The following is a 288,358-nucleotide window of genomic DNA, read 5'->3' as shown; positions in this document are numbered from 1 at the left end:
GTAATGATTAGGTCCCCACCTCTCCAGAGAATTGCATTTGCACAGCCTGAGACAGAGCCAGTGTGAACATGGACCCAGCCAGAGGTTTTGGAGTAACAAGCACACCAAAAACCAGCCTTTCTTTTCATTTACGAAGGAATTCACTCAGAGGGTCCAAAGCTCTGCTTTCCAACCGCAGAAAACAAACTGGCGATGAAACACAGTCCTTCCTCAAATACTCAGGGTCTGATCAGCCCGCCTCTGCCACAAGGAATGGCCTCACTCCAGCATTTTTGAGAGAAAACATTTTGCTTCTATTTCACTTTCCAAGCGGGTATAAAATCCACTAAAAGGAATACGAAGAATCAAAATAAGTAAGCTCACTCACAAGAGACACTCCCCGATAATGATTTCAGGTTGCTGAGATTATTCAGCCCATTATTTCAAAGTGGCGAAATTCAGAACAATCTGAGAAGAGAATTCAAAAGCAGCAGCTACATTCGCTGACAGGCTCATGTGAGATACACACACTTACAACATCCCCCCCCCCCCCCACTCTGCCATTTTTCAGTGTATACAGGAAGGGGCCAAGACCCCCGATCAGCACAATAACTTATTTTGTACATTACAGTGCATGGAACAGAGGGAAAGACACTTTCTTTGAAAGGTTCGTCTGGGCTCTGAAGGAGGCTGGAGCCAGCGCCCCAGGGCCATCATTAGCTCCACCCGCTCCTTTTTGGCTGCACTGGCCTCAGAGGCAGCTGCTTCCTGTAAGTGATCTGCTGGCTTCTCCTCTTCCTCCGCCTCCTACTGGGGGGAGAGGGCTGGATACTTCAGCACGGACTCCTGCATGGCCCAGAACTGGTCTGCACAGTCCAACCCCCTGATCCTCCTTGCTGTAGTGGAAGCAGGAAAAGGCTGCCTTCAACGGCTCCCCACCCGGGCCTCTGGCCATCCCCTCAGGCAGTTCCGGTTGATGTCTCCATTCAGCAGAATCAGTCCATGCTTGGGATCGTCAGCCACCAGCTGCACATTGCTTCGAGTTCAATGATCTTCTTTCATCCCAAATATAATTCGATCCTTCTCTTCCTGCTGACAGTAGGTCGTGATGCAGCGGTGGAGGCCTCACGTATCCCTGGTAGAGCTTTAACTTGAGCCCTGCCCACTGACTCTGGAGCCCCAGAGCTTACCAAGTTGTTATTCTTTCTGCTTGAGCAGGGCAGTCATTTCTCTCTATATAATTCTTTCCTAAATTGTACACTTTCTCTAGCAGAAGAAGGTCTCTCCATACTTTTAACATATAAGTTTCTCTTAAAGGTTACTGTATGACAGACTATGACAGTATCAATACATCCAAACTGAAACTTCTAACAATATACTGTATAAGTAGATTTTGAAATAATGACAGTTCATCTTGGACTTTATTCAAGAGAGCTTACAAAGATACCCCTTACTCACAAAAGTACGAAAGTGAAAGTCGCTCAGTCATGTCCGACTCTTAGCAAGCCCGTGGACTATACGGTCCATGGAGTTCTCCAGGCCAGAATACTGGAGTAGGTAGCCATTCCCTTCTCCAGGGGATAGCCCAAAGATCGCATTTTAGCACAGATTTGGTGTGTTTAAGAAAATTATCTGTCACCCAATAACTTTATTCTGTCCTTAGGGTATAAACTAGACTGATATTTTTTCCTGAGGACAAAAAAATAAGTTACAGTCAGTCTTGACATTTTAAATTCTGTAACAGACAATGTCTTGGGTTTTGTTTTGGCTCCACATATTTTAATGTATATAACAACAACAACAAAGTGGCTTTTCTTTTAATAGTTGTTTATATTTATTTATTTTGCTGCACCAGGTCTCAGTTGCAGCACACAGGATCTTCAGTCTTCATTATGGCACGCGGGATTTTGTTTTGTTTTGGTTTTTTTAGTTGCAGTATGCAGGATCTTCAGCTGCAGCATGTAAACTCTTAGTCGAGGCATGTAGGATCCAGTTTCCTGACCACGAATTGAACCTGGGCCACCTGCATTGAGAGTGTGGAGTCTCAGTCACTGGACCACCAGGAAAGTTCCCCAAAGTAGCTTTCATACTTATAAGGGCTTCCCTGGTGGCTCAGCTGATAGATCTTGGGGTCAGGAAGATCTCCTAGAGAAGGAAGTGGCAACCCGGTTCAGTATTCTTGCCTGGAGAATTCCATGAACAGAGGAGCCTGGTGGGCTACAGTCCACAGGATTGCAGAGTCAGACATGATTGAGTGTGCATGCATACATACTTGTAAAATAAGCAGAAATCCCATTATCAAAATCCTCCTTTTCTGTTATTTAGCAGATTTAAAATATCAAAGCATAGTATATTGTTTTCCTTTCTCCAAGGGGGATATGTTCCAAGAACCCCCGTGGATGCCTGAAACCACAGAACCCTATATATGCTATATTTTTTCCCCTATCATACTTACCCACCTTAAAGTATAATTTATAAATTAAGCACAGTAAGATATTAACAATAAGTAATAATATAGAGCAATTACAATATTCTGTAATAAAACTTATGTGAATGTGATCTCTCTCTGAAAATACCTTATTGTTCAAATTTAATGCCTTTTCCATCTTAACTAAGTATTTATTGTGCACTGATTACTGGCCATAATTTTAGCAACCTGAGGTGTGACTGCAAAACTAGCACAAATTTATTCTTCCTTCTTCACAATTTCATGGATACAAGATACACTCTTACCATAGATCTTAGAAACCTCAGCATACAACATCTTTTCTTTCCTTATTATGTCAAGGATTTTCATCTTTTCATTTAAAGGAAGCACTGTATGACATCTCTTGGTAGTAGTAGTTAAGTAGTAGTAAAGTCGCTAAGTCGTGTCCGACTCTTGCAACCCCATGGACTGTAGCCTGCCAGGCTCCTCTGTCCATGGGATTCTCCAGGCAAGAATACTGGAGTGGGTTGCCATTTCCTTCTCCAGGGGATCTTGCCGACCTAGGAATCGAACCCAGGTCATCTCTTAGGCATATCAGAATTGCCAGCATCACTACTCTTTGTGTTTGGGCCATTATCACGTAAAGTAAGGGTTACTTGAATACAAGCACAGTGATACATTGACAGTCAATCTGATAACCAAGACAGCTACTGAGGGACTAAGAAATGGATTACACTGGACAAAGGGATGCTTCTCGTCTGGGAAGGGCAGAAAGGGATGGCGAGAGATGCCATCACACCCCTCAGACCAACGAGCAACTTAAAATTAATAATTTACTTCTGAAATGTTCCATTTAATATTTTCAGACTGGGGTTGACTTTTGGTAACTGAAACCATGGAAATTGAAACTGTGAATAAAGGGGGATTACTGTTATCTGTGTATAGAATGCAAGAAGTAATAAAAAGTAAAGATTCAGCAAAAAATAAACCACATTTGGATTCTAACTATCTTAATGGTGATTTAGCAATCAGACTTCAAGTGGGTGGCATTTTCAGGGAAGCTAAAGGACTTAAATAAACTGTGGTGTGAGGCCTCACACTTCATGAAGGTAACTACAATAGGAAAACTTAAAATTGAAGTGTTTATATACCAATTATTTTTGAGCTCTTCAGTAAGGACTTTGAAATATTCACTAAAAGACATTCTTCAGAAACTAAAAAAAAAAAATAGATTCCATATTAGCTAAATATATTTGGAGTAGAGATAATATTATGTCTGCTATTGTTCTGGAATAGTTACCTACTCTGGTATTCTTGCCTGGAGAATTCCTATGGACAGAAGAGCCTGGCCGGCTACAGTCCATGGGGTCACAAAGAGTCAGACCTGACTGAGAAGCTAACACTTTCATCATAAATTTAGGTTTGTTTCATTGTATTCTAGCATTTATTCTTCAACCAAATACCTGGGGATGTGACCATATATTTTCCTAATTAAGCTATGTTTAACTGGATACTTAAATTATTTCAGTTGATTAAATCACACTTAATATTCAAAAAGTACCTAAGAACAATACTCTTTTCTTTGAAGAAGTATTTGGTGATATGATAGTTTTTATGACTTTAATTTCTTACATCAAGCTTTTTATCAAACTAGAACATTTTATCTTTAAAACACAAGCAAGGATATACAATGCAGGAAAAAAGTGTTCTTCATCATCCCAGTTCCCCTCATTACTGTCAAAATCTTTAATACCATGTTCTCTAAGAAAACATCTGTGTACTATTATAAAGTAAGTTCTTGGGCTCCGGAAAAAGTATCTCCAGCCTTTATCTCAAAATGGAGAAATAGTAAAAGCTAATGTTCCAGAAATATACTTTTCTAACATTATTAGATGCTAAAACAAAAGCATTAATATTTTTTAAGTGTTTTTTTAAACACTGGAAAACCTAATAACCCAGATCTCCTGGAACATGACATACCTGCTACCTGTCCTGAATAATATATATTGTCTTTTCTCCATCTTGTGCTTCAAAGTCAAGCTGAACTACCCTAGGAGATCCATGAGATTGAGCTTGAAGGGTTCTTGGGACCTGGCAGAACTAAGCCTAAAATACGAGACTTTGTAATTCTCGTATTGTCAGCCACAACTGGTCAGGGTCACTCCAAGTCTTCAGAGGACCTCCCAGGTGCTTTGTGTGCCATATCACCTAAATAGATAAAGAGATCTATATGTATCTGATGGGATTGTTGTTTTTGTTTTTTAAATCAAGCTACCCTCAAAGGACTGACGATGAAGCTTCAATACTTTGCCCACCTGACACAAAGAGCTGACTCATTCGAAAAGACCCTGATGCTGGGAAAGACTGAGGGCAGGATGAGAAGTGGGGAGGCAACAGAGGAGGAGATGGCTGGATGATGAGATGGTTGGATGGCATCACCAGCTCAATGGAAAAAAATATGAGCAAACTCCAGGAGACAGTGAAGGATAGAGAAGCCTGGTGTGCCAGAGCCCACGAAGTCACAAAGAGTCAGATAGGACTTAGCAACTGAACAACAACCCTTAAAAAGAAAGATATTTGATATTGTAAGGCAGTTCTTTACTTTTACTAATGAAAAGGAACACCAGTGAAGCACTCTGAATAATGGTTTTTTTTTTTTTTCCGAAAAGGAATCTCAGCATGGGTAATAAAGTGGAAAGTCCTGGGTTTCAGTTACCAGTTCTGACACTCACTAGATGTGAGGTTTTAGCAAGTCTCTTTGTCTCTGACAGATTGCTTTTTCATCTGTGAAATAAGCAAGATTTAACCTACCAACCTACAGGATTTTTGTAGGGCCAACCTAGTTAATAAATATATAATAAAATTACTTTATAAATTCTAAAGCAGTTTTTTGATGTCAGACATTCATAATATTAACAATACCATTGGGTGAAGTCTGCATTCACTTCAACAAAATGAGTGACAGTGGGTGGCTAGTTTCCTCACACTCCCTTTGCATTCCCCGTTCCTCCAGACATAGTAAAACCTGGTTTCTGCAGAATATGACTTAATTTGAGTTACTGGGAAACAAAGCAATTAGCCCAGACAGGATACAGCCGAAGATTTGTGCAAAAGAATGATGAGATGCTTGATCGTAAGCAGGTGTTCTCCCTAGATTATCTAACCTGCAGTTGATTAAATTTGGAAAATACGGCTTGTTCCCAAGTGAGTAAACCTTGCGGTCTTAGCTTTTTGAGATTGGGAAGGCCTCAGGAAGGCCCTGTGGGACGTGGTAGGGGAGATTTTCAAAGTATTAAGGGCCTGGGTGGAAATCTTACCTTGAAGAAGTCTTGTTACCACACACAAGCCCTTTGCCTGAAGTAACGACAGGATAACTCTAGTCAGTGCCTGACTTGTCAAAGGAATAAATGTTCAGAGATGCCCTTAGGGCTCTGGAAGAGCCCTTGCCACAGGGAATGCTGGAAAAATAGGAATGCTGGGAAGGTGCGAGGCATGCCGGGAAGGGAAGGTGCAGTGCATTCTGGGAAAGTGGGGGGCGTGTTGGGAAGTTGCCATGGTGACCTTGAGAGGAAGGACAGAATGGCAGGCCATGGGACCATTCTGGAATAGAGATGGCCAAGGAGCAGCAGTGTTTATTTATCTCAGAAGTGAAGTTACGCTAGTAGTGTCCATTTTAGAGCTGCTTTCGTCAGGCAAGACAGCTTGGATCGTTTCCAACTAGCCTCTCTTCTCCAAAGATGTGTTTCTTCCTTTGGGTTTCCCTACCCTCATACCTCAGCTTGGTCGAGATGGGCGAAAAGGGGCTTTGCTGTGGCTTCTTCCCGTTGTTCCAGGTGTTAATGATCCCCACCTGTACTGACATCCTCATTCTGGCTGTTTAAAGCCTTCTCTGCCTTGGACTCTAATTTTTTTCAATACTGTGGGGAGAAATGTCTCTGAAGTTTTACTTTTCCACCCGAAATGGATAGTACGGGCCCTCAAAAGTTTCCAAAATTATACTTTAAGTCCCAGTGTAAGTTTTTTCATTTTAGTCAAATTCATTTTATGCTTGTATCAATTTGAAACACAGCCCGGACCCTATTTGAGTGGATTTTAGATGAAATCCTATTAAATAGAACTCTGTTGGACCTGACTGCAATATGCAAACAAATTGGAATACAACTTCTGGGTCATTCTGAACATGACAAAAGCTAAAGAATTTAACTTTTTCTTTCTAGTGCTTGTTCCCTCCTAACTCTCAGGTGAGATTATCATTACTCTCTTTTTCATATGTAACCCAGTCTAGTTAGTTCAAAATTTAGGACAATTAGATCCATCTGAGCAGGGTGACCATTGCAATCCAGTTAGCGTTTTCTTTCTCTTCTAATGTTTTCTTAAAATCTGATTTAAAATATTCTGTTAAGTGTAGTTTGGTATACTTATAAATGTTTCTTGCTTTCCCGTTCCTCTTTGTGATTTGTGGGAAGGATTCTCTTTAAGTTAAAAGCAATTAGAGTTGCTTTTTGAAAATTACAAAATATAGCAGAAGAGTTGAAGGGAATAATTCAAGTTAATCAGAAGAAAATGATCATTGAAAAAGTATTAAGTAAAAAGTATTAAGTACATCAATAGGTAAATCATATTATGGATTGTGTCTATAAATATAGTAATAATAAAGAACATCTTTATAATCATAACCATCATCTATTAAAAGTCTATCGCTTGTCATTTTAAACCAACAAACATTTAAATGGAATTAAAACCTTTGGAGCAACCACTTCATGGATAAAAATATAGATATAAATATAGAGTATAAATTAATTCAGTGTTAAGTTTTACTGCAATATATCTCTTCAACTTTACATATCTTATTTCTTCTTTGTGATGCAACTTATTTCTATATTTGTTATTGATTTTTTCTTAATGCACAATGAAAATTATATGAATTTTATTAAAAAATTTTTGAAAAGCCCCAAAATATGTAATATAAAACATAACACCCTTCCACAAGAAAGGTTCCCTCCCTCACTTAGAAATAACTACCCTGATGCTTGATGCTTCATCCTCCAGATTTTTTATTGTATGTATACTAACATATGTTATTATTTTAAAATAAAATTATACTTCAAAAATTATTCTGTCATTTTATTTTTCCACTAAATCAGTCTCAGATACCTGTGTTAACATTTATATACTTGATTCATTTTGAAAGCCTGTATAGTTTTCCTTGTGTGGATGTACCATAATTTATAAAGCCAACCCCTTGGTCTTGGATATATTGGCTGTGTCTGATTTCTCTTTACAATTCAGTCTCTTGAACTGTGTCCTTTTTCCTTTCCATTGCGAATCACCACTACCCCAAATCTGGTGTTTTCTAGTGACCCAGGATTACTTTATTCCTTTTTCACTTAGCCTATTTTCCAAAATGTTCTTCTGACTTTACGTCTTGTCCTTTCCTTTTGAATTTTGTCTTTTTATTCTTTTTTTTTTTCCCATTAGGAATAAAGATCTTCTTTTACAAAAAAAATCTCTCCTCTCTGGTACCAGTGTGCTCTCCTCACACTCTTTCCAGCCCCAGTGGTGAAGAGAAAAAAGCGCTGAATATTGGGTTTCTGATAAGAAACCAGGGGCTGTTACCGGCAGGGAGCCTTGTCAAGATTTCCCTCATTCTGAGCACTCCATTCCCACGTGAACAACAATGAATGGAGGTTTCACCCGCCCACCCCACATTGTTCAAGTTGTCCTTTGCCCTTTCTGTCAAATCTTGGCACCCAGGAGACAGCAGAACATGTACTGAATTCAACCCTGGCGAGCCACGGATCAATATCACTTGACTCTTCTTACCCATTAGTTGTTCCCTTTCTATGCCTGACGTGGAGTGAGGCCTGTGCTATTCTTTGTCATGGCCCCTGCTCCGTTGGCCCAGCTAACCCCTGTAGGGTGGGATGGCTCTCTCCATCCCCTAGGCAGACTGCCACAGGCAGAGAGCAGAACAAGGACAAAGTACAAGGTTCAGTCTTAGGACAGAGGTCCTCTTGCTGCTTCAGCTGCAGGCTTGGAGACTGTGCAGAAAGTTCGTATATTTTATCTTTTTGTGATCTTTGTTATCAAATACCAGTTAAGAATATTAATTATCCACTCAACTCAGAGAATACTATAAAAATGGAAATCTGTAAAGTACTTTGAAAATAAGATTCCAAAGAAACAGTTTATTATTTTAAGGCTCTTCTGTTTTTGTACGTATATTTTAATTGACTTCCTTTGTTTATATCTGCAACTCATGTTTGGTTTTCCTATAATTCATACCTATTCCTCCCCATGAATTAGTTCTTATTTATGAAACACAGTGTGTTTATATTTCCAATGTGATCTGTCAGCAGAGGTTTTTGTGTTTTTTGCTTTTGAGGAAGTATGGGGTGGGTTCAGAGAGGGAAAAAGTCATGGCTGTTGTAATTTTTTTAAGCTAAATTTTTTTTGTTCCTCCTATTACTTTTATATTTGAAACATTCTCTGGAATTTTTATATGATTATTAAGGCCTTAATTTTAAGTGGCAACATTCAAGCAAGCATAAAATATAGGGAGACTAAACTCCTGTCTGATAGTAAGCTAAGTGCTTAGAAAATTAGACTAATTCTTCTAAGCCATAGATAAGTTGGTCGGAAAAAACAAAACCCTAAACCAACTCGGTGTTTGAGTGACTCTGGGCCAATGTCTTAATCTCTCTGTATCTGAACCTTCCAACTGTAACACTGGTGGAACTTTGATGCCAAAGCCAATTGCCTTCTAATTATCAGGTGACAGATTGTGGGATCATCTAAGTCTAAATGACACTGAAGACACCTTAGGAGAAGGTTGTCTTAATGCTTTCCAGGTTTAAAATAAACATTTTAGGAGTTTAAATGGGACAAAATTTCAGAAAATTGTAGCTCTCATCTCTTGTAATAGTTTATGGTAAAAGAGAAGGATGAGAAATTCTATTTTAACTGTCATGAAAAAAATTTTTTTCAGTTATAGAAAAACAGCCTTGGCTATGTATGTGTTCTTGTTTCCCCTTTGTTAAAAATAGCCCATTTCTAAGCATATATTACCATCACTTCCTCTCTATTTGTTCTTCCTTCCCGAATATATTTTAATACCATGTCAACATATTCCAACAATAAATTATTATTTTGGCCTTTCATTCTTAAGGAAGGGGGAAAGGCAAATATGTCCTTTATTTATAAGCGTATAACTTCTAATAAATTATACACAATCTCATAATTCATCTCGGTCTGAATAATCAAGATCATCTGAGTTTTCAAATGTAACACTTCACTGTAATAAAAGAGAGCCCAGTAACTCAACATGCAGAACTATACAGTAGTGAATATTGTATTGCTGATTAAAGTGATTATAATTTAACATTCCCACCGAGCATTTCATGTTTGCTGTACAAACTACAGAGACTCAGACCATCAAGAGGAAGAAAGGACCTTAGGATCTGTGACCAGTATCATGAGCCTGCCAGTGTCCCAAGCTTACAGCTCCAGTAAACTATGGGAACCTCCCATCTGCTGAACTGGAAGACAACAGAGCATTTCCAGAAGGGAGCTGAGCGTAAATAGTGCATGGATGGAGGAGCCTGGTGGGCTGCAGTCCATGGGGTTGCTAAGAGTCTGACATGACTGAGCAACTGACTTCACTTTCACTTTTCACTTTCATGCATTGGAGAAAGAAATGGCAACAACCCACTCCGGTATTCTTGCCTTGAGAATCCCAGGGACAGGGGAGCCTAGTGGGCTGCCGTCTATGGGGTCGCACAGAGTCGGACACAACTGAAGCGATTTAGCAGCAGCAGCAGCAATGCTAATCACTAGGATAATGTTCCAAATAACTACAATGGCTTTAAGGAGGAGATCTGAAATGAGTGGTACCAACAAAACAATTGATTACATTATACATCAGGCCTTTACATAGACCTGCCAAAATCTATATTCAGTGTATCTAAAAATCAAATGACTCCAGAACATGGACAAAGCCTTCATGAAGAGCGTGAGATTGGGAGTTAGACAAACCTCGCTTAGAATCCCAGCTCAGCTACTTACCAGTTGTGTGATCTCAGTCAAGACATTTAATTTTTCTGAACATTATTTTCCTTATCTGAGTATCTGAATAAGGAGGACAAAAATATCTACTTCACAGAGTCACCACAAAGAGTACTTATTTTAGCTCAGTGCCTGGAATATAGCCTGCAGAAGAATGTTCCAGAATTATTACTGTTAAGTTTCCTGATTGGCCTTTATACGTCTACTATCCTACACATACACACACAGTTGCCACACAGGCAACCAGTCATGCCTATGTAATGGAACTTCAGTGAGCACTCTGAACTGATGAGGCTCGGGTGGGCTTCCCTGGCGACAATATTTCATGCGTTATGCGCAGGCACCAGGGAAATAGAGGACCTTGGGAGCTCCATATTTAGTGATTTCCTGGATTCTGCCCTATGCTCTTCTTTCCTTGGCTTATTTTAACCTGTATATTTTCCCCCAAATGAGTTATAACCATGAGTATAACCACTCTTCAGTTTGTTTTTTGAGTCCTGCTAGCAAATTATCCAACCTGAAGATAAATTGTTCCTGCTAACTTTGCAGTTTCCCAAACTCCCAAGGAGTTAGCTCTAAACTTCAGCAGTATCATAAATGTGACTTTTTTTTTAATTGGTACTTTTTCCTCATTTACTATGTATGCATGTGTGTGTATACATTTGTGTGTCTGTGTATGTAATCTAGTTAACACACATATACCCCCTCCTCAATGGAACACAGTGTTTTCAATGCTGGGAAAGAGAGAATCTCTTAAAAAAGGAAATTTTGGAAGCATCTTAATATTTTGTACCCCCAATTTTTTAAGTAGATCTTTATAAACTTAGAAAAATATGGGAAAATGAGCATCAACTACTTAACAGAAGTAATCTAGGTGAAATGGGAAGAGAGAAGATGACAACATTGCTATTTATTCTCTATAAATATCTGTTAAGTGTACAATTAAGATTCATTTTTATGTTTTTCTGAATTTTTCAAATTAATGAAAAATAAGCATATTTTGGGCAAATTTAGAAATATATACATGTATGAAAATTTTATGTATATTAGGAATTCAGAAATATAAGAATTTCACACTTATTATTTTATGGTCACAGGAAACAGAAAACAATTTATTTCATTTATACACATAGTCTGTTACAGAGAAGAAAAAGAGAGTGATCAAATCTTTTAAGCATAAAACTTTTCTATGGGTATAAAATTCTGTGAAGGAAATATAATGAAAAATAAGATGCCAAGGAGGAAAAGGAGTGATATTAGTATTCCACTGTAAAAGACAAGCTCATTTAGGAATTTTTAAAATGATGATGGCTACCAAACCCCTAAGATACTTTGTATTCAATTATATTTATTTAAAAGAATGATATAAATTTTATTTAAAAATTTCAGTATTTACAGTATGGCAGAAGTACATCTCTTTAGTTATTTAAACTTTTGTTGAATAACTTTATACATAAACTTAAAAGTTTGTGGAGGGTGTATATGATTTAAAAAATATTTTAGGCGTACAGAGTGAAAGGTTTGAAGGCCATTCAGATTCCGGGATCAGTGGGAAAATGCAGTACTATTTAATCTAAGCCAAGGATACTCTGCCACCTAGTGGCTTAGAAATTTTATGCTCAGTCGAGTCCTGTTCTTTGCCACTCCATGGACTGAAGCCAGCCAGGCTCTTCAGTCCTTGGGATTCTCCAGGCAAGAATATTGGAGTAGTCTTCCATGTCCTCCTCCAGGGAATCTTCCAGACCCAGGGATCAAACCCGAGTCTCCCCCGAGTCCCCTGCATCTCCTGCATCGCAGGCGGATTCTTTACTCGCTGAGCCCCCTGGGCTTTGAAATTTTACTAGACAGGAATAAAAACCTCTCCTCAGGTCAGGCAAGACGAAGAACTGATTCATAATACACAGAATCAGGGAGATGAGTTACTTGATGGCAAAATATGATACAGAGAAGAAAGCCAGAAACTTATCATTGGTAGTTTTTTATGAGGTAGGACAATTTGTAAAATCTCTCATCTAAGATCAACTGATATCAGAAATACTTAAAATGATAGTTCATATAGTTTTCTTTTGTGAACTTGATTAAAGCAACTTTTCTCTGTTGTTTTATTGTGGAGAAACAGAAAAAAATTTGGTCCATTTCTGTGCACTGTGGAAAATTAAAATTACCAAAGATTCCCTACGTTATTGAAAAAGTATATATGTAATTCTTATCACTTACTTTCAATGCCTGTTGACTAATGCTGTTTTAATTTATAAATATTTTTGTAAAAAATAAGTAAAAACAAAGAAATATGAACTTTGTCACAGTAAATCAAGTAACTATATTTCTTACTTCTGGAAAATCATTCTCAAAATTATAACATAATAGAACTTTAAATTTATAGGATATGTCATTTGAATTTATATGTTTTCTCCTACCAGAGTCTCTAGATAACTTGGAATAAGCAGAAGGAAAATTGTATGTCTTTAAGAAGTAGCTTTACAATCTTCAACATTCAGACCGAACTGCAGATGACTTCAGAACTCACCATCACGTTAACAGAAGTGCCTGTTGACATGCATTTCTATGATGTCTCTGTCCAAAAATATTTCTACTTTAATTCTGTAAATAATGACTGGTTTTTGTAATTCCCTTAGAGGAGAAAGGAACTGTGAAAACAAGTAGGATATCCACCTTCATTAAATACTTGAAAGTGGTCAAGAGTGAGAGAACTTCAGATTGAAACACATTTGCCAGCCTGACTTCTGTTCCCGTTAAAGTGGAAGTGGGGCTGATCTTCTCTTGTTACGAATCTAAAATGATCACTTCATGTCTCAGGATGAAAGGAGGATATGAAATCAGAAAGTCAGAAATCCAGCATAAGCTTTTTCCTCTGTTTCATTCATTTTAAATGATTTGTTTTTTCTTTCGGTTCCTTGCTGTACCTTGGTTAATTTTTCCATTGTTGTGGATTTCTTAATGAAAACAAGAACTCTCTTCTAGAAGTTGGTGGTAGTGTTTTGGTTTATTTGCTTTGTGTTTGGGGCTTGCATTATAGATGCTTCTTAAAAGAAAACGCCCAATTTGTTTAGATATATTTTGTTAATAAAATGGTATCTTAATATATGTGTATATATACAGCGATACATAGGGTGTGTGAATGTAAACAAGTTTTGAAGGTATAGCTCAGCACTAAATGGAGCTAAAATTACAAAAATACACCTGCAAAAGTAACTGAGTAAATTCTGAGGAAGAGTAATGACCAGTCCTACCAGATACTAAAACATAAGGGTACTATAAGCAAAAGTCACGCTACACACGACTAGACACCTTAGCAGCAGTAACAGAGTACATGTTCAGTACATGTGGAAATTAGTGCATGATAGCATTAGCATTGTTGAGTGAAAAAAGCAAAGCGTAAAAAATATATTGGCACATGGCCATTGTGTATGTGTTGCTATATAAAGGGAATGATATTTTTAAAATTTCAGTAGATTCTTCTCTTTTGTCCTTCCGAGTACAGGCCTGGGACACCTAAGGTATCTACTTGCCCAGGATCTCCTTTCAGGGGTAGATGCTTCTGTGACTTAACCGATTACACTTTATCTTCCTCTTCTTCCAAAGGAGCAGATATTCCCAATATAGTTGCTGTGGAAATGTCTGACACTTTCTTTCCTAGGCTTCCTTTCAGTTGTGCGTATCCATGTGACATGGTTATAGATAATATGAAATACAGAGAAATCTATTGAAACTGCTTCTGGAAAGTTTTTTTTTTTTTTTTACATGACAAAAGGGAGACAGACATGGAGAGATGTTTCTCCACTGTTCAAGCCCTCCCTTCTCTTGCCTTTCAACAGGGCTATCTGAAGTGATGTCCAGAGCAGCTGCAGCTACCCTGCGACCTTGAGGTGAGAAACCTAAGGATGAGACATCAGCATGCTGAGAATGGCAGAGCACAAGGTCTGCGCCCTGAAAGACATTGTAGACTTGCCAAACCAACTCTGCACCCCTTAACCCTCAAAGTTTTTATCTTGTAAGTTTATTAAATGCCTTCATTGTTTAAGCCGCATTTAGTTGGATATTGTCACTTGTGGCCAAAATCATTCTAACGTCTACGTTATGGAAGAGAATGTCTACAGAATGACTGAGGTAATGTGCCATGACTGGTAATAAAAAACAGCATTGTGTTGAGAAAAGGGTGATTCAAACTCCCTCACCTGTTCCTCGAATATATTAGCACCCAAGGCCAGAGGACCCACGTGTATTGGGTCCCCATACAGTGAAGAAGTTAGCATGTCTGTCAGGGGCAGTCAGACCATGTGTTTGTCTTTTAATAAATGGCCTCTGTGGGGTGGGGAGGAGGTTAGACAAGCTCAGGGTCAGTGAGGGAGGAGGAGAAGCTGCACCCCTTCCGCAATTCTCTGCCTGGGACGTGCCACCTCACCGGGTGCCCCATTCCAACCTGGCACAGCCACACCAGGACAAACGTCACTGTGCTCGTGGTCAGGTGGAAGGTCTGACGCCAGGTTTAGCTGTGCCAACCTGTCCTTGGGTCTCACGTGCTGACAGGCTGCAGAGGTAACTGAAAACCTGGCTGGCCAGCCACGCTGAAGCAGCTGCCAGGCAAGGGCAGCCTGCTGCAGGGAAGGCTGCAGAAAGAAGGCTGAGCGGGGTCCACGGGCCTGTCAGCCAAACCCAGAGGGGCCACACGGCCACCAGAGGCTGGACGGCGCTCACCTCGGCCCAGGGGAGCCACCAGGAGCTGTGCCCCAATGGCAGACCCCTGACACTCTACTGAGGTCTGAAGGTTAGCCCTGACTGGAGGAATGAAGCGCGGCCCAGAGGCAGGGACCCAGAGGCCAGTAGGCGTGCACAAAGTGGACCCGAGCATATCGGCTGAAGGTCTCCTAAGCCACTTGACCCTCATCCTGAAAGGAGCAGGGCAAAGGACAGGCTCTAGGGAGACTGATCCTTCTCATCCAAGTCAGCCTGAAACCTCTTCTAAACGAGCAGCTTAAATTACCAGGTAGCTGCTGCTGCTGCTGCTGCTAAGTCGCTTCAGTCATAGACTAGGGCTTAAATGAAATCGGATCCTGGATTTTTTTTTTTTTTTGCCGTTATCCCACGGGTAGGGGTGATGGAAAGGTGGGGCCAGGGCGGGTACAGAGGAAGGCATGATTCATTACAGGCAAAAACAAAAAGCGTACATTTCATTAATGTGAGCTAAATGTATGACCTTGCTTCGTACAGTATTTCATTAAAAGACCTAGAAGGGTGGCCCTGGGGGTGAGGAGCTGGGAGTCTGGGAGTGTAAAGGAGGAGGCTTACTTTCCTCTGAATACTTTTTGCAGTCTGAATATCTTTCTGTGCCTATATTACTTTTTCAATTAAAAAATAAAAGAGTCCTCAGTAAAAAAAAAACCAGTGAAAGTAAATGGTATGGGACTTCCCTGGCAGTCCAGGGGTTAAGACTTCATGTTCCCATTGCAGGGGGCATGGGTTTGATCCCTGATTGAGGAACTAAGATCCCACGTGCTGTGTAGTGTGGCCCCCACCAAAAAAGTAAATGGCACGAAAACTGTAAATGATAGTAGATAACACATCATTCTTTCTCATAGAAATATTTTTTAAAAGCCATAGTGGACCTGCCAAGAGATTATATAACATGAAAATGACATCTAGCAGGTAAAAGTAAACTAGAGGTGAAGGAGGGCACCACAAATCCTCATCGAGTCTCCAGGGCACAGGGAGGGACTCCTGTTGGCCATGCACCAGCTAAGCTGGACAGTCTCCAGCGGGAGTAGGTACCTCTAACCTCACAGGCTAGGGTGGAGGAGGGGTAGCAGGGTCAGCAGCATCAATGAACTTGGACACCCTCTCTTCTGGCTTAATCAGGGCAACCACTTACTAGCTGGTAACTCCGGGTAAGTTACTTGACGTTTCATTGCCTCAATATCCTCATATGTCAATTGAGAATAATAAGAATAATACAGCCACCATAGGGTTGCTGGAGGATTCAGTGTAAAGCACTCCAAGTTGTTCTTGGCATGAAGTTAGCACCTGCTGTCATGGCTACGTCTGGAACTGATTGGGGATCGGGGGGAAGGTGCTCAGTCTTCCACTTTCTAAGCTCGCAGCAGTGCCAGATCTTGGGGTCTGCCATCACCCTGAGCAGGAGCCTCCTAGCTGGCCTTTCTGCCTCCAGTCTGCCCACCTCCGCCCTGGATGCCTGCATGCTGCTGGGTGTATGATGCTTCTAAACTGCCAATGCGATCGTCTCACTTCCCTGTGCAAAATCCGTCACTTCCCACTGATTTATTTGCTTATTGATTTATGGCTGCTCTGGGTTCTTCATTGCTGTGAGCAGGCTTTCTCTAGTTGCAGCAAGTTGGGGCTCATCTCTAATTGCAGTACATGAGCTTAGTTGCCCCGAGGCAGGTAGAATCTTCCTGGACCAGAGATCAAACCTGTGTGCCCTGCACTAGCAGGGGGTTTCTTAATCGCTGGACCACCAGGGAAGTCCACTCCCCACTGATTTCAGAGTTACTTTAAAACCTTTTGGTTTAGCAAGCCGGATCTTGCATTATCTGGGTGTGGGTTCCTCACTAGGCTCCTCTATCACTCCCACATCTACCCTCTATCTCAGCCACTCAAAACCAGAGGTCAGTTTGAAAATGCAGTGTGTGTTTTCTTTCCTCCACTTCTCTTCACGTGCTGTTGCTGAAATACTCTCCCTAGCCCCTTCTTTTTCTAGTTAGTGCATTCTCATCCTCTAAATTCAGTTTGTGTCACCTCGTCCAGGAAGCCCTCTTGGATCGTCCCATCTGATTTAGATGCCCTCCTCTGTGTTCCCATAACTCTTTCATAAAGCCCATTACATGCTCTATTATAATTGTGTCTAAATTGTAAATTGCATAAACACTGAATGCATTTTTGGCTTGGTCTATTTATGTTGGATTGACAAATTTTACTTTATTTTTCCAATTAATTGAGCATATTCATCTAGAGCTCAGGGTGATTGTGCCCCCAACTGCACCTGCCTTCTATTGTTCCAGGTAAGGGGCCTGGAGGCAGGAGCAGGATCCTGTCTCCACTTCTCAGAGCCAGGAGCTGCCTGGCTTCACTGTCCCCTCTCTGTCACACCAGGCCATCTCCTCCCTTCTCTTGGCTGAGCTACTGCCTCCCCAGGAAATGAAATATTGGGGTCCCCCTGCTCCTGGGCCCCCAAAGCTCTACATGTTATTTCCTTGGCCAGTCATGGACACAGCAGGTGAGATGGGGTGATGGGGATGACCCTCGTCATGGACACTGCACTTATTCCTTAACCCAAGTCCTCTGCTATATCGACTGGGGCTGGATTGAGGGGCGGAGGAAGGTGCTGATCCCAGCAGAAAAGAACCTTCTGGTGATTCTGGCGACAGAGACAGGGACCTTCTTGTCAAAGGTGGCAGGGACTCAGCAGTGCTAAGCCCTCTCAATGGCTTGTATTACTTTGCTGAGCATCTAAATCTACAGTACTAATTACAGAACAATATTTTACAAATGTTACCGTGCATGACTCCTTAAATGAACTTACACAAATGTATACATATTTCTCCTTAGTACAGATATTCTGCAGTCCAGTTTGGGATACTTTTCTGTCCAAAGAATGTTATTTGGTCTTTTGGAACCTCACAGAACAAGGTATTATAAAGACATAATATTTTCCTACATTTTAGACAACTGTGATCATTTATTTGTACATATAGGAACCAAGTTCCATATCAGTAATGTAAACTGACAAGGTCATAAAGTAGTACAAAGTGTGAACCAGTCTCCCATTTAACAGGAATTTCTGAAGTCGTTTTCACTGGGCCTTAGAGGCCTCTGTGAGGAAATCTCAGTAAAACATTGGGGATAATGTTTTAGCCTCAAATCCTAACATGTGAAATGCTGTGTTTATGTTAGAAAGAAATTGCCAGAATGTACTGTAACTTCACACTTAGAGAAGAACTCCTACCTCCCAGTCATAAACAAAACCGAAAGCATCAAGCAAGAGGTCCCTCCCAGAGCAGCTTTCAATCATCTTTTCACATCAACCAAGGGACATGCATGATCTATCACAGGGCCCAGTCTCAGGCAAGGTTTGGAATTTCCTTTCCTGGTTCTAGCTCTTGGAGACCTAAAAAATAACCCCTCCGGGTCGAATACACTGTCAAGCTTGACATCACTTTGGGCTGGAAATCTCTGGACTTTTCTCCCCTTGATTCAAAACCAGTGCAGGTATGAAGACTGAAAATCATGCTGACAAGTAAATTAGGGAAAATGAAATATGAATAAAAAGCAAGTTGAGGGAGATTCTCTGTGTCCCTCTTCAAACGAAACCCACATATAATGCAAGATTGTGTGGTACACTCCTTGACAAATGTTCTGTTGTTTGGACTACTGCCCCAGCGCCCTGGGGCAGGAGGTCAGAAGCTGGCATCTCAATTCTATATATATTTTTCTTTTTGTTTTTTTTTTGGTTGTGTCTTGTGGCATGCAGGATCTCTGTTCCCTGTCCAGGAGGCAAACCTATGTCCCCTGCATTGAAAGTGCAGAGTCTTACCCACTGGACCACCAGGGAAGTTCCAGGAATATCAGTTCTAGCAATTACTAACTAGCTGTTTGACTCTGAGTCCCCTTCTGGGCTTCAGTTTCTCATAAATAAGAAGTAAAAAACACTACATGATTGCTCAAGGCCCTTACCCTTAGCTCTAAAAAGCACTGATTCTTTTATTTTTTTCACCAGCTCAGGAGCTATGTGTATTAAGTTCAGTTCAGTTCAGTCGCTCAGTCATGTCCGACTCTTTGCAACCCCATGTGTATTAAAAGTGTCTCTAAATGACAATAGGGCACGTGGTAGACTTGTAATACATGTTCCTTGAACTAATTAATTAATTTGGGCACTAAGATCAAGAGGTTCTTCATTAGTGGTTATTCGATGAATTATAAATTAATGACATCTTCCTCTTTCAGACTAGGAGATGAGAATGCTACATAACAGCCAGGAGCTTAACTAAACTCTCGCTGGTGCTTTGCTGGTAACTCCACCTTATTGGATCTGTGTGGCCCATGAATCAAATTCCCCCATTAACCTAAAGAATCCTTTCATCCCACCAATAGAAGCCCCATGCCCAGAACAGAAAGTCTTGACCATGTGTGGAATGCATCTTCCAAACAAAACTGAAGAAGCATAATCCCTAACAAAGTACTGGGTACCTTCTGAACAAAGAAATAACCTGGAAGGGTGATCATGTTTCAAAGATGAATGGAATATTAGAAGACACAATTATTTTTAAACATCTAACTACTGAGTAGAAAATAAAAGTGTAATAGATTTCTCTCTTCGTTTCATTTAAAAAGATGAGTAAAATTTAAAAAATAAAATAAAAAAGTTAAAAGATGAATAATTTGGTGCACGGGGATGATCCAGAGAGATGACATGGGGAGGGAGGTGGGAGGGGGGTTCATGATTGGGAACTCATGTACACCCATGGCGGATTCATGTCAATGTATGGCAAAACCAATACAGTATTGTAAAGTGAAATAAAGTAAAAATAAAAATAAAAATAAAGACTTAAAATTAAAAAAAAATGAATAATTATTTTAAAATTCTTTAACAGACCGCATGTCTTGATCTGGGGCTTGACAAAAAATATTATTTCTGTTGTAGGACCACATATACCCATTATATACTGGCAAACCACTCCAGTATTCTTGCCTGGAGAATTTCATGGACAAAGGAATTTGGCTGGCTACAGTACATGGGGTCTCAAAGTCAGACATAACTGAGCGACTAACACACAATTATGGAGAAATACACCAAGTAACTGCTCCTTCCTTGCCCTTAGAGCAATCATAATTTTACATATATATATATACATATATGATTCATTCTTGGCTCAAGGTCGAGATCAGAAATGCAATATCAAAAAAAAAAAAACAGTGCCAACAAGGTGATTCAATAGTACAGGCCCTGGGGTTTGACACTGAATAGACTCTGTGACTTACAATTTGTAACTTCTAATTCTCTCTCTGAGTCTGTCTCTTCTCCTGCAAAATGGAAGAAATAACTCTCACCTCACAGGGTTGTTAAGAAGTAAATGCTATGTGCTATGGGCTGTAGCCCTCCAGGCTCCTCTGTCCACGGAGATTCTCCAGGAAATAATACTGGAGTGGGTTGCTATGCCCTCTTCCAGGGGATCTTCCCAACCTAGGGATCAAACCCAGGTCTCCTGCTTTGCAAGTGGATTCTTCACCATCTGACCCACCAGGGAAGCCCCCAGGGAAGCCAAGGAATAAATGGTACATTGTATAAAGAGCCTAGGACAGAGTGTAGCAATCCGACAAATGGCTTTTATGACATCTGTGTTGAAGCTTACGAGAACTGGAAGAGGAATCTAACACAGGGGCCCGGCTAACAGAAGGGAAAGCTGAGAGATGATTACAAAGTAAGGCTAGGATTCATCCATTCAACAAGCATTCACTGAGAGTCCACCGTATGCCAGGTGCCATGCGGGGTGCTGCGGTCAGACAGGAGAAGGGAGGAATGAGAGCCGAGGGCAGACGGTCCCTACCCCTGGACCCTCCCTACTGTATGATCGGTGGGACAACATTTGTGTACATTGTGATGGCTGGAATGTGGACTACTTTAGAGGAATATCTATATTACTGCAGGTATGGGGGGCATGAAATAAGGAACCAACTGCCTAATAGGTGTGTGACCTTGGGCAAAACTGCTGACCCTCTCTGGGCTTCAGTTTACATCCACATAAAATAAAGACAATCAGTCGCTTCATGGTGTGAATTGTGATTATGACATGAAATATAATAAAGTAAGGAGAGACCCTTCCAATGATAAAGTGTTATTAAGGTGAAAGTGAAGTTGCTCAGTCCTGTCCGACTCTCTGCGACCCCATGGACTGTAGCCTACCACGCTCCTCCATCCATGAGATTCTCCAGGCAGGAATACTGGAGTGGGTTGCTGTTTCCTTCTCCAGAGGATCTTCCCGACCCAGGGACTGAACCCAGGTCTCCCTCATTGTAGGCAGATGCTTTACCATCTGCCCACCCGGGAAGATATTAAAAGTTGGTTATTATATGTCAATGAAGTATAATGCCATAAATCTGTGACACATTATATCTCTGGTTTGAACAGAGCTTAGATAGTTTCCAGTCCCCTGTTGGAGGGTAAGGAGAGAGCCACCTACGAACATAGGCTTCTGCTTGGTCTCAACTGCTGAACTGAATGAAATTCTCCCTGAGGCAGAGTGGCTGGGCTTTTTTACGAGCTGCACTCATGTGGCCATGGAGACCAGGCCACGGCTGGAGGGGCTTGGTACTTCCGCCCAGGCCTAGAGGTTGTACAGGGCAGGGGTCTCTTCCCAGCCTGCAGCTTCTTCCCCTCAAAATAGAGGTAACACCACCTACCTTTTGGAATGAAAATTCTTCTCATTCCAGTCCCAAAGAAAGGCAATGCCAAAAAATGCTCAAACTACCACACAATTGCACTCATCTCACACACTAGTAAAGTAATGCTCAAGATTCTCCAAGCCAGGCTTCAGCAATACATGAACCATGAACTTCCAGATGTTCAAGTTGGATTTAGAAAAGGCAAAGGAACCAGAGATCAAATTGCCAACATCCACTGGATCATAAAAAAAGCAAGAGAGTTCCAGAAAAACATCTATTTCTGCTTTGACTATGCCAAAGCCTTTGACTGTGTGGATCACAATAAACTGTGGAAAATTCTGAAAGCAATGGGAATACCAGACCACCTGACCTGCCTTTTGAGAAACCTATATTTAGGTCAGGAAGCAACAGTTAGAACTGGACATGGAACAACAGACTGGTTCCAAATAGGAAAAGGAGTACGTCAAGGCTGTGTATTGTCACCCTGCTTATTTAACTTCTATGCAGAGTACATCATGAGAAACACTAGGCTGGAGGAAGCACAAGCTGGAATCAAGATTGCCGGGAGAAATATCAATAACCTCAGATATGCAGATGACACCACCCTTGAGGCAGAAAGTGAAGAAGAATTAAAGAGCCTTTTGATGAAAGTGAAAGAGGAGAGTGAAAAAGTTGGCGTAAAGCTCAACATTCAGAAAACAAAGATCATGGCATCTGGTCCCATGACTTCATGGCAAATAGATGGGGAAACAGTGGAAACAGTGGCTGACTTTATTTTGGGAGGGCTAGAAGATCACTGCAGACGGTGATTGTAGACATGAAATTAAAAGATGCTTACTCCTTGGAAGGAAAGTTATGACCAACTCAGACAGCATATTAAAAAGCAGAGACATTACTTTGCCAACAAAGGTCCATTTAGTCAAGGCTATGGTTTTTCCAGTGGTCATGTATGGATGTGAGAGTTGGACTATAAGGAAAGCTGAGCGCTGAAGAATTAATGCTTTTGAACTGTGGTATTGGAGAAGACTCTTGAGAGTCCCTTGGGCTGCAAGGAGATCCAACCAGTCCATTCTAAAGGAAATAAGTCCTGAATATTCATGGGAAGGACTGATGCTGAAGCTGAAATTCCAATCCTTTGGCCACCTGAACTGACACATTTGAAAAGACCGTGATGTTGGGAAAGACCAAAGGCAGGAGAAGGGGATGAAAGTGGGTAGGATGGTTGGATGGCATCACCGACTCAATAGACATGAGTTTGGGTAAACTCCCGGAGTTGATGATGGACAGGAAGGCCTGGCGTGCTGCGGTTTATGCGGTCGCAAAGAGCCTGACACAACTGAGCGACTGTAGTGAACTGAACCATCTACCTGGATTTTGCTGAAAGAATTAAATGCCATGATGGCTGTAAAGGCTTAAGTACAGTGTGCAGCACAAAGTCAGGGCTAAGTCAAGTTTAGGGGGAGATCAGTGGCCTGCAGGGTGGCAGATTCTACAACCTAATCAAGGAACCCTCTGGGAACGGATGAGGGACCAGTGCGTGTGTGTGTATCCGACTCAGTCGTGTCTGACTCTGTGCGACCCCATGGACTGTAGCCTGCCAGGCTCCTCTGTCCATGGGACACTCCAGGCAAGAGTACTGGAGTGGGTAGGAGCCTGGATTTATCAAGTTCATAATGCAGGTGTTTCCGCATCTCACGGATGCAGGACGAGCATCCTGTGCGCGGCCGCGGAAGCTCGGCGGCGCTCACCCTGGGATGCCTGTTGCCCGCCAGTACCTGCGGGCCGGGGCCACCGGGGGCCACCCCCGCCCCGCCCCCCGGGGGCCACCCCCGCCCCGCCCCCCACTCCCCACCCCAGGGAGCCACTGCGAGGCTCTCCGGACACAGTCTTCTCCTGCTCGGGTCCGCGCGCAGACCGCCCTGGGGGAGCGGAAGGGGGCGCGCGCATCCCGGACCAGTGTTCCAGACTGACCCGCGCTCCCCAGCGGCCTGTCGGCGCCGCCGGGAGTCCGCGCGCGCCGGGTTCCTGGGGCTAAAAGCCAGGCGCTGAGAAGGCAGGAGGCGCTGACCTCTCTCACCCGGCTTCCTCCTGGCCTCCCTGCGGCCCGCGCCGCGCCCCTAGAGCACACACCCTCAGCCGCGCGGCCCAGTCGCAGGTCCCCCGGAGTCCCCTCTCCTGTTCCAGGAGCCGGGAGGCGCTGCGCGCCGCTCCCTGCAGGGATCGGGTTGCCACGGCAACACGCCAGCCCCAGCATCCCTCGCGGATCGCCTCTGCAGAAGCCGGAGGCAGAGGCCTGGCAAGACCGAGAGGAGCGAAGCGTGCAGGAGGTCGGCTCGGGGCACCCCTGGCTGTAAGTTTGCCGCCCCGGGCCCGAGTGCACCCCACTCCCTCCCCCAGGGGAGATGTGATCAGGACACAGGAAGAAGGCAGCCATCAGAAACCAAAGTTTTTGATATACTGGATTTGGGACTCCTACCCTCTAGAATTGTGAGAAAATCCATTTTTTATTTAAGCCAAGCAATCTGTTGCGTTAAGAATTTTCTTATGCCATCCCTCACAAACATAATGGCTGTATGAGATCTCCCTCTAGTGGCCACATTGAGTAATGCTATGACATTCAAACTTTTTCCTGAGCGTTTACTATTCAGGACAAGCTACACATATTTGATCTCTGTGTCAATTCCTTATTCATTTCACTTTAGTGTTTCCTGCAGCAGGCAGTAAGTTGGCATCACAGTCCAGAGAGATACTCAGTGCCTAAATAGACCAAGAGGGGAAACTTGGCACTCTCAGAACCTGGCAAAACCGTAGCCACCTAAAATAATTAATCACCAGTAAGGCAATGGCACCCCACTCCAGTACACTTGCCTGGAAAATCCCATGGACGGAGGAGCCTGGTGGGCTGCAGTCTATGGGGTCGCGAAGAGTCGGACACGAATGAGCGAATTCATTTTGACTTTTCACTTTCATGCATTGGAGAAGGAAATGGCAACCCGCTCCAGTTTTCTTGCCTAGAGAATCCCAGGGATGGGGGAGCCTGGTGGGCTGCCGTCTATGGGGTCGCACAGAGTCAGACACGACTGAAGCGACTTAGCAGAAGCAGCATAGTGTTATCAGCACCTTGATATGTAACTCAGATACATATATAATGGTTGACATAGAATATTCATGGTAAAAACTAATGTAAATTGTAACTTTCAAGGACATGAACAAGGAGGACAAAAAGAAGTTATAAAATAAAGTGGCAGAAATAAAAATTTTAAAGATGTGTAGTGATTCCTTTGCAACTTCCTTTGAGCCTATAACTATTTCAAAATAAAATTTTAAAAATACCAGTGGTCACAACAAATGGAAATAGATCCTGGCTCTCCAACTAAAAGATAAAAGTATCAATTTAGACTTTTTTTAAAAAGGAAAAAGAAAACATACCTCAAACATACAGCATGGTTGAAAGAAAAGGAGTAGAAAAGGAGAAACTAGACAAACGCGAACCAAAGAAAATCAGTTATTGCTCTGTTCCTTTAGGAGATGGAGAATTTAGGGGACAAATATCACTACAGATAAAGAGGACTGAAACTTAAGGATAAAAGCTAGATTCACCTAGAAGGTATAACAATTCAAGTTTTATATGTTTTTAAGAACAAAGCCTTAAAATATATAAAGGAAAATTTGACAGAACTACAAGGAGAAACTGACAAATCAACCCCTGAAGTGGTGATGATTTTGCACAGCAGACACACATTGTAGACATTGTGTTTCTGCTAGTTTACTCCTGCTTTATCTGATGAAATTTCAACCACCTGCATTTCATAGTGCTCCACAGAAGATAGGGTGGGCTTCAGGTGCTCCATTATTGACAAATTTAAGAGCTAGTGCACTAGACAGAAAGAGAAAGATGAATACCATATAGTATCATTTATACATGGGATCTAAAATAAGACCCAGATGACCTTATCTACAAAATGGAAATAGACTCACAGACAGAAACAGACTTGCGGTTGCCAAGCAGGGGAAAACGGGGGATGGATGGGTTGGGAGTTTGAGGTTGGAATATGCAATCCACTCCATTTTGCCTGGAGAATCCCCATGGACAGAGGAACCTGGCAGGCTGCAGTCCATGGGGTCACAAAGAATCGGACACAACTGAGCGACTAAGTGCGCACACACACATATTACATATGGAATGGATAAACAACAGTGTGTTATTGTATAGCACAGGGACCTATGTTCAATACCCTGTGATAAACCATAATGGAAAAGAATATATAAAGAATGTTAAAAAGATGTATTCTTATATATATATATATGTGTGATTCATATATAGATAAATCACTTTGTTGTATAGCAGAAATTAACACAACATTGTAAATCAATTATACTTCAATAAAAATAAATAAAATGTCACACAGGTTCATTGTAAAAAAATAAATGAACCAGTGGATTAGAAACTTAAGTGTGCTATTTCTCTATTCATTTAACAACCATTTATCGAACAATTATTATGTTTAACACATCATGGAGCTTATATGTTAAAAAGAGTCAGTTACTGCACTTATTTAGTTTAGCCATATAATGAAAATGCATAAAGGCTACCCTGGTGGCTCAGTGGAGAAGAATCTGGTTGCTAGTGCAGGAGATTTGGGTTCAATCCCTGGGTCAGGAAGATCCCCTGGAGATGGAAATGGTAACCTACTCCAGTATTCTTGCTGGAAAATCCCATGGACAGAGAGGAGGCTGGTGGGTGTCAGAAAAGTCAGACACGAGTTAGAGACTAAACAGCAAGAACAAGGAAGGCATAAGCTGGAGTTTTGCAGAGATTTATAGCAGAAACCGCCCTGAAGGTCTTCCCTTCCCCAACCAAGTCTTCTGCATCTCCTTCTTAGAGAAATCTGTTTGATGGGATGAACCTCAGTGGTTTCCAAAATCATGATATGCCTTTAGTATATTGTTTTTTAAAACTAAGAAAATACTATTGTAAGTATAAAAGTTGCCCCACAAACTCAGCGGACTCCATTCTGCCGAGCGGTGGAAGAAGTTTGGATTCCCGTTTATTTCTCCACCGCCTTTGGATGGATTCCATCTACATTCCAGGGATGTCTGAAGGTAGCGCCAATGCTGGGGAGGAAGGGCGTGTGGCCTGGATTTCCCGGCGCTGGCCCCAGCTGCCAGGCCCTTCCTTATTCCCTTCTGATCTCCTGTCATTGCCCCTCAAGGTCACGCCCGACACTCGCCTCATTTTCAGCCCCGGGGCTCTTCGGGTCTGGCTCAGCCTCAGCTGACTTTGGTGTCCTTGGTTACAGAATGTTCTGGGGTTGCTCCCACACCACGCGGGGGCAGGAGGAACACGCTGGGGTTATCTAGAGTCCTTCACGCACACAGGCTAACCTGCAGGGGCCTGAAATGTGTTCTCCTGTTCCGTTTCGTGCTGAATGAACTCTGCAAGGCTGTCTCTGGTCTGTGTCCTAAAACTCCACCCAGCCGCGTCTCCCTGGCTGCTCGCTGCCTCCCTGGACTGCGAAGTGTACAGGGCCTGGTCTTCTCAAGACCCAATTGAACATCTCACTCCTTGCGTTCTCTCTAGCGCCTCCTTTCTCCCCAGGTTCTGGAACTTGATATAATTTTTGGAAAGGTGTGGGATGGGCAGGGAGTTCTGCTTTCCCTCTGGTACTCTACCAAATCTCCTGTGTAGATGCGACTTCTTTCTCTTCTTTGGGAAATCTGAATGTTAACAATAGACTCCTTATTTTCTTTGTTTTCTGAATGTTTTCTTTTTTGGAGGTAACGACAGAATGTCTTGCTGACTGAAAAAGCAAAGAGAGGGTAAAAGCAAGTATATGGAGAAAACGGCATCCTATATTAAAATAGCAACATATTGCTATTCAATAGTACAGATGAACAAAACAGGTCTCTTGGATAACATCTATTAAACACTGATTTAAGTAATAACAGGAATAAAGCAAGTGCTATGAAAAAAAAAATCCTAGGATAAGGAAACACTAAATACTGGGGAAACCAACTCAAAATGTACTTAGAAAATCATCAAGTCAACTCCAGGTGAGTAGTGAGTGGCTTTATTCATAGAAGCCATAATTCGGTGAAACCAGAAGTCAGTGAAAAATGAAGTGTGGATGATTATGGTTGGAAGACACTATTACACAATCATAGAAATAAGTTTAACTGTATTACAGAAGACTGAAAATGCTTACTGGGGTCATGGATAAAGTAAAGGAGGGGTACTATGATTGGGTGGGTGAGAAGAAATTATGGATCTCTTTAGCAAGGGGATACCCACCCCTGCTTGTGGGAGACAGGCTGCTGGGGCTAAAAGCATGCAGGTTCCCTGCCTTCAGCAACTGCTGAGCCAGCTTCTCCAGGGTGGAGGGCCTTCTGGAGAAGAAATCCCTCTAAACATCTTTTTTTTTCATGATTCAGGGGCTCCTCTGCCTCCAAAATCACCTCCTTTAAGTAACAGTGCCTGGTACTTCCCTGGTGATCCAGTGGTTAAGAATGTGCCTTCCAATGCAGGGGACGCTGGGTCACTCCTTGGTCTGGGAGGATTCCACATGCCTCAGAGCAACTAAGAATGTAAGCCACAGTTACTGAGCCCAGGTGCTGGAACTACTGAAGCTTGCACGCCTAGAGCCCGTGCTTTGTGCAACAAGAGAAACAATCACAATGAGAAGCCAGTGCGCTGCCAGCGTAGCCGTCACCCGCTGCAACTAGAGAAAGCCCATGCACAACAATGAAGACCTAGTACAGCCAAAACAAGTAAATAAATAATTGTTTTCGAGTTAGAATGGATTAGGAAAAAAATTAACAATGCCTAATATCTTTTTAAACAAAACTTTTGTGTCAGAAGCATTCCTAAAATGTTAAGAACACAAGTCTAATTGGGGTAGCACATGAAAGTCATTCACTCAGAAGTCCTACTTGGATCTTGTCCCATGATGTCGGAACAGCCTTGCAGGCAGCACGTGTATATTTGTGTCTGCCAAGTGAGCTTCTTCAGGGCAACAATCTCACCTTTCTGGTTTTTGTATCACCAGGGCTCAACAGTATTTGGTGTCTAGACTAGGCATGCAAAAATGCTTCTCAAAAGATGAAAAGGAAGTGAATTTGAATGAATGATGTGTGAATGGTTCTATTTTGATGGATGAAGGTAGGAGGAGAGTAGATACCCAAGGGAGTTTATCATTAAAGTGTTAAAGGGTTAAACGTTTCTACAATGAAACAATGGGTTAAAAAAAGGACACATTTTGTAGTTGCATAATTTTCTTGGCAGGAGCTAACTAGGAACTGGTAGTTGGAGTGTTTTGCATGAATACACATGATTTCTGAAGGCATGTGATGTGTGTGTGCACTTCATTAAGGGCTTGACTATTAAGATTCTTATAAAGAGTTTGTTAATTAGGTATTGTTCTGATTAATGGAGCTACCCTAAGTGAGAATGGTAGAGAAATATTGCATTTGTTTTGTTTGGTCTTTTTGAAACAATGCATCAATGTATGGCTTAGAACCCACTATTACTATTTGTTCCCGTGGTAAACTTCAGCCCTAAGCAAAGAGGAATAAATTCTGAAAATTTATTTTTTGACCATAAAAGACCATACATGAATTGCTGAATTTCAATCAAAAGTATTTAGCTGACTACACGCAGGCAATTCGTTAGCCCCATTGTCAGCAAGTTCTTAAGTGTTTTTGTTTCTAGTGTCCTTTTCCTCTTTAGTAGCTCCCAGACTCTAGCTCCAATTTGGTAAAAAGAAAACACTAATTCTTTCAAAGCTGCCACTGGGACTTCCCTGGTAGTCAGTAGTTAAGACTCCAGTGCTTCCAAAGCGGGGGCACTTAGGTTCGATCCCTGGTGAGGGAACTAAGATCCCATGTGCCGTGTGGTGTAGCCAGAAAATTAAAATATATATTATATATTTCTATTATCTATTGTATTTTATATTATATATAATATATAAATATTATATACAAAATGCATATGTGTGTGTGTATAAGCTGCCATTAAAATCCAAAAGACTTTCTCAATACCTTACTCTCTTTTCTATGTAACCCTCCCCCCACCCCACCCAAATCTCCAGGATACCACGCCACATTTGAAGGCAGACTTTTCTCTCTTATCTCAGATGCCGTGTCCATTCTCAGGCTGGCAGAAAGCCACCACGTACTGGGATTGGCGGGCAGACACATGGTTCTGCTGAGCACCATTCTCTCCCCTGCCTGTGTAAAGTGATACCCAGACCCTGTGACCGCAGACAGCTCATGCTCCTGGGGGCATCTGAGGCCTCTCTTTTCTGAGAAAGTCCACGGAGGGAAAGGACAGTGTATGGATTTCCATGGAAAAACCCCTGTCAAGGATTCCAGCTACAGCTCCCCTGAGGTGACAGGAGAATCGGACAGAAGCCAAGGAGAAATACGGTATCTCCCACTTAGAAAATACGAAAAATTCTAATCAGTAAAATGAAGTGTAACGAAGACAATAAAACTTCTTGAATCAATGTGCTAATTTAACGTAAATGTCTGTTATGTTTAAATAATTGAACACCTTGACAGTAAAAAATAAATCCAGGCATACAGACAGGTAAAACTTTTTGTTTTAAGTGGCTGTGGAATCACCTATTAAGTTGTTCTTCATAGGCTGATGTTGTTCTTAATAGACTAAAAAAACAGTTGTTTTTAAAGACTGATGATCAAATAAATGTAACTGGTGATTTCCTAAATTAAAGCTATTATAAGCACTTATACAACAAACTAGAATTAGTAATATAAGACAAATAATGGGGAGGAGAAAATACCTACTTGAAAATCAGTGTTGGGTTACCCAAGAATGGTATGGAGAAAAATGAAGTTGGATTATACCACTTTATAATATGTAATGTAGTGTTATATTTTTAAAAAATGACTACCAAAAGAAGTAGAAGATAGACTAATTATGATTTAGGGCAAACAGACTAATATATCTACAAAAGAGATACATTTACACCAGAACAGAAAGTATATCATCATATTCTGGATCTGCTCCTATTTAAATAAATAACATGATTAAAACAATGCAAGAAAATAAATATTTTAAAAAATGAAAATGCTCAAAACATATTTATTGTCCCAAATCTATAAAGAATAGTTTTAAGTATAAATACTCTGCTTTCATGCCATAAGTAGTCAAGGAAGATTAAGATTTTAAACAAAAGATAAATGCTAGCAAACTAAGTTGAAACATGTGGAATATGTATAGGTTCATAGTAATTAAAGAGGTGCAAATTAGAACTCATAAAATGTTACAAATAGCAAAAAGATCTTTCTTTTTTTAAGTCATTGTTGGTGGAAATGAGCCTGTTTACATAGCTGGTGGACTCCACATTTCGTCTTCTTCTTTTTTTAAATTGAATTATAGGGAGGCCTGGCATGCTGCAGCCCATGGAGTCATAGTCAGACACGACTGGGTGACTGAACAGCAATGTGCTTGATGTACAACACTGTATAAGTTTCAGATGCACAACATAGTGATTCATAGTTTTTAAAGGTTATAGTCCATTTACAGTCGTTATAAAATATTGGCTATGTTCCCCATGTTGTACCATATTTTGTAGCTTACCCCTTACCCCTCTCTTGCCCCGCCTCCCTTCCCTCTTCCCACTGGTAACCACTAATTTGTTCTCTGTATCTGTGAGCTTGTTTCTTTTGTGCTATATTCACTAGTTTGCTGTAATTTTTAGATTCTACATAAAAGTCATATTGTACAGTTTTTCTGAAGAGCAATTTGTCAATCTGTAGCAGGAGCTAAGAAAAAAATGTTTAAAATGTTCAGTCTATTAATTTCATCTTGGGGATACATGATAAGCAAAAAATTGAAGGGGAAAATAAAATCTGTGCAGAAGTATCTGTATAGCAGCATTACTTTTCATAATAAAAACAAGAAACATCTCTAATGCATAGTTAAAAGAAAAATGGTTTAGACAACTGCTCTGTATCAACAGAATGTAATTAATTACACTATTTAATTAAAATGACTAATATGTAGATTTGGAAATCTCTATGTGAAGCTGTGATAAATCTGAACAAGTAACAAGTATGTCCTTGGCTGAACTTATTTCAGCCATGGACGTATTTGGGGGTTCTTGGGGACTGAGCCGTATTGAATCCACAGGGACAAACTTAGTTCCTGGTACTCAGTAAGTGCTCAAGTATTTGTTCAATAGATGCATAAATGACTTTTCTGTTTATGCTGAATTCTTGACCTTCTTCCTGACCTTGGTGAATGTGCACTCTCACACAGCTCACCTGGGTTTCTGAATTCTAGCCTGTTCCATCCTCAAATAAATGTGTACCCTTTATGCTGCTGGCATCCAACTAAGTGACCTCTGCTCTACTGAAGCCTCCAAACCCAGGATGACACATGGCTGCTGCTCACTCAGTGCCTAGCATGATGTCTGTCTGCACCAAGCTCATGAAAAAAAAAAAAGAATTAAACTTTGTCCAGTGTACAAAGGAACATTAACAAACATGGCAAGAGATTGAATACTGAAGAGAGTTTAGATCAATCATTCTAGGGGAAAGAACAGCTGTATTTGAAAAGTTGTATGATTCTATGAACTGTCAAAAAATAAGGAAAATCAAAGTTCATACTAATTTATTTTCTTAAATACAAAAACTAATTGCAATCAGTTCCTAGAACTAGATAGACTATCTCCCCAAAGCCAGGTTTCTATTAAAAAAGAGGCAAAAGCAGTCAAGCATTCGACCTTCTCTTACTTAACATTCCCCAGTCATCCGGCTACTCTGATGGGAAGGGTAACAGCATCGACTCTCAAGAAGCTGCCAGCTGCCTGCGAACATTCTGCCCAGAATATTTGCTGAGATTCTATTGAGAGCAGAATGGAACATTAAACCCTTAAGGGATTAAAAAAAAAGAGAGAGACCTATAAGGTCCTCGTTATTTGAGTTATCAGGGGCTGTGTATCATGGGGTGACAGGCAGATCCAATAGACAAACGACACACACACATACTAAATACTTGCTAAATAAGTGTTGACCTAGTGGCCCCCCTACCACTCGGCCTGTCCTGGTGGCGCTGAGTGCCGGGCACAGGAACACTTGCTAGTGGAATGAATGATTGACCGATCTGAATGGACAGGAGAGGGGATTCAGCAGGTTGCCACATTAGATGAAGCAATCACAGCATCAAGTGACGTTAGTATATTTATTCTGGCGGATCTTAATTTATTTTTGAGCGCTCACGACTCTTTAACGGCCCGCATACAGGCAGGGAGCTCTGGGGAGGGACACAGTAACAAAGAAGAAAAGAGAGCCTTCCACGCCTCGGCCGAGGGCGGGTCGCGTGCAGACCCGGGGTTAAGGCGAGCGGGGCTGGAGGCCGCGGGTCCCGTGTCCGCGTCCAGGTCGGCCTAGGCCTCCTGTGCTATAAATACAGTGGCCCACATGCTGCAGAGACACGGTGTTCCTTGCACTCGCGGGACAGATAACATGAATTTGCCCTTTAAACGTCCCAAGTACAGGCACAGCCCCTAGCCCACCCCTGCCTCCCGGAAGCTCCTTCGCCCCCGTTGCCCTCTGCAGAAAAGGGGGCGGGTCAGGAGGCGGGGCTCCGAGCACCCGCCCAGCCAATGAGAGGGGCGAGCGGGGCCCTGGGGCCCCGCCTCCTCTCGCGATAGCCTGGGCAGGGTATATAAAGCAGGCAGCGGGGTGAGGTGAGCGGCCCCTTCGCGTCGCGCAGGGTCTGGAGCAGGGGAAGCCGGGGCTGCCCGGGCGGAGACAGCGAGAGCGCGTCTCGCGGAGGCGGTGTGCGCCCGGCTGTCACCATGAGCGATCAGGCTCTGAGCTTCCTGAAGGACTTCTTGGCCGGCGGCGTGGCCGCTGCCATCTCCAAGACTGCTGTCGCGCCCATCGAGAGGGTCAAACTGCTGCTGCAGGTGAGGACCTTGCGGGCGCGGCGAGCGGGGCGCGGGCGCGCGGGACCGGGCGCGCGGGGCCCCAGCGAGTCGCGGGGCTCGGGGCTGGCCCCCAGATCCGCGCTAGGCCCCGGGCCCGGCGCACGGCCTGCACGAAGGGGAAGGTGCCCTCTGCGCAGAGACAGGTCCAGCGTCAGTAGCGGATTCCTGGTGTCGGGTGGCGCCCCGCGTGCGGGTGTCTATATATGGAAACCCACGCCGAGTAGGTTGCAGCCAGCCAGATCCTGCTCCGGGGACAGCGCGGGCACTCAGGCCTCTTGGGTCAGCCTCACCTCTTGATTTTCAGACCCCCTTGCACCCTCTTCTCAGCATCCACCTTTTACGATTAACAACATCGAAATAATTACTACTCAAGATTATTACAGTGTCCAGTGTGCCATGCTATAGCCATTATTCTATTATTCATTCATTTTGGTATGACCTCTGTAAAACAGATACTGTTTCCCCCATTTTGCACATAAAGGAACAGGTCTTGAGAGACCAACACTTTTCAAAATAAACTCAGATGGCCTTATTCATCCTTTCCCCAAATCTTTTCCTCCCCAGCCCTGATCTCTGAATGGCTTGTTCTCCTCATCTCACCGCCCCCCCCCCCCCCGCAAAAAGCAAGGACCCCTACATGAGGAACTGGGCATTCTCAATTTGGGAGTCAAAATGATCAATAACAAGAAAAAACCCCAATAAATGGCCCACAGCAACAACTCCTCAATAATTGATTATTTGGATATGCTTGGAAAATGTCAGGCTCCAATGCTGAGTGGATTCCTTCTTCTTTACTACTCAGAGACTGTGTCTTCAGGGACACTAAAGAGAGACTGAGGAATCCTCACCTCCTGCCGATCATATCTGTCAGATCAGAGCAGGTGTTCTTTGGGCCAGGGATCTTTAATTATTTCTGTCTCCCAGTAATAAACCCCTAGTACAGTTCTGGCACCTAGGGAAAATGCAGCAAATCAATGTCTCCCTTTACGTAATCAGATCATCCTTTTCAGTGTATTTTGGAGCAGAACGGTTTCTCTCAAATGCCCTGGTAATTGAGGCAAACTGGGTTTAGGGGACTCAGTGTCCAAGTAGCTAAGACTTCAGTTTACTCAGTGTTCATTTGATTTCCCCATACTTTTTAAACAAGGAAATCAGGAAGCACAAACCTTCTTGTTCTCCTGCCCTCTTCTCTCGGCCCTCCCTGTCCCCCCCCCATCTCCCTCCTCCCCCGCCCCTCTCCCTGCTGCAGGTCCAGCATGCCAGCAAACAGATCAGTGCCGAGAAGCAGTACAAAGGGATCATTGATTGCGTGGTGAGAATCCCCAAAGAGCAGGGCGTTCTCTCCTTCTGGAGGGGTAACCTGGCCAACGTGATCCGTTACTTCCCCACCCAAGCTCTCAACTTCGCCTTCAAGGACAAGTACAAGCAGATCTTCCTGGGGGGTGTGGACCGGCATAAGCAGTTCTGGCGCTACTTTGCTGGTAACCTGGCCTCCGGTGGGGCAGCTGGGGCCACCTCCCTCTGCTTTGTCTACCCGCTGGACTTTGCTAGGACCAGGCTGGCTGCCGACGTGGGCAAGGGTGCCGCCCAGCGGGAGTTCACTGGTCTGGGCAACTGTATCACCAAGATCTTCAAGTCTGATGGCCTGAGAGGCCTCTACCAGGGTTTCAACGTCTCGGTCCAGGGCATCATTATCTACAGAGCCGCCTACTTTGGAGTCTATGATACGGCCAAGGGTGAGAGAAGGGCGTCAGGGGGCCCAGAGCTGAGGAGGATGTGTGCAGAGAGGATCCTGAGGGGTGTCTAACTCATACAGGACTTTGTCTTGTTAATCTCACTTTCCCCTAGTCCCTGGGCTAAACTGCGGAGGTGGTGAGGTGGGGATCAATAGCTGGGGGACTCTCCTTGTCCTCTCCTGAACTACCCTGGCCTTGAGTTACTCGGAGAGGGCACAGGGGGTGCCTGGCTCCTTTTATCAGTTACCAAGTTTAACTTGGAGCCACTTCAACACGGCCTGTGCGCGGGGCACTGCTCGGGCTTTGCGGGTCCAGGGAGGGTTGGCGGCACCAACTTGCGTTGGCTGCTTGATTACTCCTGAGGCACCCCTCACGGGGCAGGCTTTTCTGGGAGGGTGGGGCATGGAGTTGCAATGCCCTGTTCTCCGTCCCCACCTGCTTTTTGCTCAGCTGCTTGGAAAGGAATCACATCATGGCCATTTGGCTTCTTGGCTCTGCCCACAGGGATGCTGCCTGACCCCAAGAATGTGCACATTATTGTGAGCTGGATGATCGCCCAGAGTGTGACGGCGGTTGCGGGGCTGGTGTCCTACCCCTTTGACACCGTCCGCCGTAGGATGATGATGCAGTCTGGCCGGAAAGGGGGTAAGCCCGAGACCCATGAGAATCTTACTTTTCTGCTCAAGAACGCTAGTCAGTGCTCTTTACAGCCTGCATTCTTCTAAGTTGTTAGAATTGAGATAAAAATTTAAGAAAGATTGTGATGAATCCTCCCTAATGTTCTTAACTATTCCTTTAAAGATTTGGTTTGTTTTTATCAAAGAAGTAAGAACACCAAAAATGGGATATTGTTTGGTTCACCTGGTTTGTGGACTTAACTAGGTAGCTAGCATCATAGAGGCCTTAGGCCTTTTTCTCTTAGAGCCTGGGTGCAGAAATTGAAGTAATCAGCTAGTTTATTTTTAAGTGTTTCTTACCTAGTTTTACACGTATTATTGGGGAGAGTGATTTAGCTGGGGGAGAGATGGCCTCCAGCAGTTTGTGGCAATAGGAAGTTTTGGCTTCAACAGGTTGAAACATAAGAAATTGCCATTGTAACAGTAAGAAACACTGAGTATAATTAGTTTCATCTGCTTCAACCTACTTCACTTTGACTTTTCACTTTCATGCATTGGAGAAGGAAATGGCAACCCACTCCAGTATTCTTGCCTGGAGAATCCCAGGGATGGAGGAGCCTGGTGGGCTGCCGTCTGTGGGGTCGCACAGAGTCGGACACGACTGAAGTGACTTAGCAGCAGCAGCAGCTTCAACCTAGTAATTGTATCTCTTGCTTTGTAAGAGTATAATCTGAGATTGGATCTCAGTTTTCTCATCAATAATAAACAGGACCCCCCACCCCCCAGCTTAATACTTCTGCTCCCCACTGCTCCCTTCGTGTTTCTCTGTTTGACTTATGTGAATTAGCTGGTTCATTGCCCGTTTTCACTTGATCTTGAGTTGAACTAGGAATCTAGAGACCCTACCCAGCAGTTATGCGAGGGGAGGGGCTGTCCCATTGAATGTGCTTAGAGCTGGGCAGAAGACTCGAAGTGACCTTTTATAACACTGAAAACAAACTGTGCAGGTGTCTTTCAGAGGAAAAGTCTCTTTCCTCCAGAATTATGCAGCCCTTACCAATGATGTTTGTTTCCACAGCGGATATCATGTACACGGGGACAGTGGACTGCTGGCGGAAGATTGCAAAAGATGAAGGACCCAAGGCTTTCTTCAAAGGCGCCTGGTCCAATGTATTGAGAGGCATGGGTGGTGCTTTTGTATTGGTATTGTATGATGAGATCAAAAAGTTTGTCTAATGTGATTAAAACTCGATTTCATTGGTTCCAGATCCATTGTGTGGTTTAATAGACTCTTCCTAAGGGGAAGTAAAAAGACAGATCTGGGATGAAACCAGATTGAAAGGAATACCTCAGAGGGGGGAAAAAAAGCTTGAGTATTCATTAAACCACAAATGTATTTTGTATTTATTTTACATTTAAATTTCCACAGCCAATAGAAAATAACATCATACTTATATAATTAACTGAAGAACTGATCATGAATAACTTAATGTGAAATGTCAATAAAGACCACTTAATGCATGTTCTCTATTTTACTGAATTCTTATTAACTGCCAAACGGATTAAAATCATAAGACCATAAATCTTATTTCCTAGCATGACTCATTTATATAACTCAGTGGACAAGCTTCTAAATATCAGATATTACACTGTGTTATCATGTGAACACCTAGAGTACTTCAGAGTTATGGTTTTCAAACTGAAATAGGTTATGTTTTCTCTTCACCTTACACCATACTGCTGTAGCCTCGTAGTGGTAACATGGATTGTAGCTTCCATAATCTCAGCGTATTTTATGCACTTTTCACACAGTCTTCAGGAATTCTGAGATTCCACTAAAAGCTTTAAATCACAGTTTCAGGAGCTTTGCATGGTTAGGAAGGGCCATCAGTGCCTTTAGGGAACTGTGATACTTGGAATTTTATGATAGGTGGACAGTAGTCATTGAAATCAGTTAGCAAGCTAGCACTGAAATCCTGTTGGATCCTGTGGAAGATACAAAAAGGCAGAAGCCCATTGGGGAAAAAAAAAGCTTAAGTGGGGTTAGGAGAGAGGCGGGACTTGGCATTGTTAAATAGTGTAACATTTAATATCAATACAATAAATCTTGGCTGAGGAGAATTAGAAGCCAGGGGGAACTGGGGGGAAGGATAGAAGATAGGCCTTGAAAGAAAATAACTAGAGTTAGATACATGGGTATAGAAAATCTCTGCCAGCACTTCTTTTCTGCAACAATTTATCAAGACCTGGAGGAAAAGTCAGTTTGGGACTTGACCCTGGTTAAGTCTGTGAGCAAGAGGAAAACAGGGACAATTCCACATTGGAAAGTAAGCGTTTTGGGTCCAGAAGACCACACCGTTCATAGGCTCCTCGCTTGCTGGGTGTGGCCTGCGGACACAAGCCCCTAAGTGCAGGGTGAAGCCTGGAGGGCAGGCACGTGTCTTCGCGGTCCTGACAGGTGGCTGAGGGGTGCCTCTGCACGCTCTGTTCTTGACCTGCCTCCTCCCCAAGCTCTCCCACCTTCTAACTCCTGCCTCCCCGGTTAAAAAAAAAAAAAAAAATTGGCTGCCTTGTTCTACTCCAGTAGCTAAGGTCTGAGTTTTGCCATGTCCAAGGTTACATCCATCTTAATCTAGCAGTTGTCTCTGCCAACAGAAAAGGCCAACAGAAAGCCTCTCAAGCCCATCTCAAAGCCAGGTCACAAGTACGGGTCATTAGGGGCCTTTGGATACGTGTCTCATTGGCTTTCTGTCCTAAAGGTGATCTGAAAAGTCCAAGCACTGCTGCTGATGGAGAGAAAAGAGGGCAGGCTAGGACAAATGCTTCTGTGGAGTGGCTCTCCAGAGAAGGCCTGCCCTAAGTTAGCGCCGGGGGAGGGAGCGTGGGGGGGTTGGGGAGGATATGGAAGCAGGTGGGCAGTGCGAGCAGTGGAAGACCCCTGAGCCCTCTCTGGCAGGAACAAGAAGTGGAGAAGAGGATTCAACATTTACTCAACTGTGTGATTATCTCCCTTCTGCGTGTGACCCACAAGTCAGCCTCCCCGCTTCCTGCGAGTGTTAACCTCCGTGGCCTCAGGAATGGATGTATAAGGAGCCTGTGCAGTCAGCCTTCACCCCAGCTCCTTAACGACCCGGAGCCCCCAGGCCCCTCAACCCTGGATGGGCAGCACCTCCCTGAACTGCCCTGTCTTTTCAATCCCCTCACTGAGGGTCCGTTCTCCCAGGAGGTGTGTGAAAGTTGTGGAGATGCAGCTGGAAGGCTGAGAATTGGAGCGTGATTCTGAGAGAGTCTTGGGGGTGGGGAGGGCAGGGTCACACCTCTGGGTGGCCTCCCGAAGCAGCAAGAGGGAACCAGGGACAGGGCAGCCCCTGCAGTCCCGGAGGCCGGCTTTCAGCTATCTCATCCCTTTAGCTGGATATGGGAAACTGGAGATTGTGAGCACCTCTGCTGCCTGCTGTCAAAAGCAAAAGTAAATCTCTGGAAGAAAATACCACCTAGAGCAGGGGTCAACAAACTTTTTCTCTGAAGGGCAAGGTAGTAAATAGTTCAGGCTGTGTCGACCAGATGGTTTTTGATAGGGCAGCTCTGCCCTATTCCAACAGCACCTTGGACTAGACACGAACCCAGGGTGGCTGGTCTGCAAAACTTCATGTACAGACACTGAATTGTGCACTTCTTAGAGTACTGACATGTCACAAAATATTCTTTTCATTTTAAAAAATACTTAAAAAGGTAAAGGCCACAAAAATGGGCTCTGGGCTGCTGAAATGGCCAACAGGCTGTAACTCTGTACCCCAATCTAGGGCTTCAAATTTTTCCTACAATTTTTCATATAAACATAACCGAAACCACAAATATAACTTTAAAACAGCTTATAAAAATACATTCTGAACAGCCACAAAGTAAAACGTGAAAATCAGAAGAGATATTCAAAATGTTTTGAACTTGATAAAAATGGGGTCTTCCCTGGTGGATCAGTGGTAAAGAATCTGCCTGCCATTGCAGGAGACTCAGGTTTGATTGCTGGGTTGGGAAGATTCCTTGGAGGAGGAAATGGCAACCCAATCCTGTAGTATTCTTGCCTGGGAAATCCCATGGACAGAGAGGAGCCTGGCAGGCTACACTCCATGGGATTGCAGAAGTCAGACATGACTTAATCACTAAACAACAAAACAACAAAAATACCATGTTATCAAAACTTGTGGGAAACAGCTAAAGTTATGCTCAGAAGAAACTTACAGCCTTTGATGCATTTATTAGAAAAGACAACAACATTAGAAAAGAAGGGCTGAAAATCAGTGAACTATACGTCCATTCCAAGTTTTAAAAAATGACAGCAAATTAAGCCCAAAGAATAAAGCTGGAACTAAACAACTTAGATAACAGCATTAGTGAAAAAGAGACACCCAACAATGCTAGGTGAACTGCATATCTAAGTGTGAAAGGTAACATTTCCAGAAGGTAATAAAACAGCATTTTTTCAAGTCCTCAGGTAAATGAAAATTTATAAAATCTAACATTTAAAAAAGTACTAACCGTGCGAGAAAAGACCGACAAATCGGATTCTGAAACAGAGACACAGAACATTAAGACTGTATTATGGTGGTTCCAGAAATATCTCTAAGTGGATTAAAACAGTCAGCAGAATTTTAAAACCAAGTACAAATTTCTGCTATAATGTAGTCTCATTTGCTAGAGCTCAAATACACTGCCAGCAGGAACTACTCAGTAATTTATACTCCAATGGCACTGTTGTTATTTAACCCTTATCAAAAAAATTCATAATGTTTTAGCAGCAAGTTTTAAAGAGAGTATTTCTTATCATTCATAATACACATTATACATATGGAATGTTGATGTGAACTTTAAAAAAAACACTCCTTCAAGCTATAAGAGTGTCTACTGTGTTCAAGCTATAAAAGAGTGATTTCCTAAAGGAAATCAATCCTGTATATTCATTGGAAGGACTGTTGCTGAAGCTCCAATACTTTGGCTACCTGTTACAAAGAGCCCACTCACTGGAAAAGACCCTGATGCTGGGAAAGACTGAAGACAAAAGGAAAGGGGGGCAGCAGAGGATGAGATGGGTAGATAGCACCATAAACTCAATGGGACATAAATTTGAGCAAACTCCAGGAGACAGTGAAGGTCGGGTGAGCCCGGTGTGCTGCCGTCCATGGGGTCACCAAGGGTTGGACATGACTTCCTGACTGAACAACATTGTAGCAACATAACAATTATGATGTGGTTTAAAGAAATGATCAACAATGTAATTTTAAGCATTTTCCCACATAAACATCATACTTCCAAAGATATAAATAACTTAATATCCTCTTTCCAATTTCATTCTCACTATTTCTTAGTCATGGAGACATGTAAAAGTTATTCTTCTAATTTTTACAATGGGAACAAGAAGACAGTGCATTTGAGAGACAGACATAGGATCAAAACTCAGTTATCTTTGACTCTTCTTCACTGTGCCAAGGATAAGTTCTTCATGCCTAAAAGACATTATAGTAGGCTGGGAAATTAAAAAAGAATGTTGATTTTTAAGTTTCTTACTATCTTTATTCATACAAATAAAGTAGTCACGAGCATTAAGCACATTTTTTTGGATGGTTTACAATCATGTATATAGGTTCCAACTTTGGCATTTAAGATATTAAACATTTTATGAATTTAATTATTAAAATAATAGAGTAACTTAAACTTGTGCCCCCAACTTTACATTGGCCATAATACTTTTCACAGTGTACAGGATTTGAATTTGAAGATGAAAGTACACACACATATCCATCCCAGTGACCTCTTTTTAAAGTTACCTAGATGTCCATTTTGGACATTTGGGTTAATGGGCTGAAAACAACTGCATTACACTACATTTACAAGCAAACAAGAAAACTTTTATTTGGGGTAGTAGCTAAGAAAGCAGCTTCTTATGGAGACTGAAAAAAAAAAAAAGGAAGTAGGGGAAGTATGAGAGTAATTGCTATCCTTAGGAAATAACTTTCATAATTCAAAATTTTTCATAGGATCTTATTAAGAAGGATGCAATACCAGTATAACATTTAACAGACATGAAAGTAACTCTCAATAAGAACCTTGCCTAGTAATTGCTGACCTTGGATGAGTACCATTTCTAGTTGCATGTGTAAATCTTAAAAATATATATCTTAGGTACAAGTGAACCAAATATAAAGCAGTGCTAGACAGTCCACATTTTTTATGTTCTTGAAAATGAAAATAAAATGCTGCTGATTTCTTCATAAAAATATCCCTTAAATCGTAACAACTTAAAAGGTATCTTGACTTACATCGGAGAATGTCACATTTTTCAACCCCTATCCCTCTACTTACACTTATCAGTGTAAACTAATCATGACAACTGTTGTAAATTTCTCTTTGAAAAGATAAGTATTGTTGTTCTTTCTGACTTTTGCTTCAAGCTGAGTCCCTGTTATCAGTAACACTTAGATGAAACTCCCCTGCCTAAGTAGTAAAAACTGAAGGCGTTAATTTAGAATCTAAAATCAAAGTACAGAGAAAAAAAAATTTTTAAGATCAAAGAAAAAAAAAGTACAGCTTTTATGTATAAAATTAAAATTGTACCATACGGCATATGACATATGGCAGCAAAGACTATATAAAATGTATTCAGAGACTAATGCTATTACATAAAAGGATTCTTCTCTCCCCTAACAACTTAAAAACCAATTGAATAAAATTGGCTGACTCACTACTGGGAATATATTCAAATGCTGAATTTTAAAATTTAGCATTATCTTATCTCTCCTTAAACACAGGTTGTTACACAAACATCGAAAAGCGCAATAAGGTAAAAGACAAAACCTTGATTTAGTACAGCTGAAGTTCATAAAGCAAAGCACTAAGTGATGTAAAAACCTATACACCAGAATATCAAATAACAACAAATGAACATTATAACTCAAGGAAAGCAGCAGAAAAATCTTACGGTCAGGTTGTTTTCCCACGAATTTTTTTAACTCCATTCTCCCCACCCTTCTCAAGCCCTACCCGAAACAAAATCTATCAATGCAAACTAAGACCAAGACATTCTGAATTGGTGTTTAGCAAAATGCAGTTTGGCTTACTGCTGAAGGTGTTTAAGAAAAGTTAAGTTTGGCATACACGCTACAGAGCTTGATCAACCCAGAAAAACAAAAAACAAATCTTACTGTGTTTACAGATCAAAAATTCACACTAAAAAAAAAAAGACAGATTTGGCATTTAATATAGAAACTTTGCAATACATTTTAATGTATACAAAAAAGGCCAGTAGTGAAAACGGTGATAACTAGAACAGCAGAAGCAACATGACCGAGATATACTTCGTTGTACAAGAGTCTACAGATTGACAGGAAAAACACTCTGATTTCAAGAGTCAACTATATTACACCCTACTCACACATCACTAATTTCAAAAGGTCTTTGAAAGTGAAACTGGCAAAAATGGTACTTCCAGGATTCAATACAAAAGGCCAAAACAAAACAAAAAAATTGGCTGACATTTATAAAGTAGCCTCAGCAAATACGGGATTTTTTTCCTCCTTTATCATTAATATTTTTAGTTTTCTTTGTCAGCCTTTAAAAACAGTAGCTGGAGCCTCTAAAGGGCTGAGAACAATGCATTTGTTTCTTACGTTTCCTCTCACTTAAAACAATAAACGCTGAATACAGCAAAACCCATTAACAACACCCCTTAAAACTCTGTCCTGACACAACTTGGGATCTGCTTCTTGGTTCCTCAAGCTGGTGGTGCTCGTTTGCTAATTCAACAAATACTTGCTTTCGCTTATGAGGATCTGGTCCTTGGACAGACTATTCACAATGCAGGAGCTCTAAAGAAACCTAACTTCTCAGAATCCTTACCTACTTCCCCTGGAAAACACAAAAGAGGAGCTTCTAAATTGAGCTTTCTAAGACTCACAATTTGAAATGGTCTGGAATGGTTGATAAAATTTTTAAGATCTAACTCAGTGCACACATCTATAGAGGTAGTAGGCACCTCTGGTGAATCACAAGGACTGCCCTAGTGCAAGCTTCTGTCTTCTCCTCAAATCTAAATCAGCGCCACCAATGAGAACAAATTTCAAGATCAGTTTCATAATAACTATCTTACAATCAAGGTATAAGTCACACCACCCAAGTTCTGAAGCAAATAGAAAACCAAGTCAGTCAAGAGCTACACTCACTGTATAAAACTTACAGAAAATGAAAACAAAACAAAAACACGTTAAATGAGAACTATATAGCTAACATTTTGGTCCAACGTGCAGGATGCTATCACAACTGCTTCATCAGTCCGACAGCTGAGCCAGTTTCTATGTTGAGAAAAGACACAGGTATACTATCATTTCTCTATGAAATATATACATGGCTCATATAAACACCTCCTCGCAGGAAACACTGATTTTTATATTAAGTTGTCTTTTTGAAAACCATTTTGCCTCGAATTACAATACAAGTCACTATTTGTACACCTTAAATTGCTTAAACCAGTATTTAGATGTCTACACAGAGAATCACAGCATTATACAAGAGCACTTCAACTAAGAATTGGATGAACAATGTTTAAAGTAAAAAGAGTTTTTATAACCAAGCTGTACGGACATTCGGGGGCTTAGGTCTTAGCAACAGGCCACCACCAGTTGTGTCAAAAGCAGATCGCTCACTCTTACAGCTGAGGCCACTGGTAGCACTGGACGTCCTGGAAGCTCCTTCTGAAAATAGACAAAGAGCAAGAAATTATCTGAACTAACTAAATACACAAATCATCATCTGATACACTTCCTTTCCTAATCCGAAGCCCAGATTAAAATAAAACTGCCTTCTCTATCTCACATGTGTTTTTAATAGTCTAATTCTATTCTCAACCAGGAATGTACTTCAGAATTCCCTGCGGAACTTAAAATAACAAACATAACCAAACTCTATACAAGGGCATTTTGATGCGATAGATTTGGGGTGGGAGTAAGTGTTCTTAAAAGCCTCTCAAAGGATTCAAGTGGGAAAAATAAAATCTCTTGGTATAACCATTTATACATTTATTCAACAAATAATTTTGCACATTCAAGGCACGATATTGTGAGTTATTGGAATAAGATGCTGTCTTAGTCACTAACTCTACCAAGGAAATGATGCGTGGAGGATGAATGAATGGAATTAAACTAGTTATCAGAGTGTTTAAGACTACAAGTGGTTCCAACTTTCTGTTAGGACTAACTTTTACAGACTTTATAGCTTAGAACACATACATAAAGTAACGGCACAGACTTCTGTAGGGAAAGCGGTCTGGCCTTTCCCTATGTTGTACACTCCAACACTCAGCGGTCACTCCCACCTGTATTCTCTGGGTGTGTAACAGATCATATACTGAGCATTAAGAGGGACTGATCTGAGGACTACAGATTGCTAATTCTTGTCTTAGTTACCAGTGAAGAAGCAGCAGCATGCACTAGGGCCAGAAGACACTACTGAAAATTCTTCACCGGCTAAAGAGACTGCTTTGGCAACTTTAAACAGTCTATCTGTTTATTTCTTCCTTTAATAAGCACACTGAAATTAAAAGTTTCTCCTCATTACCTACGAGACTACTGATATTTTCAGTTGTTTAACCTCCTGGTTTCCTTCCTATGTTGCCATTATACGCTGTAAAAAAATGAAACCTGAAGTTAAGTGAACTAACACAAAACAAGGCATGCCAGTGAAACAGAACAGACTGCATCCCGGAAGTCAGCATTTAAAACTCTATCAGAAGAACCTAAGTCATATACTTTTAAAAGGGAAAAGGGTACAAACAAGTACAAAGCACGTATGCGTGTGCTTACTTAGTGAGCTGTACTGGCTGAGGGTGGACCTCACTCGTCTGGAGACTGGGGATGAGCTGAGATAACCCATGTTGCGGTGATAGTCCATCAGCTGCTCTGAGCGTTTCATGCCAACTGTTGGCTTCACAGCTTCAAGCCTTTTCAGAAAAGCCTTCATTTAAATGAACAATTTAAAAGCTAACGTTAGATAAATCACAATCGTTTTTTAAAAAGGCAAACACTTTCTAGAACCTGAAATTCACAAAATAAAGTAGAAAAGACTTCAAGTCATACGGAAAAGATATTTCAATAATAATGTGGAAAATCTAAAAGTTTCTACCTGTCCTACAGCTAACCAAAACCACTATGATTTTAACAACTAATTGTAGACACAGCTCTCTTGCTTGTCAGGTTACAATCTTAGAGAAAAGATGCTGTAAGTTGAAAAATATTAAACCTTACTTTCTCATAGAAATTACATTATGGGAGTAATAATGCTAAGAGCCCAGTGTTCAACCCTAGAAATGACTGTGAACATATGCTTAGAGAGGAACTGACATATATACATTTAAGAGCATGAAATAATGTCATTTCTTTCAGCGAGTAAAGTGAAACTAAACCGTACTATAGGAAACTATAAAGTACCCTCCTTGACCTCTTCCCTTCTCCTGCTAAGATTATTCTTGCAATTTTTCTTAAAAATAGAATTCATATTGTGTCCAAATGAATATATGGAAACATGGTTTAACAAGAACAGTTTCAAATTTTATTTATTTTTTTAATTTTTTTTTTTTCAAATTTTATGAATTAAAAAAATTATCCCCTTTTGAAGTAACAAAGTTCTAATACAGTTGGGTCTTTATGTAGCAAGTACGCCCTCTACTGGAGAGGGCTGTCCTCTTCACCTGTTCTGCACCGCACCACTCCTTTTGCCTGGAGGCTTGCAGCCTCTGGGATTGCTAAGGAGCTGATGTTAGGGAACTGGAACAGAATTGCTTTAGTCATCATGCCTGTGGGCCATGTGAACTGGTCTCTATCACTAGAGATGGAGCAAATGAAGGATTATGAATCATGAAAATTACAAAGTAATGGACCCTGGTTGTGCAGTACATTGGACACAAAAGTGGTGTGTGTGCACGTGTGCACCCTTGCATGTGTGTTTTGATTACAACACTCCGGCAAACAGATTAAAAAGTGTATTATCTCACACTGACGAACCATTTGAGCCAATTCAACTCTATATAAGGGTTTGGTAGGTGGCTGGTTATACAATGAATACACAAAAGTTGATGGTTTATGAAAATAACCAATCAGAAGACAAAATAAAAAATGTCATGGCAGTAACATAAAAAATACAGTTTTAAAGAAAATTACAAAACCTTACTAAGGTCGAGTGTTAAGAAGGCTTGAGTAAACAGGACATACCATATTTCTAGATTAAAGAGTGTTTCTAGTACCCAACACTCTGCAATTAAAATGTAAATTCAACACAATTCCAACAAAAATTTAATTAAAAAATTTTATAAAGAAAAAATAATCAGCTATTTTGAAGAATAAATGCAAAGGACGAGCCAAGAAAAAAATATTACAATGTATAGAATTAGTTTTATTTTGCTTAATAAAGCAAATATTTGCTTAATAAAGAAGAGTTAAACATAAATCTGGACAATTACTATTCCTTCAGTTCAGTTCAGTCGCTCAGTCGTGTCTGACTCTTTTGCGACCCCATGAATCACAGCACGCCAGGCCTCCCTGTCCATCACCAACTCCCATAGTTCACTCAGACTCACGTCCATCGAGGCAGTGATGCCATCTAGCCATCTCATCCTCTGTCCGTCCCCTTCTCCTCCTGCCCCCAGTCCCTCCCAGCATCAGAGTCAACTCTTCACATGAGGTGGCCAAAGTACTGGAGTTTCAGCTTTAGCATCATTCCTTCCAAAGAAATCCCAGGGGTGATCTCCTTCAGAATGGACTGGTTGGATCTCCTTGCAGTCCAAGCGACTCTCAAGAGTCTTCTCCAACACCACAGTTCAAAAGCATCAATTCTTCGGTGCTCAGCCTTCTTCACAGTCCAACTCTCACATACATACATGACTACTGGAAAAACCATAGCCTTGACTAGACGGACCTTAGTCGGCAAAGTAATGTCTCTGCTTTTGAATATGCTATCTAGGTTGGTCATAACTTTTCTTTAATTTCATGGCCGCAGTCACCATCTGCAGTGATTTTCAGTTCAGTTCAGTCGCTTAGTCGTGTCCGACTCTTTGTGACCCCATGAATCGCAGCACGCCAGGCCTCCCTGTCCATTACCATCTCTCGGAGTTCACTCAGACTCATGTCCATCGAGTCCATGATACCATCCAGCCATCTCATCCTCAGTCGTCCCCTTCTCCTCCTGCCCCCAATCCCTCCCAGCATCAGAGTCTTTTCCAATGAGTCAACTCTTCGCATGATGTGGCCAAAGTACTGGAGTTTCAGCTTTAGCATCATTCCTTCCAAAGAAATCCCAGGGTTGATCTCCTTCAGAGCCCCAAAAAATCAAGTCTGACACTGTTTCCCCATCTATTTCCCATGAAGATACTATTCCTTACAATAACATAATAATTTGTTTGATAAATTATGCTTATTTCACCATTTAGCTTTAAGCTACTTTTTCTACTTCTTGTGAATTAAGCTTTTGATCCAGAGCTGCACTGTCCAAGGCCACAAGCCACATATTGTTACAGAACATTTAAAATGTGGCTAGTTCAAATTGAGATATGCTCTAAGTATAAAATATACAACAGACTTCAGAGACTTAGTACCAAAAAACGTAAAATATCTCTCAACAATTTTTTGTATTTATTACATGTTAAAGTGTAATATTTTTTATATAGTCAGGTAAATATTATAGTAGAATAATTTCACCTGTTTCTTTGATGTTTCTAATGTAACTGTTAGGAAAATTTAAATTAAACATGTGGTTCACTTTATGTTCTACTGTTCTGAGTATAACAAATAAGATCCGACTATGAAATGGAGACAAATATTGTTCACATATACAAATTACTAAGTAACAAAATAAAAAGAAAAAAAAGCGGTAATTTTCCATTGCTTATTAAAATAGCTGAGATGTACAATTGATATGGGGTATAATAGAAGCTGTTTGCCAGTTTTCATCTCGTTTGTATCTAGAATAGTCCCTAGATATTAATGGCTTCAACTTCTCAAAAGTAAACCCAAGTTCCTCAAAACAATAAATATAGAATTACTATATGACCCAGCCATTCCACTCATAGGCACACAGCTAAAGGAACTGAAAGCTGGGACCTGAAGAGACACCTATAGTGCAGCATTATTCACAATAGCCAAAATGTGCAAATAATCCAAGTGTCCATGGTCAGATGAACGGGGAATCAAAATGTGGCATATATATATACATGGACTATTACTCAGCCACAAAAAGGAATGAAGTTCCGATACAGGCTAAGGATGGACCTTGAAAACATAATGGAGTGAAATGAGCCAGAGACAAAATGACCGAAGAGTCTATTATTCTACTAATATGAAGTATCTGGAATAGACAAATAGAGACAGAAGGTAGAGTAGAGGTTGCCCAGGGCTGAGGGGAAGGGAGAACAGAGCATTACTGTTTGGCACAGTGTTTCTGTACGGAGTGATCAAAAAAGTTTTGGAAATAAGTAGTATTTACTCACAATTCACAACATTGTGAATGTAATTAATGTCACTGAACCGATCACTCAAAACAGGTAAAACGGCGAACCTCCCTGGGGGTGTATGGATAAGAATCCTGCCTGCCAATGCAAAGGACACAGGCTCGATCCCTGGTCCTAGAGGACTTCACGGGCTGTGGGGCAACTGGGCTTGTGCGCCACAACGACTGAAGCCTGTACGCTCTGCGGCCCGTGAGCCACAGCTAAGCAGCCCCTGTGCCCGAGCGCCCGTGTACTCTGCAGCGAGAGGAGCTGCCACAGCGAGACGCTCAAGCCACACTAACGAGGGGCCCCTGCTCCCCGCAACGAGAGAAAGCCCGCATGCCGCGACAAAGACACAGCCCCGCCAGGAGTGGACCAGAAATAAACATGGCAGTATGCACATACTAAAACAATAAGAAGACACCGAAAATTTTAAAAAGCTAAAGTGGCAAATTTTGTTACGTTTACATATGACTTAAAAAAATGAATCATGTACTTTATCAGAACCCTCTGAACTGTATACTTTAGATGGGTATAGCATGGGTAAATTATACCTCAAAAAAGATGTTAAAAAGAAAAAAGTAATCCCGAAGCGAGGAAACCCAGATATGATTCTACCACCTGCTCTAGCTGTTTACCCATTATCATAAAATGTAAATGAATCCTGAACTTGCTAGAGTGATACATAGAAAGTTACCATCTAGTTCACTACCCACCAACCTCATTTCAACTTGTTCTGCTATAATCTACTCCCTGCCATGTTCAGGCTAACTCTCTTGACCAATATTTTACTATTTTTTGCAAATATACTACCCTAGCTCACCAACTCTTGGTGTGATAGTAATAAATTCATAAGAGTTACTCTTACAAATTCAGGGTAAGTAGATCTGTACTGATGATGAAACATAATAGGGATGAATTTGGGGAACTGTTCTGGTAATTTTAATAACAGCTTTATCACTTGTGTTGACTCTGAATGTATGTGTTCACTAAGAGTCTAACTTTAGTTGAAGATGCTACCTGGGTTTAAAATCTTGGCTCAGTCACTTGCTTAGCAGCTCCTTGTCCATGGGTTAATTATTTAACCCTTTTAGGTCTCAATTATTCTACCTGTAAGATGTGGATAAAAATAAAGTATGTCCCTGAAAGAATTATTTTCTGGATTCAATTAGCTAATATTTAGAAGACACTTGGAACAATGCCCAGCATTAAAAAGCTCTGTAAATATCAGCAATTATGAATTGCATTTTATAAAGAAAATGATATGCTATGAATAGTAGTTTTTTAATGTGAAGATTTTCAAGTTTCCATATATATATTTCTTAGGATATCAAAGGACTATTACTGTATGATTTTTAATAATCAATGTCTTTCATACATTCAAGCAGCAGGGCACCTCTCTGAGAATGTGTGTATTATTTAAAATAAATGATATATAAATTATTTTAGTTTTTGAGGATAAAATGAAGTAAAATAGATTAAGCTAGTGACTGAGTACTTCACAGAAGATGTATGTATCTAACCCTTGGACACCTTTTCCTATATTGCTATAGTAATTTAACAGATCTAGTCAAATAAATAATAGACCTTGCAGTATTTTCATTTAATACTCCCTTAAAATATAGTTTCCTGGATAAAAAAAGCACATACTGTTACCTTCCAGGCTCATGGCTCGTCCTGTGTTTTATGCCATACAAACCTATTCCTACTTCCATATCATTTAGAAAATTTGGCTGTGTTGGGTTTGCTGAAAGTTGGGCTTACAAATCAGTACAAATGCACTTTATTTGATGACTAAAATGTTGATCAGTCACTTACCAAATTTTCTCTTTCAATCCTTTGTTGTTCCCTCTGTCTGTTGAGAGCACTATGATACAACTTAGGGGGAGGACCAGTCGATCTTGGAATCATACTCTTGCTTCCTGGTTTCTCAGCCTGTCTCGACAGTTCTTTCAAAAGCCTCTGATTTTCTCGATCAATCTGCCTCACTTCCTCTCTTGTGAAAGAGTAGTTTTTCCTAGGTGCTACTGAAGGCTGATCAAAGTGATGTTTCTGTGGTCTCTTTTTATCTAAGTGCAGAAAGGCTACAGAAGTGAACAACAAAAAAAAGTGAACAAAAAAGGAAAAATGGCTAAATAAACAGCAATATGATGGCATAATGGTATATGCTTTAACTTTTATAAACGGAAACTACATTAATTCATGATAAGGGATGTATGGAATAATTTCAACGACATCCAGACTACAACTGGGTAGAAAAAAATACAGAGGCAGCTTAGAGGTTTATGCTCATTGGGTTCTTTGGGAATAAACGCTATACACAAAACCATGAAAACATTTTAATAAGAAATGAACAAGGCACTGGGTGTAGACTGCAGATATAATTTATGGAAAATGCTTTTGTTGTGTTCATTGCATGTTCTCCTAAAGGAAGCTTAAAAGTTAGAAACCTCTGGTGGATTGCATTGACAGAATACTCAGTTGAGATGGTTTTTATCAGTCAGAAAGGCATCCCAAGTGGTGCACAAGATTCCATGTGCAATGCAGGAGATGCGGGTTCGAACCCTGGGTCGGGAAAATCCCCTGGAGTAGGAAGTGGCAACCCACTCCAGTCCTCTTGCCTGGAAAATCCCATGGACAGAGAAACCTGGCTGGCTACAGTCCATGGGGTAGCAAAGAACTGGATACAACTGAATGACTGAGCACACTGACACACATAATTCAATAAAATAAAATGTTCTCAGCAACGCAAACAGTGGCCCGAAAATGGCAAAAGCAAACCTAGAATATTCTGAAACTTTCAACTTAACCTGAAAGAATTTTACTCTACAAGACTTACGGTCTTGATATTGGCATTGTAACAAATACTTCTACTATAAAAGTCAAACTATTATTCCTGACTAGACATAAGCCAAATGAATACCTTATATAAAAAGCTTTTAATCAAGAAAAATATTTTGTATACTATGATTATCAAATGAAATTTTTATCGACATGCTAAATTATCAGTATTTCATATTACTAGAACAATTTTCAGCAAGTCACAATTATTACTGAACAGTTATCAGAAATTTCTAAACATATTAAGCTTGTTTCACCTAAAGTTTCTGCTAAAAATGAATGTATTATATCAGATTAGCATTTGATATAATTTGGTACATTTTTTTGAACAAATTTGGTACATTTGTTTTAACAATATCTTTTTAAAGTAACCATTGTTTTAAATTAATCATTTATTTGGCTACACTGGGTCTTAGTTGAGGCATACAGGATCTAATTCCCTGACCAGGGATTGACCCAGGCCTCCTGCACTGGAAGTGTGGAGTCTTAGCCACTGGAAGTCCCCCATTATTTGCTTTCATTATATCGGAGTACCTTTATGTTCATGGGGTTCTCATGGAAAGAATACTGGTGCTGTTTGCCATTCCCTCCTCATTGGAAAAGACCCTGATGCTGGGAAAGACTGAAGGCAAAAGGAGAAGAGGATGACAGAGCATGAGATCGTTAAGATAGCATCATGGACTCAATGGAAATGAATTTGAGCAAACTCCGGGAGATAGTGAAGCTCAGAGAAGCCTGGCGTGCTGCAGCCCACGGCACTGCGAAGAGTCAGGCACACTTAGTGACTGAACAACAACCATCTTGTTGTTGTACTTGTACTAAGCAAGTACACTCTTTTACTTGCTTAGTATTTTATGCTGTTACAAGCATTTTTAACCCCATTTAAAAATGTGACTGGTGCAGAAAAGTTAAATCCTTTGAGCAAGGTCACAAAACTGTAAATCTACATCTCAACACTTAAACCAGACGATCAGAAATTAAGGAAACTTTAAAAAAATATATTAACAGTGACTTCCTGATAGGAAAAATTAGGAAATTAATGACTAGTAATTTGTTGAAAAGCTCACCAAACTAATCACGAAACCTGAATAGGAACACATTTAGAAGGAGATATATAAATTATCTTACTTCCAAGAAATATCTATTTTGTAGAATTGAATAAGGTTTCTAGATTAATTTAGCCTTTAAAATTAAGTTCTAGTGGGAATTAAAAGTAAGCTATTTTCCTAATGTCATTTACAAAAAGCTTTTATAAGTAAAATAAGGCAACAGCTAAAAATAAAATAAAGGAAGGATTTCAAACTAATTCATTTAAAAAAACAAAACAAAACAGCATTCTAACCTCCCTTGATGGGAAAAGTATATGTTGAGTGCTTACATACTGATGCCAGGTATCATTAACACATTTTTCTAAAGTGGCTACTATACACTTTAGTATGAGGCAACCTCCAATATATGATCCACTGTCTTTCCAATTAAGATAGAAAATAATATTAATTTGAATAAAGTTTCAGGGATAAAAATATATTAATATAAATATGTACATTATTTAAATGACACATGTAAGAAATACTGCTTTTCCCTAATTTTCGTTAATGAAACATTTTGCTCAAACTCTTTATAGTATTTCAATATGTCCATTATCACTAGAGCCACTTCTTGACTCAGTAACACCATTTACTAGAAGTACCAGCTTAACTTGCACCTAAACTGTGATACAGACAGCATTTAAAATGTTTATGTGAATACTATTAATGGAAAATTTATCCCAAGCCATATTATGTCCTTATTTACATAATACTAGTTTTTCTTTAAAAAAAATCCACCCTGTAGGCATATTCATGATCCCGATTAAAAAAACCAATGATATTTGCTTTTTAAAATGATGTTTCAAAGGTTTTTTTTTTTTTTTTAAATCCCAACTCTTGTAACTGAGAGGTGATGATTCAAGGAATAATAACTAAATTTACTAAGTTTCTTTATCTTCTTTATGAACATCTTATCAGATGAGAACTTCTGAGACATTCTTCCGGTCTCCTTCCTTTGCATCTGGGCAGGTCTGTGATGGCGGGGACCAACACGATACAGCCCAAGGCTGGGCAAAAATAGAGACAGATGCAGCCCACCCCGCCTTGTCTCTGGAATCCTTGTGCTTGGGGCCCTGGGCCACCCTGTGTCTGGCTGCCCTGAGGCTGTGAGGCTGACTACCCTGTGAGGACATCAAAACCACATAGAGGGGCTATGTGTGGCGTGGGCACTGTGATCCCAGCCTTCAGGTCATCCTAGGCTGCCACTTTACCCATCTAAGATCATGGTCTGTCATCAGAGCAATAGTAACTAACACACAGAACAAAGTACCAGGAGTAGGGTACTACTTCAACAAAAACCTAACATCTGGAGCACTAGCTTTGAGACCAGATAGTAAGTGGAGCTAGAAAGGGTTGGAGGAGACTGCTGGTGAAGATGATCAAGTGGCAGAATTTTAGCAACACTGGTGGCTCTGACAGCAAGGAAAATGGAAAACGTACCTTCTGCCATTGGTGGATTTTGCTAAGCAGATCTCCAGGGAAAATCTTTAAAGTATCAATAGTTTATTTTACCACCATAAGAAGACAGGATAGAAAACAGATGAACTAAAAAAGGAATCGGTCAGTTTTCAAGCAGGATTTATAGAGAATATCACAGTTGGGACTTTTGGGGTTCAAAATTATTACTATGTCGGCTTCCTAGTCTCTCCTGGCAGAAGATTCTCAAAGTACTCGAGCTAAAATTGAGGAACCACGCCCAAGGAGCCACAGCTTCCCTTGGGACTTGCTTTAACCCTGGATCACCAGGTGGGAGGGATCTTGGAAAAGGGGGAACATAGTTTTGCACTTGGGAGGAATGTAAATCAATGTATGGCCAGAGGGTGGACTAAAGAAGTTTTGCAGAGTGTCTGTGTTATTTGACACTCCTCCCATTAAGAAGGAGGGTCTACGCCCCAGCTCTTAAATCTGGGAAGGTGTATAGCCAATAGAACATGGAAGAAATGATGCCACATTGCTTCCGATGCTAGGTCATAAAAGGTGGTAAGGTTTGCACCTTGTTTCCTGGAACACTGTCCTCGGGGCTCTGAATCATCTGCACTGAGGCTACGGTACCTGAAGTAGCTAGACCACAGGGAGAGGCCACGCACGAGCCCTCTGCTCAGCAAGTCTGGGTCTCCAAGTCACCCCAAGCCCAGACACTTGATGTGTGAGTACACCAGCACTCAGATGATCCCAGGCCCCACCTGTCAAGTCATCCCCACCTTTGAGTCTCTCTCTATACCCTAAGGGACTTCCCTGGTGGCTCAGACGGTAAAGAATCTGCTTCCAGTGTGGGAGACCGGGGTTCGATCCCTGGGTCAGGAGGATCCCCTGGAAAAGGGAATGGCTACCCACTCCACTATTCTTGCCTCGAGAATTAAGCCCGGTGGGCCACATTAGTCCATGGGATCGCAAAGAGTTGGACACAACTGAGCGACTATGACTATACCCTAAGTACTAGGGTAATTTGTTATGTAGCAATAGAAACTGCTATCTCATCACTTAAAAATATATATTATGTAATAGAAAAAACAAAACAAAACCCATGGGCCAAGTGCAGCCCATAAGTGGGTAGTCCATCCTTTTTTTTTTGTCTAACATCTACCAATCTTCCATAGTGACTACGGCTTTATCAATTTCATCATCTAGCTCTGTTTGGCTTTTATCAAACACTTCAAATCAACGACTGTCAAATCTTTTTTAGTGTACCTGGTCAGTTGGTTCATGTAAAATACTCTTCTTTGTCCCTTTCAGCGATCTTCACATCTTAAATTCTATTTTGTGTACTAATAAGATTGATATTTCTATTTCCTCCTTGTTACCTGCCTGGCATAACTTTTTCAAACCTTTACTTTCATTCTTCCTATACTATTGACATTTTAAACATCTTTGCAGGTTGGACTTGATTAAAAAAATTTATCCCCTCTGATAATACCTTCTGATAAGTCAAAACAATTTACTTATATTGTTTGATCTCTTCTCACAATTTTTTATCTTCAAAAAAGTGCTTTTTTTTTTGGTTCTTTTCCCCCATTTTCCCCCTTTTCGAAGACTGACTATGCTAATTTATTTTTTCTCTAATAGATTATAAATCCATTCTTCAGGTATAGAAGTTCTTAAACAGACCTCACACCACAGGTTTACTGAGGACCCCAAATAATGTTTATGTAGGTTATATCTATCAATATTTACCATGTTAGAAATTAATGGTAAAAAACTGAAAGATATCTGTTAATTCATCTGAAAATAATAAACCAGTTCTATGTAAATATCACATTTTATAAAAATAAAAAATTAGTGAGAAGAGAAGCAGAGTTGAACATTTCTGTAATTTTTTACTGCCTGCCTTAATAGAAGACAGCCAGAGCGACACAGCCACGCACACACATCTCACATGTCCCTGGCTTAGCTCTATGGGGAAAATGAAAAAAAGAAAAACAAAAATATTCTTGGATCTGAAAGCTTCACTGGGCAAATTCAGCAGAAATAATAATTTGAGAAACCTCAAGAAACACCATATGCATAGACTGACTGCCACAATTAGTATTTAAAACATACTCTACTGCTATAAAGAATCTTTGGTGGGATATATTGGTGGCTCCAAAAACAGATGCATCAAGGGGGAAAAATGCCACTTTGTTCTTGGGCTTGTAGTAACCCTGAGCACCACGTACGGTATGGGCGGGTCCTGTGGTCAGGGATCCCCAGAGGGCAGCAGACTGAATAAAGCTCTAGCCCATGTGCCTAGAGACTGAGCCACATTTTAGCTCTGTTTCCGAGTCAAAGCAGGATAAGATTATAAGGTAGAAGCAGGAGGCAAAAACTTACTGTGTGTATTTCAGACGGCAAACCTAAGACTAGTGAGTAACTGTTACAAAATCCAATTTCAGTGAAACTTAAGATGCATACTTCCTGACCGTTAGCACTTTGGACAGAAGTGTCCCACAGTCCTTTAGGTAACAAATAGTGTCTAATGCGGGGATTCCAGCAAAGAATAAGATCCTGCCCTCATGTTGCTTACACTAACTCCAGAGTCTCCTGAAAGGAAATGGGCTTTTGTGACCGTGAGGCAGGGGTGGGGGTGAAACTTCTGCACAGCACGTTCAGAAGAGTGCTTCTGAGAAGGGGATGGATAAGCTGAGGGCCAAGCAACAGACTGAAGTAGCCTCTACAGAGAGAGAGGCCAACCTCAAGTGCAAATACTCCACGAGTGCAAAGTATTAACATTCTATGAACAGTAAGGAAGTACTGTGACTGGACAGAGAGGTAATGAGAGAAAGAGGAGCTGAAGGCAGTAAACATATGATGGTGAGCCATGGTTCATCAACTTTAACTGCATATTAGACAAGTGCACCAGGCTCTCCATGGCCCAAGCATCAGTACTTAATAGTTTGTTTTAATAATTTGCGTAGTTCTCCAAGAGATGCTCACATACTTCTGGGATGAAGAGTCACTGAATGAATAGTCTGTTGAAAGTGAAAGTGAAGTCGCTCAGTCGTGTCCGACTCTTTGCAACCCGTGGACTGTAGCCCACCAAGCTCCTCCGTCCATGGGATTCTCCAGGCAAGAATACTGGAGTGGGTTGCCATTTCCTTCTCTAGAGGATCTTCCTGACCCAGGGATCGAACCCAGGTCTCCCACATTGCAGGCTGATGCTTTAACCTCTGTGCCACCAGGGAAGCCCTTAAATAGTCTGTTAGCCTATGGTAAGAAATTTGGTATTTATTTTTAACCTAAGAGTTAAGCGCACTGAAGAGTTAAGAAGGAAACTACTAGGTCTGATCTACTTTTTTAAAGATCATTCCCATTGTTAGGGGAAGAAGCAGATGGGCAAGAATAGAAAACTCAGTCTTGAAAGTTTTAAGAGATTGAATGAGCATTTATCAGGAAAGGCATGCTGAGTGGAGACTTAGCCACTAGATGGTAATAGGCAATGTCAAGAATCTGATTTTGAATTCTACTTTGTGTACTAACAAGATTGATACTTTATTTTCTCTTTCTTATCAGCCTGGTATATCTTTTTCAAGACTTTACTTTCTGAGTATTCTTCCTTATACTATTGATATTTTAAATAATTAAGCAATCAATGAGTAACAATCAAAGAAAACCTATAAAAGAGGGGACATTCACAAGTGTAAGTTGCTCCAAAATACATTTTATCAATCTATGAGACTCATTTGACCAAATAAGGGACTTATTTATGCCCTTCTATCAGGCCATGACAGGAATTTACATAATGTAAATTATGTAGCTGAAGATTTATTCTTTCAACTAACATTTCAAACAAATGATGACAAGAGAGTCTTATTTGCAACTTAAAAACTTTATCTTCAATTGCCCTAAAACCTAACCTGCAAGCTCAATATTTTTAGTTTTGTATTAACTAGTCACAGATGAAGTTTGAGGTTGCTTTTTCTTCACCTGGAATATACTGTTTCTTTCAAACTAAATAATGGGTATAAATATATTGAGTCAGAAATACAGTAGTCAGGATTATCTTAATTCTTAAATCCTTCTATCTCAAAAGTAACTAAAACTTGAATCATGCTATTTCATCAACTTGGTAATTATTTTCCAGTAATTCTCTCTAGACTTAACTTAAAATCTGAATTGTCTCCGACAGTTTACTCTGAGCTCTTAATTTGCCAGCATTCATGCCACCTTCCCTTAAACTTGGTGCTCTTGCTTTCTTTCTTAAAGAAAGTGAAATATATCTTACACCCATGTCTCCATCAAACGTAGGAAAACATTATCCGCTCTCCACACATTTTGAGGCATTTTGAGTTTCTAAGAATCACTGTGAAGTACTTTCTAGTCCCAGTTGATCAGTTTTACAGTAATATAAATAATGATATTCCAGGTATCTTTAAATGAAATAATTTGGTTACATTATAATAATATATCCATGATCTCAAACAATAAAACACACCTACTAGAAAAATCGAGGCAAATTCATAGCATTTAATATTTCAGCTCAATATAATATTAGGTTTAATATTTACCTTCAATACACAGGACTTCCCTGGGGGTACAGTGGATAAGAATCCACCAGCCAATGCAGGGGACAGGGTTTCGATCCCTGGTCTGGGTGGATCCCGCATGCCAAGGAGTAACTAAGCCCATATACCACAACTACTGAGCCCACGTGCTGCAGCTATGAAGCCCATGCACCTAGAACGGGCGCTCTGCAAAGAGAAGCCACCAAAATAAGAAGCCTGTGCACCCCAACTAGAGGGTAGCCCCCACCCCTTGCCACAACTAGTCCATGCAGCCAAAAATAAATGACAAAATAAAGGCCCTATCTCCAGATGTAGTGATTTAAAAAATAAATTCCAAACACAGCGTTGAAAATTACCTTTTAAGAGATGACTCAGGTCCATTGTGTCATGTAAGACTTTTTGTTTATATCTGTGGTCTAAACTGGAATCCAACGGCGTTGACTTTGAGGTGAGACTGGGTTCATGTTTTTCCTTCCCTTTTTTGGCTGATTTCAAAGATTTCGAGTTATTTTTCGAATCCTCAACATTTTCATATACTTCTTGCCTCACATTTTCTTGCCTTTTAACTTTCATTTTTCGGTCACTTGAGGCACCCAGTTCGAAAGACTGAACCGGGCTGATGTCCGGGGTCGATAACGGAGTGACATCCGTCACAGTGTCTTCTGATTCTTCAGTGTCATCACCAACCTTGGGTTTTGTACCTGAAGTGTGGGCTCCTGGTGATTTTTCTCCTGGTTTATACTTCAGTTTGGGTGACAAGTGGGTGGTGCCAGGGAGACATTTCTTCAGTGATGGAGATGAATCAGACAGGCCGACATCAGATCCGTTATCTGAACAGCCTGTATCAGAACTTGAAGAGGAGGACAAAGAGGAAGAGGAACTGCTTCTGGAATACTTTTTACTTAGGCTTTTCTTGAAGTTATTCGGCAGCTTAGCTGACTTCGACCTGACATGATGCTTTTTCTCATCATCAGTGCTCTCCTCTCCATCTGTATAGTAGTCGTGCTCACCGTCTTTTACAGTTTGGGGAAGGCTAGTTGGAGTGGGCAAGCGTATTTTATGTTCCACTCTAGCATCACACAATTTTGATCTTGAAGAAGTGGTCGAGGACGAGGAATTTCCAGCTTGTGCATTATCATCTTCTATAGGGTGATCCTCTGGAGGGGTTTTCCCATTGCTCTCCGTTCCCTTCTCAGTAAGATCATCTTCCTTTCTTTGTAGTCCGAGTTTCAAGTTTACATTTTCCGTATCTTTGTCTATTCTCTCTTCAGCGTCATCATCCTGCTTGTCAAAAACTGAGCTGCTGTCACCTTTCTTTGCCTCTTCGAAGTCACTGTCAAAGAAAGAATGGTCCACCTCACCTTCTGATATATCGTCAAACCGATCCATGCTGGCAACAATATATCTGAAAAGGAGGAAAGTGTAACCCCATCAGACTAAGAGTAACTTCCAAATTACTCTTTTTATTTTTATACAGTAATTGCAAATTTTCCCAAACTGAGAAGTCTGGGTAATATATAAAGGGAAACATGAAAAAGAAAAAACCTACCATAAAAACAGTAACTCAGTGAAATGATAATGGGGGCTAGAGGAGTAATAACAAGTTATACCAATGATCTGAACAATAATAAGAGATCATCAAGGCAAGTATATTACAAACGTGGATATGTAGATGAACGCCAAAGAAAAACTGACTTCCATAAATTAAGTACAGCTAGAGCTTAGAGTCGGAGAAGACAATGGCAACCCACTCCAGTTCTCTTGCCTGGAAAATCCCATGGACGGAGGAACCTGGTGGGCTGTAGTCCCTGGGGTCGCTAAGAGTCGGACACGACTGAGCAACTTCACTTTCACTTTTCACTTTGATGCATTGGAGAAAGAAATGGCAACCCACTCCAGTGTTCTTGCCTGGAGAATCCCAGGGACGGCGGAGCCTGGTGGGCTGCCGTCTATGGGGTTGCACAGAGTTGGACACGACTGAAACGACTTAGCAGCAGCAGCAGATCTTGGAATGCTAAGCCAGCCCAAACAGACATCATTCTGGTAGACTGGCCGGTTAAAGACTCACATTTCTGGGGCAGGCTGAAGCTTCAAGGTTAGTTATGAAAGCCCCAGTTTGGTGGGATGGCCCAGCAGTCAGGACTCCATTTGGAGCCTGCAGTTTTCAATCAGACTCAGTTTAAAAGATGAGAAATGTGATCAAAATCTAAGGCATTAGCAACAGTCTCAGCTGCTGTTCTTAAGTTCTTAAACTTTTTGTTGTCCCTCTGTGTAGCATCCGTAGATTATGGCATTTTTGGTTAACCCGTGTGACAGTCACAGGTCACAGCTTCAGGCTCACAGTCTTAAAGCCAGGCATTCCCTTCTCCATTTTCCTGAGGTTCAGTCTTAGGGAGAACCCTTGATGGTTACTGGCTATGAATGTGCAATTAACAGCATTACTTTTAATACTAAAAAAAAACCCAAAACTTGAATAGAGGAATATTTTGAGCCCATTAAAATCATTATTTAAATCACAGGTCAGCAAACTACTGTGAATGGGCTAAATCTGGCCCACCACTTGTTTCATTAAAAAAAAAGTTTTATTGGGACACAGCCCCACTCACAGGTTGAAGAACTGTCTCTGACAGTTTTCCTACTGCATCTGCAGAGTTAAGTAGCTGTGGCAGATACCACAGGGCCCACACAGCCTAATATATTTACCAACGGATCCTTTGTGGCCCCCTGATGTTGGTGCTATTATCAGCGTGAAAAATGCATTAATATAAACTTGTTGGCTATATTGGATTAATAATACAATTTAGACATTTGGACAAACAATGAAGAGTTGAAAAATCAATAATCCCACTGCATTTTTAATGTTTCTACTACTGTTATTGTGATGGTGTTCATGTAATAAACTAAGCAAGGAAGTGATGACAGGGAGTCTGCACAGTGAAAAAGAACCAACTGGGTCAGATACTAAGGCTCAAAACGTGGTGTTACTGCTTCTCAGTTGTGTGTTCCTGGGCACATGGACAAGAAGGGGCATCACAGCCCTGTCTGCAACAATGCTGACAGAGGGAAAAACTCAATGTCCAGTCGGAGGAAAGCAGAGAAGAGAAATGTTGTGTATTATATACTGTGTATCAGTCAAAAATGATGAACTGAGAGCCACAAAAAGCATGTCTACCAAGAGAGTGGAATTGAATGACAATATAATCATGAAAAACTTAACACACATACACACACACAGACAAAACAGCGCTAAACTCTTCAAGCGGACAAACATATACATAAAATTCTACCAGCCTGGCCTGGGAAGACATGCATTAAATATCTAAGAGTATGAGCCTATCCAGGGAGGGAGGAGGAATGAAGCTGGAAAAAGGGGACAAAGGCGAAGAATTAAGAATTGGTTTTCTGTGATCATGAATCATTACAAATACAAAAAGGTATGACTGATCATTATCGATCTAATTCTGCCCACCTGAGTTCAAAGAGAAAAACAGCAAATAAGCTATTGAATGATAGACAGTGCTTATTAATAGTCATTAAATTCTCCCCAAAGCTATCCTTTTTTGTAAGATAATTCACACTTTAAAATGTCAAGGAATAAAAGAGCTGTGGTAGCCGTTTTATCCCACTGTTTAATGCCTTTAAGGATTAAAAAAATTTTAACAAGTTTCTTCAAATTCTAAAATCAAACAGTTTCATAGCACAGCCCAGAGCAAATTTTCTTAGCCAGTTTAAAACATAAATCTTTTCAAAAACAAATCATCCAAATTATTCCAACTTCCGTCCCTCTGCAAAACTTGTTTACATTTTTCAGGAAATAAAATTACTAACCTAAGTCTCATTTGTATTAGTGTTGTTATTCTACTACTACTAATAGTTAAAACATTAACTTAGTACTCATTAACTGAGTACTTATATGTTGTTGCTGTTCAGTTGCTAAGTCACATCCAACTCTTTGTGACCCCATGGACTGTAGCACACCAGGCTTCCCTGTCCTTTACTATTTCCCGGAGTTTGCTTAAACTCATGTGCATTGAGTCAGTGATGCCATCCCACCATTTCATCCTCTGTCGTCCCCTTCTCCTCCTAACCTCATCTTTTCCAGTGAGTCTCTTCACATCAGGTGGCCAGAGTACTGGGGCTTCAGCATCAGTCCTTCTAATGAATATTCAGGTTTGATTGTTCTAAGTGCAAAAGAAGTACTAACTCACGGACTTTTGACAACAACTTTTAAGATATTTTGTCACTCTCTGCTAAGTGGGAACTTGCTTGAAGCCACACAGCTAGTTAAGTGACCTGCCAGGATTCTAAAGTGGGCAGCTTTGAGGATCACGTGACTAACCACTGTTCTATTCTGCTTTAGAAATATGGTCCTAGCCTTATGGAAAGAAAAAACTGAGACCTTCCTTCTTTGAACTGTAAAACACGTTGTTGTGTTATCTATGATTTATTTGACAGTAAACAGGGGCCAAGATAGTAAAATAATCCCTCCTGTGGTAGGAAGTTTTAAGAGAAAGTGGGATTTGTTTAGCAATTAGGCTTTAGAAACAGTTCTTTGCAAAAAAGGATGGCTTGCCCAGTGAAAATTAGATACACATGCTAGTGTTTGCCACACATTTTGCTGGATATATTTGCCGTGCAGCAGTTTTCCTCTAGCAAAATAATCTGGAACAAATCTCACTGGCATCACAAACTGAATAAACTAGTTCAGTTCAGCTGCTCAGTCGTGTCCGACTCTTTGCAACCCCATGGACTGCAGCAAGCCAGGCCTCCCTGTCCATCACCAAATCCCAGAGTCCACCCAAAGCCATGTCCATCGAGTTGGTGATGTCATCCAAGCATCGCATCCTCTGCCCGTCCCCTTCTCCTCCTGCCCTCAATCTTTCCCAGCATCAGGGTCTTTTCAAATGAGTCAGCTCTTCGCACCAGGTGGCCAAAGTATTGGAGTTTCAGCTTCACCATCAGTCCTTCCAATGAACACCCAGGACTGATCTCCTTTAGGATGGACTGGTTGCATCTCCTTGCAGTCCAAGGGACTCTCAAGAGTCTTCTCCAACACCACAGTACAAAGGGATCAATTCTTTGGCGCTCAGCTTTCTTTATAGTCCAACTCTCACATCCACACATGACCACTGGAAAAACCATAGCCTTGACTAGACGGACCTTTGTTGGCAAAGTAATGTCTCTGCTTTTTAATATGCTGTCTAGGTTGGTCATAACTTTCCTTCCAAGGAGTTAAGTGTCTTTTAATTTCATGGCTGCAATCACCATCTGCAGTGATTTTGGAGCCCAGAAAAATAAAGTGAGTCACTGTTTCCCCATCTATTTGCCATCCCCACTGGATGCCATGATCTTAGTTTTCTGAATGTTGAACTTTAAGCCAACTTTTTCACTTTCTTCTTTCATTTTCACCAAGAGGTGCTTTAGTTCTTCTTCACTTTCTGCCATAAACCAGTAGCCTTAGGTAAATTTAAGTGTTAACATAGGTAATAAGAATTCAGAACTTTGAACTGATTTGTGACTCTCTATCCCAAACTGAGCTTGTGATCAAACCACCTTTCCAAAGACAGTAAACATTTTCCCAGGTATTTCTGGCAAGGAGGGTGACAAACCTGGGGTAGCATCGTACAGCTTGTATCATATTCTGTTTGGTCAAACCACCTTTTGGATGAAGCACTTAGCTTTGAATGCTATGGCAAAGAGTCTAGAACCTGAGTTATGATTAATGGTTTACCAACCAAGGGCTCACAGAAATAAAAGAAATAACTAAGGGAAAGGGTGTGTTCAGATACTTGAAGAGTAGTGATATGAAACAGACTTGAGAGCTATTATTTGCAGCTCCAGAGGCAGAACTTGCATCAACAAATAGAATGCATAAGAAAGCTGTTCTGAGTTTAACATTAGAATTGCTCAAAAATGGAATGAGCTCCCTTCAAGGATTATGAGCCATAAGTCATCTAGCCACAAGTCACTAATATTGCTGGAGCAAAGACGAGATGGCTATTTGCTGGGGTGCTGCAGAGGGAATTTGTGTGTCTGGAGGATATGACCTTTCGCAACCCTAACATGAGCTAGGTCTAAATCCCAAAGTCTATCCCTAAGCCAAATGACTACAGATACTCTGTGAAATCCATTTTTCATAGCTGTTTCCTGCCTTCCCTGTCTTCTTACCAAACTGGGAACTCCTGGTACCTTGCTCATCTTGATATCCTAGCACCTAAAGTCAAACCTGACAAATACTAGATATTCAAAGAATGTTTATCTGATGAAGGAGTTTGGAGTTAGGAGAGTTAAGATTGAGCCAGCTATGTAGGGCTTTCCAGGTGGTGCAGTAGTAAAGAATATGCCTACCAATGCAGGGGACACCAGAGACATGGGTTCAATCCCTGGGTCGGGAAGATCCCCTTAGAGGAGGAAATGGCAACCTGCTCCAGTATTTTTGTCGGGAAAATTCCATGGAGCGAGAAGCCTGGTAGGCTACAGTCCATGGGGTTGCAAAGTTGGACACGATTGAGCACAGCCAGCTATGTAAGCTGAAAAATCACCTCTTTCACCTGAGTTTTTTTCCTGGATAGTTTTCCATAGCTGTCCTTCATTCCCTTCCTACCCCACACACTAGAAGCAACTATCCCCTTATCTGCATTTACAAGATCCCTGTGAGTGTGTGAAAGTCACTCAGTCATGTCCGACTCTTTGCGACCCCTTGGACGGAAGTCTGTTAGGCTCCTCTGTCCACAGAATTCTCCAGGCAAGAATACTAGAGTGGGTAGACATTCCCTTCTGCAGGGGATCTTCCCAACCCAAGGATCAAACTCAGGTATCCTGCATTGCAGGTGGATTCTTTACCATTTGAGCCACCAGGGAAGCCCCACAAGGTCCCTGTAGTCCCCAACAACTGTAAGCATGTCTCCCTACATGGTCACAGTTCATGAGAAGGGGTGTGGAGATCAGTGTCTGAGAGACTTTTCAGGTTTATAGATTTAGGTTCCTAACATCCAACAGATGGGTTATTGTAAAGACTTAAGCATTCAGGTTTTTCCAGTAGTCATGTATGGATGTGAGAGATGGACTATAAAGAAAGCTGAGTGCCAAAAAATTGATGCTTTTCAACTGTGGAGTTGGAGAAGACTCTTGGGAGTTCCTTGGACTGCAAGGAGATCCAACCAGTCCATCCTAAAGGAAATCAGTCCTGAATATTCATTGGAAGGACTGATGCTGAAGCTGAAACTCCAATTCCTTGGCCATGTGATGCGAAGAACTGACTCCTTAGAAAAGACCCTGATGCTGGGAAAGACTGAAGGCAGGAGGAGAAGGGGACGACAGAGGATGAGATGGTTGGATGGCATCAGCAACTCGATGGACATGAGTTTGAGTAAGCTCGTGGAGTTGGTGATGGACAGGGAGGCCTGGTGTGCTGCAGTCCATGGGGCTGCAAAGAGTTGGCATATGACTGAGCAACTGAACTGAAGCATTCAGGTGACTTACTGAACAGAAAAAATATCCAACTGTCCCAACCACTAAGCAGTCCTTTTGATAACCTTCACTTCAGTTAGTGAGATTCAATTTACATTAAAGAGTAATAAAAACATGGACTTAATAAGATAGTAAAGTTTCTCTTTACAACATATTGGGAAAGCGTAAAAATCAAATGACAGTTCATTAGGCTGCAATAACCCTGCTGATACCCAATAAGAACAAGTACTTGCCAAAGCTGCCCAGGATTTAGTTCAGTTCAGTTCAGTTCAGCCGCTCAGTCGTGTCCGACTCTTAGCCACCCCATGAATCGCAGCACGCCAGGCCTCCCTGTCCATCACCAACTCCCAGAGTTCACTCAAACTCACGTCCATCGAGTCGGTGATGCCATCCAGCCACCTCATTCTCTGTCGTCCCCTTTTCCTCCTGCCCCCAATCCCCCTCAGCATCAGAGTCTTTTCCAACGAGTCAACTCTTCGCATGAAGTGGCCAAAGTACTGGAGTTTCAGCTTTAGCATCATTCCTTCCAAAGAACACCCAGGGCTGATCTCCTTTAGAATGGACTGGTTGGATCTCCTTGCTGTCCAAGGGACTCTCAAGAGTCTTTTCCAATACCACAGTTCAAAAGCATCAATTCTTTGGCGCTCAGCTTTCTTCACAGTCCAACTCTCACATCCACACAAGACCACTGGAAAAACCATAGCCTTGACTAAACGGACACTGTTGGTAAAGTAATGTCTTTGCTTTTCATTTAGACACCCATGGTTCGTAGAGCCCTTGCAGAACCAGCAATACAAATACCAACGCTTTCGTCTTACATCAGGAAAACACACAGAGGAATCTGGCATTTTTAACTGTCATTTTAGGTACTGGGACATGACGTTTCTGTAATTAAGACATATGATTTGGTCCAAAGAAGGTAACCTACTGGATACCCGAAAATCTCAGCCCAAAGGAAACACCTGTCTTGAGGGTCCTTACACTACCCACTCCGGAAGCCACGAGGTAGGGGATAACTGACATCATCCTCCCTCCTCTGAGTTCAGGGTCAAGTTCCGCGGAGGTGGGCGGGGGAGACCTGAGCCAGGATCTCCCGGGACGGGGTGGGGGGCGATCACATCTTAATTCAAGGCCGACCCCGACCCCACACCACCCGCGAACGCGCCCCGAGGTTAGGCCCGGCCATCCCAGCGCGGCCAACGAGGGGCGCTGGCCCTGCGATCGCGCCGGCTCCGGACGCCTCCGTGTGGGTTACGCCCGCCTACCGACAAGGCTACCTGGGCCGCAGAGGCGGCGGGGCCTGGAGGGCTGGGGCAGGGAGACCGGGGGGCGGCCTGGCCGGTCCGCCTTCCGCATACCGACCCTGTGCGCTCGCCACGGCCTGGCCTCGGAGAGGGGAAACGGATCCCGAACGCGGGGCGCAGGGCGCGGAGGAAGGGTCGCCCGCGCGCAGCTCACCGGGCGCCGCAGCCGCAACCTCCTCGCGCCGCCGGCGTCCCGGGCGTGCGCCCGCGCGCGCGCGCTCCCGCAGCCCCTCCAGGCGGCCCCGGCGGCCGCCCGAGCTTCCGGAGGCGGAGAGAGCGGAACGGGAAAGGAGGTCGCCTGGGCCCGCGCCGCTGATCCCGCGGGAACCGGGCGGTGCCGAGGCTCCTCGGGGCGGGCGTCACAGAGCGCGGCGGGCCCGCCCCGCTCGGGCGCCCTCTGGGATGGAAAGGGACGCGGGAAGAAAGTGACCTCCGCACCCTCGGCTGTGTCCTGCACCGCCCAGGTGTTAACTGCTGCCGCCTCCGCTGCTGACGAGGAAAGCCACTTTGATGGTCTTGTGATGTTGTACACAAACAGCAAGAGTAATAATAAATACGGAGGCAGCTGATATAAATATGCTTATATCAGCAAAGTTCGGTTTAAACAGCCCTGTGGGCCAGGGGCTGGTAAACACGTGAGAAAGTCCTCTGACTACTGGTAAATGAGATGGGTAGTTCAAACAATCTGGGAAAAATGATCTCCGTCCACTATATTGAATGCGGCCCTTTTTTGTGTTTCAACTCGCAAGCACATAGTAGGTGCGACAGAGCAGTGGCACCCCACAGATGCCGGCCTGCTAATCTCAAACCTGTGCTGTGATTAAGGATCTTCAGATGAGAACATCAACCTAGGTTATCCCAGGTGAGCTCAATGTAATCCCAAGTGTCTTTATAGGAGGGGAGACAGGAGATTTGAGGTCAGTAATAAAAACAAAACATGGCCATGGAAGCAAGAGCTTGTAATATACACCGTGGTGACTACAGTTAATACCCTGCTGTATATTTGATAGAAGCTGGAGATTCCCCATGGACAGAGGAGCCTGGTGGGCTACAGTCCATAGGGTTGCCAAGAGTCCGACACCACTGAGGCAACTTGTCATGCACTGGAAACTGACAAAGGGAAGAAAAAGGATTCTCCCCTTGAAGCTTCCAGAAGAAAAGCAGCCCGGGTCACACCTTAATTTTACTTTTGACTTCCAGAACGGTAAGATAAATTCATGTTGTTTTAAACCACTAAGTTTGTAGTAATTTGTTATAGCAGCAACAGGAAATTAATACAATAGGTACCCAATATTTTTTACATGAAAGTGTAGAGAAAGGAACACCTGGTAAGCCATATCATGCATGCCCAGTCACTTCAGTTGTGCTGGATTCTTTGCAACCCTATGGACTGTAGCCCGTGAACCTCCGCCGACCGTGGGATTCTCCAGACAGGAATACTGGAGTGGGTTGCTATGCCCTCCTCCAGGGAGTCTTCCCCACCCAGGGACTGCACCTGAGTCTCCTGCATTGGAAGCAGATTCTTTACTGCTGCACCACCTGGGAGGGGACCTTCACATGGATTTAAACATGGAGAGATGTAATTCATTGGTTCCAAAGACAGACAAAGCTGAGCACACATGTATGTAGGCCCCCTCTCATTTAATTCCTGGCTGGGCCAATATGATTTGCTTTGGCCAATGGGATGTTAACAAATGTAACACAAGCAAAAGCTTAAAAAGAACTTGTATATCACATCTCTGGCTTGGTCATGTGAAGAGACCCAAGCAATCTCTGGAAGGATGAGAACTCAGGGAACAGAGACAAGCCCTGTTAATGGAGGCTCCATAGCCAGAGTAGTCCTAGCTTGTGCACCAGGAGATCACAGCATCGTTAGTGACTCAGGCAAGAAGAGGAGAACTGAGCCAACTGACCCCAGACCACTGACTGACCTGCAAAATCATAAGCATATCCAGTGATGGTTATTTGGTGGTAGTTTGTTATATGACAGTAGATAATTGACATACTGTTTCCCTAAATTTCAGGTCAAAACTTGGATAAGTTGAAATTATCCTCTTTTGGGGATCTACCCTTGTCAATTCTTTGTCTTGATACCAGCTAATTCAGTGTACACTACTTTGCTTTGTAATTCTCTTTTTCTTTGAAGTTTAATACAAAGACACTTCTGCCTGAAAGTTTCCCAAAATGAATATTTTTACTTGAAGAGGCCCACTCAGCGTAATTTATATATCAATGTCCTAAAATTTTGTTCACAATTACTTTTCCTCTTCCAAATGCTATAGTATGTTTCCTTTAAGCTTTAGCAGTCTATTTGTTTTTAAAGTGTTTTATAATTTTTTCACTTCTCCTTTTGAAGTTTGGCCCCACTTACAACCGTATTTTCTGTAAACTACACTCTGCTTGAAAGTTTACAAGAGAGAGAGTTAGGTTAACAGACCTGTTATGTTCTTGTGGTAAATCAGCAGAAGAAACGATAATGATATCTAGGTATTTTGATTCCTATTAATACCTATACAAAATTTTACCCAAGGTGGGCAAAGGCAAATACAGTGTTTTTCTCTCTAACCCTATGGCTACCTTTAAGGAGATCCAGGGGCTTTAAGAAGTATACTAATGGGCTTCCCTAGTGCCTCAGACAGTAAAGCATCTGCCTACAATGCAGGAGAGCGGGGTTCAATCCCTGGGTTGGAAAGATCCTCTGGAGAAGGAAATGGCAACCCACTCCAGTATTCTTGCCTGGAGAATTCCATGGACAGAGGAGCCTGGCAGGCTACAGTTCATGGGTTTGCAGAGTTGGACATGACTGAGCAGCTAGCGCAATACTAAATAGTGAAGGGGAAGATTCATTACATATTATCGACAGAGATTGGGTGTTGTATACCTATTTACACTCTAGTACTTTAAATGTCAAATTTTCACTTAATTTATCCCTATAGTATCCCAATGAATTCAGACAGACACCATTCCCAGCTTACCAAAAAGAATAATGAAGATAGCCCATGGAGTGTTTAATTACAAAGCTGTCAGAATGTGCTGGCCATAAGGAATATAATAAATAAGGCATCTCTACTTAATTTGGTCTTAAGTTAGACCTGGGAGGACTCAGCACTGACTTCCAGGAAGGAACTGACTTCCTGGATTCTAATTTAATACCTGACATCTCCCTCAATACCTCTTGATCTCAGGCACTCCCTTGTCACCTCCCAGTGTTCCTCAAACCTTGCACAGGGTAGAAACCAAACTACTACTTTTAAATAAATGTTTGAATTGTCCGTGCTGACTTCGCAGCAATATGACATTTGCTTTAAGGCAGTTTCCTGACCACAAGTGTACATTTCTCCAGATCTCATTCTTGGGAACAATATATATATAGTGTGCTGGAAAGATCATGAGTTATAGACCAGGGCTCTCAATAAATGTTAGGCAGTTTCCTCTTTAGTGATTATACGATTTTACCAACTTTAGTGATTACTATAAATCATTTTGCACCTGTCAGGTGGCTGGCTATGATACCAGCCATACTCAAAAAGCAACAAAACTAAACACTTATAAAAGCATGGAATACAGGGACTAATAAGCTCATGGATTTAAACCCTGTCTTTTTCTCGTCTGTCATATGGGATGACTAAACGAGACAGAGTTTTTAGAAAGTACCATGAGTTAGTACTTATATGCACAAGCCCTAGAGCCAGAGCAGGTGGGTGATAAAACCAAAGTCTGATAACTCTGTAACAGTTGAGCAAGTTATTTTGCCTTCTGTGCCTCAGTTTCCTCACGGATAGGTGGAGATTACATTCACGTGTGATTGTGAAGATCAAATGAAGTATATCTGGTGCTTAGAACAGTATCTGACACAGTTAGTGCTCAGTTACTATTATTGTCAACTGGAGTAAACCCATATTTTGGAAAATTTTAAATATATATAAAGTATGTAAAGCGCTCAGCATGCTGTCCCTTGCATGTAAAGGATCACACACACACACACAAATGTATCTTATTGTCGGTAATATCAGATTACCATGCTTTATTTGAAATAATTTGGAATTGTAGGGTACACTTTGAGGACCCCCAGTGGGATGAACATTAACTATTTTAGGGGCAAAAGGGCTCCTTCAAGATCAGTTACACTGCTTAATTTAAAAATAAAAAAGAGAAGACAAGGAAGACAGGAAGGTAGTAACTACTTTTGAAGTCATCCCCTGTCATCACCTAGGCATGGCAAAGTCACATCTGGCCTAAGGCACTCATTACCTCCTTGTCCTTGACTTACAAGGAATAAGAATAAAGTGGTCCATGAATACTAATATTTAAAACAATCAGCTTTTTAAAAATGACAAATGTGAACATATTTGTTTTTATGTAGATACATAAAATAATTCATTTCTGTACTGTTTTATTAGAGCTTAATATTAGGGATGATTTTTTTTTTTGGCCTCCTACTTCATCTCCCACTTGAAATCCATGCTATTCCAGGGAAATTTATTACAAAAACATGAATACATGGGTGCCCTTTGTATGTCTATGGACACTAGTATTTTTTTGTTTGAATGATAACCTCTTGGATAATACTTTGTTTTAAAAGAATAAACAGGGAGTTCCCTGGTGGTCCAGTGACCAAGACTGCGTTCCCAATTCAGGGGGCCCGGGTTTGATCACCCGGTTGCAAGCTGGATCCCAAATGCCATAGCTGGAGATCCCACGTGCAGCAATGAAGATTGGGCCCAGCCAAATTTTAATAGTTAAAAAATAAAATAATAAAATATCCACTAGTTTACTTTGTATGAATTTTGTATTCTCAGTTGAAACGATAGACATTCCTTATAGAAAAGCACAGTATAGTCACAGTATTTGAAAATATATTTTAATGCTTACTTAACTCTGTTTCCTAGGAAGCAGGCTGTAACTCAATTTATTGGAAAGTGCTAGTGCTTTTAAACTGTTTTGCTTTTTGATGTCTGTCTCCCACATCCTCCATGGCATCCCTCATCTATTTACCCCCTTCCCTTTCTTCCCCTTTCTATTCTTGATTTGCCCTCTCTATTCTATCACCCCCTTTTAAGTAAGCATTAATCTCTTTCCAGTTCCTTCATCTCCCTTAGAATTCCTTTATTCATTAAAGATATATCTGTTTTGTTGATCTTAGTAATTTCTAGTGTTTAGCATATTGGCATCTTCTCAGTAAGCATTATCTGTATATTAACGCGGGGGCCGTGGTACGAGAAGAAAATATGTATTCTCAAAATTACCTGGAGCACTTTCACTTGCGTGTGGGCACTGGCATTTGTACTGAATCGTTGGCGACAAAAATACAGGGAGTTGGAGCCACAGTGAGGATGGCAGCTGTGCACGCCCCCTGGCGCCAGGCAGACTTTTGAGGGGGACCTCTCTGTACCTAGGAATTCTGCAGGCAGCATTTACTGCTCCCCGTTTGTCTTGGTCCCGTCCCGGAGGCGGCTGGGTGGGAAAAAGAGAAGGTTGTCAGGGGAACTAGGCTAAAAGTGAGGATCAAGAAGGGTTGCCTATTCAAACAGCAGGTGCAAAGGAGGCAGAAATTTTGAAGGAAGGGCTGTTAAACCCCCACCCACGGGGAGGTTACTTGTCAAGAGATGAGCGGGCCGAGGATTAAGGGATCACCTGAGCTGGAGAGCTGCAAACGCTTCTGACACCTGCAGCAGAATTTTCCATCAACAGACGGTATCCTGGGGGGGGCGGGGACAGGAGCGCAGGAAAGAGCCGTTTTCGCGTGATTGGCGGCGCCCCCTACCCGGGAGGGGGGCGCCCGCGGCCGGTGGGCGGGGCCGGGGCGGAGCCGGTCGGTGGGTGGGCGGGGCGGGGGCCGGGCGGGGCGGGGCGCCCCCGGCTGTCACTCAGCGGGTCGCGGTGGCTCCCCGCCCCCACCCCGCCCCCTCCCGACACGCTTTCCGGGTCGCCCCCGCCCCCGCTCCGCCCCCGGGGCTCCGCCAGCGCGAGTCCCATCCCGGTCCGGCTACCTGGGGCGCGCCCGGCCGGGCAGCTGCGGGCCCGGCGCCGGCCGGCGGCGTCTGTGAGAGCCGTTCCGTCGGGCGGGGGCCGCCGACGAGGGCATGAGCGCGGACTCCTGCCTCCGGCGCGGCGGGAGCGGGGAGGGAAGGAGGCGCCGCGCGGAGGCCACCGTCCGGGGCAGCGCCGGGGGACAGCGGGGCGGGAGATGTGCCTGTCCTTAGCGGCCCAGCAAGCAGCATGCACCCCGATCCCTCCGACAGCGGCGGCGCCAGCCTCGCCGGCGCCCCGGGCGAGCGGCGGCCGGAGCCCCGGGGGGACGCGGCGGCCCAGGGGGCACCCGGCGGAGGGAGTTGGTGGGTGGCGGCTGCCGCCCTCGCCGCCGTGTGCGCCTCCTGCCTGCTGGCCGGCTGGTGGCCGGCGGCGGCGGGAGGCGCGGGGCCGGGCACGGTCCTGCTCAGGCTCAGCCTGTACCTGGGTTGCGCCGCGGCCGCCTTCCTGCTGGGGACTGTGTTCTCCCTGGTCTGCCGGAGCCCGCGAGCCCCGCCGCCCGACTTCGCCGCCGCCTGGAGACGGCTGGCCGCACGCCGCCGGCCGGAGGTGAGTACTGGGCGTCCGCCCGCGGCCTCGCCCGGCCCGCCCGCTCTGGGAGGGCCGGGGGTCGCGGCGGGCCGTTCCTCTCGGGGAAGCGGGGGCTGGGCTGCGCCGGGCCGGCCGGGCGGGGAGATAGATGCTCGCGTCCTCTCGGCCCCCGCGTGGGGCGGGCCGAGATGCACGCTAGCAGGTGATGTACTTAGTTGCTCGACTCCATCCTCAGTCCCAGGCTCGGGAGCCGAATAATCCTTCCAGATCTTGGCTGTGGCCCTGCCGCTGGGGAGCGGGGCGGCCGCTGTACGCAGGCGCTGCGCCTGGGGCCGGTCATCACGCTGGGTTCTGGTAACCGTTCCCCGTGGGAGGTAACTTTTATGCCCTCGTACAGACCGGGAAACTTGGCGCGGAGGGGCTGACTTGGCTTAGGTCCCCTGCCCGGTATACCTCATGCTGAAAGCCCGGGTACGCTTTTTGTTTTTTTTCTTTTTTTTTTAATCACGCTGTCCTGTCTTCCGCCGTGTGGATAAGTATCGCAGTTTCAGTGGTTTAGGAAACGGATGCCCGAAATCACTGTAGTTTGCATCGAAAGGAACGTTATCATCAGTGGGGTGTGGCGATCTAGTGGAGGACCGTGGTTAAGGAATTCAGGGAAAGACAGTGTTTTAAATGAGCTCTCCACTTCCTTAGTGCCAAACCGCTGCTTTTTTCTCTACCTCCCAGCAGCTTCATTTTCACAACCCTTGAAAAGAAACTCGGTTCTGTCGTAGCTTGACTTACCGCTTGACTGAATTCTACTGTCATTAACCTGAAATTGCTCACTCTGAAGTAAGAGAAGTGGCTGTGGCTCAACTTCGTAAGAGTATTTTGTTAGAAGCATTATTACTCCCTGGGTTTTGTGTTTGTTTATAATATGACCTGCTTCTTCTTCTTCTTTTTTTAAATCTCACCCTCTTCGCCAAAAGGACCCTTTCCTCAGTGTGTCAGTTCAGAAAGCAGAGCTGAAATAATGGGTAAAGAGGTGTAGGTAAAGGGGCGCCTATCCCCACTAAGTTAAGCAGCTGTTCAGTATGTTGAGGAAAAGGAACTTCAGTTTTCATAAATAGCCCCAAATTAGCTGTGTTTATTTCTCTTAAAAACCTTCACCCAGCTATTATATCTGATTTAGCAAGAGTTGGTGAGGAGGTGTATTTTTCCTCTTGCTTTTCCCCTGCAGTGATAAAAGACCCCAGAATTTTACTGTTGATTTGTGAATGACGTTACAATTCTTTAGAGTATTTTAAGATGTTGTAATCTATTTCATGTGTATTTAATCATATTTATTGAGTCTTTCAGAAACCGGGTATTATTTTGGAAGCTGGGGTTGAATCAACAAGACAAACAAAAGCCCTGCTTTCTGGAGATTGTATACTTATGAGGGAATCAGGCATTAAACAAAGAATGCGTTAGTTTTGGATAGTGATAAATGCTTAAATGCTTATGAAACCAAAAGTAGTTAAGAGTTAAGTGATTAAGAGTGCCTGGTGTGTGGGGGCAGGAAGTTTAGATGGTGGGGTCAGGGTCTAAGCCTTAGTATTGTCACTCCTCTGTCCTGGAAGCCTCACGGGTGGTTTATCTCCCTTTTTCCTGGAAAATACATTCCCCCAAAGCTCCCAGCTCACTTGTACCTCTGATAAAACTTAGGTTATCATCCAGAAAGATGCTTTAGTAGAGGAAGCAGAGAAAATACTACATTAGAGGTGACAGAAAAGGAAGTAGCTTATGTGATTCTCATGTATACTACCTGAAAATTTCAGGCAGCAGAAGAGGTAGACGTGTACATTAAGGACAGGCGATGATTGGTCATTCTTTTTGAATTCAGATTCCTACAGCATTAAGTAGGAAAATAAGTATTTTAGGAGGTTTACTTTCTGTTACCTAGAATTAAAGTGTATGCACATATGCTATTCATATGTCTGTGCCTACTCAGTTGTGTTCACCTCTGTGCAACCCCATGAACTGTAGCCTGCCAGTCTTCTCTGTCCATAGGATTTCCCAGGCAAGAATACTGCAGTGGGTTGCCATGCCCTCCTGCAGGGGATCTTCCCGACCCAGGGATCAAGCCCGTGTCTAAAATTATTTATATATATTGACAGTACCAGTGCAGTTTACTCAAGCCTTTCATTGTGCTGTATTTCCAATAACTTATGCTCAAGTTTTTTTAAAAAAATGCTCCTATGAATGGAAGCATAAGCATGTGGTGTAGTGTAAAATATCTGTCAGTTCTGTGGGGGTAGGAGCTGGACCACACGGGTCATCTAACATATGTGGAGGGGGAGGCTGTTTTGTAGTGAACCAAATGGTGTCTCTTAAGATACAGTGACTACTTTACTACAGAAATTGTGATTCAGCATTAAGAAAAGAATCCTCATTTGTCCATCCTTTTTTTTTTCCCCTTCTTGACTTCTCTAGAGGGAAAAAAATGCATATACTATTAAAAGTAGGCAACCAGAGAAGACTAAACTAGAAGAGAGAAGGCATTTTCATGTCTAGACGTGTTCAAATGCTCCTGCACGCTTTATAAGGTAGCTGTTGGCTGTCATAACTCTTTGTGGTTGAGATCCTTGACTGATATCTTTTGTTATCCCTTGTACCTTGCAGGAGCTCCAAAAAGTGTTTGCTGATGATAATGAAAAAAATTTGGCCAGTTTGTGGTCACTAACTGAGGGCTTTTCCCCTTCAGTTAACCTAGTGTTTATTGAGCATCACTTATGTGCAAGGAATTTTATTTTGCTTGGCTGGTAATCATTACTGATTAAAGTAGTAAAACTGATTTTTCAACTCGGGTGGAAAGAACATCCAGTGGTATATTCAGGTGGCAAAAAAAAAAAGAAAAGCTTTGTGTAAGGTCAGGAAGGTTGACGGTTAAGTCTTGACATTTGCTTTCTGGGCCCCACTTTAGAAAAACTTGAACTTTGTTGCAGGCCAGCTGGCTGGAGCTGTGATGCTCTGGGGTTGGCCTGCTTCTGGGGCAACAGTTGTTAGCCCTGCTTTGCTGAGTAGGCTGCTGTAGAGTGGTGCTTCTTAGTCCAAGGTTGTAGTTTGGTGTTGTGCCAGACCTGTCAACTCACGTGGACCAAAGGCCTCAGATTCACTAGCTGCGGTTATCTGACCCTAGCACATGATCTACCCAAAGCAACAGCAAGAAAAACATGGGAATAATGAATCAATAGTTTAGAAACCTTACTTTCGTTACTAGACCAGTGGTACAAAGTGTATCTTCATATAATGGAAAAAAGAAAAATAATTTCTTACATTTTGGTGCTAAAAATAAGGAATAACTTTTTAAGATGTCAGTTATTCACATAGTTTATGGATTTTTCTCTTTTACATGGTAATTTATTAGATGTTTCTTGATTTACACTTGATTTATACCATTAAGTTAAAAATAAGCACTGGACAAATGAAGACTGGGGGCCTGATACAAGAAGGTCCACGAAGGTGCTTAGTAGCATAATGGGAAACTAAAGTCCACTGCTATGTGAAGAAAGTATTAGTGAAAGACTTTTCCAAGTTTAGACAGAAAAGTTCAAGAAGTTCATCAAAGCTCATAAGCATTTACTGTATATCTGCTGCATATTGCTTTTCTGATCTTGGGAGATGATCTTGGCCTAGTTAGTTGCTAAATGTCAGTGCCAGGCACATAGTAGGTTCTCTATGGATGGGTTTTTGTCCCTAATGAATGGATTATTGTTTGAGATGAGAACAGACTTGAGTATCGGACTGACATTTTTAAATTTGAAATTTCAGCCACAGTTCCCTAGAGAGGGGATCATAGTCTCGCGGTGTGTAGTCGCTCAGTCTTGTCTGACTCTTTGGGACCCCGTGGGCTAGCCCTCCAGGTTCCTCTGTTCATGGGATTTCCCAGGCAAGAATATCTCAAGGTAGGTGTCACTGAGAACTTCGATAGTTGCTTTGCATTAAGTGGATGGCAGTGTTTTCAGTGTTGGGGAGGATCCAGAGATGAACAAGATGCCCTGTGTCTCTGCCTTCTCAGGCTGAGTAGATTAGATTGATAGGGAGAACTGGAGGGGAGGGCAGATGTTTATAGAGACAGTAAAAACATTCACACAGCAATCCAAGGCGCCACTTGGCTTGGGTGGGACTTCTAGAATCCCTAAATGAGTTCTTTTACTGATACAAAAATTCTTTTGAGTAAAACAAACTCGATTTAGTTACTCAAGGGAAAAAGGAAAAGAACCAAGATGTAGGGAGACTATACACAGCCTCTTTGTGATGCTCCTTTATTATGCTAATGTGATAAACTAATCCTCAATAATTTGATAGTAGATAGTGGGGTAATACACTTACTGTCTTCAGATTATTAGGTTGACTTTTGACCGGGGGATTTAAGTCAGGGTGGCTTCTGGGAAAAATGTTTTTGAGCAAGATGGCTTTTGAAACCCCCTTAAATCTAACTGTAGTGTAAGAATTGTTTACCTTAAATTCATCTATTCATAATTTTTGAATTTAACTTTTTTTGCAGGTTATGGATTCACATGGCTTTAATAGAAAAAAGAAAAACATATAAAAGTATATGCATTGAAAAAAAAAATCTCCCCTATAGGCAACCATTATTAACAGTTGATTGTTCTAGATATGTATTATGTATATACAAGCAAATACAAATACATACTCAAAAACAATATAAACAGTGATTACACATAAAAGAAAATTATTTTCTGTATCTTTATTATGAAGGAACTATTTCTTAGGGTTAGTAGACATCAGAAGTTACATGTGAAGAGTGATAACTTCAAAGTAGGAAGCTACAATTCATGATTAAACCTGGAACATTAAAAAATGGTCATCAAAACCAGTAAATGTATTCTAAGAAATGATGAACATGTATTTTTGAATTTAGCAAAGCTGTCTGAAGGAAGCATATATATATTTTCACAATTTGTACAAAACCAAAAGGATTTCCCTGGTGGCTCAGCTGGAAAAGAATCTGCCTGCAATGTGGGAGACCTGGGTTCAATCCCTGGGTTGGGAAGATCCCCTAGAGAAGGGAGAGTCTATTCACTGCAGTATTCTGGCTTGGAGAACTCTATGGACTGTATGGGATGGGGTCGCAAAGAGTTGGACATAACTGAGCAACTTTCACTTCACTTCAAAACAAACCCAGAAAATTGTATTTTTTCATATTGTATTCTAAATTATTACAAGATTTTGGATATGATCCCTTGTTGTTGTTTAGTCCCTAAGTCTTGTCTCTTTGCAACCCCATGGACTAGAGCCTGCCAGGCTCCTCTGTCCATGGGATTTCCCAGGCAAGAAAACTGGAGTGGGTTTCCAGTCCTTCTCCAGGGAATCTTCGCAACCCAGGGATTGAGCCTGTGTCTCCTGCTTGGCAGGCAGATTCTTTACCACTGAGCCACCTGGGAAGCACCCCTAGGAAATTGTTTTAGAGACAGAATACATGTACTGTTCTGGGTTTGAGTTGCTGGTGAGTGTAATCAGATGAATCCTAGGAGGCGGGATTGTAGAGATGGCTTGGGCTGGGTTGTGGAAGTCTGCAGCTGTGAGAGAGTAGGGCTGGGTTGTTGCCTGCTGTTGGGGCAGCTCCTCATACCTTTTGAACTCTGGAGTGTGGCATCGAAGCTGGGTTATGGACATGCTAAATGGAAATGTGATTAGGGGATACTGGAGTAGAAGCACTAATCAGTTGCAGTGATTCAAAGTGAGGGTTAATGAAGCTGTGTAAAGGGAGACCAGAAGCTGTGTGAAGGGAGATCACAGCCAAGAGTGACTTTCATGTTTCTTTCATGTTAATGTCATGATGGGTGAAATTTCCGGTGACTTTCCTGTGAGAGGTTTCTTTCATGATAATTATCAGTAGTTATCATTACAGAGGGGTTCAAGAATCTTCTCAAGAGCATCTTAACATTCTCTTTATATAATAAACTCAGCCCCAAACTTAAGAGTCCTACTGTTTCTTCACAAATGTGAAGACCAAAGTCTCCAAGCTTGATCAGTGCTAACTTGGAGCCTAAATTCTGATCATTCCCAAGAGATTTATTTCTAATTCCCTTGAATCTTAAGCCAGTTTTGTTTTGGACACATGCTACGATGTCAGCTTTCATAATTAAATGTTGCCTTCTTAAAGATATCTTAGGTTTCATTTCCCAACCTTATCATTTTGAGGGTAGGAATTGCCCTACTTTTCTTAGAATGTTTGAGCCCTCATGCAGTCAGAATAGTGCACACATTTGTACTAAAAAAAGTGACTCAGCAAGTTTGGTGCTGAGGGCTTAGGTTTTAGAAAAGGAAATGTCTGTGGAAGCCTGTTAGTATTAAAATCATGACATACAAACTTGCCTTTTTTTTTTTTTTTCTAATTGCAGCTTTGCTTTTGAAAGAAAAACTTGCAAACTTGGGGCTTGTATTTTTTACCAACTTCACTGTTAAGTGACTTTCTAAATGAGGGCTGCTTGTTTGCATGGAAGTGACCGATGACAGAGGTGGATAGACAGCCCTTCCTGGGGACTCTGCTGGGCACCTTGGGGGTTGGGTTCAGTTAGTCATTCTTACACCCTCCTTTAGTCCTAGCGTGTGTGCTTATTTAGTTTCTCTAAACACAGTGGAGCTTTCCAGAAAGCCCAGTGGGTTTTGGGTTGCATTCTGGTGGGCTCCTCAGCTTGAATAATGCTTTGTGAGAATGCAGTTAGGAGGTGACATGTGTGGGCTCTGTCCCCACGGCTGGCCCGTGCTTATTAGTGATGCTAGGCACTGGCCAGTCCCAGTCCATTTGTCAGCCAGCCCGGGGCTTCCATGTATGAACACCCGTGAGCTGGACGTAGAGAAAATGAATATGGTAACTCCAAGTAAAATGGCTCCAAGGCCAAGGGGGAAGCCAGAAAGAATTGTGCACTTTTAGAATAAGACAGTGGAACTTGTTTAGGTCACTAGGATCTATTTAATAGTAAGCTTTCTGTTTTAATGTAGACTACACCTCTTGGAAATTTGGGTGCATTTTTAACAAGTACTCATTTCTAAAATAACCTGCCTTGCTGTAGTTCGCACCCACCTTGTAGGTATGGGTGAGTTTACGTTAACAGTAGTAACTCAGAGTGTACAGAGTTTGCTCCTGTCTGCTCACGCCGAGCTTCATCCTGCAGTCTTCTTATTTCTGCCAGCCCACAGGCAGGATTTTGCACACATGAGTGCGTTCACTTATGTTCTTCTGTACCTAGTGACTGCAGAACATTTGAGAGAAGCACCTCTGTGTCACCAAGCCAGTCTGTGAAAAAGCATGTTTTTTGTTTGGCTCCTACTCTCTCAGCTCCCTCAAACTGGAGATCCAGGAGGGCTTGGTCCTTTTTTTTTTTTCCCGCTGAGCCGAAGCCACGTTATGTGCTTTAAGGAAGTTGACAGTATAGCCTTGTTTCTCACACTGAGTATAATTAAACTTAGTTTTTACCTTGTAATGGAAGCTGAGAGGAGCTTACGTCTCTGTTTGCATATCCTGTGAAGATACTTCATCACCTCTGTCTACCTCCTCTCTATCCCTGCAAAAGAGATGACTGAGCGGCTGGGCATATCCCGGACTCAGAGCAGCCCCTGGGGTCAAGAGCTTTCTCGAGTCTCCAACCTTGAGCCGCTACTCTAAAGGCCTCTCCTCATATGCAGATATGGTTGTGCAGATTGTGCCAACTCGTTTGACGTGAAATTAACATCCTAAACATTCCAGAAATTGCAGTGGGTTTTTCCTGAGGTGCAGCTGTTAATCTTGTATTGTCCTTCTGATTTTCTTTTTCCCCCACCTCACTGAACCTTTTTGAGTTTTCAACCCCTAGATAAGCACAGGAAGTTGCTTTGTTTCCTACATTTGAATTTCGATCATTCTTGAGGTCCCATTTGTGGAAGTATCTGGCTCTTAGGCAGTCTTACCCTGGGCGGCACCCCCCCACCCCTAAATAACCATCTGCTCAGGCTCAGACTCACTCATTCAACTGCTTACCCTGATCTTTTCACTTGGTGCTCTCAGTGGGGCCCGAAATCATCAAGTCCAAGTTTCCATGTGTCCTGTGATCGGTCCCCGTCCCTCTACCACTGCTCCTGTCAGAGTTTGGCACCTTCTGCAAGTCCTCCATCCGGAAGCCCGAGGCCTTCCTGACATCTCCTTCTTTCCCACATGCAGTCCCATCCCCCAGACCTGTCTCCTTACCTCTGGAGTATCTTACGTCCACCTACTTCTTCCCATCCCTCCTGCTTGGTCCCAGCTATCATCGTGTGCTTCCCAGGTGACTGCAGTAGCCCCTCAGTTCATCTCTGTCTGCCTCTCTGTCCCTCCTCCAATTCATTCTCTTAAAGATGCAAGCCGAGTCCCATCCCTCTTCCTCACCATGTTTAATTAAAAGCCCTCAGCAGCTTCCTGGTCCTCATAGCTCTCCAGCCTGGTCTCCTGTCATAATTACCTTTACTCCTCATGCTCCATCCTCAGCCATCAGAGTGCTAAGCCCGCTCTGTCGACATCGACTCTGAGTATTGCTTGCTCTGTCTCTAGCCTCCGATGCCCGCTTGCCTAATTAACTTCAGCCGTCACTTCTGCAGAGCGGCTCTCCCTGTCTTCCAACTGCATATATTTTCATAGCACCATGCACCTTTCCTTCACTGTACTCGGCTCAGTTGTAGATACTTGCACAGTTCCTTGTGTCTTTCTCACTAACCCCTGAACTCCATGAAGGCAGACTCTCCTCTCTGTCTCTTTAACATCTAGCATAATTAAGCAGGTGGGCAGTAAACATTTCTTGAGTGAATGAATAGCTGGGAATCAGCGGAGCACAGGCATTCAGAGAATGGTCCTGGAGTGAGCCAGACATTTGAATTTCAATCTGACTCTGCCTTGATAATGGTGGGACAATGGACAGCTTACTTAAGATTTCTAAGCCTCAGTCTGCCAGTCTGAAACGTGGAAGTAGTAAATACTTTCAGAGGTTGTTTGGAACAACGTGGTGGTATTTGAAGATACAAATGCTGGTGTTTGTGAAAGTGCTTTGAATTAGAAGGTGTTAAAAGGTGGATTTTACACTTTTACCTTTTTAATTTATTTTTTGGCCGCATCATGCAGCTTATGGGATCTTAGTTCTGCAACTCAAGATTGAACCCAGGACCTGGCAGCAAAAGTGCCCAGCCCTAACCACTGGACTGCCAGGGAATTACCCACTTTTACCTTTTAAAAAAAAACCTTTTAAAATAAGATCCAGCTTCAAAAAAGTTATACAAAATAAATGTATAGTTGGGTGAGTGATTATAAAGACAATACTCTTGTAACTTCCTGAAGCTCCCCTATATGTCCACCCCAATGGCAGCCCCTTCCCTTCCACCTAAGTAACGCCATCTTGATTCCATAATAATCACTTCTTTGTGTGTTGTTACAGTTTTATCAGTCAAATGGGCATCTGTGGATGTTATAGTTTAGTCTTGCCCATTTGAAAAAAAATTGTCTTCCCTGTATCCTTTCTTTTCCCTGTGGGTTATCTATTGAAGAACCTGGAGCATTTTTTTTTTTTTTAGCATCTTGTAATCTGGATTTTGTTGGTTGCATATGAATGCTTCCCACGTGGCTCAGTGGTAAAGAATCTACCTGTCAAGCAGGAGACACAGCTTTGATCCCTGGGTCAAGAAGATCCCCTGGAGAAGGGAATGTCTACCCACTCCAGTATTCTTGCCCGGAGAATTCCATGGACAGAGGAGCCTGGTGGGCTACAGGCCCTGAAGTCGCAAAAGAGTCGGACGTGACTTAGCAACTAAAACAACGATATATGAATGATACGGCTCAGCTTGTTGTTTCTTCCTTTGTATGTCCTGCCTGTTGTCCAGATCAGACTTGTGTTTGACCCCTTTGGCAGGACTGTAGGTGGTGTGTGAACTTTCATCAGGAGGTGCATAATATCTGATTATCTTTTTTGGTTTTATTCGTAGCTGTTGATGCTCAGTTACTTGGATCTGTTAATTTGTTAGGGGTGACAAATAGGGGTGTTTTAATTCTGTCATTTCTCTCATTTATTGGTTTGACTCTTTTTGGAAAGAGACATTTTCCAATCATCTGCTCTTTGGTTGCACAGTGGTACAGTTCATATAAAAAAGCAGGATAAATACTAGATTCTTTCCCATTATCAGTTTTCCAAGATAATGACTGGTTCCCCCTCATCCTCTGAAGGTGGCCAGTTAGTTATGTGTTTAAAAAAATATTGTGAACTCATGAATTCGAATATATTTTATGGGTTCCAATTAGTTGTAATTATTATTACATAGTTTCTTTTTTGAAGGCAGTCTCATCTCTGGCCAGTGGAAGTCTTTTCAAGTTGATTCCTTGGTCCTTTTGATATGACCCCACTAAGTCTGAGAGTTTTCTTGCTGTCTGGTCTAGCAAGATAGATCAGGTTCATTTTGAGTGTTTTCTGCTCACACCTGGAACTAGCCATTTCTCCACAAAGAGCCCTGATATTTTTTAAGTGGAAATAGTATTTCAAGAATTCATTCTGTCTCACTTTTGAGCAGCACAGCCAGACTGACGTAGCTGTTGGGACTTCAGCTGATCGTTTGTTCGTGGGGTGAGCAGCTGTCCCTGTTTGCTTAGGGCTGTCACGGTTCTCACACCGAAAACTCTATGCCCCGAGGGGGTGGGGGACCCAGTCCAGGTGTTAGGGAGGCTCACTGCTGTTGGTTTGGTCTTTGTGTCTTGGCCTTCTCTATGGAGAGGCTGGAAAAAATATGTAAGAGATATGTCTTTTGCAAAGAATAACCACTCAGTAGTTAGATTTATATACTCTTGTGCCTCCTTCAAGGCAGGTAACACTTACTTTGAATAGCGCTTTGCCATTTGCTTATTATAGCCTATAAATTGACATTGATAATGGGTTCTGGAAAATGGCTTCTATGGCTGACGTTTGAGTCATTTTACTGTAACCAATGGCTCTGAGTATAGTGGACAAACACATGTACCACAGGAGTCATAATGTGAGTGTCATAAAGTGAATGCCTTAGTAATTGCTGTAGCTAAACTGAATGTTTATTGCACTTACTGTATGTATGTATGTATATGCATTACCCAGTTAAATGTTTGTCTTCCATGTGAGGTAGGACCAGTTAATCTCATTTTACACGTGGGAAAACTGAGGTTTGCCATTCTGCTGTTAAGTCGTTCAGTCATATCACTTTCTTCGACCCCATGGACTGTAACCTGCCAGGCTCCTCTGTCCATGAGATTTCTGAGGCAAGAAAATGAGTGGGTTGCCATTTCTTTCTCCAGGGGATCTTCCTGACTCAGGGAACAAACCCAGATCTCCTGCTTGGCAGGTGGATTCTTTACCACTGAGCCCCCTGGGAAGGCCAAACTGAAGTTTAGAGGGGCTAAAGCATGTGCCCAGAACAAACGGAAGAGCTAAATTAAACCCAAGTCTTTCTTATTTTGGAGCCTCTACAGTTATTTTAATTATTTAATTATTAAAGAAAGATTTTAATTATTAAAGATTAGTCTGACCTGATTCAGGTTTTAGAAAACTTGAGCATCTTTGGGATGGTTCTAGGATCTGTTTAGGAATTAGTGTCACTTTAGAGGTCTCAGAATGACATCACAACTGCCCCTTCTGTCCTCATGACAGTCACTGCTGATCAGGTAAGGCTGCTTCTCTCCCCCGCCCCCCAGTCCGGATGAAGTCTCAGAATCCTTTTTAACATAGGATTCCAGGAGGCTACTAAGATTTTACTAGTTGGCATATAATGTGAGACCCATCTGCCATTCTGTGTGAGAACCTTGTGGAACGACCGTGAAGCCTCCGGATTCCCACTCTGCCCTCTCTATACTGTATCAAACAGTTAGTCACACGTTCTTTTTCTTCTGTTCTGGGAAAAATCAGAGTTCTCTAAACTGTGATCCGTAAACACTTAATTTTGGAGATGCTTTTAGTTATTATACACTGCAAAAACAGAAGAGGCAAGATGAGAGGCTTGTCGAGGGGGGTGGGTCACATCAATTTGAAGACGAAAGTTCTTGAAGCTTTTCACTGTGTATTGCTGTACTAACGTTCTGAGAAATCCAAGTAAAGGAACCCATTTAACTTTTGTTTTCTAAACATGACTTATACCTGTAAATCCCACCCCCCCTTTTTTTTAACAATGAGATTTATTATCTTAAGATATGATACATTGGTTTACTCAACCAAGGTCTCAGTCGTCTCATCTATAAACATGGAGCCAAGGAGAACACCTACATCTTGGAGGTGGATGTAGGTGAGGTTGTGAAGCTTGAGTTCACCTGCAGGGGCTGCTCAGTTTCTTTTATTTATTTCCTTATTCGGAATAAGCATCCATCTCTGTCTCTAACATTGTGCTCATAATTGTGTATTTTTTTATTCCTAAGTAAGCCTTCAATACTGTGTAAATTCCAATCTCTGTAAAACCTGGATCCACCTCTCTCAGTATCCCTAGAGTGAAGCTCTTAGAAATTTTTAAAAAAGGATACATAACCCAGAGGTAGAAAAGTCACGGAGGAGGTCAGGCTGCGTGTGGACACAACCCCTCAGGACCACTCCTCTCTGTCTCTCTTAGCTCTGCCCTCCCCATGGGTGGGCCTGGCTCTCCCTGGCTAGTGGTCCAGAAAGAGGAAGGAAAGTGACCCCAGATTTGACACTGGAGACCATGTGGGTGGCGTCTGGGAGGGCAGGGTGGACACGGGGCAGACATGGTATTGATCCTCTTGGGTGAGGGTTGAGGGGCAGGTGGGGAAGCAGAGATGGGGTGCACGGTGCCCCCTAGCAGCTTGGCTGAGAAGGAGAGAAGGTGGCCTTCACAGGTGTGTATGTGCTGGGCATGCTTTGGGCAGTTTTGTAGTTGAGGAGAGACTTGAGTGGAGTTTTGGGTTAAAGAGAAATCTTGCAAAGTAGAGAGGAAGAGCCTGAAGATCCCAGAGACAGGATGGTAACAGGTGAGGGCAGTGTCCGGGCGGACAGAGTCAGGGCACGGATGGAGGATTCAGGCTCGAGACTAACGGGAAGGAGGTAGAAACAGGAGCAGAGAGAGAAGCTCGTAGGCCGCGAGGCTGGCAGGGAATTGAGATGTTTCAAACTGGGTCGCCTCGACTTTCTTGGTAAGTGGGAGGCAGAGTGATTGCTGATAGTGAGGAGGATGATGTGTTGGGGTAATTTTATTGAGGTCGTAAGCGATTCCATGAGTCTTTTGTGACTCTGTCCCAAATGACGTAAAACGATGGCTCTACTCCAGTACCCTTGCCTGGAAAATCCCATGGATGGAGGACTGTGGCGGTCCTGTCCTGTGGACCCACACTCACCAGCCATCCTCTCTGCTCAGAGGTGGAGTGGCTGCTGCACTGAAGCTTATCTTTAACACCACGTTTCCCATAAGGAGAAGGTTTTATTCTTTGAATTTCTATACGTTTATTTTATATAGAAACGGAAGAATTTCTATGATCTAGATCTAGGCTGGGGTAGATAATTTTTACTCTCCAGTTATAAGGGACGTGAAAGTCCATCTCTTTAAGTAGATTCCATTGAATTGTATTTTCTTTTCTTCTTTTTTGCATCTAGTATTTATATGGCAGTAATCTATCTCACGCATATCTGTATTTAGTACATGTATGTTATCAAAGCCGCTGCCTGGAGCTCAGCTTTTTGCTTCAAGGGAGCTATGAAAATATTAGAAAACTCCCTGAATCAAATCACCAATGTGATGTTTTTCCAGCTAGATCCTGAATATTTTATCACCAGTTTTCATTTAAAAGCCAGTCAACAAATTTAATAAGAGTGGTATTATGGGTATTTGGGACAGTAATGAAGAAAAAAAAAGTGATTGCTTTCATTAAAGCATCTCTGTGAAAAAAAGCAGTTCTGTGTGACTCATCGAGTTGTTGAGTTACATGATAGCTTTGAAGCGAGGGCAACCACTCTGGCATCTTCTCCATTTCAATTCAGTGGTTTCAGTGAGAACTCTTATGAAAATAATTTTTATAATTTACTTCACTGTGTCTGAACTTCAGAATTCTTATGAAATGATCTCTTGGATTGATTGCATATTTGAGTAAATTTTCTTCCGTGACCTGGGCTGGAGAGTGAGATGTAGAAGAGAGACTAGAGTAGGAAGAACGCTAGAATTCCTAAGCAGAGCCTCCCACAGTGTTCAAGCTCATCAGTTATTCGATGATGAGCTTCTGTTCCATCAGGGATAGATTAAGCCCCTTTGAGCACAGAGAATGCATTTACCTTTGTCTCTGGAACCCAACTAAGTGGCAGACGCACAGTCCTCATTGCAGGTTAGATGACTGAATGAGTTGATGGAAATGTGAAAACCTCTGATTTCCCTCATGAGCTCAGAATTACAGTGTGAGTCAGTGAGAAAATGGCTGCAGAATCTTTCTTACGCACATCTTCGTAGGAATGCAAAAAGCTGCTGCCAGGCATCAGTGATCTTTCCTAAGCCAGTTTGCTTTTTCCTCCTCCTTCTCCCCCAGCCCTAGTCTCTTGTTCTGTGCTTGCCAGTTTAGACATCCTGCTGTCTGCCTGTGTCCTGTCAAGTGCACGTTATAATTTCAGTTTCTAAATCTGTGTCTGGTTTGAAATACACTGAAATTTCTCTTGTAATCAAGTGGAATGTGTTTTCTCAGGAGCTTCAGATCTGAGTCCTTGACATTAGAAATGAAGCACATTTTTTTTTCTTCCCACGAGCCTAATTTGTCCAGCTGAATGGAAAAACAACCCTTAGTATGTTAACCTGTCTCAAAAAATACCTCTGTTAATCAGTTAATACAGATTTTGCCTTTGGATTAATAATCATTTTTTTAGTAGATTAATAACCGAGAAACATTATGAAAGGAATTTGCTTGTGATAGTCAAATCTGAAAGTATGTTCTGTCATAACATTAATCACATGTAATATAACAATAATCATTCTTTGATTAACATTGCAAAAAATTTGGACTATGACTTTTGGCACTGTAAAAATGATCTGTATTTGAATACTGCTTTGTAAATGCAACCCACTCCAGTATCCTTGCCTAGAGAATTCCATGGACAGAGGAGCCTAGTGGGCTATAGTCCGTGGGTCTCAAAGAGTCTGACAACGATTGAGCGACTAAGAGTCTTACACTTTAAAAAACCCTTTCACGCACATTATCTTCTTGGGATGCATAACAATCCTTTCGTATAAATAGTACAGACATTATTTAAACTGAATCTCAGAGAAATGGACATATTCATCATAACACAGCAAGAAAATGGCAAAGAATCGACTGCAGCCAACTTTTTTCTGGGTCTTAATTAAGTCTTGTTGCTGTCGTGTGATGTCATGTGCTTTTGCCCTCGTAGTAAAATTGGGATTGTGCCCTTGCCTGAAGCACACTTGATATGAAATTCAGAGAAAAGATCTAATTGATTTCATACCCAGTCATAGGATCTGGTCTCAGGAGTTAACCTAACTGATTATCTTTCTTTATAGAAATAGAAACAGAATCTTGATTCCTACATTTGCATGCAGGCAGCATTGGCCTTTAGCCTGAACACAGCAATACTTCCGATAACTGGTGTGTACTCACCATGTAATCTACCATTCATCTCTTGCCAAAGTTCATTTCAGGTGAAATCATGGTGGGGATTTATGCTTCTAGAAGACAGGTGGTTTCCTTTACTGCTCCCCGAGAATGTCCCCGAGGGTAGAGAAAGCCTGACTTGCACCTGCCTCTTGTGGCCATTACTCGTTTTCCAAACATCCTGCAGTGTTGGACTTTCAAGGCACGTAGGTTACTTACTATTGGTTCAAAAGGCTGGACAGGGACTGTTCCTGTTAACCTTTGCGTAATTTGTGCTTCACAGCATCCTATACATACCACTCCCTGTTGTTCGATCAGTTTCTTCTTAGCTGGTAGAGGACTCTCCTTAAAGACAAGAACAACATTCTCGAGGCACACAGTTGTTTGAAGTCAGAGTTCAAATCCACTGTATGGTTCATAGACACTTCCAGTATTGTTTAGATCATTTTTGGTAATACTACACTTAGGTCGATAGCATGGAAATGAATAGGTTTTTCATGGAAAATTGGAAAAACGTATTGAGGACAAAGTAAATACAGAGTAATAAGAAAATAATTAAAATGCAGTGTAAGTCATTCAAAACAAAACATTCCAAATCTTTATTACATAAAAGATGCTCAGGATAAAATACTGAGTGTGAAAAACCAGATGCAGAAATGTGTGAATGTGATAGTTGTAATTTCTTCCAAAGTATATGAAAATAAAGTACCAATAGTAATTTATAATTAATAAGACATTGCCCAGCACAGTTTCAAAGACTTCATGTGTATTAATTCAATGCTCATATCAGTCCTAAGAGGTAGGTACCGTTGTTATCTTTGTTTTACGGATGAGGCCTTTGAAGCCGTTACGGAAAAGTAAGTTGTCCACAGTTACGTGTTAAGAAATGGACTCACCAACTAGGAGGAAATAGACCAAAATATCAGTAGGGATTATCTGTGGATACTGGTGTGAATAGGCTGATTTAATTCTTTACATTTATAGAATGTGTCCCTCTCTACTTGTGATATATTAGAACTAGCAATTTTAAAAGAAATCGAAGCATATTGAGAACATTTGTAGGTTTGAATTTCAGAGAGTAGCTTTTCTTCTATCTAAAGACCAAAAACCAGTACTTTCTATCAGTACAGTCTCCCTAAATGATAACCTTTCAGTATATATTGGATACAGATAAGGTGAACCAGACCTTCGTTAGTTCACAATTAAACATTATAAAGCACAATCCAAGAAACTGGTTCTGATCAAACCAGGTTTTGTTTGAATACTTGAATACTTCACCAGTGATAGAGAATGTAAAGGCCCATACACGATAGAACGTCTCCAGGAAACGGACACTTTCCTCTCTGGAAAGTACATCCTCAAAGGCAAAAATACTTCAGTGTGTTGAAAGTTGATCCTGCTTTGAGTTTTATTAGTGATGATAGTTGTACTTTGCCACTAGGTGCCAGGCCCTCTGCTAAATGCTTTCTGCAAGCCAGCAGTTACAGACTGGACACCATCGCTGGAAGGGCTGCTGTCACGTCACGCTCTTTCCTCAGGGTCTCAGTCAAGTCTGGTGGCCTTTCCGTACCTCAGTCCCTTCCTGTCTTCCTGAGAAGGGATCTGTGTGGGTCGTTTGTTTCTTTGCTTTTGATTACATGATGTTTTGAGGATGAGGCAGAATACGGTTGGTTTGAAAGGAGCTATGGTTTTGAGAAGAACATAGCTTAAGAATGAGAATATTAGTCACAAGATCCCAGTAGACCGTCTGATGCTGCGAATACTTGGGAAGACTGGGCCATGTGACAGCTCCATGTGGGTAATGATGGTTGGGGTTTTGTGTTTGTTTTCCTAAGATAAATCACCATTTCAGTAGCTTTACAGGAAATTATGCCCATCACGCCATCAACTCTGTACAGTTTTTTTTTTCTTTTTTAAAATAAACCAAAATACATTAAAAAAATTTTTTTTATTATAGAAGCATATAGTGAAGGAGAAAGATACTTGTTTATTTGAGTCGTCCAGGTAATAGGCATGAAAGGAATTACCAGCCCTGTCTCTGCTCCCACAGGAAGCAACACAGTAAGCAGTGTCGTCCGTGTAAACAGTGGAAAATGAGGTGTGTGTCTCGGCTGGGTTCTAGGTCACCCCTGGCTGTCTCGTTGCTAATGGTGTCAGGGTACCCAGCTCTCTGCGTGGATTCTTTCTCCAGATGTTGTTCCCTCAGGAGAGGGTGTCTTAATTCTGACACAAAGACAATTGGAGCGTATTATGGCTGTAGACTAAAAGCTGACATCCAGGAGTAAACAGAAAGCTGATACGTAGGTACTCAGGACAGCATCTGTTGATCCGACTTCTACTCTCTGATGCTGAGACTCATATATTGGAGCAAAGCCTTCAGGTTTTTCCCTGTCTTTGGAGAACGTTTTCAGAATGAGCAATTATTTGTTGAGGCTTTTCCCTTTCTCTCTCCAGAGAACTCACTGAGTGATTAAAATGACCTCAACAAGTAGGGTCCAAGCTAGGTTTAAATCTTAAAATGAAGATAAGTTTCATTTATCTTAATGAAATGGAGAATAAGGTGTATCTTTTTTACATGGCAGGGATTCTGGTTCACCAGACGTTCCTCTATCTTAGTATTGGCACACGCTCAGTTGTGTCCAGCTCTTTGTGATCCCATGGACTGTAGCCTGTCAGACTCCTCCATCCATGGGATTCTCCAGGCAGGGATACTGGAGTGAGTTGCCATGCCCTCCTCCAGAGGAGCTTCCCAACCCAGGGATCGAACCCAGGTCTCCCGCATTGCAGGCGGATTCTTTACCGTCTGAGCCACCAGGGAAGCCCAGTTTTGGGATACTGATGCCAGACTCCAGGCGAGGGCTGACCGCTCAGACGACACTCGAAGTCTGCAGTTCTGGATGGAGTGGTGAAGCCTCCTGTCACTTACACTTTGTGGCAGAGGGCTAAGGACAGCACGCACGTGTTTCACCCTCCCCAGGACCAGCGCTATTGGGAAAGTGGTTGTCTGAGGCAGGCTTTCCCTGAGGAGGGGGAGGGACTGCGAGGCGCAGACCTGGGGGCGAGCGTTCGCTGGAACACGTCTCTTGCGGAAGTCTCTTCGGTGAGCGGTTCCTCTTTTCACACCTATAAATGGAAGGAGAGAGAAGGCAGGTTTCGCCTCACCGCCCTCTGGGCTACAGCCATGCTCACGTGCCTGAGTCTTAGCTGCCACTGGCTCCAGAAATATTAAATCCTTAGAAAAAAAGGACTTTCCATGTGTGGTTACCCAGTTGCTTTGGGCCCGTGATGTTTTCTTTGATCTTCCTGTTCTCCTTACTTCCAGACTCTCAATCAGGCTGTGGGGTGACAGGGCGGAAGAACTCTTTTTTGTTTTGTTTTGTTTTTTCCTCCCTAATAAGAGTCCTGGGGGACAGATTGCAGGGAAATCCAGAACCAGATAGAAAAACTGATAATGCTTTTAGAGAAAGAACCAACATAGAAAATGTTACTCTCATAAACTTTTTTTAAGTTAAAGCGCATAAACGCCTAATTCAAATACAGTGAGTAGGGACAAACATGTTTATTGTAGGTATTACGTCTAAGTGGGAAGCAGAGAGAGAAAAGAAATGTGCAGATAGATGGTAAGAATTTGAAAGCTGCAACTAGGGAGAGAAAGGAAAGGTAAAAAATAAGCACAAAATTGTTCTGAAGGAAGCTGTAAAGATAGACACATAAGTACAAAATATGCTCATATAGGCATGTGTTGTCATATTCTCACCTGCTTCTCTCCCAGCCGTTAACCACAGTTTCCATTTTAAGAACCCGAATTCAGGAACTTCTCAATTAAGCATCATTTGGCTGTAGTTTCATTATCTGGTTAGTATTGTGCAGGAAACTGCCGTACCTATATTTGGAAAACTATACCAGCGTGTTTGCCAAAGGCTTGAGAAGTTGTGGTTAAAGTTATTTATCAGTATAGTGCTCTAACAGTATTAAGTTGTTTAAATACCTGCCTGATGTTCTAAAAAGCACTAGAATTTAAAAATTCTTCTCATTTCTTCAGTCTTTTCCTTTCATGAACTAAAACTTTAAAAATTACAGTAAAATGTCCTGACCATTTAAGTTTATAACAAGTTACTCAGAAACTAGAAAGTAGTTTTCAATAGATGAGAGTATATTTCTTTTAGGGTAAGATGGCTTTTGTCTATACGATTATGATTAAGGGTTTTGTCTTTTTAAAAAATGATTCCTTGAGAAAGTATTGAATGTTATGTATTAATTTGTAGCGTTGTATATATGTGTTAGTCACTCAGTCACGTCCGACTCTTTGTAACCCCATGGACCGTAGCCTGCCAGGACCTTCTCTGTCCGTGGTATTTCCCAGGCAAGAATACTGGAGTGGGTTGCCATGCCCTCTTCCCAGGCGTCTTCCCGACGCAGGGGTTGAGCCCAGGTCACCTGCACTGCAGGCAGATGCTTTACTGTCTGAGCCACCAGGGAAGCCCAATTTGTAGCCTAAAGGGATTCTTTTCTGAGTGTAACACATATATCTTAAGGCTTTAAAAAGTATTTCAACTAAGGAATCTTAACACTATGACTTTTTTTTTTTTTAAGTAACAGTGATCACAAAAGTGGATGATGGTCTTGGCGTTTGACCCACAGATGGTGTGAACCTAAGCTGAGCATCGGAAATTCTGCTCTCAGGATTGGGCGGTCCAGGGCCAGGGGTTGGTTGCTGCTGTGCTGGGGTGGCTGCCTGAGAATGGAGGGCTTTCTTCACCCTCATTTATTGAATGAAGCTGATAGGGCCCTTAGCCATTTAGACGTCCTGAGTGACAGTGGCTGTGTGGTCAAGCACTTGTAATATTTCCCATGCACAAAAAAGTTCTCTACATTCCACTAATAACTAGCTTCTTTTTATGCTCTGAAACCAGTGGTGGTGGTGGTTTAGTCACAAAGTCATTGTAAGACTTGCAACCCCATGGACCGTAGCCTGCCAGGCTCCTCTGTCCATGAGATTTCCCAGGCAAAAAGGCTGGAGTGGGTTGCCATTTCCTTCTCCAGGGGATCTTCCCCACCCAGAGATCAAACCTGGGTCTTCTGCATTGCACGTGGATTCTTTATCAACTGAGCCACCAGGGAAGCCTCTAAGACCAATAAGTACACCCATTGCAGTATTTGTTGTTCAGTTGCTCAGTTGTGTCTGACTGTTTGCGACTCTATGGACTCTAGTATGCCAGGCTTCCCTGTCCTTCACCGTCTCCCAGAGTTTGCTCAAACTCATGTCCATTAAGTTGGTGATGACATCCTCTGTTGTCCCTTTCTCCTCCCACCTTCAATCTTTCCCAGTATCAGGGTCTTTTCTAATGAGTCAGTTCTTCACATCAGGTGGCCAAAGTATTGAAGCTTCAGCTTCAGCACCAGTTTCTCCAGTGAATATTCAGGATTTATTTCCTTTAGGATTGACTGGTTGGATCTCCTTGCAGTCCAAGGGACTCTCAAGAGTCTTCTCCAACACCACATTTCTATAGCATCAATTCTTCGGCACTGAGCCTTCTTCATGGTCCAGCATATGCTTACAATATACATATACTTTTGATCACTTTGGAATGTGGTCAGTTAAGAAGCTTTTCTGTTTAAAGTACCCTTAGCTGTCTGATAGTGGGGTTTAAATCCTGCATGTTGCCTCTCTGTTTTTGCCAACTAGTACCTTTTTATAATTAAAATTTTAAATTGTGTTATACAGACATATATGGAGGAAGAAACCATTTTTAATTGTTTAGCATATGTGTTTCCAAACATTTTCCATCATGGAAAACTTTTCATGAAGGCATATGTATCCCTAATTCATTCTTTTTTCATGGCTGCATTATATTCTAAAACATGAACCATTACAATTTAACTCTTTGATTATTGATATATACTTGATTCTGGGAGTTGGTGATGGACAGGGAGGCCTGGTGTGCTGCAGTCCATGGGGTCGCAAAGAGTTAGACATGATTGAGTGACTGAACTGAACTGATACACTTGATTTATTTCCAATTTCTTCCCTTAGAGTCAATATAGCAGTGAAAGTCTGGGTATGTGTACTTTTTTTTTTTTTTTTAATGTGCAAGTATTTTATCTTAGCTAGATTCCTAGAAGTAGAATTGCTGAATAAACAGAGTGCTTTTAAATTTTGATATGTGCTCAGTTGTTTTCTTAAAAGCTTTTAGAAATGGACATTTCCCCTCACGATGTGTAAAAATGGCCATTTCCACATGTCTTTGCCAACATTAGGTTAGATGACACTTTGCCCCTGCTTTGTCAGTCTGATGGTGTCTCATTGCACTTATTTGCATTTCTCTCGTTGAAAAAGAGGTTGCAATTTTTTTTCGTAAATTGATTGGTGTTTATCTTTTATGATTGCTCTTTTAATTTCTTTGCCTGGTTTTTTCTTTTGAGTTATTTTTCTTGTTTTGGGATCTCTGTATATATGAAATAATAGTCCTTTGTTATACATCTTGCAGATGTTGTCTGTCAGTTATATTTTATAGTTATCTTTTGTCAAACAGGAATTTCCTATTTTATTTAGTTTTATTTGTCAGGTTTCTTTTCCTTTATAAATCTTTTTGTGTCTTATTTTGGAGAGGGCTTCTCCATCCCAGGATTAAACACAGCATCTCCTTTGTTTCCTTTAAATACATTTTTAGTTAAAATATTTAGCTCTTTAATCAGTTTGGAGTTATTAATATATGAAGTATGGCATAAGACTCTAAACTTTCTTCCCACATGAATATCAAATTATGCCAGCCCTACTTATTGAATAGTCTGTGTTTTCCTCACAGATTTCAAAATTTTCTCATTATGTTCTTAATTCTCATATATTTGCATTTCTGTATAGATGTTTTTGTACTTTCTACCATTCAGTTGTTTATTTCTACACTGGCATCACACTGTCTTGATATCTGCTAGGGAAAATCCTTCCTTAATTCTTTTTCAAAAATTTATTAACCTTAAGCATGTATTTACTTTTCCGGAAGAACTTTATAATCCGTTAGGAAATATTTTAACATCTGTTTAAATAGTTTTTCATACTTTTGGTTTTATATTTATGGGATTTATTCAGTAATCTGTATCTTTTTTTCTTATATTTCAGAGTCCTGTGTATGGAGACTCAAATGAGTCAGTTCAGTCTAGAAGGGTAGTCATTTCTCATAATATGGACAAAGCTCTAAAAGAAGGTAAGGATTAAGTGAGGGTATATAATTACCACGGGAAGCAATTCATTATGTTCTAAAAGGAAGATAGTAATTTCCAGCAAATTTATCTATCCTCTCTCTGTTTGATGGCATTTGGATTTTTTTTCATCATGAATTTTTACTTGAAGTCATAGTAAATACATCCAGTTGTTGTTTAGTCAGCCAACTGTGTCTGTTTGTGACCCCATGGACTGTAGCCCGCCAGGCTCCTCTGTCCTTGGGATTCTCCAGGCAAGAATACCAGAGTGGGTTGCCATGCCCTTCTCCTGGTGATCTTCCCAACCCTGGGAACAAACCTGTGTCTCCTGCATTGGCAGGCAGATTCTTTTACCACTGGGTCACCAGGGAAGCCCCCAAATATATCCATGTTTCAGTTAAATGAATGGGATCTAAACATTGATTAAACAGGAATTTGCAGATTGCATGAAACTAGCCAGCTTAGTGGGGTGCTTCCACGATATGAAGCAAGAATCTGTTGTTGACTGTTACCTGAAGTGGGTGTCAGGAAGCCTTTTTTTTTTTCTTTTGTCAATAGATATACATAGGGAAAGTGTGTTGGGAATAAATATACTCAGGCTTGCTCATGGACAAACCAGTTAACCAAATTAAGGGATCTTGTCCAACCTTGACAAAAGAATGGACAGAGACGTGAAACTTGTATTAAAGATGGTTGAAAAGGGGACTGTGGCGGGTACAGTGTTATATGTCTGGAAATGGGGATGAGTAAGTGTAATTACAAATATTACAGTTTCAAAGAGACTATATTTTGATCAAATTAAAGTTTTAAAAATGTGCTTTAAAAATCAAATTTCTAAAAACTGACAGTTTCAGTTATTATATACAAAAAAAAGTCTGAGGTTTTCCAGATGAAAATATACAGTGTTAAGTATGAAGTTAGGAGAGAACTGGCAACTGCTCTTCTATATCAGATACCCTTAAAAGTTTTTTTCCTCAAGTTACGTTTCCTGGAAAACTGGCAGAAGGTAGACTTTTAAAAGTCTCTTTGACTTAATATCAAATCTCACTAGATCTGCAGCCCAATTTTCACTGGACTGCCCTGAATTATCTCAGTAATGTGGGCAAGACATGTAATTCAGCAATTATTAAGTACCTGCTGTTTGCTCAGTAGAACTCAGACTGTCCAAGGATTAGATGCTGACACAAAAGAAGCATAGCTGGTACCTCAAAGAGCATGGCTTTCCCCTTCTCTATAGGCTCAACTTATCTAGTTCATGTCTCTTTACCCAGTGGTATGAAATACATGTTCATTTTTCTTGAATAAATCAATAGATCCACCAGTGACATAAGCTAATAACCTCAGATCTTCCCAGAAGATGACTTTTCTTCTGCACACAGAGAGCAATTACTAATTGTATTTTTGAAAACTTTGCAAACCGCAGTGGGACATCTGTGTGATCAATGGAACTGCGGTTGTTGTCATCGTCACTAGGACAGTGCCTGGTTGAATGACTGTTTCTTTGTTCCGAGAGACTCGGGTCATGGACCCTACTTTTGACCTGTGGGGCTCTACCCTCTTGGGCATGGAAGACTGTGCCTGAGTTATCATAGGGAGAAGGCAGAGGTGGAAAATGGCTCTCTCTCATACCGTTTACTTAGATGGAGTCACTCCTTGTTCTGAACATGTATAGACAGATTTACCTAACATCACATTTTCTAGACTGAATGGTAGCTTTTAAACTGGTCTCCTCACCTCTAGTATTTCTCTCTTGTTACCCTAAATCATCTTTTCAGATTAATCCAACTAAAACTGAAGTTCTAATCATGTTATTCCATTCTCTCTAATCTTCTGTGATCCCCTCTTACCTGCTTATTTCTTGAAGAGCAGTCCTAGAAAATAGATGTATTTAAGTCATGATAGCATTGGATTTTTTGTGGGCTGTTACACCTTTAGAAGAAAAGCTGTTTGCTTGGCAGTGAGAATAAGTGTTCCTTCATTTCTTACTGTGGTTTGTTATATTACTCATGCATATTTCTTAATGAAGAACATAAAATGATTTTACTATCATGAATTTCTCTGTCTCCTTGAATTGACACAGATGATATATTTTAAAATATTTTGGGTTTTTTTGTACTTGTATGAATGAGTGTCTGGAGTTATATAACACATACTTAGAATCGTGTCTTTGTTTTGTACTTTTATATTTTTATGATACTTAGGGGTGCTGATGAACTATTGAAAGAAGATATTCCTGTGACTAGCACATATCTCTATTACTAAGTACAGATTTTTGCCAGTATTCATTTTTATCCATTTCTCACCAAAATGTATTATCAGAGGAGTGTTTTAGAGTTACAGTAATCAGAATATGCAATGTGGTTAACAAATGTAATGAAACATTACATAGGTGAATATGGCCTTCACATAAATCCTTTAGCATGTTGAAAAGATCTTAATTCTAAGTATTAAGTCTCTTATAATTGCTCTTAATTTCCTGCTTTAATTTGAAATTAAATTTTAATAAAAGAAAAAATGCTTCTATTTTCCAAATGCTTTGGTTTGCAGATTTATTTGCTATTAGCTAAAAATCCCTGGCATGAAAACTTTTAGTTTAATAGAAGAGTAAGAGAGAAGGAATTGCACATGAAGAGCTTAGCAGTGTTATTATTGGCAAAGTGTGTGTCATCATGCTCTTGCTGCTTGGCACTGGGATGCCCAGAAGGAAGATAAAAGGATGTGAAAGCCTGGAGGTCATGTAACCCAGCTTACCATCTCAGGAAGTACTTTCTTCCATGTCATCCTTATCCATTAAATGCTCCGATTGTGTTGAAATTTCTTATGATGGCCCATCCATCATCTAATATGGCAATCTCTTGAATAATTTTAATGTTTTTGTTCAGCTCTTCCTTGTGTTGAATAGAAAAAAGCAACTTCCTTGTGATTTCCGCCCATCTAGAGCAATTTGAAATTAAACACACAATCAGGGAATTGGGTATCAAGGTAGACTATTTAAAGATTGGGCTATCCAAGAAAATCCAATACCTCGGGTCTCCACACCCCCAAAATTCGAGTTAGATAAGAATCTCTCTTTGAAAGGTTTCAGGAAACAGTGTGTCTTCCCTTGATTTGCTCTCCACTCTATATTTTAAAGTGACTGTTAAATAGCAGCAGACAGCAGGAGCGTGCTCTCAGTGTCTGCGGCCCTCGCCTGCGTTTGACACGCGGCCTTTCTCTTCCTGGTAGTGTTTGACTACAGCTACAGAGACTACATTCTGTCCTGGTACGGAAACCTCAGCAGAGACGAGGGGCGGCTCTACCACCTGCTGTCCGAGGATTTCTGGGAAGTCGCCAGACAGCTGCGCCACCGGCTGAGCCACATGGACGTGGTCAAAGTCGTCTGCAACGATGTCGTGCGAGCTTTGCTCACTCACTTCTGTGACCTGAAGGCGGCGAGTGCCAGGTAGCTGTTACAGTGGGAGCAGCCTCTCCTCCCTTTACTCACGTTAAAGTGTTTTCCTTGTTGAGAAAAGGGGTCAGAGTCAAGACAGAACTCGAGCATATTCATCCTCTGATTGGCCCTTGGCTGGAAATGTTGACATTGCGGGGAATCATTATAATGTTCTGATAGAGCAAATCAAAAAAAAATTTTTTTACCAGAAAACCACGATATAGACCTGTTTGATTTTGTAAATAGCTGAAGCAGTGAGATTAATTTTACAGAGCCAGCACTATCATGAATCTATTTAGTAGCATTAAAGGTGCCTAGAAACAGAACATTTAAATATAGTTGTTTTACACTCTGAAGAGTGTCAATGAGTTTTCAGTTTTTGAGAAAGTTTAAATAAAGTTAATGTTTCTTTTTGTGAGTCCTCTGTTAAGAGCTCTGTTGCATCGTAGTATCCTAAAACTTGATTTTTAAAAGGAACTCAGTATTGGAGCATGCAGGCCGTGATTAGAGAAGCTGTTTTCATGTGAAAATTGCCAGCACTCAGGTTTGTCAGCCTTTTGTACTATTAGCCAGGAAAGGTTTGTGCCCGAGAGGTGACTCTTCCTTTGGAAGAAGACTTCAACAAGACCTCGGGGCTCATAACAAATCGTTATTTCCTTAGGTTTGCTGATAGGATCCTAAACGTCTGTCTTACTCTTGCCTGAGTAAGAGCATGACAACTCATAGCACCTCTAACCTGGACATAAAGAGCAGTCTCACTGCAGCAAGTAGCCTTCTGCCTACTGGATACGCACTCAGTTGGAGTAGAAGCAGGGTCCCAGCAGTTTCTGGGGCCTCTTCTCACTGATATAGCGCTGCCTCTATTTTAGGGGAGAAGAGAAAGTATTTGCAATATGTAAGGGGATGAGGAAGCAGAGGCATCTTCCTCGGGCAGGTGGTAGCTCTCCTCCTTCTAAGAAGCCCTGTCTTGTGGATTGGTCTGCGAGCACTTGCTGCCCTGCCTATGAGGTTGTGGGGGCTCCTGGCTGTTAAGGGGGGTCGTGCAGTGGCAGCTGTCCAGGAGTCATCTCTCTCGCCATGCTCACCCAGCTTAGGTTCACGAGGCCAGAATCCACAGGGCCACTGTATGCCTATTCTTTTCCAGCTCACTGCCCCCAGTGTTTTTTGCAAACTCTCTTTTTTTTTTTAACTACTTATTTTGCATTGGAGTATAGCTGATTGACAATATTGTGATAGTTTCAGATGGACACCAAAGGGACTCAGCCATGCATATACATGTATCTGCTCTCCCCCAAACTCCCCTCCCATCCACGCTGCCACATAACATTGAGCAGGATTCCCTGTACTATACAGTAAGTCCTTGTTGGTTATCCGTTTTAAATAGAGCAGTGTGTACATGTCCATATTTTTTGCAGATTTTAAAAATAAAATGGGGGATACCTTTAAAAATTTTGTTTTATTAACCTTTTTATTTTGTATTACAATATAGCGGGTTAACAGTATTGTGAGAGTTGGGAATACTTTTTATATTGTGATCCAGTTTCATCAAATAATGCTCATTACCTATGATAACTTTGATTTTTTTTTTTTTTGGTTCTTTATCATTAACAAAAATGGCATCTGAGATTAAATTTTACCTTGTTCCTTGAGTCCCAGTCCACAGTTTGAAAAATTTACTGTGGAGCAGCGGTTTTCAGTTTTCCTGGTCTGAGAATAGCCCTGTGCTCTTGAAGGTTGTTGAGGACCTGAAAGAGCTTTTGTCTGTGTGAGTTAGAGCCGTGGGGTCCTGGGGCCGGCTTGTGCTGGTGCAGGAGCAACCCTGAGGTCAATGAGCAGCACCTTGTCACTTTGTAATTGGCCACAGCAGGAGTACTGACCCCGTGAAATGGGGCAGATGCTCCAAATGGGAGCTTTTCTCCCCTTTGGAGAGGCCGGTGTTAAACATTTACCAGCTCAGCACTCATCATATCTGTCAATACTTATCATATCAGATATTAAACTAAGACTTTTTTTTAAGTGTAAGAACACACAGTTCACTTTCCACTCATTGTCAACAGTGACAAGGTCACCACACAGTCTGTTGCCTCTGGGAAACTCCGCTACAACTCGTGAGAGCAGGCAAGACACCGGGAATTGTTTCGTTGCTATGAATAGGGTTTGGATCTCACAGACCCCCTGACAGTGTCTGGGGGACACGCGGGAGCCTGGAAACCACCCTTTGAAAACCATTGTTTTTAGAGAAAGTAACTTCCAGTAAGGAGGGGGTATGTGAACCGATGAGGAAGTTATAAGGGTCACCTTGCTGGAGTCTCAGAAGCTTCAGCCTCTCCTTCTGAGTGTTCTGAGGCCCGTGCAGCACCTAGTCGGCTATGGCGTCCACTCCATAAAGTGCTCCCTAGTTCTGTCTGGTGGATACAGTTATCAGTGGAAGCTCATTTTAAAGTATTTAAATTATGGCTCACTAGAGGACAGTATTTTTAGATCATTGTTTTATTCCAGTTAGAAGACTGATGAATTTAGGTTTGGGAGAAGAGCAAGTGGTTAGAGAAATGGAGTGTTTTTATGATTATCTGATTTCAACATGAGAATATATTTTTCACTGAGACGTTTATTTACCATCTTGCGAAATGACTGCCTTTGTGGATTATATAAAGATATTATGAGTAAGCATCAGAATAATAGAAACAGAGACCTGGTTGCATTTTAGAAGTGCCTTCTGTTTGGACCTCCAGTTTTCTTGCGCCAAGGATAGATTTATTGGTGCCTGGGCTATGCCTAGAAGCTCTAGTTGATGATTCTTATTAAAGGAAGGCACTCTATCATTGTTCTCTGAGATTATGGATATTTGGAAAAGTGCCAGTAGGTCACTGGTGTTTTGCATATAGATGGTGGTGCCCTGGAGGTGAATGCTGGGGATCTAATATCTGATTGTGCATCACCTTCTACACATCACAATGAGACTGGGCAGAAATGCATCCAGGTTCTGTGGTTATCTCTGCACTCACCTGCCCCAGATAAGCTGTGCCTTCGCCCTGGAAATCGCCATTGGGGTGCAGATTTCCACTGACTGCAAAATGACAGTGGCAGCCAGGAGGCACCCAATTGAATTGGCCACAGTCAGGCAAGAGAATAATAAATTGCATTAATAAAAGCGACACATCCTCTGGTTGACTGTTGGGCAGTTGTGTGGAGGCAGCTTTCCGGTCAGCCCGTATTTATTTCCCAGCCGACATGCTTTTGGCTGCCCTGAGTCAATCCAGATCACACTTAATTCTTGCCTGTTTCCTCTTCCTTTGCCCCATCTGTCTTGTTCTAGCATGTTTCGAGGAAATTTAAAAATGATTGTTTTTATGCTATTAAATCAATAGCATTTTTAATTTCATAGCCTCCTTTTTACAGTCTGTGTGTTCTTTTTACTCATAAAGCCCAGGCATGCTGTTTAAGGGACAAAATAATGCTTTTCTTCACATATTTTTCTCTTTATCTCTGAATTTTTTTTCCCTTTTCATCTTAATCTCTAATTTTGGCTTTGTGTTAAAGAGTTGGGGATGTGCGAGTCAGAGCAGAACTTGAATTGCTTTTACCATTAATTACCTCTGTGACTCTGAACTGTTCACTCGATCATTCAGATCCTTAATATTCTCATCTGTAAAATGGCGATGATAAATACACTTCTTGATGTAGGTGGGAAGATTAAGTAAGACTGCGCATTTGAAATGTATAGAAGGTTAACGTCCTTTTGCTTACTCAAGGCACAAGAACCCAGAGGTAAGTACTAGGAATTGCAGTAAGGACGCTGACGGAAGGATGCTGTCAGGACCTGGTGACCCTGGTTTATGCTTTGTTCGATTTTTTTTTTTTTAAAGGAAACTCTAGATGACATTTAAAAAGAGAGCTAGAAGATTTTAAAATCGAATTAAAAAGACACTCACCCCTTTCTGGATAGTTGTTGCTACGATTCAGGAGTTCTGTATAACCGTTCATGCTACTTAAGGTTAGAAATCCCAAAAGCCCATTTTTCCAGATTAATCTGTGGTTGAGAAAATTATTGACTATTGATAGTCGAAGAGTGAACATAGTTGTTAAAACTGAAGTGGCTTTTTTTTTTTTAAGCTAATGGTACATGACCAAATTGTTTCTAGAAATTTCTTTCCTTCCTTTTCCCTCTGTTCATGTATTTATTTTTTCAGACATGAAGAGCAGCCAAGGCCTTTTGTGTTGCATTCTTGCTTGAGGAACTCAAACGATGAAGTCAGATTTCTGCAGATGTGTTCTCGGGTTCTGGTGCTCTGTCTCCTCCCTTCGAAGAACGTCCAGTCTCTCAGCCTACGCATAATGCTCGCGGAAATCCTGACAACAAAAGGTAGACTTCCATAACTAATCGATATTACTAATGCGATGCTTAATGCAAACTAATTTGCTCCATACGAATGTGAGAACACTTTATGTGATACCTGTACAGACCTTGTATACTGTGGGATGTATGGGAATTGAAGTATTTTCAAAAGGTCAAGTTTTAAATGTCACTTGAAGAAGACATCACTTGGCCCTATGTGATAAATTTTTTTATATAACATATTGCCAAATACATAGTCCATTTCATTTTTTTTTAAATAATAGATAACCAGTCCTTAATGAAATTAAAAGACACTTACTCCTTGGAAGGAAAGTTATGACCAACCTAGATAGCATATTCAAAAGCAGAGACATTACTTTGCCAACAAACGTCCATCTAGTCAAGGCTATGGTTTTTCCAGTGGTCATGTATGGGTGTGAGAGTTGGACTGTGAAGAAAGCTGAGCGCTGAAAAATTAATGCTTTTGAACTGTGGTGTTGGAGAAGACTCTTGAGAGTCCCTTGGACTGCAAGGAGATCCAGCCAGTCCATTCTAAAGGAGATCAGCCCTGGGTATTCTTTGGAAGGACTGATGCTAAAACTGAAACTCCAATACTTTGGCCACCTCGTGCGAAGAGTTGACTCATTGGAAAAGACTCTGATGCTGGGAGGGATTGGGGGCAGGAGGAGAAGGGGACGACAGAGGATGAGATGGCTGGATGGCATCACCGACTCAATGGATATGAGTTTAGGAGAACCTTGGGATTTGGTGATGGACAGGGAGGCCTGGCGTGCTGCAATTCATGGGGTCGCAAAGAGTTGGATATGACTGAGTAACTGAACTGAACTGAACTGAACCAGTCCTTATGCCCTTCACAATGTAGCATCCATTATATGCATAAACAAAGGAATATCTGTACTCAAGGTCTAGTATGCATTCACTTAAAATACCTTTGCTGCAATATTCATTGGTAATACCTATATGTGACTTAGGTCTTCACAGGCAGAGCAGTAGTAAAGAACCTACCTGCCAATGCAGGAGATGCAAGAGATGCAGGTTCAGTCCCTAAATCAGGAAGATCCCCTGGAGTTGGAAATGGCAACCCACTCCAGTGTTCTTGCCTGGAGAATTCCATGGACAGAAGAGCCTGGCGGGCTACAGTCCATGGGGTCACAAAAAGTCAGACACGACTGAGCACAGCACCACCACCAACATATGTGACTTAGAATACATAAAAAAGGAGCTGTACCACAATATAATGTGGTTATTAGCAAAAAAGTGTATCCAAGGAAATGCTTAGCTAGGATAAGGAAAATGGAAGAAAATATCATCTAAAGAGAAACTTTTCCTACCGCAGAATCTCAAAAGAACGTTGTGTTTATATGCATTGATTTAATCTCTCATTTATTGTCTCAGGATTAGCCAGCTCTGCCCATTAGCTGATACAGCCAACCATAGAGAGAAGGTGACCTTTTTAACCTGAAGTTTGTAGGATGACTCTTTCATGGTGTCCTTGGCTTTCTCACAACTGTCTCCCTGAGGTTTCACCAGTTGGGAGAATGTTAACTTTCAATCTTTTGGCAGACAAAGCATGTTGAGCCTTATAATGGAAATAAAAGGAAAAAAAATGGATGTACTTAATTTTGATAGCTTTGTTAACCGCTTGGGTTCCGAATGACTTTCTTTCATCATCCTTTTCCGTGTAACTCATTTGTTAAAATGACCGCTTGGTTGTAGCCTTAGCTGGTAGCAGACCCAGAAGGATGGGTCCGTGTGTATGTGTGTGTTGCGTGTGTACGCATGCATGCACACTTGTGCAGCCCACTTGGGTAGTTTCACAGTGTTTGCCAGGTGCAGTTTCAATTACGGAACCATGAACACAGCTCCTCTGAAGGAGAAGGCCTTTTCACTGTTGCTCTCTTCTCTGTCCCGCAGTCTTGAAGCCGGTGGTGGAGCTGCTCAGTAACCCAGATTACATTAACCAGATGCTGCTCGCCCAGCTGGAGCGCAGGGAGCACATGAACGAACATCACAAGAGAGCCTACACGTATGCACCTTCCTATGAAGAGTTCATCAAGCTCATTAACAGCAACTCTGATGTTGAGTTCCTGAAGCAGCTCAGGTATTTGGTCTTTAATTATAGCATGACAATGCTACTAATTATCCTTCTCTGCCTGGTTAGGTTTAAAAAAAAAAGTGCTTGTCAGGGAAGCAGAAATAAAGGAAGTCCATAAATCTCACTAATCAGTAACAACAAAATTTATCGAGCTTCTCCCTTAGTAGCGGAGTTCGTTTGTTCAAAGTACCGTGTTTTTCAAATGATTAGGTTATAATAGAAAGTTGATCAGTTGTTAGAACCTGTGTAGCTGCTCAGATGCTTCCTTGTGGAAAGCAGTGGAAGGAACTGATGTGTGTTTAAAATTACAGTGTAGAACATTTGTGTTGATTTTCTTTTTTCTTAGAAAACACAGAGGCCCAGTTTGGGGAATAAAGGGGTTCTTGACTGATTGTCTTGAGAAAACACATTGGAAATAACACCCCAGGAGTCTCTTTCATAGGGGAGTCCAGTCTCCTTCCCTCACCTGTGACTGGGAGAGTTCCGTGGGCTTTGCTGAAACGTAGCATCTCGGGCAGTTCTCTTTGAGGCGGCACTGGTGTATGTTTCATCCTCTGGGTGGTTGTCCCTGTTCGCTGTATCTGAGGCACAGACCTGAGGACGAGTTCTTACTCTCTGCTTCTTGTACTGGAGAGGCTGCCAGGAACAACTCTATGATGGCAGGGATTGATCTTTCTGCTCAAAGAGGAGGTGACGCTGCATAAAGTATCTTGTTACTTAGCTACTTATTGTTCATCTGATAAAAAAAAAATTGCCCTCTTATTTAAGGATCAGCTCTGCCCACTCATATTGACAGACGGAATTGCTTTTTATCAGACTTCTGTCTGAAACCCACATCGATGAGGCTCATCAGCACAAATGGAGCTGCTTTCTTCAGTTATAATCTCAACTATCCTGTTGTTTTTCCTGTACAGTTAGAGGACTCTGCTCTCCGACTTTTATTAGCATTTTAGGTCCCTGTCTTCAAACTGCCCCCAGTAAAATTTTGGGATAGGCTGCCTAAAGCAGGAATTGCATCTTATTTAGACTAAGTGAAACCATATTTGTTTCATACATGTTTGAAAATAGATGCACGGGTGCGTGCTTAGTTGCTCAGTCGTGTCTGACTCTTTGCGACCCCTTGGACAGTAGCCCTCCAGGCTTTTCTGTCCATAGGATTTCCCAGGCAAGAATACTGGAATGAGTTGCCATTTCTTCCTCTGGGATCTTCCCGACCCAGGGATCAAACCTGCATCTCCTGCTTGGCGGGGGGATTCTTTACCACTGCATAACTTGGGAAGCCTGGAAGAAAGATGAGTATTTTCTAAAGGAGATAGTCACTCAGCTCTGCTAGACTAGAATGCATTAAAAATAAACAAACAGCAGCAAAAAAACCCTTGAATGTGCTATTTGCAGTTCTGCAGTAGAACTACAAAAAAAACTTTGTTTTCTTTTTTTCTGAGTCAGCACGAGATGCTTTCATGGTAGGGTTGTAGAGCTGGAAATGCGTCTGGCAGGCACACCCCTGGCTGTATATTAGAATCAACCAGGCTTTTAAAAATTACAGCTTGAGATCCCACTGTTTCTTTGAGGCTACTTCCTCGTTCTTCTCTAGCCTCCAAGATGTCAAACTGAGGATATGGGAGCTAGACTGGGTTAATATTTTGAATTTTCTGGGTCTTCTAGTAGGAGCAGTGAACAGCTATGCTAGCAAAACAGGAGCCGGTAATCTGAATGTTGTGTTGAGGCAGGATGTTAAAGGGCAGCTGATCAGATTCCAGTGGTGGAGTGGCTGGTGGGGTGAGGCCACCGTAAAGGAAAGGCAGAGAGCCTCGTTCAGAGCTAAGATGCACCCACCTGTGAGATGCGGCAGTCACAGCCGGACTAGAGAAAAGACCGCATGTTCCTTTATTTTGAAGATAAAGCGGGCGTCGAAGTGAACATTAAGCAAAGGAGACGTGAAAGGCCCCGATGGAACCTTTTGTAAACAAGTAGGCAGGTTGTGGTCCGGGAATCTGGCATATCCAGGGCTGTCTGCCTTCTGAAATTCTTAAGGTTATTTGTGAAAAGTTATTTGCTCCTCCATGGAAAGTTATCTGTGAAAATTATTTGCTCCTCCATGGAAAGTACAGATGCCTAGGCTTCACCCCTGGGAACTTTGTTATAACTGGTCTGGAGTGGAACTGGGGCATCAACTTCCCAGGGGATCATAACATGCGATTAGGACCCCAAGAATGTGGTATCTCTTTTAAATGTAATATCCTCTCACCTGCTGCCAGTCTGAAGTTTTTGCCAGATGTCTTGTCATGTAATTCATTCTATTCTGATTCTTTGAAAACGACTTACACTATATGAGGTGCACAGTAACTCTGATGGGGGAATACTAACTGATCTGGGCCCCTCATTCTTCTGCCAGGATTACTGTCACGAGCAAAGGGCATCTTACCCCTGACCTTCCCGAGAGACGTGTTTAATCTGAGGTTTCTCAGCCTTGGCAAAACTGACATGTGGAGCTGGATGATCCTTTGTTGTGGAGGTTGTTCAACTTAGTGTAGAACATAAGCAGCGCCCCTGGCCTCCACCCGCTGAATGCCGGCAGCACCCCCAGAGTTGTGACAGCCCAGAATGTCTCTGGACATTGCCGTGTGTCCTCTGGGGGACAAAAATGTTCTGCTTAAGAGCCACTGGTGTAACTCCAAGAACAGTTTGGAGATACTGTACTTATATTGTACATGCTTGCTTGGTCTCTTCAGTCGTGCCTGATTCTTTGCAACCCTGCCTGCCAGGCTCCTCTGTCAGTGGAATTCTCCAGACAAGAATACTGGTGTGGGCTGCCATGCCCTTCTCCAGGGGATCTTCCTGACCCAGGGGTCTATGTCTCTTGCATTGGAAGGCAGGTTCTTTACCACTAGTGCCACCTGGGAAGCCCTATCTTATATTAGTTAGGTTTAGATTCAGCTGAAAATTAGAAAATCCACAGAATAATGACGACTTGTCAAAGAACAGAGGGTGTTTTCTTCCTTACACAGAAGTCTGGAGTACCCAGTGGGGTCCCAACCTTCTCAAGGACCCAGGCTCCTCCTAGCTCACTGCTCTGCCCTCCTGTATTCCAGAGGCCTCATGGTCAGGATGTTCTCTAGGGTCCCAACCCAGGAAGTGGGAGGGAGGCCAGGAAAGATGGTGGCATAGGTCATGCATGCACTGCTTGTCTTTTAAGGAAATTTCTAGAAGCTGCTGCATGACATTTTTGTTTATGTTGTGTTGGTCAAAACAATTGAGAAAAAAAACAAGTAGTCTTTTTCTGGGCACCCTTAGGCTTAGTTATAAATGGAGGGTTCTATTACTAAGGAAGACTAAAGAATGGGTATGGAATAGGCAGGTAGGCATTTTTGCCCGGGTCCTATGTGCTGTGGGTTAGAGTAAGGCAGTGGGAAGGTGTTTTCCTGGCCTGGACATTCGCCAGGGTTAAGGAGATGCCAAGCAATTACTCAAGAAAGGAAAGCTCTTTTTGTTTTAAGCTACCATTTGTTGACAATCTAATGTGTATCCAGCGCAATGCAAGATTCTTTGTAATAATCATCTGATCCTTATAACCCCCATGTACAATAGGTGTGTGTGCTCATGGCTTGGTTGAGGAGAGCAAAGTGACTTGCCCTGGATCAAAGCTAATCAGTGATAGAGCTGGGATTTGAACTCGAGTCTGACTTCACACGCATTTATAGTGCTGGGTGACCTGCCAGCCAGGCGGGCAGAGAACAGTAGTGAGACACAGCCCCAGTCTTGTGGGATTGCCTGCTGGCGTGGAGACGACTCTACTGTTGGTGGGGCTTGGCAGGCACCAACCCTGGCTTAGTCTACTGTTGGTGGGGCTTGGCAGGCACCAACCCTGGCTTAGGTATAACTCACGCAATAACCATCAGAAGTGCCATCATCTTTTATTAAGACAGTGACCGCCAGAGAAACGAGTAGTAATAAAGTAAATCAGAGCAGCCTGTCACTGCCATAATCTCATTTACCGCCAGCCTGATCTTTATTAGATTTTTCAGTTCTGTATTTGTTTATTTCAGACCCTCATTTAGAGAGCAGTGGAGAACCTAAAAATAGAGAGGAAATTCTAATAATAAATGAAAGGTTAAAATTAAAGATTATTTAGCTTGGAGAAGAGAAGGAAACCTTGTATCTAGCACATACTGAGATTGGTATGGTGTTTGCAGTTTTACTAAAGCAAGAGGCAGTGGGCCTAACTGGATTAACTGAAGAGATCGTGACTAACATTAGCATGGGTTACTGAGAGGGTTTCTAATTAGTTTTTCTTTGGCTATCATAATGCATTGGATTTTTCAACTCTGAATCAGTTTAGGTACATCTGCACATGAAGATAAGATATTAAAAATAATAAAATTCTTAAAAATCTCATGCTGCTGTGTAGAAAAATTCAAATTATTTGAATGTTTAGTGTTTTGAACAGGATTCTGAAAATGTGAATCTTGAGCAGTAAATAGGGTCACATTATTGAAGAACAAGAAAAAAAGAAGTCAAGCATACTTAAGACAACCCATTGCAGTGTGTCAGAAATCAGTGAGCATGTGTAAACCGCTAAGGAAGGCTCGTGTGGGCGGACAGGGAGATGGAAATGCAAACTGTAAAACAGAGGCCTGGCAAATCTTTATGGAAAGAATAGATGAATATAAATTTAGTTTTAGAACACACATTAAAACGCGAGACTGCCTATGAAAATGTCTAAAAGATCTCTCAGTTTTATGAAAAAATAAAAGTACACTGACTTGAGAATATTATTGCTTCCAGTGTCTGAGAAATAGCAGAGGGCACTGAGGCAGGGGTTAAACATATCCCAGGGCCCAAGTTATTTTTACTTAGGAGGCAAGATTAAATATTGGCAGCAATTAAAATGTGACATGAGAAGGGGGGTTTTGGTGTGAAGTTGATGCTGTCACTGAAAGTAAAGGATCTCTTATGTGCTTGTGTTTGGAGGAGCTCTGGCGCTGGGTTAGTTGTGGGTAAGTGTTCCCTGCTTTACGAATGACAGAACCCCAAGTCAGTTTATGTAAAGCACTTGGCCCAAGACCTGCGTATTTCTAATTGTTAGCTGGTACTAGTATTGTTACTGTTTGTAATCACTAGACCAAGGCTTGCAGATGGACTTAATATGATTGTGAAGACTGGGCAGCTCCTCAAGGCCTGTGAGGATACAGCATTTCATCTTAGGGTTTGAGGAGCTGTCGTGATCAGGCCCATCTAGTCAACACTTTGGTTTTTCCAGTAATCCTTTTCGGATGTGAGAGTTGGACCATAAAAAAGGCTAAGTGCTGAAGAATTGATGCTTTCAAACTGTGGTGCTGTAGAAGGCTCTCGAGAGTCCCTTGGATAGCACGGAAGTCAAACCAGTCCATCCTAAAGGAAATCAACCCTGAATGTTCATTGTAAGGATTGATGCTGAAGCTGAAGCTCCAATACTTTGGCCACCTGATATGAAGAGCTGACTCATTGGAAAAGACCCTGATGCTGGGAAAGATTGAAGGTGGGAGGAGAAGGGAACAGCAGAGGATGAGACCGTTGGATGATACAGCTGACTCGATGGACATGAGTTTGAGCAAACTCCGGGGGATAGGGAAGGACAGGGAAGCCTGGTGTGCTGCAGTCCATGGTGTTGCAAAGAGTCAGACATGACTGAGCAACTGAACAACGACATTGATAGCAATGGTCTTGTCTATCTTGAAATCTGATCCATCTTCGGGTAAAGGCATAGGGCAAATGAAGACCTCAGTGTCACTTTTATTACTGATGGATCATGGAGAACATGGTTTACATATGTGGGCAGCACACTGGCTAAAACTGAGTTTCAGCATTAGACGTTCTTTCCTGCCCAGCACTGCCGGACTGGGATCCCTCTCCTTGTGCCTGCTCATCCCTGGCGGGCGTGGTCCACTTGCTGCAGGGATGTGGTTCCCGGAGGCAGGACCACATGCCCCTGAGAGGAAAGGGCACGGGAGGGCAGCACGGCACTTGCCCAGTTCCTCCTCCTCTGTGATCACATGAAAAGCCTCTTCGTCTCGGGAGGAGAGGACTGAGAGACAGATGGAGAGAGGCCAGGGGTGGAGCTTCTCGGACTTTAAACATGAAGGGTTTGAGAGTAGGGTGAGGTCTGTGGGTACTGCCTGTCTCGTTAAAAAAAAACAAAACAGAGACAAACATCGTGGTGCTCACAGACCTTCCCTGCCATCCAGTGGTTAAGAATCCACCCTTCCACTGCAGGAGGTTCAACCCCTGGTCAGAGGAGCTAGGATCCCACATGCCACGCAGTGTGGCGCAAAAAACGAAAACAAAACGTTTTTTACAGATGATTGCGGGAACAAAAGAACTTGTGATTTACGAGTAGTGAAGAGCGGTGAAGGCTGGTGGAGGTGGTTTGCTGGTCCTTGTGAGCAGCTGGTTTCTGTGGCGGGAGGGTTTTTCTTAGCCCTGACTTGCAGCATCTGGCGGTTCCCCTAGTGTCCACACTGCCAGCATGGCCAGTGGAAAGCCACCAGCTTGATGTCAGCACATGCGGAGCTGGGAGGAGACCCACAGAGTATGTGTTCATGTAGCATTTCCAGTACATTGACCCAGTGGGTATAAAGAACCTCCCACAGAGATAAGAAATCAATGAAATCATTAGGAACCAGTCAGTTTTGAGTACTTTTAATCCTAAAAAAAAAGGTCAGTTCAGTCAATGCAGTTGCTCAGTGGTGTCTGACTCTTTGCGACCCCATGGACTGCAGCACACCAGGCCTCCCTGTCCATCACCAATGTCCAGAGTTTACCCAAACTCATGTCCCTCGAGTCGGTGATGCCATCCAGCCATCTCATCCTCTGTTGTCCCCTTCTTCTCCCACCTTCAATCTTTCCCATCATCAGGGTCTTTTCAAATGAGTTAGCTCTTCGCGTCAGATGGCCAAAGTATTGGAGCTTCAGCTTCAGCATCAGTCCTTCCAATGAATATTCAGGACTGATCTCCTTTAGGATGGACTGGTTGGATCTCCTTGCAGTCCAAGGGACTTGTCAAGAGTCTTCTCCAGTAGCGCAGTTCAAAAGCATCAATTCTTCAGTGCTCAGCTTTCTTTATAGTCTAGCTTTTACATCCGTGCATGACTTTGTGTAATTTTAATAACGGTGGGCTAAGTTCCTGAAACACAGCAGCCGGCTCTCCAGAGCCCGCCCAGGACTGGCGGGCTGACTCCAGCCCTGCAGCTAGTAAGTTGTAGCCACGCATATCCTGTCTTTCGATGTCCTGTACTTAATGCAGTTCTTCTAAAGGCAGATGAGCGTTAACAGCGTAAGAGGTCAACGTCTTGTGAAGCGTCGAGGCAGACCCTGGCCACCAGCACCGGCTCAGGGATCCGACAGGCCTGGATTTCACTGACCTGGCTTGCACTGTGGCTTCACTGCTTGCTGCGTGCATGGCTGGAGGCAAGTCGCTTCCACGCTGAGCCTCAGTCTTAACTGTGAAACAGAGAAAATAGTTCCTATTGCCTAGGGTTGTCATGATAATTAAATGAGATAACGCGTGTAAGGCAGGGCATGCTAGGCTCCGGGTAAGAGCTGAAAAAATAACAGTTGTCAGAAGGAGGAGGAACACTATCAGGTCCTGACTTGGACACGATTAATGGAGGTGATGACGTGCCACAGTATATCTTATTGCAGAAAAACTTGGTTCAAAACGTATGAAAAGTCATTAGGACATTTTTGGTATAGAAGATAAAACTAGGCAACTGAAGGTGATACGTGGAAGACATTCTCAATGAAAATGCTTTATATAAGAATTGGGAATGGAACGTATAGCAGTGGTGCTATAAATACATCTGTATATACTTTATAACAATATTAATGTCATAAAAATATGAGGAACACAGGTAGAAATGAGATACTGGCAGCAGAGGAAAGCTTTGGCATTCTTGAGGTTAACTCAAGGGCACCAGCTGGCCAGCGTGACAGAGCTTTGGCTGCTTCTGTAACGTGCAATTTCTGTAGACTCTGGAAACTAGCAAATGAATGTACAGTCGTTATTTTAGGAAGATTAAAAGATACCAACAAGATTAAGAAAATAGAAATTACTTATTGCAGACAGATAAAAACTACGACTACTTGACATGTACATTTCCAGATTATTTTCTGTATATATAACATGAACTCTGTGTGTGTGTGTGTGTGTGTGTGTGTGTTTACATACACTCTGGATTCCTCAGGCTGCTGTGGTGCAGAACTTTCTAGCTAGTATGACTAAAGCACAGTGTGTGGGTGTGCAGGGATGAGGGTGCACTCAGCACACGAGGTGGCCGGGATGGTGGTCACCCCGTGTCCTGATCAGATACTGTGACTTGCTGTGTGTGCTGCGAGTGGGAAAAGGCTGGGAAAATGTGCCTTGGACTCTCGGTGGAATCAGCCATCTTCTGCACACTGGAAAAGTGGGGGGAAAAAGTGCCTCTTTCTCCTGAATCTTAACTGACAATTTCCCGTGTTTGCGCTATAGCTCTGGGTACTTCCTGCTTAAGACCATTGAATACACCTCCTGGAAAGATAGCCCAGGAGCTTGCTGTCATCCTCAGTGGTACTCAGACCAAAAAGCTAAAATTAGATACTTCTCTTTGTTCATATTAGTGAAGATTAAAAATTTGACACCTAGTATGTTATCAAGAGTGTCCTGCAGGTTGAAATTATGTCCTTTCTGTTACAGCTTTTATAATCTGAGCAACAGGGCACAAAATATGCATTCTTTAAGACAGATTCATTATTCATAAGAATTTATGTTAAGAAAATAATCAGGAATATAAGGAAAGATTTCTCCAAGAATGTTTCTTGTAATTTTATTTAAAATAGAGAAATGCTTGAGATAATTAAAAACATCTAACAATAAGGGTCGGTTAAAAAAGTTTTGGCTTGAGATAATTAAAAACATCTAACAATAAGGGTCGGTTAAAAAAGTTTTGGCTCACCTGTACAGTGGATTGCCATATAATAATAGTGTGGAAACAGAATATTTAATACTATTGGGAGACAGTAACTATTGTACTGCAAAGAGATCAAACCAGTCAGTCCTAAAGGAAATCAGTCCTGAATATTCATTGGAAGGACTGATGCTAAAGCTGAAACTCCAATACTTTGGCCACCTGATGCAAAGAAAAGATTGATTAGAAGAGACCCTGATGCTGGGAAAAATTGAAGGCAGGAGGAGAAGGCGATGACAGAGGATGAGATGGTTGGATGGCATCACTACTCAATGGACATGAGTTTGAGTAAGCTCCAAGAATTGGTGATGGACAGGGAAGCCTGGCGTGCTGCAGTCCATGGGGTTGCAAAGAGTCTGACATGACTAAGCATCTGAGCTGAACTGAACTATAGATTTATAAATTATAGAGAACTTCCCCGGTGGTCCAATAGCTTAGACTCCCAGCTCCCGATGCAGGGGACCTGAGTTTGATTCCAGGTCAGGCAAGTTGATCCCATACGCTGCAAATAAGACCTGCGCAGCCCAATAAATAAATAAATAATAAATAAATTCTAAAAAGAGGTTTGAAGCCAGTATTTATAGCAAAAATTCCATCTTATAAAACAGAAAGAAAATCATGTTTGTATAGAAAAAATGTTATAAAGATACCACATGTTAATAGCGGTTAACTTTGAATTCCGTAGTTTGTGTACTTTCTCATTTTCTTGAAAGAGCGTTATGTTACTTCAGAGAAAGTAAAAATTGGCTCAGACCTAGAAAGTAAAATCTGCCTGTCCATTTATCAAGCTGGTGGGAGCAGACACTAAAACCAGCTACCAAGTTAACAGGAAATAGTATTTCTTCCAAATACACCTGTAATATGTCATGATGATACTCCCTTCTGAGCAACCCCTGCTTTCTTATTCACTGAAAAGCACACCTCTCTAAATTTTATCAGAAACTTTGCTGCCTGAAATTATATCAGTAGGAATGACACATCCTATTCTTGCCTGGAGGGTATCAGTCACTTTGACAAAGAGCAGCAGCCCCATTTTAACCCAGAGTTGCAGATACGGGTTTCTGGACTCAGCATCCTACACAGACCTTAACTTTGTAGTTTCCAAGGCAATAGGGCCCTGGGTTCATCTGAAATTGACCCTTTTACAAGCCCTGCTTTGAGCTTGTCACAGCACCGCTTCATTTACATTTCATCCACACCCTGCCTTTCCCCAGAATCCTATGGTAACTTTTATCTTTTTCTTTGGGGAGGTGCCCCATGGTTCCTCTTGTTCATGGCAGTGGGTCAGGAAGCCTGATGTTCTGGGACTATAATGACCCTGGTGGTCAGGCTGAGACTCTCAGGAAAAAAAAAAAGTGAGGTTACTTATTATAAAATGGCTTCTATATATATATTATAAGCACACACACACCATCCCCCTAAACAACACACATCTAAAGAGTCAGCAGCAGTGTTAAAGGACAATAATTGTAATAATTGTTAAATTCTCACTGTGAGGCAGATGCAGTTCCAGATATTTTAAGTTCTCTCATGTAATTTCATAAAAATCCTATGAGGAAAAATGCTGCTATTCCTCTTTTTACAAATGAGGACTCTTGAGTTTTAAAAGCTTGAAAAATTTTCCCAGGGTGACAGTGTAAGCATTGAAAGCAGCATTCGAACAAAGCCCATCTGGTGCCAGAGCTCACATTCTTTATATTTTATATTTATATATTAATATTTGGCTGTGGGATCTAGTTCCCTGACCAGGGATTGAACCCAGGTTCCTGCATTGGGAGCACAGAGTCTTAGCCATTGGACACCAGAGAAGTCCGCAAAGCTCACATTCTTAACTACTCTGATATACTTTCTAAATTATCCAGCAGACCTTGTTAGTGTCATGGACATGGGAGATGGCTCCAGCTTAGCTAGCAGAAATCGCCATGGCTTCATTTTTTAAACATTTTACGTGAAGTCTCTGTAATGGAAACATTATCCCTAGCCTAGTACAGAGTAGCCTGTGGCAGTTCTGAAACACTATTTTAAAATTTCTGATTTTCTTCTTAAAACATTTGTATGTATATGATATTCTGTTCCATGGTAGAACCTTGCTTATTTTAATATAAGATGGTATTTTAAACCATTTACCATGTTGTACACCTGAATTTGTCCACAGCCTTTGACTCTCCTAAGATGTTGCAGCATGTACACTCCCAAGACAGCTCTAAAGTCATATTTCAAGGATGTGCCTAATGAAGTGGAGAGATTAATTTTTTTGGTTTGGCTTCTAAATAATTTTGAAATCAAGTCTGATAGGATCCCAAAGCTGTTCTGAACATTTGATAGTAGAAAGTGTTGATTTCCAAGGTAATTATTTTGAAGGCTGGTGCTTCCCAAGTAGTGCAAGTGGTAAAGAGTCCGCCTGCCAGTTCAGGAGACGCAAGAGACACAGGTTTAGTCCCTGGGTCGGAAAGATCCCTTGGAGCAGGAAATGGCAACCCACTCCAGTATTCTTGCCTGGGAAATCCCATGGACAGAGGAGCTGGAGGGCTACAGTCCACAGGGTCACAAAGAGTCAGACATGACTGAGTGACCGAGCACGCGTTTTGAAGGACTGTGTAGCATTCAGGCGAGATTAAGGTCGTTGGGGAGAGTTTATAAAAATAATCTTGGTCTAAGTCTTTATTAATTTAGCTAAGTGTAAAAAAGTGAAGGGAGGTGAGGTGGCGACTCAGTGGCAGGCGCCAGCAAGCTCATTATCCTTGAGACAAAGATGCTCTGGGTAGGACCTTGCGAGGATTGGAAAGAGCTGAATTCTTACTATACTGCCTCCTCCTAAGACTTGAGTTTACATCATCATTTTGGAAAAAGACATACTAACAATCTGCTCTTCTGATCAAGAGGAAGCCTGCAAATAATAGTCCTCGCAGTGGTTGAACTGAACTTGGCACCAGCAAGGCTGTGTCGTTCTCTGGAGGGGACGAGCCAAGTGAGTGCCAGGTACCCCCTGATAGCTCCTCAGACAACCAGCAAGGCTGTGCCATCAGCCTTGGCCAGCATTCGGAATGAAAAGTCCTTCCTTTCCTGCTTTGCCTTTTGGTATCAAGTGAAAGTGAGTTCCACAGATTCAGTCAGCATCTTCAGATGCCTCCTGTGTGCTGGGCACCATGTGAGGAGGGTCTGGTATCTGTAAAGATGAATTGACTCTGGACCCTCGATTCTTTCCCCTGTCATCAGGGTGTTTGCTGTTCAAAACAGGAGACCCTTGTGGATGTAAATCACTAAATGTGAAGTAAGACAGTCAGGCCATAAGTAGAGTGGGAAGAGCTAAAGAAGTGGGTAGGAGCACATATTTCCTGCTGTAGGTGAGCGGCATCTAGGAAGCTTCAGAGAGGAGTTGGCTGAGGCTTGAATGTTTTGGAGTGATTAGGATTTCAGCAGGTGAAGAGGCGAGGCGAGGTGAGGTGTAGGAGGGAGAAGAAACGAAGCAGAGCCCGGCTGGTAGGAAAGAGCTGGAGTGTGTTTGGAGTGTTGCATGTGGCCTGGTTTGCCTGGAAAATGGTATCCGAGAGGGATGTGGAAGGCAGTTTGGCTGGAAAGATGGTCTGGCCTTGGCTGTGATGATAAGCTGTGAAGGGCCTTAGACATGCTAAACACTAACCTGTTGAATTTTAGGGAAGCTGGAAAAAGGCTGAGAGCTTGAGCTTTAGCATCATCAAGCCCCAGGTTATCATGCTGGTTCTTCTACTTAAAAGCAGTGAAACCTTGTATAGATTTCTTAATTCCCCTGAACTCTAGTTTCTCCCTCTGTAGTGTGGGGTTCATTATAGTACCTTGTGAGAATTAAATGAGGTAATGTAAAGTATTTAATTAGGTACCTGGTACCTGATGAAAGGAGTCAGTTAGCTGATGTTACTTTAGAATTCTGTGGACTTGTTTGAACATGCCTCTTCCTTAGATGGCATGTATTATCTCAGTACCACTGATGAATTATTTGTTCCGGAGTGTGAATCACTGAGAACACCCAGAGAACAGATTGTTCAGGATGTTACGTGCACCTGTTAACCGTTACAGATGTTAACACTTAGGAATTTAGCTCTTTGGTTTGGACCACTATCACAAATAAACCATAGAATGGGGGGCTCAAAGAACAAACGTTTCTTTCTCCCAGTTCTGGAATTTGGAGGGTCCGAGATCAAGCCGCTGGTAGTCAGACTGGGTGTCTGGTGAGGGTCTTGCTTCTTGGTTCAACAGTAGTCTTCTCGCTCTGTCCTTACGAGATGGAGAGAGCTCTCTGGGGTCTCTTTACTATGGGCATGGACCACCCTTGAGACCTAATGGCCTTTCAGAGGTCCTGCCTCCAAACACCATGACACTGGGGTTTAGGCTTCACCTGTGACTTTTGCAGGGGACACACACACCCTGTCCCTGGCACTCTGAAATATTTACTGCCAAGTTAGGCTTGGTTGAAGAATTCAAGACTCAGTCCCTATTTTCTAAAGGCTCCTGATCTAGTTGGAGATAAAAACAGCAAATCTTTTTTCACAGACAAACCTACAGTTTCATTTTAGTCTCCAGTATTTCTGTTTTAGGCTTTACTTGTACTTAAAAGCACTGAGACCTTGTATAGATTTTTTTTTGGTTAATTTATTTATTTTAATTGGAGGCTAATTACTTTACAATATTGTAGTGGTTTTTGCCATACATTGACATGAATCAGCCATGGGTGTACATGTGTTCCCCATGCTGAACCCCCTTCCCACCTCCCTCCCCATCCCATCCCTCAGGGTCATCCCAGTGCACCAGCCCTGAGCACGCTGTCTCATGTGTTGAACCTGGACTGGCGATCTGTTTCACATATGCAGATATACTTGTTTCAGTGCTATTCTCTCAAATCATCCCACCCTCGCCTTCTCCCACAGGGTCCAAAAGTCTGTTCTTTACATCTGTGTCTCTTTTGCTATCTCACATATAGGGTCATCATTACCATCTTTCTAAATTCCATAAATATGCGTTAATATTGTATAGATTTCTTAATCCCCCTGAACTCCAGTTTCTCCCTGTGTAGTGTGGGGTTCATTATAGTACCTTGTGAGAATTAAATGAGATAATGTAAAATAAAGTATTTAGTTAGGTACCTGGTACCTGATGAAAGGAATCTGTTAGCTGGTATTACTTTAGAATTCTGTGGATTCGTTTGAACATACTTCTTCCTCAGATGGCATTAAGCTCACTGCTTACATTTAAGTATAAGACTTGTTACCATGTTAAAAAGAAGGGCGAGGCCCCGAAAGCCCCAAACACACCGTTTTCTTCATTCACAAGATTCTTTGTGGAAAATCGTAGGTAAATGGGTGATATTATAGAGCAGAAGCAATTTAGGATTTCAGAGAGGAGAAATGTTGATGTGAATGAGAGGGATTGAGGGTAACCTGAGGGAAGAAATAATATATGCAAGATCTGATTAGGTGGTCAAAAAGGGAGGTTGTTTTCAGAATGAAACAGCATAAGCCAAAACCTGGCAAGTGGCTACAGTTTGAGGAGAGCTGTGTGGAAGCCATCCTGACTTCAGGTTTCTATGGGGCTTGAGCGAGGGGGCCAGCGCCGGTTGCTGAGGGACCCACAGGCTGGAGCAGAGGGGTCCTCTTCTGAGGAGGAGGCTCAAACCCTCCAGGGACCTCCCCAGAGGAGGAGGCGCTGAGAGTGGTCCTTGAGGAAGGGGCTTTGACAGCGCTGCACAGCGTGGGTTGGGTGGGAGATAGGTTGACATGAAGGAAACAGGCCGTCCAGCTAATGCAGCTGACCCATGGATAAGAAGGGTGGTGTCTAGAGGAAGAGGACGAGAGGAACTTGTTTAAAGATTCAGGACTTGGAGATTCATATTTACGGGAGGGCGGATATCAAAGATGGTATTTCAAGCCTACAGGATAGAAATGATGGGGCTCGTGTGGAAATGGAGAGGGGAGGAAAGCTTCCTGTGCAGGAAGGAAGGTAAGTCTAGGGTGAACTGGCTCAGATAGGGAAGCAGTTTGGGAACAGTTTTAAGATGACTTATAATTCTACCATTTTAATGCACTTGTTCTTTCCTTTATATCTCTGTTTTGCATTGTAGCCCTGGTTCATAGACCCACATATTTAGAGACCTGCAATCATAAATATACCTGCCATTTTGCATTGTAGAATCATTAAAATCTATTATGTAGTCTTCATAATTACAGATATTATAGGCTGTTTTCTCCGTCTGATATATCCCTAGAGCTTTCTGAAAGCAGACACTATACTGGTGTTACTTCTGTGTGTCTAGAACCTGGAAACGATTAACAAGTGTTTGTTTAATGAAAGCATATTGACCACATAAATTATTCTTGTGCTTTTTCTTTGTAGAAGTTGCTACAACAAGCCTATGGAGTTTGGTGACATGCATTTGAGTTGCCTGGAAAAAGTCAGTGCTTTCTGCTTGTAGAACCTAAGTCCAAGGTTAAAATAAAGGCTTGGTTAGGGAGTGTTAGACTTTTATGATTCCAGGTTTGTGTTTGCTTCTTATAAGCTGTTCCCTCATCTGTTCAGTAACTGGTGGGAAAAATTGCATGAAAAACTGTCTTTGTGTTTTACCATTAATGAAGGAATGCAGGTGGCTTTATCCTACAACTGTGATAGTCACTAATGTCCTAGCAACGCTTCCTTTTGCAGAACATCACCCAAGTGTGTGTTCAGCCTGGAGATAACTTCTCCATGTATGGAGACTTCAGAAAGTTCTCTGCCAGTCAGGTGGCATTTGGCCACAAGACACATTGACGCACGGTTACTTGAACAAGTCAGGGCTTTATGACCCTCAATACCAGAAAGTCCTGAGATGGCCAGGCTAGGGCTGCAGTCACGGCTTAGTGGTGTCTCTGGACACCTGAGCTCCTCCCATCTTCTCCCATCACTGCGTGGCTTTCATCCTTGGGGGTGCTGCGCCTCTGTCCCGCTGCATCCTTGTCCCAGGCAGGAGAACTAAGGAAGGTCAGGGACAAAAGGCGAAGGGGCCTTCCCGTGGAGTCCGCCCCTGTAGGAAGCCATTCTGGAACCCCCTCCCGGCCAGTTCTGCTCATGTCTCATCGGCTAGAACTATTTCAGATGGCTGTCCCTAACTGCTTGGAAGAAGGTTAGCATTTCTGTCTGGGGCCTTGCTTGCCCCGATCAGCATGATCCAGTTAGTGGGGAAGAAGGAGATGAAGGGTGTTGGCAACCGGCAGTCTGCCACAGGCGACCACTGGCCAGTGCTCCTGACAGCCCGTTCTCTGAGGGGTGGGGTAGCATCGATATTCATATGACGCAAAGGAAGAAATAAAAAGATGTGAATCTGAACCCATGAAGAGCTATGACTGATGAATTCGAGTCATCCAGGTATTAGTTGGAAAGCAGAAGAACATATTTTGTGCTCTAAAAGCCAGCCAAGGGAACTCCCTGGCAGCCCAGGGGTTAAGGACTTGGGGCTTTCACTGCCGTAGGCCTGAGTTCAACCTCTGGCTGGGGGATGAGGATCCAGCAAGCCAGGTGGTGGGGTTAAAAAAAAAAAAAAAAAAAAAAGCCAGCCAGATGTAGCATTAAATCTTAAAATGCTGCTAAGATTGTGTTCTGATAAAGAGTTAATGTTACATAGTTTTATTATAAGCAAGTTCTTAGTATAATTAAGGGCTGAGAAACATTCAGGATTGATGAGTTCCATTAGGGAAATACTTAATAATAATTGAATAGCCCCTGAGAACTTGGGTTTATAACCTACCTGACATGAACGTGCTCAAAATAGCCATCGTTCTAGGATTATACTTGGTCTAAAAACGTAAGGTTTTCTTTTTCCTGAAGCAGAGGTGTTCTCAGTCACACATACATATTCCTGGAGCCGTCTGTCACCCACAGCTTCCTCACATTGACACAATCCCAGGTCCTGGGGGAAAACGTCCTGTGAACCACCATATCTTATAATGATGGAGTATTCCCTAAGTGTTACCTCTAGTAAAGGTTATAGATGGACATGTTCTATCTGCACAGTCCACTGTGGTTTATGAGGTCTGTGAGGCGGCTCAGCACTTCAAGTGTGGATGGTGCAACGAGGAACTAAAATTGGGATTTAAGTAGCCCACGGGGAGGGCTCATGGTCACCTTCCTGGACAGTGCAGGTCTAGGAGGTGGAATCAGTAGGGCTCTGGTGACCAGTGTCGGGGAGGGCTCTGGTGGAGAGTGAAGGAGGGGGAGGAGTCGCTCATGACCTCAGGGTTTCCCTCTTGAGTCGGGAGGCAGGCGGGAATGCTTCTGTACAGGGAAAGGAGGTGGGGGTACGTTCACGACCCTCGCGTTCAGGCCCCAGGAATGAGGAGCCCATGGCGCAGCACCCAGCCCGCTGACTTCATCCGTGTTGGATGGTTTTCAGGATGCTTAGGCAGGATTCACCGTGTTACAGTGGATCACTACAAATAGAGTCTGAAATTCTCCCTGAAAATAGTCTTTCCTTCCTGTTCCGTCTTTAATTGTTCTCTCTTTTCAATACTCAGGTATCAAATTGTAGTGGAGATAATCCAGGCAACAACAATCAGCAGCTTCCCGCAGCTGAAGAGGCACAAAGGTAAGAACCAGTTCAGTTTCTTTGCTTTTACGTCCTGAAGGTCCTGGGTCTAGTTCCCCGTCTTCTCTCTCCTGTCAGAGTTTTGACATGTATACACTCAAGTATTTCAAGCTTGTTAAAATATTGCTATATCAGCAAAAGAGAAAGTAAGTATGATTTCATCCTAACAAAAACCTTTGTAGTTCTGTGTTCCCTGATAAACTTTGTGTTGATAATTTTTAGAATATTGAAGTCAGCGAGTAGAATCATGCTGCTGTTCTGTTTACATACTAAACGTAGTTTCATAGTTTTTTCTCATATTAAAAGGCTTCCCCCAAATAGAATTATTTTGTTAGTTTTTGGAGAGCTCTGTTTTAGAGAGAATGCAATCTGGTCAGCATCTGGGAAGCGCCTCGTCTGGATGGTAACCTCTCCCCACCGCCCCACCTGCCCGCACTGTGTCCTGAAAGCTGGACAGTCGGGCTGTGCCCGAAGTGACCATGTAGTGGTGCCGCCAGGCTGTGTGTGCAGCTCTAAGCAATCTCATGTCCAGGGTTGTTTCTCCTTAGCCTTAGTTTCGTGTTCTCTTTGTGAATAGTAAACTAAAGAAGTATTAAAAAAAAAATACTTGGGATTCAAACTAGAGATGAGAACTTTTTTTTTTTAAATGAAGGTAGAATGAATATGCTGAAATATAATTTTGTTGCTACATATAAATATGTTTGTTTCAGGCAAGTCTTTTTCAGTTATAATTGTTCATTGATTAGGAATTGGTATGTAATTGTGAAAGTATTTTGAGGATTTAAAGGGAGAAAATACCCGATTGCGTGCCCTCTAAAACCTTAAGAAATCAACTAGCTGACTCTGCATGGACTTTTCTCAGGATAACACAGGAGGGCTGGGAGGACCTCTTTACTTTGTATATTCAGAAATGTTCAAATAAAGCTTCTGAAGCTTCAATAAACTCCAGCAAATCCACACAACACTCTGAGAATGTTTCAGGTTCATAGTAGAAGACCAAATTACTCTCTTTAACAATGTAGAAATTTTAATTTGATTTTTGGTGGCTTTTTTCTTTTGGAATTTTGATGTTTTTAAGAAATAAGGTATCAAGTGGTTTTTGAATTCTTTACAATCTCTTAACTAGTTTAATTGCTGGTACTGTTCTAGGAAAACTAAGTAATCATAGAAATAAAAAAAAAATTTGAGACCATCTAACCCAGATCTTTGTCCTCTGAGAAAGAAAAATTAGGAATATTTGGAGAAACAGGTGCTTAGAGCAAATTTATAAATACTGCACAATTTATAAATTTTTTGAAGCACTTGGTCTCAGAAGTTTTAAGTGCGCTCACAGAATTTCCTTGCCTCTGACCTTATTTTATCATTCATTCTGGCCAAACATACTGACTGAGGCGTGACTTTTATCCACTAATCCCATCAGCTGCTTGATGGTCACGGAATTTGGAAAGTTTGCTTTGCTCAGGAGGGTGGGGCCCTCATGAATGGGCTTGGTGTCTTATGAGAGAGGCTGCAGAGAGATCCCCAACCTCCCCCGCCATGAGGACACAGCAGGAAGCTGGCAGTCTGCAACCAGCATGAGGGGCTTCACCAAGGACCGCCCTGGTGCCCTAGTCTCCAGACTGTGAGAAATATGTTTGTGTTGTTTACAGCCGGCCAGTCTGTGGTGTTTGGTTATAGCTGCCCAAACTAAGACACTGGCCAAGAGCCGGCATTCTGGTAGTAGTGGAACATATGCTACGACTTCTTTGTTGTTGAAGGCGAATAAGCCCAGTATTTTAGCTCCCTCTTTTTTTTTTCTTTATAAAGTTTTTAATTGACTGCCAACTTTATTTTAAATTATATGGGCTTCTCTTAGGTGTGTAAGCCAGCCGAGTTATCACCATACAGTTCCTTAAGCAAGCCCTGGGATTTACTGTCCTGATGTCTAGTCTGATGTCGCTTACCCTGCAAGGCAGTGGAGGGGGCAGGGAGTCTCCACAGGGCTGGTTGGTGGGAGCCTCCCCGCCCCAGACCTGGCCCCTGGGTCAGTTGTTTTGAAGGGTGGATCCTGTCAGCACATGTAACAACAGGGATGAATCAGAATCGTGCTTTGGAAATTCAGACATGTCATTAAGAGAGTGGACATTTAGGCTTTAACTACTAGAACAGCTGCTTGAGAAACCATAGCTCCCCAATGCCTGGACCCCTTTTTATCCGTAGTTTATTTTTCCCTGTTCCCGTCACATCTGCAGTGAGCAAAACCTGTCAGCCCGTTAAGAGGGGTATGAGGTCAATTTAGTGGGAAACTTAAAAGAAAAATCCCAGAACATCTGATTGTATCCTGTGTGTTACCCTAAATTATTATTTTCTATTTCAGCTCCCTTTAAGGCTTTTTCTTTCCCTCACTGTTGTTCTGGGTTCTGAAATGTTAGCAAGAATAAAGTGATTCAAGAGTAATATTTATTTAGCTGGCTGCAACAAAGGACAGGATGTTGATCTGAGTCTAATAGAAACTGCTCTATATAGATACTGCACACATGGGGGTGCCGTGCCCATCGTGTGCCTTGTATAGAGTGTAAGTAGAGAGTTTTGAAATTGACTATACTAAGCAGAACTGTGGAGGAACTTCAGAATATACTGAATATGTATATACACATGCACAGTTACTTGTTGATAAAAACCATAACGATTTCCATTAGGAATAATTTTTGAATCATATTTCTTATCTGATTTTGGATTTAAAAGTGTCCCTGCCTAAAGGAAGGAGCTATTCTGTAGACTCTAGAGGACTTTTCAGAGTCCTTTCTAATGCTCTGATTTCGTAGTATTGCAGTAATTTGACACATTTCTAATTTATGAATGACCTAAACTTATACCGCAGGCCATTGCTCGCAGGGCCTTTGCTAGGGTTTCTCTCTGCCCGGCCCTCCCACCCTGAGCGTGGCGGTGCCCAGAGCCTGTGGTCTTTTCCCCAGCACCCAGCGCAGCCCTGTCCCATCGCTCGCTTGTGGCCAAGGGCCAGCCGCTTCCATTACGCACCTTCTGGTGGTGGTGGCTTAGTGACTAAGTCACGTCCCGTTCTTTTGTGACCCCGTGGCCTGCAGCCCGTCAGGCTCCTCTGTCCATGGGATTCCCCAGGCAAGAATACTGGAGTGGGTTGCTATTCCCTCCTCCAGGGGATCTTCCTAACCCAGGGATCGAACCCAGCTCTTCTTCCTTGCAGGAGGATTCTTTACCGTCTGAGCCACCAGGGAAGCCCTGTGCTCTCTGTGAAATTGAAAGTGGCTCAGTCGTGTCCGACTCTTTGTGACCCATGGACTGCACAGTCCATGAAATTCTCCAGGCCAGATTATGGGAGTGGGTTGCCATGCCCTCCTCCAGAGGATCTTCCCAACCCAGGGGTCAAACCCAGGTCTCCGGCACTGTGGCTGAGCCACTAGGGAATGCTCTCTAGTCTCATAATTTATATATCCAACACTGCTCCCACCTTCCCCCCACAGAAAACTTGAGTCATCATATGTCCTAAGAACCTGTATTTATTCAAGTAAAGTTCAGGTCCAGAGGCTTTCAGCAAGTGTGTGGTCAGTCACGTGCTGATCTGTGGCATGAACCCACGTGTCCTGCACTCTTCCCACTGCCCTGCTCACTCACGGAGGTGGGTGCTCTGAGGGTCGCGCTCGGCACTCAGAAGCTGCATGCGCCAGAGCTGTGTCTTCGGTTTCTGACTCCTCTCTGCTCAAGTCACATTCTCATCTGGGAGCAGGCCTCTCCTGTAATCTGGCATGTGGATTTAACTGATGGGGCCTTATTACTTTAAAAATCTGTTGCCAGCGTGTTGGAGGGCCTTCAACCAAGCAAAATGCTGGAAGTTTCAGCACTTGATATATTTAAGGAAGGACACATGAATAAAAGGTGTGCTGCAGGCCCCTGGCCTAGGCCTCGCCTGGCCCTCGAGGTCTCTGTCGTCTTCTCCGCTGTAACAGGAGAGGCTCCGCCGGGAGCTCCTGCTGGGGCCTCTGCTCATTCCTCAGGTATCTTTCCTACTGAAGGGGAGCGGCACACTCGACTCTGAAACTTCAGGTGTTTCCTGTGATAAGAGAATCCCACTTGTTCTGTTTTTTTGTTTTTTTTTTTAAGCATACCGGCCCTAAGTTGGAAAGTAAGGTAAATATTGCGTTAGTTCCTGGGCAACTTTTGAGGTGATCTTCAGATAACTTTGAGGAAGTCTGTGATGATCGGTAACTGCCGAGAACTGCCATCAGCTCTGCATTCAGAAGGAAACAGCATTTTTCCTGCTGAAACTTCACTGCTGCTGCTGCTAAGTCGCTTCAGTCGTGTCCGACTCTGTGCGACCCCATAGATGGCAGCCCACCAGGCTCCTCCATCCATGGGATTTTCTAGGCAAGAGTACTGGAGTGGGGTGCCATTGCCTTCTCCGCCGAAACTTCACTAATCCCTAAATAAATACACACCCATTTCTTGAACCCCCTTCTTAGGACCTTTTACTGAAACATTTGTTTCAGTGTACAGGAGAGATTTCAAAGACTTGTCAGCCTGTCAGTGTGGACGGAGGCCTGACCTCTGCCAGCGAGGAGCCCCGATAATCCCTTCCCTCCACTGCCTGGGGGGCCTGAGGAGACCTGTGCATCGTGGGGGGTGGAATCACATGCTGGGGAGCCCTGTGGGGGTGGGCAAGTGCAGCCTTGCCTCCTGCACCCCCTTCGGAGCTGTGCCTCTGTAGTAATCCTCCCAGTGTGGTGGGGGGTACAGTTTTGCCTTCCAAGGGACGGGGGATTTAACAAGGTCTGCAGACATTTCTGGTTGTCACCCAGGGGGAAGGCGTGCCTCTGGCAGCTAGTGGTAAAGGCCAGGGATGCTGGGAGACATCCCGTGACACGCGGAACAGCCCCAATGGGAAGGTTTCGCCGCCCGGAAGGTCACTGGCTCCGAGACCGTGTGTCCTCAGGTAGCCCGCTGAGGCCGCCGCAGTTAGGCTGCGCCGTGGAGTCTCACGTGAGAAGAGAAACACTGCTGTGGGTGCTTCTTAGTGCTCGACAGACGCGGGGGTGCCATTTTCATCCAGCTGCGCTGGTGCCGCTTCGGGGCCCTTGGTTTGCTCTGTAAGTCACTTCACTGCCCTTTGCCACGTTGGAGGGAGCGCCCAGCGGTTGTCCCCGGTGTTTCTGCTTTGCAGCAAGTCACTTTGCTCCCTCAAGGAGGCCCTGTATCGTGGGCGGAAGGCTTGCGGTCCAAAGGGCTCTGCGACGTAGTTCACCGGTCCCCTGCAGTGTCTGCAGGGGGTTCCTCTGAGGTCTGATCCAGCTCTCTCTTCCTGCAAATGACCCCCTTCCCTTTTGCTGTCACCTGAGCAGAATCTGGACTCGCTGGGAGGGAAGCCAGTAAACACTGATTGTTTTAGACAGTTACGGCACTCACCTGTTCTGGGCACCCATGTAAAGGGCCGCTGCACCCATTGTGGCGCCTGCCACCGTTCGTGGTCGCGGCCTTCTTCCTTAATCTGGATAAACATTGTGTGATTCACCCGGCTCAATAGCACATGTGTTACCTAGGGCTCAGCAGACGCGGCCGCAGGAGGCTGGCATGAACCGGGCAGTGTGTCGTCCACCAGCTGGCCCGCGCTTCTGTTGATGAGAGGGTTTCTTGGCTGGATGGGTCCTGAGGTCACAAGGAAGTGTATTCATCTCTCTTGCTGGATTTCCTAGGATTTTTGCACAACAGTCGCACGCACTACAGCAGCGCCCTGTTAGGCATTAAGCCCTGAATGTGGCATTAGTTTTCCGAGGCAAAAAAATAAACAATTGTCTAAGCAACAAACTGCCATTTCATTTGTTAGCAACAAGCTTTGTGATCAGACAATGACTTTGGCCCTCAACAAACAGAAGGCATTCACGCGAGCAGGGACACTCCAGCAGGACTCTGGGATGTTTCCTCAGCTCTGCAGCTGGGTTTTAGGGGAAAGTTTATTCTCTTTCTCCCTTCCCTTTGGAATTTGCCTGTTTTTGTCCTTTTAGAAAGACTTTTAAGCCTTCTCAGGAGAAGAATGTGTTTGTTGTTAATTGTGTATCAGTTTCTTCCTCTGTGTCTCTCTTGATTAGCCTGTTTTAACCCAAAGTTAAAATTGTAGTCTAGGTTTATTTTATAAAAGGCAACTTTTTGTCCTCGCATTTTAAAATAGCTTAAAGATTATGCACAGAATTTAGAGTTTAAGAATATACGTGTAGCATGTTTAAAATAAATGTAACCAATGCAAACTAGTTTAAGGATATATGCTTTAAATCTTTTTAAAATAAATGTAATCAGTGCAGAATCGTGGAATGCAACTGTGGGAGTTTAAGCTCCTTGGAATCTAAGTGTAATGGAAATAACGTGAGTTTTGAAAGCAGAAAAAAACAAATGAAAGGTTTTCTGAAAAAGTCACAATTCCAAGCAAGTATTTCTTCAGGTACACCCACAAATAATTTCAGTTTGCAGTATTCTAATTTGGAGACAGACTAACAATTACTTTATTTAAAATTTTTAATTGGAGGATAATTGCTTTACAGTATTTTGTTGGTTTCTGCCATACATCAAACGTTTATCTTCCCACAAAGAGGGCTCTGAAATACTACTTTTCCTCTCGAGATGCTGAGTTCAGTTCTTCAAGCAGGGCCTCCCTGTCAGCCAAGCACAGGACACACTGAGAACCCATCATTGGCGTCAGATGAAAATGCCTCCTCAGTTCAGTTCAGTTCAGTTCAGTCGGTCAGTCGTGTTTGACTCTTTGCGACCCCGTGGACTGCAGCACGCCAGGCCTCCCTGTGTATCACCAAACTCATGTCCATTGAGTCAGTGATGCCATCCAACCATCTCATCCTCTTTCGTCCCCTTCTCCTCAGTTACACGTTTGAAAACACCCTGGGACACGACAGACCCCCTTGAACAGGGCCGACTGTTGACCCTAAGTCTGTGCGTGACCATTGGTGATGCATGTCAGAAAGGCTGCTCTGATAGATCCGTGCCTTGTGGTCCTTGCCTGAGCTTTTCCTGTTGGACGTGTGCAGCCTGTCCAGGCATGGTTGTCAGCATCTGCACAGACTGACTCGGTGACCTGAGGGTGTGACGGCCACCCTGGGGAACTGGAGGTCTCCCTCGGTGTGTGAGGGCTTCCCTGGTGGCTCATGGCAAAGAATCTGCCTGCCTAGTTTGAGACGCAGGTTAGATTCCTGGGTCTAAAGATCCCCTGGAGAAGGAAATGGCTACCCACTCCAGTGTTCTTGCCTAAAAATTTCCATGGAGAGAGGAGCCTGGTGGGCTACAGTCCTTGACATCACAGAGAGTCAGACACGACTGAGCGGCTAATACTTCTCTGAGCGGATAACCTCACTCGCTGCTTCCAGACAGCAGACCCCTAGGAAGGGAACTGCTGCAGCTCCCGACACCAGGTCCAGACTGGCTGGTGTCCGCATCCGTCACTGTGCTTTCCTGTCACCACAGGGCGGGGTGGCCTCCCCCAAAGCTAGCCTCCTTCCTCACTGTCTACTGGGTACCACCCTCCCAACTTGTAACCTGTTTCCTTCTTAACTACTTCCTTCCACCAGCATTAAAACCAGCTCATTTCTCACCCATTTAACAGGAAAAAGCCTGCCCTCAACCCCTGCCCCTCCCTGCCTGCAGGTTATATGTGCAAAGCTAGTCCCTTCTCCACAAGGAGGTGCTCGATGCTTAATCATTTTTAAAAATCAGTTTTGTGTGAATTTTTTGCTTTTGCTTTAAATTACATAATGTCAACTTAAGGAAGCAAACCATTGTAAATATCTTTAAGTTAAATTAAAAAAAAAAATTCTCCCCAAGACCACAGAGCTTGGGATGGCAGAGACCAGCTTCTGGTCTGATTCCAGACTCTACTGACAGCCGTCCACAGGACTTGTCTGCTTGTGGTCCTGGCCACAGCTGATTGGTGGCAGGGAGGGCTAGATGCCGTGTTGGAGTAAGGTAAGGAGCAAGAGGTGAGGAGTCTCACCCTGGTTCTCTCTCACAGCCAGGGCTCGAGAGAGAGCAGAGTACCTGATGCATAGCGAGGACTCAGCAGAACATTAGCTCTGCTATATTGAACCCTCGGTAACATCTGACATAGATCACGCATCCACTCAGCGCGTTCCCTGAGTCCCGACGGTATTGCCGGGCACTGTTGTGGGTGCTGGTGGCACAGCCGTGTATAAACAAACAAAATGCTACTTTTTGAGGACACACTTGGAGGATAAGTAAGTAAAATAGGTAGTATGGCAGTCGTGCTGCAGAGAAAGTATAAAGCCGTGCGGGAGAAGGAGGGTGACCAGAGATGTCTTTGCTGAGCTCTGAACTAGGGACCTGAAGGGGACAGGGAACGGAGCCAGGCAGATTCTTGGGGGATCTGCTGAGATAATGGCTATTGAAGCCCCACAGGAAGCTACGCAGTGTGTTCAGGAAGCTGGTCACCAGAGACCATGTAGCATCCAGGAGAGGCAAATCCAAAGACAGCCCTGTAGCCTAGGGATTCACGGTTTTTATAGGTTATACGCCATATAGTTATTATAAACCATTGGCTCTGTTTCCTGTGCTGTGTGTTCTGTCCTTGTAACTCACCTGTTTTATTCCTGGCGGTTTGCACCTCTTCGTTCCCTTCACCCGTGTTGACCCTCCGCACACTCCTCTTCGCTCTGGTAACCACTAGTTTATTACTTGTGAGTCTATTTCTTTTTTTTAGATTCCATATATAAGTGAAAGCATACAGTATTTATTTTTTTTCTCTCTGACTGACTTCACTAAATATAATGACCCCCAGGTCTATCCGTGCCACAAATGGCAAATTTTCAGCCCCACATTTTCACAAATTTGGCCCAGCATGACCATGTTCCCTCCCTTTTTGGCACCTTCTCCTCTGACTGCCTACCACCCATCTGTCTCATTCAAGGTAAGGAAACTGCCGCCATGAAGGCTGATCTCCTGAGAGCCAGGAACATGAAAAGGTACATTAACCAGCTGACTGTGGCGAAGAAGCAGTGTGAGAAGAGGATCAGAGTCCTGGGAGGCCCTGCCTATGACCAGCAAGAGGACGGGGCCTTTGACGAGGGGGAAGGGCCTCAGAGCCAGAAGGTAGAACTTGGCGGTTTCTTGTTTTGCCATTTTGAGTTTGTTATGAACGCTGATGTCACCACGCAGACAGTGCTTTCACTTCTTGGTAATTTAACCTAAAAGATGTATTCCCTAACACAAACTCACATGTTGACTCTTAGGAGTCAAGAATCCACATTTCTTAGTGTCCTTGACTTCCGCGAGTGGTAATTGGTGTGATCAGGAGGTGTGAGATGCGTGTGTGTGTGTGTTTACACGCCTGTGTGTGTTTTCCTATCTCCCTTTTGTCCTCCCACCATCCCAGAGGAGCGTATTTATATTTTCAAGGGCCCAATCAGATTACTCACTATTAATTGGATAGAAATTACCAGCAGCGAAGCAGAAGGTCTCCTAGAGGTTATTTTACTTAGCTCTCGCCACAGGGCTATGAATATGTACTCTGTGTCTCCATTTTACAAAAGATGAAGAAACAGTTAGTGTAAGTAAATTACCTACTAAGGCCATGTGGATAGGAAGAGACAGAACTATATAAAAACCCGGATCTGGTTGGTTCACAAGTCTGAGTATAGCTGAGGATCCTGCACTTGAATGTGAAAAGACTCCCCGGCTCTTTCTCCCCTGAAGTTCTTACAGAGCTCTCAATCCACCTTTCTTTCTTGACTTCCGTACTGTTTTTAGTTTGCTAAATCTTTTGGCCTGAATACAAATCAGGTAATTTCTTAAGAAGAGTAAGTCTTTTATTATGGGATGGGGGGAACGGATAGTTTGGGATGGACATGTACACACTGCTCTATTTAAAATGGGTAACCAACAAGGACCTACTGTAGAGCTCAGGGAGCTCTGCTCAGTGTCATGTGGTAGCCTGGATGGGAGGAAAGGATGCAAGTATATGTATGGCTGAGTCCCTTTGCTGTCCACCTGAAAAATATCATAACATTGTTAATCAACTATAGTCCAGTATAAAATAAAAGTTTCAACAACAACAAAAAAGTTATGCTACAGAGTCAGAAAGCCTGGCTCTTAAATCCCAGGTTCGCTGGGGATTCACTTTGGGCAAGTCAGTTAGCCTCTCTGTACTCTGTTTGTAAAGTAACAATAGGTGTACAGACTGTACAGGGCATGATAATTATGGAATTAAATAATGTACATAAAATGATAAGCACAGTAGTCAGTGTATAATGAGCACTCAATAAACATCTGTTACAACTGGCATTAATTATTCGGGGGTATGTTTTAGTGATGTCATAAATGTAAGAGGAATCCAGTTGTGAACTCTCCTTTCAGGATAAAAAACATCGTTCCCAGGATCTGGTTCTCCACATTCTCTTTAGTCTGCTATAGACAATTTGATGAGTATATCGTGGATATTCCATGGCCGGAGAATCTTGGGCCTGGGTCCCTCTTGGTAACATGTTGGGTGTTTTAGGAGAATGTTTATTTACTATTCTAGGCCTTGTGGTCTTTTTGAGTGCTATAGGGATGTATTTCCTATAGAAAAATTAGCCTGTGGGTTAAGAGACAACACACACAAAACATAAAACTAGTTAATAGCATACGCATCATGAAACCAGATCCAGTGGGACTGGGACATAGTGAAAAGAAGTAAATAAAAATCCCTGACGGGGAATAAAGAATGATCACAGGGCACCTTCCAGCCTGAAACACTCCGTGGCCTTTGGCACAGGAAACATCCACCAGGACAGTTTTTTGTTTTCTGCCCAGAGATTATTTGTGGCAGCACCCCTCCCAGAATTACCAGAGGTTTTAGGACAGAAAGAAATGTGTTAATCCAACAGAGGTAATTAACACAAGAGCATAGTGTTTGCTGTATGGAAGCCCTTAGTAAATGGTAATTGGTATTATGTTGTGTATATATACTTGTATTTTTAAATCATCTATTGAGCAGTAGTGTCCACTTTGACCTACCCAGTGTTCTCTTTCCCACTTCTGTACGAAGTCTCAGAATTTCTGAGAATAGCTCATCTCAGATTAATGCAGGGAGGTTGGGTTCATCTCACGTTAACATATTTGACTCACAAGTGTGCCATCTGTTCATCCTGGTCACCCAGACCCACACCGTTAGTGTGCGTTACTCAGTGAAAGGCTTATGCAGGCTTCAAGAGAAAATTAAAAACAGAAACAAAAAACTTGGAGTAGAGAACTTAAGGTTAATTCACCAGCTAAGATATGAGAAGTACCAGATGTTAAATTAGTCATTTATTTGTTTATGTGTGCACTTTTAGAACTAAATATAAGAGTGTTCATAAGACACAATAAGAGAATAAAAGCGGCTATTATTTTAGATGTTTTGGGCTTAATTTTGCAAATACAAGAATTTGTATCTAACTTGGAATTCATTTCAGTCTATGAGATTAGACTGGGAAGACTTCCTTAGAACTGTTGAATGTCTCTCCTGCTCAGCTCCTCCCTGTGTTGAAAATGGGTTGTTCTCCGAGTAATCTGTCATTCCTATCAGAGTTGATATGGGAGCCTTCAGACTTCTTTGGAGCCTGTACAGTTAGAATTTGTACTTTAAAATGCTTCACTGGTAGGTTTACCTGAAGTGAGGGTACGTTCTATGATTTCCCAAAGTTAGTACACTACATCCTAAGTATTAATGATCTGTAGCAAGGGATGGTCATTCCTTTAATTAGTTACCAAAAGCTGCTAGAAAAATGCCTGCCCCTTTCTGCCCACAAAACAGATTGAAGACTTACTGTGCATGGGTGAGGAGGTGAACATGCATTGATCATATGCACTTGATTTTAGAAAAATCTTACTGATAACATTTCTGAAATTTTTCCATCTGCTACAATGTTAGTTTTAGTTCAGTTCAGTTCAGTTCAGTCGTTCAGTCGTGTCTGACTCTTTGCGACCCCATGAATCGCAGCACGCCAGGCCTCCCTGTCCATCACCAACTCCCGGAGTTCACTCAGATTCACGTCCATCGAGTCAGTGATGCCATCCAGCCATCTCATCCTCTGTCGTCCCCTTCTCCTCCTGCCCCCAATCCCTCCCAGCATCAGAGTCTTTTCCAATGAGTCAACTCTTCACATGAGGTGGCCAAAGTACTGGAGTTTCAGCTTTAGCATCATTCCTTCCAAAGAAATCCCAAGGCTGATCTCCTTCAGAATGGACTGGTTGGATCTCCTTGCAGTCCAAGGGACTCTCAAGAGTCTTCTCACAGTTCAAAAGCATCAATTCTTCAGCGCTCAGCCTTCTTCACAGTCCAACTCTCACATCCATACATGACTACTGGAAAAACCATAGCCTTGACTAGATGGACCTTAGTCGGCAAAGTAATGTCTCTGCTTTTGAATATGCTATCTAGGTTGGTCATGACTTTTCTTCCAAGGAGTAAGGGTCTTTTAATTTCATGGCTGCAGTCACCATCTGCAGTTATTTTGGAGCCCCAAAAGATAAAGTCTAAAGAATCTTAAATATAAGTTATCCTTTTATTGCCTTATACTTGCTGCTGCTGCTGCTAAGTCGCCTCAGTCGTGTCTGACTCTGTGCAACCCCAGAGACGGCAGCCCACCAGACTCCCCCGTCCCTGGGATTCTCTAGGCAAGAACACTGGAGTGGGTTGCCATTTCCTTCTCCAGTGCATGAAAGTGAAAGGTGAAAGTGAAGTTGCTCAGTCAAGTCTGACTCTTAACGACTCCATGGACTGCATCCCACCAGGCTCCTCTGTCCATGGGATCCTCTAGGCGAGAGTACTGGAGTGGGGTGCCATTGCCCTCTCTGCATTATACTTAGACATCATTTTTATTACTAAATAGATAACTCAGGATATAGGAGTTAAATCCCTTCTAAACTAATTTGGGGCATTTCTTCTTGTTAAGTCCTGAATTACTATAAAGGTTATCCACTTTTTCTTTAGTGGTCCGTGCTCAAGATTGATCGCACTGTGTCTTCAGGCAGTGGTTTTTCTTAAGATGTAAGCACTCAAAATAGTAAATTAAGGGGTAATTTTGAAAATTCCATACATTGGACTTTTTTTTTTTTAATTTCAAAAAGTAGAATTTTTTGTGTGTGATTCAGTAATAGATATACACATATATTACTCTTGAAATTATTTCCCATTATAAATTATTACAAGATATTGACTATAGGTCCCAGTGCTACACAGTAAACCTTTGTTGCTTGTTTCATATCTGTTTTTTAAAATTAGAAATCTCAAGCCTTTATCAAGCATAGTAGAGAAGTTTTTGTTACATATAAATAATGTGTACAATATATATGTTTTACAAAATTTATGAATTTTTGCCTAACTGAAGAATTTATGACATTTTGATTCCACTTGTTTGACCTAGTGTGAATAGAATGCTAGACATACAATGGACTTTTTATGGGTTAATTAAAATAATATGATACATACAAGAGATTTTTTTTAAATGAATGTGATATTATAAACAAAAAGGCAAGGTATGAAATCATTCATAGATTTCCTTACCTATATGAAAATAGGATGGAAACAAAAACACCAATTTATTAGAGTCCAGCTACCTGGTCTTTTAAACATCTCTCTTGACTTTTTCTACTATGAGCATGGTTGCTTTCAGCAGTTCCTCACGCAAGGCAGGGATTTTTATCTGTTTCTTAGAAATGTGCCTGATACAGAATAGAAGCCAAATAAATCCTTTGCTGAATGAGCTAATGGTTAATAGAAAATTGGTATTTTTTGAATATGTGCACTTTGAATGTTCAGTAAGCTTTTTCAGTTTAAAGTTTAGGAGGGTGAAACAGGCACTCTATGACCTTAGAAAATGAGGCATTTTTTTCCCTGAATGTGGAAATGAATCCTTTGGAAGTCAAAGTGAACTGATATATAAAATTAGATTTTTAAAAACTCCTAATTACATTTGCTTCATAGATTCTTCATTTTGAAGATATCTTGGCCAACACCGTCTACCGAGAGCAGTTTCGAACATACATGGAAAGGATGGACAAGAGAGCTCTAATTAGTTTTTGGGAGTCTGTGGAGTACTTAAAGAATGCTAACAAGGTAGGATATATAGGTCCAAAGGAATGTTAATCACTGGCTGATGAAAACTTGTGTTTTAGGCAGTGTATCTGTGTTTTTCAATAAAGCGTAAGATAAGCTATACATTAAAATAATACTTTAAACCAGACATATTATTGGCATTATGTTCTAGCTCACAATGGTAAATAAAAATTAGATTTTATTTTTATAGAAAGTGCTTTTAAATGTGTAGTCAAGGAGAAAAGATTTACAGATGTACCCAGTTCCTGAATTTAATTTCAGGTAGTTTTTTGTAATTCATTATCAAAAGGCACATCTTACCCACTTTGCTATTATAAGTTTGGTTTTATCACCTGTACCTCATTCTCATAACCTTGTTATTTTTAATAATATTGTAATGTGCACACTTAACTGTCCTTTTATTTTAAATGATTGTGTTAAGGAAGACAAAAAATAATTCTTGATTACGGATGCCTGTTACAGAGGAAAGCCCAATAATGAGCATTGTGTTTTGTGCTTGGCAAGGTCTCAATATATATTTAAGAATTAAGTTGAATGTGAAATACATGTCTGTGAATTTATATCAACAAACATATAATAATATATACAGCATATATAATATGTACATTCTGAGAGGCTTATTAAAATAAGCCCAAAGAGCACTACCTACATTAAATTACTCGTTTATACTTAATATGAATATTGCTAGAGCGTAACACCAACTTAGAAGACATCATAAATCACAGCTGTGTTGGTTAAGGGACTAAATCCAGTCTTGTACTATTTTGAAATCTTAGGAATTTCTTTCAGTGTTAATTTATAAGCCACCAATGACCTCATTTTACTCAATATTGTACTAGCCAGCTTTATTACATATTTCATCTACCAGACTTGACTACAAACTTGGATTTGGCTGCTATCAGAGGAATACTGTAAAGAGCAATCTAAAAAAATTTCCTAAACTATTAAAAACAAGTTGAAAAATGTCAGTACAGCAAGAAGGTATAGCTTCCTCAAATAACTCTCTTTTGATCTAGCAACACTGATTAGGATGTGAAAGCTCCACGACGTTGTCTATGTTTGCTCGTAGCATTCACTAAGGCGCTTGTCTTTATTTTATTGCTGCTGTTAAAGACTCTGCATCATTCCTAGAGTTGTCTCTAGCAGAAATGCAAAGGTTCTGTTAATCAGATGTAAGAGATGTTTGCACATTCAAAGTAGGATGGCTGTGACCCAAGTCTAGTGTTTAAGACCAAGCTTGATTACAGTGTAGTAAGTCATCATTCTGAAGAATATGTCTCTTACTTCCACAATTATTATATTGACTTTCTTCTGGAGTAGGAAGTTGGCACTTCTATTTATATTAGATGGAAAAGTCAAATTGAATTTAGCTGATGAATTATATTCCTGTGAAACTGAGATTTATGAGAAGGGAATCCACTGCAAGAAGAGAACTGTTCTCATTCTTTGTTTTTTCTTTTCAGCATTAAAAAGAATTTATATTTGTTAACTGTTCAGTATAAAGTGTTCCTTTTAAGGACTCAACTGGTGTTTTTTCAGGGTCTGATGCTCACCCCTTGGCCCTGAATGTGCCCACAAAGCTGCACACTCATCCTGCATTCCAGGTGTCTTCCTTCCACCTTTAAAATGCAGAGAATTTGGAAGAAAATAGTTTTTCTCAGAGACGGTATTTCATACTTTCTCTTTCCTTATCTTCCCATCTTTTCAGAATGAAATCCCGCAATTAGTTGGTGAAATTTACCAGAATTTCTTCGTGGAGAGCAAAGAAATATCAGTGGAAAAATCACTTTACAAAGAAATCCAGCAGTGTCTTGTGGGCAATAAAGGGATCGAAGTGTTCTGCAAAATCCAGGGAGACGTTTATGAGACCCTGAAGGATAGGTATTACCCTTCATTCATTGTCAGCGACCTGTATGAGAGACTGATGATGAAAGAGGAAGAAAAACATGTCTCACAGTTGGTTTCCAACAAGGATGAAGTGGTGAGTCTCATTTACCTTTCTGCTGCCTTTCGAGTGCTTACGCGTTGGACGTGACTAGGTGGGCGCAGGTTGTGGGAGTCAGATAGGGTGTGCGCCTTCGTCTTGTAACATATAGGACTTCGAAGCACCTCACTGCTTCTGGTCGGTGCTTCTTTCTTTGTCCTTCTGACCGGCTGGGTACCGCTACCCAGCATTGAGTCAGAGACCTCCTTGCCCTGCCTGGGACACATGTGAGTTTGATGCCTGAAAAGTGAGGGCAGGACTCTTGGCGGGTGGGGGAGACATTTGCGACTTAGGCCAGGTAAGAGAATCAGTAGCTTGACAGTCTAGCCTGAGACCAGACAAAAAGGATGGGGAAAAGATGAGAGGCAGAGAATGTAGGAAGACCTGCAGGGAATATTTTGGAGTTTAAACACAATCAGGTGAAATTAAGATGTTTTGAAACAAATCTTGTCCAACCATACCTGAATTCTAATTTTCTTACAGTGTATTAGATCATTTTGGGTAGCCCAGTGGCCATCTCCCTTTCGCTATTAATGATTTATATAAGTTTGAAAGTTTTGAAAGTACAAAGAAAAAGTGTTTTAGAGTCACTTTACATAGAAAGATTGTAATTTATCTTGGATTCTCTCTGTCCACTTCACTGTCTCAAGCCCTGAGGAATCAGGTGCTTCTTCATGATAGTTTTAGAAGTAGATGTCTCTGAACTTCATTCAGACTTTTTAAAAAAAGTTCTATTATGGATCTTTACATTTTCAGTGAACAGAACCACTAAACTAATTGGTCACTACTCATTGCATTTTATTTTTAGAATAGCACAGCTAAAACAAACTGGTCTTTATCTCTAGCTCAAAAATTAAAATGGTTGATGTGTAAATGTTGTGAACAGTTTATTCAGATTAGTAAAAACATGAGTATCCAACACATAAATTGAATAAAGACTTGAACTGCCCATTGATACGATAGGTAATAAATTGTAAACAAACATGGAAAATGTCCGGCGTCACCTAGGATTCAAAGAAGGGTGACACGTGTCACTGACCTTTTGAAAGTTCCTATTCTTTGTTTTAGTACAGTCACTTTTAGAAATTTATCCTATGAAAATAATTAAAATGTAGGGGGGAAAAGGTTTATGCACTGTGGAGTTTATTTTAACACATCTGGGATGGCAAAAAAAGCAGAAATCAGCCCACAGCAGGAGTAGCAATAGGAATGTGCCTCAGTTTATTATCAATTCATAGAATACTCTGCAGCCATAGCAGTTATAATTTTGAAGATTACAGTACCCTCAAATATGCAGCATTGTAGTAATATATTTTATGAGAAAGGCAGAATACCCTCTTGAATGTATAAAGGCGTAGAATAATGTCATAATACATATACTCATGGACAAGAATTAGGGAGAATATATAAAAATGAAAACAGCCTGGTATTCTATGATTACTAATATTTTCCTTTGACATTTTTTTTTCTTTACTGTTGGTTACAAGTGAGAAAAACTAGAAGAAAAAAATGTGGAAGAAAGTTAAGGAGTAAACGAACCAGAAGACAATTCTCAGCAGTTCTTTCATGTTCTTGCTGTTCATGAATCTGATTACCAACATGCTGTTTGTTGGTAATCTATTCAGGTTTTTCCCAAATTATGTAGTTCTTTATGAACCTTAAGTCACTTTCACGTGCTAACCACCTAACTTGTAAAATAATCTACCTCTTGATTAGTAAAATACATTTTTAAAAGAAGGGCTGAGCAAAGTGTATGCTAAAAATACCTTCACTAGTGGGAATTTGGAAATTTTAATTTAAAAGCTCCTGGAGTTGGTGGTGGACAGGGAAGCCTGGCGTGCTACAGTCCACGGGGTTGCAAACAGTCGGACACGACTGAGCGACTGAACTGAACTGATTTTAAAGAGACTCGCATGAATTTTTCATAATATCCTAGGAGACCAAAAGCAAGCAAGCCAGGTCTCAGGATTTTGGGGGCAGAGTTTAGGCACAGAACATCTGGGTTTAGTTGGAAAGATAACTCAGTTGCCTTCCCTTGTTCTGTGCAGGTTCCCATTTGGGAGATAGCAATATGAAATTTTTTTCCTCCTTTCTTTAGGCTATTAAATATTTCTTTTTTCACTGCAATTCCACATACCAGTTACTTTGGTTCTGAATACTGTGATTTTTCACTTTGCTGAGAAAAAGCAGGCTGCTTTTAGGCTTTCTACTATGGTTCTTTCCTCAGTGGAATCCGGTGATTTGGAGTGGTGTATTGTCATGCCCTAGAGCCTGTAGTGTAGGTAATACTGAGGGAAAATTCCATCTGTATGAGATACGGTGGCTCACGTGGCATTCTCCACCAGGACCCGGGAGGTGAGGTCGGTGAGGAAGCTGTGGATGAAGGCTCCAGTCGGGTTAATGAACAAGCCAGCTTTGCTGTAAACAAGCTGCGAGAACTAAATGAGAAACTTGAGTATAAAAGGCAAGCTCTAAATTCTATTCAAAGTGCGCCAAAACCCGACAAAAAGGTAACTCTTCCATTTTCAAGGTTGTTTGCAAAAGTTGCCATTTTTCTAATTTGATAGATAGAAATTCTTTAAGTTCCAGTTTTTTTGTTTTTATGGGTTTTGGGTTTTTTTGCTTATAGAATAGAATTCGGGGGCATTTGTCTTTTACCTGTTATGGTCTGGTTTGTGTTCTCCATCCTGGGCTATAACTCTCTGTCTTTTATTTGACTTGTCTGCAGTGCCTTTGGGAAAGGGGCTGAACTGCCCCTTGTGCCATAGTTATTTCTAGAAGTGAGTTAACTAAGCAGGGACCATCTTAATTTTTTTTTTCTTTCAAACACTCCAAGCACAGCTTAGATCATCTCATAGAATTATGCAAGAAACAGATTGTTTGGGGACTTCCCTGGCGGTCTAGTGGTTAAGACATTGCTTCCGACGCAGGTTTGATCCCTGGTCAGGGAACTAAGATCTCATATGCCATGCTGTGCGGCTAAAAAGTGTGTGTGTGTGGGGGGAAGGATTGTTTTGCTAGAAACCAACAGACTTTGAAAGTTAAAAAAAAATGTAAACAGCATCTCACCCAGGCAGTGGTGCGGTCTCTTGCTTTGTGTTCCTGCTTCTTGGGTCCGACAAGGAGGTTTCCCTTAATGTAGCTATGGCTGGCGCTCTTTGCTCTGCCAACCTGATCTCCTCTGGCACCTTCTGTATGTGCATTCAGAAATTTCAGTGATGAGTAAGTGCAGGGCAGGATGAAGAACCAGAGTAAACAGAGAAACCTGCCCTGGTCAGGGTTGGTGGGGAGGGGGTGCGGGGGGCTCAAACATGCTGACGGTGGAACCAGAGATGAAACAATTACAGCCTGTGCTGATGATACAGTGCAGGACAGGCCTGCTGCAGGCTCCCTCAAGAAGGAACAGGTCCTTGTAGACTGCATGATCAGGAGAGTTTTGAGGCAAAGCTACTGGCTTCAAATGATAGAGTTGCGTAAATTGTGGGGTGTCTTCCCCTTAATCTGTGTCTTCCGTAATGTCTTTCTTTCTTTCTTTGTAGTTTTCATTGTAGGAATCTTTCACCTCCTTGCTAAACTTAATTTCCTAAGTATTTTGTGATTTTTTTTTATGCTATTGTAAATGGAACTGTTTTCTTAATTTCCTTTTTGGAGTATGCAATGTCAGTATATAGAAACAAAGCTGACTTGTGTGTGTTGATTTGGTAACGTGCTACTTTTGTGAACTGTACAGCATTTTAGATGGTTTTGTAACTCCCAGGATGTTTCCCCCTGTGACAGATTGTTTCTAAATTGAAAGAGGAGATAATTCTAATAGAGAAAGAACGCACAGACCTCCAGTTGCACATGGCGCGAACAGACTGGTGGTGTGAGAACCTGGGCTTGTGGAAAGCCTCCATCACCAGTGGAGAGGTAGGCCTGACTGCTTCCCTTCCCAGTTGATTACCTATTTGTTCCCAGAGTGTTAAGTTTGACTTTACCAGATTAGATATTGTCCCAAAGAATTAGGGTTGGAAGTCAAAAGCTCATGTTCATCCTTCTGGACTGCCCTCGTCCTCTCGCTCCGTATCTCCGTTCTATTCCTGACCTGGAGCTGTTTGTGGGGTTGCCTGGTATAGATCTCGTCTCCCTCCCCTTGAGACAGAAGGTTGTCCTCATTCACAAATCATAAGCAACTCTCAGATAGAAACAGTTGATGTCCTCAAATTACCAATTTCCTTTTCTACCGAGGTTGGAAAAAAATGGAAAACACTACTTGAAATTTGGAGATGAAAAAATTTTAATGTATTTCTGATTGATCCATCCTGCTGATGTCAGTGGCTCAAACATCAGTAGCTCTAAGATCTTTAAAAATGAATATTTCCTTCTGGAATTAGAAAATATTTTGCTCTTCTCTGAGGGACATGGGACAGTAGTTTTCAGAATATACCATATCCCTTTTTTTGAATGTAAAAATAATTTCATTTGATGGAAAAATGCTTATATACATTCATATCATTAGTGTAAACTTCCTTTCCATCTAACTGACTATTGACACCTGGAGAAGAAAGTCAGGTCCACCCTACCTAGAGATTATCATGCTCATGCTAAGCAGAGAAAGTCAATATCATATCATATCACTCGTGGAATCTGAGTTTAAAAAATGATATAAATGAATTTATTTATAAAACAGAAACAGACTCACAGATTTCGAAAACAAACTTATAGTTCAGTTCAGTCATTCAGTTGTGTCCGACTCTTTGCAACCCCATGGACCACAGCACGCCAGGCTTCCCTGTCCATCACCAACTCCCAGAGCTTGCTCAAACTCATGTCCATCGAATCGGTGATGCCATCCAGCCATATTATCCTCTGTTATCACCTTTTCCCCCTGCCCTCAATCTTTCCCAGCATCAGGGTCTTTTCCAGTGAGTCAGTTCTTCTCATCAGGTGGCCAAAGTGTTGGAGCTTCAGCTTCAGTATCAGTCCTTCCAATGAATATTCAGGACTGATTTCCTTTAGAATTAACTGGTTTGATCTTCTTGCAGTCCAAGGGACTCTAAGAGTCTTCTCCAACACCACAGTTCAAAAGCATCAAACTTACTGTTACCAAAGGGGAAAGTGTAGGGTGGCGGAGGTATAAATTAGGAGGTTACAATTAACACACACACATACACACGCACTCACACACACACACACACACTTGTGCCCACACACATATACACACACTCACACTCACACACACGCACTCACACACACACCCTGTCACACACACACACACACTTGTGCCCACACACGCACTCACACACACACCCTGTCACATACCCTCACACACATACACACACACTTGTGCCCACACACACATACACTCACACACACACACACACACACACACACACACACACACTATTGATCCTCAGTGTGACTGTTGGTCTCCATCATTGTTTCATATGTCTGGACCAGTACTCAACTCCTGAGATTTTCAAGGGCCCATCTGCCCAACTTATCTGTGTCCATTCCTGCTTTTCCCATCATCAGTGGCCTGACACTCTTTCTTGGGGAAAGGCTTAGAATTCACAATCTGAAATTCACTTCTTGTTTAGGAAGCAAAACCGTGCACGTTCTCCAGGTGCCGGCCTGAAAGCCACGCCACGCGAGCGCTTACCCAGCGCCATCTGTGTGCCTTTGGTGCTCACTGTCCTCCCATTAAGGTGCAGGTCAGGTGCCTTTGTCAAGGGGAGGGGGACAGCGGGTCAGGCGAGGTTGCCCAGAGCCTAGAACACTGTGAGAAACGCTTACTCACTGCTGATGGAGTCACCTTTGGTGTAGAAGTCTAGGAAGGGGCACTCAGGGCACGTGGTGTCAAAAGGTATAAAAGAGGAGCCCCTGGGGGTGAGGTACGAACCGATTCTCTTGCCTCCTCAGCTTTGCCCAGAGCTGCCTCTGGCATTTCACAGTTGCTTATAATTGTCTTCCAAAGGCAGATACTGAGGAGGGGAGGGAAGGAGGAAAAACCCTTACAAGGCCCTTTGCCCTGGTCATCAGTTGTTACTCAGGAGCTTGCTGTGACCTTGGTCCCTGGAAAGATAACGGCAGTGGACACAGAGGGCTCGTCTGACCGCCCAGCATCCGCGAAACAGCCCCCCGTGGGAACGGTGGGGGGCTGTTCCCCTCCGGATTTCTGAGCCAGGCGAGGCTCTGCGAGCTGTGCCCCCGGGACAGCCGCGGGCTGTCTGTGCCCCACCTCCTGCCTCCCACGAGGGAGGGTGGTCCTCCTGCCCGGTGCGGCTCAGCTGGTGCTCAGCAGAATGGCGTCCCTTTGCTTTGCTCTTCTGTTTACTCTTTGTCTCTAATTCGGTTCATGACGCTGATTCAAGCTTCAGTTGAGCATATTTTCTTTTTGTTTCTTCTCTTATCCATTTACATTAGGAGCAATGGTGGCCTTTTCTGAAGTATGACAGGATGTGTGTGTGAGTGCCTAAGAGCTGTCTTCAGTTGGGAGGTAGAGGAAATCATGTCTCCCAACGTGAAATTTCATGAAAACAGAAACCACGGTGTGTGGAGTCCTGTGTTAAACTGGGGAAGCCTCCCCTCCTTCTCTGAGAGAGGTTTTGCTCTCTCACACCTGTCTGCTTACTGTTAATTTGCTTTTTCAAGGAAACGCAGTTAGGATGTTGAGTTCACTGGGCTAGTTTTCTTTTGCCGCAGAGCAAATTTTCTCGCATTTCATGGCTCAAAACACCACCCATTTCTTAGCTCACAATTCTGCAGGTCAAGAGTCCAGCTATGTGACTGGGTTCTCTGCTCGCTGTATCGTAAGGCTGAAGTCAGGTTGCTAGCCAGACTAAGTTCCTGTCTGGAGAGTCCGGGGGAAGTCTACCTCCAGGTTCATTCAGGTTCTTGGCAGAACCGGGTTCTCAGTGGGGCTGAGGTCTCTGTTCTCCTGCTGTCAGCCTGGCATTGTTCTCAGGTCCTAGAAATACTCCAGATCTTTCTGCGTGGCCCAGTCCATCTTTCTGCCTGCACCGCATGTCAGATCCTTCTTGTGCTTCCTCTGATTCTTTTTCTACTCACCAAAGAAATCCCTCTGCTTCTGCAAGGGCCCCTGAGGTTAGGATAGGCCTGGTTTCAGGTGGGCTGTGCCCTCTGAGGTAGCCTAAAGCCAGAGCAGAGCCCGTCCTTTTCAAGTCCTGGGGACGATGCAGGACCTGCACGCCCGGGAGAGGGCGCCTGGAGGGGTGCTGGGGATCTTGCCTGCCATGTCTGCTCACCATGCTCTTTCTTGCTGTTGCGTTTACCCGTTTCTCCAAGGTCACAGAAGAGAACGGCGAGCAAATGCCCTGTTACTTTGTCACGGTAAGCTTACAGGAAGTTGGAGGAGTTGAAACCAAGAACTGGACAGTCCCCAGGAGGCTCAGTGAGTTTCAGAATTTACACCGGAGACTTAGTGAGGTACGAACGCTTGGGGCACAGGCTTAGAATTACTGAGCGAGAAGAGATCTCAGGGCCCATTTCCATTTTAATGGCACAGGGAAACTGGTCCCTCTTTCCCCTTTGCTGTTGACACTGGCACAGTGGTATTTTCAGCCTGATGGTTGGAAATTTACCTGTAGGTCAACCGTCTAGTCTAGTCGGAGTCCTTGAATACACAGATCGCTGTCTGACTGCCGTTGAATCCAACAGAACCCCAGAGCTGGAGGACAGCTGAGGGTATCTCTGGCCAGTGGTTTCAAAGCTGCTGGTTGTGACTCGTTAGAGGATAAAGGGATCCGTTCGGGGTCGCAGCAGTAGAGGGTAGAACATATTGCATTGCATCACACAAAGGAATCGAGTCTGTGAAGTGTGGCGTTGGAAGGCACAGGCTCTGGGGCCAGGTTGCCGGAGTTTGCCTCCAGTTTGGATCCTCGCTTCCCCGGTCACCAGCTTGTGACTGGCCCTGCCACTCCGTCTGTTTCTGCCTCTCTGCCCTCATCAGTGGGCACAGATACTAACAGTGTCTTCTCACCCGCCTCCCAGAGCTGTCATGAGAATGAAAGGAGTAACCACGCACAAAGCGTTTAGAAGAATGTGCTACACATAGCAAACATTATTTGTTTTTATTAGGAGTAATTACAGTCAGAGTGGGCTTTCCTGGTGACTCAGTGGTAAAGAATCCACCTGCCAGTGTAGGAGACTTGGGTTCCATCCCTGGGTCGGAACAATTCCCTGGAGGAGGAAATGGCAGCCCACTCCAGTATTCTTGCCTGGGAAATCGTATGGACAGAGGAGCCTGGTGGGCTACAGTCTGTGGAGTCATGAAGAGTCAGATACGACTGAGCAATTAAACACACGCATAGCTGTTACACACGCCAGACTTCTCGTACAGTGTCTGGCAGGACACAGGATTTAATCCACAAAGAAAAGCCTGTTGTTATTATTTATTAACATCCATTATTATTATTATTAATATATTTACATTCTGCACTTTGCCCCTGTAAAGCTGGTTCTTCCCATGCTCTACTTCGGTTAACTGTGATAACGTTTTACAGATGTGTTGTAAACAAAACACATTCCAAGAGGAAAACTCTTGCCGTGAGTCAGTTGTCCATACCCAGAACTCTGTGCTGTGTGCAGACCCGTCTTCCCAGCCTGGCTCCGAGATTTCCAGCTTCCAGGCACTTGTCAGTCTAGGGACGAGTCTTAGCTTTTCTCGTCACGTGTCCTGTTCCTCCATATTCTTTGAGCCTGGTTAGAACAGGTAGGTTTTCAAGGTGTTCAGTCTCAGAGGAAATGAATACAAGATGAAGTTACTTGGTTTGTTCTTATTAAAAATCTAAAATAAATTTTTAAAGATTTAAATGTAATTTTGAGATAACTAACATTTATTTCTTTTCTCTCACAGTGTTTCCCTTCTTTAAAAAAAGTCCAGTTGCCTTCTCTTAGCAAGCTGCCTTTCAAATCTGTAGATCAAAAGTTTATGGAAAAGTCAAAGAATCAATTAAATAAGTTTTTACAGGTAAGCCACTGAAAACTTTTTGGATATGGAAGGAAACATTAGTAACTTGGGGTTAAACTGACTCCATTCTAACTGTTTGCCTGTAACTTGGGGTTAAACTGACTCCATTCTAACTGTTTGCCTGTTCACCTTCTATTCTCACACATCATGCCAGATCCTCAAAATATCTTTGGTTTGGGGTTTAGGGTATTTGGGGTTTTTTTCTTCTTTGTTTTTATTATTTGTGTGTGTGTGTGTGTGTTTTTGTAGTTAAACTATTGTTGTTGTTGTTGTTGTTCAGTTGCTAAGTCCTGTCCAACTCTTTGTGACTCCATGGACTGTGTGCAGCACGCCAGGCTTCCCTGTCCTTCATCTCCCAGAGTTTACCCAAGCTCATGTCCATCGAGTCGGTGATGCCATCCAACCCTCTCATCCTCTGTTGTCCCCTTCTTTTGCGTTCAATCTTTACCAGCATCAGGGTCTTTTCCAGTGAGTCAGCTCTTCACATCAGGTGGCTAAAGTATTGGAGCTTCAGCATCAGTCCTTCCAATGAATATTCAGGTTGATTTCCTTTAGGATTTTCTGGTTTGATCTCCTTGCAGTCCAAGGGACTCTCAAGTGTCTTCTCTAGCACAATTTGAAAGCAGCAATTCTTTGGCGGCGCTCTGCCTTCTTTACAGCTCTCACATCTATACATGACTTCTGGAAAAACCATAGCTTTTGGTTCTACGGACCTTTGTTGGCAAAGTGATACCTCTGCTTTTTAATACGCTAAGTTTGTTACAGCTTTTCTTCCAAGGAGCAAGTGTCCTTGCTTAATGTGTCCTTAAATTAAGCAAGTGTCCTTAATTTCATGGCTGCAAGTCACCATCTGCAGTGATTTTGGAGCCTAGGAAAATAAAATCTGTCACTGTTTCCACTTTTACCCCATCTATTTGTCATGAAGTGATGGGACCCGATGTATAGATATAGAATATGCCGATACCATGTGTAAGGCTTTCTCCAGTTTTGTAGCTGGACACAACCTTGTAACTACCATCCAGTCCCAGAAACAGGGTGTCTTCTGTCCCACCAGCATCACCACGGGGGACCAGAGTCCTGACTCCCAACTGTGTGGTTACAGCAGGTTTTGAACTTCACATGAACGAAGGTTGTGGACCCGCTTCTGTGTGACTCCTTTCACTCAGGGTGGTGGTCCCGAACTTCTTCATTGCAGACCATCTTTGATTTCCTTTTCCTTCTTGTTTTCATTCATCCTTTTGCTGATGGGCGTTCAGAGAGTTTGCAGCCAGAGGCTGTGCAGGGGAGCGAAGCTGAAGCTGCCACTGCTGGTCTTTGGTGAATATCTGCTGGGTGGTCCCTGGAGATTGGGGGTTTTCCTTTATCCTCAGTAGTCAAAGCAGTTTGTACACTCTCATCAGCAGCATGCAGGGTTCTGGTCGCTCCACACTGGACCGTTTTATTTTGTGAAGTTAAAATTGTGTCTGTTTTTCTGTTGTGTCACCTGTCTTCTCCATATCGCTTTGCAGGAGTTGGGTGTGTGGTTTGGATGTAAGTCTCTTGTGTAAGCCTGTGCTGTGGATTTCTTCTCTCTTTCTGTGGGTTGCCTTTTCAGTCTCTTAATGAGTTCTTTTAATGAGCATAATTCTCAATTTTAGTCCAATCTATCCTTTTTTTTTTCCTTTTTTGTGCTTAATGCTTTTTGAGCTCTTTGCCTACTGCATGGTCCTAAAGATAGTCTCCTGATTTCCTCTAAACACTTGTTTTCCTTCAGTCTATGTTTAGAGAATAAGGCCGGACAAAGCTATGCTGTCTCCAGTAGCAACCACTATTCATTTTTTCCTTAGCTGGGGCCTCTGTCTTCAGACTATAATTAAGTCACTCACACCATGGGCCCCCAAGTCCTAGTTCTCAGGGGCAGGGGGCATGAACCTTCGCCTCATAAAACACTGTTTGCCAATGAAGAAGTAGCTGGAAGTCCTGACACTTCATAGATGTTGCAGATTCTCAGTAGAGGCTATATTAAAATATATTCAGTTGAGTCAGGTGTATGGATCATAGTTAAATTAGGTAAATTTTAGCTAGAGTTCCCTTACAGGTGTCAGTCAGTTTCTGCTTTTCTCTCATATATTCATTTCTCTCTAAAGATACATGTATGTGTTGTTATAAATATATAAATTTGTGTGTGTGCGTGCGTCCATCAGGAAATAAAATAGTTGCAGCTTTGAAAAACTTTCCGAGTTTAATTATGGCAGAAGTGGGATAGAGAATCATTTATGTTTAAGTGGTCTTACAGAAATATTACTATCTTGTTGCTGATTCAGAATGTGCTGCTGCTGCTGCTAAGTCACTTCAGTCGTGTCCAACTCTGTGTGACCCCATAGACGGCAGCCCACCAGGCTCCCCCGTCCCTGGGATTCTCCAGGAGAACACTGGAGTGGGTTGTCATTTCCTTCTCCAATGCATGAAAGTGAAAAGTGAAAGTGAAGTCACTGTTAGCGGCCCCATGGACTGCAGCCTACCAGGCTCCTCCGAAATACTAAACCCACTCAAGCATCGTACCTGATTAAATCATTCAGATGAATTTAAGGTCTTGTTTGTGAAACGAATCTGCATTATTCACAGTTCCAGGTTGTGAAGTCCTTCGTGTGTGGCTCTGGGACCCTCCAGCTGACACTTGCATTTCCTTGCAGCCTCTGCTGTTGGGGGAGGGAGGGTCTCTGGGAAGGGAGGGTTGTTCGGTGCTGCCAGCCTTTCAGCCGCCTTTCCAGCTGTACTTCAGAGACCGGGGCACCCTTGCACTTCTGGGGATGTGGAGAGGGGCCAGGCTTGCCCCACTTGGGTTGCTGGTGATGGAAATAGGTTCGTGGTTCCTGCCCTGGTGCCAAGAGGAGCATGTGCTCTGCGCTGCCACTAGGTGGCGCGGGTGAGGCTGGGGGTGGTACCACCTGCCTGAACAGGTCCAACAGCTTTCCCAAGGAGCGGCTTGTCTTCCGATCAGGAGGACTGTAAGTCAGGAAGTAACTGTTTAAATTGTTTTTCGTTTCCTCAAAGACTTTATTTGAAAGTGCTCCCTGTTTGATATATTTAGGTAGGTTACACAGCTGACTGAGGTTTCATAATATCATCCCATAAATGGGAAAAGCAAAATGCAAAAGGTTTAGTCTGAAAGGCAGATATTATTAGGTCCACAGGACCTTCTAGAAAAGAGGATTTCCATTGAGTGTGTGTTCATGTGAATATTTATATATGGGTCTCTGTCGAGGCAAACTAATAACAGATATTTAGTAATCTAGCTGATTGTTCCTCACACGCTACTCCAGCCGTTCCCCCGACTACGCTGCAGCTGCTTCTGGGGGTGACCCTGCTATCTGCTCTTCCCAGAATGCCTTGTACACTTGTCCCCTCCTATCCACAGCCCTTCTCCACTCTCCGCCACATGCAACGACATGCTCTGAGCCCTCGAGGGGAAGGATTGGGACTGGAATTCTGTTCTCAGCATTAAAATGTGATAAAATCCCAATTATACCTTCCCCCATGGACATAGTCTTTGAGAACATGTCTAACTTTTCATACATAATTAATTTGTTTATTTAACTTCATAATAGAATATAACTCAGTCCAAACACTTGACACGTCCTGAATCATTTCCACGTTTATGATTGTTGTATTATTTGAGGCTTACCACTAGTTACCCGTTCCGTGACTTTATGAAAGAGTGTCAGAGTGTAGATTAGCCAGGAAGTCAGGGTGGAAGGAGAATACCTCATTCCTGCTCATCCACACTCACGTACCACTGAGCATTTAAGGCTCTGTGAAAGGAATAAACGCTCAGGGGCCGGGAAGGCAGTAGTGAGTCCAGCGGCCCGTGCCCACAGTCTCCTTCCCACGCCTGAGGCAGAACCTGCAGCCTCAGGCCAGTCTTCTGCAGGACACAGGGAGCTGACCACTGCTGGAGTGTGGGGGGCCAGGGGCGGGGTGCCCTGGGACCCCAGTCCCCAGTATGGCAGTATTAGGCATTCTCAGAGGGGCTTTTCTAGGGAGGGTCATAGGGTTTATCAGATGTCAGCTTGCATCTGAACAAAGATAACGCAAATCTCATGGGGCAGCTCCTCTCTTCTCTCCCAGCAGAGAGGGTTCTGCCCTTAGAACCCGAGTTCCATCCCCCAGGGGGTCACCCCATCCATGGGGCAGGATTTCTTACTGGTTCGTTGATCCCGCAACCAGGAGCAGCTGCTTAGCACGGAAATGAACCTGACGATGTCCTCCTTTCCTCTCTCCTAAGGCCAGACAAACACGTAGAGAACTTGAAGGAAATTTCCACTTTAGGGGCCAATAAAAAGTTACATAATCATGTAAGCATGTAAGCACGCACCACCTGGGGAATGTGCCCAGGGACAGAAAGCTGCCGCCTGGCAGGCAGTTACCACCTTGTGGCAGCACAGAGCTCTTTGCTCAGCTGATGTGCAAAGTCCACAGGTAGCCATGAAACAGTGATTGAGTGAGATCCTGGTGTGCTGTGCGAATACATACCTTGTTCCAACACAGACAAGCGACAGTTAAGTTGACTTTGAAAGGTGGTGGCCCCTGGATCTGCAGGCGGTTTGCAAAGTGAGACTTTTCTGTTGCCCCAAGCCGTGAGTTCTCTTGTGGGCGAGCATCTCCCACCAGCAGAATGGTCAGGGAGCTCCAGTCAACCTACCTAGAGTTGTTTGCCATTGAGATTCAGTGAGAATTGGGCTAATGCATTTTCTTTCAGGGGGAAAGGATAATGGCTTTAGGTTCAGAATCGCGAGGGAAGTACACTTCCTGAGACAGGCAGCTCTTCATCTTGACGTTGGGGGCTCCCAGTGCACGGACGTGTTCCTACCATGTAGGAAGAATTAATCCTCTTTCTCCCACAGAATCTGCTTTCGGATGAAAGACTGTGTCAGAGTGAAGCACTTTATGCCTTTTTGAGCCCTTCTCCTGACTACCTCAAGGTTATTGACGTGCAGGGGAAAAAAGCCAGTTTTTCATTAGCCTCATTTTTGGAAAGACTCCCTCGCGACTTCTTTTCCCATCAGGAGGTGAGCTGCCTAAAGCTTGTATGTCTTTGAAACGTATTTAAGCAAACATCTGCTTGCAGGCTGTGTGAAGTAGCAGGTGTTTGTGGCAGGCCTGCTGCACGTGGGGAGAAAGCAACCCCCTTGACTTACCATTGCAGTCGTATTGGGGGACAGGATGGGTAAGCAGGTAGGTAGGTGGAATGCCGCAGAAGTTCTGCGGGAGCCCCTCTATGGAAGGCCGCCTGGCCATTCCCTGGGATGGGGACCTTCACTATGGAGGAGTTGGAGCTGATAATGAGGTTCAGGAGACAAGGCTGTATGAGGGGACAGCCAGCAGGTCTTGGACTGGGGGACAGCTCCAGGAAGGGGGCTGATGAGGCAGAGGGTAGAAGGAGGGGCAAGGCTGTGCCAGGCTGTGGGATTCAAGCTTTATTCTCAGGGGATGGAAAGCCATGGCGTGTTGTGAAGCAAGATGAACCTGGCAGTGATGTTAGTGGGTGAGGGAGTGAATAGAGGGAGACAGCGGACATGGGTGATCTCATAACCGGGCTTCAGGCTTCCCTCCTGCGGGCTGTGGCCCTCACCTGGCTCTCCAGCAAATTACGCGAGCCCGTCTCTGAAATCTGCCATCTCTGTAGTTCAATGAGAGACCCCTCTGCCTCTTCACCGGAATTGGTTTAATGAGTTCGGACAGAAGGAAGTGACCGCAGAAGGAGCGTCTGCTGCATTGTGAGCTGGAGCAGAGCCCACGGGATCCCGTGCCCACCTCCCTCCCGAGCATCTCCCTGCCTCTCTCCTTCATGGCCGTACGTGCTGTGTCTGGCCTGACTTGGCCCCCACCTCTGCCACCTTCTGTTTATCCCTGAACCTCTTGCCATGTACCTTGTGGCCCAGTTACTGCAGAAATCTGCCCTCTGAAGGGGAGGCCTCCTTGGTCTGTGGCTCCTCCCTGCTCTCCACAGCCTCTGGTGGTGGGAGGACTCCTCCTCTGCGACTTCCCGGCCGCTCCTCTGCCGTCCAACCCCGAAGCCCTGGTCCACAGTGCCAGCTGCTCCCTCTGCAGACAGCAGAGTGGACTTCCTTGGCTGTCATCTTCTGGCTGACGTCTGCACCCCTGCCTCCGCTCTGCACCCCGCTACAGAAACAGCCACGTGTCTCCTGGTCACCCCCGCACAGAGCTCAGGGCCTCTCAAAGTCCGGAGCTGCATCACACTCGTTTGCACTGGCCTGGTGCCTGGCATATAATGAGTTTTCAACTGAAGATTGCTGATATGGAGATCAGGAAATGAGACCAGCTGAAATACAGAATAACAGCTTGATTCAGAGCCTTAAAAATAAATTACTTCAAATGATACATGCCTGTAAAAACACAGTGAATTTAAAATCACTTAAGCTGAAAAGCCTTTTAAAACCCCAAATGGTTAGACAACTATTTTGTCATCTGCGAATTCACTCCTCATTAATGCAGTGACAGAGGCGTTTCAGAATTGTTTTAGAGCTTGAGTAAGGCCTTGGGATCAAGGTTTTCCCTGGGGTTAGATACACTTTGACCTTTTTGGAAAAGGCCTAGAGTTCTGCATGTAGGGAAGTGGAAGGACCGTGTGAGGCTGAACCTTGATGTCATTCAGAACTGACACTGCAAGAGGGATGGTGCCTGCATCTGTCTTGGGTGAGTGACCTGCTTTCTGTGACTTTTCTGTTCCCCCAGGAGGAGGCAGAGGAGGACAGTGACCTATCAGATTATGGTGATGATGCGGATGGAAGGAAGGATGCCTTGGCTGAACCCTGTTTCATGTTGATTGGGGAGATTTTTGAACTTCGAGGAAGTAAGCCTCTTTGTTACGATTCAGTCGTGTTTTCAGGTTGGGTGGCTATACACACATGGACACACGTATATTTAACATCCCTTTGTTCCTGAAGCAGACATGTATCTATATCCATCCAGCAGATACTTCACAGGCCAGCCAGACACCAAGGTCGACTCTTAGGACAGGTATCATCTCTGTGCTCTTGGAATGCAGGGTCCTGATTTACCCTGCCCCCTGTTCCTCTGAATATAGAAAGCTTTGAATTTGAAAGAAATAGAATTTGAATATAGAAAGAATTGAATTCAAAGCTGGAATGCTTTGAATTTCTTTTCATGGGACTTAGCACAGCCTCATGACTTCATCGCCGAAAGGTATACAAAAATTGATTTTGCGCAGCAGGGGAAGAGCCACTTGTTGAAGGTATGTGGCCAGGGACGCAGGGGTGGCCAACGGTGCTTTCAGCCACCTCTCTGCCCCAGAGCAGTGGTCATCCACAGAGGCGTGGGGGGCTTTTGTCCCCAGGGGACACTGGGCATGTCTGGAGACATTCCTGGCTGTCGCAGCCTGTGGGGTGGCGCCTCGGGCATCTTCTGGGTGGAGGCCAGGGCTGCTGCATGTACACCCCCAGCGCCCTGGGCAGCCCCACCACACAGGGTTCTCCTGACCCGAGTGACAGCAGTGCCATGTTGAGAACTCCTCCCCTGACGGCCCCCGGGGGAGATGGACTTCCAAGAAACGAGCATCGAGAGGATCAGGAGACTGTTCTGCTCAGACCTGCACGGGCGCCTCTGTCCCAGAGCAGCACTGGGTCAAAGGTCAGACTGCACTGCTCGGCTCTTGTCTCGATTCCTGAGTGGGACCCTCTGCCCACGCTCACCTTGCACAGCCCCCAGCTCTGAGTCATGAGGCCAGCATACTCAGGCACACCCGGAGCCTCAGGTACTAGCTAGAGGTGCGACATGTGCCTAAAGGCACACCTGAGTGCCTAGAAGAGGAAGCACATGGGAGGAGCCAGGTGTCACAAGGCACAGTCATGCCACTAGCCAATATGTGTTGCCCTGAGAGTGTCCTGGCCTCTGTCCCCTTGGATAAGCATTTCTTCCCTTGGGGCAAAGAGTGCTGAGAGTTGGTCCTAGGCTGTGTGTAGCTTCTTACTTATATACACCTTAACATGCCACTTAAAGAATTCTGTGCAGATAAAGAAACTTCCAAGGGCTGTTATAAACTTGAGCACATCTTTTTTGTCTTTTAATCCTCGGTGTCTGTTATAATGCCTCATCCGTGATCCATAGTAGGTGATTAAGAAAATGCTTGGGTAGATAAATGAATAGGCAAGAAAAGTTTTGGTGCTGGGCTTGCTTTGGTCATTTAAGTTTTTCTTTCTCTACTGTGTGTGTTAGTCACTCAGTTGTGTCTGACCCTTTGGGACCCCATGGACTATATAGCCCACCAGGTTCCTCTGTCCATGAATTCTCCGGGCAAGAATACTAGAGTGGACTGTCATGCCCTTCTCCAGGGGATCTTCCTGACCCAGGGATCAAACCTGGATCTCCTGTACAGCAGGCAGATTCTCTACTGACTGAGCTGCCAGAGCAGCTCAGTGGTTTCTTTCTTCCTCTAAACCAAATCTAAAATAATCAGCAAACACTTTAGAACTTAGGTTTTAGCTATAACTCCCTAGGGGAAACAAAAACATCTCAGAGATACAATCTTCCTTCACTATAAGGGTTTATATTTACCTTTATAAGTTATATTTACACTATAAGGGTTCCCAAAATGTAATTCACATTGAGCAACAGACACAATTAAACTCTAAACTCCAGGCAGAGGTTTATATATAAGGATGTTCATTTGAGCATAATTTTAATAATGAAAATTTGGAACTAAGTCAAACTTCAGAAACAGGTGGTAGTTAAATTAAGAACTATCCACACGATGGAGTATTGTCTAAGTCTGAAGGATCCTTTCAGTTGAAAAAGCTATACCTGGTCTATATTTTAGACACTTTGAGATGTTTGCTAATGTTTGTATAGGCAGAAAAAACCTCTCCTCCACCCACCGAGAGTCTGACTCTTTCTCAGTGAAATCTGGTCTATTAAACCATGACTCCTCCAGAGCTGGTAACAGTGAGAAAGCACCGTCTTCACCTTTGGTCAGTGTGTTCTTTCTGCCACAGGGAGACTGAGAGAGAGGTGGACGTGTCAGAGGCAGTCAGGCCAGGAGTCGGGCCCCAAGTCCTGTCTCCGCAGCGTGCACTTCCTCCTCATGCCTGCTCAGAAGAATGTTTGCTTTTGCTAGTGACATTTCAGAGGGCAGTAAATAGAACATCATTGATAATGAGATGTGATTTGTTTGCCATCAGCTAAGTCCTAGTGTTGCTGCAGCTGCCTTGTGGCTTTAAAGGGATGAGTCCTAGGAAGGAATAATGGGTTTGTGTGTGTGTGTTGGGGGACTAGAGAAGGTTAGGAAAACACACCAGAGTCAAGGGAATTGGTAGCAGGAGAGAATTTGTAGCAGAGCTTTAGTTCAGTTTATGAAAAGGGACCAGAAATACAGCTGTTTTAAATATTTATGACCAGGCACTCGGGTGTCAGGCATTCTTCCTGGAGCTGCTCGTGTCCTAGACCCTCTCTGGGTGTGGCCACCTCTCTGCTGCCCTAGAAGGTGCACAGAAGTGATCCTCCCCAACAGACACATGCCTCCCCAGTGCTCTGAATTCCATCAAACAGGAAGGGCACTTCTGAGGCATGGTTCTGATTCCAGGACAGGACTCTTGCTTGAAGGATTGACATTACTGCACCTGGACACATTTTAAATGTTAGAAATGACTTGAGAATGTTTTCAAGCCTAGTTCCAAGTCTGTGTTAACTGCTGTTGATATTTGTACAGAGGTGTTTGTGAATTTACTCCTTTTTTTTCTTACTGGTGCTGGAGACCTGAACTCCTGGCTCCATCATAGCCAAGCCGTGTGTCAGGAGCTAAACATTTCAGTGCACAGAGGTGAATATATAAAGGGAATATTTGGTTTTGATTCTAATTTGCAGATCAAAAATATCCTCACAGCATTTCCTTGCCTTCTTTTGGTTTATATTCATATTCTACGCTTAAAGCAATGTGTCTCCTAATCTAATGCTAATAGTTAAGAGTTTAGGTCTGTAGGAAGGACCCTTCACAAAACTCTGACACAAAATATTGATGCGACTCTTTGAGCAAAAAAAAAAAAAAAAAGTCTGTGTTAACACTGCCCTTTCCCAGGTGAGGCACCGGAGGCTGGGAGGAGGGGATGGCGGCCGCCTGCTCCAGGCAGTGGCGCAGCTGTGCCGGGTCCATGGCTCACTCGGGATCCTGGGTCTTCCCAGTTCCCCTTTCTTCCCCCACAGGCATAAAAATATATAAAGCCCTTGGTCTACACAGCAGTATTCAAAGGGAGCAGTTAGACCCAGCAGTTCATTAATATTTCAGAATATTTGTCAACATTTGACTACAGATGCTTCACATTCACAGCACTGTTAGAACATTGGCTTTAAGAAGCCAGACAGAAATCTTCTGTCTGGGTTTGCACCGTCCACTAGTTGGAAACAAGATATCAGCAGCCCAAGGACTCATGAAGTTTTTAGTTCCATTTGCTAGCTCATTTGTTGTTAGGCATTGAAAAGCTGTAAAAAACAAACAAACAAACAAAAAACCTGTAGGTTTCATCAGTTGCTAAGCAGCAAATGAAAGCTTATTAGAATTCTCCTGGGTAGAGAAGTTTGCTAACCTAGACGCAAATCCTGGAGCTCATCGCCCCTGACTTGGTGTCAGGACTCAGGTTGAATGACATGGTGAGATTTATGCTTTGTGCTGCTGTGAAGATGTCACGACTGTGATCGCCCGTGGTGATGCTTTCCCTCTGATTTGTATTTCAGTGTTTAAATGGGTGAGAAGAACGTTGATTGCTCTCGTTCAGGTCACTTTTGGAAGAACCATCAACAAGTAAGTTGCATGAAGTTAGTATTTGAATTCATGCCCTACCTTTTGCCTCAACAGTCAGATTACCTCCACAAATGAAGGTCTCTTAGTTTCTCTCTGTATTTCTGATATGATTCTAAGACTGGAGAGGGAAGCAAATTTCTGCAAGAATCTCTCCCCCAGAACACACAGTGCACCAGATGACAAGCTGGTGCATGCTCCCACTGGCTGGCTGGTGAGGGTCGGAAGACTGTTCTGTAAAGTTCTCTGTTGACCCTGATGACTGGTTTTAGTACCATGCGTGCAACATTTTTATGTCACATGATGGGGATCAGTTTAAAGGCTTAAGACTCTTGAGCCAAAGGAAAGTAGGATGAGCATCACATGTCCGGTATTTATTTGAAGGGTCTGCACACCATACATTTTTTTTTTAGAGTTGCAATGGCATTAAAATAGTATATTCTCTTGTTAGATGATACCTGAGTATCCATGCTGCTGCTGCTAAGTCACTTCAGTCGTGTCCGACTCTGTGCGACCCCATAGACGGCAGCCCACCAGGCTCCCCCGTTGAAGGGGTGTGTATATCCTGTTACACTGCTATATAAGCCATATGTGTATTCTAAACTGTAGCACATTATCCATATACATAAAGGTTCTATATACTCTATACCCAGCACTCTTCAAGACTGTCAGCAACATGACTTCCCCACACAAGAAAAACTGAGACTCAAATGCTAAAATTGAAGGGAAAATCAATTTAACAGCAAAATACGTTTTAAGATGATTATCAGATATTTTTCAAAGTGAAAGGTTTAGTTATCAAATGTATGTACAAGGCTAAAGTGATAGTTTTATTACACAAATCTTATAAATTTTGTGGGAAACATAATAAAGAACATTTTATATTTTTATTCATTTGCAAATAGAGTATATTTCAAAATTTACTTCTGTTTAAGATTTTTTTTTAATGGTGTTAGTGACTTGTTTGGTTGACTTAGTATTGTGGGCTTTTGTTTTAAACAGAAAAATGCCCTGTTTAACTTACAGTTTCAGTCTGATGAAAACCTCTTAACCTTAGTACTGACAGGCCTTGGATAAAGTTTTCAGAATGGCCCCATTTTTCTCAGAACTCCAGACTTGCACATCTCTTTTCCGGTTTCAGAAAGTCATGTGTACGTTCCTTGCTCCGATTTATGATGTTGGCTCTTAATGCTAAGATGAGCAGCTGTGGGTTGAAAGTGGTGAACATGTTTTCAGTGGTTTTCCTAGCCGGGGGAGGAGCACTGGGTAGGCATCTCCAGGCTGCTGGCTCCGGGGGCTTGTCCTCGGGTAGAGAAGTGGCGGAGCACCTTGCCCTCTGCTCTTCTGCCTCAGGCAGACGATGCCACACCATGAAGTTCAGCAGCAGCTCCACGTGCCTCCTGCCTGGTACTGACTGTCATTCACATGCCAGAATGGCTTCAGAAGCTTCCTACAGTTTTGGCTAATACAAAGTCAGACTTCAATTGATAGAACATATGTAGGAGATGGCCTTTGGTAAAAGCCACTCACCTAATTCTAAGTTGCGAATTGAAATTTTCCTTCTTCATTTCTTCATGCAGTGCCAGTGAGTAACCCAAAGATTCCAGGCAAGACAGACTGTTTTGTGATGTAGACTTTATTAGGCAGGTCAGCAGGTTCTCTCCTGAAGCAGAAGTCCCACTGAATAAATAAAGTTATTTTATTTAGTCTAAGCAGTGTTGGGAAGTGTCTTAGGAGACATGCAGTTACAGGATTACCATGGTTCTGACTCATGGTGGACTCTGGACTTCACTGGTGACTAGGTTACTCTGTGGTCAGTGCTGGGTTTGAAACATCTATTGCAGATACTGTTCCTGAAAACCAGACATCATCCCTTTAAAAATCTGGTTGGGATGTCACATTCTTAAAGGGCTGTTTGATTTATTATTTGTAAATTAAGTTTGAAGTCTCAGGCCTTCCTGGTGCTAAGAGTCGAAGGTGATTCTGCTCCCCTTTCCTGTAGAGACCTCCCTCCGCCCTCAGGACTATAGCTCAGCTCCCCTGTGAGCTCTGCCCTCAGCTCCCCTGTGAGCTCTGCTGGTCTCTTGACAGCAGTGATCCCGTGGGTGGTTGGAACTGGACTGCTGAAGTCGGCTTTATGGAAGACCTGAGTGACCGGGGAGAAAGCCACTTACTTATAACTCTGCGGGTCAGGGTCTGTTGGTGTTTATTCCTGTGGGAGGTTGGAGTGGCTGGACGGCAGTGTATCCTCTCAGAATGCTCCTCTTTGTGCGGAAAGGGGTATCTTCTCCCCTCTTTGCCTCGTGAGCCTGTGAGATGCCTCCAGAGTTGGAGAACTCCGCCCAGCACCTCCTGCCACAGCAGCCCCAAGGGACGACTCATGAAAAAGCTTGCTTCTCCCCGGGATAGCCAGAGCTCAGGAAGGTCTTCAGGCCATTTTTCGCTGTCTTTACATGGATGGATGTTTTCAGTTTGCAACACTTTATGGAGAAATTAGTATGTTAAGTACCGTACACAGTTAGAGTAGTTGCCAGCTTCAAATGAATCCATCTCCTCTCAGTTCTTGCCTTTCAAAATTGAAAGACACCGTGTGGCAAACATTTAGAGAAGTCAGTAACAGTGGAAATGTGAGCTGCAGGAATGAATGGCCATCAGTGTTACCAAAAGGAAAAATAACTTTCAGAGTCAGTGTTTAAAAATCCAATTCCTAGTTTATTCATCAAACGCCAAGATCACACTGTATCTTAACCTACCCACTGATAAATGCCTTTTGAGAAACAGAGAATACAATTTTTAAAAACCTCATCCGAGACATATTTTTCTCTTAAAAGACAAATTCGGGACACAGTGAACTGGATTTTCAGTGAGCAAATGTTGGTTTACTACATCAACCTTTTCCGGGATGCTTTTTGGCCCAATGGGAAGCTGGCGCCTCCAAACACAATCCCACGCCAAGAACAAAGCCGCGCGCGCAGCCAGGAAACAAAGCAGAGAGCCCAGCAGAAGCTGCTCGAGAACATTCCAGGTGAGGCCTGGGTTCTGCTCCTGAAAGTCGGACAGAAAAGGAGTGTCGTCATCCCCACTAAGGCATCTGCCACTTAGGAAACATTATTTACTGTGAAAAAAAGTGATCGTACCTTTTTCTCTCAAATCATGTCTTGTCCCTTGCTAAGAAATTATACTGAGAGTCCCCAAAAGAACAGTACTGGTTATAATTTCACTAGAACAGTGTTTTAGATAACAGAATTTTATACTTTAAAAATCCCTGTTTTGAGAGCTATGGTTTTAATTGGGGTATTAAAATTATACTCTGTTTAAATGCCTGTCAAAAAACTATATTTTCCTGAAACGCTGGCAGGAACCCACCCCTCAGGTTCCTCGGAGCCTTTACGTGCTCTGTGCGCAGGGCACGGCCTCTCACTGAAGGTCTGTGCATGGGGCACTTGTATCAGTGGCCGCTCGGAATATAAACTTAATTTTTCAGATATGCTTCAGAGCCTTGTTGGACAGCAAAATGCCCGTTATGGTATAATAAAAATATTCAATGCACTTCAAGAAAAGAGAGCCAATAAGCACCTGCTATATGTGAGTAAAGCCTCCCAGAGGATTAACTGCTTCTTCAGTTGTACATTTCTGTTCACATATGGGGGTAGATGTTAATTCTTTATACTTGTAGTCATTTTTATTACTTATAACTCTGAACCCATTTTCTCTGCTTTATTTTTGTCTGTTTAATTTGCTTTAAAAAAAAACAACACTCCCAGTGGATGCCACCTCCGCTTCCTAGCTGCTGTTGTTTCTCTCTTATGCGGTAACATCTCTGCCTGACTGCTTTGCTTTTTTATTTCAACAAAGCAAACTGTTTCCTAGCTGTCTGTCTTATAATAGTGAGCAATATTAAATACCCTGATGTTCTGATGATGGTTAATGGACCATGAAATAAATCAATCTGAATGGAGTTTATAGAATATGGATTCCTTTGGAGAGTAACTTGTTCACTGAGGAGCATCTCAGGCTTAAAATTAGATTTTAGTCTTAGATGTAGATATCTGAATAAATCTTCAGAGAAAAAGACTTTTTCTTTCTTTCTTTCTTGGTTCAGGTGCTGATGGAACTGCTGCTAACTGAATTATGTCCTGAGCTGAGAACTCATTTAGATCAACTTAAAGCTTGTCCGGTTTGAGACTGCACAGATAAACCACCAGAGAAATGTCTGTACAAATAGACATGAAACATTTTCCTCTTTTCCACAGAGGGCTTGACTGAGAACCATACTGAACTTTTAGTTACCTCCCTCTAGTTTTATGTGAATTAAGCAGAATTGGGGAGGAAACTTGATGCTGTATATTAGGCAAGAGAAAAAAAAAAACCACTTGTTAATTATTTTTATTTTAATATAAATCCTTTAAAGGACAACATACTGTTTGAAATATAAATGTTGATATGTGATAAGAACCTAGGAAATATTTTAAATATTTATGAAGTTTTGTTTTAAATGAAGAACTCTGAACATTGTACAGTTAATCTCCTCACTGAGGACTCTGAACATTCCTCTATTCGTGTGTACTGAATATTGTTGTGCAATGCTTTGTGTGAAGTTATTGTGAAAATTTTCCTGTTTTTATTTTTACCAAAGATTTCCCATAGTTTGAAGCATTTGAAGCAATAAATTATAAAAATGAATCAGAGCTCTGATGTTTAAGATGCTTGTCTCCTTCTCTCAAAAAAAAAAAAAAAAGTGAAACACTGAAGGCCATTCAGATATATATCAAGTGCCTTGTTTGTAGAAAACGTTGTGCATATGAGTTCTTCTGTAAGGAGGTATAAAGGTTGTGCCATTCTCCCAGAATGAATGTGAAAAATATGATTTTTAGTTGAATGAGAAGAGCCAAATGGGTGCTTAAAAAGCTGTATTCGGGATGTGGGATGGGAGCTAAATTTTGAAAGACAGGCAGGAATGAGATGGGGAAACAGAAAGGAGGGAAGTTACTTCATGCTGCTCACGACTTGACTGTGCCATCAAGTCTTGGGGACTAGGAGGGGCATCACGTGTACAGACATTGCTTTGTTTTCAGTAGTAGAGCATGGACAAGGGACTTAATTTTCCTGGGTTTTACCATTTATTATGCAGTGATAAGGAAACACTTCCCCTTCCTACCCTCCAGGAATACTGAAAGAAACTAATTAAGCAGAAATTCAGTTTGAAATCCATGAAAGAAAAATACTATGTAAATGTATATTAAAATGGTATTGATTATATCATTGTTAGAGCATACCTGCCAAGTTCTTGATATAAAATGTAAGTTCTGAAAGAGAAATGATTAAAAATTAGTAAAGCAAATTTTATCTCTGAGATTCTGTTAGCTACAGCTCTTTGATCCTTTTCTCAAACCAAGATATTGTACTTGGAATTATCATTCACAGTGACATAGAAAAGACATTCGAGAAGAGAAGCAGAGTGAGGTCAGCAAGCCCCAGGAACCTCACAACAATTACTCGAAGTGTCCATCTTCTGTAATTAAACCAGAGCTGTTATGACTTCTCAATCTTAAGTCTTACCTTTTCAAAAGTTATCAACTATAAGGACTTAACCAAAGTTTAGATTTATCTTTTTTCGAAAACAGTTAATGATCTTGAAGCTTCACCTCCCTTAAAGACTGACTCCAGTCACAGGTCAAGGTATGCATCATGGCTGGCGGCAGTGATATTAATGGTTTTCAGGGGCTCACTTGGGCTAGACGTGCCAGTAAACTGAGATTTTAACTTCTGTGTTGGATTCACTTAGGACGTGCAAGCATAGCATATCACAAAATATGCCATGTCAAATGCCTACCTCTAGGGTTTCTCAAACCTGTGTTTTGATGGCCGTTGAAGTGGTCTTCACTTTGGAGACTGAAGAGTGACCTATTAAAGGTGCCATTAAAGTCACCATACGCGGCCTTATTACATTTCTGTTTAAGATTCTTAGAGGGTCCAGGAAATGGACTGAGTATGGAGAAGAAAATATCACTTGGGAATATGGCTCTTCAAATAACTGAAGGAATGTTCTATGGATGCTATTAAGAAAACAAGAGCAAAGCAAGTGGGTTTGTAATGTAGAATGATTTAAGTTAGGTTTTTATGGAATCTTGTATTGGGCTAGAGAAATGGAAAAGTTGTTCCTGGGGGAGAACAGAGTCTTCAGTAGAGATCTGAAAAGGAAAGGACTGGTTTTCAGGGATGGTTTAAGTTTCTACTCTAAGAGATTTAAGGAGAAGTATATGGCCTAAAGTTCGTTGAAATTTCTTCCCTTTAGATAAAGACAAAATGAAGTTCAAGTAATATAGACAAACCAGAACATGAAACAAAAGCAGGTAGTTTTGTGCCATTTAATAGTTTGTTAGTGACCAGCACCTACATATTAATTGTATTTTACCAGTGCTAAGATGAGTTCTTATTCACTTTAGAAAGGATGGGTGTGATTTATAAAATAAAGCCAAAACATTTACAGAGAAGGTGTCATTTGGGTATCTTAAACAATACTTTCAATATTTATTTTACAGATGTGTATTTCCTTTAAAATCTTTTGTGTATGGATTCTATTTTTTCTGTCGGCTTTTGCCTTTGTAGATGTAACGGATAAGGAAAGCCTCTTTCTGATTTAACAGTTTCTAGGTCTTATACTGGTAGATGATTTGAGATTTTATCTTTGAAATACACTGAGGGTTTTAAAATGTAGACAAGGACTTGAAGTTCAAAGAGACATCTTGTTTCAGTATAGTAGTTTTACTCACTAAGATGTTTAAGGGAGGATATAGAGAGGCAAAATTGAAGCAGTTCCTTAAACCCACTTATTTTCAAATCTAGATTTCTAGTTTTCCCTTTCAATTTGGAATTTTCTATTTTAAAGTTTTAGATGACTGAATAAAATTATTAAAAATTCACAAAACTAAAGAATAAAGAAATTTAAAGAATTAAACTTTGTCATTTTTTGGGTAAGTTTGTAGCACTTATACTATTAAAGCTAAGACTGCATCAAGTATTTCAGGACACTATTTAAGAATGGAAAAAAACACTGGCTTTATAGAATAGTTTGCAATACCTGACACAGTCTGGGCCACTCTCTAGACTAAGAGTTGGATCTCTGAGGACTCTTCCTGCAATTTGATCTTGTCAGCTACGCTTCAAGTTGTATTATACAAATTCAGGAATGAAGGTATCATGCCATCATGATACCATTAAAATACCCAGGTTACCATGCCACCATTAAAATACCCAGGTTAATCTAATGTGCGAGGCAGAAAACATAGCTATTATAAAAATTATAAAAATACATACATTCTAAGCTGTTAGAATCGATGATCTTTGTTGAAATGCATTGTGATCTAAATTCTTTGATGAATAAGTAAAGTGTGAAGTTCATCTGCCAATGCAGGATTCAGACGACAAGCCTTCAAATTCAGAGAAAGTTATTTAGACATATTTTGGACTGTTGAACCTTTTGTTTTTAAGAAGTAGAGTACAGTGATTTAAGGGAATTTTGTAATTAAAATACATTTCTACTCTGATTGCTTAATTAGGGGAATTCAAGATAACCTACGCAAAATAGATCATACTAAAAATAACCATGCTATTATCATTTGGGGGAGAGAGAATTTTCAGTGCCCAAAATAATGAATTTACACATTGATAGTATTCTAAGATGTGAATTATTAAAGTAATTAGAAAGCATTACTGTTTGACCTCAAACTTGCTATCTCATGTGAATAGCAGCATGGATAATTTTTAAATATATGGTTTTGTTTTGCCTAAATCAGTGATAAGGTGCATAATTTCATAGTATGTCAAAACTTTGAAAGACAGAAGGCACCTCGCCCAAACCTCACTCCCTGCAGAAACTGTCTCCTTAGTCCCCTCAACAGTGGGTCACTGGGCACCTGCTTGCTGCCCTCCCCTTCCCATAACTGCCTGGGCTGTAAGCCTCTCCCCACTGTGCCTCTCTTCTAGGACAGCCTCGCAGTCTGCTGAAGACCACCACTGAAGCCCCTCAAGTCCTTTTTCTCGGAGTAAAATGCTTAGAATTTCCCTTATTGTGCCTCATCTGACGTGATTCCAGACCCTTCACGAGTATACTTTTAAAATGCAGAAAAGTTAGAGGAAGTATCTCCCATAAAATCCAGTGACCAAAACTGAGTAATGGGTCTGTCTTATCTCCCAACCTAAGGAAAACAGTTTTACAGTTGTACCTGTTCATTATGCTGTTTTGTTTAGGATGAACATGTACCACATTTCTGGATATTTTTCACCCAGAGTTCTCTTTGCTTATGTCTACTTGGAAAGGACACCTAGTACAGAATCTAAAACTGACTTGGTTTGGAAACTGGTATAATAAAAGAATATTTAGATTTTTAAAAAGACAGCTGTTACTCATACTCATAGAATGGTGTAATGGTAGATATCTCAAAGGTTAGTTGTATTTTTGTACCATATTCTGATATTTGTGTTGATATGGGTTTAATACTGTGGACATTTAATTTCCAACAAAATAATTTAGGGTTTCAAACTTGCCGACACATTGCAACCTCCTGGGGAACTTAAATCGGCCCGTGTCCACTCTAGGACATTAAATTGTTCTGAAATAAGGCCTAGGTTTTGGGATTCTTAAGAGATCCCCATGTGATTTTAACATGCAAATAATTTTGAGAACCACTGCTATAACATAATCAGATTTTTAGGCAAGGGACTTAGAAAATTCTTCTTTGCTCTGTTCTCCTGCTCCAGCTGAACAATTTGTGTATTATGCAAATGTTTATGATCTACTTCCAGTTTGGACTTATGGATGTCATGGACCTAAAGTGTGCAGTTTTTTGCTTTCTTTTTATTAAAAAATGAACTTGCAGTTACTATTCATAATGACTGCCTTTCTCACTTCCTCTACAGTTTTTAACAGTTGCGTTTAAATGTGAAATCTATTTGGTATAAATAAACTGATCACATGGATTAAAACATGAAAAGGCTTATTTTAACTGGTTGTAGTAGATGTCATGCATAAAGAAACCTTAATGAAATGTACTCTAATGTATACAGAAGGAAAATAGAGATTCACACTTTTTCTGGGTGAACTAAGGCATGCTTGTGCAGGCCTTAAGGTCTTAGTGCTGAGCCTTAGGCTGCAGACAGTGAAATAGAATAATTTGCATCAATAGAAATTTTACCATCTGAGCTTAATTATGTTGAAAAAAGAATGAGAAAATTGTCTGCAAACAAGCTGCATGTCTGACAACTTCTGGGTAGACAGAGGTTATCTGCATAGTAAGTAAGAAAAAAACACTATAAAAAACATTTTATAAATGTTTTATAAAAGTCTCAACTAAAAACCTAGAAATTCTAATTGAGTCCATTTATGTTTGTGATAGGGCTTACTTTAGAATAATAGCGTTTAGCTGTCACCTCATCCTTTGTGACCCCCAAGCCGAGCTGCAGACAGCGTGCATGGTAGAAGGAGGCCAGGGCCATGCCTCTGATGATGAATTCCGGGAGACAGTCCGTGACCTGGGCTATCATGGGGATGTCGTGAACCTCATCATAGTCAGCGATCCTGGAACACCCAGTTGTCAGATTTAAAAACACTATCACTTATGGTTTACATTTTTATAAATGCATCCAGAAATTGTCCTTGTGCCCCAAGTGGTTTTCCTAGCGTTTCTACAAGTTTTAGAACTGCTGTGTGGGGAAGGGTAAATACAGTCAACTAACACGAGTGGAAGAGGAACTAACCACAGTGGTTACCTTACAGCCCCTCTAGGATTACACTTGTCAGGCTTAATAACCACTAGAAAACATTAAGTTTAAAATATTACTACAAAAACTCTTACCACTTTGCAGATTTAAACAATGGAAAGAAAAGCAGTCTTCTATCTCTCTGGGTATTTAAACATCAGCCTTGAATTTGGACTTCAGTCACAGAGGACCAGAAAACACATTGAGAAACTTGCACATCTATGTTAGTGGGCAATAAAAAGCCATTCTTTATAACCCAGATACAGAGATGGACAGTTATATGGAAGAGTCCATTCCATGTCAGCTGTGATACTGTAGGAAACAGGAACATGGACAATAATGGAAAGTTCCAAAGATTTTTAAAGGACTCTTTGAAGTCTTAGTTTTACCCAGGTGGGCACTTGGGAGATTTGAGACACTGGAGACCACACTGTCAAGTGGCCTGCTGCCAGAGCCCATGATGCTGGGGAGGTGAGGGCAAAAGGCGTTGCTTCATCCTCCAGTGTAGATGTCCATTCACACTGGGTGCCTGTGGGCTCTGTGGGAGGGCGTGTGGGGAGGGAGATGTCAGCATGGCCTTACAGCCATTCTAGAGGACACCACGGTCTCTTTCTCCTGGCGTGTTGCACTTGTGCATTGTGGATAAAGACAGGAAAGTACACGGCCTCAAAACAAATTTCCATATCCTTTATGTTAGTGTTGAGTCTTTTAACCATTCTCATTTTGCTGTCCTCATCAAGCTACAGTGTAACTGCAGTTACAGAACCTGGGGCTGAGGGTGTAGGAAGAAAAAAAATTTCTCACGTGCCAAGCTATATTACATGCTTTATATTCACTATTATTTTGAATCAAGAAGAAAATACTTCTGTAAGATTGCAAAAGAACAACTGGTGCCCGCAGAAGATTTGCTTAAGATCACTTAGCTGGCATATAAAGCAAAGAGCACTGAAATCATGCAGACTGATGGCACAGATGTTTCATCAATCACTATCTGATACGGTAGCCATAGGCTGTGTGTGTCTGTTTAAATTAAAATCCAATGAAAGTTACAAGTTCAGTCCTCAGTTGCACTGGCCACTTTGCAAGTGCCAACAGTGCCATCATTTCCAATACTGCAGTGAGTTCTATTAAACAGACCAGGCACAGAACATCTAGTAAGTTTTGTAAATACTTTTATCCAGCTTACTCACCTTTTGGAAAATGCAACACACTTTGTAAAGAACTTCATCTTATAGTAATATTCCACAAGATTCCCTTGAGCATAGACGTTGCCACGCTCCGCTGCTTCCCTCAGGCAGTGCAGGGCGGCCTCAGTATCCTGGCGAATACCTTGTCCATAGAAGTACATGAGTCCCAGGGCACCCTGGGACTCCAGGTTTCCATTGCCACAAGCTTCTGAATGCCAATAAAATGCCTAAGAAAAAGCACAATTCCACAGTATTCACCAGGTGGAGTTTAATTCATCTCTAGGACACAGCTCCAGCCTCTTGAACACAGATCAGGCTGGCACCAGTTTCACAGGCCTCAGAGGGGGTGTGAGGGAGGCTCCCCTTTTCTCTCCCCACAGTTCAGGCCAGGTCACTGGCTTGAGCTCAGCTATTCAGGTTTTGGGATTTTCAAGTTTTCCAGAGGAAGCACAGAGAAGGTGGGAAACAGGAGCCAAGTGTCTGAAAGGCTTTGTGAAGCGGCACAGCAAGGAGACCAGCTGATGACATTAGATGGCGGCCATCTCTCAGGCCCACCTGGAGCTCTGGCAGGACCAAAAACAACCAAGGACACAAACCTGCATGTGGCACATCCGCCCTGTGAGTCTGAGTTCACAGGGATTTCCAGGTAGCTGTTCAGCTATCTGCCAAGGATCTGGGGGGGGGGGGGTGGCGGTGGGCCCAGGGAGCGGGTGGTGGTGGTTACGTGCCTCCTACAAGCTTGCCTTGAACGCCTCATTTCCTCCTCCCTGTAAGATTTCTTGGCAACAGCTCCCATCACTGATGATTAAGAGACTGTACTAATTCACCCTCCTCTTAACCTTGTATGGTAGAGTGTACTGTAGGTGTGGTTTCCACAGCACACAGTGCTCATATCTGTGGTCTCCTTTGGTAGAAGGAGGCAGCATTCATGGTTGAGGAAAGGGCAAGATGAGCTTGGAGATCCTAATATGTAAGTTTCCTTTACATTTTAAAGAATTATGAGCTATACAGGACTACATACTTATTCCTCACCATCCTCCATTCACAGAAGGAATAGTGAACCAAATATTAATCTACACATGATACTACAGTTTATCAAATGCACTGCTGTTACCTTCTCCAGCTCTCTGGGCTCCTTTGTTGAGTAATACAATCCTAGGATACTCTGAGCCTTCACACTAGCTTTTGGGTTTCCATTGTCTGCAGCAAAAAGCCACAGTCTAGACAAGAAGGAGAAGGTGAGTTATTCTTTGTTTAGAACATTTGATTGAAACAAAATCTTGTTCTTAGGCCAGATTACCTTTCAGCTTCCTTGTCCGATCGTTTAACACCTTTTCCTTCATAATAAGCTCTTCCAAGGTTGTAAGCTGCTGCAAATTTTAAGTGTCTCGCTTTGGGGCATGGAGAATCAACAATTTTCTTCATATACTCCACTCCTTTTTCCTTCCACAAAGGAAAAGAACAAGACAGAAAGTCTCAGTTTAATTTTACCCAAATTCCAGTTTAGTTTTACCAAAACTAAGTTTTCTGACAATGCCATGAAGCGTTCCCGCTCTGACATGATGCAGAGTCTCGAGTCTGTACCTAACAGTATGGTTGTCCTGGAGTTTGCAGAACTAGAAGTAAAATAAAAGTCCATCTCCCAAGTCAGCGTTCCTAGGAGCTCTGGGATGTAAGGCATTCCTCCCATATTACAGCTTCCACAATTGCATCACGTCTCAATGAGTGCCTTAGTCTCTTCTCATGGTCCTTATTTTGAATCAGCACAGTTCTTAGAACTTGTCAAAGTGTAAGAATAACCAGACACTTTAAAATTTTTAACCCTTACAGGATGCATGTGAGCCCTAAACCCTGTCTTCTTTCTTTAAGCACACTTTCCCTAGCCGTGCTCAGTGATAAATTTATATCTACTACACTCATCTTCATATATGTCTGTGTAGTCACAAAACACAGATGACATCCTCAGTTCAGTTCAGTCACTCAGTCATGTGACTCTTTGCGACCCCATGAATTGCAGCACGCCAGGCCTCCCTGTCCATCACCAACTCCCGGAGTTCACTCAAACTCACGTCCATCAAGTCGGTGATGCCATCCAGCCATCTCATCCTCTATCATTCCCTTCTCCTCCTGCCCCTAAATCCCTCCCAGCATCAGTCTTTTCCAATGAGTCAACTCCTCGCACGAGATGGCCAAAGTACTGGAGTTTCAGCTTTAGCATCTTTCCTTCCAAAGAACACCCAGGACTGATCTCCTTTAGAATGGACTGGTTGGATCTCCTTGCAGTCCAAGGGACTCTCAAAAGTCTTCTCCAACACATTTCAAAAGCATCGGTTCTTTGGCACTCAGCCTTCTTCACAGTCCAACTCTCACATCCATACATGACCACTGGAAGAACCATAGCCTTGACTAGATGGACCTTTGTTGGCAAAGTAATGTGTGCTTTTGAATATGCTATCTAGGTTGGTCATAACTTTCCTTCCAAGGAGTGTCTTTTAATTTCATGGCTGCAATCACCATCTGCAGTAATTTTGGAGCCCCCCAAAATAAAGTCTTTGACACTGTTTCCCATCCTAACTGCTAATAAAAGGCTTGCCCTGCCTCCAAAAACCCAGACACTAACTGTTTACCAAACCAGGTTCCTCTTGCCCAATGCCCAGCAAGCCAAAACACTGAGACACCAAGGTTTGCAGCAAGGAGGGTTTACAAGGCAGCCAAGTAGATGGGAGAACAAATCTCAGATTCCACCCCCTGCATACAAGAGGTTTTGAGTATTTATGGGATGAAGAAAGCAGCCACTGGAGGCATGGGGCGCATGGGGAAAAGTGACTGGAAAAAGGTGTGGGAGTCTTTGTCCTGTGCAAGTGTACCTAAGCTATAGGGCTCCGCATGTTCAAAAAGTCACCAAGCAATGGATACTTGGCATGCCCAGATGAAGGGCCAATGGTTGCATCCCGTCTGAACCAGCTCAGCTCGAAGGAGACATACCTGACTCCAGGTTCCTAAAATGAGCTCGGGCAAGCATCTTGTTTAGGCTACATGCTGCCTGGGAGACATACCAGTCTTCAAAGCACCTGGATTAGTGAAGGCAATCGAAATGGATTTGAACATGGTTTCAGTCCCCGCCTTACCTTTTGACCATTTCTCACTCTTGAGGAAAAGGGGCAAGGACAGCTCTGGCTAATTCCTGCTGAAAAGGCCTAACATGGGCTTGAATCAATCTCTTAAGCACTTATTTGAGAATATGTTCCTGGTTTCAAGTGAACATCTTTTTTAATGTGGATGATTTTTGAAGTCTTTATTGAATTTGTCATGACATTGCTTCCGTTTTATGCTTTGGCTTTTGGGCTGGGAGGCATGTGGGGTCTTAGCTCCCCAACCAGGAATCAGACCCACACCCCCAACACTCAGAGGTGAAATCTCAACTGGATCACCAGGCAAGTCCCTCAAGTTAACATTGTGATCCCAAACAAATATCACTTATGCACCAGCTGTCAGGGTATTCACAGGCCCAACACTGGTAATAAAAATTGTAGATAAATATGTAGCAGGTTGGGAGTGGGGACAACTATGTACCCTCTGAGGGCACACAGAATACCAGACATGTTAAAACCTAAGACTCTCATCCTTGGGGATTTTAACTCGGACACAGCGAGCCAGGGATCTCTGTCTAATAATACTTTTTACCTACTGGAGTGTCTTGATCATTATCAGTTGACGGAAACACTCAGATAATATGGAAGGGACACAGGCTGGGAAAGTAAAGTGTGGTTTCTGAAGTATCCTCACCAAACAGAACCTTGGCAAGGGGAGATGCCAAAGGTTTTGTTTTGTTTTTTTTATTCTGAGGACGAGAGGAGAAGACCAAATTCTCACTTAGTCAAGAAAATACAAAGGACAGGAAATTTACTGACTAGCCTAATTCAACAGTCACACCTGAAGTCACAGTGAAGTTAGGGATGGTCAACAATTAATGACAGGCACAACTAAGGGGTCAACAGGATCAAATACAGAAGGTTTTGAATGACAGCCAAAAGGTAGAGAAATTACCTACTTTTGCCAAAGACTGAAAAATTCTGATCACTGAACTATCCTTCCAAGCCTGGGAGGTTATAAACAAAGAGAAAGCAGAACAAAAAACAATATGATAACTAATGAGTTATTTAAATTGCTCTCTGAATTTTACTTTCTCAAGCCCACCACCACAGCAACCCCATTCACCTTTCTTTCTCATGGCTTCTTCCTCAATAGAAACTTAAGATCTGTTGGGGGTTCACTGGCCCCCTGGGAGCAGCTGGGGTTGATATTCCTGCTGCAGTGTGGTTTCCCTCTCCTGGCCAGTTCCTGATTGTTGAAGATGGAGCTGGGCTTCACAATGTTTATTCTCCACAACTTCAGTCTAGAGGTTCATTATCTCCTCCGTTAAGAACTTCTGAAAGGGGTTTTGCTGTGCATCCAAAGCTGAGGACCCAAATACGCAGAAGCTGGCCACTCCCAGAGATTCCTGCAGCAGTCTCTTGGTGGGGGCTGCAGCTCTGCCTAGAGCTCCCCTTCTGTCAGAGGGCAAGTCTCTGTCCTTATGAGACAAATATCAAAATCCAAATATTTACCAGAGGGTTGAGAACTCTGCTTTTTCTTGGATACCTGATAGACTTGTTCAACCAAAAAGGCTGATATCAAAATCATGTTCTGGCAACTTCCCTGGTGGTACAATGGATAGGAACCTGCCTGCCAGCGTAGAGCACACAGGTTGGATCCCTGGTCTCGGAGCAACTAAGCCCATGTGCCAACAACTATTGAGCCTGTGCTCTAGAGCCTGGGAGCTGCAACTACTGAAGCCCACACGCCTAGAGCCCATGCCCAGCAATGGGAGAAGCCACCGCAATGAGAAGCTCAAGCACTAAAACGAAGAGGAGCCCCTGCTCACCACCAGCAACAAAGACCCAGCATAGCCAAAAAAATAAAGAAATAAAAATCATCTTCTGGTCTCAAGTGTCCTTTGTCTTACTGGTAATCTGAATACCATCCTACCTCCCTCATTTAGTTGAGGGTCCCTTAATCTTTTGCCATGATTTCTCCAAATATGATGGCTGAAGTTTTAAATCCTTGAGGAAGCACTGTCTGGCAGTACTGTTGTTTACCTTAGTATCAGATCTTCCCACTTGAAAGCAAACAACTCTTGGGATTTAAAACAAGGACGTGCAAGAAAAGTCATCTGTCACCTCTCATACAGTAGACCCACACTTTGCGGACAGATCAGTGACAGTGCAGGGCTTAGGGACTGCCCCATGAGCCTCTTTTACAATCTGACTGCTCTTAAATCTTGTACAAGCTGACTTCAGGTGATGCCCTAACTTATATAGGCCTAGCTCTCTGCTCTTGCTGATCTCTTGTCCACCCAGGCCTCTGGACTCTTCTTTGCAATCTCTCCTGGAATAGCTGCAGGCTCTTCTCTTTGGGGTACAGCCTGCAATTTGCAAGCCTGCTCTGGTGGCACTTTAATGCCCATTTGCCCAGGTGCAAAGGTAACCCTGGTATTTAGTAAATCTCCCAGATGGGGAATGGGACATTCAGGTATATATATAAAGTTATGCTTTTTCCCCATCTGACAGTCTAGCTCCTGGAAAAAAAAAAAAAAAGGCATTTTCAAGGCTTGTTTGGACACCTCAGCTCAATCCCCAGTAGCCAATTCCTAACATTTAGATAGACAGACACACACATACATGGATAAGCAAGACTAAAACAAAACTATGGCCCTGGGCCTGTGACCCAGATACAGAGGCCTGTAACTGTCTGTACTGTCTGCCAAAGTCCCTCCAAGTGGGCCTCTGGTCCATGATCCATTCAGGGTTGCAAAGACAATCTAGGCATAGTTGTGTTTCTTTAACAAAGTTACTCACCCAAAGAAATCTTCCAAAGCCCAAAACCTCCAAAATATGTTACTGAAAATCAGGTCTGACTGCTCACTGCTCAGAAGCCAATACTTGACAGACAAGTCTGGTGGAAAGGAAAGTTTTTTTTTATTCCGGAGGCCAGCAGTGGGAGAGAACGGTGGACTCAAGTCTGAAAGCCAACTCCTCACTGACAATCAGTGGGCAAGAACTTTTATAGTTGGAGAGGGGGCCGCATGCAGAACAGCACCGTCAGTTCTGACAGTCATCTTGAATTGGTCGTGAAGTGGTCTGGTCACTGTCATCTTGATTGTTTTAAGTACACTTAATCTTCAGTTCCAGGGTTTGTTTGTTCCCATTTCTTTGGGGCCAGTTCTCATGGCTAGTCTGGTCATCATGTATTTAACTTCTTCCACCTGGTGGCAGTTTCAGTGGCTACAAAACAGCTCAAAGGCTGTGGTTTAGAATATTACCTGTAGCCCTTAAGGAGGAACTAAAGGGCCTCGGCTTCGTTTAATGACTGAAGTAGTGTAATTTGGTCTTGTTTTCCTTTGCTTCAACACTTTCATTTCTCTGAATTCATTCTTTGACTGAAGTTTTTCTCCACACAGAAGGCAGGCAAAGGATGCGGGGATGGGGAGCAAGGGCCATAGGGTCTGCTCGTCCCCAGGTCCTCAGCGCCTGCAAGGGGCTAACAAGCCACAGGTGAAAGGTTTATTTTTACTTACCTCTTGGCTGGCTCACCACATCTGTTACCAAGCTAGATTTGTCTTGCCAGACACACTGCAAGCCAAACGCTGAGACACCAAGGTCTGCAGCAAAAAGAGGGTTTATTTGCAAGGCAGTCAAACCAGAAGACAGGAAGAACAAACCTCAAACCAGCTTCCCAAGGCAAGTGGCTCCAGGTAGTCACAGGATAATGAATAACACAGCATGGCAGTTGGAGGTGTGGGGAGCGTGGAGGGTATCGGGAAAGGTGCGGTGACTGGTGGATAATTTTCGCTCTGTGCAGGTGTAACTAAGCTACAGGCTTCGGCACATTTAAAAGATCACCAAGCAGTGGACATCTGTGGATGCCTAGCTGGAGGGTGGGGGGCCCGATCCAGTCTCAACCAGCTGCTCAAACTAGATGCAGCTGACTCCCAGTTTCTAGACAACCATTTGGGTAATGGTTTATGGTTTATGCTCATGCTGCCTGGAGGGCGTGTTAGCTTTAAAACAACCTTGACAAATGAAGGCAGGTGAAATGGACTTAATCCTCAGTTTCAAAACCTTCAAAAGTCACTCCAAAGAAAAAAATTATATTTAACAGTCATGTACAGTTGTGTACACTTCATTCTAACTTTTACCCCTCCCTGCTCTCTCAAAATGCTGTTCTTGGCTAAACACCACAGTAAAAGATGAGAAAATAAAGTGTTTTACTGAGTCCCAGATCACATGGATCTATTTCTGTGAGTGTGTGAAGTAGATGTCTACTATTCCCACCCCCCCCTGCTTGTTAGTAAAAGAGAACTTAGGGTACAACTACAGTAGAGTGACAGGTTTGTGCAAATCCTCCCACAGATGGCAGTGACTAAACTGGGACCAACATATAGAACCACTTATTAAAGGCACTAGGAAGTTTACCAAAGCAAACATAAACTGGAAAAGGAATAACTCTTGAAAACTGCAACTGAAAGGGATCCTTGAAATTCAGTAAACCCCAGAGAGGATACACAAAAACCCTCTCCGAGGCACACATCATAGTCAAACTGCTGAAAGCTACAGACACCTTGCAAGCAGCCAGAGAAAAAGGCCACATTACATATAGGAAACATAATACAGAGCTTCCCTGGTGGTTCAGATGGTAAGGTATCTGCCTGCAATGCAGGAGACAGGGGTTTGATCCCTGGGTTGGGAAGATCCCCTAGAGAAGGGAATGGCAACCCACTCCAGTATTCTTGCCTGGAGAACTCCATGGACAGAGGAGCCTGATGGGCTATAATACATGGAGTCACAAACAATCGGACACGACTGAGCGACTAACACACAATACTAACACACAAACAGACTGACTTCTCATGAGAAGCCAGGAGATTTTAGAATGGCATTTTTAAAGTGGAGTAAGAAAGACCTCAACACCAAAACAATTCATTAGAAATGAAGGCAGATTGAAGACATTTTCAGGTACTCACAATTGGAGATAACTCATCACCTGCACATTATACAAAAAATGCTCTCTAAAGGAAGTTTTTCAGGTGGAAAAGAAACGGAATACAGTGCCAAACGGGAACCCACCTTGATAGGAAAGACTGAAGAGCTCCAGAAATGGTAAATATGTACAAATATAAAAGATAAACAGGCACATATATACATCAGTTCAGTTCAGTTCTGTCGCTCAGTTGTGTCCGACTCTTTGTGACCCCATGAATTGCAGCACGCCAGGCCTCCCTGTCCATCACCAACTCCCAGAGTTCACTCAGATTCACGTCCATTGAGTCAGTGATGCCATCCAGCCATCTCATCCTCGGTCGTCCCCTTCTCCTCCTGCCCCCAATCCCTCCCAGCATCAGAGTCTTTTCCAATGAGTCAACTCTTCACATGAGGTGGCCAAAGTACTGGAGTTTCAGCTTTAGCATCATTCCTTCCAAAGAAATCCCAAGGCTGATCTCCTTCAGAATGGACTGGTTGGATCTCCTTGCAGTCCAAGGGACTCTCAAGAGTCTTCTCCAACTCTACAGTTCAGAAGCATCAATTCTTCGGTGCTCAGCCTGCTTCACAGTCCAACCCTCATATCCATACATGACTCCTGGAAAAACCATAGCCTTGACTAGATGGACCTTAGTCAGCAAAGTAATGTCTCTGCTTTTGAATATGCTATCTAGGTTGGTCGTAACTTTTCTTCCAAGGAGTAAGGGGCTTTTAATTTCATGGCTGCAATCACCATCTGCAGTGATTTTGGAGCCCCCCAAAATAAAGTCTGACACTGTTTCCACTGTTTCTCCATCTGTTTCCCATGAAGTGATGGGACCGGATGGCATGATCTTAATTTTCTGAATGTTGAGCTTTAAGCCAACTTTTTCACTCCCCTCTTTCACTTTCATCAAGAGGCTTTTCAGTTCCTCTTCACTTTCTGCCATTATGGTGGTGTCATCTGCATATCTGAGGGTATTGATATTTCTCCCAGCAATCTTGATTCCAGCTTGTGTTTCTTCCAGTCCAGCGTTTCTCATGATGTACTCTGCATAGAAGTTAAATAAGCAGGGTGACAATATACAGCCTTGACGTACCCCTTTTCCTATTTGGAACCAGTCTGTTGTTCCATGTCCAGTTCTAACTGTTGCTTCCTGACCTGCATACAGATTTCTCAAGAGGCAGGTCAGGTGATTAGGTATTCCCATCTCTCAGAATTTTCCACAGTTTATTGTGATCCACACAGTCAAAGGCTTTGGCATAATCAATAAAGCAAAAATAGATGTTTTTCTGGAACTCTCTTGCTTTTTCCATGATCCAGCAGATGTTGGCAATTTGATCTCTGGTTCCTCTGCCTTTTCTAAAACCAGCTTGAACATCAGGGAGTTCACGGTTCACATATTGCTGAAGCCTGGCTTGGAGAATTTTGAGCATTACTTTGCTAATGTGTGAGATGAGTGCAATTGTGCAGTAGTTTGAGCATTCTTTTGCATTGCCTTTCTTTGGGATTGGAATGAAAACTGACCTTTTCCAGTCCTGTGGCCACTGCTGAGTTTTCCAAATTTGCTGGCATGTTGAGTGCAGCACTTTCACAGCATCATCTTTCAGGATTTGAAATAGCTCAACTGGAATGCCATCACCTCTACTAGCTTTGTTCGTAGTGATGCTTTCTAAGGCCCACTTGACTTCACATTCCAGGATGTCTGGCTCTAGGTAAGTGATCACACCATCGTGATTATCTGGGTCACTTGTGTGTATTTATTTTTTTCCTCTCAATGTCTTTCCAAAGATATATGATTAAAGTAAACATAACTATTTTGTATTTGGGGATTTATAATGTAAATTTCAAGACATTTCAGGTCTACCACACAAAGCACATTTGCTTCAACCAGACTCTGGGCCAAATTAGTCTCAAGAACAACTCAGTAAATTTATAAAGTGATAAAAATTAAAAGAATTTGCTCTTTGTTCCTTTACCTTGGGGTTAACTGAAGAGACCTACAGAAGCCATCTTCCTTTAGCTCTCTGGTCTCCATATGTAATCACATTGAAGTCATTCTACTTTGTGGAGTTGCCATATCCCAACCCACTGAATCTACCAATTTTCCTTATCTTTCCACACCTTCATGCTCTTCCCACATTATCAGCTTATTCTATATCTGTCACTGTACTCATTCCTTTGTTCCTCTTTCCCTCCATGATACTCACTCATGAGGCACATACCCTATTTCTCCCTACTCTGCTGTACTTAAACCATTGAACATGGCTGGAAAAAAAATAACCATGCTAACAGGTCCTTCTTAAAATTTATGACTATAAATTTTAGAGCAAGCTCTCAGCCCTCACAAGTAATACTATCAATTTGTTTCAACAATAGTCTCTCCTACTTATCTTGAAGAGGGGATACTATTTCAAACCTTCTTTCTCTTCAAACTTCTGCTCTCCCTGCTCCCACTCCTCAGCCTCAGCTCATGGCTTCGATTTTTAAAATATTTTTTTAATAAAAAGTATGGAACAGTTCATGAGTTTGTGTGTCATCTTTGCACAGGCTCTGCATACATGCTGCTAAAGCAAACACATGGCCTCACTTTTATTTCACTGAGAAAACAGAAAGAATGGAAAGTAACAGCAAATCTATGAATTTGATTCATAGATTCAAATCTGATTCATCATTTAGGGAGAGGCAGGCAGCTGGTTATGTGAATCTCAGAATTAGTTTCTGGTATGAAGACAATGATCAGAAAGTTTTTAAAAGTGTCAGCCATGGGACTGGATGAGCCTACTCAAGGAGAGAGTGAAAGGAGGAGGAGGCAGGAAAGGCTGAGGCCAAGGTTCTGACATATTTCAACATTAGATGGGAGAGAAGCAGCTAGCACAAGGGTCTGAGGAGCGGCTGTGAAGAGGTAAACAGAAAAAACTGTATTTCAGATATACAAACAATGGTAGAATGATGTGTGCGAAGTATGAGGGAGAATCAGATGAACCAAAGATATCTCAGATGCTAAGGGGGGAGGGTGTTGCAAGCAGGGTGTGGTCAGCTGTATTAAATTTGGAGTAAATGCAGGCAATGTAGTAATGGATAATGTAGGTTACTAAACTTTCAAAAATTAAACTATACATAGGTTACAATGAGTATCTTACAATTAATGCAAATATTTATTTTTACCATTCATTTCATCATAGGGTACAATGATTATAAATATGGAAAAATGAAGAATTTCAGGAATTAGAGTATGGTCCTCATTATTAGCTTTATACAAGATAAAGTCAGGGAGGAAAATGCTTCTTGGACACTTACTCCATGTGCCTTGTGTTAGTTATTTTTATGTGTTGTCATCCAGTCTTATTAACAACTATGTGAGTTAGGTTAATAAGTTTTATTTTTTATGCTGCCTCCAATGGATTAACCTGGTAATGTATCCTTAAAGCTCTGTACTGATAAAAGTTCTGAGACCATGTCTGGACTTAGTTACTCTTTGTAGCTGATTGGGTTGTACTCAGTCATCAAGGCTGGCCATGACCAAAGGTGAGGGGAAAATGACAGATGTATCTCTGAGGTTATTTATCTTCATTTTACAAATAAGGACACTAAAGCTAGAAAAGTTGGCTTCAAGCTCAACATTCAGAAAATTAAGATCATGGTGTCCGGTCCCATCACTCCATGGGAAATAGATGGGGAAACAGTGGAAACAGTGTCAGACTTTATTTTGGGGGGCTCTAAAATCACTGCAGATGGTGACTGCAGCCATGAAATTAAAAGATTCTTACTCCTTGGAAGAAAAGTTACGACCAACCTAGATAGCATATTCAAAAGCAGAGACATTACTTTGCTGACTAAGGTCCATCTAGTCAAGACTATGGTTTTTCCAGTAGTCATGTATGGATGTGAGAGTTGGACTGTGAAAAAGGCTGAGCACCGAAGAATTGATGCTTTTGAACTGTAGTGTTAGAGAAGACTCTTGAGAGTCCCTTGGACTGCAAGGAGATCCAACCAGTCCATTCTGAAGGAGATCAGCCTTGGGATTTCTTTGGAAGGAATGATGCTAAAGCTGAAACTCCAGTACTTTGGCCACCTCATGTGAAGAGTTGACTCATTGGAAAAGACTCTGATGCTGGGAGGGATTGGGGGCAGGAGGAGAAGGGGACGACCGAGGATGAGATGGCTGGATGGCATCACTGACTCGATGGATGTGAATCTGAGTGAACTCTGGGAGTTGGTGATGGACAGGGAGGCCTGGCGTGCTGCAATTTATGGGGTCACAAAGAGTCTGACACAACTGAGCGACTGAACTGAACTGAAAGCTAGAAATAAGTTTCCCAAGATTGTACTGCTAATAGGTGGCGAAACCAAGATTTGAAACCAGTCATAAAGCCAAAATTTGAAAGCCTGATGTACTTTCACATTTTAGAATTTGTAATAGACCTGTATAGACAGGACACCTTTGCAAGTGAATACAGGGAAATTAAATTCTAAGTATCTTTGAAAATTTTTAAAATAAATTTCATAGGAAATTTCTTTGTAAGATGAGGCAAAAAAAGGGGAAAGAATTTAAAAATGAAAACCATAAAGCATAGAGAAAATTGTATTACTGATCTCCAAATCTCATAATTTAACTTATTCTTTCATCTTTGAGCATGACAAAAATATGAGGCCTAAAAATACTATTGATATACAATAGATTATTAGACAAGTATTTAAATGAAAATGTAGACTATTATCTATTGACAATGAAGGACATTCAAAACACAGGTGGAAAAAAAAGATTACAATACAGTATGTATACTTGGTCTTATATTTAAAAATGTAGGTGTGTATACACATAATTTTTTTCTGCATAGGGTAATACCTGAAAGAATATACTCTAAAATAATAACTATAATAACTTCATATTTGATAGGAAAATTTGGAGTGATCTTAATTTTGCTTATTTTCTAACTTCTCTCCATGTTCATGTAGCTTTAAAGTAACCTTTAAGAAGAAAGGAAAACATTTTAAAACATTAATGTTATTGATGGCTAATGGTAGCAAGGAGGGGGCAAAAAGAAATTTTGTTTTCATGTATATGCTGAAAGAACAGATAATTATTTAAATATGAGTACTGCTGCTGCTGCTGCTAAGTCGCTTCAGTTGTGTCTGAGTCTGTGCGACCCCACAGACGGCAGCCCATCAGGCTTCCCCATCCCTGGGATTCTCTAGGCAGGAACACTGGAGTGGGTTGCCATTTCCTTCTCTAATGCATGAAAGTGAAAAGTGAAAGTGAAGTCACTCAGTCATGTCCGACTCTTAGCGACCCCATGGACTGTAGCCTACCAGGCTCCTGAGTCAAGAGTATTGGAATGGGGTGCCATTGCCTTCTCTGAAATATGAGTACAGATATGTATTATTAAAATATAAATAATTTTAAATATTACAAATAATCCAGAAACCATGAAATCTTAAACACTGAACAAAAAAATAACTTACAGAGTCTGTGGCTGTCCCCAGGCCATCATAATACATCACTCCTAGCTGGTAAGTTGCCTGATGATCCTTTTCCTTGATTTCTTCAAACTGTTCTAATGCTTCTTCATACCATCCCTGTAAGCTCCCAGGAAATATTGAATTACTTTCTTTATTATCTCAAAGTAATCACAGATACTCAGTTCCCACCTAAATCTAGCTAGCAGCACCAAATAAAACAAAAAAAGACAGAAAGAAAATTATAGAATTTACAAGTGAGCCATTGACAACAACCAACACACTATAAAAATCAGTAAAATAAACCTAAGCATGGGAACTGAGGGAAGTAATGAGGAGGAACCTAGGAGGGGCTTTCTTTGACTTTCACTCTTATTCTTGGCTATTACTGAACTACCCTCTAACGATAGCCTAGCTCGGCGCTCATCCCAGCCTGCCATATCACTCATCACTCCCAGAATCTGAGAAACTTCAGAGTTGGGGCCAAAGTCTCTGAGAAACGATAAGCATCAGGACATCTATTATTATTAAATATCCACTCTAATATGGCTTTTCCAGTTTTGCCATTTTCTAGCTAAAGAACAGAAAAGCAAATGTGTGATTCTCAAAAATTATTCTTCCTCCCATATGTCCTATAGAAACCTCCATGTCACAAGTCATTCATTTAAGTCTCCTTAGCATCATAGGATATAATAAGAAATATGCTAAAGTGTAAGGAACAAACATGGAGCTTGTATCTTAATCCTCCATGGAAAATGCCTTAAAGAATAAATCATTTGAAACAATGGAAAAAGAGTCTCTGAGTTGAAAGGTCAATACTAGGATGAGAAGGCCTGACAAAAACAACTTTTGGAAAACATAGGAACTACTGAATTTCTCTTTTCCTAAACTGTAATTAATCAACAAATTGATAAAATTAATAAAAATTGCACCAAAATGCTAACAATAAGTAAATGACTTGTAAAGTCATTCTCTTTTCTGGCTAATGTTTGGCCAAGATATGAAGGCTGGAAAACTCAGAATACTCTATACAGAGAAAGAGAAGAGAGGCCCTTACAGTTTTTGTGATTTTAAATGTCATATACATGCTGGAAAAATCTCAGATATATATTTACTTTCGACTCTGACTTTTCTTTTGAGATCTAGAATATTACATGTAGTTTCTACTTTGAAACCTTATAGTTGGATGACGATGGAGAATCTTAAACATAAAATGTCCAAAAACTGAACTCTTGATGGTTTCCTCAAAACTCACCCACTTCTCCATTTTTCAGTCCATGCCACCATTCCTTGTATCTCCGAAATAAATCCAGGACCCAGTTCCACTGCCACCACTCTGGTCAAGACCACCATCCTCTCTTGCCCCAACTAGTATAATTTCTCTCTAAAACTGGTCTTGGTTCTATGCTTCCCTTCCAGTCCATTCATCACAGTCTCAAAACACTTCCAACAGCTTCTCACTACTTTTGAAACAAAGTTTGTCTAGAGCCCTTCAGTTCAGTCGCTCAGTCGTGTCCAACTTTTTGCATCCCCATGGACTGCAGCATGCCAGGCCTCCCTGCCTATCACCCACTCCTGGAGCTTGCTCAAATGCATGTCCATTGAGTCAGTGATGCCATCCAACCATCTTGTCCTCTACCGTCCCCTTCTCCTCCTGCCTTCAATCTTTCCTAGCATCAGGGTCTTTTCCAGTGAGTTAGTTCTTCACATCAGGTGGCCAAAGTATTGGAGTTTCAGCTTCAGCATCAATCCTTCTAATGAATATTCAGGACTGATTTCCTTTACGATGGACTGGTTGGATCTCCTTGCAGTCTGAGGGACTCTCAAGAGTCTTCTCCAACACCATAGTTCAAAAGCATCAATTCTTTGGCGCTCAGCTTTCTTTATAGTCCAACTCTCACATCCATACGTGACTACTGGAAAAACCATGTCTATAACAAGATGGAGCTTGTTGGCAAAGTATTGGAGTTTCAGCTTCAGCATCAATCATTCTAGTGAATATTCAGGACTGATTTCCTTTAGCATGGACTGGTTGGATCTCCTTACAGTCCAAGGGACTCTCAAGAGTCTTCTCCAACACCACAGTTCAAAAGCATCAATTCTTCCACATTCAGCTGTCTATGGGATCGCACAGAGTTGGACACGACTGAAGTGACTTAGCAGCAGCAGCTTTCTTTATAGTCCAACTCTCACATCCATACATGACCATTGGAAAAACCATAACCTTGACTAGATGGACCTTTGTTGGCAAAGTAATGTCTCTGCTTTTTAATATGCTCTCTAGGTTGGTCATAAGTTTTCTTCCAAGGAGCAAGCATCTTTTAATTTTATGGCTGCAGTCACCATCTGCAGTGATTTTGGAGCCCAAGAAAATAAAGTCTGTCACTGTTTCCATTGTTTCCCATCTATTGGCCATGAAGTGATGGGACCGGATGCCATGATCTTAATTTTCTGAATGTTGAGCTTTAAGCCAACTTTTTCACTCCCCTCTTTCACTTTCATCAAGAGGCTCTTTAGTTCTTCTTTGCTTTCTGCCATAAGGGTGGTGTCATCTGCATATCTGAGTTATTGATATTTCTCCCAGCAATCTTGATTCCAGCTTGTGCTTCATCCAGTCCAGCATTTCTCATGATGTACTCTGCATATAAGTTAAATAAACAGGGTGACAATATACAGCCTTAATGTACCCCTTTTCCTATTTGGAACCAGTCTGTTGTTCCATGTACAGTTCTAACTATTGCTTTTTGACCTGCAGACAGATTTCTCAAGAGGCAGGTCAGGTGGTCTGGTATTCCCATCTCTTTCAGAATTTTCCACAGTTTGTGTGATCCACACAGTCAAAGGCTTTGGTATAGTCAATAAAGCCATAGTAGACGTTTTTCTGGAACTCTCTTGCTTTTTCCATGATCCAGCGGATGTTGGCAATTTGATCTCTGGTTCCTCTGCGTTTTCTAAATCCAGCTTGATCATCTGGAAGTTCACGGTTCATGTACTATTGAAGCCTGGCTTGGAGAATTTTGAGCATTACTTTGCCAATGTGTGAGATGAGTACAATTGTGCAGTAGTTTGAGCATTCTTTGGTATTGCCTTTATTTGGGATTGAAATGAAAACTCACCTTTCCAGTCCTGTGGTCACTGCTGAATTTTCCAAATTTGCTGGCATATTGAGTGCAACACTTTCACAGCAACATCTTTAAGGATTTGAAATGGCTCAACTGGAATTACATCACCTCCACTAGCTTTGTTCGTAGTGATGCTTCCGAAGGCCCACTTGACTTTGTATTCTATTCACATTGTAGAGTTCACCAAACTCTTCATCTCAGAAATGTTGCATTTGTTTCCCCTTCTACCTGGAATGTACTTTCTGTGGCTGTTTGCATTGCCTGTTTCCTTAAGTTTCAGTTTCAACAACAGGTCTTTCTTCCCTACCCCTAAGTTATTCTCTATCAGAGTAGCCAGTTAATTGCTTTCATAGTATTTTTAATTTATTTGTAATCATATATTAACTTGTTATCCTCCTCTTGACCATAAGCTCCATAAAATGGGGACCATTCTGATTCCCTCACCACTGTATAGTTAGTACCTAGCATAATAGTAGCAAATACTTATAAAGCACTTATCAAGTGGCAGGCCCTATTAGTCAGTATTTTTACAATTAATATATCCTCATAATAGCTCTATGGCACACATATTATTACCCTTTCTTTAGAGATGAGGAAACTGAGGCACTAAGAGGTTAAGCCTTTGTGTCCAAGGGTATAGTTAACAAGCAATAGAACCGCAATTGAACCCATGCTCAAAGCTGAAAAATCATTCTCTTAAACATTATGCTACGTGATCCTCAGAGTGACAGGTACATGATGAGTCCTCAACAAATATTTGTTGTCAGAATGAAGGAAGGAGCCATAAAAAGATTAGTAAGTGGGATATAGGTGAAGGGTTGCCCAAGCATTCAAGAGATAGTGAGGGGCTGGGGACAGCTGGTCCCTTTTTGCATCTTCCCTTGGGGTTCAATGAACAATTGAAGCTATCTTGCTGAAGCTGGAGTGTTATCTTGCACTATCTAGACCTACTTTGTAAATCTCACCATAATGTGGATAAAGAGGGAAATTCTCTCCTTAATCCATAGGGAAACTTACTTAAAGCTACCTTTAAGTACTATTAACCGATAAGAATCAGGATTTTTAATTGTTAATAATAAAAAATATTTTACAAATGACACTGAATATTTTAGCAAAATATAAAAATTAGACTTTTTATTTATTATGTGCAAATGGATTTCATAACAAAATGACTCCCATAAATGACATTTATTAGAATGACTTATGGAGAAAGGTTGAATAGCTCTGTAAGCTGGGACCAACGTATCATGCTCAAAGCCACAAACATAATCTAGGGAATTTGACAGAAATTCCCTAGCTTAACAATGGTAAGGAACTCTATAGGAAACTTTGCTATGAAGATCTAACAATGGCTTTATATGAAATGAAAACAAATCCACAATAACTGGTACCTCTTCAAAATACAGTTGACCTCGTAGAAAATATGCCATAGTATCCCCTCTTCTTATCCTTTCCTTCAAGAGCCGCAAGGCCTTATCCACCAAATTAGCGTTGCTGTAATGATCTGGTTTTTAAAAAAGTAAAGAATTCCATTTTTACCCATACAATGTGAATTTTTTCTCTTAAAGTAATAAAGTATATAGAATTCATCTGACACTGTTTATACTGGTTTCCTTCCTAGTTCTCATTCCTAAAACTGACCTCCTTAGTTCAAGGAAAAAGCACCACCTTAGAAAAAAGAAAGTGCTATCACAATACCAGACATTCTACCTTATATAATTAAGAAGTGTATTGGTGGGCTGTCAAACTAACCCTCTTTCCTACTAGGCAGGAGCTCTAGCAATGTAGTCTGTGTGGAATTCTTTAGACAAAGCTGGCCTCTGTGTGAAATTCTTAATTTCAGTCTTAATTAGAGCTACTCTAACTAAATGAGCTAATCATCCCCAATTTTTTTTAGGTCTATAGAAAAAGAAATGGTAGCTTTAAATGCCCATTTCAAACAAAGTATGGTACCGTCCTCTCTAACAGAAGTGACATCTGGCTTCTTTTTTCAAGAAGGGTGTTCTAAAGTTCTGAGAGTCAAACCAGGAGCAGGATCTCATGATGAAACTTCTTCATTGATGATCTGCTACCAGATAAGCTGGGTAGCAATTCCACAAATTCTTACAGAAAAGCTAGTAAGGACTGTAAACCACTTTCTTGCCAGGAATAAGACTCATATTTCCTGTCTCTTTTGCTCTGGTGTACATAATTAACTTTAAGTGAAAATACTATCAGGACTTGTACCAGTCTTTTCCTTTCTCCACTGGAAGATTTTTGCATTCTTAGCAGCGAAGTGGGATAGGGAAGTATAAGAGGGGTTCTTGGGCAACTTTTCACTGGTCAACTTCATCCTGTCTCCACAGTGGGTATTCTGTAAAAGAGAATAAAATAATAATATGGTAGAAATATCTTCCTCCAGGAAAATGCACCAAGAGATTCCATTTCCACTTGACAGAAAGAGCATCCTCCCCGCATCACTGAGGGATAGGGCACCAAACTAATAGCTCTGGTATATGAGCATTCCTTCTTAGGAAACTAGGACCTTTCACACCTACGAGAAGCACAGCCCTTGTCCATGTCTGTTCCCACCGCATGGAGTCAATGATCAGAGCTATCTGCAAGTTCTCTCTGGCTGTGAAATCACATGCTCTAGCAAATCCTGTCACCCACCACAGCTGCTGCCACTAGTAGGAATTGGTGACACTGCTCATATGTACAGTTCTTGTGCACCGGTATCTTCCCATTAACTGAAGCTCATCAAACTAATCCATTTTAAATAAAAGCACCTGTCTATTTTACCTGGGAATACACTTTATTTCAACTGTGTTGTTCAGTTTTATCTTTCCATCTGTATTGGGTTTCCATGTTATAAGGTGGATCACAGTTGAACGGAAAATCAGAGCCTTCATATAAAATGTAGAGGCCACCTCATGTGGGATGAAGGAGTCCAGGTTGGTCTAGGCTGAGGATAGTGAGACCGCAAACTCAGTTGTTGCTACGCTTTTTTGTTTACTCCATGGAATTCCACTGTTACAGCATGCTCTCACCAATCAGGAACAAGCTTCCGGTAAAGCTTCCTGATTGGTGGTGAACTCAATAGATCTTTAGCATGACTGGAAAGCCACAATCATACAATTTTATGATACTATTTTGGACAATAAATTGCTTTATGAGAAGGGAATGGCAACCCACTCCACTATGCTTGCCTGGAGAATTCCATGAAGAGAAGAGCCTGGTGAGCTACAGTCTACAGGGTCGCAAAGAGTCAGACATGACTGAATGACTAACACACACAATGAGAATGAAGTGCAGAAAGGGAGATAAATCAGTATACCAGAGGAAAAAAATCACCAAAGTATCTGTGATTTTAATTTTTTTTAAGAGTTAATTTTCTCATCTGTAGTTTGGATTATAAATAGTTTGAACTAGAGGATTTCAAAATATCTGTTCCTAGATTTGTAAACTTCTTGGATTATATGATTCCAAAAACCTATGGTTGTACTAGTAAATACAGAAGTTTCCAAAGAACTTTAGGGTGAAGCAGTTACAAGGTACAAGTCCTGATAATATTTTCACTAAATGTTAATTAGGTGAAGTGTTTAGAAGAACTAAGACAATCCAAATACGATGATGTTCACAGCATGTTTCTGTTCTCTCTGAATTGCCAATATCTCGACTCTTGTGCTTTGGGGCCATCAGTAAGTAAATAAAGGTTATTAGAACACAAGTAAATTTGATAACCCAGGTGGCTACTAGGTGACTAACCTGGACAAAAGGGATGATTCACCTCCCAGGAGGGATGGAGTGCAATTTCATCACACTACTCAGAGCAGCATGCAATTTAAAATTTATGAATTGCTTATTTCTGTAATTTTCCATTTACTATTTCCAGATGATGATGGGCCTGAAAACACAGGAATTGAAAATGCAGGTAACAGGGGACTACTGTTATTTCCTCTTTCTGTTCCAGGATCCCATAGTCATTATATCTCCTTAGCCTCCTCTGGTCTATGACAGATTCTCAGGTTTTCCTTGTTTTTAAGAACTTTGACAGTTTTGTACTGGCCAGATATCCTGTAGAATGTTTCCCAATCAGGGTTTACCTGATATTTTACTCATGGTTAGACTTGGGTTATGGACTTTTGGGAAGATGCAGAGGTGAAGTATCTTTTCAGCAGACCATATCAAGGGTGCATGACTTATCACTGATGATAAACAGACACCTGGCCAGGGCAGTGTTTCACAGGTTCCCCCACTGTGAAGTCACTTCCCCTCACTTCCCATACTCTACTTTTTGGAAGCAAGTCATTATGCAGAGCCCACACTCAGAGGAGGATGGGGTAAGGCAGGGATTAACCTCTACTTTCTGGAGTGAGGAATGTCTAAGTGATGTGTTTGGAATGCTTTTGTAAAGAAGAGCTGTCTTTTTCCTTACTTCTTTCCTTACTATCTATCCATCTTTATCAGTTATCTATTGAGTTGGCCAAAAAATCCATTTGGGTTTTTCCATAAGATGTTACAGAAAAACCTGAACGAACTTTCTTACCAACCCAGTATCTATTCTTTGTGCCATAATATCCTGGAGCAGTAGTTGTTTAGAATAACTATATAATTTATCATCTTTTCCCAGAAGTTTGAGTAAGCAAGGCTGGAAGGATTTATACAGTATAAACTAAGCACAAGAAGAATTGCTTTGTGGGAAATCCTTTTGCTTTTACATGTGCTAGTCATTCAGTGGTGTCCAACTCTTTGCAACCCCATGGAGTCTTAACTCTCCAGGCTCCTCTGTCCATGTGATTTTCCAGGCAAGAACAGTGGAGTGTGCTGCCAGTTCCTTCTCCATTTATAATCATACTAGGATCATATATGGATTTCCTGACTGCCTATGCCAATGAAGGTCATAATTATATTGATTAGTTCAAGTTATTTTCAATCTGTGGATTAAAAAAAACTGTTAAAAATCAAAGAACAGTTATTGAAATTCCATCTCTGACTATCATCTTCTGTCTTTGAAAAGTTTTCTTATTTGCAGTGATATATTATCTTCAGTGTATGAGCTATAGAAATATATCTGCCACACATGTTTATTAATAATTAATATCTAGTTACTTTTAAGGCTCACTGGAATCTGGTCAACATTAATATAAATAACAGGGCACCTAGCTGGCAATAAATAATTGAAACATCATATTCAGAAATGTCTGAGGAATATTACTTGAATATGTTTGGGGGTTATACAGTTCTCAAGAGATCTAAATAATACATGTGAAACCAAGTAAACTATTGAGAATTTTAGTTTTACTTTATATTTCTTCATTTGCTTTAGAGCTAAAGTTCTCTATAGCATTATTGCTAAATGTATACAATGTAATTAAATATTACATAATAGTGATAAATGGGGATTAGAAGCTATTCCCAATTACTACTCCTTTCAATGCTATGCATTTAGGGAATGTTTTCTTGTCATCTTTTTGGCCAATAAAGGCAAACAGGAAATAGATGAAATTAGCCTAATCTAATTAATTAGCCTGTCCACCAAATACTTTAATAATTTTCACCAATTGGCATGTATTCATTCATTCATTAAAAAGGAACTCCTTGAATAGAAGGCATTGGACTAAGCACTGTGGGAGATTCAGTTCTAGAAACAAGGCTACATTAAGTCATCATTAAGAGTGTTTTTCAATGGATTGTAGTAATCTTCTCTGAGGACTTCATTTTGCTTTAAAGCAGTCAATCTTAGTAGCTTTGAACTACCAAAGATGACCACAATTCTTTAAAATATAGGTATAAGAATGTGGGCTCTGCAGTCAAATTGCCTGAGTTCCAGCTCCACTCCTTAATAATGATATGATCTTAGATAAGTTATAGAAATCTCCCTAAGTATCAGTTTCCTTTCCTATCTGTATTAACCATGGGGCATAATAAGTGCCCAATTAATGTCAATGTACCTCAACACAATAACATATTGGAATAGACATTAGTGGTCACTTAATATAACTTCCCATTTGTATATCTTTATTTCACATCACTGCTATATGTGTAACATATATTGCAACCAGGCTGAATTACACACAGTTCTCAACACTGGAAGCTATTTAACACTTCTTATAAATTCTCTTCCTCTTCTGGATGACCTAGCAAACTCTTACCCTTCAAGTCTTAGTCCACACATCTTTCACTCATTTGGTCACTTAGTCATCATTCAACCTTTTTTTTTTTTTAAACTCACTCTAAATGACACCCTTCTGGAAACACAACTACCAGCAAACTACACATAAGTAGAATTGGCGATGCTTAGAAGAGTGACTACTCCATATGCTTCTTAGACCATCTACCACTTTAGAAAATTGATCCCACCTGCTATATGTTCTGTAAAATCTCTAGTCCCTTGCCAGTAAGATACTGTCCCCTAGTCACACACACACACACACACACACAGGTATAAATGAACTTAATTGACAAAACAGAAGTAGAGTAACAGATTTAGAAAACAGACTTATGGTTACCAAGGGATAAGTGAGGAAGGGATAAATTGGGAGATGGGGCTTGTAGTATACACACACTACTCTATATAAAATAGATAATAAAGAACCTACTACATAGAACAGGGAACTCTACTCAATACTCTTTAATAGCCCATGTGGAAAAAGAAACAAAGAGTGGATATCTGTATATGTATAACTGATTTACTTTGCTGTATACCTGAGACTAACACAATATTGTGAATCAACTATACTCTAATAAAAATTTAAAAATAAAAAAAACAACAAAAAAGAAAAACAAAAGAAAAAAAGATATTGTTCTCTGAATGTATTTATTCTGTATACTTCTGTACTCCACCAGCTCTTTTCAGTTTTCAGAAAGCTTTTAGGCCCATTCCTAAGAGTAAATCAGATACTTAGCTGAGACATAGCTGAGACATAAAGAGTTGTCTGGAAACATTATGAGCGATGGACCTATGCAGTGATTAAAGGGACAAAAGCTTTAAAAACTACTCACAAAATTCCTTGTGAAATTTAAATATGTCACAGGAAGTTAACAATAAGTACCAGATTTAATGCATGCTGAACAGAATCTTGTTTTCAAGAAAAAGGATGTAATGTGGAGGTGCATGTATCACACAAATATTCCATTTCATATGTTAACTGCAAAACGTATGTTTTAGAACTCTAAGAACTTCTTTGATGACACCTTGTATTAGTTAGGAATTCTTGAAAATGAACATCGTGCAAACTTGAAGCTTAATTATATGCTTTGAAAAATAGTGCTTATCTAGAAAAACACGAGAAAAGGAAAACTGGCAATATGGACATGTGTTCTCATATATCTCTGACAGTCTTTAAACAGCACAAAAAGTACTGTGAATAGTTTAAATTTAAAAAAAGAACACAAGCATGATTCTATACATGTTTGAATATAAGTGTGTGTGTGTGTATATGCTTAAGTACACATATAAACAAAGATGTTTAAAACTACCCCTTTGCAAACAAAAGAAAAGAGAATTTTGCTCACCAAGTCTTAGGCAGCAAGGCACTGGATACTTCAGATGAAGAGACTAAGGTGATAACAGGAGGTGCACTCAGTGCTTCAGACAGAGGAAATAAAAGATGAAAAGGGGATGCTCTGTGCTTTGGACAACCAGGCCCTTAGTTAAATGCATTTCCTGAAGAATTTTAATGAACTCTGCTTCCCATACATAGAAAAGCACTATAATCATTAACCTGAAATATCTGTTCTTTGTAACTAGCAGTGATCTTTTACCAAGATACATGTTGACTGTATGTACTCCTTAACATCAAAAAAATCACATATAAACTAGCTTCCCCACTCCCACCTCTTTGGCGTAGTTCCTCAGTGCTATCTGAAGGCTGTCTCTGGGGCTACAGTCCTCAGTAAAACCCTGAATAAACTTTAACTCACACCTCTCATGCTGTACATTTTTCTCTAAGTCGACACCTTGGATCAACTGCATAAATCTGGTAATATAAATCACTGAAAAATTAGTTTATGGCTCTTATTACAAAATAAGAAACTGTAACCAAAATTAGAACAAAAAGGCCACCCATCTATCTTCAGAGGACACTGAGCTTGTTCTCCAAAAACAGAATAAACTCAGTCTTGCTCTCAAAAGGTACCAGCACATAGAGGGGAATAGATTAAGATATCAGGGAAAATAAATACATGGTTGGAACTTTAGCTTTTAGCTAGATTAACCTGGGGAAGAAAAAAAAGTGCTTAGGAACTGTCCAGACATAAAAATACACGGTCAATGGCTATGGCTTTGAAGTCAGGATGTCTTGTTTCTACAATTTTCTGAGGTACGGTCAGCCCTGCCCACGGGGAAGAGCCCCAGTGGTCATAAACATCCATGGCCTGAGTGCGGGGCTCCAGGCTCAGCGAGCTCAGGGCTAAGAGCTGGGACCACCACTTCCCCAGGCCGCAAGTCCAGCACTGTACCTGACCTGTCTCTGAGGGGCCATATTACAATGGCAGGCTCACTTTATGTCACTCCCGGAAAGGGCATGGTGTCATTTTGGGGTGTGGGTGAAGCAGTCCTGTGGGAAAACCTAGCCCCTTGGCTCATGTTAACCGCCCCTCCACCACCACCCGCTCTAGCTTTCCTAAATGTCCAGGGCCTGAGGGACAGAGGCAAGCCTGGGGCGGCTTTGAACACGATGACTCAGAAAGAACTTTCTTTCCTCAGGAGCCAGAGGCTGGGGCCGCGGGGGTCCAGCACCAAGCGCAGTAGCAGCTTCTAAAGGTTGCGTTGCCGCCCAAGATCAAGATCCTGGTAGCTCCCTCATTTCCTGGTTACGTGCGCGCTAGCAGAAACCAAAACCTCCACCCGCGACTTCCGCTTCCCCAGAGGGACTAATGAGGTAGGCACAAGCAGCGTGAGACGTGCCGAACTCTGAGCTCCTCATGGCGGCGGGTGAAACACAGCATTCCCGACTCCGGTCCTTCATGGCGCACGCGTAACGAGGCCTGGGAGGGAACGGCCTCAGGGCTCCGCCCCAAGGTGGGCGGGCCTGACACCTCCCCTTGGCCAATCAGCTGGCGCATCCTCGCTGCCTCCTCAACCCTGCCCCAGCCAGCCTCACTGGGCTCCAGGTTACACGTGCTACTGTTTGTGTACGTGCGGCTACTGCTGGGCGGAGAAAGGCTGACAGCCTAGGGTTGGGCTGCTCAGGCCTAGCCGCAGCTGGGGCACGGTGGGGAGGGGCTAGCTCCCTGGCTCTGGTGATCTTTTAAATTCTCCGGCTCTCGGGCTGCCTGTCCACTCTTAACCTGTCCGTCTGCAGCGAGCGCCGCACTGCTCAGCTCTCCCAAGGACGCCTGTCCTCTACTTTAGGCGGGAGATGCTGCTGCTCGATTGCAACCCAGAGGTGAGACTCAGGCTGCTTTTGTCCGGCAGGCTTAAGCGTCCAGATGTCTGTCTTCTAGAGAGGGCTAGATAGGGTGAGGGTGTACTGACCACTTGGCGCTGCCAAGTCAAGCCTCTTCAGAGTTGGAGGGTTTTTGGAGTAGCGGAGGATTTCAATCCCCGGAGGGCAGGAGCCTGGACAAAAGCGAGAAGGGGTGCTGGAGCTGTTCTTTTCTCGCAGGTGGATAGTCTGAAGCATCTGCTGGAGACCGGGGCCTCCGTTAACGCACCCCCGGATTCCTGCGAGCAGTCGCCTGTCCACTTGGCTGCAGGTGGCGGCCTTGCTTGCTTTCTTCTCTGGCAGCTGCAGACGGGCGCTGACCTCAACCAGCAGGTAACTAGGTAACTGATTGTTGCCGTGTGCAACCCTCCCCTTCACCCCAAATCCACACAAACATTTCTTAGACATCAAGATATTGTCGTTTCAGTTGTTAGAAACATGATTAGTACAGCGATGCCCATAGAAGTGTGAGACACTATGTAACTTTACAATTTTCCAGTAGCCACATTAATGAAGCGAAACATTTTAGTAAACTGACCCAATTAATCAAAAATATTATTTCATGTGTAATCAATATAAAACATAACTGATATATATATAGGACATGACTTCTCACCCTCCGTGTATTTTACATTGACAGCACATTTCAGTTCAGACTAGCCACATTTTAGGTACTCATTAGCCAGATAGATGGCTGCTGGCTACTACATCAGACATTTCCAGGGTCTACCATTCATTTCCAAACGAACTGCTCCATTACAAAATTAAGTCTCAGGGTAGCACAACCTGTAAGACATACTCACAATCAATATAATTCCTTATAGAACTTAGGGTAGTTTGCATCTTCCATTGAATGTTAAATTTTAAATTGTAATTTTTACTTCTGTAGGATTCTATTTTGCTTTTAATCACTTAAAATTTAATGTATGTAGCTATGACTGCACATGCTTTTATTAGTGACAATTCTATATTTAATAGGGCACCAAGTGAACTTTATTTTAAAAAAGAAAAGATTCAGTCCAGTACAATGCAGTTCTAACCCTACTTCCTCAAATAGCTTCCTCAAGCAATAAACCTCACTCATCAACTTCCACAAGAGTGTTTTAGGGAGACTAAAATATGCTGTCTTGTCTGTAAGGATGTTTTTGGAGAAGCTCCACTACACAAGGCAGCAAGAGTTGGAAGCATGGAATGCCTCAGCCTGCTTGTAGCCAGTGATGCCCAAATTGAGTGAGTATGGAATCAGTGACTTCAAGTGTTATATTTTCTTGGGTTAATCAGACTCCTGCAGCTCAATTACATGATGCTTGCCTAACTGATAATGTAGTGGAACCATTTAAATGTTAACTTAGGCTGTTAATGATTACCTGATACTACTCAAGTAAATTAAAAAATGGATCCTAAGCAATCAGAGGTGCAGTTCTTTTCATATGTCATGGCAGTATTACATCTTAGTTTTAAAAAATCCATTCTATAGATGTTCTCACTGACTTCCTTTGTGTACACACTCATTGTATTGAAAACAGAATACTTATTTGTGCAGAAATGAAGTGCCCATTCTGTGCTGTCCTCTGTGCCAAGGACAAATAGTGAGCAAACATGGAATTCCTCTGTGCTTCCTTTACCTCTTTTATTCTGCAACCAACGTTTGTATGCGCCCAAAGCACCTTTGTTAGAAATATATTTTAAAAAGGCTAAACAACTGTCAACTTTTACTTGAACACGTTTTTTTTTTTTTTTGTCTTAGTTTATGTAATAAGAATGGGCAAACAGCTGAAGATCTTGCTTGGTCATGTGGATTTCCAGAATGTGCCAAGTTTCTTACAACAATTAAATGTATGCAGACAATAAAATCAAGGGAACACCCCAATAAAGATCATTGTGTTCAAGTGCTCACACAGAAACGAAGTTTGGGAAGTGAGGAAAATACAAGTGGGAAAAGGAAGTGTTGGTAAGTAATTCAGTTTCTTCGTTCTTCCTCTCTTAAGGATTTCTTCTTTTTAAAACAGAATTTATTGTTTCATTTAAATATTGCCAGTCTTATGTTTTATGTATCTTTTCATTCTCATTAACACATTTTAATACTGGATGTAGTAACTACTACTTGACTTTAGAGACCAAAAATTGTCCTGCGTGGTGGAAGATTGGGGAGGAAACCTTTTTAAAAAAGAGTTTTAATGTTAATATGTTTTTCAACAACAGATGTATTGGTCATGAAGAGGTGTGGAGAAGGTCTTCACTTCATGCAGGTTTACCGTTCAGCTAAAAGCTGTGGCTTCAGGCTCATCAAGTGTGTCTAAACTCCTTCTAAGAAGGAGGAAACCTTTCTTCTAAGCGAAGATAACGTTCAAGAATACATGTATTTACATGCCTATAATGTTCCAGTTGTGCATGCTTTGTCTCTTAACTTCTTAAAAGAATGTCTAAACAATAAATTGTTTTCTTCGTGATATTTACCACCTTTGGAAAAACTCATAAAAACCATCAAACCTGAAATTAAAAAATTCATAAAAACCATCAAATTTGAAATTAAATTTATTCTTTATCAACAAAGTTACAAAGTAAAACTTTACTACAGTCTTTGAGTCCAAGATATTTTAAATAGTATTTGGTCGCTGAGGGAGACATAAGTTATAGTAAGCATCCTTGTTCCAAAACTCTGGGCCCTTCCATCCACACCAGCCCTAGATGTGGGAGAAGGGAAAGGAAAACCTTTTAAGAAGTTACAGGACTACATAATTGAAATTGTAACATTTGACAACTGAATCTTGCAGTAAGACTGTAAATACCTATACAGTGCAAGTATCTGAATTCCTATTAAGCACAGAAAAGTACTTATTTGGGTTCATTTCATATAGAGTTAAAAAATTTTTAATTCTATGATATTTAATCATAGGAATCATTTTAAAAAGGAAAACCTTCATTATGGTACTATTACTCAATGTCATATTTTACTGATTTTTAAGATGTATGGTTTTATAATTCTGGTAGTTGATGGCATGTGATAATTTAACTGCCATCGGTCCCATGGAAGACTGTAGAGACAGTGAGAAAGCCTATGAGCCTTTTCATTGCAAGTGCGCCTCCTCAACCACTGATTTCCCAGCAGTGGCATCTCAGCAGTAATACCAGATAGTAAAGGAATCTGAACCTGCCCTTGGGAGTTGCATTCTACATTCTTCATTTTTCTCAGGCCGTAATGACTGCCACTTCCTAGCTTCATGTCAGTATTAATCCTTTTTTCCAGCAGATAAAATTACTTTCAAACAACATTTCATTGTGAATATAGTTAAGTTCATCAAATTTCTTCTAGGGCCATTGATTTATTTTCTTAAAGACCCAGCTAATGACTTGTCTGAGTTTACATCATTCTGAAATGAAATGCTTGCTTACACATACTTGTTCAGTGAGGACTCAAAATGTCATTGCGTTGAGTGACAGGCAGTGGTCTTGCTCCTTTACCCTACCTAGCTGGGAGTGTATGAGTGCGTGCTCAGTCATGACCTACTCTCGTGACCCCATGGACCCTACCTGGCTCCTCTGTCCATGGGATTTTCCAGGCAAGAGTACTGGAGTGGGTTGCCATTTCCTCCTCCAGGGATCTTCCCAAGCCAGAGATGGAACCCGAGTCTCCTGTGTCTCCTGCATTGGTAGGCAGATTCTTTACCACTTGAGTTATCAGGGAAGCCCACCTAACTAGGAGGCTGCTGGGCATTCTGGCAGGGACCTGAAGTCAAAGGTCATAGTTCCTACAGAGGAAGATGGTCTGTTAGCCAGTTTTTCAGTGTGGAGGGGAGAGGGTTGAGTAGAGATGCTCTTTAGGTCTTTATTATTTTTCTGATTGCAAAAATAAGATACACATAAAAAAATTCAAATGAGGTGAAAGTAAAAATTAAAAAGTCCTCTATCAGTTCTGTTCCCCCTGCCTACAGATACCACCAATTAAGTCTCATTTATTTCCATTGAGAGTTGTTTCTTTAAAATTCTTTTTATCATCTCATTTTCTCAGCAAAACTTTCTCTAATGAATTTCATGTCCTAAAATCTGTTTTCCTAATGATAGAAAAAGGCTTACACTTTCTGTTTTAATCTTCCACACATATGGGTCATCTCTAGGTAACTGGTCTCAAATTTTTTTCAAGAGAAGTGGGTAGAGACGGTGCCCAAACCAGCAACTGTGGGGGTAAGGAGAGGAGCTGGACGCCTTTCTTTTGAGGTGACTGGCTTAGGGAACTTACACAGGAAAGCTCCCCAAGTGGGTAGAGGTCAGGCAGAGGGAGGATGATCCCTCCGGCCCCTGACATAGACTGAATGTGTCTAAGACTTGTATGATGAACCCTAATCTCCAATGTGCTGGCATCTGAAGTGGCTTTAATGACAATAGAGCCATCATTAGGGTGCCCAGAGAGCTCCCTCATCCCTTATACCACGTGGGGACAGTGAGGAAGTCTGCCATCTTTGAACTAGAAAGTGGGCCTCACCACCCACCAAATCAGCCGGCACCTCCATCCTGGATTTCCCAGCCTCCAGAACTCTGAGAAGTAAATCTCCGCTACTGGAAGCTGCTCCCTCTACAGTGTTCCGTTATAGCAGCTGTAAGGCTTCTCAGTGCCTTTAAGATAAAATCTGAACGCGTGTGTCTCAGCCTGGCTCTCAGTGGCCATCCTGACTTAGCTCCTGCAGATCCCTCCAGCCATCAGCCACCCCTCTCCACCATCTCAAGTCATGTTAAAAATGTCACAGTTCTCAGAAAATGCCCAGCTTTCCTTTCACTTAGAGTGATCCCTTTGCAGGGGCAGCCTTGTAAGCGCCACCAAAGACCATATTTTTGGGAGGAAGGAATCCTTTATGGTGGAGGAGGAAATAGCAGCCCACTCCAGTACTCTTGCCTGGAAAATCCCACGGACAGAGGAGCCTGGTAGGCTGCGGTCCATGGGGTCACCAAGAGTCGGACATGACTGAGCATCTGCACTTTCACTTTTCACTTTCATGCACTGGAGAAGGAAATGGCAACCCACTCCAGTATTCTTGCCTAGACAATCCCAGGGATGGAGGAGCCTGGTGGCTGCTGTCTATGAGGTCACACAGAGTCAGATGCGACTGAAGCGACTTAGCAGCAGCAGCCCTTTATGGACTCTCCTTTGTCCTTCTAAAGATCCATTTTAATACCCCCAGTGCTTAGGATAGTGGATGGTAAATATTAGGTACTTAATGAATGTCCAATGAATGAACACTTTGCTACAGAAATTGCTCCTACTTTCAGGAAGATATGTATACCAGCCAGGAACATGTCATAGAAATCCAAATGCCTTGAAAGAGAAAACTGTGTGTATGTGGCATTTAAAATTTTAAGAATGTGTTTATATTCTGTTTGTACTTATAGATGCTCCAATAATTGGCAAAAGACTTTACTAAAGTGGGGATATAAGAGTTCAGCTACATAAAACACTAAAAACTCTTTACATAAACATCTCATCCATAGGGTTTTACTAATCTCATATAGCTATTCAGTTATGAAGATCTCTCATAAGTGAATTTCAATGTTAAACCATCCATTTCCCCAGAATTCCCTAGTATTTCTGATTTAAGAAATCTTTTTATTGGTACTAATGACTTACTTGGCAAAAAATATGAAACATTTTAAAAATTCAAGTTGTGTCGTATAACACTTGCCTCCAAAAGATTTAGTACGGGTTTCATGGAAATTTAGTACTAATTTCTAATTAAAACTCAGTACTAAATCTGAATTAGTTGCCTATAAAGTAACATAAATTTATACCTCCTTTAGCTGGTAGTTTGCTGCTGCTGCTAAGTCGCTTCAGTGGTGTCCGACTCTGTGTGACCCCATAGATGGCAGCCCACCAGGCTCCCCCGTCCCTGGGATTCTCCAGGTAAGAACACTGGAGTGGGTTGCCATTTCCTTCTCCAATGCATGAAAATGAAAAGTGAAAGTGAAGTTGCTCAGTCGTGTCTGACTCTTAGTGACCCCATGGACTGCGGCCTACCAGGCTCCTCTGTCCGTGGGATTTTCCAGGCAAGAGTACTGGAGTAGGGTGCCATTGCCTTCTCCGAGCTGGTAGTTTAAGCATTAACAAATATTCTTAAATTTGTTTCAAATTCAAATCTTTCATAGAATGAGATTAAGTTATATGTAAAAAAAAAAAAAATATATATATATATATAAAAGCAGCCAAGTCTCCATAATGTCCATCATACTGCCAATTTTTGGTTAATTTGAAAATTATAAACATTATATATTTCACTCTTTTTTGAGGCATTGATAAATCTCACTATATTCACAAAATGCTGTAAAGTCTCCAAAGGAATATATTTATGAGTTTCGTATTCTATTACTTTAGTTCCCCCCTGGCCTTCATACCTAGAGAGAGTTACTCATCACAGGCTTAGAGTCTTTCCTTATAGTGAGGATCTCTGTTCTCAGTTTACAATCCATCTTTCTGTTAGCTTCCAGTTCTCCCTCCTAGTTTTGGGTTCTTTTCCTTGTATTTATTTGTTAAACAGACACTTACCTTTTCCAAAATAACCTGCAGATCTTCAGCACCTGTATAATGTGGATCTAAAATCAGAAATTTTATCTGTCCTGTAATTTCATTCCATGCAACTCCTAGTATTGTGTGAGCCAAAACTCCTCCCCCTATAGAAAAGGAAATAAAGAAATGAGAGGGCATATATTAGTCTCAACTTTCCATTCAATTTCAGTTGAAAAAGATTATTTTGCTTATGAATTGATCTAACATAATATTAAAATTGATTGCCCTAAACTGGAAAAGACATAATGTCAAATATACTCCAAAAAGACAAAATCACATCTTTAGGACAGAAAAGATACAATCACATCTATAATCATATTAGGTTTCTATGTCACTTTAATATTCATGGAATTACCTAAATTGGATTTAAAAAGGGCCAGAGAGGGTCTAAACTCCTCACAGCAGGGTGACAATCATTGCTGTTGGTGCCTCTCTCAGCAGACAAGCCACGTTATCTCTGCTCTGAGTGCCTCCAATGGTGCAGCCTGTCTACTCAGTCAGTACTTTCTGTAGTTTGTTGACATCTGCCTACCTGCATTTCTTACATACCAGTCTTAGCTTGCCTTCTGTCACCCAGGACAAGTCTTATTTCTCATAGAATTGTGAATCTTTAGATTAGCTAATCTAATTCTCTTATTTTACAAAGAAAGCCCAGAGAGGTTAAGCAATTTGCATAATGTCACACAGCAAGCCAAGTTCCTGACAGCCATGACTTCCGACGCTATACTGAGTGACCACTGTCTCTTTTCCAATCTGCTCTGAAGTCTATTTGAACACAGTTATCAAATCTCTTCTTAGCCTTTACTACTTCTAGTTATTATAATCTTTTTTATAACTTTCCTCCCACCTTGGAAATTTTAAAAAATATCCAGAGGTCAGTATGCATGATGTAAAAGCTAATTTTAATATGTTTACAAAGGACTGATATTATGTGCCATTACGTATTTACATTAATGATAAGTTTCACATATTCTCCATCTACCAAAAGGACACAAGATTCCAAAACATCTTACCAGTCATTATTGGAGTTCCTTCACTCTGGAAATGATTAGCCAGTTCCCGTCCCTGAGAGGCCATTTCAGAACCTTGGCTAGAAAGAAACCAGTTTCTATCAGATGAACTATTCTGAAGATCAAATGAGCTTGGGAAGTAATGTTTTCTATCTTTTTGGTTATTAAAAATATAGATATATATTTAAGTAAAATTAAGTGGTAGGGAACTGAGAGCAATTTAAAGCAATACAACCTCTAAATATTTAAGGTCACTAAATGAGCTAGGAAAGAAGATCTTGATTCTTTGCTTCTAGAACTGCATAAAGAAGGTTCTGGATTTTTAACCTAAGATTGAAAGTGGTCATTTTGATACTGAGGGGATTCTTATGGGTGGATTTAATTTCAGAAGGATAGGTTTTAAATCCTGAGATTTTGTCTTCTTACCATCAACCTCTGAGCCTGTAATTCCTCATCTTTAATCTGGGACCAAAAATACCTGCCATTCTATGTGACAGGAGATTCCAGGACTAAAACAGACAATGTCTATGAAGCCAGTGTGAAAACTGCAAAACGTTTTCAAGTACAACATATTTTTAGGGAATCTTTCAATATCATACAATGTTTACTTCTGAGAATAGAAAAGATGAATAGATGAATTTTTGTCTTTGTTTAGAATGTAGGTGCCAGGTGGTGCTAACTAACCCTTAGCTCTTGCTTCGTAAGGAATGCATGAAGCAACATTTTCATGTGTCAAAACTTTCACTTTTTAATCACCATCTACTTCACTTCTTAATCTATTATTTATTTGTTAGCACTGATTTCCACATCCAATCCAAATTGCAACTGTGAAATCAGATGTACTAAAGTATGTGGACAATAAGGATTATGACATTATAGTTATCACGGTTGTCATAATAAATGTATTAAAAACATAAGCTCATATATAAGGAGTAAGCTAGAGATGGTCATAGAAATCAATCTTATCTAATATTTGCTCATATTTAATACTAGAAGTGTGATTAGAATAGTTAATATTCTATTTTTAATAGACAAGGAAAAGAAAATTTCCTATTTATAAATTTTATATTTCTATATTATAAATTTCCTATTTCCTATATAAAATTTCCTATTATAATAGATAAGGAAAAGATAAAATTATATTTGGATACATGATTAGTTTCTTAAGATCTCAGGAAGCAAAAGAGTAGGAATAAACAAAAAGGTAGGTAATAGATCAATATGTGATTTTTCCCTTCCAAGAATTCAATGACTTCTGCATTAAAAAACCAGATCTTCTGTAACTACTCAAAGTTGACATATTTCCAATTTTTCCTCTTCTAGACTAAGACTAGGCCTAGATCGTACAAGTACATATCACAAAGTTTACTCACCAACATCTTCTAAAAAATAACAGCAAAAAAATTTAGGACTGGAAAAAATGAGGTTTATAAAGCAAGGGGGCAATGTGGAGGAAGAGGAAAGAGCAAAAACAAATTGGGGGAAAAATGCACTTTTTTCTTTTAATAAAAATGACAAACTCTCTTTGAAGTGATTTCTCAAATTTCTTAAAGTTTCCTTACCTGACAAACAGTATTTTTGAAGTTACACCAATCAAATGGTTCAGCACCAGCTGTACCTCGATAGATCCAATCCACTGCCGTGATCCGACAAACGCTGCTGGTTTGTCCCCGGAATCAACTAGAGCCTTATTTAAAAATACAAAAAAAATCATAGACAAGACAGCTATTAAAAATTATGTGTAGGGCATTTCCCTTGATTACCAGTATGTATGTTTTTTCCCTTCAAAACAGAAGTAAGTCTGGACCATGAGGTAGGTATAATTATTTAATGGTATATTAGGGTTCATGAAACGTCCATTTAATTCACAATGGCATGTTCTGTACCTGCTGGATTTCTCTGTGTGTTGGAATGGATCTCTCTGTGTATCCCTGGTGTTTGAACCAGGAGCAGATAGTCTGCAGAGACCGATAAGCACAGCCCCAGCCATTGTCATCTATTCGATCCTGCATATAATGATGGTAACCATATGTACCCTGGACCATGTAAACCTATATAAAAAGAAGAAACACAGTAAAATATTAATTGTAGATGTATATGTTATATGTATACATATGTATACCATCTATTAAGATAACATATACATACACATGCTTGAGTCATTTACTGTTTTCAGGGCTAGACTGTTACTTTTAGTGCCTTATAAAATATTAAAAAAAAATACTCTCCAACTCTTTCAGTGTATCAGTGTATTACTGATACAAAAGTGAACTAAGAACAGTATGAGAAAATAAGATTATAAGACAGTATCATTACATAAATGCAAAAATCTTAACAAAATATTAGCAACCTAAGTCCTGCCGAGAATAAAAAAATAATTAATCATAATCAAACATCCACTGGGCACAAGCAAAAAACAACTAATGACACTAATGATCAACCAACTCGTATAAATAATTACTAAACTCACCATACCAGTCTCTATGTTAGGTGGATTGAGATAAGTATGTGGATTTCTAATGTAACCATCTTTGTATGGTTCATCTGGAAAATGATAAGCATTAGACCTTTTGAAATAAGGTCTGTCATGAGGCAGATTGAAGACATCGTGTAATTCCTAAATAAAACCAGAATCATCAGGAAATAAGAGAAAAAAGGTTAAATGATATAGGTTCCTAGTCAATAAATAAACCCAAACTAGATACAAAACAGAAAATTTACTATATACTGGTTATACAAGTTATCAAACACTATGATTTAATTCTTGAAGGTCAAAGAGGGTGAGATTTAAACTAAAACCAAAAAGGATTTATTTTTGTTTATCTATGTATATGGATAGAAACTGGAAGAGATTATAGAAAATTGAATATAATTTGTTACAGTGAAAGAACTGAGATAATTTAAAATTACTTATTGTAACACAGTCTGCTAAAATAAATCCAGGCTAAAGACTAGTTTTGAAAGTCTTGTAAATGAGTAATTAACAATGATATAACTATACCAAAAAAGTCATGCTTAGGTTTTCAGTTTTAAAAATCATGCTTAGAGTATTTAACAAATATAAGGGGTAATGATTAGATTACAGAATGGAAATTGGTGGTTTAAAGACCAATATGGCATCAAAATAAAAATACACATATATGTTTAAAAGGTAACATATTCCTAAATGTATAAAAACATGTAATAGTTACTCTGAAAGTCTGACATCTTCTTTTTGATATCTCCTATGTATTCGAGCAGTTTGAATGAGATCATTAGCTTGTGTAACTGTTGCCTCTGCAAATCAATTCATTTGGCACTTTCAGAGAGGCACAGAGGGTTACAGTGTTACATCTCTTTTCAGGGACAGAGATTGGGAAGATGTTTCCATGGTATAATTTGATGGGTACTAGGTTGGACACGACTGAGCGACTTCACTTTCACGTTTCACTTTCATGCGTTGGAGAAGGAAATGGCAACCCACTCCAGTGTTCTTGCCCGGAGAATCCCAGGGGCGGCAGAGCCTGGTGGGCTGCCGTCTCTGGGGTCGCACAGAGCTAGACACGACTGAAGCAACTTAGCAGCAGAAGCAGCAGGCAAGGCCACATATCAAAAATATATACTAACAAAAAATACATACTACCAAAAAAAAAAAAAATATATATATATATATACACACTATCAAACCAGTCATCTGCCAATAAATCTCATTTCTTTGAATGCTGATCATGTTTTCTTCAAAATGCCTCTAATAAAACCCAAATGACCCTGGGAGATGGGGGATGGAGTAGTACTAAAAATCCTAATTAGAAACAGAATAAAATGTAATTTCCCTTCTCTAACTGTAATCTTGTATTTTTTATAAATCTGCAAGTAATGGAAAAGAAAAAGAAGTTATTAAATAGCACTCATCAGCTACTCTAGGCATGTAAGCATCTTTTCATTCTTAAATTTCACTATAGAAAAATAACATATGAACTTCACTGAATATATGAAATTAAAATGTTATATATAATTTAGCATAATATTTTTTTAAAAGACTTTAAATAGTTACATGAGAATAGACATCAAATAAGATGTAAAGCCAATAGTGTGCATCCACACTTTATAAAATTAAATCACAAAACACTGGCTATTTATTAGAAGCACAAAATTAAATACAAAATGAATGATATTTTTATTTTTCTAAGAATGAATTGGTTTTACCTTTCTATAGGCCTGCAGCTGACCATCTGGAATTCCTGATGGATATGAAATTGTTACAAGATTTTTTTCCCCTGGTAGTAAAAAGTGCAGTGGTTCAGGAACCACAATAGATGTTCCTTTCATGTATTTCAAAATGCATTTTTCCATATCAGTTAGTTGATTATGAATTGCATCAACGAGAAGTTTACGAACTCTGTGGGGGAGGAGGTGGAATATACAAGTGCATTAATAAAAGTTATAATAGTTATGATACTTGAAAGTATAGAGTGAATATATTCCTAATATGCCCTTGATAGGACTGGGTTTATTAAAGTAAGTCTAAATAATAAAAAGTTAATGTTAAATAAACTAAATTTCCTCTGTGCAGATAAATGGAAAATTCTATAGGTTTTGCATATTATCCTACTTCCTCAATAAACACTGAATTACTAGATGACTCTTAGTTTAATAATAAACACGGAGTAAATCATAGCAAAAAAGAACAACCACCACCCTAGATATGCCTCAATGACACTTAAAAATGGGCTTTGATTACTTTGGGGGAGGGTCCTCATTTAAAGGTGACAGTAGTATTAGAAGATACCTACTTTCCCCACGTTTCTTCTGGAGCAACAGATAAAACTGCATCAACTGGTAAAGTCATACTAACATAGTGGTGTCCTCCGCTTTCTCTTTCAATAATGGGCGTTACAGCGGCCAGAGGGGTTGACACTTCCAGCATCAGATCTATATTTACTATTTGATGCTATAAAGATAAACAGTAATAGTTAACTTAAAGCACACTGAACAATAATATAAAAGGTAAGTAAAAGGACTTTTTAAGGACCATATAAACTATATTACTGGAGAAGGCAATGGCACCCCACTCCAGTACTCTTGCCTGGCAAATCCCATGGATGGAGGAGCCTGGTAGGCTGCAGTCCATGGGGTCACTAGGAGTCGGACACAACTGAGCGACTTCACTTTCACTTTTCACCTTCATGCACTGGAGAACAAAACGGCAACCCATTCCAGTGTTCTTGCCTGGAGAATCCCAGGGACGGGGGAGCCTGGTGGGCTGCCATCTCGGGTCGCACAGAGTTGGACACGACTGAAGCAACTTAGCAGCAGCAAACTATATTACAGTAAATTATTTAAAACCACAATTTTTAGCTTAAAGAAAAATTCTTCTCTGCTTCAAAATAATCTGAGGAGAGGCATAGAGTGAGTGGGAAGTGAAGATGAAACCAGACCGATTATGTATCCAGAAGCATTAAGAGTTCACCATGGTTCATTGTACTATATTTGTATAGATTTAAAATTTTCCAAAAAAATGAATAAACAAGATACAATACCACACATAAAGACAACTTTTAAACATATATTATGACTATATACCTCTGCTCTAAAGACATACTAATAATGAACTCTATTAGAAGGTTTGATTTTGACAGTGGTATGGAAAAACAATTCTGAAAATGCTTTCTGTATATTAAACAAATTTAGCAAAATATTAAAGAGTACTGGAAGCCAGGTTTCTCACCAGGAAAAGGTTAGGAATTGTGTGAGACTGAAGTAGAACTGGAGGTATATGATTTACATGGGTAAATATTGATGTGTGCGTTCTATATGTATAGTATGTGTGCATACATGTCTGCCTTCCTTGGGGAAATGGCTGATTCTTGAGATGAAATAGCAAAAGTACGTGAACCTGGAACATCCTTGGAAGAAAGTACTAAGTATTCAAAAGTACAGTATCAAGAGGACATTGGAGCCAGCATAAAGTTTCTCTTGGCCAAATTAGAAAATATGAGCATCAAAATAACTGATGACAGTTAACAGACAACTCATTGCGTAAAACAGGAATCCATGCTTCCACGCAGTTAATACACAGCAAAAGGGAAAAGCTCTTCCTTACAGTACAAAGTCATCTTGTAAATGTAAAAGGAAATAAGACTTAGAAAAAAATCACCACTATGTAACCATCAGATTAATGCTAGATTCTGACAACAATTATCAATTGATGTTAGAAGTGTTGGGTAAAAACTTGAGGAGGAATAGGATATATACATAAACTCAAAGCATCTTCCCACAAGATACCTTCTAATTATCAGGGCAAAAAATAGGACCCTCACAGTGGAGAAAAGTGGCAGTTACCACATTAAGTGATCAACGTTAATGTCATTGATACGAGAACCAACTAAGTATATGCCTCTTTCATACGATGTGCTGAGGACATCATTACTTCTTTGGTATTCCTATCAACAATGACCACCTGAACCTACCATAAGGTGGCCTAGAACAAACTCAAACCCAATCTGAGAAACATTCTACAAAATAACTGACCTGTAACTCTCAAGATGTCAACCTCCTGCTGCTACTGCTACTGCTGCTAAGTCGCTTCAGTCGTGTCCGACTCTGTGCGGCCCCACAGATGGCAGCCCACCAGGCTCCCCTGTCCCTGGGATTCTCCAGGCAAGAACACTAGAGTGGGTTGCCATTTCCTTCTCCAATGCATGAAGGTGAAAAGTGAAAGTGAAGTCGTTCAGTCGTGTCTGACTCTTAGCGACCCCATGGACTGCAGCCTACCAGGCTCTTCCGTCCATGGGATTTTCCAGGCAAGGGTACTGGAGTAGGGTGCCATTGCCTTCCTCCAAATCCTTATCCAAAGCCCATAGTTTTTTTGTACATTCCACATTTAAAAATCTCACAGCTCTGGTCGACACCTCACTGGTGTCTCAAACAGTATGACCAACACTGACCGCATGTCTTCCCCATCTCCCATCTTTATCCAAGCAAGAAGCTGGTCATCTCACATCCAATTAGTCTCCAAGTACAATCCTTCTCATTCCCTAAATATTTCTTGTATCCATTCCCTTCTCTTTATTACTACAGCTACTGGTTTTGTTCAGAGTCCCCTGAGTGGTCTCTGTCCACATCTCCAGCCTCATGTCCACTCTATTATTCTTACTAGTCTGGAAAAATGCTACAGTCATATTAAATATTAACTTTCTACAGCTTCCTGCCTTGAAGTAGCTGCTCTGTTTTTCATCTCTAATACCTGGCAAAGTTTGTGGCACGTGGCAGATACTCAAGAATACTGGTTCAAAAGTCAACAGAACCAAAACTGTGAAGAAAAGTAAATCACTTATCATTTACTATTTCATACAGCATAATGTGTCACTGTCAAGTTTCAGAATGATTCCTTTTTAAGTAATTTGTAAACATACTCAAGGACAAAAGTTTAGATATATAAAACAGAGGTATAACCTTGGGCATGTCACTTAATCTTTCTGGACTTGAATCATCTGATCTGTAAAAAAAAAAAATAAGAACTTTCTAAGATCTCACTCAACTCCAAATTCAAGGGCTGAAAATTTTTATCACTAAGAAGACAGGTGATTTGCTTACCATGTCTGATAACTTTTTATCTTTCTTCTTCATGAACTTTCGTTTTGTATCTTCTTCCTGTTCAAATCTAAAAATTTAATATACGGAGATATTTATAATATGAAATGATATTGTAAAGACATTTCTAGCAATCTTCAAGCATACTCACTGAATAAAGCGCATTATGTTCTTACAGGCAGAACTATCGGTCAGCTCTCCTGGAATGGTGTTCGTGTCACTGTTAGGCCATATGTACACTGAACTATGGCAAATTCTGAACACAAGGGCATCTGAAGAAAGCTTGGTTGACAGGTCACTCAGTACATGTTTTAGTGCGTTCTTGATAAAAATTTCTAAATTAGAAGAACACAAATAGAAGTTAATATGAAAAACTGTAAACTTTTCAACATGAAGGCATCCAAGCACAGATATAGAGCACAGTAAAAGTGACCCCAAATATCCATTCCTCAGATTCAATAAGGTAAAAAAGGTTTGTTTTGTCTTTAAAAAAATGGAGATAAAATTCATAGACCAGAAAATTCATTCTTTTAATGTGTACAATTCAGTTGCTTTTAGTATACCACAAGGTTTACAATCATCACTATCTAATCCCAGAGCATTCCGTCACCCCCAAATAAACCCTGGACTTCCCAGCAGTCACTCCCCAAACCCCTGCACTTACTCATGGCAATCACTAACCTACTTTTGGTCTCTATAGACTGCCTTACTCTGGACACTTCATATGAATAAAATCACACATTTTGTGGCCTTTTGTGTCTGGCTTCTTTCACTCAGCCTAATATTTTCAAGATTCAACCAACTGTGAATCCATCCCTAGCAGGAATTAGCACTTCACTCTTTTTTATAGCTGAATAATATTCTATTATATGAACAGAATATACTCTGTTTATTCATTTGTAAGCTGATACATATTTGGGTTGTGTCTATCTTTTAGCTATCATGAATAATGGTTTTACAAATATTTGTGCAGAAGTTAGTGTGTGGATATGTCTTTCATTCTTTTAGGTAATAACCCAGAAGGAACTGCTGGATCATATAGTGACTCTCTTTCTGTGGACCTGTCAAACTGCTTTCTAGAGGAACTGCATCATTTTACCCTCCCATCAGCAATGGATGAGGATTCCAATTACTCTCAAAATACCACATTACTTACAGAAATAAAACTCGAGTGAGATTTGAATTTCTTAGTAGTTCTCTTCCTCAAACTATATCCCACTAAGACTGTACAAAGTATTGTGTTCTTAACTCACGTTCTTTTCCCCTCTATGTGGTATGTCGTCAACCTGGTATTTGTCTGACTTCATTTTCAATGATTTCCTTTTTACTTAATAGAATTTTTTGAATATAAAAACCATTTTCATGGTTCCAGAGTCAAAACTATATAAAAAGATACATCTGAAGAAGACAATATTTAAATATTTGTCCCAGTTTTATACTCCTAAATCCTAAACCTATTTAACTCTGTGGTTAAAATATTTAATTATCACATCAATATCTTGATAAATAAATACCTTGAAGTTGTGGGAGAGAAAGATTACTTATAACAAGTCAGATATAAAGGCATCCTAATATGTTTCAGAAATCCAAATTTAAAGATTTATAGTTTCACTACAAAAGACAAACATAATTCCTGGATTACCTTCTGCCCATCCCTGAAGACCATGAAATATCTAAATAATTGTGATGTCTTTAAAGTTAAGCACCTCCATTCTCAGTATTTCCTCATTAATGATTCCCTTCAAGGAGTGTTTCAAAGAGTTGGGTACAGCAGGGGGAATACTATAAAGTCAGAAGACAAGCTCAAATACATCAATTACTTGGGTAAAAAGTATGTGCAGTCCGTATTTACATTTGAAATTACATCATTATGTCTGTTGACTGATAGATCAGTTATACTTTGCAGTTAAGTTCATAGCAAAGGATAACTTCAATTTGTAGCGAGCTGTAAAATGTAAGGCTTTATCCACACAAGTAACACACTGTGTGGGAGCTCAGTAGTTAAGTCATGTCCGGCTCTTTGTGACACCATGGACTACAGCCTTGCCAGGCTCCTGTCTATGGGATCTTCCAGGCAAGAATACCAGAGTGAGCTGCCATTTCCTTCTCTAGAGGATCTTCCCAACTCAGGGATCCAACCCATGTCTCTTGCATTGGTGGATAGATTCTTCACCACTGAGCCACCAGGGAAGCCCAAGAAACAATACTTTACTGATAAGATAGGCTTAAAAACGAGTTTGACTTAGTTCTTGCAAAATGATTCTCATCTTGATTGCACATTAGAGAATCAACTAAAAAACTTACTGATGCCCAAGTCTCTGTCCTTGAGACTTACTTATTTGGTTGGGGAGTGGGGATCAGGATGTGGACCAACACAGAGAACAATTTTTTAATATGAAGGGATGGGTCAGAAAGACCACCTTGCACTCTCTCCCTTCCTCTTTCCAAGGGGCCAGTAAATAATCATCAGCTGGTGATCTTGAAGGAACTCTGACACTGTTTATTCCTCACCTTTCTGAACTTCTCTGTGGCTCCTGACACCCTTGATCATACTTTTCTTGAGTGATTTCATCTAATACAAGGCATTAACTATCATCCTTGGGAAATACTAAGTTCTCTATTTCCAATTCTGACCACTCTCCCCCAAGTTTCAGACTCAAATTACCAATTGCCTGCTGCGAATTCACACTTGATGTACTGTGGCATTTCAAATGAAACACATCTCAAACACAGCTCCTTGTCATCCTCCTCTGATATCCTTTAGCTTGGTTTGTGGCAGCAGTCAGAAACAGGAAGACATCCTAGAGTTTGGTTTATACCAACACTGCTGATTTTTCTCCCATAGAACCTGCCTGCCATTCCTAAACCACATGACCTCAAGAGAATGGGTTCTGGAGTCTTAGGGTTATATACTATTTAAGTCTGCAAAGTGTAAGTCTAGCTGTCTCATTTACAGTATGCTCAGGGTGGATATTTATATTTATTGTGACAATTTTCTTGGAGAGGGCAGTAAAGCTTCTTAAGTAAGGGGACACCTTAATGTGCAGAGGAGCCCCATGGGCTAGCAGTGGTGGGGAATGCAGCATCTAAATCCAATTCATATCACTTACTATTTGACTTTAGACAGTTTATTCACCCTCACACTCAGTTTCATTTGCAAAATGGGAAGAATCTCACCATATTTCATTGTCGCTTTTATAGTAAAAAAGGAGAGTATCTTGGAAGACCTACCATTAGGAGTAGCTAGCTGAAAAGCTAGATCAAGGCCACCTCTTATTCTGAAGAGTATATCCATAGTCTCTGAAATAACCTAAGACAAATAAAACCAAAATTTCATTGTAAAACAAAAGAAACTCATCCTTATATAAATTAGAATCTAACTGAATTTAGATTAAGGCATAAATTAACTGTGACTTTTCAAATTATTTTCTGAGTTAATTCCTTGCTTTATGGAGAAAAACACAACACCATAAATTCTGTATTAGAGAGTCTCAGCCTTTGTTCCACATTGAAATCACCTGAGGATTTTAAAGTACCCATTCCTAGGCTACACTCCCAGAGATTCTGATAAATTGGTCTGGGGAGGATATTTAAAAACTCTTCTATATCAGTGATTCTAAAGGAAAAAGGTTGCAGACCACACTGCTCTGGGACAGTATTTCTAAATTATAGTCTTCACAATCATAGGGTTTAACAATGCCATGGAAAGATCATCGGTCAAGAAATGGTTTAAGAATGGGACAGGAACACTGAACCTATTATGATAACAACTGGTGGGCAAGACAATGAGAGGAAACTAATATATCACTGATGGTGGAAGTATAAACTCTTAGAATTCATCATAGGGTGATGTAGCAATAAAAATCCAAAGCCTTACATTCACATTCTTGGGCTAGTAATTCTGCATATAGAAATTTAATCTAAGGAAATCTGCAAAACACACAAAGATTAGTGTATACGAATGTTAGCCTGTCAACAAGAGGAAACCAATTAAATAATTACAAACATTATATAGCAATGAAAAATCATGCTTTATGTGAATATTTAATGCTGTAGGAAAATGCACACAACTTATAAAGGGGAAAAAAAGCACTTGTAAAATGAAATTATTAGCAGCTCTTAATTTGGGTCCATATGTTGAGTTTCATGTAGTTGATGACATATGACAAAAGATATATCATTTTGCTTGGGGAGAAGGGTGGGAAAGAGGAAGGCAACCTCTGGGAAAAGGTTTCAAAGATTTCATCAGATTCTCAAAATATGCCCTGAACAAGATGAAGAACCATACTACACAGTAAGAGTCCTATTTTTAACTAAATCAGTAAGTAGTATGTTTACTGAGCTCTTAAAAAAGTAGAAGGCACTATGCTAAAGGACTGGACATATACTAATTTTGATACTCAAAATAGGTACCATTACTATTTTTCTCATTTATAATTCTGTCACATTGTTCCAAAGGTGACTGCTTCTATTTTCCAAATTATAACCTATTGAAAGGCCATGTCCTTTGCCCCAGTTATACTTCTTGGAATTTATCCTAAAGAAATAATCAAGAAAGTTCAGGACAAAGTTAGCTTGAATGCTGTCCACTTCTCATACTGTTGTTCATCACAGCAAAAAACAAACAAAATCCCACCTAAATTGCTATCAATAAGAATCTATAAAGTATAAGAAGTTGGTTAAATACTATGTACCTATTTGAATAAAAAATATTTAATGGCACTGAAAGATACTGACAATAAAAGTTAACAACAGCAACCCTTAACTGTGACTTTCTGTATGACCTTGTAACTAATCACTCAAGTGTGTCTTTTCTGTAATACTGGAAAAATATACATCACAGGGTTGTTCTGAAGGCTGCATAGAGATCTTATGTGAACACACTAGAATCTCCTTACACTTCTGAATTGAGACTCTCTCTGAAGAAATAATATTTAAACTGAGATCTGAGGGGTAAGTAGAGTATTCCAAAGGAAACACTCCAAAGAACATTCCAAATTCTAGAGTAAAGATAGGGGTGAAGGTGGCCAAGCCTTTCCCAGGCAGAGGCTCTGACTGTGAAAGCCTGCTTAAAAGACCACTTAAGAGACCAAAGCAGAGGGTTGGATCTCATGATGCCAAGGACAAGAATAATTGGAGACTGTGATGATTGACAACCATTTAGGTGTCAGTTGTGTCCGACTCTTCGTGACCCCATGGACTATACAGTCAGGCCAGAATGCTGGAGGGGGTAGCTGTTCCCTTCTCCAGGGGATCTTCCCAACCCAGGTCTCCCGCGTTGCAGGCGGATTCTTAACCAGCTGAGCCACAAGGGAAGCCCAAGAATACTGGAGTGGGTAGCCTATCCCTTCTCCAAGGGATCTTCCCGACCCAGGGATTGAACCGGGGTCTCCTGCATTGCAGGCGGAGTCTTTACCAACTGAGCTATCAGGGAATCCCCTGTAGATTCCATAGGATCTGGTCAAGGAACAGATGTTCAGGAGCTGCGAAGAGAGCGATGTAAAGGATGATTTCCAGGTGTTCGGCATGAACAACGGTGCGGTGAGTGGTGGCGCAATGACCCGAGATGGGGTCACTGGAGGAAGAGCAGGGTGAGGTGGGTATGGTTAAGTCAGTTTTGAACTTGTTGAGTTTAAAATATATATGGGCCAACTAAGTGGAGGTACAGTTAGTAGATAGGCTCTGGAGCTCATAATACATCTCTAAGCTAGAGATACAAATTCTGGACAAAGCACAGGGTGTAAAGAAAAGTACTGAACACACATCCAGGGATACCGGACTGCAGCAGAACCTGCCTGAGCAGTCAGGGGGAAACCAGGGAAGTGTTACCACCACACTGCCGAGAGAACAAGAGTTACGTGGAAAGTTACTCTTCTCTTTTCCATGTCCACTCTTTCTTCGAAACCTTCAAAAACGTCTCATGATTCCCTCGTTCTCAAAATGCACGCGCAAGGGAAAGGTGCAGGGAGCGCAGTGGAGCCGGGCAGCCGAAGGTCGTCCGGGGGCGGCTTCCCTCCGGCCCTACCGGGAAGGCCCAGACCAAGGCCCGGACCACCGGTCTCCGGCAGTCTCAGTTCTTTCAAGGGCCGCAGAGCCCCACTCGCAGGCAGCTAGTGAGGTCGGAGGTGACCACACAGGAGTCGGTGGCCGGCTGGGGGGGTAATACTCACCATATCAGCTACGCGGCGCAGACAGCAACACCGAGGTCCACCCACCGCTCAGGAGGCTGGCTCGGAAGTGGTTCCGCCGGGGGGCGGGATTTGGGAGGGCCGACTACCGTTCCCAACATGCCCTGGGGCGTGCGTCACGGGGCGTACCACCACTCCAGATCTCGCGGGGGGACAACGGGGCGGGGAGCGGAAGTCCTAACGAATGATGGACGCAGGTCCTCCGCATCCTCTTGGCGTCTTTCTGTCTGTGTCTTCCTCGACCGTATGCGAACCCTCCACCTAGCCTCCCTCTACGTTCGTTCTCGGAATGGATTCTCCCGTAGCCGGGGCAACGCGGCGTGGAAGGTCTCCGCCGCTCGGCTAGCGTGCGGACCCGCTGCGTGGCGAAGTCCATCGCGGGAATCGTTCGCGCGGGGGCAGCTTCGTGGCGCTGGTCGCTCTTGCAGCTTGGCTCGGACTGAAGCTGAAACAGTCTGATCTCTGATCTTTGTACCCTTCTCCGAGGTGACTTGGTACTCGCAGCTATCAGGTACTGTCTTTTAGATACCTGAACCTCCGTTTCCCTAATGGGACATCATTTTCCCCATAAGTTTTCTGTCCCTCCTTCATCCCCTAAGACACTTTATCCATAACTTTGGAAGGGTACTTGCCGTGTTCCACTATGTTATACTTTATTGTCTTGTCTAAGAGTATAAGCTCTCTAACAGCAGTATCTATGCCTTTTAAAATCTCAGTTTTATAACTTCTACCAGCAAGCCCTACTCAGAGGAGGGTTTTGCAAAACGTTAAATAAGTGAATGAAAAATTTTGCCAATGCTGCTCAAGAAGAGTTAAGTAGTGGAAAAATTCAAGGCAAAAACTCTCCTTTTGTTCCCTTTCCTTTCTTCCCTCTGTGTCACACTGGAGCCCACAGTTTAGTGAGGGAAAACAGCAGTTAATTCAAGATCCCCCCGGACGGTAAAGCGTCTGCCTGCAGTGCGGGAAACCCGTGTTCGATCCCTGGGTTGGGAAGATCCTCTGGAGAAGGAAATGGCAACCCACTCCAGTACTCTTGCCTGGAAAATTCCATGGACTGGGGAGCCTGGTGGGCTAACGTCCATGGGGTCGCAAAGAGTCGGACACGACTGAGCTACTTCACGTTCACTTTTCACAGTTCAGTTCAGTTCAGTCGCTCAATAGTGAACCGCAGCACGCCCGGCCTCCCTGTCCATCACCAACTCCCGGAGTCCACCCAAACCCATGTCCATCGAGTCGATGATGCCATCCAACCATCTCATCCTCTGCTGTCCCCTTCTCATCCAGCCCTCAATCTTTCCCAGCATCAGGTCTTTTTCAGTTAGTCAGCTCTTCGCATCAGGTGGCCAAAGTATTGGAGTTTGAGCCTCAACATCAGTCCTTCCTATGAACACCCAGGACTGATCTCCTTTAGGATGGACAGGTTGGATTTCCTTGCAAGAGTCCTCTCCAACACCACAGTTCAAAAGCATCAATTCTTCACTGGTTAGCTTTCTTTATAGTCCAACTCTCACATCCATACATGATCACTGGAAAAACCAAGTGAGGGAAAACAGCAGTTAATTCAAGATCCCTACAAGGTGACTGTAAAATAACCCAATATAAAATAAGCATCCATGATCAGGGCTTGGAGAGGGAAGTGCATGGTGCTATGATGAAGTGAATTAAGGAAGTGAAGAATGAGCTAATCAGAAGGATCAGTATTTATTGAGGAAAGAATGGAGTAGGCACAGTGAAGTACCTGGCGAAAGTGAGACAGCATGTGCTAGTGTCCTGTGGTTGGAGAGGCTGACTTGAGAACTGAAAGGCAATTGGAGCTTAGGTTCCAGGGAGGGGGTTGCCATGGTGACAGGTGAGGGTGATAGTGGCCTTATGAGCCATTTAAAGGATTTGAGCCCCTGTAGCAGCACAGGAAGGCTTTAAGGTTGTGGTGGAGATGGAGCCTTGAAACATGAAACAAATCGAATTCGCGCCCTCCAACTGACTGACGTTTAGTTTTAAAGCATAGGTGATCAGAGGTAGGATGGCAAGGAGGAGGAGAGGATGAGCCACAGATTCAAATAGGCAATCCTGTCATTGAAACAGCTTGCTATAAATTCGAAGCAGAAGTTTCTTGTCTTGGATTATAAACTGGGAAGTGTAAGCCAATGTTTGTTTTATTCATCACCCTATGTGTCCAGTACCTAGATCTAGTTGGTGCTTCAAAAATATTACCAAGAAATGGAGGCAAGCATTCTTAGTTCTTTGGTCCAACTTTTTAGAACGTGTCTAGTTAAAGGAAACATCCAAATATGTAGTTGCATACTTAGAGTGATATTTCAAGAACTCATAGTTGCAGTCTGCTCTTTAACAAATACTCTGAATTCTTTGTGGATTTTTGTTTTGCTCTTCTTTGTGTTTATCTTGCTTAGTCAGTTGTCCTCTCTTCCTATCTATCCCCATTGTGAACTGATTTCGCCAAGTGGCACATTTGTTATATACATTAAACTTGAAAAAATTCAAGAATTATAGGGTAATGCCCTAGGTGTGTTGTGCATTCTGTAAAAGTAAGTTGTAATTTTTAATACAAGGGACAATATAGTATGTTTAGATAGAAGGGTTTAAACTAAAAATGACTGCCTTATATAATTAAGATCTTACAGTCAACTTTGAACTTCTCAAAAGAAGGATGTTGTTTATACAGTAATTATACCACACTGTAGAGTGCCTGATGAACTATGGAATGAGGACATTGTACAGGAGACAGGGATCAAGACCATCCCCATGGAAAAGAAATGCAAAAAAGCAAAATGGCTGTCTGGGGAGGCCTTACAAATAGCTGTGAAAAGAAGAGAGGCGAAAAGCAAAGGAGAAAAGGAAAGATATAAGCATCTGAATGCAGAGTTCCAAAGAATAGCAAGAAGAGATAAGAAAAGATAAGAAGAGATAAGAAAACCTTCTTCAGCAATCAATGCAAAGAAATAGAGGAAAAGAACAGAATGGGAAAGACTAGAGATCTCTTCAAGAAAATTAGAGATACCAAGGGAACATTTCATGCAAAGATGGGCTCGATAAAGGACAGAAATGGTATGGACCTAACAGAAGCAGAAGATACTAAGAAGAGGTGGCAAGAATACATGGAAGAACTGTGCAAAAAGGATCTTCACAACCCAGATAATCATGATGATGTGATCACTAATCTAGAGCCAGACATCTTGGAAAGTGAAGTCAAGTAGGCCTTAAAAAGCATCACTACGAACAAAGCTAGTGGAGGTGATGGAATTCCAGTTGAGCTGTTTCAAATCCTAAAAGATGATGCTGTGAAAGTGCTGCACTCAGCATGCCAGCAAATTTGGAAAACTCAGCAGTGGCCACAGGACTGGAAAAGGTCAGTTTTCATTCCAATCCCAAAGAAAGGCAATGCCAAAGAATGCTCAAACTACTGCACAATTGTACTCATCTCACATGCTAGTGAAGTAATGCTTAAAATTCTCCAAGCCAGGCTTCAGCAATACATGAACGATGAACTCCCTGATGTTCAAGCTGGATTTAGAAAAGGCAGAGGAACCAGAGATCAAATTGCCAACATCCACTGGATCATGGAAAAAGCAGAAGAGTTTCAGAAAAACATCTATTTCTGCTTTATTGACTATGCCAAAGCCTTTGACTGTATGGATCACAATAAACTGTGGAAAATTCTGAAAGAGAGGGGAATACCAGACCACCTAACCTGCCTCTTGAGAAATCTGTATGCGGGTCAGGAAGCAACAGTTACAACTGGACATGGAACAACGGACTGGTTCCAAATAGGAAAAGGAGTACGTCAAGGCTGTATATTGTCACCCTGCTTATTTAACTTATATGCAGAGTACATCATGAGAAACGCTGGACTGGAAGAAACACAAGCTGGAATCAAGATTGCTGGGAGAAATATCAATACCCTCAGATATGCAGATGACACCACCCTTATGGCACAAAGTGAAGAGGAACTGAAAAGCCTCTTGATGAAAGTGAAAGAGGAGAGTGAAAAAGTTGACTTAAAGCTCAATATTCAGAAAACAAAGATCATGGCATCTGGTCCCATCACTTCATGGGAAAATAGATGGGGAAACAGTGGAAACAGTGTCAGACTTTATTTTTTTGTGCTCCAAAATCACTGCAGATGGTGATTTCAGCCATGAAATTAAAAGACGCTTTCTCCTTGGAAGAAAAGTTATGACCAACCTAGATAGCATATTCAAAAGCAGAGACATTACTTTGCCGACTAAGGTCCGTCCAGTCAAGGCTATGGTTTTTCCAGTGGTCATGTATGGATGTGAGAGTTGGACTGTGAAGAAGGCTGAGTGCTGAAGAAATTGATGCTTTTGAACTGTGGTGTTGGAGAAGACTCTTGAGAGTCCCTTGGACTGCAAGGAGATCCAACCCTGGGATTTCTTTGGAAGGAATGATGCTAAAGCTGAAACTCCAGTACTTTGACCACCTCATGAGAATAATTGACTCATTGGAAAAGACTCTGATGCTGGGAGGGATTGGGGGCAGGAGGAGAAGGGGGCGACCGAGGATGAGATGGCTGGATGGTATCACAGACTCGATGGACGTGAGTCTGAGTGAACTCTGGGAAATGGTGATGGACAGGGAGGCCTGGCATGCTGCGATTCATGGGGTCACAAAGAGTCAGACACGACTGAGTGACTGAACTGAACTGAACTGTACCGTCATAATATTACTGTTTGTGACAGATGAATGGCAGTGCCACAGATAAACATTCCTTTGTAATTTGTGGATATTTCAGCTGGAGACTCAAGGGGAGAGTTCATGGTGATAATTTTGAATCTCCATTATTCCCCCTCAGCCCCACAAAGTAGATTCTTTCCCCATATATAGCTTGGGACTATTGTTTTATGATGTAACTATGTGCATGTTAACTCTCAGACTGAAACTATTTGGGACTGAAAGTTAGAATCACATTTTCCCTACATTTTCTCCTGTATTTTTCAGTGTGGAGTAGAATTTTGCTATAGAAGTAGCACTAAGAAACCCGCTGAAGTCACCAACATAGAGCACACGGCCAACAGGGAGCAGCCATGCCTGTGGAAGAAGGGAAGACTGACATGGAGAGGATTGGCCTCTTCAGTGAGATGGAATATATCACTGTGGGGGATAAATATGTGTCACAGTTTAATCGTAAGTATAATTTGGTTTTCTTTACAGCCTGAGTGGATGTTCCCTCTATAAAATTTTGATTTGAATGTTTGTTAAATGATCTTTTTGAATGGTCTGTATTTTAAAGCTTTAGGTATAAAGTTGAAAATACCTGTGAAATTTCACTATCGGTAAGAGATAACTTTTTTAAGCTAGATCAGGAAGCTCGTTTTCTTGGACTATCCTATCTTCATATATTCTCCTCATAGGTTATTTGTATTTTATTCTCAAGGTGCATGGCAGTTTTCTCCCAGAATATTTTGTTTGTTGTCTAGTCGCTAGGTTGTGTTCGACTCTTTTGCAAGCCCATGGACTGTAGCCCTCCAGGCTCCTCTGTCTGTGGGATTTCTCAGACAAGAATACTAGAGTGAGTTGCCATTTCCTTTTCCACGGAATCTTCTGGACCCAGGAATCGCCCCAATGCCCTGTCGCTCCTGCATTGGCAGGCAGACTCTTTACCACTGGCACCCCTCCTGGAAAGCCCAAAAAGGGAATCACAGCCATGAAGGGACTGAACCGTTGGCTTTTTTTTTTTCCCCTTAGTTGGGACACTCTACTATACAAATAGCGTTTACATTTACATCTAAAATGGCCATCCACGATCACTTTCTTGAAAATGAAGTGCCAAATAAATACCTGAGAGATTTTTAGAAGTCATAAATAAAACAATAAAAAAGAATATGCTGAGTTTTTTAGAAGTCATAAATAAAACAATAAAAAAGAATACGCTGATATGGAACATCTCTAAGATAAATTGTTAAAAAGGCAAGATGCAAAACAGTTTCCTATGGGAGAGCATTGGATTCAGTGACCTGTAAGGCCTCTTCCAGCTCTCAGATTCAGAGTTTAAGAGAATCTCAATCTAATTACTAAACTGTTTTATGGCAATGCCTTAGTTCTTATTGTCAGTGAAGCCTTTGATATGGATCTTTCAGTGACCATTTTGAAACAGCATTTAAGAGCTCAAAACTCATCAGCTCAAATCATGTTTTGAAACTTTTCTCTGTTGCCCTGGTGTTCTAGTGGCAAGGATCAGGAAAGTTTTCTATTATTTTTCATTTCCTTTTATTAATGGTGAGCTCAAAATTGTCATATTCCTATTTTATCTTTAAAGGACCTTTTAATGAAGCTGCAAGCAAAAATAGACAGATGCTACCTGGGGGATCCAAAGAAATGTCCAATCTCCAGGCAGGTTATTTTGATCCCCATTTTGCAAGGATTTTTGAAGGTGAAAGCTATGTCAATCCAAATCAAGTGAGGAGACGGTACATGATGGAGGAAGCCAAAAAAAATCTAAGCAAAGCTTTCCTTCCCAGCAGTGGAGAGAAAAAGCCGTAAGTATTGGGGAGAAAATCTTAAATCTGTCTCCTGCATCACTCTCTCTGCTGCAGCCTAAATTGTTGATTTTTCTGTAGGACTGACTTTTGTATGACTCATTTTTTAAAGTGCAACTTTTAGGTTAAGTTTGTCTTAGATGGAGACAGTTGTATTGGGTGATTTAAGTTGCAGGGTAATTGATTAAGTAGATTCTCATTGTCACATTAAATTTTTAGTCATCTATGTCACTATTTTCTATCAATTTATACTAATAAAGCCAACTAAATAATGAAAATAAGTTTTAGTTGAAAATCTTGCAGTAGTCAGACTAGAAAAAAAATTGCCTTGGGTCATCATGTCTGTGGCCTTGACTATTTTTTCTGCTTTTTAAAACTTTAAAAAAGTATAAATAAAAAATGTGAAATTAGGAGAAATCTTTTTTGGGTAAAAAGGATAATTTATCAAAGGTACATTGTTTAAAAATCATGATGAAGTTACATGTAGGGGCTTAACAGTATTTTAGTTGTAAAAATTGTCAGTATAAGTTTTTTTTTTTAACCTTAAATCCTTAAACTGATAAAATCATATAATCTATGTGATATACTATAGCTGAGTTTTATAATATGATGTTAATTCACACTCAGTAACATGGACTCTCAATCTAGAGTTTATGATAGATGAGGATTGGTTGAAAAATAATTTTGTGCTTATTTGTGATTTTGAGATTAGTAAAGCTTCAATCTTCTAAGTTAAATTGTCTTTATTAAGAGTAGAGAATGTCTTCTTTTCTGTTATTATAGTTTTATCTTTTCCTACCTTTGTACACTTTGGAGAAGTGTGAACTATTTATTATTATTATTACTACTTTTTTTTGGTTTCTTACTTTTCTTCTTAGATGTAAATTCTAATATGTATTTTTGGGGCTACTACTTTATTTCTTTTTCATGTAACATATGTATTTTATCCTTATAACAACTTTTCCTGTTCAACTTTCCCATCCCCTGGAACTAATATAATATTGTCAATAAACTATGCTTAAATAAAAAATAATTTTAGAAAAAACACAGCAGAAGAACACACAAAGGGTCTATTTATTCTTGTGGTTAACTGAACTAATGTAAACTCTTCTAACCTCCTAGAGATTGCTAAAGCTTTGTTTATGTAGAACATTTAAAATGGAATTTTTGACTTTGAATAATAGGGAAAATTAGATTAAAAAAATAACAAGAGGTTTTTTTTTTTCTTACTGAAGTTAAGCAAGTCAAATCTACTGCGTATATTTTGCTCCTCTTTCAATAATATTTTATAAATTTTGGTAGAATACATATAACACAAAGTTCACTATTTGAACTTGCTTCTTTTTGTTCTCGTTACACTGTATTTAAGCTGTGGATTAGGAAGTTACTATGGAACCATAGGGGGACCAGTCCCGTTTTTCAGTGCTCAGTCTAAACCCAAAGACAAATATGAGCCACCTGGAAAGAATTTATACACAAACCCAGGAAAGAAAGGAACTGGATATGGGTAAGATATTTCAATACTTTCATATCATTTGTTTTGAATTTTAAAAATTTAATTTCTGAACCCTGAAGTCATCATCATTATTTTCCTTCCTTAGCTATGCAAATATTACCATAGGTAAGCAGTTTTCACACTCTTCTGATCTCTATGATGCAGCAAAACTAAATAACAAGGTAAAGGAATCTCTTGTAACTTATTTCACTCTTTCTCTTATTTAGTTGACTTAGAGAATTCACTTGTGATCCAATTAGGGTTTATTTTATCTATTTGTATTATGTTGGCAATGGCAGATTGATGTTTAGGAATTGTAATAATTTTACCGTTTTGATTTTAGATTCCCTGGATGAGCTTTAATTTCTGCTATAGTTTATCTTCCATCTCTCTAAACTAGCTGTGAGACTTCTGTCAGCATGGCCTGATCAACTCTTCTCTATTTTGATTCTAAGCATTGTATCCTAATCCTTAGCTGTATTCCCAATACACCCTAATATTTTGTGCCTAAGAAAGTAGTGGTAGTCCTTTTGGGCTGATCAGGCCATTATGGTGAGTGAACAGAATGGAAGAGTATTGGGGAGAAGGGAAGAAGTGGAGACTAGAAAAGGATATAAGTTTTTAAATTTTCGTTTTTTTTTCAGCATGCAATCTTCAATAATTTTGGCTGTGGTGACTTTAAATGGCAGTGAGATAGATGGAGGAGGGCATGGCAACCCACTCCAGTATTCTTGCCTGAAGAATCCCCATGGACAGAGGAGCCTAGTGGGCTATAATCCATAGGGTCACACTGAGTCAGACACGACTGAAGTGACTTAGCACGCATGCACGCATGAGATAGAATAGTGGCCAATTTTGCAAATGGGCGTGTCCAAACCTAGGAAAAGTTTTCTATTAAATTGAGCAGAAACCTTGGTCATTTGAAAATAGTCATCTCTTGTTTCTATGTATGGACTCTTCACTTTATATAAGATTCTATGTAAACTACTTTTTACATAGAATAGAATAATATATTCTGTAGGAATGTTAATACCTAATATATAAATACATACAAGGCAGTTTTATCAATAGCTTAGTAATTAGTCTTTCATCCTACGTTTATGGATATAAGATACTTTTCTCTCTTTAAAATAAAACTCTTTCATTCTCCATTTAGAACTTACTATTCATAAGTCAGAAATTTTATGTCCCTGAATTTCCTAAAATAATATTGTAACATAAAAGTGTTGTAATGTAAAAAGTAAGTATTCCTTATTCTTAGGAGAAAAGCTGACATTTCTTTGAAGGCCTACCATATGCCAGGTACTTTGAACACATAATCGCATTTAATCTTTATCATAGCATTAAGGGTCGGGGGGATGTTATAATCGTCATTTATAGTTGAAGAAAATGTGACACTAAAAGGGTCAGTAATTTTCCCAGTGTCCCTGGGAAATGCTAGAAAGCGGGAAGGAGTTAGGGTTTGAACTAGAAACTGACTTTTTTAATGTATTATATCATATTATAGATAGTTAATAAAGATTTGCTCAAGTGATATATCTATATACATCAAATAAATTTATATTCAAGATGAACAATCATAGCTGTGCTTCTTCCTAAGCAAGCATATCTTTTGTATCATAAAAACAGAACATAGCAAAGGAATGTTTCAAAAAAGTAAACCCAGAAGTATATACTTAAAAAATCTGCACGCTTATATTAAAATTTTAAGTTAAATTAACTTTACGTTACTTTCAGTGTTGAGTAATTTTTGCTACCTAATGTAATTTCAAACTCCTTAATTTACAGAAAGAGAATGAAGAACATCATCGTTTACTTAAAGGGACAGCTTTCAAATTAAATCTTTACCCAAGGGAATATTTTGATACCAATCCTTACATGTCTGACAAACCTTTACCACCAATTAAAAAAGCAGAGAAGAAAGAAACAGTTGGAAAACCTTTTAAGCCCTCTTCTCCTGGTAAAAAGGTAAGTTAAATTTTTTAGAATGAAAAAATGTTAAGCATCATAAAGAAATGTTGCCTCTTGATGTCATATTATTTTATTTCCCATTTGTTTATATTCTTGCCATGAATCATGAAACCTGTTTTGATGAAATTATGAAGTCATAGAATGTGGATACCATAAGGAATAATGATGCCCTTATGAAATAATTATTACTCATCTCTAAAGTATTTTAATTTACAATGAATTTTCTAAGCACCTGTCTAGATCTTAGGTATAGTTTTTCTCAAAACCATAAAAAGTCAGACCATCTTTAGTTTTTGAAGGGTGATTAAAATGAACTGTCTTCCTTCTGCTGAGGTTTACAAGTGTGAATAAAAATAAAAATCTCCCTTATAGTTTATAGACTTAGTTTATACCTTAGTTTTTTTTTTTTTGGTGAATTGTGTGTTCCTTTTACTTGCAAATGTTCTATTAAGACGTTTGTCTTTTTTATATTGATCTGTAAGATCTTTTCATATATTAAGGATATTGTTTTATTTGTGTTGAAAATAATTTTTCTAGTCTATTGAATCTTTGACTTTGGTTATAGTATTCTGTGCTATTCAGAAATAGCAATAATGATTTATCATTATAAAATATAAACTTTATAATGATAAAATCATATAAAATAATGATTTTATGAGTCCTCTGTGCTGAGTTTATGTCATTCTCAGAATGACTTTCCTTCCCAGCAACATTAGTGAAATATGCATTCTTGATTTCTTAACTAGTCTTATCCTTTTGCATTTAAATTTTCATCTGGAATATATTTTGATGGAAAGAACAAGGTAAGGATCCAGGTTTATCTTTTTCAAAATTCAGTTTTATGGACAGAAGGATGCTTTGAGGGGAGGATATGTTCCATATCTTGATTGCCTTTGTGGTTTCAAGGGTGTATCAGTCAGTCAGTTCAGTCACTCAGTCATGTCTGACTCTTTGCAACCGCATGGACTGCAGCATGCCAGGCCTTCCTGTCCATCACCAACTCCTGAAGTTTACCCAAACTCATGTCCATTGAGTCAGTGATGCCATCCAACCATCTCATCCTCTGTTGTCCCCTTCTCCTCCTGCCCTCAATCTTTCCCAGCATCAGGGTCTTTTCAAATGAGTCAGCTCTTCACATCAGGCAGCCAAAATATTGGAGTTTCAGCTTCAGCATCAGTCCTTCCAATGAACACCAGCCCTGATCTCCTTTAGGATGGACTGGTTGGATCTCCTTGCAGTCCAAGGGACTCTCAAGAGTCTTCTCCAACACCACAGTTCAAAAGCATCAATTCTTCAGCACTCAGCTTTCTTTATAGTCCATTTCTCACATCCATACATGACTACTGGAAAAATCACATCTGTCAAAACTCACAGAATCTGTAAACTTAAAATGGGTGCAGCTTATTATACTGAGACTTAAAATTTTTTTTAAAGAGCCAATTGTTCCTGATCTCACAGATAGAATAATTAACACCCCTGTTTTGAAATGCCACTTTATCAAATCAAAATTCCCATTTTTAGTGTTTTTTCCCCTGAATTTTCATTCTATTTAATTGATGTTTATTTCTACCAGTACCAAACTATTTTTAATTATTATTGCATTTTAATATTGGGTGGTCTAGTTTCTTATTTATATGACTGTTTCCCAGTAGTTATTATTTAGAACTTTGGAATTATTTTGTGAAGTTCTGGGGAAAAAAGACCTTTGGTGTTTTGCTCTAAAATGAGATCTTTAGATTTTAGCTTGTATTAGCATTTTTATACTTTGAATCTTCTTATCTAGAATTAAGCTACTTACAGAAACCTTTATTTGTCTTATAGATTTTTATATTTTGTTTCACATAGATTTATGTATCATATTTATTCTTATTTTAAGGTCCTGGTCAATAGTTTCTTTTCCCTATCAATCCACTTATATTATTTGCTCTTATTAAAACATCTGATTTTTTTTTAAAGTAACTGGCACTTTATTAAATTTTATATTCTAATAGGTATTTCATTGATTCTCTTTGGATCTTTAGATATATGATTATATTATCTGCAAATAATTTTGCTCCTTCCTTGCCAATATTTCTCTCTCTCATGTCATGCTTGTGCCCAATGTTTAGACATGATATGGGGATCATGGGAATACCTCTAGCGTTCATGTTTAAATAAATAAGACTAAATCAGGAATGTTTGTAGAATTATGTTGAATGTTTTGGTATAATCTATCTAGACCATCTTGTTTTTCTCCATTAACTTATTATAAGGTGAGTAAAAATAATAGATTTCTTGAAATGATTCTCACTTGACTGTGTTGTATTAATCTTTAAGTGTAATACTGTGTTTTATTTGCTAATATTTTATTAAGTATTTTTGCATCAGTTATTATAAGTGTTGTGACTGGTCTATATTTTTACATTCCTTGTTCTATTTTGATATAAGTAGATGCTAGCATCTTAAAATAAGAGTTTAATAGCATCAAATATATCTTTTCCTTGAAAATTTAAAAGACTTCTCATAGTAAGTGTTCTGAGCTTAATTTCTTACATGATGTCCATCTATTTTCTGTAGATGTCCTCTCTTTGAGTCACTTTGACAATATTTTTCTTTGAGAACCATTCATTTAATTCAGGTTTTCAAATTTGTCAATGTAGAGGTGTAAAAAAATATTTATCTTACAGTTTTTGATATTCCATATATGTATAGGTTTCTTCTACCTGCTTCTCAATCTTTATAATGTAGATTTATCTGTTAATTTTATAAGCATCATCTGGTGAGTTGGTTTACTTACCATATATATTTTTCTATTTTCTATTCATCTGTTTTGCTTTTACATCAGTTAATTAATCAATTGTATTTTCTTTAGAATCTTATTATTTATTGCTTTTAAACTAATCCATATGTCTCAATCTTGATAACTTGAAAAATTACAACTATATCTTTCAAATAAATCACGTTTTCTTATATATCTGGCTTAGACACTGAAAGAGAAAGGATGACTAATTAAATGGATTATTGTAATTGAATAGAGTTTTCTTGGTGACCATATATGATGAAAATCCTGTTGATATGTATCAGTTTAAAAAGTCAAAGCAAATGTTTGTTTTGCATATAGGTCAAAAATGATTGACTTCTCTTAATAGATTATAAGAAAAGTACAATGTATGGTACAGTTATTCCTCAGTATCAATGGGGGATTGGTTTCAAGACCACTGCCCCCTACCCCTAGAATACCAAAATTCAAGGATGCTCAGGTCCCTTAACATAAAATGGCCTAGTATTTGCATGTAACCTTTGCACATCCTCCTGTATAATATAAATCATCTCTAGACTACCTACAATATCTAATACAATGCAAATGCTATGTAAATAGTTTCCTGTGCATGTCAAGTTCAATTTTTATTTTGGGGAACTTTCTGGAATTCTTCATTTAAAAAATATTTTCACCCTGAGATTGGATGAATCTGAGGATGCAGACCTTGCTGGTGTGGAGGACTGATTGTGGATTATGTTTGCCTCTCACTCTCTTTTTCTATGTACTATTCCTTTATTTTTATTAAAAACTTTTTTTCAATATCTTCCCCATCATTTACTGATGTTTACTGAATTCGTGTTGTGCCAGGCTTCCTTTTGGATAAACCTTACCTTTGGCCTCATCTCTCGTCCTCTGGTTCTGAACCCTAACTTCTTCCTGTATCAAAATACATGTGACCTGGGTCTCACTCCCTCAGGAATGGACTCACATCCTGTGTAGTTCATAGCCTGATCTGATAAACTCACTAGTATATTAACTGTTGGCAATAGTTGAGAATATTACTTTCTTATAACTATATGCATTTTAATAGAGAACTTTTGGAATTATAGTGTCTTAACCCATAACATTGGTGGTAGGAAGACCCTTTGTTGGTATTTGAATTAAACAGAATAAACAGTTTTCTTTAAATGTAAAACCAGCTCCATGTACAATACACAAATATGTATGACCTTTTTCACATCTAATTTTTGTTAGAAGCATTTTGACAGAACCACATTAAACTGTCTCATTTTTACTTGTAGGCTGGTGGAATGAAGGCAGGAACATTTGATCCTTACCCTTCACATTCTGCTGACCCTTACGTGGTTAAATTGAAAAGCCCATCCAGCAAAAGTGCTAAGGTTTTCCATCCACCAAGTGGACCAAAAAGCAGACCAGTTGAAAGTATAATGGCTTTGAATGTCAAAAGGTGGTAATGTTAGCTCATAAATTATTTCCAGCTTTTGGATTTCTTCAGAGTAATATCTTTTATTTACATACACTTTCAAAAGTTGACAAATCTGGGTGACTGTAGAAATCTCAGCTTCTTCTTTATACCTGCCCTCCCCTATAGAAGTTCTTTCCCATCTTCTGAAATTCTCAACTGAAAAAGCTTAATTTATCTGTACCAAACAGACAAAGGTTCAATCCTTGGGTTGGGAAGATCCCCTGGAGAAGGAAATGGCAACCTACTCCAGTAGTCTTGCCTGGAGAATCCCATGAACAGAGGAGCCTGGTGGGCTACAGTCCATAGGGTCACAAAGAGTTGGATACGACTGAAGTGACTTAGCATGCATATATATATTTCACTTAGTAGTACATATTAACATTGTCTGTTTCTTAAAAGGATCTTTTGACTCATTAAATTATTATCTCTGTATAGGCCCCAGACTCTCAGTAATTGTGTGGACTCTTAATGATACTTATTCTGTCTTAAACTTTTAAATAACCCTCTATGAGAACTGGAAATATTCTGATTAATTAAAAATACTTCGAGGAAAAGTATATATTATTCATGTATCATAAAACTTGAATCTTTCCTAGGTTTTGAGCACTCTCAAAACTGAAAAGTTCTTAGAAGTTCAGAATATAATTTAGAAAAGGACAGCCTGTCATTCTTTTGTTATATGTGAAAGATCATAATTACTAAGAATTCATTTGATTCCCTTTCTGCCTATACACTGAAAAAGTTTTAATGCCAATTTGACTAACTTACATATTTCTAACTTAATTGTAATCATACGATGGATTAGGAAAAGGACATCAAATTAATATGCCTTTTGTAGAAACACTAGTACATCTTTATTACTTGTGGATAGTGATTGTACAAACATCATTATTATAATCACGAAAGTAAGGCTGCCCCTTCATTATTTATATAGTTTAACTGTTGTGTATAGGAATATTTTTTTGCAGGCTAGTTGGTAGAGGATTCATTTGGGAAACAAAGATGTGGAGCCTTTTTTCCATGTCCTTTGACCTTTATCCTTTGACAACCGAACTGACAGTAAAGTTAGAATTTTCCTCAGCACACTCACACTCAAATAAATGGAATTTTGTGTGGGGTGGGGAGGAGTGTGGTTTCAAGTTTTCTGGCTATCCAGAGAACAGATTTGAGAAAATTCTATGATGCTCTAGCACATATGTTTAAAGCAAAGGAAAAAAGTATCTGACTGTTTAGAAGTTTATCATTTGTTTAGTATTTTGAGTTTATTGAAATATCTTTTTTTTACATTATCACAAATATTATCCTAAATCAAATTATAGCTTCTTTTAGCCTAATTTTAAAACTCTGAGAAGTAGTATTTCAAATTGGTCTCATAAACCAGTTTTTCCTCTTAAATTACATTTTAAAAGTATATCTGATATACATGAAGCTTTTTCTTTAGTGAGAAAGTTTGGTTTTGTTTGGATTGTTAACTATTAATTGCAAAATTTTTTTTTTACAAGAATATACAGATCTATTACCTGTACCTATCAAATTAAATATGCATTTATTTTCCAATTTTAGGGCACTAAATACGAAGAACTACAAGACTGCTTCAGTACAGTCCTATTAGCATCTGAAAGACAAATAACCTTACAGGTCATGACTACCAAAAATATACTACCAAGTGCTCATTATCTGAAAAAATATGTAAGATGTGTGGAGCAAATAGCTCAAACATTTAGAAGAAATTTAAGGCTGAGACTCTAATGCTTTTCCTTCTTTTCATACTATTATATCAATAAATGACTAATATTTGTTAATAATTGCTCTGTTTCTTGATCTGTGTTTCTGAGGAGATGTTTAGGAATGTTTGAAACTGTTATAAGATCTCAAAGTGTACTCTTTCATTTGACATATTTTGCTCCTAACATTAAAAATATTGCCGAGTTGGAGGGTAGGGATGAAAATGGGGACTGGAGGGGTAGAACGTGGACAATGAATGCTTATTTTTCTATTAAGTATTATTGCTTTTCTGGTTGGTTTTTGTGTGGGGTAGGGAGGAGTGTGGTTTCTGGCTATCCAGAGAACAGATTTGAGAAAATTCTATGATGCTCTAGCACATATGTTTAAAGCAAAGGAAAAAAGTATCTGACTGTTCAGAAGTTTATCATTTGTTTAGTATTTTGAGTTTATTGAAATATCTTTTTTTTACATTATCACAAATATTATCCTAAATCAAGTTATAGCTTGATTTAAGATTAATTTTTATTGGAGTATAGTTGCTTTACAGTAAATTCTTAATTTGCTGTTCCTTCTTGGAGGTATCTGGAGGTTGAATTGACAGCTATCCAAGTGTCTTGGTCCATTAAAGCATTCTTAACATCAGGGAAGTACTGATCCAATCTTATTTAATAGATTCTCATATACATACGTTGTATAGTGAGGCAGATAGCTCAGTTAATATGGTATGGTGCCTTCTATGTATATCCCGTGTAAAGCGTCAGATCTGCCGGTGGCAGCCCCAGGCTGAGCAGGGTTGGTGAGGGTCTAGGGTGTGTGTGGGAGATGAGAGACTGTGGAATGCACTTTCAGTTCAGTATCTTATAAAAAATGGCCAGGTTTCAAGATGGATGAAGTTGGTCCTTGTGTTCTCTCATTCTCTGTAGCTGCCTCTCTAGGTCTTATCCTCTTCCTTCCCATGTTACCTCTTCACTGGCCCTATCACTTTAAAAAAAATCTGTTCTCAAAAGTTATGATTTACATACATTCCTGTAATTCATAGTGAGGTATCTCTCAATAGTTCTCATTCAGTTGGGGTGGGGTAGTGGTGGTATTTAAAAGGGAAGTTTACAGTATCTATTAATTAAACTGTGGTGTTGGAGAAGACTCTTGAGAGTTCCTTGGACTGCAAGGAGGCCAAACCAGTCCATCCTAAAGGAAATCAGTCCTGAATATTCTTTGGAAGGACTGATGCTGAAGCTGAAGCCCCAATACTTTGGCCACCTGATGTGAAGAACTGACTCATTTGAAAAGACCCTAATGCTGGGAAAGACTGAACGCAGGAAGAGAGGGGAGGACAGAGGATGAGATGGTTGGATGGCATCACTGACTTGATGAACATGAGTTTGGGTAAGCTCCGGGAGTTGGTGATAGACAGGGAAGCCTGGCATGCTGCAGTCCATGGGGTCGCAAAGAGTCAGATACGACTGAGCGACTGAACTGAACTGATTAGTACAATGTGTTGGGGGAGTTATTTTTGATTCATGGTTTTTTTCTTAGTACTCATCCCTCTGCCATTCTAGGCCTCCCAGAGCTGAAAATCAGAATGTGTAGAGACTGCAGTGCTCTGCTTCAAGACCCAGTTTTTTCCAGTGGTGGAGAAGCCTGGTCAATCCAGATACACATGTGACTTTTGAAGGGATTCAGAGGGTACAGAGAAGTTTTCCGGTTGTTAAATGTGTATTTTTATTTCATGCCTCATCACTGTTTACTTTTTTTCTAAAAGAATAAATTTTTAAAGAAAACTGAAAAATGTTTTCTAAAGGAATATTTGAGATTTTTATTTCTTATCCAAAGGACAGTGTGGAATGAACATCTCAAAGACAGTATCAGGGGTATCATGAGCCTCAGAGGGGAATACGTTTGTCTCAGAGTAGCTAAGCTTTTTCCGGGTAAACATAAATGAATAAAAATTCATTTAGTTACATAGTGATAAATGTCACCAAACAAGCCAAGGCTAGGGTGTTCCCACCTCTGCATTTGGCGGTGGCTCCAGAGCTGCTAGGGTAGGCTAGAGGCTACTCTGCACCTACCCTAATGAAAGTCTAAAAAACCAGGCTCCAAAGGATCTGACTGAAAGAGAAGTAAGTACAACCAGTTCCAACAGAAGTAAGCACAACCCAGCACAACCAGGTCCAACAATCTGTGAAGGAAGACACCACATTCAGATGCTGAACAATGGAAAATTCACAAAAATCCTGGTTTCGCTGGTGGCTCAGTGATGAAGAATCCACCTGGCAATACAGGAGACACAGTTTTGCACTCTGATCCGGGAAGATCTCACATGCCATGGAGCTACTAAGCCTGTGTGTGTCACAACTACTGAGCCTGTGCCCTAGAGCCCGTGAGCAGCAACTGCTGAAGCCTACCTGCCAGGGTTGCCTGCACACCGCAGCTGGAGAAAAGCCTGCGCAGCAACAAAGACCCAGCGCGGCCAAAAATAAACAAGTAAATACAATTATTAAAAAAAAAATCCATCTTCCAGTTTAAAAACAAAAACAAAACACAACTACTAGACGTGCCAGGAAGCAGGAAAATGTAACTCACAACCGGGGAGAAAAATCAGTCAATAGAAATGAACCCCATAATGGTAGAGAAGATGGAATTAGCAAATAAAGACATTAAAATGGCTATTTGACCTATTATTGTATTTAAAGGAAAAGCTCAGAGTTCTCTCTTGTAATAACTACTGTGTGACTTTTTTCATGTTGCCTGTCGGAATTGGAAGAACCCATGGGAAAGTGCTGTTACTCTGCCTACTGCTGTTGCTGTGAGCAACAAGCTCCTTTGTCTCTGATCCAGGATTCTCATGTCTTCCACTGGAACTCACAACACTGCGTCAGGCTATAACACATTATTAGCTTACAAACTGGATAAAGTTTCAAGGTGTTTATAGTTCTTGACAGCATGAGAATATATACCTAATTCCAATTTCTAATTAAAAAATTAGCCCAATTATAAGGTAATTGTGATCATATGTGGAGGTAAATTTAAAGCTTTTTGTTGAAAAAAGTACCCGGATGAAAGATTTTGAAATATTGTTTTCAGAAATTTATTTACATGTCTTGGATGGAACCAGTTGATACAGTTTACTTGGAGTTCCTGGGGGGAAAAAAAGGAGAATTTTTGAAAAGATGGAACTGCTAAGTGTACTATGGAAAAATAATAATTAACAAAATTTCCTGCTTGCTACCAAAGTTGCTTTAGCCATATACAATATATAGAAGTAGTATAAATAACATCTCATCAAAGGACCAAAATCTCTTAAGTAATTCAACTGTGTAATGAATTGGATACAAATCTTACAAAAATAATGTTTGCCTTATTACTGTCCTCTGGCTAATGCCTGATAAACAAAAGAAATCTTAAACACATTTCTATGAATCCACCAAGATACACATACCTTTCAAACCAAGGGCTAAAGGCCTATTCCCAGGACTAGAGGTGTCTTCATAAATATCATAGATGTCAAAATGGAATTTATCTTTCCTTGAAACGTGACCCATTTTTGAGAGGTCAATATGGTGACTGCAGATTTTTTCACTTAGATTTGAATATTCTCTTTGAAGATTCCGCATCTCAAATTCCAAGGTGTCCCTTTCATTCTCTATACTTCTTACATAGTTTTCTAGGAGTATTTTGTCTTCCTCAAGTCTACTGATGCTATTTTCAAATTTTATACTTTCTTGACTATTTTTTTTTAGTTCTTCTTTTAGAAGCTGATTATCGGTCTTAATTTCCATTACCATTTTTGATAACAGTTCACATTCATTGCCCATTTCTGACAAACTATTCTTATAAATACTTGCTTCTGACTTTGCATTTTTTATCTCTTGCAGAAAATTCTCTTCTGCGGTAGACTGGTATGTTTGAATATCCTCAATTTCTCTTGCCATCATCTCTCTCGCAGCAGTAGATTCTTGTAAGGTGGTTTCAAGATGAAGCTTTTCATTCTTAACTGTTTCTACTATTTGAAGAAGTGTCTCTTGTTCGATTTTTGCCAGTCTTTCTTTCTCTTTCAGCTGTGCTGTCTCTAGGCGGGTTTCTTTCAGTTCATTTTCCAGTGCACCTTTTTCCTTTAGAAGCTGATGTGTTTTTTTCTCTAACATTTCTTTTTCCTCTTGTATCAATAGAATATTTGTTTTCATTGATTCCATTTCTATGCTCAATCGTTTGTTTTCATTATTGACAATGGCCATATCACTTTGAGTTTTGTGTTCCTTGCTTTTCAGTTGATCTAATGCTTCTATTATTTGTTGATTCTCCAAAGAAAGTTGACTGTTTTTTTCCTCGAGGGTTTTGTTTTGTCCTTGGAGAACATTATAGTTGCTAACTGTTTTTTTCAATTCTTTAAGACATTCTTTGCCATCTTCTTCTGTTTTAGTTAACTTAGACTGGAGAGTATTCTTTTCTTCAACCAATGTCTTAAGTTGCTTTTCATACATTTCAATTTTCTGTATCAGAGATTGTGTGGTAAAGACAAGAGGTTTAATTTTTGTTTTAAGGGTTAGGTTTTCATTCTCTAGTTTCATTACTTTTTTCTGTATTTGCATAGATCCTTTCAAATAATTCTGTAAGTACTGAATTTTTGCTACACATTGCTCAGTAACAGAATTGACTTTGGATGTTTTCTCATTTTCAAATATTGTTGATCCTTGTTTTACTGTAAATGGTTGTTTTTCTTTGTCTTTCATTTCATATTTTGTTGGGTCAAAGAATGCCAATGTATGTCTCGGGACTCTGGAATGGAGTTTTAAATCTCCAATATTCTTGTCGGTGATAGGAATTTCTTTATTGTTTTTCTCATTCCTTTTTCCCCTGTGTGTTTCGCTCCGAGATAATTTTTTACATTTCCTACAAAAATTCACATGGAATTTTGACACTGTTTCCCTAAGTGGGAGCAATTTGTTTACTAATGCCTCTAATTCCAAAATTCTCTTTGATTTTATGTCTTCACTTAAGTTACTTTCAATATTTTCTTCCTTAATGAAATTGTTTTTTTCCTTGTGAACCGGGGGCAGGTCATAATTCGCATGCCTTGGAACAGCTTTTAAAGTCTGCAGTTCATTTGTAAGTGCCAGTTCCCTATTATGTGACTTTTGAAGCTCTTCCTTCATTTGTTTGATGGAATGGCAAATATCATCTAAATTTTCACAAAATCCATTCTTGACAAAAGGCATTGTCATTCTGGACTTATCCAGAATTAATGTCTCAGCTTGAGACATCCCATTTTGAGGTGCATTAGGTAGAAACTTATAAAAGTTATTATAATTCTTCAACCTGTCAGAATTTTCTGAAGCTGAATTATCTGTTGAAGTTCTCAGAGTTAATATGTCCTTGAAATGTATCTGGCATGGAACATCTATACTTTGAGGAAGACTGTCAATACTGTCACTACTGAATTTTTCTTCTGCTGAATGAAGAGTCCTGGAATCCTCAAAATGATGAATTTTCTCCATAGAAAGGGTTTCTTCTTGATTCTCTACAGGCTAGTAAAAATAAAAATCACACTGTAAATGTACTATCATTTGCTACATGACCAACAAATTAAGACAATATTTGGGGAGGATATATTTTTACAACCAGAATGAACATTTTATCCATTTCTTCAGCAGAGAAGCCTAACAAGTATGATTCATTTTCTGCAGGAAAATCTACCTTTATTTTGAGGTCTGTAACTCTGGTCTTCACAGGTTGCTTAGAAATTATACTTACTTTCTCAAGTAGTGAGATAGCAGGGTCAGCCCCTCAACTTCAGAAATAGAAATCTAGCATTTCTCAAGAGACCATCATACATTGATGGGGAAGAGAGCAGCCATAGTTTGAAGGGAAGTTTAAAGAAAATGAAAATTTTCATTCCTTCTGTATGTCAACCTTAGCTTGTCTTCCTAGTTTCAAGTGTATCTAGGGCTGTGACTGTTCTGGAAATGTGAGTTCTAATAAGTGGAGACACAGTGACTCTGGTTTGGAGCTGTTCTAGAGAATTCACTCTAGGTCTAAGTCAATCCTACAAGTAGGAGAACTCATAAGTGGACAGAAAGGCCATAAAAGCTGCCTTGCATTTCCGTTTACTTGGGACTCTTTAGAAATCTGGACTAAGTCAAATGCCCCTCATTTGCTCTTCTAAGAGAAACAAGAAAACTGTAGAAGTATGGAGGAGGTAAACATACATCTTTCAGGGTTTTCAGGACAGGAGTTTCCTTATTTTCACCTCTGACAATCCAATCATCCTGTGAAGAAGGGGAGAACGTAAAGATGAAGATCAAAGGTTGTAACATTTCTGAAGTACCGAAATGTAGAAATGATTTTATATTGAAGAACATACCAAAGCCGTTTCACTGTGTGTGCTGAATACTAGATTTTTTTCTGGGTTAAATTGTGGGTTTTCTACTTCAGTAATACTTTTGTTCAATATTTCACTGATTTCAGACTGTACCTTTAAAAGACAAGAATATCAGACCTTATAAACTTATGAATGCACAAGAATAATAGATATTATAATTAAAAGATATCTTTAAATTTCCTATACATAAAAATTATTGGCCATGATATAAAATATAAATAAGTTAAACTTATTATAATCTCTATCACTGAAGGAATCTTTAAGAAAAGTATGCCTTTACTATGTGATTATAAAATCAGAAAGACTTAACTGAGGAAAGTAAAATCTTCTGAATTAAAATAACTTTAGATGTTTGCTTTTTATGTTGTTGAATAAATCAGAGATCCTTGATCTCTGTCATCAGAGTGGAATCTGTTGTGTCAGCCTCAGGAGGATTTTATCTTCTCTTCCCGTTTCCCTGCACTTGCTTCTAGTACAGGAATATCAGGATGAAGTTTATAGAGGGTTTACAGCCCTCTAGTTGTAAGTTTTGTGTTTTGTATCCCCAGTATCCACACCCTGTCCTCTTAACACTACCCCTTGTTTCTTCTGGATAAAGTCCCTGTGCCTTTGGCAATGGTAGAGAGCCCACCTCCAGCTCCAAGGGGTGAGCATGTGACCAGTTAGAGCGTTGCCTCCCTCCGAACAGGGACTGCTTTCAAGAATACATGTGGGGCCATCAGAATCAGGACAAAGTGCTAAGAGAGAAAAGCACAGTCTCTTCTCTAACTAGAGTCTGGAAAGATAAAGGCCAGAACTTTTAGCAACCCTTTTGTTACCACCTAGAGTCTGAGAATCCGATACTGTCAAAAGCAGAACCATGATAAGGAGGGAGGCTGGTTCTCAGATGATATAGTCCTGGTCATATGGATAAAGATGTCCCCAAGTGCGCTATGCGGAGAAGAAGGCAATGGCACCCCACTCCAGTACTCTTGCCTGGAAAATCCCATAGACAGAGGAGCCTGGTAGGCTGAGGTCCATGGGGTCACAAAGAGTTGGACACGACTGAGCGACTTCACTTTCACTTTTCACTTTCATGCATTGGAGGAGGAAATGGCAACCCACTCCAGTGTTCTTGCCTGGAGAATCCCAGGGACGGGGGAGCCTGGTGGGCTGCCGTCTATGGGGTCGCACAGAGTCGGACACGACTTAAGCGACTTGGCAGCACCAGCAGCAAGTGCACTATCCCTGGGGTTTTCATTACCAGAGCTAACAAAGTGCACTTTCCCCTTACTTTGAGTTAGACTTTGTATCAATTATGACAAGAGTCCCTATTTGTAGACTGTATATAGGTAGCAGTTTAAACATACTTTTTTTTTTTAAAAATACAGATATAACAGAATGTAGTTTCCTCCAAATTTGGGATCTAGAATAGATTGCAGCTCTATTTTATCACATTTAGTTTCAAGTAATCAAGTGGTTAGGGGTCGTCAGCTTAGACATGTATGATGGTGTCCTCAGTTTGGATATTTTCTATGTAAATTAAAAGAAACATACCATGCTAACATTTTGCAGAGTCTGTATTCGGAGAGCCTGAAACGATTCCAGTTGTTGCTGAAGGGCCTATAATAAAGTTATACAGGGATGCAATTGAACATCTGTAGGTGAACATACACTTTGTTATGGGATTCCCTAGTGGCCCAGATGGTAAAGAATCTGCCTGCAATGCAGGAGACCTGGGTCAGGAAGATCCCCTGGAGAAGGGCATGACAACCCACTCCGGTATTCTTGCCTGGAGAATCCCATGGACAGAAGAGCCTGTCAAGCTACAGTCCATAGGGCCGCACAGAGTCAGACATGACTGAAACGACTTAGCACACATGAATGCACGCTTTGTTAGTATTTAAAAAAGATATCCCTCAAAGTTGCCTGTTACCGGGATCATATGGAGAGTCAGGTGACTGGGTTACATTCTTAATCATTCTTGCTCACTCTCAAGTTTTCTGAGGAAGAAACGACTTTACATAGGTTTTCTGAGAAAATGAAATATACTCACTTTCAATGCTGATTGTGGCTGGATTTGATTTTCTGATTCTGACACACAGCCGTGTTCTAAAAAATAAAATTGAAAAATGATGTGATTTAATTCTTGTTATTTTTAAACAATGTTAATGGAAAGCAATCTTTTAGCTTTTTGGATGGTGAGGCAAAGAGATAATGAGACGACTGATATTCACATTAGGAAAAACCCAGTGCTACCTGTATAACAAATTAAGAAATAATTTTCATCTGACTTAAAATACTCCACCTACTTGAGGTTGTAACAGTGGTTTTACTTTTATAATAAATCATTAACTTGTAACACCAAACTTAGACTACTCTGAAACTTAGATACCTTTGTTTGTTTCAGGGATATAAACTGTATATTTTTTGGTATAAAAATGAACAGTTCTCATATGATGGGAGACCCTTGGCAAAGTACTATGTAGGTCTCAGTGTCTATGAAACAGCCATGTGATGTTTTTCTTCCTTAATCTGGAAAACAGTTTGGATTAATAGAACATAGGTCTTGTCATGTTCTTAAGCAAAGTGCTATAAAGATCCATGTGTTCCTTCCTAAAAAGCAGATCATAGATCTGCCGGAGACACTATATAATGTTTTTAAATTTCATGACATATGCAAAAATTTTATTTAAAAAATTTTAGAAACGTGTCCTGAATGAAATGAAAGTTACATTAGAATGTTCCCCCTAGGCTGGCAATTTCTGATGTTTAAGAGGTTTCTAAAGAGTTCAGCATAGCTCCTTTGGAATGGAAGTCTGCCAGATGTTATAGAAACTGATTGCAAAGCCTCTTCCCTCCCATCCCGTCCCAATCTGGCCCTTATCACTGAGAGAGCAGCTTTGGTTCACAACCTGGAGTCATTTGGCCAACTGAAGAATCCCACCTTCATCACAGGGCAGGGATGGACAATGAGTCATCTGGTTACTGCTCAGCTTTGCATCTTACTGGGAATAAAATGGTAGTCAGAAATGTTCATCTCAGAGAGGAAAAAAGGCACTCAAGTTAAGGTCTGGACCAGTCCTGTAAGGCATCCCAAAGTTTTTCAAACTCTAAAATAACCACTACAATATTGTAAAGTAATTAGCCTCCAATTAAAATAAATAAATAAAATTTTAAAATAAATAAATTAAATAACCTCTTCTGATGAACTCAAATATTAATAGATCAAAATGCAAATGAAAAAAGAATATATCACCTGCTGCTGCTAAGTCGCTTCAGTCATGTCCGACTCTGTACGACCCCATAGACGGCAGCCCACTAGGCTCCTCTGTCCCTGGGATTCTCCAGGCAAGAATACTGGAGTGGGTTGCCATTTCCTTCTCCAATGCATGAAAGTGAAAAGGGAAAGTGAAGTCACTCAGTCGTGCCCGACTCTTAGGGACCCCATGGACGGCAGCCTACCAGGCTCCTCTGTCCATGGGATTTTCCAGGCAAGAGTACTGGAGTGGGTTGCCATTGCCTTCTCCGAATATATCACCTAGAATCTCACCATCCAGAATAAAAGATGCTTGCTCCTTGGAAGGAAAGCTATGACATACCTAAACAGCGTATTAAAGCAGAGGCATCACTTTGCTGACAAAGGTCCGTATAGTCAAGCCTATGTATGGTTTTCCCAGTAGTCATGTACGAGTGAAAGAGTTGGACCATAAAGAGGACTGAGCACTAAAAAACTGATGCTTTCAAATGGTGGTGCTGGAGAAGACTTTTGAGAGTCCCTTGGACAGCAAGGAGCTCAAACCAGTCCATCCTAAAGGAAATCAACCCTGAATATTCATTGGAAGGACCGATGCTAAAGCTGAAGCTCCAATACTTTGGCCATGTGATGCAAAGAGCTGACTCATTGGAAAAGATCCTGATGCTGGGAAAGAATGATGGCAGGAAGAGAAGGGGGTGACAGAGGATGAGATGGTTAGATAGCATCACTGACTCAATGGACATGAGTTTGAGCAAACTCCAGGAGGCAGTGAAGGACAGGGAAGCCTGGTGTTCTGCAGTCCATGCGGTCACAAAGAGTCAGACATGACTTAGCGACTGATAAACAACAACAACAACAACAAAACTTTAGGTACCTACCCTTTAGTCAGCTGTCTAGATACATATGTGGAAGAAAACAAATGATTTTCAATCAATGAGATCATATTATGCATTCTACTTTTAAATAGTAATATTAGACTTTATTTGATAAAATAAAACTGCAGATAGTCAAATTTATTGCTAGTATTCAGATTTTTACTCACTACGTGAGAGATTATTTCTTATGAGAGCCCTCTCATAAAATATTGGAAATGGGTCATGAAATAGATTAAGAGATTGGAAATTTTATGTTTTACATGGGGCTTCCCTGATGGCTCAGCAGGTAAAGAAGCCGCCTGCAAATAACATATGTGAATATTCAGTGTGATTCACTCCATCCGTGCCAAAAAAGGGGGTAAATGATGAGAAAATTGGCCTCGTCCTTCCTCCTCAGTTGTCATGATGTTTGATAGTGATATTTTCATGTTTCATGATGTTCACACTTTGTTCTGTAACTATAATTCTCACAAAACTATTTAAACCCGAAGATAAGATATTATTGCTGTAAATATTCCCAGGCTTTAGCTTTATTCTTAATGAATTTCCTATTCACAATTTTATCTCTTCCTGCACCCGCAGCAACAGTCTCCCTTTTCTGCACAGATTTCCTTTGTCTTGTTAGGACTTGCAAGCTTACGGCTGAATATAAGGACTCCTTTTGCTAAGATGGAGTAAGAAATGTGGGGCAAAAAGAAATCCAAAGACTTGGTTAAGAGATAAAGTGAATGAAGATCTTAAGGAAAGAGCATGGGCTTTCTAGACGGCTTCTACATGGACCTCCCTCCGTCTCATTCTCCTGTGGAAGGTGGAGGTTTGTGGCACTGGATATATATATAGGCAGCATTTTCTGGCTTTACTGTGGCAGTGGATAAGGTGCCTGGGTGGGGACAGGCATTTGGGGGAAGAGATATGAAGGTCCAAGAAATTTTTTAACTTGAGAGAGTCTAATCTACTTGCTTGCTATGGAAACCATGTAGTGGAAATGGAGAAGAAGAATAATTCTGGAGAATGAGGCCAAAGTTAAGAACTACAGAATTCCGGGAGAGATAATGATCTGGAGGAAATGGCCTGTGATGGAGCAGGGACAGTCCTTCCATGGAAGTGGGGGCGGCAGAGAATGTGGGACACAGCCAGGTAGCTTAGCAGAATTTAAGGTTGAGGGTCAGGGTGTTTGGGTCTGACTGCTTCTAATTTTTTAATACAGTATGAGATCATGTTGCCCATTGAGAGGTAGTGGTGAGAGGTGCTGGAGATTTCATGAAACAAGAAAAGTGAAATAGTTATCTTGGAGGGGGCTTGATAAAGTGTTTTCTGGGGAAATAAAGTAACTTTTCCAAATGGCATTGAGATCCACAGTATGACTCAGAAGTGAGTGTTTTTGTCCAGCAAAGTTCCGATGATTCAGTGAAGATACAGGCTAGGCAGACAGAGTCATTTATTTTAAAAAGCTATCAAAAGAACTTTTTATTTTTCTTATGAGTTTCAGAGACACTGGCTGCTCCTTACTCCCAACAGGAAGATGATTTTAAAATTCATCAATACTTAAAGAACCACATAGGATTTTGTGATTCTAGAATTGGAGAGAAGTTATGAATGAAGCACAGGAGAGGGAACAGAATCACACATCACAGTTTATTAAGTCCTTGCTAAATGTACAATATTGGGAAATATTTAGACTAAGTAGAGGATGTGGTGCCAGTCCTGAAGAGGCCTAATCTCTATTCAGATTGAAAGAAATATTATTCAGATTAGATTCAACTTAAATTCTCTAGCTGTTTCATATTAAAATGTCGGAATTTAAAAACAAGATGGTTTGCAACAGGATGCCTTTTGAGATAATTTAGGTAAAGATATGGGGAATTTATTCTAAAGTCTAAAGGAGCTTATGTCATAGTAGACATATTTTTGTTGTTTAGTCGCTAAGTTATGTCTGACCCCTTGGACTATAGCCCACCAGATTTGCCTATAGGACTTCACAGGTGAGAAACTGCAGTGGGTTGCTGTTTCTTTCTCCAGCGCATCTTTCCCACCAAGGAATCAAACCCAAGTCTCCTGCATTGGCAGGTGGATTCTTTACCACTGAGCCACCAGGGCAGCCCATTCAATGTATAGAGAAAGTTTTAAGGACATAGCTGTAGCTAACGGAGCAGGGAGAACAATTGAATTTTTTAAATGCGATGTGGTAATAATTCTATATATGATGTTAGATACTCTGTGATTGAAGCTTTTTAATTCTCAGGTTCAAACACTGATTTTTGGTGTGGCAATTCCCGTTCACTCCTAGAAGGAATTGTTTTCTGAAGCCTTGTGAGCTGCTCCATCCAAACCTTCATTCATTCATGCAACAAATGTTTTTGAACACCTTGTATCTATCAAGTACTGTCCAAGGTGCTGGCGATCTTACAGTTGAACAAAACATGCAACATCTCTGCCCATGTGAAGTTCCCCTTCTAGTGAGGGGCACAGAGGATAGAGTGTGTAGGACGGGAGTAACTCCTTTGGGGGAAATGTAGGGCACAGGGGAGGGTATGTCCCTGCACAAGGCACTGTCCCGGGAGCTCTGCAGCCAGTCTGCCTGGGCTGGAAGCCTGACTTCGCCAGACGCTTGCTGTGAGGGATACTGTCTAGTTTCTAGGCGAAGCCTTACACAGTGCATGACATACAGTAAGTACTCAAGAAAACGTTACTAATATTACTGCAGCAGCAAGGATGTTATCAATATGATGATGGTTTAATAAGTTTAAAATTTCTAATTGAGATGGAGAGCAGGGATGATTGCTCCAGCTCGCCACTGCTTCCTGGTTTGCTCAGATCAAGCCCCTCTCATCGTACATGGAACTGCAAAGCCCAGTTTCCTCTCTGAACCCTCCTGCCATCCTCCCCCTCCTCGCTCATTCTGCCCCCGTCACTAGCTATTCCTCAAACATACCAGGCCTCCTCCCACCTCAGGGCCCCTGAAGCTGCTCTCCTCTCTTTCCGGAATGTTCTTTCCCCAGAAATCTGCACTGACAACTCCTTGAGCTCCTTCAGGCCTTTGCCCAGATGTCATCTACTAATGAAGTCTCCTCCCATCCTGTTTGAAATAAAATTGCTCACTCCCCACCCACCTCTGACATTCCATATACTCCACTACTTCATATATTAACTGCTTAAAATCAGAGACCTGAGAACTATTGCAGAGCATTGTAATTCGGTGTTATTTATGCAAATCACATTAATGTTCTGTTGGTCAGTACCCAAAGAACAGATCTCGGGGTGATGATGAAATGTAGCTAAGAGAACAGAAAGAGGGTGGGGCACAGGGTCACACGTCCGAGTTTCGTCTTTAGCTGTAGGCAGAAGATCCCTGCCATCCTTCATCACGCCTGACTTGGAATATCTCTCACTGATTGAGCTCCTGCCCTTATACCCACCATGCTCTAGCGAGAAAGGCCGGCTCTCTCAGCCAAGCCTATGTGCTATTTTGTATGTAACGTCACTTTCTGTGAATGCTGGCATTTTCCCCCAGAGCCTTACATCTCGCTCACGTTGGAGAACACAGTCTTACCAAATTCAAGGCCCTCAGTCTCTTCTGACCTTAAACGCGCTCCCTGCGGTATGGAACTGTCTAAACCATCTGTGAGGACTTCTCCCTGGGTCAGGACTTCGGGAACCACCCCCACCCACCCACACATTGCACAGGGGTGCCTGCCTGGCCTCCTCCCAGAAGATGGGCGGTGCTCAGAAGAGCGGAGAAGGGGCAGGTCAGCCCACTGTCCCCCGTGGGGGCCACTGAGGTATGGCTTATCCTGGTGGTCACGGGCATCCCGCTGTCTTTGTCTGCAGGGGTGTGGCTGTGCCAGCCCTGTTTTCAGAGCCCTTAACAAAGCCTTTGTGAAGGTCCCTGGTTTCTGAAGGTGGACAAACCTGTCCTGACCTCAGATTTCCGGTTACTTCTCCCAGCCCTTCTGCGTGGAGATGGCCCACGTGTCCTGTGTGGCTTAGGGACAACTGTAGATCCGAACGTGGCCCATTAGTTTAGAGACGGCCTCCCGCCCCCAGCACTCTGCACCTCTCCTGACATCTCTCATGAACACCAGGCCCCTCTGAGAGCCCTGGAGCCTCCTGCAGCCTCTCTGGAGGAAGCCAGACTCCAACTTCAGTGTGCTTAATCCCCCCCCCAACCCTGGCACATCTTATTCATGGTTTATATGGAGCTTGAAAATTGCATCTCTTTAATTATTTCAAATACCCTCCCTAGACACCCTTCCAGTAGTCCACAGATATTTACTATAAAAGCAGTTCTTTTGGAAAGAATTGCTATCTTTTTAGTGATTGTCCAGAAAAAGCAGCAATTTCTTATTTGATATTCAGAGAAGCAGTATAGTGTAGCAGGTATGTTAAGGCCTGGACATTTGCAGCTACCCTGCTGAATGCTGGCTCTATCACTTGCTGTGTGACTTTGGGGAGTTAGTTAAACTCTCTGTGCCTCAGTTTCCTCACCTGTAATATGAGAACAGTCGTACCTACTTCATAAGGTTGTTGTGAAGATTAAGTTGATCCATTTAAGTGCTCAGGACCGCACGTGGCCCAAAGGAAATGTTCTGTGTTAGTTACTGTTAGTACCAGCCGAACAGTTACCGGAAGTACACCAGCTGGGCCAGGGGATTTAGGCGGCGTACTGGTTGCTACGTCATTTATTGTAGTTTTGCTACAGTAAAAAGGCAGAAGCATCACTGTGGGCTGAGCTTGGCCGGTTTTTTTTTTTGTTTTTTTTTTTTACCTGTTTCACTGCTACCATTTTCCTTTACTCCCTCAGAAGAATTTAGGATCTTGGATGCTGAAAGGAGGACGCAGTCAACCTCATCCTCTTCCTCAGGACGCTTTTCTGTAATAAAACAGCACTGGGTTTCAGCCTTTTGGCTTTGCCGGGAAGAGGGAAACGAGGCCTGGGGAGGAGGGTGACGAGGCCTGGGGATGCGGGGCGCGGGCGCGCTGAGCGGCCACCGGAGGGCGCGCTGGGCCGGAGGCTGGGCGGGCGCCGGGATGCCTTCCTCCTGGCCGGCGGAGGTGCGCGGCTGGTCCTGCAGATCCGCAACCCCAGACCGGACTCGCTCTGGGAGTAAAGGGGCCGGGGTCGGGGAGGCGGAGCTTTCCAGTACCCGTCCACCTCCCAGGGCGCCCCCTCAAAGGCCAGTTCCACCCCAGCCTGGCTCTTACCCGGGCTCATTTCTGCTACTCAAGGCCTCTTCCCAACTGCCTTCCCTCCTCCCAGGCATTCTGCTCGGTTGCTGCTAGCCCCAGGCATCTCGTTGCTTGGCAACGGGTTGGCGGGGACCGCGCGAGGGGCAGTAGGGGCGCGCGCAGCTGTGGAGGTGGGAAGGAGAAAGATGCGCGCTGGGGTCTGGGGTCCCGGGTCCCAAACGCCCGCCCCGCCCGAGCGGCACCTGCAACGGTCGCGTGTTGGGAAGGTCCCACTTTCGCTGCTGCTGCTAAGTCGCTTCAGTCGTGTCCGACTCTGCGACCCCATAGACGGCAGCCCACCAGGCTCCTCTGTTCCTGGGATTCTCCAGGCAAGAATACTGGAGTGGGTTACCATATCCTTCTCCACTGCATGCATGCATGCTAAGTCGCTTCAGTCGTGTCCGACTCTGTGCGACCCCATGGACAGCAGTCCACCAGGCTCCTCTGTCCAGGGGATACTCGAGGCAAGAATACTGGAGTGGTTTGCCATTTCCTTCTTCACCAACCTTCGCTGTGCCCCCCAAATCCAGTGACAAACTCATTAGGGCGCCCCCCTCCCTGGCCCCCGCGTCTCCCCGGCTCATCCAGAAATTGATCAGACTCTGACTTAACGCAGCACCTGTTGAGCCGAAGTTGTGTGGACAGAGCGAGGTGTTTGGAGAGACACAGACACCTAGGAACTCCCCTCCTGTTCTGATCTCTCTGATTGCCATTTCATTGTTTTATTCTCTTCGGTTCCTCTTGTTTCAACCCATCTGTCAGGTCAGTTTCAGCGACTTGAGATTCAAGCTATCCTAGACAGGGACATCTATTTGCTGCGGTTAAAAGAAGACCCCTATTTCCAGTAATGAACTTACAATAGCAGTGTATTGAAACGTCCACATTAGAGCTGTCGCAGAGGCTCCAGTCTTCATTTGTAGAGCATGCTGCTTTCCTGTGCAGCTGGGTAAACCACTTGTAAAAGACGGATGTTGCCTTGGAAGCAGGGGCTTGTTCAAGTAAAGACGGGTTGACCCTGGCCACAGTCAATCCCCTTGCCCATCAGAAAATGGAGCTCTTTAAGTGAAACTATTAAATGAGTATATGTTATTATTTTGTGATAACAGCCATTATAGATGGAATATAAAATAATTGAAAGTTCAGATTTTAAGTCACAGTAAGGAATTTCAAGTCATGATGGAATAATTTATTATGTAATAATTATGTGCCTCGATTTCATGGAAATGAAGTTCTTTATCATAGTTTCATTGTTTACTAGCTGTAAATTTCTTGTTTCCTAGCCTATAGAAATGGCCTCTGGAAGATTTGGCCATCGTTTTTGTGGTGTTGTAGACAGTTTTGGCAAACTGTAATTTTGAGAACTTAGGTTCTCCACTGATGATTGATGGTGACAAAGTTAACTTTTTCTGAAGAGCTGCAAACATTTTCATCAATGTATCTGTCAAATTACTCTTCTGAATAAACTTCAGTATTTTGAAGGGAGAATGTAGACAAAAGAGCATTACATTTTAGGAAGTTAATCACTATACTAATGAAATTTCCATAACAAATAAGAAATTACTATAAAATAGTTTATTTTATGCAACATTATATATTAATATCTAATAACATGATAATTAATATAACGTAATATTCTACAATAGCTGCTTTGTCTGTGTCATGTTTGTGGGTTAGGATGGCAGATGTGTGCACAGAAATTACTTGTAGATTTACATAAGATGATTCAACCAAACCGTTCAGTACAGGATATAAAAAAGGAGATGATAAGAGCTACAGTATCAAAAAACTCAAAGTTGGCCAGTGTGCTAATTTCAGTAGATGTCTACTCTAATTTTAAGATACTTCCCAATCAATTCATCAATGAGAGCAGCAGTTCTTTACTTAGAAGTTCAGTTGATTTTAGATGTTAGGTCAACAAGATCATTTGATTACAAGCTTCATTTCTCTTTTGTAAACTAAAGAATAACTTTTAAAAATAATTTATTTGTCCAAAAATCATTATCATTAATATACAACAAGCCCATCTTTGGAGCCAACAAAGTTATAATACATTTAAAAAATATCTTTAATAATTAAAGTGTCTACGATATGAGTGGTATCCCCTCAGAAGAGGCCCCTTGTGAGGGCCTCACACCAAGAGACACGTGGAGACCCTGTTTTTTGGTGAGAGAGAGAAACTGGATGGTTAAGGAGAGAAACTGTCACCCCCAAAATGGACGTATTTGGTCACTTTGGGGAGTATTTATTGCATTTGTGAATGTATGTCCAGGGAAGTCTTATCTGATTACTCGTGGCCCCACCTATCATAGTTCTGGGCCTGTGACACTAAAAAGGTTGATGATCCCAGCTGAAATTGGTGAGCAAAGTTTAGAATCAAAACACTTACTCTGAGGGATGCTCAATTTTTTCCCTCCCTAGTGTAATTATTGCCCCAATAATTAAATTTTTGGTGAAATATTCTTAGCTTATACTTCATGGTATTGAGAAGTGTGGAATTTCATGGAAAAATGTTATTTTCCAGATTTGTATGGAAAACACTGAAACATGGGAAGGTTTAGGAACTTTTCAAAAACTCTCCTAACTGGTCAGTGCTAGACTTCTTGATTCTGAAACCATAGTTTTGCCACAAATCAGTTTATTTTGTTTTGTTTTGTTTTGTTTTTACCCATAGCAAATCACAGTTTTATGATATAGGACAACATTTCATCTAAATTTTACAGAAGTATAGAGGAGGTATAAATATTAATGTTAGAACTAAAAGTTTGTTTCCCTGATATGGTGTCACATGTCACCTGTACTATTTTCTCAGTATGGTGAGACTGTTCCTATTTCATTTGACCTCATATCAGGTGGACGGTGGAGAATTTTCTGTCAGGGGATATGCCTTCCCTGGCCATACATGTCAGTCAGTCTGGAAACTGCTGTGAAAATGTCTGATTTGTTTATTTATGTTTTATTGTGAAGCTCATTGCTAAAGGTTGGAATTAAAATCTGTACTGCCAGTTTGTTTGTTTTTAAATCTGTGAGTCACAATATTTCAGAATCTTCAAATAGTAGCTCTTCTTACGGAATCCATTTTCACCTGTTGACTAACAGCTGCAGAATCAAGAATCTGGAACAAATTCAAGAGCTTGCACAAAAACAAGCTAGTCAAAGCTATTCTTAGCAATTTATTACCAGACTGAAATGCTTCTGGGGTTTTAGCTCCAGAAGATCTTTTTAGAACCCTGAGATCACAAGGCTATCATTAATCATAGCTGAGGTCTATAGTAGTGTGAAAAAGTGACCAAGTGAGTGAGTGAGTGAAAGTCGCTCAGTCGTGTCTGACTCTTTGAGACCCCATGGACTATACAGTCCATGGAATTCTCCAGGCCAGAATACTGGAGTGGGTAGCCTTTCCCTTCTCCAGGGGATCTTCCCAACCCAGGGATCAAACCCAGGTCTCCCACATTGCAGGCGAATTCTTACCAGATGAGCCACGAGGGACATGGTAAATTTGGACAATTGTCATGAGGTTAGTGCTTTGGTCAGGGGAACTCTGTGCTGGTGACTAACGTCTTGTATGGCTACTGGGCCATCTCAAAGGCTACTACGTGCAAATGCAAATCCACAGCCATCTTTAGGTATCTTTTGGAGTTAATTTTAACCTGATTTCGTCTATATAGGAGAATAGACCCCACAACTCACTAAGAATAGCCAGTAGCTTTGGCTCTTAGGAAGCTGATTGCTGCCTTAGGGGACTTATAAATAGTGGTGTAGTGGGGAAACTCAGAAAGTGGAGTTGATCTGCCTGGACTAAAGAGATACACAGAGGATTATCAAGGGAGCTTGAGAAGGGATAGATATAAGGGAAAGAGAGTTTTAGCATGGTGAAGAGTATGTGAGCATACTTGCAGGCTGAGAAGAGTCCATGACACAGAAAGACTGAGTGGGAAAAATAGGCACCCTCTGTAAGATTCACAAATACATCTTATCTAATGGAAGTGCCTCATTTCAGAGAAAGTGCATTCCATATTGCTTCAGCCTCTGTCAGAGAGCCAAGCTCAGTATCATCATCTCTACAGATTGGACAAACCTTCCTAAGGTCAAAGAGACTGTTGGTCTGGACTTTCCTGGTAATCCAGTGGTTAAGAATCTGTCTGCCAATGCAAGGGACATGGGTGCAATTCCTGGGTCCAGGAAGATTCCACATGATTTGGGGCAACTAAGGCCATGTGCCACACTATAGAGTAGTGTGGCTACTACTATAGAGTAGTCTCGCTCGCAGCATCTAGAGAAAGCCCATGTGTAGCAACAAAGACCTAGCACAGTCAGAAAAAAAAGGAGAGAGAGAGAGAGAGACTTGGTCCTTATTGGTCCAGATCACGTGCATTACTCTATTCCTCAAGTTCTCTTTCCAACTTTTTTTCCCATATATCTAGAATTCCTACCCTTGAAGTATTCCATATGTCTAGAATTCCTACCCTTGAAGTCTTTTTTTTTTTTTTTTAGATTAAAGGGCTGTCTTCAGAATAAGACACAAATATTTGATTTGACATAAAGGGGGCAAGTAGAAAATTAATAGTACTTGTTAGTGGCAATTAGTCTTTTCCATTGGCTGGCAGAAGCAGCACTGGAATCAAGGACTGTCTTCATGTGGAGGAGCGACAAGGTTTGAGACATGAAGCAGGGTTCCGGAAGGGTCAAGGCTGAAGGCCTCGGGAACTCAGCAGCATCTGGAGCCCAGATGTGTGAAGGGGTAGGCGGAACAGCATGTGCCCCTGTGTGAGGCATCATGGTACACAAAGCAGGCTCTTTCATGCCACATTAGTAGCATAACCTTGGTGCGTTAGTGAACCACAGATACACGTGCACTTTAGCATATATACACATGATAGGTAATTCATGTTGTGTTTTTCAATCCTCTCTACTTCAGGAAAGGAGATAAAATGGGAATTTGATCTCATAAGAGGTAGGTCTGAGACTCTGCAATATATTCTTGCCCTTGGCTCAGAAACAACTTGTATGTAATCATTTTATGCCCTTCTGAAGTGTGATGAATAACATTACTACAAAATTTGAATGAAAGAAATTGTGATAAAGCAACCACTTCTGATAGGTGCTTTGTTTTAACCTTCACCACATGAAGCATTCTAGCTAGCTTGAAAATGTCAGTTTGTAAATATAGCCAGTGTATTCAAAAATCCATTTTGTTGGGTTCGGTGTCAACATATCTTACTTGGTAAGGGGTCAACTAAGTATTTATTGAGTGCTCTCCAACATGAATAGAAGCTTAAGACAATTATCTTGAAATATTCATGTAGATAGAGTAAATGGTTTATTTGCTTGAATTATCTGAATGCTCTCAATCTTTCTCCAATTTTGTTTTTTATGCTTAAGATTCAGATAGCACAGCATAAGTAAAAAAAAAAGGACATTAGGCCATGATGACATGGTAATAAAGAGTAATGGTTATAAAGTAGTAGTTTCTCAAGGCTAAAATCAAATCTGTTTAGACAGCTTGACAAACTTTTGCAACTCAGGTTGTTAGTAGAAGAACCCCCAAGCTCCATCCTGCCTATCTTGGAATGTTCCTGTGATGGACAAACTTTAGATTATCTTATGTAGAGATAAATGAACTGTTTGCATATCATATTAGCCATTAACTTTACTTTGCTTACACAGGGGCAAATGTATGTGATAACCAGAACTGTTTTTTATTCAAACAGTTGTCCCATTGGTAGAGGGTGTGGCAACTCTATCCTGGGTTTACTCTGAAAAAAGAGCAATTTAGTTAATCATGAGCCTAGAGTTGTTAAACAGAGATGATTTCATTGATCACTGCTGGTTTTAATAAGCTTATAAATATTAAAAACAGTGACTAATCTGTTTTCTCAGAAGATATAGTATTCTGAGAGCCAAATAAAAACCGGTTTGCATTCTTTGTCTGTGGCATGAATTCCTATATAAGCCCAGGTGTGAATTCATTATTGAAAGACAAAGTGCTAGTACAGGCAGAAATATTGCTTTCTTATTTGTTTACTTTTTTAAAAAGTTTTAATTCCTTTCTATTTTAACATTGCTATTTTCACCCTGTACTTTGTATGTTTTAAAATGATTTTTATATTGCATTCATTTCTACTGGTTAATTGTCATAAATTTATCTTTATGTTCAAATTCTAGGTTTAATCATCAAAAGAATAATTTTAATTAAAAATAATGAACATACAATTTGAGAATTTGCTTCATAAGCCTTGGGGCTTCCCAGGTAAAGAATCTGTCTGCCAATGCAGGACACACGAGTTGGATCCTGGGTAAGGAAGATCCCCTGGAGCAGGAAACGGCAACTCACTCCTGTATTCTTGCCTGGGAAATCCCATAGACAAAGGAGCCTGATAGGCTACAGTCCAGGAGGTTGCAAAGAGTTGGACATGACCTAGTGACTAAACAACAATAATCACAAACCTTAGTCACATAGACTGAATTATCAGCTTTAAGCCATATGGCTCCTGAATTTCAGATTAGAGCTATGCTACTACTGTTTTTCAAACTGTACTACTTTTCCCCCTCATTATTGAACATCTGAACTTAATGTCATTATAAAATATGTAAAATATAATTTTAAGGAAAATACTGTCTGATATCTAACATAAAGTATGCATTAATGTATAGCATAATGTCTAATGTACACTTTTCTTCTCATGAGTCTTTCATTCTTACTTAACTTCTTTTTAGTATGGTACACGTACCCTCAACTTTGCTTCCTGACTCCGGAAATGCTGTTTTACTTTCTCCAGATAATACCAGGCGAACTTCCACTAGGAAAGGCTATGGGTGTGTGAGAGAGTGGCAGAGAGGGGATACAGTGGGGATTAAGTGCTTCTCAAACAGCTTGTCCATGACCCTCATTATCATTAACCCTACCTTTATCCCCTAGTCTAGAAATGCCTATATTATCAGTTCCCTCGCCTTTTCAAGATTTGGGGTTGAGTCTTCAGTTTTCTCCATTGCTGCTTTGGATTTTAACTTTCTCAGCTTTCCTAAATCAGTTCCCACTCCTTTGCTCTCTAGCTTCCAAACTTTTAAGATTATGTCCTTCCCAGAAAAAAAAAATTAAAAATAACATCTGAACCAAAAAAGTAATGTGTTTGAACACAATCATTTCTTTGATCACATAGTTTTCTATTTCCTTTGAATTGCTCTGTGGATGAATTCGTGTTTTGGTGCAGGGGTTCCGGTTTCTATCTCAAATGGCCCAAAGGGGTGGGGCAGGTATTCTGTCTTGTGTCACTAGTTCAAAACCCCAGACCGGTCAGAGTCAGAAATAATCAGAGAAGTTTAGGAGAATCCCAGAGCAGTACAACACGGGCCCTAGTTTCCATCTGGGACAATAGGAGGATCCTTGCTCCCAGCCCAGAGGCAGCAGCTGCAGTCGGGTAGACATGGCTTTGTGACAAGGGGGTGAGACCAAGGACCTGAGACAGTTCCCACCTCCCCAGCCTGCTGGTTCCCATGGTTTATACTTGGAGAGTACAGTTTCGTAACTTCTCCTTTGTCCCCAGGGACAAGCTTGGGAAGTAGGTAAGACATGCATGTCAGGGGGCATTGCCATGGCACCACCATGGTGAAGGGCAAGGTGCCCGAGCTGAGCCAGGGGCCAGATGGGGCTCGTGTCTGAGATGCAAAGAAACCATGACTCCAGGGAAAGCTGAGCTGAGGCTTTTGGAGGTGATGGTAAAGGCGGCTTGTTGCCTGGTTCCAACTATGTTGAGAAAACAGCACAAGTGGAACCATGGATTTTCAGCAGAGAATACAAGCAGGACCCCAGGAACGCAGCAGCCCCTCTCCTCCCCAGAGGGTCCCCTGAATGTCTCCTCTTGGAGGTGCCACCTTTGGGAAGTGAAGATGGTGGTGGTGAGCCTTGAGAATAAAGAACTAGCCTTGATGGAGTCTGAACTTTGAATATTTATCTGAAAGAGACATTTAAAATGAAAGAGACTATTTCAAAGCAACAGAAACAGTTTTAATCTGAGACTGTATCACCTTTAACTAGCAAATTTAAAACTGCCCCTCCAATCAGCAGAAATTGTGGGCTCATAAGAAAGAGCAAATGAGTTATAAAAATTAAAGAAACCATATTTTTTACCTTAAAATATCCGAGTTATCACTCATGTACAACTCAGGTTGTACATGACAAATTAGGACTGGGCTCCCTCATTGGAATGTTGATTTTATCTGAATTCAGCGAGTGCCACTTTGTTAGGTATTTTTAAAATATTTTATGTATTTATTATGTTATGTTGCATCCAGCAGTATGACTGTTGAATATGAAACTAGAGAGATCTAGAAAATTTCTGACATGCACTGTAATTGTTGAAACAGATAACAGACACTGCAGGTTTTGTTAGAATACAAGATTGTCATTTGGTATTTACTAGAATTGCAAAATCAGCTGGTTAAGGAAAGACAATTGGACTCCCCAAATATCTTGATGTTTACGTTTGATGGTCATAATAATATAAATGGAAACTGTGGAGAATGGCATGAAAAAATTATTGCTTTAAATGCCATTAAGTTATTGCTAAGCTCCCCCCCCAAACAGTTGAATGCATGTTTGTGTTACAACAGGCATGTACCTCCGATTCTTTCTCCTAAAAATACAGTAAGTGTCTAAAATCTTGGTTCTAGATTTGGCGTCAACACTTTGCTATAAATCTGCCCCAAAGCCATTAACACCAGCCTGTGTGGATGCGCGTGGGTGTGTGCGTGCTGGTTCTGCTCAAGACTTAAGCTTTGGGATAAAGGGTGACTGTGTCGTAGCCCTCTGGGGGCCTCATGCGGGCCCGGGCATGAGTTTCGCAGTACAGCTCCCCCTCCACGAAGAAGTAGCCCTTCTGTTTGAGGTTGAGGTTACAGTCTGCACACACGAAGCACTCTGGATGCCGGTATTTGTCCCGCGCTTTCACAACCGCACCACTGGTGGGGAAAAAGGAGACCCTCGTGAACACACACACACACACATACAGCCAAAAATATGACCGAAAGGGAGACAACACTACAGATAAGGCAGGTGTTTCACATTCAGGAAAGAATAGCTGTAAAACTGGGCGCAGCTGTGGAACTGATGCAGTTACCAGGGAGAGCCAAGACAACAATAAACCTGCATGGGTTTCTCTCTGTTGTTCACGTGTGAATATTTTTCAGCTTTTTTTTTTTCAAACAAATTTTCTTTCTTTTCTTTTCTTTTTAGAGAAATGATAGGATCTTACTTCATGATCTCTCCCCATTGTTTCTTTGGAAGCAGGAGAGATGATGCAGATAATCAATCCTCTGCAAAGGAATCGGATTGTGACCAAGGTTGTTGTCTATACAACCAAAGTCCCTCTGCTTAAACTGTCTAGCTTGGTGGTCCAGCGTCCACGCTATGGAACACAGAACACGTCAAAGGGCAGAGATGGAATTTCCATGGGTGGGTACACTTGCATTTCGACAGTAAACTGTTGAGACAGTTTACTCCAACTTGGGAGCAACAGTTGTTGGATTGGCCAAAAAAAGTCCTTTCGGGTTTGTCCATTGCGGCATATGGAAAAACCCAAACAAACTTTTTGGCCACCCCAATACTTTGGGTAACATCACGACCTGTCGTGTGTTACGAGGTCCTCTCTGCCCCCAACCCCCTGTCCTGCTAGTTTCTCTGTCTCCCAGCCCCCTCTATGCTATAAGCAGGCTTATCTCCTTCCCCTACCCTCCTGGGATGCCTCCTGGGTGACTACACTGATAGCTCCTCAGTGTGACAGGGGAACAGAAAAAGGGGATGGAAGACGTGCTCCCCCGGGCCAGGAGGTGGAGGGACTGCAATGATCGGGTTCACCTGACGATCTGAACCTAGCAAGGGTGGCTACTTACACCTAAAGCCCCTTAAAATGGAAGCTGACTGTGTGTCTAAAGATCATATTTCAGTATTTGTGCAACTTTTAAGAAACTGACTAAGGATAATGTGTTTTAATGAACAACTGGGTGACCCCCATATTTGTTTTCCTGGGTTTATACAGAAAAGGAAGAATTTAAAGACTCTGCATCAACAAAGGGAGGGCTTTTTGAAGTGAAGTCATGATTCTCGGAAACGACTTTTAGGATATACTTCTGGGGCATTTTCCTTTTACAAACATATACCTGAAATTATAAGTCAGGATTTCCAGTTCACCTTCTATGCTAATTTGGGGGTACACCTAAAAGGATTTCTGGTCAGACTGCCCTCAGTGTTGTGGACATTTATATTTCAGTTCACTGAATAGAAATTTGTCTTTTGTAAAACTTCAAGTCTCTTCTAGAGGAAGTAGGGAACTGACGCCAAGACTGATGGTGAATTTGGGGTTGAAAACGAAACTTACACGATGCCACTCCCGCACTTGTCACAGAATGGCATCTTCTGCGTGCCGCCAGTGCCGCCATGGACCTTTGTGACTGGAGCCCTCACGCTCCGAGTTCCAGCGGGACGGTCATCTGAAAAGCAAAGTGCTTCCATTTATGGCCAGGGAGCAGCTGGCTACCGTTGATACTTTGCTTCTATTTTAAGGTGTGCACTTTAACCTGAGGAATTCTTAACCCTACCCACAATGATCATTTGGAAAGAACCAGGGTTCCTTCAAGCATAATTTATTCTGAAACAGGACCTTAGGAAACAACATTAGTTAAAAAACTGTTGTTGTAGGGAGCTGTTACCAAATGCCCAAAGGAACAGAGAACATTTTGCATCTTTCTTTTTTTAAATTGTGGTAAAATATACATAGCATAAAATGGACCATCTTTGCCATTTTAAGTGTGTAATTCAGTAGCATTAAGTATGGTCACAATTTTGTGCAGCCATCACTGATACCTACTTCTAGAATATTTTCATCATCTAAAACAGAAAGTCTGTAACCAGGAAACATTAACTCTGTATTTCACTCTCCTTCCAGACCCTGGTGTCCTCTATTATACTTTCTGTCCCTATTACTGGACTGTTCTAAGGTCCTCATATAAATGGAATCATGCTATATCTGTCTCTATGTCCCTGGTTTATTTTATTTAGCAGAATGTTTTCAAGGTTCATCCATGTTGCAGCATATATCAGAATTTTCATTCCCTTTTAAGACTGAATAATAGCATACTTTATGGATATATACCACATTATGTTTTTCCATTCATGTGTAAATAGACATTTAGGTTGTTCCCAACTTCTGGCTGTTGTGAATAATGTGGATGTTGTGAATAATTCTGTGGATGCTGGTGCATAAGTATTGGTTTGAGTCCCTGCTTCCAGTTCTTCTGAGCATACATCTAGGAGTGGAATTGCAGGATCCCGTGGCAATTCTGTTTCACTTTTTGAGGAACTGCCATACTGTTTTTCCCAGTGGCTGCACCATTTCATATTCCCCATCAGCAGTGCACAAGGGTCCCCATTTCTCCACATCCTCAACAACACTTCCTTTCCATTTTTTTAATAATGGCTATACTAATGGGGCATTTTGCATTTCTGTGCAACTTCTGAAGGACAGTATATATCTTTTGGACACAGAAAATCATTGGTAAGAGCATGAACTCTGGAGACCCCAGGCGTGGGCTGGAGACCCAACTCTGTTTCTTACTGGCTGTGTGGCTTTGTGCAAATCCACCCTCTCTATGCCTCATTTTCTCTTTTGTTAAATAAGGGAAATAATAGCTCCTACCTCACTGAGTTATTGTGGGGATTAAATGATTACATGTGCAAAGCAGCTCGGCACAGGATTTGGGACAAAGCGAGTGTTCATTCCAGTGTTATCTAAAAATTTGATGATTATGATAGCCTTGGATAAGGGGGAGGCTGAGAAATCTTGCAGTATTTTATGACTACTGAGATAGGATTTATCTTTGATGATCTTTTGCCATCAAGTTGATGGCTCCTTAAATATGTTCTGGATGTTCTCCTCCTAAACCAGGCAACACCAAATCCTTTTACAGCAAAGAGTCATTTGATGACTGATGAAAATAAATTTTTAGACTTTCATTCCCATTATGCTTGCTGCCCTCCCCTCCCCTGACCCTTGCAATAACCTCTGTCAACAATGTCTCAGCAGACATTCACGGACTGCTCACCAGGGCCATCGTTCACTAGTTCCTGGAGCACCCTGAAGGAGCCCGACTGGCGAGGCTGACTAGGTTCATTCCGATTGTCGTGGAGCATCCGGTACACATCCGACTCGGGGGGCACGGAGGCCGTGGGTTCACTGAAACAACATGGCGGGCCAAGCCGCATCAGGAGCGTGCGTATGCGCAGGAAGACACAAGATATCAATAAGCAGTGACTGCTATATTTATAGCAACTCCCGAACAGAGATTCCGTATTCTCAAGTTAATTTCTATTACAGCTAAGTATAATGTGAATTCACACGGGTTGCCTTAAAAATATCATTGATTAACCTGGGGGTCACTTCAGCACTTCTCCATGTGGAAGAATCTTTTGGAGGGCAACTGAAATGTTGTTAGGAAATAGTAATTTAAAAAATAATGCATGCGTCTGATGGATATATAATTACAATGTGAACAAAATTAACCTTTTAGAAATAAAAGACCACATATGTGTGATAGAAAGTGCATGAGTGAGCCCAGTTTATCTCAGTCATAAAGATGTTAATAAAATTCAGATTCAATTTTGATATTAAACCAAATATCAAATATGATTTAGTTTTGTTAACTCCTGAATCAAGGTAACATTTTGCTTGTAAATCGAAGAATTCAACTTGTCAGTGTTTGAAAACGCATAATATAGTGACTTTCACACAGAAGTCAGTTGTATAGGCTACTAAATAGCTACATTATAATTCATTTACAAAAATGATAGATGATATATTTTAATAGACTTTCTACAAATATATTCATGATGAACAATAAAAAATGCCACAATAAAAATACATGTCAGGCACTGTAATATTTTACTATTTTGTCATTTAATTGCATTATCTAGAAAAGGTAGTTGCTATTTGCACAAATTTTTATTGCCTATATCATATTTGGAAATAATCATCTTACCTATCTGAAGCTCCTTGCAAATGGCTTTGAAATACATTATGCTATTATTATCTCATCCCAAGGGCTATCTTTGGGATATTGTTACATAGCACTTGTAAGCATCATAATACTTTATAATGGTTCTATAATATTGAAAGAAGTAATTAGGTTTTAACTTCTAATCTTTTTAATTGAAAAGTACTTTGAACAAATATGCATAATGAAGAAATTAGTCAAAATAGAGACCAATGGAAATTAGATATCTACATTAGTAGCCTGAGATATTCACTTACAAATCTTTACTCATGGCACAAATAGTAAATGGAAAAATAATTAACTCTTCCACAAGATGCCATTAGAAGAGACAAAAGGTATCATTTCTTTTAAAACTTCTCTGAACCTCCCATCCCTTCCCCAGTTTTTGATACCCAAAGAAGAAACACAGTATCTCAGATTATAAATCACTTTTGAGAAGTACTGTACCAGAGATTTGTAAAGTACATTGTAGCTTTTCAAAAGACATGTGCATTTCATCCTGCCATGATTTCATTTTATTGCTATCTGTCACATAAAACTGCTTGCTTAATTTCCCAAATTGCCATTATCACAAGGCCTAGATATCTGCAATAAATCCTTAGTACTTTTTTTTTCTTGAAAGCTTTCTTTCGATTAAGACAATGTTACAAGATAACAGTAAAGTCGACATTGCCCATGTGTTTAGTTAATATGCCCACGGTTCAGAAAGACCCTTATTACCTCATCGAGGGTGTTTCCCCTAGAGCTGTTGAAACCTGACCCTGAAGTGTTTCCATAATATTGTCATCTGAGTACAACTGCATGGGTGTATTAAATTGAGCATGTACAATCTTCACACCAGGAAGTTCCATTTCCAAAGGAATGTTAGGGGCCATCTTAGCAGCAACTTTCAAGTCACCTGGGCAAATAGTACTAAGAGTACTGACAGAAGAAGGGGTGCTACGCCCACTGCCGCCGTCAACACCGGACGGAGTACTGCGTCCGCTGTGTTAATGACCACGCCACACAGAAGACAACACAGGAACCAGAAAGTCCAGACAGGGGAACACAGAGAACAAGTACAGAGAGGTTAAAAGTAAGAGGTGAATTAAACCAAGTGGAAAAGAAATGTTTATTTCTGGCTAGAATTTGTTTTAGAAAGGGAACACTTTAAAAAATTCACGATTGAAAAAAGTTTCACAGAATTAAAAGATACCGGTGATACTGCATTTTTTGGCTCCGCTGTACTATAAAATACACTCTGCTAGGTGAAAGCTTCATGGGAAAAGAGTGGTGTATAAAGGAAGTGGCTCAGGGGAATTGCATTAGCTGGAATCCTTTTACATTTCTGAGCTGCAGTATTTAAAATTAAAATATTAATGAATGATCCTACACAAATAGTAATATGAATATGCAGCGTGAAGATCCAATCAAATATTTAGGCTAAACATTGCAAAATAAGTATTTTCAGAAATATAGTTGGGCTTAATTCAAAGTAATTGGCAACTTGAGGTTATGTGATAAAGATTGTTTTATGACATTTTATAAATATTTTGTTACTATTTTAACTTTTTCTATTTAATTCTCTAATTTTGTGGAGACTACACATTAAGAAATTGTTTGGTGACTTAATATAGGTCCTAGAAATAGCCAATAAATGCTTGTCACCTTGAAATTAATAATTAGAGAGCAAATAAAGTGATCTCAGACTCTTTGGATGCAACTTAGGGCTAAGATATGTATATATATTTCTTTAATGCACAGCTATTTCTTGCAAAATTTTGAAAGCACATATATATTTTCATGCATATTTTTCATTTCCTTTTAAAGTCAAGTTAAAGGAACTTACCAAAACATCAGAAAGGCCAGTCATGCAATTTTAAGAACTACAGAAATTTCATATTCTCTATGAATAGAATTCTCTACAGATATGAGGTTAGTCATAACTGACATGCTGATGACTAAAAGTCATTTTTCTACATGCATTTTAAATGCAGCATGACAAATGCATTTTTTTGAGAAATGGAATATATTGTGTTTTTTTTAAAGCATAGTTATTTAAGACAAAGCCAAAGGAAATATTAGCATTGATGTCAGCTTCTATCATGTCTGCAAGTTAGTGTTGCTGTAAACTCAAGGCAGAGAACAGTTTATATGGCATGTTTATCTCAAAGTCAGTGTTCCCTTAGGGCTCAAGTATGGCCCCTTGCCTGCATTTACTCTCTAGGGCTGTTAATGTCAACCTCAGGCCCATACAGAGAGGAAAAACTCCAAACCCAATATATTGAGGATTGATTTTGTTGGCTTCATCAGTGTTGCAGCCTGGTTAGTCTGGGCAACCCATGTCGCTAAATAAATTACAAAAAAATTTTTTGTGTTGTGTTATCCGATTTGACCTGCACAGACTAAACGAAGCAGGTTAATATGAACGTGCTCCTTCACTTCCTGGCTGTTGAGAACCTGTTTGAAACTCAGTCAGTAAATTGGCTGATCACACACAAAAATATCAAGTGGTTTATTCACCATTTTCATAGGCTTAACACTATACTGGTTGCTGAAATTGACTTCAGTTGATAAAAGAGTAGAAATGAAATTTCAGTTAGAGTGCAGTTCAGTCAGGATCATATTGATTTGACCTCAGTATAATGAAGTTTATTTAATTGTAATTTAGGGATTTGAGACACTGAATTTCAATATTGGGAGACTGGAGCTTAAAATAGTGAACCTTTTCCACAAGCATTTTATAACTACTCTGACCTTCCTGTGTCCCTGGCATGGTGTTAGATAGTGGAGATGTAAACTATGGTTAACTCAGAACTAACAGATAGAACTTATTTTATAGTTGTAATTAATATTATTTTTCCTCTCTTATTAGTGTTCTTATATACATGCATGTCTGTGTACATAATTTTGTTTAAGCAGAGATTGTGTCTTCTATTTCCTAGTTTCTTAGTCACTCTATTTAAGGGCACATGTCTATCTATTCACATAGGAAATAAAACCTAAGCAAATGACAATTATCTTTTTATACATTTCTGGAACGATTTTAAACAAGCTCTTGAACTGATGCTTAAAAAATAGTTTTCATGGACTCTAGTCACTGCGGAGATAATCATGGGTCAGCATGACCTATTCCTGTGACTTGGAAAGGTAGATACTGCTGAAATTTCATGACATTGAGCTATTGACTTGGCAACCTGGAAGGCTGATGATACACTCAATTACTATCATACAACTGGATAGATCATTAGACACAGAACTCATTTCCCTGCTGTGTATATGGACTTTTGGGGACATGCTTTCGGATGCAGCTTGTCCAAAAACCACTAACCGGATTGTATTTTATCACTTGGATCTATAAACTGCCTTATATGTACTTTTAATGTTAATTTTGACTTTAAACATTTACATATTTTCATATGAAAACACTTTTCTTTTAATATGGGTCAGTTACGATGAAACCATTAAAAGAACCCTAACTAGTATTAAGACCCAGGGAGATGACTATATTGGTATCTCCAACTTACATCTGATTCAAAAGTCATTTATTAATGGTGTAGTTATTGCTTGGTAAGTAGCCACTCAAAATTCCACGTTGATGAAGAATTATTTGGTAAGAGCAAGAAATCCGGAAGCTAGAGCAAATAGTGAGGGGCCACAGGAAGACAGGGAGGATAATAGAAGCAATTTTAGAATTTTTTAAGGTTTGTTTACTGGTACCTGCTTTTTAAGCAAATCCTTTCATATCTGGTTTTCCTCTCCCCTCTTCCAAACTTAGCTAGATTGAAAGGCACCTTACAATGAAAAAATTATGAGTAGCTTGTCATTATCACCATGTTTGAATTAAATGAAAATATAAAAGAAGGGCATTACGTACCTGAATCTCTGACTTACCCTGAATTTTGCTATTAGATGTTATTGGTCTTTAGCAGAAGCAAGATCTGTGTTACTCATATCATTTTACTCAGGCCTCATGGAGTTCTTTAGCTCATGTTAGTGAGCTTACATTTATGTTAACCTCAAAAGAATGCAAGTGTATCTGTTTTACTATGCTTCTTTAGGAAGATGTATGTATATATATTTATTCAATAGTAAAAGAGCATTTTAACTTTTAACCCAATTTTTTTTTTAATGTTATTGAGAGTGGGGTTGGAAAACTGTTGAATGTGGGGAAATAGAAAGGGATATAGAGGAGAATGAAATATGAAGGAGGAAAAAACTGAAAGAAGCCAAAAAGGATTGTTCAAAGTTGCCAGTATGCAGGAGGAATAACAGCTCCTGATTCTTCTTGCTACTCAGGAAGTCTAATTAGGCACTCTCGAGATTTTGTTCCTTTATCTAATGAACATTTGCTGAGCATTTATTGTCCTAGCCTCATTTCTTGGTAGCGGAGATATATGTTTACATTCTAGTGGGGTCAGATGTCTTTGGTAGTCATTGCCTTATTATTAATAGCATCTTTCTCCAGCTCTTTTACTCCATTTCCTCTTTCTGAGTCTGATATCACAAAATTGGCTTACTTTGAGGTCATTTTCTGGCCCTGACTCTAGCTCATGGAAAGGTCTGCACATGGAAATCATATATCAAGTGATGACTGACCATCCATGGCAAGCAGCATAAACTCGGATGTCTCCAGGGGCCAGGAGGGTCACACATATATGAAAATGGGCCAGGTGTGATATGCTTGGGAGTTAAGGGTATTTTGCCAAGATGGAGAGTAGATGTTCCATCTTAAGGCACTGACCTAAATTCCGTATGTTTAAACAACGGGAGGGTTAAAGAAAACATTGTCTGTGAATTGACTCCACCTATGGACCACCAATTGGGACACCTGATGTAAATCATTGTTCACTGATCTGTTAGGGTTGATCCAGCCTAACTCCCACTTCCTTCCTCTGGGCTGGTTGATGGAGCTGAGGTCAGAAGACTTCAGGTTTCCTGAAGTCACTGTTTCCTGATGCGGCAATACAGGACATTCATTTCTTTCCTCGTAGGTTGGAATTTAATTTCTAGAGAAGATTTGTAAAGGATCGTCTGACGATGATCTGTTTCTCTGACAGACAAGAAGAGATCTTGCTCATTATTATTCCAGTCTATGCACAGTTATCCATGAGGGTTACCCAGTAAATCTCCCTCCCTCCCAACTCTCTCTTTATACTTATTTTCCCCAAGTGGAAAAATGCCAAGTGGCCTCTCTTCCTTTGCAAGTTTCCATGTATGTGTGTGTGTGTGTGTACGTATGTGTGCTAGTCTCTCAGTTGTGTCCAACTTTGCAGCACCACGGACTGTGGCCTGCCAGGCTCCTCTGTCCATGGAATCCTCCAGGCCAGAATACTGGAGTGGGTAGCCATTTCCTCCTCCAGGGGATCTTCCCAACTCAGGGATTGAACCCAGGTCTCCTGCATTGCAGGCAGGTTCTTTACCAGCTGACCACCAGGGAAGCCACACAAGTATCCATAAGAAGGCAAATTTATTTTTATGTAAGAGCTAGAATGAGTGGGATTACCCAGCAGGCTCTGATGACACAGTGAGAACTAGGTGCTGAGATGGGATGAATGGAGTCTGTCAAACACAGAAAGCTGCACCAGCCTTTCCACGTTTGCCTCACCTGCTTCTTTACTCCGGACTGGGGGCTGGTTTTCATGTTTGTTCCTGCTGACTGGGCCATCCTGCCCTGGGACAGGGTATGTCTGCTAACCTCAAAGGTCACTGTGTTCTGGATGGGATTCTCAGAGCAGCTGGGGTATCAGTTATAAATATACACAGCGATTGCATAATATTTCACAGCTCTATAATCTTGTCAATATTTACTTTCAGAAATGGAGGTGAGTTGGCTGCTAGCCTCCGCTAGGTGAATTTGTTTCTTTTGCTTTTGCAGTAAGCTTCAAAAAAGAAAAGTCACTCCAAACACCTAAGAGTTATGTATCTTGGTGATTAGTAGGATTTATTAAGGAGGCATGCACTCCACACTTCACCGTCTTAAAGCTTATGACCTGCTTCGGCCTGGGATTATGAAAGGTTTGGGCCGAACGTTGTGCTTGTGTTCAAAGTAGTTCACATCCTGTAAAAACAAAGTGTTAAAGAGCCCCTCAGTGGAGGATTAATAGATATATATATATATTTAGATAAAATTACATGCACAATTGTACAGAAAGGATTATTTATCACCTGATATTGACATGAGTAAGAAGGGTGATGATGGAGCCAGAGCGATTTCTTCCTCTCAACCATTTATTCACTAAACGTTCAGGAACTGGCAGACTGGACCCTAGAACCATGTTCTAGATGCTTGTCTTTTAAAGAAAAATCTGATCCGTGCCTTCAGGAAAGTAAAAATCAAACAGCAAGAGCTGGACTTTGGAAAGGAAAAGCAGCCTTACTATCACCATGGAGAGCATGGCAGCCAGAAACCAGTGGAATACTTACTTTTGAGGCGAACTAGGAATGAGCCCCCGCAGCTGCCCGTGAAGCGCATCTTGTATGTTGCTGGTTGAATAGAGCCCAATGGGTGAGTTATAGGAAGCGCTCACTACCTGTCTTTTGTCATCAATGTTTGCTGCTGCAACAAAAGGCTGGGCCCTTCTGTTGTGCGCGGCACCAATGGGTTTGAACTCCTGTACAATGGCAGACAAAATACACAAAGCCACAGAATGCACAACAAAGCCATTAGCGCGCAAACCAACAGCATCGCTCTTGTTAATCAAAGCTTCTTTATCCACTACGAGATTAATGGCAGGGTTAAAGGAGGATTACGTTTGCCGTGAACTGCATATGTGTTGTGAACGTCACTGTATGTTAAGGTGCAATGGAGCTGATATTATTTGAAGTATAAAATAATGCAAATATTGTACCATTTGTCTGCTCGCTACTGACTTCATCTAAGAAAGTCTCATACGACTCATTTCAATCCAGAAATTTTGTGTCAAAAATAAGATTTTTGGCTTAGAAAAATGATTCTATGTAACACTGTCTTAAGTAGAACTTAGATAAAATTTCTCTTAACATTTCCCCCATTTTAGGAAATGGGAGAGTAAAGCAATCAGAAAGGGAGTGGACATTTATGAATAACTGTCCTGCATCATTGTAACTAATCAAGTCTTTTCTCCTGTTTTTTCTTAATTCCTACAATAAACAAAATTCTTAATTTGCATTACGATATAGCCTTAAATTTTGAAAAAATAATAGAAATTAAAGGACTTCCATTATTAAAGCAGGAAAAACATTTACAGAAAACCCTCCCTTTTTATTGTGCTGATTTCATGTTGTGGGTTCAAGTTTACAGAGACAGTGAATGTAGATGATTTACAGAAGCATTTTCACATTATTGCTCAGGGAAAAAGAACAAACTTCAATCCAAAACTCTGACTTTGAAACATGCCTGAATGATCTGAAACTCTGTTATTATCTTTCAATGTAGGAATCAAGTTTTCCAATTTTTATACAGATGGATAATTTTGTCAAGTCACTAAACTTTTTCTTCTTCTAAGCAACAGAAGAAAACCAAAAACAAATGCTAAAATACACACAAGCTGATTCTCTTTCAAACCTTCTCATTTGGCAGAATTAGTTAAGATCCGTCTTACGTTATTTTCACTCACACATTCACATCCACCTCCTTTACTTTTGTGACTTCACCGACAGTGTTTCACAGAGATCTCAAATAGTACAAACATTTATGATTACTTGAAATGTTAATGGAGACGATTTTGATTTAAAAACTAAAAACATCTAGTAATATTCTTATTTGTGTCATTTTCCCCTTGTGATATAGAGGAGTAAGGTTGTGAAAGTGTGCTTTTTAGAAAAAAGCTTGTGTTCCTTTCTTAGGGGTGGAATCACAGTTTTGCGTGGATTTCAGGGACTGCCAACAACTTACATTATGGACCCAACCAGAACAATGCTTCTTCTTGGTTCTCCTGAGCGGGCAGTCATCATATACACTCCTGTTCCCCCATTTAGGCCTATTGGAAAAAGCCCACTTACAAAGTAGCTATGACAAGGCAAATGGGGTGCAGCTTCAAACACTAGCTCTAACAGAGACTTTGACTCCAACTGCCCCAAGTCTCATGGTACCTGAAAATCTGTAATGTGCTGAATAAGAGCTTTTCTCTCAACTACTTTGGACAGCATATTTTAATAGCCTCTTGAACTTGAAAAGAAGGTCTATGATTCTATAGTATGATTGACTTGACTCATATCTTATTGATTCAATCTTTAATCTCCAGAATAATGGCTCACTGCCTAGGAGTTGGTTGAGTGACAATGTAGTTGCTGATATTAGAGAGAAGAATGATTGAAACAATCAAATATGGCTTTAGAAGAGTGCTGAATCCCAGAAAATGTGAAAACATGTACAAAGATTGATACAGTGGTACCATCTGATTGCTTTGACTGATTTAATAATGAATTTGGATGGGCTGTGTTTTATGATTAACCATTACAATTAGCCATTATTATGGCATGAAAAAAAGTAAATGGGAAATAATTGTAAATAATGACGATGGACATGATTCAAGCCTTGGTTACTTTGGATGTGAAAGAAGACAGAAGGCTAATTGCCCAATTTAGTTTTGGTATATTATAAATCTCTCAGGTTAATTAAAAGAGTATATAAAGAAGTACTGAAGGACTCAAGCTTTGTGGAATTTAGCTTTTTTTTTTTTTAAGTGAGAGTGATATGCCTTAAAGATGTTGGTATGTAATACTGATTTTACAAAAAATTAGGTAACATAATGTGATCGCTTTATGAGGAAAAAAAAATCTCTGCCCTTATTTCTTAGTCTTAAAATGATAAATAAACATGGATGGCAACTGACCTATAAATGAGGCATCTGCTCTGAAAATATTTGTGCAATAATAGCCCCTAGTAGTACTTCAAAAAGCAGCACATAAGTTAATTAGCTCCAAGCTTTTCTTTGCTATTTTCAGTTTTAGTTATATATTGCAAATGTCACAAAAATGTAATTTGTTAAAATGAAACAATAAACCCCTCTCTCTTTTTTACTCAGATCCTAAAAGGAAATGTTTCTAATACAGGCTTCAAACATTTGTATTCAGGCTTTGCAAAGCATTAGTTTATGGGTTGCTGGAGTTATTCCTGAAAAGCACAGTGAAGTGTATACACTAAAGGTAAACAAAAACTGTAAATATGGCACAGAGAGGCAACATTCTGTCCAAGTCTTACATCACTGTCGATGGTCAAACAGAATCAGAAGACAAGACCAATTAGAAGCTTGCTCTTCTACTTTAATTCCTTTTTATATTTTCCTGGAAAATCATTAGTAATGGAAAAATACTGTCAAAATTTTATCTAGCAGTTAATATAGTCCAGCTCTTGTGTTTCTGCTACCCAGACAAAAGCATCTAAATGACGCTTCTCTCTTAGGAATTCAATAAGTAATTATTGCGATTAATTAGATTTTTCAATGTTATTTTTAAATGGTAGGATCTCATATTAAAGAATAATATTTTGAATTAATGAAATGCTAGAGCTGCCAGGTTGAAAGCTAAGAGACTTAACAGAGGTCTGCTGACACTGGGAGAGTGCAGCTCTTGACAGCAATCTCCCCAGTCCTTGACATGACCTCAGAGATGTCATTCAAAGAGAGCTCACCTTTCAGTTTTTTACTTGAATAAATATTTGGTCTGAGAACTGAGGCAATGACCAGCTTTGACACAACATGTCTGATACATGTGTGACAGTATGCAGAGCTACTTATAAGAAAAAACGGTGGCAAAATTAGGAAACAAACTATATCAAGCGCTCAGATCAAAGTACACTTAGTAAATGATTATATTTTATCATGGTTGAAATGTATCAACAATCCCTGTCCCATCCTCATGCTCACCCCTTAAGTGAAGAACAAAACCACTCATATTTTCACTTCAGTGATATGTTTCAAGTGTTCTCCCATAAGTCAGTGGGGAGGAGTTTGGGGAAAGGATTTTATGAAAACTCATTTTGGGCAGGCTGCTGCTCAGTTATCAGAACATTGCAGAATGAAGTTATTTCATGAAAATCTGACAACTTCAAGCCTACTTCTGTACCCTACTTGACTGTGCAGATAGCATGTTTTTATTGTCAAACCTTTTATGGAAAGGATGCAGTCTTTTCTCATTTAGAAAACAGCATTTTTATTTCTGAAAAGCGTCTTTCCTGTCTTGTGATAACTACATTAAAATTTTGAATAGTTCAGCTAATATTAAACAAAGATGAGGGTAATACCTTATTGGAGAATGTAACCTTTGAAGAAGGACAAAGAACTCTAACACATACCTTTTGTCCTTTTCTATACTTTATATAGAAAAATGCACCCATCTGCTCATAGGCATGTTTAGGATTGTCTAGAAGGAGTTTATCCACTGGCCAGGGGTTGATCTAAACAATCTCTAAGGTTTCTTTTAAGCCTAAGATTGGAGTCTAAATTCATAAAATCAAAATTTAGCTATATAATAATAGCATGGAAAAATGAAAAAAAATCTAGATGTTAAAATTTAGTATCATTTATTACTATAACTATGTAAGAAAAAGTCCCCAAAGCTTAAACTTATTCCTAGGGGGGAAAGCTGGAAAAAAAATACACTAACATTTTATTATTTGTGGCTGTACTTGCATGGTAGCGTGTCATGGTTTCCACCACCACCCCTCCAGTAAATATATATTGCCTTTAAAATTAAAAATAGTGTTTTAGTTCAATAGCAAAGGTCACATAACTTACAACAGAAGTTTGACTTGATAGTTGAGAAACAAGAACTCAACTATTCTATCACTCAAATGCAACATTTTACCATTCATATACAATGGCATTTTAAAGACTTACTGGCATTTGTTTTTCAGACTGACACACTTTTATTGCTCAGAAGGGGTTGCTTTAGTTGTGGAGTTCTCATTTGGGGAAAGAAAAGATGTCTGTTTGCAAGATGTTTCTTTGCATAGCTTTGTGTTAATTTTTTTTAGAAAAAGAATATAAACATAAGCACAGTTTGGCCAGTTCTTCAGTCTCAGTCTATAAGTTAATTCACTGTTTGATACTTATCCCTACATTTTGTTCCAGTTTGTGCTATGGAATTTTCAGATAGCAAAGGTTATGCTGAAATTTAGCTATATTTTGTAGGGAAGGTCTTTCCTGAAATGCCAAGTTATATGAGCTGGTCATGCAGAAATCTGGCTGAGGGTCATAAGGAGTAGGAATATTTTGGTCCTTTAGGGGAAGAATAGAAATGGTCCTTATCTCTGAGCTCTTCAAACACCAGCCTCTTAGAGAGAGGGTGCAAGTAAGAAGTTAGTCATGACTCAGTCTAATGGAATGTTCAAAGGCTCCATCTGACTGACTTCTGTAGCCCTTAACTCAGTCTTCACCTCTTTTTTTTTTTAATAAAAACTATCCCATTCTTTATCTTTTCCCCATGTGTAGTATCATAAATATTTATATTGTCTGACCCCAAAATGCAGGACACATGTGCTAACAAATGATTGACAAGAGGCCAGGGTATTTAACATTTGGATTATCTTTTAAAATTAAGTCTTGGAATAACCATAGCCATAAATTAAAACTCATGGATCTGCAATAAAGAATAAAGGTCAGATAAGCTCCAAGTCTGGTCTGGGGAGATGATAGAAAAACACAGGCTCGCAGCAAGCTCTCAGCTTACCCTGTGCTTAATAAAATCCATACTTGCTGAATCATCCATGTGCCTGAGTGGGTGCTCCAACATGATCAGGGATCACTGAGAATTTGGTACTTTGGTCAAGCATGTGTAGTTGGTCCCTTATTTTAATATCAGTGAAATTGGGTTTAAAAAATTAGGAGAAAGTTTGAATAGAAATGTGCAGAAGGGTGCCGTACAGTTTTCAATGTGTCCTCTACATGGATCAAGGAAATTCAGAATTCTATCCAGTTTGTCCTAGTGATAATAGGAGATGGGGGTGTCAATATATGCATGTAAATTTCCTTCTTTGTTTTTGTTTTTTTAAAGCACCACATGCTCTCTGTTTTCCTGTGTTGCCTCTGAGTGATGAGGGTTGGAGGAAACAGGTGGGTTTGGGCATTACTGCCAAGGGCTGTCCACAAGTGACCGCTCTGCCTGGAGGACTTTGCTCTCGCTCCTCCTTCCAACCTTTTCTTCTATCAGAGAAGATGTTGATGACAGGTGCTATTCACCTACCCACCTCTGAGGCCAGGCTAAGCCACCTTCAGCCTCTGTCACCTAGGCAGCCTCCTATGTCACCGACAGGAGAGGCCAGGAGCCCTTCCAGTCGCAGCCTGGCAGGAGGGGGTGGTACACCAGCAATAATGAGAGCGCCCACTGAACTGAGTCTAAGAGCAATGCAATATGCCAAGTTATTTTCCTATCTTATTTTATTTCAATCTTTAGAAGCCCTATGAGACACATGTAGTATGTACTCTCCACGTATTTTACCAAGAATAAAATGAATGGGGGCCTAGGCCCTCAAGGGGAAAATGTGAGGGACAAATTCAGGAGTTGATGATCCTGAAAATGGAAACCTTGCTGAAGCACAAATTATAAATATATTTTCAGTTCATTTTCATTAGATATAATCAGTTTAGTAGTGATACTTGTTTAAAAGGGACTATTCAAACTATGTCTGTCTGTCTCTCTAAATGGGGGGAGCGTCTAACCAAGCAGAGGTTCCTTTTCTTGATTATACTGTCCACACAGCACAACTGGGAGTCAGTTTAATTTCAGTTTTGTTTTGTTTTGTTTTGGCGATTTTGAAAGTAGACAGATAAGCATCAGATTATTAGATTAATTTAGCTCATTAGAGTTGCCTGAAGGGAAAATCCTTTTCTTTTGTAATTCAGCTGCATAGGCAGAATATTATTGTGATTACATAATGCAAAACTCTCTTCCTAGAGTAAACTTAATTATAGAATGCCTGAACTGATAATTAAAGAAGGATGTAACCTAAGAGTTGGGTGAAGACTTTGAGGAATTGAAGGTCACAATAACTATTAGATTAGAGACACCTGTTTCAAATGGTCGCCCTTTCTTTGTTTTGCTTTGTTTCAACATCTTAAATTTCTTGAGTTACCTCATGGTCATTTGGCAGACGTCCATCATGAAAAATGAAAAAATAAGCAGACTATAGATAGATATAGCCTCTTTTTCCCTAATGAGAACATATTTGTCTTTTAATAAGATATTTACCTAAGAATACTTCTCTTCATAATGTGAACATCGTTTAACTCCAAAATTCATACCTGTGGTTCTGATTCTAAGTTGATTTTGAAAGGATGAGCCTTTCCATCTTCAGTTACCTGTGGAGACCATAAGCGAGCTTCCGCCCTGTAAATAAAAATAAATTTGTAAACCCAAATTCTAATGGGACTTCTAGTTTTAATACAGTTTAATTTCCTGTGTTTGTGAATCCCGAAAACCCAACCATGCTGGCTCCCTGATGTTGAACTTTCAGCCTCCATAACTGTGAGAAATAAATGTTTGTTGCTTAAGCCAGCCAGTCTATGGTATTCGATTGTAGCAACTTGGACTAAGGCAAGGACACCGTAGAGTTTCTGGAGAAAGCGGGTCTGCCGTGCATGCGGGAAGCATATGGGAGCGGGAGATCCTGGCGACCTGCCTTGCAGATGACCACAGGGCAACCCCCCTGGATCTTCTCAGCTTCCCTCCTGTCCTATGTAGGGCACCACAGGAGGCAGTGAATGATGTGCCAGGTGGATTTGCTGCTGGGATCAAGGAAATGGGCTCCGTCCAGCTCTTCTCATGTATCTACTCAGGGTCGTGTGGCTCCTACGGAACTATGTGCTTGGCAGGAACACAGGTGATGCAGAGACAGGGACAGAGTCAGTTTCACCCCATGAAATGGCAGACTGGCTGATGGATTGTGTCCTCTGGACCACAGCAGGGAAAACTGTGGACGCAACAGCAGCAGGATAGACACACATGCTAACCACGGCCACAGATCATTCTTTTCACAGTTCAGTTCCAGATCTCGGGTCTGATGGCAAAAGATCAGGTTCGATTTCCTAATATTGTTTTTGATCAGAAATGTCTCCTTGTCTAAAAACCCTCATGTGCCCATGTCCTCTCATACCTTGTGAGATTCTTCTGGGCTGAATTCAGTACAAAACAGAAAACAGCATACAGGACATTAGCAACCAGATTTTAATAGGATAACAGTTTGGCAAGCAGAAGATTCTTTTGGGAAATTCCATTCCATTCTCTACCATGTTTAGAACAGCAGTGTAGCTAGACATGCTGTTTGGTGTTTGTATGGCCAGTACTATTTTCTTGGTCGACCAACTGGGTTAGTGAAGGAAAAAAAATTCTTTTAGCCTCTTTCATTATTCTGACATTCCAGAGAATTCTTTTTAGAAATCCTTTGTTAACAGCTACCAGACTGACTTCAGTAAAGGACAGACCAAAGTGGCCAACATATAAAAAAGCCAGTTAAAATTCTGGGTCCTGCAATATTCTTCCTCACGGGGAGGATGAAGTCATTTATCATTCTGGTTCAGGTTCTCCTGCAAAACAGATCAAATTTTACCCCCATTAATTAAAGATCACCTGTCAACTTTGAGACAGAGCTGGTGTCCTGCTGCCTTAATCCTGTCCTGTGCATCAGCGTGAGTCATGGACTCTGTCCCGAAGCCATCAATAGCCAGGATGACATCTCCAGGACATAGGTTGGCAGCTGCCGCCTTGCTTCCTGGAGTGATCTGGAAGAAATCATCACATAGCTAAAAATCAACACCCTGTGGCACCTTTTTTGTGCCTGACATTTGTACTTCACCTTGGTAACATTCTAAATGCTTCACTGGGCAGGAACTACTGTGCTCAGTGGCTCAGCCCTGTGTGACTCTTTGTGACCCCATGGACTGCAGCCTGCCAGGCTCCTCTATCCATGGGATTTCCCAGGCAAGAGTAGGTTGCCATTTCCTCCTCCAGGGGATCTTCCAGACCCAAGAATCAAACCTGAGTCTCCTGTAGCTCCTGCATTGGCTGGTGGATTCTTTACCCCCGAGCCACCTGGGAAGTCCCCTGCAGAAAATATTATATCTAGCTTAACTCTTAATTGGCCAATTGTATTCTACTTTCCTGCTATGTGAGATAATTCTATTTCTTACTAACCACATTTTCTCCATCTTGACATTTCTAATTCTCTTTGAAAACATCTTCCATGACTCCCTGTTTGAATCATATTTTTGCTTTAAATAAAAATTTGCTTTCTTAGAGTCTTTGGTCACCCCAGACTCTCTATTTGGGAATACAACTTTGCTATTAATATATTTGGGGTGCTTTTATATTTGAATTGAAACAGATTTAGCATCCCTATAATGCACTTGGGTGGGATATAGAAAGCTGGAAAGAGAATCACTCTTGTATTAACAAGAAGCCAGATAATATGCAAAATTATAACTTTGCACAGACTCCAGAGAACTGAAGTTGCAGGGCAACCAACTAGCTTGGAATCTAAGGAAAGATGGGCATCTCCATGGAAAGATGAGATGTAAGCACAGGCTCACTTGTACCAGAGCACAAAGGGGCCAAGTGTACAAGCTAGTGAGACGAATTTAGCTAAAACTGTGAACAAATTGCTAAAGGCCAAGTATGAGTTAAACAGTGAGAGTCTAGAACCCCTGGGAACTACAGACACAAGAGAGTTTTGTGTCCACTTAGAGTCTCTTCTCCATAAACGAAAAAGAGATGGAATAAGTAGAAAACAACTAATAAGATGGCAGCTTTCAATTAAACTGTGCCACTGATTACATTGTCATAGCATTCTTCCAAGGAGCAAGCGTAATGATTCTTTTGATTGCTATACCCACTCCCAGCTTTTCTGGGTATATCCAATTGACAACGAATAGTCCTCACTTGGTGTCACCCTGCCTACTTCTCTAGCGTGATCTCACAACGTTCTGCTCCTCTTCGTCCACTGCCCTACAGCCAGTCAGATTTCCTTTGAGCTCCTCAGATAGGCCAAGCTTGCACCCTCTTCTGGGCTTTCACGCACTGTTCCTTCTGCCTGAAATGCTCCACATGCTTGTCACCCTGTTGCTCCTTCTCATCCTTTTGGTTTAGGTTTAAACGTCATGAAGGGACCTCCCCAGACCTCTGATACAGCGTCTCGAGCCCCTCCCCATCGTTCTCCACTGTGACGCCCCATTCTTTCCCTCTATGAAGACAACTTGTATTTGCATGTCTGTTTATTTACTTGGGTATTGTGTCTTCCCAACCTCAACTTCTTGAAGGACAATACTATGTATATTCCTAATGCTTCCCAGTGTATACTCAGTGTTCCCAACTGATGAATAACTACTTGAAAGATGAATGAAATGGACATTTAATCAGAGCTTATGAAACAAAAAAGAACTAGCCCTCACACACCCAAAGATGATGGCTATTAATGTCAATCTGTCACTGCTCCTTTTGCAAGTTCCCACTGGTTAGAGCAGAATAATACGTGGAAAGAAAGAAAAGAAAGGTAGCGCCAAGACATGTCCGACTTTTGCGGCCCTGTGGACTGTAGCCTGCCAGGCTCTTCTGTCCATGGGATTCTCCAGGCGATAATACTGGAGTGGGTTGCCATTTCCTTCTCCAGGGGATCTTCCCTACCCAGGAATCAAACCCAGGTCTCCAGCATTGCAGGCAGATTCTTTACCAACTGAGCTATGCAGGAAGCCTGGATAATATGTGGAACTTGACTTAAACCTCAAACTGCTCCAGGAATAAATTAGATCATTCCTAATGTTTAACTGAGGATCAGTCTTATTTCATTTTTTCTCCACTTGCTTAATCTAGTCATTGATATAACTAGTCATTGAGTTATCTTCATGGCTCTAAGAGAGACCCAAGATTCACATAATTGAATGAAGTGAAGTGAGTCATTCAGTCATGTCCGACTCTTTGCAATCCCATGGACTATACAGTCCATGGAATTCTCCAGCCCAGAGTACTGGAGTAGGTAGCTTTGCCCTTCTCCAGGGGATCGTCCCAACCCAGGGATCGAACCCAGGTCTCCCACATTGCAGGAGGATTCTTTACCAGCTGAGCTACAAGGGAAGCCCGAGAACACCTGAGTGGGTAGCCTTTCCCTTCTCCAGCGGATCTTCCCAACCTAGGAATCGAACCAGGGTCTCCTGCATTGCAGGCAGATTCTTTACCAACTGAGCTATGAGGGAAGGCCTGTATAAATGAATAATTCATATAAATTTATATTCATAAGAAGAAAATAAATAATTCTCATGTGTCCTAGATCTTCAGTCTCATCAATAAAATGTTTATTGTACTCAGTTCATGTCTCTGATCATCTCACAGTAGGAATCATGATTATTTTCCAGTAGGGACACATAATGGGGCCCTGGGTGAAGACAACTGGAGATTATTACATCTCAACTTTTGGGAGGCATGCCATTTTTCCATTTAGAAATTCTCCCAGACTCACAACTGTTAGAAGAATAAGAGTTTCCATTCCCAGTGTGGCTTGTAGAGATAAAAATAACCTCAAACTTTTAATTTTCTCTAGCTATAGTTCATCAAAATCAATAGTCTATTTTAAAACTTCTAAGACCAGAATGCTTTTCTTTGAGTTAAAACATGAGAAAGCATGGCTCAATGTGTTTGCTTTTAAAGACTCAACTAGCTTTTCTAATATACTTAAATTTGGTTTACATATAATACTCAATATTGGTTTAGAAAAGCCTAACGTTATTTCTTAGCTCTGGTTCCAGTAAGTGTAAACATCTGAGGGTAGGCTTGGTGCGTATTGCTCTATATAAATTTTAAACAGAGACATCTGGTGTGCTGAACTTAGATACTGAATATGACTAAATGTGGGCCTCCCCAGTGGCTCAGTGGTAAAGAATCAGCCTGCAATGCAGGAGCTGCAGGAGACGACGGTTCTATCCCTGGGTAAGGATGATTCCTGGAGGAGGGCGTGGCAACCCACTTCAGTGTTCCTGCCTGGAGAATCCCATGGACAGAGGAGGCTGGTGGGCTACAGTCCATGGGGTCGCACAGAGTCGGATATGACTGAAGTGACTTAGTTTGCACGCATGAGTAAATGTAATTAGCAATGTTAATATGGAAGTTAATAACTATCTTATACTTACCCAAAATACTACATTTATAAAACTGTTTCTAATAACTCTACCATTACAACTCTAAGACAGGCTGGACAAAGGAGGCTGCTTTTTTTCCATGATAGGAGGTAAAGTGACTAAGGAACCTATGGCTTCTCACTGAGCTGGGAGCTCTGTCGCCAGTGGTTTCATTAAGTCACATAGGAAAGGCGGCTGATGGTGACGCCGGAACCAGAGTCTGACTTTGCATTCAACCTGGACATTGATTTCCTGGGACCTCCAAGGTGAGAGTTGATAAGAAAGAAAAAAAGTGTGTCGAGAGATGGACGAGAGAGAAGGAGAAAATAGGATCTTCCCTTCTTCCTGGGTCTCAAGTTCAGCAAGGTTAGTGATCAGCAAGTGACCACTAAATTGGCCTGGTTTTAGGAAGTTAAACGATCTGTTTAATCACAAGAATCTATTATTTCCCAGCGTTACTTTATATTATTACTTTGCATTTCATTTATATTACTGCTTATAGTTTAACATTTCCCCAAATTAGGAGAAGAGAGAGGTAAAATGAGGCAAGAGGTTTTCAGTGGATTATTATTCAGTTTCATTAGTGTCTCAAAAGTCAAAAGCATTTAAGAGATCATTGGAAACAGTACTGCCGCCAGTCACTGAACACATGGTTTCAAACTTGTCGGATGAGAAGAATCACTGGGTGAGGGGGAGGGGAGGTGGGGGGTCTTTGCTCAACATAAAGATTCCAGTCCAATCCAAAAGCCTAGGTACATCCTCCTGTATACTTGAAATCATCTCTAGATTACTTATAATACCTAACGTGATGTAAATACTATGTAAGTAGTTGCCGAGGGCTATGTGGGAAAAGACCTCATTCAACTGTAAACATTGCTTCCTAAAAGTTCAAATTTCCAATGTAGTTTATATTAAAGCACTATTCCGTGTTAAAGCCTAACATTTTCTATGTTGGGACCCGGGTCCGTATACAGCATTCTCAGTCATAGTGATCTTGATCCTGGGTGTGCTCGGTATACAAAGGAGGGAAGAGGAAGTGAGTGGGAAGGGACATACTGGCAGGAGATGTATACAGTCATTTTACATCATGTACACAAAAGAAGCCTGTGCTTTATTCCAAACTGGACCATTTGTGAAAACAAACTGTCTGTAACTTGGCTATGATAATAGATCTACCTTCAGGGTGGTCCAAACATTTAAGACAGAGAGAGATTCCTTAGAAACTTTTTCCAGAAGAAGAAAAGCTGCTCACTTAGAGACGTGAACCTTCTGTGAAACACCTAGGCCAGCTGTATACACTGTTTGCAGTAACAATGCCCTCCCCCACACTAAACATCCGCAACTTAAATTCACATTGCACCAAGTAAAGAGCACCTTTGCCTAGAAACTGCTGCTGCTGCTAAGTCGCTTCAGTTGTGTCCGACTCTGTGCGACCCCATAGACGGCAGCCCACCAGGCTCCCCCATCCCTGGGATTCTCCAGGCAAGAATACTGGAGTGGGTTGCCATTTCCTTCTCCAATGTATGAAACTGAAAAGTCAAATTGAAGTCGCTCAGTCGTGTCCGACTCTTAGTGACCCCATGGACTGTAGCCTACCAGCCTCCTCCGTCTATGGGATTTTCCAGGCAAGAGTACTAGAGTGGGGTGCCATTGCCTTCTCTGCCTAGAAACTACTTTTCTACAAATCGGATCACAACCAATTTGCTCAAAAAATTTTTTGAGATTGTTTGGTATTTGATTTATCATCTGAGCCATCAGGGAAGCCCCAACTTATCTTACTTCTAATGTTTTTTTTATGATACAGAGTTTTACCTGGCTGATTAATTGGATGGCAAACAATTATTGGGTGGGGACCCTTTGTCCTAATTTTGTGAACTGTAATTTCAACTGATGGAAAGAGTTATTTTGTAAACCATGCTCCCCAGCAGAGGCTGGAGCAGAGGACCACTGTCTAAGTAGCATTGCTATCATCTGCTTTTGTAGAGTGTGAGGAAGGGAAGGGTGGGCATTGCTTGCAGGATAAAAATTGAATTGTCTTGAGGACCATATCTCATTCATGGGACTTATTCTGGTGTCTAGTACAGGCACTGGTGTTTTAATTCTTTGCATGCTTAAGAACTTACATAAAACAAATCAGTGAACAATAAAAGTTTTCCTTTTTATTTATTGTGGGATATTTCTGAGAACATAACTTGCACCTACTAGGAAAATAAAGTTATGTCAAAAGTGAACAATTTAATAACTCATATTGTGTCTATTTTTATTCTGTAACATATATGAGGTACTAGACGCTGTGCTTGGCACTGAATAGCGCCCCCCCCTCCCAAATTTGCTGGTTGTTGCCAAGAGGGGGCCATGCAATCTGTGGGATACACATGTATTCAGACAACTGTGGTACAAGGAGTAATGTAAGGAGATGTAGGTCAAGAACTACAGTAATTAAGTGGATGAAATGATGGCTACCAGAATCAGGCTGGAGGAGTGGTATTTAAATGGGTTTCCAGAGGCACAGAGGACAGTGGAATGGGTGGGGAAGAGAATTCTGGAGAAAAATGATAGCAAGAGCAAAGCTACATTAGAGAAAGCTATGTCAGAGAAATCATAAGCGGTCCAGAGTATGGGCCCCACTGCATATTTGTACAGTGAGAGGAAGAAAGGAGAGAGAAGAGAGGGAGGAAACGGAGTCGGACACTTGAGTTGAGAGAGAAGGTGAAAGCCGTGAATGTCATGCTAAAAACCACACATTTTATTCTCTATAAACTGGGGACACCACTGAAGGACTTTTAAAAATGGGGAAGATAGGATCAACCAGCAACCGTCTCAGAGATGGCTGGTGAGAATACGCATGGTGAATCGAGAAGAGAGACAACTAGGTTTCAACTTATGAAATCTTGATGGGGGACAGTGGAAGAAAAAGAGGAAAATGGTAGATCTGAAAGACATCGATCAACAGGACCTGGTGATGAGTTGCATGGCACAAAATGCCTCTTTGGAAATATCTGTACAATAAGCAGAATCTTTCATGTGTTTGGAGGATGCAGGCTTTGGAAGCAAGTCGACCTGCATCAAAGTCCCCCCACCACTGTGGTCATCGGCAGGTTATAAAGCTCTTGAAGACTTACTCCCTTCATCTGCAGAAAGGGATATTACTACTACTACTCTGATAGGATTATTGTGAGATTCAAGTGAGTTAGTGGGTATGAAAGGCTTAGAAGAGTGCATGGCAGGCAAAAGTATACTAATGCACACACAACCTCATCCACTACCTTTTAACACAGTATAAAAATTAAGAAATTAATACAATTATTCTACCACCTAATTATAATACTGATAAGTATGTTCATATCTTTTAGTCTTTTTCCCAAATGATTTTTAGTATTCTAATAATTTCAGTGGAAGTACTCTCAATTAGGCGTTCATTAAAGCAAAAAAGTTCAAGTGACTATGTTTTCATTTATTGAATAAGAATCTACCGTGTGAATGGCTTTGGGTACACTTGGATAATAAAGTGTACACCAATTAGAATAATAAAAGGTACACCAATTAGGATAAATTTATAAAGTTATCTCAAAAGTAAATGACTTAATCACTCATATTGTGTCTACTTTTATTCTGTAACGTAAGAGATACTAGACACTGTGCTTGGCACTGAGTAGCCCCCTAAATCTGCTGGTTGTTGCCCTAAGCAGGGGAGCATGCAATGTGGGATACAGATGTATTCAAACAATTGTGGTACAAGGTATAACGTAAGAAGAGGTTGTAGGTAAATTAAGTGGATGAAATGAATTAAGTGGGTGAAAACAAAGCAGTGTAGCGGTACCTGCTGTCCTTGAGTTAAATTAATTGAAGGGAAAATCAGTAGTGAAATAAAATAATCATATGTGTTCATATGCACTGTTATTGAACCAAGTGTCACTGTGAGTGACACAAATTAATTATGAGTTAAAAATTCAAACAGAATTGGCTTACCAAATAATAGTTGTCATTATATCAAATATATTTACTGATAGCTCCTGCAGTCAAGTGCAAAATGTTAAGTTCTGCTTTGAAATAAACATTGTTTATAAAGTCAACAACTCAACATTTCAAGCATGAGATTAATCATATTGATATGTTCCACAGTAATAGCAAGATACTTCTTTTATAAATCACTGAAAGGATTTTTGTGACAAAGTTGTTTCCCTAAGATTTACTATAATATGATTTGTTAGGATTTATAATATAAATAGGATTTGTTAGGATTCAAAAGCTTATTTCATTTAATATAAACAAATGAACACTATACTTTAGAAACTTTAAAAATATTTCTCTATAGAGATAATGGAAATTGTTTCCTTTGGTAAATCCATAAAAGGCATTGCTTGGCCCAGATCATTGAACCATTTTCTGCCTAATTTACTTAGGAACATTTTGGGAGTATGTTAAGTTCTTATGTCCATATGAAAACACATGTCAGATGTGTTTATGTTTTCAAAAAATGTAAAACAAAGCTTGAAATGTTCCATGCATCCGTATGTTTTGAGATATTTTTAAAAAGCCATTGGTTCTTAAAACCCATAAGTAGAATTTAGAATTTAGAATTCTTTGTTCAAAGTCTGTTAGTCAGATTATAAAGTATACATTTATAAAATATAGTATGAGCAATAAGGAAGAAAATAAAGCATAGTAAAGATATAAATATGCTGAAAGTTTATGTTTGAAAATTAGGTTTAATATATATATTCATATGTGATAATTGAAATAATATCAATTTTATGTTAAGACGATGTTAGAAACAAATCAACTAGACCAACTATAAATTTACTGACAGGACAGATCCTGAATTTTTTTTCACTTCCTTTTTTCTTAATTGGACAATACTTTAGAAAATTGAAAGTTTAAGGAAAGCTTGATTTTGATAATGAAGTATTATCTTCAGAGTTACTAGTCTGAAAGATGGCTCTCCATCAGATGAAGGAAGCTGTCTGACACGTTTTCTTTGTAGTTTGAGTTATAGGTGATGATCTAAGCCTAGTTCCAGCTTTGGAAAGTATTTACTCAAAATGCCTGGAAACCTAGTAATACAAATTAGTAACTTTTCCCCTGTCTGGGCTGATATGATAGATTCCAACTTGGCCAGCCCAGGTGGTGCCCTGCGAACAGCGCCCTGAACTTTTCATCCAGACAAGGAAAGCATTCAGACGCGCATCTCTCTCCAACAAAGCACCACTACCGTCTCCGCTTTTCTGATCCCACCTCGTTTGTTACTGAAAGGGAACCTGGCTTCGAGGGAGAGAAGGCAGCCCACCTCACAGGGAAACCACGCAGCCAGTTCACCCCCATCGGAAAACTGTGGGAGGTCAAGAGGCTGCAGACAGAGACCACCAGGACGGACGTGGTTAATTCTCTAAGCCGCTCCGCATCCTCCGAACTTTGTTCGCTGAGATGCTGCCGTCCCTCGACCTGTGAACCCGAAGCCAGGACCCACCCAGCACACCCCAGTGGCTCACTGGCCGCTCTCCTCCCCCGAGGGGGCCCGCGGCACGCCAGAGTCCCCGACTTGCAGCCGAAGGATGAAAAACACATACCCTGGTGATGACCAAAGGCTGGTTGAAGTCTATGCCCCCCGAAAGTCTGAAGCCCCAGGGCGCCGGCCCGGGCAGGACCACGTTTTGGGGCATGGTGCCTCCTGGCACGGCCTTGCTCGGGCGGGGCTGCAGCGAGTGTCCCCGAGCGGCACGGCGCACTCCACTCCCGGGGCAGTGTCCTCGCTGGACCGCGACCCAGGAGCTTTATCCCCGCTCCCGAGTGACGTCACTGGCCTCCCCTCCTCCCCGCCCCCTCCCACCAAGGAGAGCTCCAACTTTGGAAGAAAGAGACGTGCCAGACCCGCGGGAGTTTACAGACGCACCGGCTCGGGCGCAGCCTCCCAGACTTCTTGGGCTTAAGGCTGGAGGAGGCTTCGGGTTACAACTCCCATCCCTCTCTTAAAGTAACACCTGTCCTACTGTTTATCTTCTGCTTGGAGAGCCACAGGGAACTTCATTGGAAGTTAAAAGCAGTTAAACCACAGCCTCTATACTTCAAGTTAAAAGAAGACCAGCATCATCAGTGCAATTGGTTATTGAGCAATTTTGAGTTCTTTGATGGTGACTTACTAGTGTGTGACCCTGGCTAAGGTACTTTAATTTCTTAAGCCTCAGTTTCCCCTGCAGGGAATTATGGTCCTTCTCTGGTAGGGTTGCTGTGAGAATTAAATGAACTAT

The 288,358-nt window shown here is 41.3% G+C and overlaps 9 protein-coding genes and 1 pseudogene across 17 annotated transcripts; 4 read left to right on the top strand and 6 right to left on the bottom strand.

Moving 5' to 3' along the window:
- Positions 1-579: 579 nt before the first annotated feature.
- LOC138078535 (mitochondrial intermembrane space import and assembly protein 40 pseudogene) lies at positions 580-6,275 on the bottom strand (annotated as a pseudogene).
- Positions 6,276-33,611: 27,336 nt separating this feature from the next.
- SLC25A4 (solute carrier family 25 member 4) lies at positions 33,612-37,756 on the top strand. The gene is made up of 4 exons (XM_068970209.1): positions 33,612-33,819; positions 35,090-35,576; positions 36,081-36,221; positions 37,272-37,756. The coding sequence occupies exons 1-4, from the start codon at positions 33,709-33,711 to the stop codon at positions 37,427-37,429; spliced, it is 897 nt and encodes a 298-aa protein (XP_068826310.1). The 5' UTR covers positions 33,612-33,708; the 3' UTR covers positions 37,430-37,756.
- A 5,557-nt stretch (positions 37,757-43,313) lies between these two features.
- Positions 43,314-68,578, bottom strand: CFAP97 (cilia and flagella associated protein 97). 2 transcript variants are annotated; one of them, XM_068970735.1, is made up of 5 exons: positions 68,455-68,578; positions 59,979-61,027; positions 51,534-51,799; positions 46,042-46,192; positions 43,314-44,934 (listed from the first exon to the last, which is right to left on the bottom strand). In XM_068970735.1, the coding sequence occupies exons 2-5, from the start codon at positions 61,009-61,011 to the stop codon at positions 44,804-44,806; spliced, it is 1,581 nt and encodes a 526-aa protein (XP_068826836.1). In that variant the 5' UTR covers positions 61,012-61,027; positions 68,455-68,578; the 3' UTR covers positions 43,314-44,803. The 2 variants fall into 2 exon arrangements, with proteins under 2 accessions (XP_068826836.1, XP_068826838.1); XM_068970737.1 differs by having other exon boundaries at positions 43,314-44,931.
- A 6,289-nt stretch (positions 68,579-74,867) lies between these two features.
- Positions 74,868-166,067, top strand: SNX25 (sorting nexin 25). Of its 5 annotated transcripts, XM_068970543.1 has the most exons (20): positions 74,869-74,975; positions 97,664-97,748; positions 100,969-101,185; positions 105,364-105,536; positions 107,445-107,631; positions 119,487-119,585; positions 125,120-125,190; positions 134,120-134,301; positions 139,157-139,288; positions 140,997-141,269; positions 143,618-143,782; positions 145,050-145,181; positions 148,560-148,700; positions 150,130-150,243; positions 155,127-155,291; positions 156,979-157,096; positions 160,987-161,053; positions 163,882-164,075; positions 164,535-164,635; positions 165,153-166,067. In XM_068970543.1, the coding sequence occupies exons 2-20, from the start codon at positions 97,727-97,729 to the stop codon at positions 165,231-165,233; spliced, it is 2,634 nt and encodes an 877-aa protein (XP_068826644.1). In that variant the 5' UTR covers positions 74,869-74,975; positions 97,664-97,726; the 3' UTR covers positions 165,234-166,067. The 5 variants fall into 5 exon arrangements, with proteins under 5 accessions (XP_068826646.1, XP_068826644.1, XP_068826645.1 ...); XM_068970544.1 differs by lacking the exon at positions 119,487-119,585; XM_068970545.1 differs by lacking the exons at positions 119,487-119,585; positions 155,127-155,291 and having other exon boundaries at positions 74,868-74,975.
- Positions 166,068-168,414: 2,347 nt separating this feature from the next.
- LRP2BP (LRP2 binding protein) lies at positions 168,415-197,545 on the bottom strand. The gene is made up of 9 exons (XM_068971905.1): positions 197,513-197,545; positions 190,863-190,989; positions 190,028-190,140; positions 185,521-185,634; positions 173,297-173,439; positions 173,111-173,216; positions 172,000-172,223; positions 170,453-170,627; positions 168,415-168,480 (listed from the first exon to the last, which is right to left on the bottom strand). Exons 1-9 carry the CDS (start codon positions 197,543-197,545, stop codon positions 168,415-168,417), a joined length of 1,101 nt encoding a protein of 366 aa, XP_068828006.1.
- Positions 197,546-197,895: 350 nt separating this feature from the next.
- Positions 197,896-200,521, top strand: ANKRD37 (ankyrin repeat domain 37). The gene is made up of 5 exons (XM_068972062.1): positions 197,896-198,007; positions 198,227-198,379; positions 199,185-199,276; positions 199,794-199,997; positions 200,249-200,521. Coding segments are annotated over exons 1-5 (477 nt in total). The 5' UTR covers positions 197,896-197,980; the 3' UTR covers positions 200,250-200,521.
- A 122-nt stretch (positions 200,522-200,643) lies between these two features.
- On the bottom strand, positions 200,644-219,413 carry UFSP2 (UFM1 specific peptidase 2). The gene is made up of 12 exons (XM_068971269.1): positions 219,349-219,413; positions 216,410-216,488; positions 213,330-213,513; positions 213,182-213,248; positions 210,379-210,536; positions 209,792-209,984; positions 208,077-208,223; positions 207,493-207,657; positions 207,169-207,293; positions 205,610-205,686; positions 204,576-204,700; positions 200,644-200,730 (listed from the first exon to the last, which is right to left on the bottom strand). The coding sequence occupies exons 1-12, from the start codon at positions 219,349-219,351 to the stop codon at positions 200,644-200,646; spliced, it is 1,410 nt and encodes a 469-aa protein (XP_068827370.1). The 5' UTR covers positions 219,352-219,413.
- Positions 219,414-219,563: 150 nt separating this feature from the next.
- CFAP96 (cilia and flagella associated protein 96) lies at positions 219,564-235,268 on the top strand. Its single transcript, XM_068969937.1, has 8 exons — positions 219,564-219,877; positions 224,341-224,526; positions 225,659-225,878; positions 227,248-227,385; positions 227,480-227,555; positions 229,162-229,341; positions 233,386-233,552; positions 235,134-235,268. The coding sequence occupies exons 2-8, from the start codon at positions 224,427-224,429 to the stop codon at positions 235,180-235,182; spliced, it is 930 nt and encodes a 309-aa protein (XP_068826038.1). The 5' UTR covers positions 219,564-219,877; positions 224,341-224,426; the 3' UTR covers positions 235,183-235,268.
- Positions 235,269-238,383: 3,115 nt separating this feature from the next.
- CCDC110 (coiled-coil domain containing 110) lies at positions 238,384-250,999 on the bottom strand. The gene is made up of 7 exons (XM_068971381.1): positions 250,990-250,999; positions 250,553-250,657; positions 243,710-243,765; positions 243,211-243,276; positions 241,657-241,767; positions 238,735-240,820; positions 238,384-238,433 (listed from the first exon to the last, which is right to left on the bottom strand). Exons 1-7 carry the CDS (start codon positions 250,997-250,999, stop codon positions 238,384-238,386), a joined length of 2,484 nt encoding a protein of 827 aa, XP_068827482.1.
- Positions 251,000-259,047: 8,048 nt separating this feature from the next.
- Positions 259,048-287,830, bottom strand: PDLIM3 (PDZ and LIM domain 3). 4 transcript variants are annotated; one of them, XM_068969931.1, is made up of 8 exons: positions 287,681-287,830; positions 278,581-278,732; positions 277,257-277,341; positions 270,027-270,094; positions 264,775-265,038; positions 263,107-263,237; positions 261,384-261,495; positions 259,048-259,968 (listed from the first exon to the last, which is right to left on the bottom strand). In XM_068969931.1, the coding sequence occupies exons 1-8, from the start codon at positions 287,771-287,773 to the stop codon at positions 259,779-259,781; spliced, it is 1,095 nt and encodes a 364-aa protein (XP_068826032.1). In that variant the 5' UTR covers positions 287,774-287,830; the 3' UTR covers positions 259,048-259,778. The 4 variants fall into 4 exon arrangements, with proteins under 4 accessions (XP_068826032.1, XP_068826035.1, XP_068826036.1 ...); XM_068969934.1 differs by lacking the exons at positions 264,775-265,038; positions 270,027-270,094 and adding an exon at positions 270,460-270,647; XM_068969935.1 differs by lacking the exon at positions 264,775-265,038.
- Positions 287,831-288,358: the final 528 nt, after the last annotated feature.

This window comes from Capricornis sumatraensis, chromosome 4, assembly GCF_032405125.1.
Source record: "Capricornis sumatraensis isolate serow.1 chromosome 4, serow.2, whole genome shotgun sequence".
In the NCBI taxonomy this organism is placed as follows: domain Eukaryota; kingdom Metazoa; phylum Chordata; class Mammalia; order Artiodactyla; family Bovidae; genus Capricornis; species Capricornis sumatraensis.
This window is presented reverse-complemented; position numbering and strand designations above follow the sequence as displayed.

Coding starts and splice junctions, on each gene's coding strand:
- SLC25A4 (XM_068970209.1), top strand. CDS start 33,709: ATGAGCGATCAGGCTCTGAGCTTCCTGAAGGACTTCTTGGCCGGCGGC. Junction 35,577..36,080: donor AGTCTATGATACGGCCAAGG/GTGAGAGAAGGG, acceptor CTCTGCCCACAG/GGATGCTGCCTGACCCCAAG. Junction 36,222..37,271: donor GCAGTCTGGCCGGAAAGGGG/GTAAGCCCGAGA, acceptor TTGTTTCCACAG/CGGATATCATGTACACGGGG.
- CCDC110 (XM_068971381.1), bottom strand. Junction 243,766..250,552: donor AAATGGTAGCAGTGAAACAG/GTAAAAAAAAAA, acceptor TTTATTTTTTAG/AACACGGCTGTGTGTCAGAA. Junction 240,821..241,656: donor CACACAGTGAAACGGCTTTG/GTATGTTCTTCA, acceptor TATTTTTACTAG/CCTGTAGAGAATCAAGAAGA.
- SNX25 (XM_068970543.1), top strand. CDS start 97,727: ATGGACAAAGCTCTAAAAGAAG. Junction 97,749..100,968: donor GGACAAAGCTCTAAAAGAAG/GTAAGGATTAAG, acceptor TCTTCCTGGTAG/TGTTTGACTACAGCTACAGA. Junction 155,292..156,978: donor ACTTCTTTTCCCATCAGGAG/GTGAGCTGCCTA, acceptor CTGTTCCCCCAG/GAGGAGGCAGAGGAGGACAG.
- PDLIM3 (XM_068969931.1), bottom strand. CDS start 287,773: ATGCCCCAAAACGTGGTCCTGCCCGGGCCGGCGCCCTGGGGCTTCAGA. Junction 270,095..277,256: donor ACTTAGAATCAGAACCACAG/GTATGAATTTTG, acceptor TTGTTTTTACAG/GATGTGAACTACTTTGAACA. Junction 265,039..270,026: donor ATAATCCCAGGCCGAAGCAG/GTCATAAGCTTT, acceptor TCATTAACACAG/CGGACGCAGTACTCCGTCCG.
- CFAP96 (XM_068969937.1), top strand. CDS start 224,427: ATGCCTGTGGAAGAAGGGAAGACTGACATGGAGAGGATTGGCCTCTTC. Junction 227,386..227,479: donor AAGAAAGGAACTGGATATGG/GTAAGATATTTC, acceptor TTCCTTCCTTAG/CTATGCAAATATTACCATAG. Junction 229,342..233,385: donor CCTCTTCTCCTGGTAAAAAG/GTAAGTTAAATT, acceptor TTTTACTTGTAG/GCTGGTGGAATGAAGGCAGG.
- LRP2BP (XM_068971905.1), bottom strand. CDS start 197,545: ATGAGGAGCTCAGAGTTCGGCACGTCTCACGCT. Junction 173,440..185,520: donor TGGGGACAGCCACAGACTCT/GTAAGTTATTTT, acceptor CCTTTGTGGAAG/GAAAAAGGAGTGGAGTATAT. Junction 172,224..173,110: donor AGCCCAGAGAGCTGGAGAAG/GTAACAGCAGTG, acceptor GCTTTTTCTTAG/GCATTTTATTGGCATTCAGA.
- CFAP97 (XM_068970735.1), bottom strand. CDS start 61,011: ATGGATCGGTTTGACGATATATCAGAAGGTGAGGTGGACCATTCTTTC. Junction 46,193..51,533: donor GGATTGAAAGAGAAAATTTG/GTAAGTGACTGA, acceptor ATTTAAATGAAG/GCTTTTCTGAAAAGGCTTGA. Junction 44,935..46,041: donor CAGCCAGTACAGCTCACTAA/GTAAGCACACGC, acceptor GTCTATTTTCAG/AAGGAGCTTCCAGGACGTCC.
- ANKRD37 (XM_068972062.1), top strand. CDS start 197,981: ATGCTGCTGCTCGATTGCAACCCAGAG. Junction 198,380..199,184: donor GCGCTGACCTCAACCAGCAG/GTAACTAGGTAA, acceptor CTTGTCTGTAAG/GATGTTTTTGGAGAAGCTCC. Junction 199,277..199,793: donor GCCAGTGATGCCCAAATTGA/GTGAGTATGGAA, acceptor TTTTTGTCTTAG/TTTATGTAATAAGAATGGGC.
- UFSP2 (XM_068971269.1), bottom strand. Junction 208,224..209,791: donor AGCTGCAGGCCTATAGAAAG/GTAAAACCAATT, acceptor GGTTTTATTTAG/GAATTACACGATGTCTTCAA. Junction 204,701..205,609: donor AGGAACTCCAATAATGACTG/GTAAGATGTTTT, acceptor CCTTTTCTATAG/GGGGAGGAGTTTTGGCTCAC.